The following is a 222,711-nucleotide window of genomic DNA, read 5'->3' on the forward strand; positions in this document are numbered from 1 at the left end:
AAAAATAAAAAATAAACTTGAATCCTTATTTTTTTTGCCGCAGAAAGGCACTCGATAGTAGCATCTGCCGCGGTGTGAGCTACAACAGACGCTGTTGCCGTTAAAAAAGCATATATTACGATAAAATAAGACATTGTAAGCTCACCCTCGCAACGAGAAAGTTGCTGTCAATTACAAGTATCTACTGAACACTTTCAACATGTAGTATCGATGAAAAGTGATGTCTGGGACGAGATGTTCACAAGTGTTGTTTTATTTTATTATTAACACATTACGTCCAAAATTTACCCATTATTAACGTATTCTTTTGAAGATACAAATAAGAACTGCGCTATTATTAGATTGCTTACGATAAGCAGAAATAACTATGACTGTATTTTTCTAGTTCATAAATAACTCGTTTGCTATTTATATAATAATTATCGTACAATTCAATGTGAGAATATTATAGTGAATATGAAATTTTTGCATGAAAAGTAACTAAGTAACCAGTTTGTAATGATATTTTTTTGTAGTTTGTAATCCATGTTCCAAAAACGTGCTGTGTACCGGACGTGACGTCACGACCGCCATTACACACGCGCCTTAGTTCTTTGCACATCGCACTCATCCTGTAATATCCACAAACAGGGCTTCCAGGAACACTATGTTTGAAACATAAACATTTAAATATAGTCTAAATATAGTATAATATATCAGCAAAGAGAAAAAAATAACAATACAATCTCACGTCGTTAATCAGGTGAACTTGATAAAATTTGAAATTGTTTTACTCTTGACAAAGGACTTGACAAGCGACGTACACCTTTGACGTTCACCATTTAACTCGAGTTTATTTTGTTATTTGATGTTTTACCCGTATTAATTTACGCGTATTAATGAAGCTGAATAACAGGGTATTTTTTAAAATCTTTATTTTTACTAGTGGTAATGCGTCTTATGAGCCCGCACGGGCGGTAGCACTACCCTGCCTATTTCTGCTATAAGGCAGTAATGCGTTTCGGCTTGAAGGGTGGGATAGTCGATGTACTGTAAACGCTGAGATATAGAACTCATGTCTCAAAGTCAGTGGTACAATTTACGTATTTGATGTTTATGGGCTACGGTGACCACACAAGACCAGGTGGGCCGTAAGCTCGTCCAGACATTTTAGGTAAAAAACAAACGCTTTCAATAAAGCTCGAGAATAAATTCAACTCTGTGATATGTTCTTCTTCTTCAAGCAGTATACGAGGATCCTTAAAGTCTCCTGTGTTTGTGAGCATTTATTTAACTTCTTAGGCTTCTTACTGGTGGCAGGACCTCTTGTGAGTCCGCGCGGGTAGGTACCACCGCCCTGCCTATTTTTGTCTTGAAGCAGTAATGCGTTTCGGTTTGAAGGGTGGGGCAGCCGTTCTAACTATACTTGAGACCTTAGAACTTATATCTCAAGGTGGGTAGCGCATTTACGTCTTAGATGTCTATGGGCTCCAGTAACCACTTAACACAAGGTGGGCTGTGAGCTCGTCCACCCATCTAAGCAATAAAAAAAAGGCAGTTTGAAAAATAAAACCGCCATTTCTGTTTCCCTATATTAATCATTTACGATCCAACGGCATCGCTATAATTGGGGATACATATAACATGGTGCAACGTAGCAGCCCTACGCACTCTACTTGATATTCGTGTGAGCACCCTACTACATTTCACCCCGACGCCGGCTGCTCCCTGGATCCTGAACTTTGTTATTTTACGTAACCTATTTCTTCGTCTGGCCAAACATTTGTAATTGGAATATTTGTTAGATATGAAATTGGCCTTGTCAATTAATTCATGTCGTGAGAATATAGAAAATTTTAAATTATAAGTTTTCGCCCTTTATTTTGGGTGAGAGGTTGACAAAATAATGGTTTTCGTTGTGTGTGAAACGATTATAGTTACATTCGTACTTAAGTCTCAGTGTTGGAATTCGACTAAAGTTCTCATCCTACTAATATTATAAATGTGAATGTTTTTAAGAATGTAAGGATGTATGTTTGTTATTCTTTCACGCAAAAACTACTGAATGGATGATAAAACTTTACGATAATAGCGAATAACACATAGGCTTTTTATTATTTATAAATAAATAGTGTGAATTACTCAAAATATAACGACAAGGATCAAATAAGTAGGAGAAAAGTCTACCGCTGTGAGCTCTTCTAGCGCACGCTGCAAAAACTTTGATTACTAAAAGTATATTTATCAAATTTTAGTCTTTCAGCTGTGACTCTTTTTCTTTCCTGTGATTAAGTGCTTAAACAGGTGAATGAGCTCACGGCCCACCTGGTGTAGGTGTTTATCGGAGCCTATGGACATCAACAACGTAAATGTTGCCACCTACCTCGTGACGTAAGTTTTAAGTTACAGTTCTATAGTGAAAAGGCGGCTCCACCATTCATATCGGAACTCATTATTAGTCGTCGTCGTGGCCTAAAGGATAAGATGTCCGGTGCAATGTATGTATTAAAAAAAACTGACACTTCTAAAATTGAAACTATGTTATATAAGTAAGTTATTAAATCGACGAAATTCAGCAACATTCGCCCGTGGTTTGTAGTCGAGAGACGGGCAAATAATGTAAACAAAGCTTTCCAGTTAACCTTTGCTGCTTTGATTTGTGCTGCTGTGGTCGAACTGAATCCTGCATCGAATACAAAATGCACTGAACTAACATTCGAAATTAATGAACAATTCCATTTAGAATTTGTTTGTAAATATGAAAAAAAAATATGTATATTTTTTTCGTTATCGTCCTGAATTTCAAAACACAGCGAAGATTTCACTAGCTCGGCCTGCGAAACGAATAGTTAATCTGTGTTTCATTTTCTTGTAATGATGTCCAGTGATTAACGTTTAATACAGATTAGACTCGATTTCGTATAAAGCAAACTTCGTGTTTGTGTGAAGTAGCCAACATCAATTTCTGAAACTAGGTTTAATTTTCTTCTTCTTCTTCTTCTTCTTTTTAATTTTTTATGGCTAAGATGGCTGAACGAGCTCATGGCCTAGCCTCTGGTTTAAAGTAATCACTGGAACCCATAGACATGAACCACGTTAATGGCATCCCCGTTGAGACATGAGGTTTTGTTTTTACAGAAAGATGGCTTCCCTTTACATCGAAACGCATTACTGCTTCACAAAAGAAATAGGGAAGATTGTTGTACCTACGCCTACGGGGTCACCAGAGTCTGCTCTGCCACTAGTAATTACGCAAATGTTTTTCAAGTTTGTTTTTTATTGCACGATGTTATTCTTTCACCGTTAACCGCGAATATTTGTTAAGCACGTATTCCATTAGAAAAAATCCGATCACAGTATGAATGCACCGGGTGTCTTATCCCTTAGGCTACCAGGACCTCAGAGATGGGACATTCATTATCCATATAGCTCCACATTATTTTAAATTAACTAAAATCATATTCATTTATTCAATAGGTCATATTTTTGTTCGAACTAATAAAGTTTGTGAGGGAAATGCAACATTGTGTCGTACTTGGATATAAATGCAGTTCACGTGGAAGCCTGCTTAAATTGTTGCAAAGTGGATTTTCTAAGGCATTGCACAACAAGAAGGCAATGAAGATTTAACTTTGTCTTAGGAATGAAGAACTCATGTGAAACTACATATTCCTTTTATATTCGTTCTTGATTAAAGTTCACGTATAAAATACGAATTTCCGAGATATTATATAACAGAATACTTTTATTTAGCTGACAAAAACATATGATAGTCTTTTTGATTATTTCTTCTTCTGATTATTTCGTTCCATTTGGCTTGGATAAAATTGTGAGGATTTTACAGATTAGCGTATAGAATAATAAACGGCCCACCGTTTAATGATTATGTTTACCGATTCCTATGGACAGCGTAATGCAAGACCGCCGCCCACCTTGACATGAGTTGCAAGTCTGAATTGGTTAGTTATTAGAATACTAATAATAGTGTGTCATCATCCGAATAGAATTATTTTAATTTAGTATTTTATAGTTTTCATATTAAAAATTATAATCATGAATATTGGACCGTGCCATTTTAATTTAAAGTGACCGCTGCGTTAAAACGGCAACTTCAGCCTTTTAACGTCTACAAATTCTAATTAAAAACAGTTACGCTAAAAACAAATTCATCCATCTGCGAATGATATGACGCTGAATAAACGAAATATAGTGAAAGCAAAATGTGTATTTAGATATATAGTTAGTTTACTAAAAACCAACACTGGTTGTAATTCACGAAGTTTAAACATAAAAGTTGGAAAGCAAGCCCATTTAGCGTACAAGCCCCGTGGTCCGCAATGGAATTAAACTTCTGCGGCCACGTACTCTTTGTCGCAAAACGTTTTCCCTGACTCATGGTCATGTCTGGAAAATAAATGTATAGTTCTATTTTTTTATCGTCCCAAAAGCATGTTAATTTTTATTATTGCATATTTTTGTATTTTATTTCTTGTGTATTGAGTAGTATTTTTTGTCCTATTAATAGGCGCAAGGGGTTATTTGAGTGCGCAATATACCTATATATATGATTGAAGGATTACTGGTGGCCCGGAGGCCTTTCCAGTTTCACCAGGACAGGTGGGCGAGCAAAGACTCAGTCAAGAGGGGTGGGATTTGCTAACAGCCGCCCGAGCGCCTCCGAAGGAGACCTAACAGCTTAAGAGCAGCTGCTTCGCGAATGAATCTACTACCGGATCGGAATCGCGACCCATTGAGAAGATCCGGCGAGAAACTCGGCGAGCTGATTCATGGGTTAGGTTGCACGTCGAACTCTTTGTTGAGTTCGACGAGTACAGTTACCGGGGTCCCTAAGCCTGCTGCTAGTGTTAGAGCTGAAGGCGTCTAATGCAAAGGTTATTGGATCTGATGGATCCGTAAGGACGTGTATAGGGCGTCGACGGTGACTGGCTTCTGCGTGATCAGGATTCGGGGAGTAATCAGCCGCGGCAACGATGAGGCGATTATTATGACGCATAGCCTTATCGAAGTACCGTTCCGACGCTGACTTCATGTATTTCTGGATAGATTCGAGGCCCAGGTCGTCGTGTAGGTCAACGTTCCTACACTGTATTAAACAATCAAAAATAAACTCACACGACTTATCAAATGAGTGCTTTTATCCGCTTGTGCTGAGGTATTACCGTTTCTAAAATTGGTAGCTATAGCCAATATTGCAATCGGTACTTGAGCTTGCGGATTTTTTTTTCGTGCAAAGAACCTTACCCCATACAGTTTACTGGTGGTAGGACCTCTTGTGAGTCCGCGCGGGTAGGTACCGCCACCCAACCTATTTCTGCCGTGAAGCAGTAATGCGTTTCGGTTTGAAGGGTGGGGCAGCCGTTGTAACTATACTTGAGACCTTAGAGCTTATATCGCAAGGTGGGTGGCGCATTTACGTTGTGGATGTCTATGGGCTCCAGTAACCACTTAACACCAGGTGGGCTGTAAGCTCGTCCAACCATCTAACCATCAATAAAAAAAAATACAGGAGGTTTCCGTGCCTACAGGGCGCGCGGTATTTGCGACTTGTTATGCAGAGCTTTCGGATACGACAACATAATTACCGCTTCGTGACATATGCGAACGAAGTCCCTATTATATTGAATCCTGCACTTCAAATAAGAACGTTTGATTTCATCGGGGAAGAAATACGATGTGCTTGTAGTCTCTGTAAATAATCTACCATCTTCCATTATTTTATTATTAGTTTGATTTTGTGTAAATGTATGTTAATGTGTGTACTCTGTCGGACTTAGCATCTTTGTTAAAGAAATTGTGTGAAATTAGTATTCGAGAAAATGGTGTTAGTTTTGACTCTAGTTTTGCGTATCTCTAGCAATAATTCTCAGGGAAATATCAAGTTTTTGGTCATCGAGTCACTTTTAAGTCACTTTTACGAGTCGAGTCACTTTTAATTTAATTTAGCTATTTAATTTAGCACTCTTTAAAAAACAGAACTAAAAAAAGATACAAAAATTAAATCGTTAATGTTTATTTTTATTTGTTTAACGTATCCGTGTATCTTGTAAACAAACGATACAGCACTCCTTCGGTTTGGCACATAATGAATCGTACCCGAAAGAGATTGCTCGTACTAAATTCAGAGGCGTTTAACTTCTTCGATTTCTACTTTATAAATCTTTATTTGCTTATTGAGACAATCTGACGACATGTTTTGTATCGAAGACCGTTTTAAGAGCTTTAGCCTATATTTAAATTCATTCTACCTTTATGACTAAGATACTAATTGCTTTCTGCAGAGCGATTTTATATTACTAGATGATGACCGGTTTTTTTTTTATAACGCCATCTTGTTGTGTCTTTAAAGCGGTTAGTTGCCCTCAATTAAGAAAAATAATATTATTATTCGCCAATAGATGTCGAGAAGAGTTCATTATTGAAAACACGAATAAAACAACATTTTCTGAAAATAAATCGTAGCTACATCGATTTATCGCCCCCGAAATCCCCTGTATACTAAATGTTATGAAAATCGTTGGAGCCGTTTCCGAGATTCAAATATACAAGAATTGCTCGTTTAAAGGTATAAGATTCAACATATGTATGTTTACATGCCGATAAACGACGATGTGTTAGCTCTATAACTAGAGCTTTTTAAGGTAACTACAAACGGTCTGTCCTATATCCTGCAGTAAAGAAAAGTACCCACAGTAAAGGATGAAATAGTAATTTCTGCATATTGTATTTCTTTAAAACAAAAGTTCATTTCTCTTTAAAAGAAACAGTACGAATGAAACATGTTTGATTTATGGATGTATTGAGGCATTTTACTCAATTTCTCTTTAATGCAACTCTTGATTTGCATTAATACACCTACACATATTCCATTGGATGTAACCTCAAGTCTCACAGTACAATTACGAATGCAGACCGGAGTTTGAAAACATGAATTTTTCATGGAGAAAAATGCTATTTTAGAAGACAAATAAATCTATCCTGGATCAGCTTCGCATCCGAGTCAGGCTCTCAACAATCTGTTACCAGAAGATCCTCAGCTACTTCGGTCATATTGCCCGCCGACAGTCAGATAACTTGGACAAAGTGATTGTGACGGGCAAAGTAGAAGGAAAGAGACCCCGCGGCCGATTATCTAGCCGTTGGTGTGATCAAGTAACCGCTCTAACTGGGTTGCCAGTCGCAACCGCCATTCGAGCAGCTGAGGACCGGACGAGATGGAAACAGCTCACGAGACAGACAACGGTCAAGTTTCAGGGACACGACCTTCAGCAATGAAGAAAGCGACGAAGAAGAAGAATGCTACATTATTGCGCGGGTGGTCAAATTCCAAGTATTTAGTTTTTTTTATTACATACCTATGTGTTTGTGTTAGTGGGAAGCCTTCCGTTGTATTCCTATCGAGTATCCAACTATACTGGTGCTCAATCTTTCGGTCGGTACTAATTTTTTCTAAAAACTTATGCACGAACTATTTCAATACTGAAGAAATAGCTTTGAAAAACCCATAAATTTGGTGATAAAGCTTAAGAAGAGCTCGTTTTAATAGATACCAGCCTAATTTTGTAGCGAAATAGTCATGCGTTATGCGTTTTGAAGGTTGGAAAAGTCATACAATATTCATGTTGAAAGATGCGTTCGAAATTCTTCTATAACTATTTAAAGCTATGGACTTCGGTAGCCTAAGCATCAAAACAGAATGCTCACGGTAGGAATCCTGCCAGTAACGTCGACTACATTACTACGGATTACGCTATTGTTGTTATTGGTATCAACGAGTGCTTGTATATCACCGACTTGCTTGTATACCAGCGTGAATTTATACATTTTTTTTATTACCCTTGTAGGCAGATGAGTCTTATGGCCTTAGGGCCGTATGCCCACCTGATGGTAAGTGGTTACCGTCGACCATGGACTTCAGCAATGCCAGGGGCAAAGCTAAGCCTCTGTCTACCGATGCCTAATAATGAAAGTTAACTTTTCATCAACGCTTTTTGGCAATGAACTTGGGATACTCATGGCAATTAATCTAAAAGGCTGTTACTTACTGTAAGTTGAGTCATTTATGTCGTTCGATTTTTCTGACTTTTCAATGTAATAATGAAAACTTTAAGTTAGATGAGATCATTTCTAGATTCATTTGAAAAGATATGGTGAATACCTTTAAGGTTGAATAAAATCATTAAGGAAACTTCAATAGGTATAATTTATTCGTGACAAAGTATGAGCTTTATATCTTTTATGGATTATCAGTAAGTAGCAGAACAAGGTTTCTACTAATACATAAGTATACATAAAAGTACTATACATAAAAGTTCGGCTAGTTCAATGTTATTATGGTTTGGCGTGCTTTGAACTATTTTAATGTGACGAAATGATGGAATTCATGTTTATTTCGCTTACATGGCTTGTTTCTCCATATGTTTATTGCGAGGATGCCTTTTTCGTACCGAAATACACAAGAAACTATGTATATAATATAAATCCTCTCCAAAACATTATCAGGTAATTGTGTTATTGAACACCATCTACTAATTTATGAATAATTCAAGAAGTATTTCTTCTAACAACCTCTCTTTGTCTATCATTTAAGCGGAATTAATTCCATCGTATTAAAGATAATATCCCAAGAATCAATCACATCAATTATAAAAGTATTCCAAGAAATAATTCAAAGGAAATGAGGACGTCCTCTTTCATGTGTCGACATTTCAGAAACATCTGGAATATGTCTTTCACGTGTCGAAGAGACGGAATGATACCCGATTTAACGGATCACTGTTCTATTTACACATGCGAAAATATTCCACATTTTCTAAATAAACACTCGGAATACAGACGAGCAGCGCAATGTTTATCCAAAAGCATACATTTTTGTTTTATACTTTGTTTGCTTATAAAGGTTACGATTCATAATGGGCCTTCAATAAAGTATTGAAGTGATTAAATTTAGACGCGTGGGATTGCATATATCATGAAATTTGTCACGCCATTGTTTATTTGTTATTACTTTAGGAAATACTTCCAAATGGAAAGTTTTTCTTCAATTTCCGTATAGATACCTTTATAATAATAATTATAATTACTCTTTGTGTGCATTTAATACAATAATGACCATATTATTATTATTAGTTTTTTATTGCTTAGATGGGTGGACGAGCTCACAGCCCACCTGGTGTTAAGTGGTTACTGGAGCCCATAGACATCCACGACGTAAATGCGCCACCCACCTTGAGATATAAGTTCTAAGGTCTCAAGTATAGTTACAACGGCTGTCCCGCCCTTCAAACCAAAACGCATTACTGCTTCACGGCAGAAATAGGCAAGGTGGTGGTACCCACCCGCGCGGACTCACAAGAGGTCCTACCACCAGTAATTACGCAAATTATAATTTTGCGGGTTTCATTTTTATTACACGATGTTATTCCTTCACCGTGGAAATAAATCGTGAACATTTGTTGAGTACGTATTTCATTAGAAAAATTGGTACCCGCCTGAGATTCGAACACCGGTGCATCGCTGAACACGAATGCACCGGACGTTTTATACGTTAGGCCACGACGACTATATCATCAATATGTATTTGGCTAATCTTTTGTCATCGTTAAAGACAATGCAAACATTATTCTAATTGTCACTATTTATATGGAACTGCGATATAAGATACGGAGGAAGATCGTACAAGAGAAAGGGGTACAGAAGCGTGGTTACGATCCTTAAATTGAAGAATACGACCCGAAGAGGAAGATATGTTTCTAAAGAAATTCTGCTATAAAAGTAATTGAAACGATTTAACCTAATGATGTTAAAGCTCTTGAAATATCATTTTAAAATTACTGTAATACTTTATTAAGAAACTAGCGACCCGCCCTCGCTTCGCTTGGGAACCTGTAATTTATTATTGATTTCTCCACTATTTAATTGATGTTGTTATACATATAAACCTTCCTCTTCAATCACTTTATCTATTAAAAAAAACCGCATCAAAATCTGTTGCGTAGTTTTAAAGATTTAAGCATACATAGGGATAGACAGATATAGGGACAGAGAAAGCGACTTTGTTTTATACTATGTAGTGAAGTTAGTTGTTCGTAACCACGAACTGTGAGCTATTTGTAATGTCAGCAATAAGATAATGACAATAAGAACGGGAGATTCAACCATAAAAGTAGTTTTAATTAGTAGTGTCCACGATACGAAGAAGATACACAAGAAAACAAGAAGGTTGAAATAAATGTATAAACATCATCCTACAGTAGATGTGTGTTGTCATAGTTTAATCTGAAACAACGTTGATCTAGATTCGATAGTGTGTAATCCTCGATTTATGGTGTGTCCAAAACCATTACACAGATTGCAAACAGACAAATTCTAAACATTCTGTGCAGATGCCAAATGATAACTAGCACGTATTTACCTAAGTGATTTATGTTTATTTACCAATTTTATTGGTCGAATGAAAGTTCGTTAAATTACATCAGATACTTGCAGATCTTAATAAGAATTGTTTATTTCAACATTAACATTATGTTTAAATCGTACTGTATATCTTAAAACGTGCTGCAGTTGATTGATTTTGGCCTACGTTGATCGATTTTTTTCTTTTAAGCATACGGCCCACCTGATGGTGAGTGGTTACCGTCGCCCATGGACTTCAGCAATGCCAGGGGCAGAGCCAAGCCGCTGCCTACCGCGAAACGCGTGTGGAGACTTTTCTTAAATAAATGTATGTAGTAGAAAGGGTTTACAAATAAAAACTTCCATTGAGGATGAGCTCAAATTTATTTGAATTAACAATGACGTCTCCATGCCACTATACTTCATGAAGTTAGAAAAAGATTTTGGCCTACATCGATCGATTTTTCTTTCTTTTAATCATGCTTAAAGCTGAACGTTGATGCAGAAGGGGTGACGGGGTTTGAGGTAAGCGATTAAGGCTAAGTCGATATGGTTGCTCGATGGACAGATTGTTCGCTTGTTGTCGGAATTTGAATGTATGTCGGAAATATGTAAACTTATTTTGAAGATGTCGTAAGCGTGATTCACGCGATTTGCTCTAAATTTAATTTTTCCTAAAACAGTCACCGCACCTCGAAATATAGCAATAGATTTTAGATTATAGCACGCTTATTAACAAAGTCAGTAGGCTCTCTGGACTTTAAGCTACCTTTAGTAAAGCTGTGAAATAAATATTTTAAAATTATATGTATGTCGTATTAGAGTTGTCGCTGCATATTCTTTTTAATAGTATCGAGAACAATCCTGGCTACTTTAAATTGAGTTTGATCGATACAAATAACAGTTTTCATATAAAGACATCATAAAACTTCTATGACTCATTGTCATCAATTTGACGTTTTAACTAGCATCACTTTCTAAAATTAAGTGTATAATCTATGATCAGTTTATAAATTTGATCAACGTTTAGTTATGAATACGAGAGAAATAGACTAAAATTTTATTCGGTTTCTTTCAATCGCTGGGGTAACGTTAAAAACGGTTATATTGGTAATATTAAAAGAAACTGAGGAACGTAAACTACTATTTTAACTTTTTTTCTTCAAATTTTCTAAATTGTTTATTGAGGAATTGGAAGAGAAATTTGCGTGATTTGGTTTCTATTTAAGCTGGTGTTCGTAATTGGTTAAATTGGTAAAGCTGCCTCCCAGGTGAACTGTAGTCCATCAGGGTTGACAGCTTTAGGGTATTATTTGTGTACCCATCAGGCTGCACTTCTAGTACGGTCGCTTCCATTTATTCCACCCATCAGACCTAAATCTTCTCAGCTAAACAAATAAAAAATAATGTTTGTATGTTCGCCATCTGTGAGTTTCCAAGCCGTTCGACTGATTGTGATGAAACGTGATACAGTCGTTGTTAGCATTCCGGAGAAAGTTCCTGTCGATGTAACTAGCGATAACCACAGAACGGGTTTAACTAATCTTCTATTTCAATAGAAATATAATAATATGTGTCTTTGTATATTTGTTTGCTATTAGGTTCCTAAACTATTCATCTGACTGAGTTGATTCTTCACAGTCTTCGTGGCCTAAAGGATAAAACGCCCTGTGGATTCGTATCGAGATGCCAATATTTTCTCTAATGATATAGGTACTTAACACGTGTTCTCGAATCACTTCCACGATTATGTAGCTTTCGCGTAACATCATGTAATAATCAAACCCATAATAAGATAATTTGCGTGATTAATGGGGGTTGTAGGTACCACGACCCTACCTTTATTTTGTTTTTTCCTACCTATGCTGATAGGCCTGAGAGGCTATTTCAGCTTCACCTTAACGTGTAGGTGAGCTCACGGGGCTCAAGCCGGAGTGTTGCTAACACTGGCCCTAGCAAGAGCAGTGCTTCGCAGAATCTACCACCGGATCGGAACCGCGACCTACTGAGAAGATCCGGCGAGAAACTCAGTGGGCTGTATCTATGGGTTAATTCGCTCGTCGAGCCCTTCGTCGCAGGCGACGGGTTCGACGAGGACGATGACCGGTGACTCTACCTATTTCTACCGCGAAACAGTAATTAGTTATGACCATAGTTGCATCGTTTAACAAGTGTATACTAAACGTAAAACGCCGTTAGGTTAGGATTTCGTATAGTATAGATTCGTATAGATAAGTAGTAGTAGGTTGAACTCCATAGTACAAATGACGGCTGTGGCTAAAAATTCTCAAGTAGCAACCTCGCAGCGGAAGGCAGAGCGTGGGAAGGTTTCCCACGCGGTCGATCGATGGCCGGCCGAAGGTCGCGTAATGCGCTGTGGCCAGCTTCCAGTGACCAGCTCTTATGGCGAACCTAAAGGAAGGCCTAGGTCTAGTTCTGAATGTCTGTGGATTGATGATAATGTGCTCAGATTATTACTTAAGACCAGGTGGCCAGGTGACCGTGCCTAAAAAATTTATATCTTTACTTCTTTATTTTATTATATTAGATTTAATAGGTAAGACAGTATCATTGTGTGTTGGAAAAATACTACGAATACTTACGAGTACACATTTAACTACATTTGCTTATAAAATTCCAAGTAGTTTCATCAAATTTGAAGGAGAGTCTCCAAAAATATCCGACGTTTTCTTTGAAGTTATTTATCTTTTTTCTTATGAAAGGAACAGCCGTGTGTAGTGTTTGTGTAGTGTCAAAGTCTCAGCGGGTTTCAGTATAATTGCAATGTTCAAAGGAATAAATGAACAAGAAAATTTTACATATTACACGTTTATTCCAATCTTTGGACCCTATAATGCATTAACACTAGTAACATTTTACAACACTGCATTAAAATTAATGATTAATTTAAAATAATTATGAAATTTCAGTAGTTTTATTTACGTACTGTATGTAAAACTAAATTAATAATATTAAAAAACAAAAATATTGTATACAAAACTAAACAAAACAAATATTTTTGCCTTCAAATTGAAAATTTTATTGTCCAAATAATTGTTTGAAATAATTTAATTCTTTTTCATCAAATTTAAGTTTTTAAGAATTCGTTTTACATAAATATACGTAAGGCAAAGTCTACAAAGCAGGAAAGCTGAACTGTCAATTATTATTTTTAAACTTACTAAATTGAATCTAAACTACATACCTATTTATTAATAACTATAACATTTTAACAAGGGACATCCCATTTACCCAATAAAGTTCAGTAGAATTGAAAATTCTGGGAATGAATGTTTTTTTGTAAAACTTGTATAAACTTCACTTCCTCGACTCTTTGACAGTAATGTGTGGAGACTTTTCTTAAATAAATGTATGCAGTAGAAAGGGTTTACAAATAAAAACTTCCATTGAGGATGAGCTCAAATTTATTTGAATTAACAATGACGTCTCCATGCCACTATACTTCATGAAGTTAGAAAAAGAAAATGAACGAACATCTATAAAAGTTGTAATAATTAAGCTAAATTTATCACTATGTTTACAATGTCATTATGTTTCTCTTAAACCACAATAACACATTATGTTTGCTCTAAAAGCATTTCAATAATTCAAGTCACACAAATCTAACAATTAATTACTAACTACATATTTTGTATGATTTACTTTGCTCAATATACAAATAAGTTTACAGCAACTTACTAATTTGTCGCAGAACAATAAAAACAATGTCATTTTAATACTGAATCCTAAGCGAATTGTTAAACATAATTTGGTAATTAAGCCATAATATTTCGAAGAATGAAAATAAAATAGAAAATAAAAATACGATATTATCTATAGCCGTGAAAAAAGTGGAAACTTGCGCGACGCTACTCGGGGTACTATGATGCATTTTGAACCACATTCAAATATATTCTAATCGGCAAACATTTATCCGTATTACCGAACGAAAATAACACTTAGCAGGTATTTGATACTCCAAACGATTATTTTGTTTCATTATCTCTATTCATATTGTATCTCTTAGAAATAGTAATTTAACTAATTTATTAAGGGGCACAGAATTGATATGTTTCCGATGCACGGTGTTTGTGTGATACCGCTTCACTTAACCTAACTTGCAAGGCGTCGCTACAGCCCTACGCACTACCCTATCACATGCGGGCCAATGTCACGCGTCTACATTCGACTACATTCGACGACATTCCGAACCATCCCACTCGGCTTCATAGTAAATGTTATGAAAATATCCGTTTCGTGGCTATTGTTAGCGATCGTTCTCGCACACGCGCAATTAAACAAATACCAAGCTGAGAATGTAAATAACGAGGGAACGTTTGATACACAGCAAAAATTATAGAAAGAACGTTGAAATATAAATATGGATATATAGCGTGACATACAGCCGAATGCATTATAATAATTAATAGACGAGAATACAGAATAAACGTCTCTATGAAACCGCTCTTTTAAAATTACACATTAAATATTACACGATGATATGTATCGAGTAGTCCCGCAAAAGGTGACGTAGCCGTGTCCTCAGCCACTGGACGTCTCTTACTCGCTATCTACGGTTGTTGGACGGAATCATGGCGGCGGCGGCGTTCTCGCGCCCTTTGCTTTTCGTCGCCATTTTGTTTGACGCCATTTTACTGCATAGTAACCGAGAAAATGGCGTAGTATAAAATTTTCGTGATTTTAAAAAAAAACGCTAGTAATTTGATGGCAGAGCTAGAAGCTACAGTTACTGTTATGTAATTTGTTTTTTTTTATATTCTTTTAAAGAAGCAATTATATTTTATTAATTCAATGTACTAAAACCACCTAAGTACTGATAATTGAAAATCAACAGAAATGTTTTCGTTGTTTTTATATATCATGAGAGATCGAGAACGCCGCACGCCGAAGGTGTGGGAGATCACTACTACTTTATTTAATATATATTTACTTACATACGAATTAGCGTTATACCAAATTTAATTATGTAAACATTGACTTAGCTTAACATTAAAACAGACAGTGATTTGCGGATATATAAGAGAATATGATAATTTCGATAAATTCGATTTAATAAAAAAGAAGTTTTAAAAAGTTAATATTGCTAATGATATCATAACAAGGTGCTTTTCATTTAAAACAATAGGTTTAGTTAAACTTCTGAATAAAAGTTAAATTAGTTATTTAAAATCACAACTTTAACCATCATAGCAAGTAAATCCGTTGACAAAATTATAACAAAGTTTGGTGCGGTCTGAGGCATTTATAATGTAAGTAGTAAGTATATCTTTAATTCTTTGGTCTAAACGCCACGAGGCTCGGTACAATCTGAAAGTTATAATCTCTATAAACACATATAAAATTTTGCTAAGTCAAAAAATTGACGAAATTTCTATTTAATATTGACTAAGAGATTTTTCATAAGAATTCACATGCGGTATCTCTGGTACCTCATTTTATCGGTCGCGTCAAGATAATAACCCAAATATATCCGAAATTACCTATCATTAGCCTAAGCAGGGTTTTTTTTTTAGTATTTTTTTTTTGTATAATTTTTAATGTTTACTTCAGCAGAATACGTCACTAAGATTCCTACGATTATTTTAAGATTTCTTTTTTGGTTTATTGCTATTTCAAACTGTTCTGTACTTACAACGTCGTTACTTCTCAACAACAAATAGGTAACTAACTATACAGTATGCGATAGTCAACTAGTTAAAAATAAAAAATATATTAAAATCCATCTGAATTATCCTAAAACTTTAGTAGATTAAAAAACTTCATTACATTGTTTCTCTAAATCGTTTGAATAACTTTTATTAAATAAGTATGTATGTATTGCAACTAGGCTGATCATCTACAATAAATACCCTTACCTAACATTACAATAATCACTAACGATTACACAATAGAAGTAGTAGCTACTAAATTATTAAATTAGATTATTACCAAAAAGCTCGTCAAAGCATGCAGATAGTAGAATATTTGTTTCACTATTCAGCGTCGACGCGCGAGCCGTCGTATAAATTACTAACTATTAATTAATTACAATACGATGATTACATTAAATTGTTAACATTGATAAGGCCAAGGCTAAATTCTCGCAACAAGACTGAACCGATCTCGCTGGTGTCGCATCGCACAGCAACGTCGAGTCTGTGGGGACGCATTCACGAAGAACGGCCTAAGGAATATGCCCGAACCGATAACACATAATAATATAATAAAGGCGATCACAATTTTGGAATAGTATCGAAAAATTTAGGATCAACTTTCAAGGCACAAGAAATTTTGGTGTGACACCTAAAGAAGTCGGGTAAAACTAGCGAAGGTATTCGTGAGGCGGGATGCGGGTCCGCGATCAATTCAGCGAAGTATTGCACTCCCGAGCGGCACTGGGGGCCCGTGGTATTACCGCTACAAGCACTCGTCTTGTATAGCACACCTCTAACAGACACAAATAAAGACCAACACTAGAGTGCCAGCGCTTTAACGAGTGATTGAACTTTATAAAAAATTACTAAGAAATTAGATAAATATAATTTGAAATAGTATTGAAATTCATTTAAATAGGGCTAACACCGTTGAGGCTAAACAAAAGTATCATAATAATTACAACGTTGTTTAAATTATTAAACTTGAAATATTATTTAACAAAACGTAATCTTTCTATGAAGGGCACCTTTGGTTTATAGCTTATTCGAATGTGTTATATCCTAAAATGTTTCATTTCTGATAATACACTATATTCATAACAAATCCTCTCAATTGTATACATCGGCCTTGTAAAACAAATATACAAATTTTACCATACAATAAATTGTAAATAAATCTTATTTTACACGATAAAATGAATATAATATTAAATAAGTAAACATGTTTTATTATTATAGAAAATCAATAAATTTAAATACTTCATCAATGAATCTGGAATGTTAATAAAAATTAAAAATATTCTACATTTGGTATAAAAGTAACACCACACCCTTGACACTGTATTTATATGTAAAAAAAAAAAACGGAGACAGAGCTCTCAGTAAATGTATGGATTATAGTGTCGCCGCAGAGTCGTGAATCTTGATCCGTTAGTTGCATTGTCGACATATGGTGCAATAGTTATTGGTCGCTCCGTCTCCTGTCGTTCCGATGCGATTCAGAGGATCAAGATAGCGCCCTCAGTTCGCTGGTTGTCAAGTGCCGAGAGCCACGAACGAATTAATGCTGTTCGCCCTCTTCTCCGCCTTTGGCTCCCTGCTGACACGCAATCTTTTCATTAAACAAGGATCCCCAAGGTTGTTGTGTTTCAAATTATCTAAAATTTATATACTCAGGCACACCATTTAATTTACGTATAGCGAGGCATCTGATTTATTAAAACTCAGGCGAGATTTAATAGTTTCATATTGATATAATTAATTGATGCACTAGAGACAGAAGAAGCAGTAACTAGTAGTGCGAGGTGCATGGTGAATTAGTTTTTGATTGCAACAAGGAAATGTCGTTTTCTTGTAAACAAAATAGCACTCACATGGATTGGAATTGTTTTTTTTCACAGGTTGATCGTATTGCAATTTTATAGTGACTAATTTATGTTGTGAATACTATTTTATTTAAAGTATAGTGCAACTTTCATTATAGAGAATGCAGATATCGGATCGTTTAGTCCGTCATCATCACTGAATAAGATGCAACAATAAATTAATTATTCACCTCCCAGTACTTTACGTCTACAAATAACGTTTTAATATGAAATACAAAGGAAGGGTACCGATTGAGTAGAATACGAAATTAATGTTGCAATATCCGAATTCTCACTGTAAGCGTTACACGCATTCATACTTCATGTGCGAGAATCCAGCCGTTGTGTGCCATCTTATGCCTGGCGAATTCGATGTGTATAGCCCCCTCGGAGCTGAGTAGCAGAGCGCCTTGGAGGCGAGCCAGGGCGGCGGCCGCGTCCGGCGGACTAGCGAAGTCCACGAAAGCCACCGGGCCGGCAGTGGCGCCGCCGCCGCCGCCCGTCAGCAGACGCAGCCGCGTAAACCCCGGGCAGCTGTACCATCATATACTATTGCGCCCGCACTCGTACCCACATAATGCAGTGTATGACTTTTTTTGCTTGTTGTGACCTTTTTTTGACTGTTTGCACTGGTGGTAGGACCTCTTGTGAGTCCGCGCGGGTGGGTACCACCACCCTGCCTATTTCTGCAGTGAAGCAGTAATGCGTTTCGGTTTGCAGGGTGGGGCAGCTATTGTAACTATACTTGAGACCTTAGATCTTATATCTCAAGATGAGTGGCGCATTTACGTTGTGGATGTCTGTGGGCTCCAGTAACCACTTAGCACCAGGTGGGCTGTGAGCTCGTCCAACCATCTAAGCAATAAATAAATAAAACTTGGATTCAGAAGTGTTTATTGGCAATGTGAAGTCGATCCTACCGTATCAACTTAACTCTGATCAGGCGTCTAATGCTTCGCAAATATCACGACGAATTCACTTTTACTCTAATTTAAAGTCGTGCCTATAATAATTTACGTAAGCGACACGATTACAACAAATAAGTTTCGACTTTTATATGTGTGGTGTGATTGTGCTCGTACGGACTATTCGTGGCAAGTGTTATATAGTGAATGTTTACATGCTAAAGGTGGTACGGGTGCAGGCTGTTTCTCCTCACACAAACAGTTTGATATGATATATTCCGCATCATGAATTACAGATAAACTTATCGAATTTATCAAACGAGTTTGTGTGAGATGTTGCATATTTTATAAAATTTACAAATGTATGACCGGAGAAGTCGAACGTGGGCAACATTGTGACTTTCGGTGTGACATGCACTGTGAAAGTTAGATTTTTTTGAAATTGAACTTTTGTTTCAATTATAGAATTAAGTGTGTCATTTCAATGCCATATATTTGTGTGAGCATGCATAATATTAAAAATTTCGATTGGAAATGAGATTGAAATGGAAGCTCCTTTATAGCTTCTCATTTTATAGCTGTTTTCTTTTTTAAAACAGTCGAGCTTTACAAAATTTTCCTAAATTATTTTTGCTCATCGTTTGGATCTGTCTAGCAGATCACGGGATCGAAACGTGTAGAGAAAAATATTTCCAGTCAAAACTTTGAAGCACACAGTTGACTTTAATTTTCGTACCTGTTGAATATCTCTTTTAATTCATGCTCGGAGACGAATTGGCCTAAGTTGGCCACGAATAGCGTAGAGCAGGGAGGCGCGGAGTGCGCGGGGTGTGCGGGGTGTCCGGGGTGGCCAGGGTGCGCGGGGGGCGCGGGGTGCGCGCCCGGCGAGCCCAGCGCCGGCGCCGGCAACACGCACGCGCCCAGCGTCAACGGGCTCTGGACATACTGCTTACATGACCAAAACTTATTTAGTAATATATAACATCTTATTACATACAAATTTGGCACAAAAAGCTAGGTGGTGTCGTGGGACACCGGATAGGAACGAAGTTGCTTATTATAAAAATATTAATTTTAAGTTCTATTCGAGGTATAACGAAAATAAAAAGTGGAGGTTTCGCAACAACCCGCGGTCATTCGGTAACGTGCGAACTTATTGTGGTACACTTCATTCACGGTTGTTTGCATAAGAGTTGTATGTATGTATTGCGCAAACGAACGCTCTGAGATCGTGGTAACTGAATAATAAAAAATGTTATATTTTGTACGTTATTACAAACTTAAGTCGTACACCGTGTGCATTACTAATAAAAATCTTACGTTACGGACGTTTTTTCCCGGTTAGGATACCCCTCCGCATCGTCCCATAAGGAACTTCGTTCCAAAAGTTTTGCAACTACATAAATTAGAATACCAAAAAGGGTAAGCAGATCTTCTGAAAATATTTCCCATTAGCTGATATTGGATAAATGAATAATAAAAAAAAAATAGTCTTAGTCCATTAAGTAGTTAAAATCAGGAGCACCTAGGCTATTTCATTTGATTTGATTTAATACGTTTTACTTGTAAGAAGAGATAGTTTTGGTTGTGCGACGTTTCGTAATAAATATTCACGAACAGATTCGGAATTTAATGATTTTGAAGCCAAAGTTTGAAAGTCGGTAAAAAGCCAAAATATTGAGCTGCTAGACTAGGCTATGTTAAAATTTGTTTATTTTTCTTTTTACAACAATTTGACTATCATCATCAGAGTTTGATCGTTGATGCTAGAAAATTTAACAACGTGAAAAAACAATGGCAATTCATATAAAATTTGGTATAATATTTTTTGCACTTTATTGCTGTAGATCAATGAAGATGAAACGTGTGTGAAAAACTGTTTTATTTATTTATTATGAATGTCACAATTGCCGTTTCATGTTTTAATTTGAATGTAGTACATTGAACTAGAACTACATTTACAAAGAAGAAACAAAATATTATTACTGGTCGTCTGTATCGTGACTGACCGACAGATTGAAGAGCTTTTGATTTAAGCTCTAGAAATTTGAAATATGGGGCAAAAATTCCTTTGGTATCACAAATGTGCGCCAAGTACGGGTTTCATTGACATTCCCTCAATAAACAAACTATTTTTTTTAACATAATATTGTACGACACTCATATTTGAATTCCAAAAGTAGCACGAGCTTATCTGGTATTTTACATTTTTGGCAAAACTAAGGTAAGCTTTGACGTGGCTGACATTATAGTTTGGGAGTAATTGTGAAATGTATGGCATTCTTTCTTAAATATTTATTTATTTATTTACAAATAGTATATAAATCTACAGTGACTAACTTCGGAACCATGCATCTGATTGACTTGAAACTTGGTATCCATGTAGACAATACATGTACTTAATGGATAGGCTAATATTTATATGGGTGTTGGACTCCCTACACTAGTTGCGGGGGCGTTAATGATGAGAATCTTTGTGGGGGTGAGAAATAATAAAGTTAATTTTAAATGGCCAGCGAAGCGGACGGGTACAGCTAGTTTATTTATAAAATTCTTACGTGGTGTGGCCTATCGGCGGCAGCTAGTCAGAGGTAGGAACGCACGGGCGCCATCTGTGGGTGGATGGCGGGATGCACGAGGCCGTGCGAGAGTCCGGGCAGCTCACCGCCATACGCCAGCGGGTGGTGCCACAGCTCAGCTCCACCGCCAGGGAAAAACGGACTCGCTAAATCTGTGACACGCATAATAACAATGTTTTTTTTGGAAACACCAATATCACCAGAATCAACATTTAATTTGAATTATGCATGTTCAATATATACTGTGATTCTCAATTATTATTTACATTGTTTTTAAATAGATTAACGTTTGTTACATTACCGTTCCTTTAAAATATCCCCTCATTACTAAAACGAGAACGTTCTATTTTTCAAAGATGTTAGTCGTGAACACAATTGTGATGTAATATCGATAAATGTTGCGGCAAAGAACCCGACAGATCAATATGGATAGTAGTATTATCGCGGAGCTAGGCTTGGCGTGGTTCGTGTAAGCGATCACAGATACTTTGCCGTTTGCTTTGCCTCGTGTCGCCGTCACACCCGACTACTACTCGCTCATGTTTTGAATACTACCAATCGGGCACCGAGTGCGAGATATAGGAGCGTTTCAGTGTAAGGGTCACATCAACAGAGTTCGTGCTATTTATATTGGTGTATCCGATTACGGCACGGGTGTAGGGCGTTCGAGCTTTAGCTCCGGGCAGTGTGTGCGTTCGGCGGTACTTACGTCCAGTGAGTGGGTGCATCAATGCGGGGTGTGCGGCTGGCGCGGCTGTGGCAACTGCCGGCTTGGGCTTGCTGACCTTCGTGTTGCTTTTAGCGAACTCCAACCGAATCGTTTGCGGCATGTCGGGGTCGAACCGGACGCCCTGCTGTGAACAGCCGCGAGCGGTGCGGCGCTCATATATAATGACGGAAGGGCTCTCTCTTGCCGCGGCCTCCCGTGTGAGGCTTGACAACTTCAGGGGCGGCGGTCATTAACGCGAATGAATACGGCTTTTTTTTTTTGTATTAGACTTTATCCGTCATCGTACAGAATTTATGATTTAGACATAATATTCGGTGTGAAAATGGTTAACTCAAATTGAAATCAGAATTATTCTGATGAGGTTTTAATAAAATACGACAATTAGGTCCGCGACTGCCCCTGCTAATGTGACGGAACACTGTGCTTGGGATGTGACATCAAAACCTGTCAAACAGTGACATGCATTGCGTATTTACACCGTACGGTTATTGATCACGCTCTGGTATCCACCGCTATGAATACCGACTTGATGACGCCCTCGATCTCTATTTGATATGTGCATGGGTTTAGCATAACTTAATGCGGTTACTCGAGTCAGGAAAATGTTATTTCAAGTCTACAATGAGAATATTAACTAGAGTGCTTGTTGGCTGTGTTGAGGCATGTGACGAGAAGAGGTTTTAGTAACACTGTGCGTTTGATATTGTTTTAGTATTTACAATAGCAATTTTGGTCCGCCGAACCGGTTATTTTTGCTTCAAAATTAACGATAATTTTGACGAAACCTTCCTGTTTCTGTGTAATGAGGCGATCAATAATTTGTCAGTTCGTTTTTTATTGTTCTAAAGATCATCTTGTCTGTTTAACTGCTGTGGTTTTTGCAATACACCATCTTAATTAATTTTATTGACTTTAATGTATTTTTTGAGTGTTCGTTTGATCGGATTTGTTTTGATCGTTTCGATCGACAATGGAAATGTGTAAAATGTTTAAAAATAAAACCTATATACGAGACTAACCTGTAAATCCTGCTTAGCCGCTTCGGCACCGGCACGAGTGTGGAACGTTACGAAGCCAACCGGCTACAAACAAATGAACAGTTCGATTGAGTAAATTGAAATGAGCCCTCAAGATAATTCGCGTTTCGTATTTACGTTTACTCACCGAAGCCGTCTTCCCGTTCTTACTTGTAACCTTCAGAAGGGAACCTTCGTAGCCCTGTACAAACAAAATCAGCATGATTATTTAACTTCTTACTGGTGGTAGGACCTCTTGTGAGTCCGCACGGGTAGGTACCACCACCCCGCCTATTTCGGCCGTGAAGCAGTAATGCGTTTCGGGTTGAAGGGTGGGGTAGCCGTTGTAACTATACTGAGACCTTAGAACTGATATCCCAAGGTGAGTGGCGCATTTACGTTCTAGATGTCGATGGGCTCCAGTAACCACTTAATACCAGGTGGGCTGTGAGCTCGTTCACCCATCTAAACAATAATAATTTAAAAAAAAACTTCATTATCTAAACAACTGTTTAAAACTTATGCGAAACTCGCGGGACGCAGACCACGTTACCTATTACACTATCGTCATTCATGTTTTTCGAAAAAGAATGTTGTTTTTTACTTTAAAAAAAATATTGTCGGTACCAGACACGGCCGGGATCACGCGATACGTTCGTAAAGTAAAACTAACCCTCGCTTTAAGTTGAGGAACCTTTATGTTTGCGGTGCCGTCGGTGCCAGTCGAGGTTCGAGTGTAATCCCCCTTATCGGCAGACAGAATCGATTCAATCCGAATATTACGACTCGGGGAATGACATTTGATATTTACGGCGCTGTGTAATCTGAATCGATCTCCTACTTGTTTTGCGTGACGGAACTGTCGTGATATTATCCATAATTCAATATTATCCGAGCATTAGCGCAACGTATTAGTAGTAAAAATCAAACGTCACGTTTAATTTCAAAATTATTACCAATTTGGGGGGAGTTCGATGAGCTTAGTTTTTTTTAGGCAAATGACCTCACAGCCTACTATCTGCGGAGCTCAAAGACATCTTAATGTCGATGCCGACCTTAAGACATTAGATCGACGGCATAAATATAGAAAGAACTGTGATATGAATCCATACGGGAAAATGACATGCCATACGAACAGTTCAAGATAGAAATCAGAAGAAGTTAGATGGGACAGGAAGGTAAAGATTCGATTGTAAATGTTTGAACTCTATGAAGAAATAGTAGTGATCATTCTAGGAACCACACCAAACACCACGCGAACACATAAATTCTAATTAATAACGGGGAAATTTTATCATCATAATATCCTGATAATGGAAGAAGTCCTGAAGAGTCCATTAATGTGTTTTATTTGACTAATAACAGTAATCCAGGTGGCCTTAAATTACTGCTGCTTTTTCTCATGCAACGGGTGTGTGGTAATCCCGTTATTTTTCTTAAGAGACTACATGGAATGCCTTCAATTGAATCAATACTTGAACTTTAGTGTAGGGTATCGAAACCTATAGAAATTTTTGGTTGCTTTTTTGCTTGGATTACGAGATTTATTGACACGTAATGAATTCGTACCTCATATGCTCGAAACAGTAGATACAGCTCGCGTGGCTTCGCATCCATGGGTAAACCACTCACGAACAACGTCCGCACCTGCAACAAATTATTCATTATTAGTCATTATTACTTTGTTAACCGACACTAATAGTGACTAAATATGTATTGTATATTTTTTTTCAACTGATTAGCTCTAATATTATAAGACAAACAATTGACGATTGAAAGCTTCTTGTAATGCTATATAAAAGTCCAAATGAGTTAGCAAATTTCAATAAATTAATGTTCAAAAAATTCCTATTAACCGCATCATTGTGTCCGTAGAGGTGCAGTCCATTAATTCGATGGGTCCATTTAATGAAATAAAACAGCCGGATATAATGGCGGTGCGATTTGGCGCGTGCGGGAAATGGAGATTAATTGCTAGCAACACCGTCGGCCGCCGACGACGCCAACGACATCTTGTTGCGAACTTTATTTATGCAAGATTTACTTTCAAGCGGTGTCTGGCAGGAAAAAATAGATTTGAATATTTTATTTTTTTATAAAAACTGTAGCTTTGAGACTTTGATTTGAATTATGCCAACGTAAAACTGAAGGCCTTAGATAGAAAAAAAAAAATTTGAAATCATAGTGTTTGGAGTTACTATTGTAGAATTAAAAACTTATTTTAGATCACTTCTTAAAGTAGATTTATTGAGTACATACAATATTTTAATATAATACTAATTTATAAACTAGTGTTGTGTGAAGATTCTGCTCTATATTTTACCTCAGCTTCATGGTCACTGCCAATATGTTCGACCTTTATGTCGGCTATTTTCCGCCCGAACGCACGAGAATTTCCTTTTCAAGAAAAATCTATACTAAGGTATTTTTACATTTCAGAAATATTTGAAAAGAATCCTTTAATAAATTTTATGATTCTCAAGTTTTTGTAGACGATGATGTATTCTTTTTTTTTTCAAAAGCAAATTCCTCTGTTAGTTTTCGACTAGCTTTTATTTTTCTAACTCGAAAAGTAATATTTTCTATCATAGTCAATTTTGCTAATGTTTTTGTTTAATAACTGGTCGACAGGGATTCATTATGTAATTCTAATATATGTATGTAATGTGGGACATACATAATATGAACCATCTACAAATAGGCCTTGGATATAAATAGGAGTCGGTCATATAAACAGGATTTTTTATAGACCGATATTTTTTGTTTAGTGGCTATCGACGAGCCTTATTGTTATCAATAGTTGTCTTTTCCTAGTATCAAGATCGTTTGGTTAACCTTATTATTATTAAACGTTTTAATATAAATATTACATCTTGGTATTTAGATTAAAGAAGGTGGATGTACCTAGTCTATGTTACGTATTTAATGTTTACAGATAATTCAACTTCTAGTAAAGTAAAGCCGTCCTATGCGTCAATAAATAGGAAACTAAAGGCTTACGAATCTTCTCAAAGTTTACAATGGATAAAGTAAACTTGAGTGGTAACTATAAAATGGTTTTTATTGAAATATTTTCAATTCATAGATAGCATTTTCTAGCACAGGCAACCAATCGCCCAATAACACGCTAGAAACGTTCCTAAAAAGTCTCGTATTGTGCGAAACCGTAAGAGACTAAACGCCCGTGCAAAAAGGAGAGTAATTTTTCTAAATGCTCAATCAGCAGCTTATATTTTTTTTATGATTGAAATATTACTGGTGGCCCGGAGGTCTTTACAGTTTCACCAGGACAGGTGGGCGAGCAAAGGCTTAGCCAGGAGGGGTGGGATTTGCTAACAGCTGCCCGAGCGCCTCCGAAGACCTAACAGCTCAAGAGCAATTGCTTCGCGATTCATCTACTACTGGATCGGAATCGCGACCCGCTGAGAAGATCCGGCGAGAAACTCAGCGGGCTGATGCATGGGTTAGGTTGCACGTCGACCTCTTTGTCAGCTTATCTCAACTATACTCGATTTTGTACCTATTATAAATAAAAAACAAGCAGCACTCGTAAACAGTTCGGTTATACCCATATGGAAAGATACTATTTTCGGTTGTCAGTGATCATATATTAGCCTGAATCAAGTCGTGGCATCCGGTCAGTTTGAAATACCTCTTCATGTCGACCATTTTACACTCCGTTGCTTCCGAATCCCTACGCTTCCGTATTGAGTTATGTTCCATACTCGCCCGTTACGGCGGGAGCGTATTTTTTTCCAACAGCACTGGGACTAGTGTTTTGTTTGTGAGATAAGAGTTTTTCGTGGAAGTTATTTATTTATTGTGTTTTGGAAAATAGAGACTATTTCAATATTCAATGCATTGTGCATCTTCATGTACAATTGTGTACAAATTTGTTCATAGCTACAAAAAAACACCCTCAGCTGTGACTATAGTGAATAATTAGGCATACGTTTTTAAAAAAAATATTCTCACAAACTTTTATGAACCCAATGAAAATAAGTTATCGGTCCAGGCGTTTTAAATAACGCTTCGTCTGGACTGGATCATTATAAGTAATATAGATAAGTATTAAATTATATAATATAGATAAGTATTTTTACAAAGTAGTAGTATTAAAATGCTTAGTAATTTTGGTAAAAATATTTTAACAATCTGTACTGGAAGCTACATAAAATATCAACATATGTATTACAACATAAAATATTTTTACTGGTGATAAGGCACCTTGTGAGCTCGTACTAGTAGGTAATGCCACTCTATCTATTTCTGCTGCTATCCGTTGTACTGTAAATATGAAGATACGGATACTTAGAACTTGTCCGAAGGTGGGTTGTTGACGTTTATAGGCTCCGGGAACCACTGAATACCAGATAGGCCGTGAGCTCATCCACCCATCATAACAATAAAAAAATATTAAGTTTAAGCTCTTGAAAAGATAGTGACAAAATAATTTTAAGCTCAGTGCTACCACAAAATATTTGAATGATGAAATTTGTGTATGTGAGAATTTATAAATATATTGTATTAACATTTTTTTTTATAAATGTAACATAAATATCAATGTAATTAACAAAATCTCAAACAACATTATACCATCATCCTTTAGTAATGTAGTATCGTAATAAAACTACCGAAACGACTGCTTACATAAGAAAAATGATGACAGATGAGCAACTTCTCCCCGGAGTGTTCTATTTTAGCGTACAACTCAATTTTACGCCTTCGCAGCTCAAAAAGCGAGGCGTACATTTGATCTACCGAGGAAGGCTGATAGCATCTACACGCTGACATTAATGCGACAAAGAGGAAAAATAAAATAATAAGAGTTTCCCGAAACGATCAAGGAGGAGTTTGTTACGAACGTGAGCATACATTCAACAAAAAAAATGATGACGGTGAATTGAAGTATTGGATCGCACCTACATACTGAGATGAAAATAAAATAACAAAACAAATACACGTATTGCATATTTTTAACACATTCATAAAACAGAAGCATTAAAAAAAAAGCTTTTAAACTTTGTTCGGTTATTTTTCAATGTTAATATGTTTTGTATATGCGTACTGGCTTCCATCTTGAATGTTACTTTTTTAATAAACGATATGGATTGAATGATAAAATAGATAGAGAGAGAGAGGGTGAGAGAGATTATGCTGTATTGTACAACAAAATAAATAAAAATGTAAAATATAATTTACAAAAAAGGAACAATGGGCGAATTTATCGCTAAATATGATCTTTCCAGACAGTCATTATCAGGTGGACAAGAATCACTGGGGAAAATTACCCGTGGAGTACGCATCGATTGGAAAAAAATAAACATATAACAATATACAAACAATATAATGATAATTTTGCTATTTCACACACAAAGGATAAAAAATTTAAAATTTTGCACACATGACAATGGTTTTTAATTAACAAAATGTATATTAGAGCATTTGTTTTATTTTCGACTGATAAATTGAAAATTAAAGAAATGTGAAAGCATATGAAAGAAAGAGATGTATATATACTACATTATGTACGTAGCGTTCGATAAGCATCGTATTCGTCCGTAGAGCTCTGATGTTAATTTAACACCATCGAGAGTGGCGAACGTGATAATTGTAATTGCGTAGACCCTGGAACACGCTTCGTTAATACGACGGCACCGAAACGAATTGAACGCTCGAGTACGCCCTCAGATACTTAAATGAATAAATGAAATTTCAAAGATGTTCGTAAAATAGACGTTACGTAATTTTATGATATTACGGGGTTTGAGTATTGTATTTTAAGAAGATGATTATTCTTTTTTATTTTTTTTATTGCTTAGGTGGGTGGACGAGCTCACAGCCCACCTGGTGTTAAGTGGTTACTGGAGCCCATAGACATCTATAACGTAAATGCGCCACCCACCTTGAGATATAAGTTCTAAGGGTCTCAGTATAGTTACAACGGCTGCCCCACCCTTCAAACCGAAACGCATTACTGCTTCACGGCAGAAATAGGCAGGGTGGTGGTATCTATCCGCGCGGACTCACAAGAGGTCCTACCACCAGTGGACAAGAGACAAGTATAACGTGGCACTGATTTTCATGTTTATGATTGTTTAGTTGTGTTGTTATAACAATAACACCAAACCAATGTTTGCATATATGAGAGAAGGAAAAATGAATGAAACGGTGTTACAAAAGCCACGGAAGTAAGGAGATTAAAAATACGCGGGCAACAACTCGTTGGCTTAAATCGGCACATCTATTTATTTCAAAAGCAGAGGCAGTCGTTATAGTGTACAATTGAAATTTTGTTTTCATGTTGCAATTCTCTGTCAAATTGTGGGTAGCGGCATTTACATTGCGATGACTACGAGCGCCGATAGCCTTCAAGTAACCAAAAAAAAATATATATATTGAAGTAGTAAATTTCTGCAAAGTAGTTCTTGGTTTATTTTCAGTCGACAACTAGCAGTATAAGTCAAGAGCTTCCATTTACTCGTTGAACAAATTCAATGTTTGGGACCAACTTTTAATATGCCGCACGGATAAATAAATATGTGGATGAAAATAAAAATAAATCGCGTATAGGGGTGTACACACACACACACGATAGATTGTGTTGGCGTGCATCCGAAGCGATCGGAGCGGAAGCGCCCCGGGTGCTGCACGGAGAATTTATCATATGCCACGTACTATATGCCTAACTCTCGACCTGCAATCCCATGTGGCCCCTTCTCTATATTTACAAAATAGCCCCTTGTAACTTTTTACTCTTAAAATTTATAAAAAAAAAAAACGACATAAAAGATGATTTTAAAATATCCGGTAGGTAAATTTTTAACAGGGTTACTACAGTAAAAAAAAAACGAAAATGGAACAACATTTCCCGAACAACAGAAGGTTGATCAAATTAATCCCGTCGCGCGTTTATTGGATGTGGATGTATCATTTCAACTTGCGCAAAAAGGAAAATACAAATGAAAAAATGCTTTAACGTTTCGAAACAGAGCGCCGCAAAGAGGAACTGAAATTAAATGTCAGGCGTTTGAAACCAATAAAAATAATCAGCTATCCAGTGCCGATGGTAAAATAGAATTGTGGTCGCATGTCTGCTATGACTTTTAATTAAACGATAAACAATTTGTTTTCAGGTAGCTAGGTAGGTAAACGTGGATAATCTTTTTGCCATATAGCGGTTCAATTCTCTAACGCGAATGAAAATAATTGAGTGGTTCACTGGCCGGTCGACGTTTTCATTGTTTTCTCCTTACTTTATTTTAAATTGTTGCGGTAACTATTCATAATAGAAAGTTATTTTCACGAAAGAACATTATCGAAACACAGTGGAATTAGTTATAGGTGTTGATAAAATATACATAGGTTTGCTACAATATGCGTTTTTAAATTTAAAAAAAAAATATAGTAGTTAGTATTCACAGTTTTCATTAGATCTTGTCCGGTTGGTTTGTTAGGTTGTTTATTTTTCTGCGAATTGACTATCGAGTTCACGGGTCTGTCTCTTGATGATCCGAGCCTAGAAACATCGCAAATCGCATTTTGCCACCTGTATGCCCATGCGATGGACCGACCAAGTCAAGTCGACAGTTGGCGGTTGTTTGCATGAGTGTACCGGGCTCACCACAAACCGGGATGAGTGGCGATTGTTCACGAGGCTCATAACATCTGCCCACAGAAATGATACTAAATGACGACCTCGACCGCTCTGACAAGAGCTATACGACAAAGGAAGGAATAAGGTTGAAGTCTTGTACCCTTCTATCTGGCATACGTGATTGCTTCGTAGCAGAAATAGGTAGGATGATACCTTACCGTACATGCTTACAAAACTCTGAATTTGCTCACAAACGTCGAGTTTTCCCGGTTAGAAATTCAATTAGAAAATAGATTTTTCCGTTTCAGTTGTTACAAACTTTTGCTATTTTTGTTTCGATGCTTGATTGAAACAAGGGGTCGACTGAATAGGAAACTCGTGGTAAACTTTTACGCTGACCAACCAAAATAGAACTTCGTATGTTCATTTCGCCCTTCGTTTTTTGGGTTTCCAACTCAAGTCAGCTACAGATGGGAGGGAGGTCGAATCATATTTGGTAAAGTTGGAGTACTTTATTTTTACATCAGAACAACGAAGTGACGACAGCTTTGAATTTTTGATCTACAAAAAGAAAATAAGCGTCTGGATATTTTTGGACATTCTTTTGTTTCTATGAGGATATGTAAGTCTCGTTTAAAATATAATTATTATCTTTACTCGCCTTTATGTGATATCTATTATTCGTAAATATTATTAAATACATTTCAATGGTCAACAATGGTGATGGGCTCACAAGAAAAAGGTCCATAATCAGTTCTGGAAGCCGTCACAAGTGAAATGCTTAAAGTTCGAAGGCAATTTTTCTTCGGCGCGTTAATGTCAGGGGTAATATTTCACAACTTTCTCCGGAATTCCACGGACAAACGTTGTATTAAAGTTGCGAACACTACAGACATGATAAATATATTTACTCGGCCCTTGTAAATAGTTTAGGAGATAGAAATCGATAGCTCTTATATAAATATACCTAGCTTTTGTTTTGATGAAATAAGAATATTTACATTATCAATCAATATACATAGCAACCGCGAAGATAAGCTTTTGGTCTGGACACTGTGGAACTGTTTTAAATAATAAAAGATTTCAAACAATAACATTTGTATCAATAAAATATAAGAAAACTTCATGTTTAATTTATTTTTAATATCAACAAAGTACGACTACTAATCTTATTCGAACGATGTCATTTATTTAAAATAATAATAATTAAATAGATAATAAATACGTGTTTAACATTTTGCGTCAATTAAACGGTATTCTTTTAAAATTTGTTTCCACAAAAATTTTTGCTTGATACCAAAAGCGCTTCATATACTCATACAAAATATATAAAAAAGGAAAGAAATCGATATAAAGCACACTCTAAAGACCCTTAAAAGAAACACAATACCAGCAGTTAAGGTTTTTTTCTTTATATATTTTTTTAAATATCATGAATTACACATGATACATGAATTATAGCTATGTATAACTTAGTATACGCACTAACGCAAATAATCAATTTTATGTAAGCACACAGCTATACACAAGAAACCGTATCCAAGAATTAATGGCTTTATTCGAATCTATTGTCTTTCATGACTGTTTTCTTGCGAAATCCCTTTTCGCGCCACAAAAACGTCTATTTACTCACTATCATTAATAACGGGAACCGCTGCGTAGTGATTACTTGCAAGTAGGGTCGAACTGGAAATTCTAGGAACTACTCGTATTGTACGAATTTCGATAAATTAAATAAATAGCAAAAAAGAATACAAAGAATCAGTAACGAAACCTGGAACTTTAAATAAAAATTAGTTATAATTATAGAATGAAACTTTCATTTACTTATGTTTTAAACTTTATTCAATATAATGCACAATCATTAAATATTAATCAGGAATAGTTTTGAAGAAACAAATGACAAATGAATAATTATTGAAATCAATAAAATATGATAAACAATCCATATTGAAGATGGACGTTGATAAAATGAGTAACTTTAACAGAAAGACAGTGGCAGTCGAAATTATATTAATGAGAGTAAAGTTATTAAAATTCAAAGAGCGCAAAAAAGAGTTCAAGTGGAAGAGCAATATTGGCGACCACCTGCCCCGAAGAGATAGGGATCATAATGTTAATTTAATTAAAGGACTAATCTAAATTGCAGACGACCCAACACTCCGACGGCCATTAAAAGGATATTTCGTCGGCGACAGTAAGTTGGGGAAAGTCGCTGATTATAAATATCTTGGAAAACAAGCGGAGGGAGACGTTCAACAGTAACAACATCGACTAAGTACCAAACTTCGGAGAGTTTTAATCTTTTGGGTATTTTGTTTTTCAAATATAACTTGCTTAAATTACAACAAAATGTATCGAATTTATTAAATTATTTTGTTGTAATAGATTAACATATACTACCAATTACTGTGAAGTTTAAATCATGATTAAAAATGAAGACACCAATGATTATTCTTATTTAATTAGACGGTAAGTAAGACACAATCTAAATTGCAGACTGCCCGTTTAAGTTTCATTAAAACGGGGCTCTTCATCCAAGTGTACACGAGACGAAAAAGTTTCAGAGCGATAAAGATGCCTTTCGTCCTGAACGCAGAGAAAACTTAGTGGAAGGAGGGGTGGAAAACAATTTATTATTTTTCTTAATAGCCAGGAATCTCGAAAGAATCTTTTAATTTCGGGAAACATACCTAAGTTAATACAAAAAAAATAGCATTCAATTATTTTTAAGGACCAAGTTTTTACATAGATTATAAACTATCACAATGGAGATATCAATTCAAATGAGACGAACGGTCGGTTACAGCACGGGCTCATCGGTCCGCCCAAATTATGTTCAATGGATAATTAATCGTTCAAGTTCACTTCAATAACAATGCCAGCCATATCCTGAATATTATAATGCTTTCCTGATCCATATTAATTGTTTATTGACCATACTATCATCTATATAATAATACATAAAAATGAATTTCTGTTCGTTAGTCTCGCTAAAACTCGAGAATAGCTGGACCGATTTGGCTAATTTTGGTCTTGAATTATTTGTGGAAGTCCAGAGAAGGTTTAATAGATAGGTAGATAAATATGAAAATGCTCGGAATGAAATAAAAATAACAATTTTGTTTTCCCTTTGATATGTCTCCCGTCGGACGGATTCCTTTTGTTTGTTTTAAGTTTATTTTACACAAAAGTTTAGGTCTTTTATTTATCGATTGAGGCACTACGAAGTCTGCCGGGTTAGCTAGTATTTTATAGATTTTCAATGGTACCTCCATTATTTTAGATTTTTTTTCAAGATGATCATCATAAGTGTCGGGAGAGTTTTATCACGCTTTAATTTCAATACTTTTCAGGTTCATAGTAGGTATCATTTTAATGAGGGTCCAAAGGTAGCCGCTCGCAATTAAAATCTTCCATTTTATTAAATTAATGAGCAAAGAAATGTGCGTACAGGCACTGAGCCTAAGCCAACCTTTGCTTTTGAAAAGCCAAGCTGAGTCCACAATTTAATTTTCATTAACAGTTTGAATTGAAATATTATATTGAAGAATTAAATATAAATAACATAGTATTATAACTCAATTCGTTAAATTTTAATCAAATATAAGTTTATGATATAAAAAAAATAAAAAAGGCTATTTTCCTATTTTGATATTTTGGCAAATTTATATATAACAATATTTACTTGCTTATTAATATTATATGGTAACATTTTATAACTGTTTTACTGAAAATTACTGAAACTATTGGGCTCTGGCAAACATACTGGGTTCCAAGGAAACCGGCTTCGTCTAAACGTATTTGAATTTTAGATACGGGTGCAGGTGAGGACGCTATCGCGATAAACTTGCCGCACGGTTTAGATTTACAAACCTCAATTGGACTCGACGCAGGAATTTACACTGTAAACGAACTGGATAAAGTTGTTATTCCGGTGAATTGTACTGAAAACTGTATTGTTTTGTTACACATTTTGCATTTTTGACAAACGGCGCTCACAGAAGATGTCTATGTTCCAGACTACGCAAACATTTTTGAATTATAAATTGAATTGGGATTTAACACGAAACTTTCAAACCGATCTAAACATTGAAGCGTGAAACAAAATTGTAACAAGATATCTATTTTTAATGTGTAATTACTTAGGATAATACAGAACATCACTTATGAATTATGCTCGCTCCTTACCAACGTGTTTACTTAACAACATTCATTCATATTGTATAAGTGAAGTAGAGAGGAGCAATAAATAACGTTCCCTAAAGGTCTATTAAATGCTGTACTCCCGGGAAAAGGGAAGAGGTATTTCCTTCACACGACGTTTACATTCGCAGATATTTTACACAAATTGTAGATTTTTGTAACTTTGAGTTCAATGTGTTTGGTGCATGCAGTGTTTCAAAGTTTTAATAGAGTATTCATATTGAAAAAAAAAATCTTACTTATTTAATTTTGGTATACGCATGCCTTTGAAAGTAATCATTGTTCTGATTAATTGTTATCCTGAGGTATGCTTTTAGCTTTTTTTTGGCATAATATGACAAAACCGAAATCAATATCTTTATTAGATTATGTTCTTGTAGTTGAGCAAGCTTCTTAGTCGTTCAAAAATATAAAGCACTATATCATCCATCCTAAAGGGAAACAATAGAAGCGTTAAGGCAGTTACTTGTCTTGTATATCTGATTGATCATCTTTACACATCCAGAGAATTCGCAACAAGATAGATAGTTTCTGGATTCTATGGAATGAAGATGGAAGCTAAAGTACGATATTTAATAGTTTGTATCCGTTACGGTATGTCTTTATGCTTTGGTTTAATATAGGTATATAATATAATGGTGAAATTGTAAACATATACACAAATGGGAACCGTAAAATCACGAAGAAGAAAGTCCGTAATTGGGGCAGAAGGATGTAACTGCACAAGTCAATTTAAAGAACGAATTCAATCAGTCCAAACAAGCAGAAAATCGAACCCCAAATCATCCAATCGTAGTAAATCTCAAATTCCGAGTACGCAGCTAAGGAGCCGGCCCGTCCCGGCCAAGTCCCTGATTTAAATTGCAGATGCCCCTCGGGAACGAACGCCGACTCTCGCGATATGCTAATCATAGTCAAGCTAAGGATTATCCCTGTTTACACTCAACAAACTCACTTAATTTCGCACCGACCGATGTCTTGCTATATTTGTTGTCAGGAAGACAGCGCTCAGTGGACAGTCGAGCTGTCCGAATTTGACAGGGTAGTTAAGGTTTCGGCAGTTAAACTAGTTATTGCAGACTGAAATCTGTGCATTTATTTTTCTCCTCCAAGGTCACAAGGTAATAACACGATTTTTTTTACGTTTTTTAGACGATTAATAAAATCAAACAGTTTTTTAGATTCATTCAGAAAATAAATTAGACCGAATGTATTTCGAGCTTCAAAAATGACGTTACATTTATTTTGTGTAAACATTTAACGTGCTTGGTAATATCTAGTGCCATGCTCAATAAGTCCACCGGAGCCGTCGTAAAGTCGACCTGAGGTGGCACTAATGCGAATTTATGTCCGCGGACCCACGAAGGCAACCTGCCTGCGATATCGATCCTTTATAAGCAATAACTGTTTCAGGTTATAAAACATTTCGAGTTAACAACGTTGTTTAAGGTTTTAATATCGATAGTTAACTTCGTTAAGGGTTTTCACGTCCAAAAATTATCAGTATTGTAATTTCGTTGTTAAGTCGTTTTATTTCTGTTTACATTATTTATTTGACAGTGTAAATAGATCAATCCACGACAGCGAGATATGCTGTATATATGTATACTAGCGACCCACCCTCGCTTCGCTTCGGAAACTCTAACTTATTATTGATTTCTCCACTATTTAATGGATGTTATTATACCTTCCTCTTCAATCACTCTATCTATTAAAAAAACCGCATCAAAATCCGTTGTGTAGTTTTAAAGATTTAAGCATACATAGGCATATAGGGACAGAGAAAGCGACTTTGTTTTATACTATGTAGTGATACATAATAACAGACGACTGCAACCTTTGTATTATCACAATCTTCGAGAAAATGAAGCTGAAATCTATACTAAAGGAAGATAGTTGTACTAATAATAATTAAATAGTATTTATCAGTCGTCGGACCGTAACCCCTAAAATTACGAGTCGTCGAACCTTAACGCCTAAAATGACGACATTAGAGACAGATAATGAAAAATTTATTTCGTTGTTTATTTTCTTCTAGTCACAAACAGAAATACAACGACAAGTAAAGGCGTGTAAGTTGGTTGTCGTCGTTTAACTTTAATATTGAGTTTGGAAAGGAAATCTCAGAAATTTACATGAGAAAGCCGCGTCAGTGCGGGGTGTGCTCCCCAGGACGAAACCGAAAACGATGTCTTTCTAACAAGGGACGAGAATGTTTGAGGTATCTGAGCCAAGCACGCGAAATATGACTTGAATATTTGATTGAAATTGTGAACGCGTTTAATATTGAATTTTCGTCTTGATTATGTGTTGGCATCGAGAGACAAGGAGGGCCATTATGTTTTTGCTTATTTTTAAGGTAAGGGTTTATTTGAAACCAATTATTAAGATCGAAAATTTTCACAATTTGAAAACAAGCCTGCACAAATAGCGTTGACATTAAAAGATAAATTTTGTGTCGGAAGCACCACGTTGGACGCCAAAGTTCGCGATATGTGGTCCGCCACAAGAGTAGTAATTAACACCAGTTCGCGATCTCCCCCCTCCCTTCCGACTCTGTGCGCACCCTCCGTAATACTCCCCACCGAATGAGTGGGGCGCACCGATTGAATTAAAGTTGGGCACGGTTGTTATGGCCGGGTACTGAGGTCGGTTTTGTCGTCCGCGCTTTGTGCAGCTGTGATTAAACTACCAATACTCGTTCGGCATTTATTAGTTTTGTTGGCAGCAGACCGGAAGTGTCATATATGTTGGCCAAAACTGTTTGCAGCGCCGCTGGCAGGTGATTCCGAACTTAAATGAAATTAGATTAAATAGCTTGACGATATTATATGGATATTCTATTCTATGGATTATGAGATATACGGAATGAAAGTATACAGCATTCAAATAGGACCAGTTGATCTTAGATGATGATGGTTTATTTGGCTTGTCATTACGAGAGAGTTGTCATCACGGGTATACGCTGTAACTTCGACCTTATTCAGCTATAATTTCTTCGTCTGCGGTCAATTTTAGTAGCAGTACTATCCTCATCTCACTGTCTTCTCAAACTTTCTCATTAATCCCTAACTTGAGTACTGGAGGGCGGATTGTGAAAGCGCAGACCAAGCAAGTACCCATCTTGCCTAATTCTGCAGCGAAGCAATTATGTGTTACAGTTTGAAGGGGGAGCCAGATTTAATACAGAATAAGTGAGACTTCGCACTAATGTTCTTTTTTATTGCCCTCATAGACAAACGGCTAATCTGATGCTTATTGGTATGAGATGGCGTTTGCGTTGCAAAGTCTATAAGCTCTGTTAACAACTGTTGAGGTGTTGACCAGATGCGCTGGGAACTGTCATTTAACTACGCAAAAAAAAAGTTGTTAAAAAAACGTAGATACCAATTATGCAGGATGATGACACGTCATTGTTATAAATAATTAATTACCAGTGGACTTCCGAGATAGAAACAGAAACAGCTACCAGCAGACCTCGGAAATAGAAACAGTTACCAGCTACCAGTGGATTAGCTACCAGTGAACCAGTTACCAGTTACGGTGAACCTCCGAAGAAACCACAACCTCTCTACAATAGCCGAAATCCTTCGAAACGGCCGTCTTCTACCAGCGCAAAAACAGACAGCAAAGAATTCTTACACGATTCGGAAACAGTCATACAGATCGGGTCGCGTACACCAATATTGATTTTGTAAAATTAGTTTAAAATCTCAGTTGGATTATAGTACCGGAACCCATTATAGCACAACAGAAGAAATGTAAGAGCACGTGTGCTCAATACATGTCAATCACTAGTACAAAACATTTCAGAACATAAAAACCCAATGTCATAACTATCAAAGCCTTTCCCTATGTAAAATGAATCAACAGGACAAGAACCTAGAGCACTGGGTTACGAGATAAATAGTGTACAGTATGTCGAAATACATTGTTGTTGTACCTGTATTTAGTCCATGTTTGTTTAGTAGATTTCATTTTATGCTCTGCCTAATGCTGGTCGATCGTCATGAAATTCATAGTGTAGGCATCGAAATTTTTGATTCCAGAGGCTTTTGTTATCGTTTTAGACGGAGTAACATACGGTCCTTCTGATGATAAGTGGTTGCTGGCGTTCATAGATAATACTAAGACTAAAGCCTCGGATGCTTTTGAGAAGGCCATGTCATAGCGCTCGGAAAATATTGCGTTGAGGAGTTCATTTCCAAGCTGGATTGGCAAAAACGAACTATGGAAACGTACTATCGACGAGCGCTGCGTTTCCGTATAACCTTCATAATAGAAGTTCCAAAATGCTTGCTAATGTTTGATTATTATTATAAATTAATAAGGACGCTGTTATGATCCCGGAGAACTGAAAACGGAAATTGTTTCTGTCTCAAAGGTATCGTGCAAACTAGAAACAGTTAGTTATGATGCTTTAACTTTTCACAATTCCCTGATGAGAAGTTTTAATATCGTTAGTGTTCGTGATCTAATGAATTAGCCGCGCGGTATACTCGATATGATACTCTATTGCGGTTGGAATCCAGGTCAGTTACGAAGTTTTTTAAACAAAAAAAATTATAATACGAGCTTAGACAACTTCCTTGATGAAAAAATTAAATATTAGTAAAAATCTAACACGAATTTTTATTTACTTTGTTAACGGCGGAATTTAGTGTCCACGTAATTACCGTTGTCCTGTTCATTATCGTTGAGCGATGCAATTGTGTTCGAATCTCAGGCGGGTAACAATTTTTCTAACGAACTACGTACTCAACAAATGTTCACGATTGACTTCCACGGTGAAGGAATAACATCGTGTAATAAAAATAAAACCCGCAAAATTATAATTTGTGTAATTACTGGTGGTAGGACATCTTGTGAGTCCGCGCGGGTGGGTACCAACTCCCTGGCTATTTCTGCCGTGAAGCAGTAATGCGTTTCGGTTTGAAGGGTGGGGCAGCTGTTGTAACTATACTGAGACCTTAGAACTTATATTTCAAGGTGGGTGGCGCATTTACGTTGTGGATGTCTATGGCCTACAGTAACCACTTAACACCAGGTGGGCTGTGAGCTCGTCCACCCATCTAAGTAATTAAAAAAAAACCACAAAAAAGTCACATGTTGCTGTTTCAATTCATTACTAATAAGACTGTTATATTTTAAATAACATCAAGTCTTATTGTAGCGGACGGTTTCTTATTTAGATATTTATATTTGTGAGGAGGAAGATTTTTACAATAAAATAAAATTATGATGCGACTTTCATGGCTGACAGTTTATTCCATACTTGACATTAGAAACAAAATTTAAAAATTATAAAAATATAAATGACAGCTTTGCAACTAAACTTTTTGCTGCAGTTCTAAACATGCCCCCGGATGTTGAAAGGTTTCCTTTCAACCCAAAACTAATCCGCAATCAGGGGACAAATCTTATTAAAAGACCTCTTGATGACTCCGCTTGAGGTACGAATGTCTGCGACCCGGTTAACTCCGTCGGACCCTGGATAGACAGCTACTATGCGGCCCAGTCTCCATTTAAGTGGCGGGAGATTGTCTTCCTTCACCACAATCAGGCTGTGAAGCTTCAGCGATGACTGATTGGTGCGCCATTTTGTTCTTTGCTGCAGCTCACTAATGTATTCCTTTGACCATCTGGCCCAAAGATGTTGTCGCATAAGCTCTAACCGCTGGAACCTGGTGAGATTGCTTAGCCGGCAGTCCTTGTACTCAGCAGCAGGCATTTCAGTAAGGGGCTGGCCAATGAGAAAATGCCCAGGGGTATGCGGCATCATGTCATCGGGATCGATTGATAGTGGAGTCAGCGGCCGAGAATTCAATATTGCTTCGATTTGTGTTAGGACAGTGATCAATTCCTCATAAGCTAAATAACAATTTCCCAATACTCTGTGCATATGGAATTTAATAGATTTAACCCCCGCCTCCCAAAGACCTCCAAAATGAGGAGAGTAAGGTAGACACAGGTGGAAGTTAATACCTTCTTCGATCAAAGCATCAGGCAAAGAATTGCAATTGGATTTTAAGAATGTACCGATTTATGCGCACCGACGAATGACGTACCATTGTCCGAATATATATGAGTAGGCTTAACTCTCCGTGATACAAACCGGCGTAGCGCAGAGAGAAAACTATTGCTGGTTAAATCACCTACTAATTCTATATGGATCGCCTTTGTTTTGAAACATACAAAAATCGCGATGGAGACCTTAACGATTCTACAACCTTGACCAAGGCGGTTAACGGACGAGATGGGTCCAGCATAGTCGATGCCTACACACTCGAACGGGCGACCAGGAGTGAGGCGGTGCACAGGTAAATTTCCCTTAAGAGGAGAAACTGTTTATGCTCGCATGCGAGTACATCTTATACAATTATGGTAAGTGGCCTTGGCCAAATTGCGACCGCCAATAGGCCAGTAGACTTCTCTTATAGAAGCTAATAATAGTTGGGGTCCAGCGTGCATAAGCTTAATATGTTCAGCCTTGAATACGAGTTTTGTGAGAATGTGAGTGGACTGTAGGATTATAGGATATTTTTTCTCATACGAAAACTCCGACGCGTTTCCAAACCTGCCACCAACACGCATAATTTGAGCGTCATCAAGAAAGACATTGAACTTGTTGAAGGGACTTTTAGGAGATAACGAATGTCCCTGAGTTAGGAGCTTGTATTCGACAAACGACTCAGACTGAGCTTTCCTAATAATCAAGTTCAAAGCGTTCTGTAACTCTTTAGAGCTTAAATGACTGATTTATGGATATAGCTTTCTGCATACATTTATGAATCTCAATGCATAGGCTACAGCATGTTTTAGTCGAGCTAGGTTTGAGAAACGGCTGAAATCAATAAATGAATCATCACGTGGAACTGAAAGGTGCAACGAGACTTCAGGACGAACTTCAGGGAGTTTGGACTCGCTGTACCGGCCTGGATTGGAAGGCCACTGAGAGCAGTCTTGCTGCAGAAATTGAGGACCTGACCACCACAGATCTAGACGCTGCAAATTTACGACTTCGACGCCGCGAGAAATATAATCAGCAGGGTTTTCATCAGTGGGAACATGACGCCAGGTACAGTTCACGGTTTTCTCCATGATCTCCACCGTACGATTGCGAACGAAAGGCTGTAATTTACTAGGCAACATTTTAAGCCAGCCTAACACAATCGTCGAGTCAGTCCAAAAAGTAGTATGCCTGACCTGAACCCGGAGCGAATCAATAGCCTTCTTATAGAGGCGCACCCCTACCAGAGCCCCGCAGAGCTCTAGCCGAGGGATCGTCGTTGGCTTTAATGGAGCCACTTTACTCTTGGCCATAAGTAACGAGACCTTGATTCGTTCATACACGTTCGCGCTTCGTGCATAAAGGCAAGCACCATAGGCGCTTTGCGACGCATCTGTAAAAATGTGGAGATCCACGTAAGTATAAGCCTCGCAAAAAATAAGGCGAGGGATGCGCAAATTATTTAAAGGCGGAAGGCTTTTAATTATATTAGCCCAAATTTTGGCTATTTCAAATGGGAGCTCTTCGTCCCATGATAACTTATGAACCCATAGCCGCTGCAATAGTATTTTAATAGGAACGATGCAGGGAGAAACTAACCCCATGGGATCAAAAATGCATGCAGTGACAGAAAGCATAGAGCGTTTCGTAGAAGGCGAGGCTTCACACGAATCGACAGAGAAAGAAAGCTCATCTGTGGCTGTCTGCCAATTGAGGCCTAATGTCTTACACGACTCAAGGGATCCGATATTTAAACTGAGGGACGAACTATCGTCGCACGAATCACCAGTAAGACAGAGTAGAGGATCGTTGGACTTCCACTTGCGCAGAGGCATCCTGGCGGAGGCGAGCTCTGCGGCGGCAACTTTTCCTTAATGTCCAACGCCTCCTGAAATGAGTCAGACCCCGTGAGGAGATCATTCACGTAGAAGTCGTGAATGATGATCTCTGAGATCTTCTTGTCACTGCATTTAAGGCCAATCTGCTTAAGACATTACGGCAAGGTAACTAGAGTTGTCTGTTACTTAAGCAGTCCGCAGATTGTTTTAAGGGTACACGCACACGAAAACAACCATCAGCTAGACGTTTCGTATTTTTAACGAAATGTTCTAAACATTTTCGTTCCTCCTCGGAGTATGATGACTTAAGGCCGACTTCCTTCGGCTGCCAGAACCGCGACAGCAAGTTCTGAGTGTCATTAACGCCGAGATCAAGATCTTGAGAAATGTCTGCAAGTTTTGTGAAGTTGCACATTAGGGGAGCAGATCCATGACCATCACTTAGATCCCTGGAAACCACCAACCAGCCAAGTCGAGTTTCCCAGAGGATCGAGATGTTATCTCCCAGATTGATCTTTCGCGTCCCGAGCAGATCCCAAAAGATATTAGATCCAATTATCATGTCAATTTCTGACGCCTTATAAAATTGGGGATCGGCTAAAATAATATTAGCGGGAGTATTTAAATGCGAAACATCAAATGAATGGCAAGGCACGTCGTCAGTTATGGACGGCAATACATAACAAAGAAGACATTTTGAATAATTTTCAGTGCGTGAACTGAAAGAAACATAACACATTTTTGAAGTGTTAGTTCTAGTCTTATCGATGCCGAAAATAGGTTTATCTATATCAATATACTTGGCATTCAATAAGCGACCCGTTTTCTCACTAATTATGCAAGACGAACTCGCACAATCCAGAAGAGCACGTATGATGTGCTCATGACCATTACTATCGACAACTTTAACGAGAGCCGTCGCAAACATACCATCTTTACTAATCTCTGAAGGTGCGGCGGCAGAATACGTGGCTAACGTTAGGCCGTGGTTACCAGGAGGTTCAGGCTGGATGGCGGAGGCGATTGCCGTAGTGTCACGCTTAGGAGCGGGCTGATTAATTCTCTGTTTATTATTAGAATAGGTGTGCAGCAGCGTATTATGCCTACGCTTACATAAAGTACAACCACCTTTTTTGCAGCGATTCGAATAGTGACCACTACGAAAGCAGTTGTAACACACCTTGAACTGAGGAATTAATTCCCATCTCTGCTCATTATTAAGGCTCAGAAATTTATCACATTTATAAAAATAATGCTCACCATTACAGTGGGGGCACGATGTTGTGCCGGAACCAGAAAAAATACTAGCGCCGCCACTCGACGACGGCTGCGTTCCGGAAACAGAAACTAATGTTTGAATTTTCTGACCTTTAGGCGACTGTGGTGGCTGAACTTGTGTGTGAGGAAGGTTAGGGCGAGTAAATTCCATCGTTTCTAATAGATCGGCCCGGTTACGAATGAAATCGAGAAATATGGACAAAGAAATGGGCTTTTCTTTATCAAGACGACCTTTGCACTCTTCCCATTCACGCAGCGTCTTCTGTTCGATTTTACGACTCATCATGTGGATGAGAAGAGTGTCCCAATGATCAGTCGGTTCACCCAGCGACTCTAAAGCTCTTAGGCTTTTATTCAGCTGATCTATGAAACGTCTTAAATTAAACGAAGATTCACTCTTTATTGCGTCTATATTAAATAAATTATTAACGTGTGTTTGAATTAATAGGCGCTTATTATCGTACCTCTCACATAACAGCTTCCACGCCACAGAATAGTTACTGGCAGAGAACTGTATCTCCTGAAGCAGTACAGCAGCAGAGCCTTCTAGCGAGGCCCTGAGGTAGTGGAATTTATTAATTTCTCCTATCGCCTCGTTCGAATGTATAAGACTACTGAAGGTGTCATGGAATTCCAGCCAGTTGTTATATGAACCATTAAATTTGGGTAGACTAATGGTAGGCAATTTAACCAGGCTATGATTACTCACATGAGAGCAACCCTCAAAACTATGCACTTGGGTTTGTAACAATTTAGAATTACGAGAAAGAATCTCCTGAGCCTGTGAAAGGGATTTGTAATAAATTGATTCAAAATCTTCTCTCTCTGTGCTTTGCGAGCTGAAATCGTCAGCGAGGCATTCTATTTTAGTTTGTACTACGTCATATTGTTCAAATAATAATTCGATCTTACCGATTCTTAATTGCAATTCATTTACTTGTTGCTGATTCAACGTACCGCTCAATTCCTCGATGTACTTTCTGAATGTAGTCAATCGGCCTTTTAGACTAGCTCGTTTTTTAACTAGCTCCTTTTGATCTTTCTCACTCATTTTGGAAGTATTTGGGCAGAAGCGGGCTAGTTAATCTGGCATTGATAGAAGTTATAATTGAAAAATTGAACTATAATGACAACTAAAATGAACTATACAGTCACACTATTATCTACGCACCTATAATTAATAAATAAATAATAATTTTACAAGTGTGAGAGACATAGACTATTACCAAAAAAAAATGCCAACAAAAACACATTAAACAAACCACATAGTTAACCCAGCTTGTAATATGATAAATATAAATAATCTAAACAAAAAACAGAGTAATGGGTACACATCACTAATATGTCCTGAATATCAAACTTTGATCACTTCCCTTATTTCCTGGGTATCCGGCTCGAAGGACCATGTAGCGGACGGTTTCTTATTTAGATATTTATATTTGTGAGGAGGAAGATTTTTACAATAAAATAAAATTATGATGCGACTTTCATGGCTGACAGTTTATTCCATACTTGACATTAGAAACAAAATTTAAAAATTATAAAAATATAAATGACAGCTTTGCAACTAAACTTTTTGCTGCAGTTCTAAACACTTATGGTGAGCGACGGAATTCACGTTTTGAAGTCCACGAGCTCTGCTTATGACTCAAAACGAGGTACGCCGGGAGTTTGTCTAACTTTACTACCGCGATAAAGATGACAAACGAAATTCAGCTCTGACTTGAGTCAAAGGAATAAATAAAAATATAATTCCGTACATTTTCTACTGTACATTTTGTATACATGTTATCAAAGTAGGGACGGGGGTGTGCTCCACCTAGAGTACAATTAGCGCGCGTGCCTCAACACGACTTGAGTTTTAACAACGCGGGCACAGAACACTCGGCATCATTCACACGAGACGGGCTCTAGACGCGGGACTTTACAGTTCTGGATGCTAAAGGTATTCTAACATTATTTACAACAGAAGTGTATATTCATGTAGCCTGCTTGTTAACAATACGAGATAATTATGGTACAGCGTTTTCATAATTAGTTTCAATAGATTGTTTGTTTGTTTATTTTATACTTATTGTACACAAAAAAGAAAATACAATAAAAGCAGATTTAAAAGAAAGTTTAAATACTATGTACAAAGGCGAGCTTAACTCATTCATGAGTTTTCTTCCAGCAAACCATTAGCAGAGAGAAATACGATGTATAACAGGGGAAAAGTGTACAATATAAAAGGTAATAAAGCATGACTGTTAAACTAAGGTATAAAAAAAAATACAGAACCATTATGACACAAATAAATACGTAATATATTTAATATAAAATGAAAAATACATATAAATAAAAATGTAAGTATGTATAATGTATTATGTATAATGTATGTATAATGTTTGTGTTTACACCAAGCAACGGGTAGCTCAATAATTAATTAATAAGCAAGAATTTTCAATAAGAACATATTATGTAAATTGAACATTTTCAGTTAAAGAATAAGAACATATTATATAAATTGAACATTTTCAGTTAAAGAATAATAACATATTATGTAAATTGAACATTTTCAGTTAAATTCAAAATTGGAGATGCTTAATGACCTAACCAGAAAAGAACACCTATTATAATATATTACAGAAACACTTAAAAGAGTAGGTGCCCCGAAATCGATAAATTACACTAATTTATTGACACGGGTACAACCGTGTAAATAAGGTGAAATCTTATAGTATTTAGATACTACGGTAAAAAAAGAATTACTGCAAATTCCAACTCTACGACATCTATTAAGCGCCGGTCTCAAAATAAGTAAAGGGTTCAAATTATAATTGCTTTCCACCGTAGACGTTTCCACTATATTGAATAATCAAATTAAAATAAAGAACATGTTTTGAATGTTTTGTTTTTATTATTAATAAATTTAGTGAAAAGAAATTTCAAACAACCGCCGCGGGTCTAAGCACTTGACACGGACACGAGCTCGTTAAAATACTTTCAACTCCTCACAGCACTGACGATTTGTGATACTTTTCCTTTTTACCTTTCCAGATTATTTTGTTTTATTTATTTGTTACAATGTAAACAATACATAGATAGATCTATATATAAATACGTGAAGAAAAAACTTTGTACCCCTTCTTACGAAAATTGCGCGGACGGAGGATTAATATCACACGCTTTTAGAGAATATAGAGAAGGAGTGCAGAATGCTATAATATTTTGTTTTTTTAATTATGCATTAAAAATACATTAAATCAAGAAATAAAACATTACAGACACTATATACCATGTATTTGACACACACACGCATGCATACTATTTGTTTATTGTCAAGCTTTTCTTATTGTTTAAAGTCTGTAGTCAAATTGAGAATAGGTTGAATATTGTTTATCTTTATTAATATTTGTCTAAAGTGTAGTCTTGGCGAAATCTGTGATTAGAGAAGTATAATAGTCTATGATAATAGAACCATAGTAATGTTCAAATTTATAATTTCAATTAAATATAGTCGGATTTCGACTACTGCGGGACCACTAGTACTATACACGTATAATTGCATGATGATGCATGAAATAAATTTTTGAAATGTTGTTGTTGTAGTACTAAGGTACCCTGCTGGTACATCCTCACAAGTTGTCTCCACTTGACCCTGTCTTTTGAAATGTAATCTATAAAAAATAAGAATAAAAATGATTCCCAATACTTTAGATCATTATATTTACTAGAAAAATAAAATTGTTAATAATAATTATTGAAATAGTTTATTATTATAAGTTTATACTGTTTACATCGAAACTAGATTCGAAAACTTGAGGTCTGCAAATTTTATATATAAGCAGAGAGCTGAGACTCATTTCGGACATTTCCCGAGATGTCTATACCAAAAATTGTTCGATTTGCGTGTGTAATACAAGCGGCATTCAAATAGCCGCCTTAGCATTATAATATTTGAGCGCGAGCACGGAATCTTCATACGGTCCGGGTTTTGTGTGCCCACTTCACCCCTTACAAATAGAATTTCGATACGGAATAGCTCCCGAAAGGGTTTGTTTGCAAATACCTTTCACGCATTTTGATCTCTCAGTTATCAATGTTTACTCTTACATTAATTTCGGTATTGCTTTTGATAACATAACATTGATTGTAGTATCCTGATTAGTAAAAGTACGAAATGGCGTATGAATGGGTAGAGGAGTTCAGGGACTGCTTGATACTAAGCTGTCATCGGATCCCATGGACTGCATAAATTGAATGGCGATGCCCAGATCGAGACATGGGATTTAAGACTAATTTCCATTGTGTTGTTGCAGTTGTATGATTCCTATACAATTGAAATAGACTGGATTTTGCTACGAGTCCGTGCACGGGCTTGGATGTGCCATTTCGATTAACATAGATCCTTAGATATATTAGAAATTATTTCGTATAAGCGGCTATTGAAAATTTCCAACTGCAGAAATTTACTACGTATTTATTACCTAGCAGTATGCATAACGTTGATGATGAAATAGGAAAGATATCACTGACGTTTTTGGTATTGTTTGATGCTTGATTAAGCATTAATCCCTTTTTTTTGTAACATAAATATGTGGGAATTTAAATACTTTTAGGTTGTATATATAGCGATTGTAGCATAAGAAATATCGTCGGAGATACAGTCGACACAATGCTAACAGTAACAATTCACCATTCAAGACTTACTGAGGTCTTGTAATGTTTTTATTTCTAGTTATGGGTTACGTGCAATGCAGAATAAATATACCCTTTTCTATGTTGTTTCTCTATTTAACTATTAAACTGGTCTGCCCCTGCCGACTAATGTATTCATGACTCGGAGAATACCGCCCTCTATTTTACGAGCAGTGGTCGCATTGAATCGAAAAGGTAACCTGTTTAACCCGAGTCTAAGCGCGCATCAACCTACTTTATGCTAGGTAATTGGGGGAATTCTCACAAAGCAAAACGCCAATGTAGCAAACAAAACTGGTCGTAGGTGCTGTTAGCTACCGGCTCAAGTAAGGTACGGCTTATAGATTTTTATCTGTCTATAAACCGATCATGAAGTCTGGCTTGAAGAAGCCTATGATTTCATTTCCTACGGGCATTAGTATGTTTTAAGTTCTCTACGAGCCTCAAAGATGAAGAAAAACCATGAAAAAATCCATGTGCCATGAAATCGTCTGTCATTCTACGTTAGTGAAAATATTTCTGCAAACAATGGATTTACGTGGCAATACAAAAAAAAAACACAATGTCGGCAAACAGTTATTTCTTGTTACAATTTCGGAGATAAGTAAATGATGATGTTTATTTTTGCTAGCGCTATAACAATGCTCTTCACATAGTGGGTCGTTACTCACTTAAGGCCATTTTCCAAGTTTACTTTACTTCTGTGTATTCAAGAAATATGTAGTTATATTTTCAATTAGATGTTTCGGGAAAAATCAGTTAGGGAATCTATGAATATTATAACAGCTGTGTGATCCAATGTTTGTATCCGATGGGAAAGATTCAATCTTCGGGCGAATCGGTACATCGTTTTGTAAAAATCGCCGGGGCGGCTCTCATATCGGAGTCGACCCTCGCTTCGTGATCGGGTTTGCGTGTTCGGCGAATTTTCCATTTCTTAATATTTATATTTGGAATTTAGAACGAGCTGTCAACCAATTAGGTGAAACGAATTCGAATTGGCAGTTCATGTTGACACTTGCCAGGTGGCACTCGAGAACGACGCGTGACGTCAATTAATCGAAATGTATACGAGTGTTCATCGACATTTAATGAGTCTCTTTGATGTATAAGAAAATGATAATAAATCTATTTCAGGAGCAATCTCCGTGGCGTTATGAATGGCGACGACGTATCGAAAGTGTTTGAATAACATAGCGCAATCGAACGTCAAACCGGAGGAAGTTGTTGTATTTGTTGTGAAATCGAACTTCGTTATGACTGACTTGGAGTATGCAAGAAAAAACACAACATTGTATGGTGAGTGAAACGCGAGATTCTTGACTAACTATTCTACAGCAGACATCTGTCTGCGGCCGGATTTATCTCGGGACAAATTGCATCGCCCGAGACTGTATAGCGACGCTCCACCATCCTTTGTGCAAATGAGACAAACTAACAATGCCGAAAATTGTTTCACCAAATTAATTTTATGTTAACACCGTCTCGACATAACACTAATTGGATGCGCTGTAGTGTTATTACAATGCAATTTTTTTTGTAATAAGTAGAATTAGTAAGTTATGTTGTTTTTATATTAATCTGCTACGTCTATTTATATTAGCAAACAGAAAGCGCAATTTCTAGTGAGCACGCTCGGTCTAATGCTTTTTCATTTGTCATTCGTACTGTGCTTGCGTGCTGCCGGTCATGATATATGGCGCTGAAACGTGGATATTGACCGTAGGTCTGATCCGTAAGTTCAAAGTCGCTCAGCTTGCTATGGAAAGGTGTTTGCTCTGAGTTTCTTTGATAGATCGGGTCAGATATGAAGAAATCCGTCAAAGAACCAAAGTAACCGACATATCCCTAAAGATTAGCAAGCTGAAATGGCAATGGGCCGGACATACGTGTCGCAGAACCGATGGACGATGGAGCAGACGCGTTTTGGACTGGAGACCACGTACCGGTAAGCGCAGCGTTGGGCGTCCCCCTGCCCGATGGACCGATAACTTGCGGCGATATGCTGGGAAAGATTGGATGCGAAAGGCGGAGGATCGCTCATTGTGGCGGACTATGGGAGAGGCCTACATCCAACCGTGGAGAGATACAGGCTGATGATCATTCGTACTGTGAGGTACATGTGCAGGTGGTAGATCATATTATGAGCGTATGTGTTGATCCAGTTATATTTGCCGCGAAAGATTTCAGAGTTCCAGTTTGAAGGGTAAGGTAAGCTAAGGGTAGGTAAAGGCTAAGGCTAAGGTAAGGTAAGGGTAAGCAGTAGGCTGTTATTGTAGTATAATTACGGATGTGATTTTGAGTATGCGTCGTTCTGTCTATTGGTTCTGACATCAATTGATACTAGGTAGGCCACAAGATCGTTTATTCATCTACGGCAATCACATAAGAATACTTTTCAACAAAGCTTTTAGTTTTTTCATCTATCTCCTTTATGTTTGACATCGAACACGTTGAAATTCGATTTGCTAAATGTCATTATCTATATATTAATACGTGAAGCAAAAACTTTGTATCCCTTTTTACGAAAATTGCGTGGACGGAGGAGTATGAAATTTTCCACACTTATAGAGAATATAGAAGAGAAGTGCACAGTGCTAATATATTTTTTAAATAATGCATAAAAGATACATTAAATCAATAAAGAAAACATTACACACACTACATACCATGTATTTGACGCACACACGCATGCATACTATTTATTATCAAACTTTTGTTCTTGACGTCTGTTGTCTAATTGAGATTAAATATTGTTTGTTTATAGAAGTATAAAATACAATCATAATAGTGTACAAACTTACAATTCCAATTAATTATAGTCGAATTTCGACTACTGCGGGACCTCTAGTTACCATTATTACGTTTCATTTACATAAATGACATAATTTTTTTGTAAATTTAATAGTATTTCGATAACCATTTCAATTAACAATGTTCAAACAATATAAACCTTAAGACAAGTAGTCAAGTTGACAAAATTTATCCCTGCGACCCAGTTTCTTTGATCGTTAATTACCGGTTTATTTATGTTAGAAATATTCTAATTTAGGCGTCGGAGTTAAATACCGGAGCTGATTCCCGGAGACGAGACGCCGCCAGTCCCGTTATCTGACAGGTGTCTAATACGTGGCTGGATTTATCTGCGGATAACTCGAAATGTCCCAGACAACCGTACCACGTAAATATGTACAGTGAAATGGTTTTGCGAAGAATATTTTATGAATTCGTTCTATGTTTGTATACAAATATGTTTCGGTGCAGCTGTTGTTGAATTTGTAACAATTCATTATTGGTTTTACAATTTTTTTAGCTATTCTCATAAATGTATTATAACGTATCTATGTACAATCTAATGTATGTAAGTACCTATGTAAAATATTCATTTTCATCCCCCGAGAAGTAGTGCGTTGTATCTCCGTAGGCTCTTTTGTTTAAAATATGCATTACATCGTCTTCATTCAGGAGAGTGTCTCAAAAGTGTTTCGGTGCTTTTATTAATATTTAAGAAAGGTAGCCCCATCGAGACGCTTTGAATTCAGCGCATTCTCATCCATCATCATGTTTTGAAATCTACAATGTTAAACGCAATCAAAATAAATTAATAAAATGATGGAAAAACTACAACTTACAATGTGAATTTTGTCATTTCATATAATACTAGAGGTCCCGCAGTAGTCGAAATTCGACTATAATTAATTGGAATTGTAAGTTTGTACACTATTATGACTGTATTTTATACTTCTATAATCACAAATTTCGCCAAGGCTACACTATAAAAAATATTAACAAAGACAAACAATATTTAATCTCAATTTGACAACAGATGTCAAGAACAAAAGTTTGACATTAAATAGTATGCATGCGTGTGTGCGTCAAATACATGGTATGTAGTGTGTGTAATGTTTTCTTTATTGATTTAATGTATCTTTTATGCATTATTTTAAAAAAATATTAGCATTGTGCACTTCTTCTCTATATTCTCTATAAGTGTGGAAAATTTGATACTCCTCCGTCCGCGCAATTTTCGTAAAAAGGGATACAAAGTTTTTGCTTCACGTATTAATATATAGATGACGTCCTGCTTATGATGATTAAAATTAAAATTTATTTTTCTAAAGATTATATTGATATTTTATACAAAAAAAAAATAACAACGTTATCAGAAAGGTCTATTAACGAATAAATAACTAGCAAAACCGAAAACAACCGAGATAAAAACGAATTAATTAATAGCTCGTTCATTAAAATACGCCGGTATAATAAACTGAATGTGTCACAATGTAAATGCAAATTATTTTCAATTTGTATTGAAGTATTTGACATTCGAATTTTAAAATGGTTTACTTGATTGCACTGTATAATATGAATTTTAAATTGATTTGAATTTGAGTTGAAACCTCTATAAAACGTAACAAAAATCCATTGCTCACGCTTAGTGTTTGAAGATCTAGTTTCGAATTATATTGCCTTACTAGTTTTCAAATCAAGAACTAAGTTATTTTAAAGTAAGCTGTGATTATATACATTGTTTTAACAAGCACTAAGTTCATATTAATGTTTTGTCTGACTCCCAAATTCATAACGTAGGTATCTAACATTATATTATACTCTTCCAATTTTACATTAAACAATACAATGTAGTTGTAACAAAAGTACCTTTGTTCAAAGTAATACCGAGTTTTATTAAATACTGAAAATACCAAGCCTATAATATGATCTAGGCGAATTTTAATTATGTATAGTACAATTCGTATTTCAAAACAAGTAGTACGTGTTTATGTACTCGTCGGTAGCGACACCAATCCTCGATTTAATTTATTATAAAGCTTTATCGTTGTGTGCGTGAGACACGCTTGTTTTCCTATATGGGTGAAATGTTACATGAATTAATTATCAAAGCTGTACATTGTTGTAGGGTGAGGTGCGTGTGATGTTAATGCTGAAATTTTGTATATTGAGGAGAAACCAACAAAAGCCTTCTAGAAATTATTACTGCTTATGTGTAAAACATAATTTACACTATTTTAATTTAAAAAAAAAAAGCGTATGCGTCTCGGAACGCCCGAAAGTAATAATTTAAACTAATTTAAGTTGAACTAATAAATATTGAAATTGTTTAACTTGAGAAAAGCTTAGGTTATTTTTTTATTTTTATTTTTTTATATTGCTTAGATGGTTGGACGAGCTCACAGTCCACCTGGTGTTAAGTGGTTACTGGAGCACATAGACATCTACGACGTAAGTGTGCCACCCACCTTGAGATATAAGTTCTAAGGTCTCAGTACAGTAACAACGGCTGCCCCGCCCTTCAAACCGAAACGCATTACTGCTTCACGGCAGAAATAGGCGGGGTGGTGGTACCTACCCGCGCGGACTCACAAGAAGTCCTACCACCAGTAAAGTATTACTTAAATTTTATGTATATTAATATGATAATGTAAGGGAATTTGTAACATAAACTGAAAGAGATGTATAAATAGTCAGAGTTATAAACGTTTTTAGTATCGCTGCCGTATGCGTGAGAGAAAGGGAATCTAGACAGATTGACACCGTAACGGGCTACGTAACGAAGCGGTTTATCCTTCAATAAGAAGTTATCACTTCAAAAACCGCTCAGAAATCGAATTATTTTTGCAATGAAAGTAAGGACGCCGCACCCGATTTTATAATAGAAGGGCAAATGAGCTATTACATAGGTGAAGGCCAAAAGATAGGTCCATCAACCGCAGACATGCAATCTCCATATATTAGCGCGATGTCTCTGAGTTTTTTACACCTGACACAACATTCTAAATAGATGGAACAAACATGTCAACTTAACTTCAAAGTTCGTTAAATTTTGGAGTGCATGTTATCTACTGGTATGTGCATAAGTTCTCATAATTAACAGAGTGTATTTATTATATTATATATCTCTACAATAACTATGCGACTAATGCAACTTGCAACTATAATGTTAACACAAATTTCACTTTGTGAATCCGCACGGGTAGGTACCACCACCCCGCCTATTTCCGCCGTGAAGCAGTAATGCGTTTCGGTTCGAAGAGTGGGGTAGCTGTTGTAACTATACTGAGACCTTAGAACTTATATCTCGAGGCGGGTGGCGCATTTACGTTGTAGATGTCTATGTGCTCCAGTAACCACTTAACACCAGGTGGACTGTGAGCTCGTCCAACCATCTAAGCAATAAAAAAAACTTATGATCAATTTGTATAATAACTTAATTTAAAAAATTTGGTCTTTATCTTCTAACTACTAAAACAAATCGATCAAATACGCATTTTCCTTTGTCTTTCGGATAACATATTCAATGCAGATATTTCGCTAAACTACTGTAATAGTTTTCGTGATATTTTTATCGAACAACTCTGAACGCATACCCTTTCAATTTAAAATACAATTTTCTGTAATTTTCTGTGGTAACAAACCCAAAAGATACTACTGAATTGAGAAACTCCTCTTTTTTAATAGGTTATAAACTAAACTGATACACAATAGTAACTTTTATTTTACATAAGAACGAATAATTCCGAATAGGAATTACGTATTAAATCCATAATATGGATATCTAGACGCAATTAGAGCAAAGGGTACAAAAATTCGTTGAAAATATTAATTACCTTTTTTTTTTTTTTTTTTTTATGATTGAAGGATTACTGGTGGCCCGGAGGCCTTTCCAGTTTCACCAGGACAGGTGGGCGAGCAAAGGCTCAGCCAGGAGGGGTGGGATTTGCTAACAGCTACCCGAGCGCCTCCGAAGGAGACCTAACAACTCAAGAGTAGCTGCTTCGCGAATGAATCTACTACCGGATCGGAATCGCGACCCACTGAGAAGATCCGGCGAGAAACTCAGCGGGCTGATGCATGGGTTAGGTTGCACGTCGACCTCTTTGTCGAGTTCGACGAGTACGGGTACCGGGGTCCCTAAGCCTGCTCCTAGTATTAGAGCTGAAGGCATCTAATGCAAAGGTTATTGGATCTGATGGATCCGTAAGGACGTGTCTAGGGCGTCGACGGTGACTGGCTCCTGCGTGATCAGGATTCGGGGAGTAGTCAGCGGCGGCAACAATAAGGCGATTATCATGACGCATAGCCTTATCGAAGTATCGTTCTGACGCTGACTTCATGTATTTCCGAATTGATTCGAGGCCCAGGTCGTCGTGTAGGTCAACGTTCCTCACGAACCATGGAGCCCCGACAGCTAACCTGCAAAAGCGGGATTGTAGGGATTGGAGGGTGTCTATGTGTGTGCGGGCCGCGTGAGCGAACACCACACTCGCGTAAGTCATGACGGGCCTTATGCAAGTTTTGTAAAGTGTCACCTTGTTCCGAAGGGACATTTTACTCCGCTTACAGATCATGGGGTAGAGTCTACCGAGAATAAACGCGGCACGGTCACGGACTGATTTTATATGCGGGCGGAATGTCATCGATGCATCCAGGGTAACGCCCAGGTACTTGACCTTCCTGGCCCAGGGTATGGGTTGTCTAAAGAGAGTAATCGGGGGTGTGAGATTCCTCCTCCTAATCCGGGAGGAAATCCGTGAGGAGCTTCCCCTCTGAAATAGCACCGCAGTACTTTTCGATGGGTTGATGTCTATGCGCCATTTTCGGAACCACTGTCCTAGGGCTAGGGCTGCGCTCTGAAGCTTCTTCGCGATTAGGGACTTATTTCTACTAGAATAGTAAACAGTCGTGTCGTCGGCGAATAAAGCTAAATGGGTCGGCGGCGACCGGGGAATATCGTTGACGAATAAGCTAAATAGGAGGGGTGAGAGGACAGAGCCTTGTGGGACTCCAGCTGTGAGAGGTCGTGGGGAGGAGCGGGTACCCTCGACTCGATATCGAAAAGAGCGGTTCGACAAGAAGTCCCGTATGATGAGCACGAGACTATCCGGCACGCCCATGTTGAATAGTTTGAAAATCAAACCATTGTGCCAGATTTTGTCGAACGCTTTTGCGACGTCGAAGAAGAGAGCTCCCGTGTATAACGGTTTTGGTCGATTAAGCCCCACAAGAATGTGCTCCGTGAGGCGGTGCACCTGTTGAACGCATGAGTGATTTGTACGGAATCCGAATTGTTCATCGATGAGAATGCCCTTGGATGAGACGAAGTCTCTGAGGCGTTTGTAGATCAGACGCTCATACAGTTTGCCTAGAGACATGAGGAGGCTAATCGGGCGGTAGCTCGTCGGATGATTTTTTGGTTTACCGGGCTTATGTATGCCGATAACGTCCGCTTCTTTCCACACCGCGGGAAAGATACAGTTCGCCATAGCGGCATTGAAAATAGATGCCAACATCACGATGAGATGGACGGGTAGAAGTTTAATAACGCGGTTAGATATACCGTCGGAACCGGGAGCCTTGCGAGGACGTAGGTCTTTGATCAAGTCTTTAACTTCCATCGGGGTGACGGGTGGTAACGCATCCGAGGGTGGCAAGGAGGCTCTGCGTTCTACCTCACTGTCTACTAATTCTACATGAACAGGGTCTACGGATTGAGTGCTGGGCGTGCACTGGGTTTGCAATGTATCGGCCAGTAGCTCTGCTTTTTCGTCATCATCGAACGCCGCGAGTCGGCCTGAGGGGCCTACGAGGGGGGGCATAGTTACTACCGTATCCGATTTGAGAGTACGAGCTAAGCGGTAGTAAGACCTTTGGGAGGGCGCGAGTCTTTCTAAGAAATCAGACCATCTGGCATCTCGGACTTCGGCGATGCGAGACTTTACGTCGCGTTGTAGGGCACGCATTCGAATACGATTATCCACGGTAGGATACCTATCGTAGGCGCGGATCGACGCGTTCTTAGCTCTAAGGAGTTCCCTAATATCGTCGGGCAATTTGAAGCGGTGAAGGAAGTCCTCCGCTACAACTTGTTTCGATGATCTATCTAATGTCGAGGTGATGTGTGACGTTAAGATGTCTATGGCTTCAGCGGTATCCTGAGGAGACGGGGTAGAGTCCGGGTTAAACGGGAGCGATGGTGGATCAGATTCAGCCAGGCTGATGCCCAGCGTGTGCCAATCCACCACAGTCCTCGTGACGGGAACGGAATCGGGAGCGCGACCGAGCTTCATAACGACGGGACGGTGGTCTGAATCTAACTCTGAAACTACTTCGATCGAGTGTAAGCGCAGAGTTACGTTTTTTAATAACGCTATGTCGAGTATATCCGGGCGATGCGCGATATTTAGCGGGTAGTGAGTCGGGGTTAGCGGAGCGACGATATCGAAGGCGAGATCATCGACTAACGCGTCAAGCCGCCTGCCATTCGGGGTTGTGGTGTGTGAGTTCCACCTGACGTGTTTACAATTTAGGTCGCCCGCCAGAATGACAGAGCTTCCCATGCCGAGCAGCGCCTCGATATCACTGCTTAGAACGATCTTATCCGGTGGAAGATAGACGGACGCGATAACGATCGGCGCGTGTCCAGTCAGTGAGATTCGGCATACTGATGCTTCGATGTTAGAAAGCGCGGGGGGGTCGAGAGGGACGCAGTGCAGGGCTCGTCTATAGTAAATGACGGTACCACCACCACGAGCAGTAAGCCTGTCGTTCCTAACCATGTTATAGTTCGCGATTTTAGGGTCGCGGCGCGCGGGCTTAAGCAGGGTCTCCTGCACCAAAAAGATGTCAATTTGATGGTCACGCAAAAAATCACAAACCTGATCACGTTGATTTGCGAGACCGTAAGCGTTAAAAAATCCTATCGTTACGGATAGGGGCTTTATTCTACTTATGTACGCCATTGATTACCGGCGGAGTGAGGGGAGGACGTACGTATTTAACGACGCGTATACGTCAGCGTATTCTTGCACAACGGCGATGAAGTGTTGTGCAGTGGAGGCGGCGCGAATGGCGTCACCCAAAGCATTAACACGCTCAAAGTTGATCGACTGAAAAAAGTCGATCGCTAGAGCGAGATTGTCGGACGCGGTCGGAGTGCTGGTCGCGGGGGAGGAACGAATCACGGGGGAGGGACGTATCGCGGGGGCGGGACGAATCGCGGGGGAAGGAGCTACAGCCGTGTTCGTGTACGGCAACGGTTTAGCCCAGGCCGAGCCGCTGGGCACCGGCGCCGGCACGAAGGCAGGCTTAGCCTTCGGCACAGAGGGTGCCGTGGCTTTGATGTCAGGGCCGGAAGCTCGGAGGCGGTTTTGGCGCGCGACGCGGCGATTTATTTTAGGGGCTCGGGGGCATCCACGGTAATTCGCGGGGTGACCCTGTGTTCGGCACAGGACGCAGCTAGGTGGTTCAGTCGCGGTTTTTTGATCGCGAGTGCAAAGAGTCGTGGAGTGATCGTCCAAACACTTGACGCATCGAGGGCGCGCGTGACAATTATGGGAAGAATGCCCGTACAACTGACAATTGTGGCACTGGCTCGGAGTGCCTTTTTTATGAGGGGTTTCCACAGTGATTCCGGAAAGCCTACAGACCGTTCGGACGTTAAAGATTTGTTTACCTTCGGGGGTAGACTGGAGGGCGACGAGAACCATATTGTATGGCTCCCTCCCGCGTCCTGTGTGCATGCGGTGCACGGAGTTTACGGGTAGGCCTTGTTCGAGTAGGTCGGCCTTTACGAGCTCGGCATCTAACTCCTTGGGGATGCCACGTATGACTGCACGGAGCTCACGCTCCTCCTGGAGCGTATACGTATGATAACTTATACGCTCCTTTCGGAGGTAGCTTGAGAGGGCTCTATGGTCGTCGGGTGTTGCTACTTTTATTTGTATCCCGTTCGCGAGGTTACGGGCACTGACAAAATTTATGTTATTGGCCTTAAGGGCCAGGGAGACACGGTCCCAAGCAGCCTTCTCTTGAAGAATTAACGGAGGAGGGGCCGTTTGTGCCACCGGGCGCGGCGACGGCGTGGCACGGGGACAGGGAGCGACGGGGGTCGGAGGGCGGGGGCGCGACGCGTTCGCGGCTTTGCTTATTTTAGCGGCCGCGGAAGCTCGGGACTCCGCGGCGCGCTTCTTACCCTTTTGCACGAGGGTGAATCCATCTGTCAATGAGGCGGGAACGAGGTCAACCTCCATATCCGAGTCAGAGTCGGAGGACGAGGAGGAAGGCGCGGGAGCGGCGGACGCGACGGAGGCCGCAGACGATCGCTGAGGTATAACGGAAGCTGCCGCGGTAGACGCGGGAGTTTTTCGCGGGAGTATGGGTGACACGGGTGTGCTGGGCGCGACGGAGGCTGCGGTGTACGGCGCGGGAGTTTTGCGCGCGCTTGCAGGGGACGCGGGAATGGCAGGCGTGGCGGAAACGGCGGTCGCGGCGGGCACGGCAGAACAGTTCACGGCGCGTTTAGCTTTGTAAGCTAAAAATTCTGTTTCGAGGGCCGGGTATTTCTCGCTTAAGAATTCCGCGAGCAGTGTGTTGGTTGGAGACAACTCCATTTCTTCGGACTGTCCAGGGGGGGCTGCCCCGGGACTTAAACACGCGCTCGCCTTGCGGCGAGGCCCCTGCGTCGGTAACACTAAATTGGCCGAAGCGATTCTAGGAATTTTAGAAATTTTAGTGAATAGATTAAATATAATAGAATTAGAGTGAATAGAACCACTGCACAGTTCCCGGGCGGCAATGCCTTGCAATTAGGCGCAGGTACAAATTCCGAGAAACACTTGGGCCACAGATGTGCCACGAACAATGATCTATTATCACCGGTAGTCACTTCCGACAAAACACTTGGACGCCAGATGTGCCACGAACCGAGGTCGGGCGATCGAACGAACAATGAGCACGTCCACGCGCGGCGGTTGCTCAAATCGGAATGATTAATTACCTCGTTTGCACGAAAAGTCATGGTCATTAAAGCACAAGATTTAAATACACTCTAAGTTTTATTCGTTTTATTTTACAGCTCATTTAGAAAACAGAGTTTTTAAAAACTAATTTACCTAATTAGACCTATTAAATATATGAAAGATTAATAAATACATTAAGCAAATTAGGGTTCAGTAGATGTCTGATAGTTATCAAAACACGTTATTTAATTTCAATTTTTTAGTTGCATCCAATATTTATTACAAAAATTCAACGTCTGTGTGTTTGTTCGCGCGCTCTGTGCGCTCGTGAGTCTTTTACGAGTATCTCATTGACTTTAAGTTTTTTACAATAGTTATTGGCACTGCGGGGAAGTCTTTCATTACTATACCATGAACGTAAGACTTTTGTAACTTTGTCTTGATCGTTACATTAGCTATATAGTAGATATTTTGGATGCGTTCCATAACTTATTTATGTATAATTAACATCACACTCCAAAGTATCGTTAAAACTGTCGTAAGCCGTTGGCCCAGTGGCAAGAGCACCTTAAATACTTAACATCTCAGTTACGGAGTCAAGTTTAAATGCTCGGCGAGGTCGAGAGAGTTGTCACGTAGAGTATTTTAATAATGTACCCGCTCGTTGGCTATGATAATTAGCTGGCGTGCGGCAGCCCTGGGCGGCGTCCGCCTTGTTGATAGTGCAACATTAATGTGCCTTTACTAGCTTCTGTTAACGTAATGAACGTACAGTGAATTGCAGTTTAATCAATAGATTACAACTAATTTAGGGGTTAAATTTAAATAGGGTTCGGTATGATTGATGAGGACAGCTTAAACTGGTTTGATGTTTTAAGCTTAAATTAATATCGATTGTGCTTGTATGTGAAAGTAAAATCTTTAAAAAGTATATTAGAGCAGTGTAATTTTAACTATGTTTTTCAGCAATATGATTACTGTATATAAGCAATTTATCTAGTAGGTACATGATTTTAAACATTAATGGTTTATCAGCAAAATTGATACATTTAAAAATAGATAGATAAAAATACACATCAAAGAAGGTCCCGAATTTCAAGGAGTATCATTGCAATAACCGTTTTTTGTTTCTTGACATCGATGTTTCAATTAGTTTTCAATCAGATCTCCTGAATCCTTCTGATCAGTCACCTGAAGATTTAAGCCAAATCAATATGTAAATGGTTGGGAGTCTTCAGCAGAACGAAGCAGCGCATCACACCTGAGTAAAAACATATGCTTTACAAAGACTCAGGCTCGTGTGAAGTACCGCTATCATCTCTAAGCTGGAGCTCCGAAATCTCAACTACTTCTCGCTAGCGCGCTAGAGGTTCGCTCTGTTTCTCTAAGTTACCTCTTTCAATAAATCGTTACATAGAAAGTAATGAAGAAAAAAAACACCCACAATACATTTTGCACTAATTAGACTAATTTACCTATACAAAGTCGGGTAATTTAAAAATATTAAATAATGATGTTCTTCAAAAAGATACACATATAATACATAACATAATTAAATATAAAGAAAATTTACAAATAAATATACAATATAAATTTAATATCGCATAAAAACAAAACGAATGATATTAATCGTTCGTTTATTTTTATCATACAAACCGTTCGGCAATACTGATTCCAGAATAGAACGATAAATATTTATAAACGTATACGGTACAATATCTACACGAATTACTTGGGTAGGGCTCACTTGGATTGCCACCATATCTATGTATATTATGGGGGGACCTTATTTAGGGTTTGTCTGAATTTTTTTTTTTCGATAGTCCTAAATCGTTTTTAAATCTATTAAAAAAAATTCATGCCAAGTTATAGCTCTTAATTTTAATTTTAACCCGGCCCCCTCGATCACCAAACTTTTAAATGGAAATAACAGGGGAAAAAATCTGTTATTACCTGTCTGTTATTATCTGTTATCCCAAAAGATTTTTTACGTCATGAACGAATGAACAGATCATGTCGGCAAACAATAATTCTTGTAGAAAATTTAACGCTCTACAAAAAAGGTCTCTTATGATTTTTTTGCTAACTCTCCGTCCGCGCAATTTTCATAAAAAGAGGTACAAAGTTTTTGCTTCCCATATTAATATATAGATATACATATACTATGAAGCATGCATGCGTTGTAAGCCGTTAAAAACATAGTTACTTAAACAGAGTCTTCTTGTCCTCTACGAGATATAGTAACTTCTTAGCATCATACGCGCGCTGAGTTTGTCCGTTCATGAACACTCAACTTTATACAGGGTGTTAAATACTCAACTCAAAAAGACGTGCTTCCCGAAACAGAAACAGGTTTGAACCACGGCCACACAACGTAAGAGAAAAGCAATATTTTTTCGATAATCTGAGTATTTTTAAACAACAAAAAAAGGAAATAAATTTTAATAAATTTGATTTAAAAATAGTGTAAGAACAAATGATTTTATTGTAAAAAAAGCGTGGGATGCATGGTATCACTAGTTATAAATATTTTATGAACAGATATGAGTAGAAGGGTTATTTTTTTTTTAGTTTCAGCAAACTCATTTTAGTAAGCTACAGAATGTAACACGAAAGAGGTTTACGGAAGCTCCGTGGGCTCCCTCGAGACCTTGGACCCCAAGCGTCGGCGTAGATTTTATTGTATTAGATTACGTGCCATACAAATAGCATTAGTAAAATACATTTTTTCTTTTTATCGTGTATACGAATCACAAGAGCTACCATTTGTTTCTTCGTTTACGGGAACATTTCGAATACATCCTGTATCTGCCCTACAGTTATCTCGTCGAAGAATCTTATAGTAATCACGTAAAGTACTTTCACGTTTGCAAGGCTGAGACGTGACTTGATTTCTAGCTGATAATCATTCTAAAGTTCTTTTAGGTAAAATAGTATAGAGCTACAGTCGGTTAGTTACAGTGTGTTCATGTAAACGCTAAAAAGAGTTTATGCGGGTCGTAGACATATATAGAATAAGCCTTCAGTAACAGCCAACATGAGTATACGAAACAGTGCTTTTTTGATGTGACAAAGTCTTATAATTCGATGGAGCCGGCTGCACGTATGAAAAAACATAACTCATTGAGGCGTTCCATTTAAGGCTGGAAGTGCAAGCGAGAGCGCGCAACGAGCGACAAAGAGGCACAATCGGCCTCCGCGTTCGGCAGCGTTCGACATCTGTCTATCTCCTACTTGAGTGAGCGATGCATCCGCGTGGACAGCTGCTATACATACATTTACATGTTTTCGTCAAGTATGAAGTTCAGTGAAAAGTGAATGTGGTTTCAATTGTCCATACAAAATATCTATCAAACAATTAAAGTCAAATTTTCTTTTGAAAAATGAAACCATTCCATCAGTATTTTCTTATGACGTTGTCACGTTCAACTATCGTCAGTAAACCGACTTTACAGACAACCGATTTTTGTATAAGAAAAATTCAATTACATACGGGATTAAGCATATATTATTTTTATTGCTTTAGCTCTCTCTCCCTCTCTCTTTCTTTTTCTTTCCCTTTCCCTCTCCAGCATTGGGGTTCGTGTTATGAAACCGTACGGTCTGGTACCGCCATTCTGTTTAGTTCGATTGTAAAGAAATCTTCCACTGTCATAATAAGATTGAGAATTGATAAGATATACACATAACGCGAACCTAAATTATTAAAATCTTGTTTGTTTCATATACTCCTACATTAATATCGAATACCAATATGTTACTGAATATCTAATGTTTTCAATAGTTCACCTACTATCATTAAAAGCTTCAACGAACTACTTATGTATTAATAGAAATCTTATTTCATATTAATTCGTTTGCTGGAAGCAACACAAAAGTAAAACTATATGTTTACATTGTGAATGTACTGAGCAGACCGACCGAGTTGTTTTAAAGTCAACACTAGGGGGCTTTAAAATATTCACGGAACTGGAAATTCAATTTCAACTTTACATGGTAAGTATTAAGCTAATTTTGTAGTAGGGCGCAATGTAAGCGCTCGGGTTGGTAGCACCATGCCTATTTCTGTTCTGTGAAGCCATTGTGAGTTTTCGGTCCGATATTTGAGACTCCGACCTCATGTTTCAAGGTGTGTGGCGATATTCATGTTGTGATCAGTGATGTCTATAGGCTTCGTAATCATTAAGATTGCCTGAGTCGTGAGCTTTTCAACCCATCTAATATCATTAACAAAATAGTTTATGATTTATGTTCGATCGCCCGCCATTCTCATCTACTTTCGCCCAACTGTTTTTTCCCCTACCTATTCGCTGATAGCTTATGGGGCTATTCCAGCTACGTCCGGACGGGTAGGAGAGCTCACGGGCTCAACCTGAGAGAATTTGCCAACATTAGCCCTAGCAAGAGCAGTGCTTCGCAGAGTCTACCACCGGATCGGAATCGCGACCCACTGTGATCCGGCGAGAAACTGAGTGGGCTGTGTCTATGGGAAAATATAGTATATGTAGGTATAACGACGAAAGGAAGATCTTAACCCGAGCGGGTGATATTGCTCGGTATAGGTTCTGACCGTCCAACCCAGCCGTCGTGACTAAGTTATCGGTCCACCGTGTCATAGGTCTTCTGGCACCCTTACGACCTAATCTTGGCCACAGTTCGAACACTGTTCTAGTCTATCTGTTTTCATTTCGCCTTTAGCAAAACGTCCAATTTATGTTTAGTCCATTTTTATAGATAGATTCTTGGTATGTATTCTAGATATCTACATATAAGCTGCTCATCTACATGATTAAAGTGTTCGCCACGAAAAAGCGTATGCGATAACTAAAAGATTGTAATTCAATAAAAGAACACCAGCAGGAATGAAGACATCATAAATTTCGCATTTTTCATCGAGAGCGTCGGAGGGACCAGCCAGCGATCACTTCGCATAAATCAAACAGATTTGAATTCAGACCGTTGCGCGCATCGTACCTATGAAGCGCCCATTAATTCTTTATTTCTTTTTACTCCATTTGTGTCGTTTGTTTCACAGCACTGATTATTTTGGGTTCTCTTTTTTTCGTTTTGTATAATCAATTTTATTTTGTATTCTGAGAGATCTGTAGACGAATACGTAATAATAGATCTTTATCAATGAAGTTAGTATACAGAAAATATACTATTTCTTTATAAATATTTTTTTATCAATCAAAATATATACTTCTGGTATCGACGCATCTTTGCCAGCGCAATAAAAATTAAATTACTAAACCTCATATTTTAGTGAAAAAGTTTTAATATATTAATATAAGAGATATCTTTTGTTTTTGTATAAAGTTTATTTGTTGATATATCTATTTTTTACATATTATATGTCCTTTATCCGAACTAGTTGAACAGTTGTATGGTTATTGTTTGCAAATTAAGGATCGTTTGGTATCATCAGCATAAAGTAAGTGAATGTAGTAAAGTAAGTAAAGTTAACAAGGTTTCTAACGCGTTTTTTCGTACTGCTCTAACAAGGTGATGCACAGTTTCGCTCAAATCAACTAAAACAATATCCTTTTTAATAAAAATAATAATAAAATAGTATATTTTGAGTTAACACTTATTTTGTTAACAATTATTAAGGACTAAAAAATGCTTTTAACAAATCAACGTCTGGCCAAACTGTGATGACCGAAACTTACGCTGGGTTCGTTCGACGTGCCGTTAGAATTTTCCGGCTTCTTTAACGGGATTCATTCATAACTCACGGACGAGTGGAGCCTTCGAATATTTCAAGCTGTAGAGGTTCCACCCCCATAAATTCCGCGCGTCGGGTTGCCAAATTAGGCGCAAGGAACTCCAACTTGTTTCCCCCCCATTACCCCGGCAGCGGGCAATACTGCCACTGAAAATTTCACAAAGTTTTCATGTGTTCGTCGTCACAGGTGCTACGATCGTTCATAATTAGGAAATGATGAAATTCTTCAGAAAATACTCCAAGCGCCCAAAATAAACCCTGATTAGCGGATTTATTTATTTATTTTTATTGCTTAGATGGGTGGACGATTTCACAGACCACCTGGTTGTAAGTGGTTACTGGAGCCCATAGACATCTACAACGTAAATGCACCACCCACCTTAAGATATAAGTTCTAAAGTCTCAGTATAGTTACAACGGCTGCCCCACCATTCAAACCGAAACGTATTACTGCTTCACGGCAGAAATAGACGGGGTGGTGGTACCTACCAGTGCAGAATCACAAGAGGTCCTACCACCAGTAATTACGAAAATTATAATTTTGCGGATTTGATTTTATTACACGATATTGTTCCTTCACCGTGTAAGTCAATCGTGAACATTAAAATTTGTCAAGTACGTATTTCATTAGAAAATTTGGTACCCGCCTGCGGGATTCGAACACCATTGCATCGCTAGATACGAATGCACCGAACGTCCTATCCTTTAGGTCACGACGACTTCAATTAAGAAAAGAGCAGTATAGAAGCACCTTCGATTTATTTATAAATGTTTGGTACAGAATAGTCTGTGAACAAAAACACGTAGGCGCATTTATCTTCATAGTTTTAACACAATTATATCGGTCACAGCGGACCGGCGCAAAACACATTTACACTAACAATCGAATGACCAATTTACTTTACGTGTAACCCATTATTATAATTGGTATACGGTTCCAAAGTTGTTAAACAGTCTCCGCTCGTGTGAACTGAAGCGAACGAGTTTAAGCGCAAATTATTTAACTTAGTTCTTTTCGAGCGCCTTAATTTGATTTCGTGTAAGCTTTGCGATTACATATATTATTGAATAATGGATAATATTGAATAACTGGCGCAGAACCGGACCGAGTGGAGAAGATTGACATAGTCACGATCCTCAGCATTGAGGGAACGACCAGAAAGAAAATATTATTGAATAACGATTGACGATGAGTTATTTAAAATACTAGTGAATAATTTAGAAGATATATTTTGATTGACGTTGCCTAAATAGGCATATTTCGCTCGATGGAAAACCGTCAAAATATTATGCTCTAACATCGTCGATGTTTGGTGGCGCAATGATATTGTCTGGTTTAAACACGACAACAGTCCTTTGTAATTGACACGGTTTCACCACACAACTACAATTCCAGAACTACCAGATTCAAAAGATAAAAACCGGTGGTCAATGCTCTACCCGGTACACATATTAAACATTGCTTCTAGCATAACCTATCTATCTATGAATGGCAGTTGCAATGTGTGCAATGTGTTGAAATGTGTATTAGATCGTAGATTCGTAGCTAGCAATCGTTAGTAAATAAATTTAGATCTTTATTCTAAACGTCTAGATATGAATTTCCATCGGCATACACGTACCGATTCTTATTCCAGTGAGATAATATGCATTTAAATATTGCTCATAACGATATGGACAAATTAACGTACCTAACATTTTAATTAAGAAAATGTGTTTAAGTTTTACCTCCAATCATTATTACATCATTCAGAATCATTTTATTATATATACAATATCAACAAGCTCTCACTGTCAGTTACTCCCATATTTTTGGGTGAGATATAATTTATAAAAACTTAACATTGTATTTAAAAGTATTTTAATAGCTACGAAAATCTGTTCCATACGGGGGCATTAAGTACCGCTGAAATTTATTAATAATAATAATCAATAAATATTTGTGCATGACAGTGACCACAGCAGATAATCGAGATGACAACAATGGGCGGCTCTGAAATGACCGGTAATTTACCGCGTGTAATTCCGTCGACCGTGCGATTTGCTGAATTAAATTTTACCTCGGACAAACCCTCCACTTAATAATTTATGAACAAAAGCTAAACGAATCTAAGACTGCATTAATAAAATTCTAATTAGTATTTTATAATAAGACATCGCTTAAGCTTTGATGTTTTCTAAATTAATAATTATACGCGGATATTTTTACCAGATGAAATAAAAATGTATGTACATAGAAATTAAAAAATGTACGGAAATATTCCCAAAATAGTATAGCACCGGGAATTGCTGATCGAACAAAAAAATTAAATAGTCTTAAACCCTATACATATGCTACCCAAAATATCTCGTGCACTACGGTGATGCAATATAATTTTTTTTTACATTAATCACAGAAATTTTCCGTTCCTGCTGGTTAGCGTGGGAACATTACCTACATTCACCAAAAAGGACGCGTACTTAAGTTAATTTCAATTAGCAAGCGCTTTGTAACCATTCACAACTAAATAACAAAAGAAACAAGTAGAGAAAGGTGCGAGCTTTCAAGTACGTACGGGTGAAAAGGTTTCAGTGTTCAAGTATACACAGGCAAGCGTTTCTAAAAGAAGCCTTTCATAGTCTCAAGAAACACGTTGTACATTCATTGAGGTAACGTAATCCAGGAAAAGCGAAAGCGGAATACTCGACTTAACATTTGTTGTGGGAGATGAAACATGGCAATTGAATTAATTCAATCGACACAACTTTGTATTCAACCTCAAAGACAATTGTTTCCGTTCATGTTTCCAAAATAAAGGGAAACCTCAAAGGGTTGAACCGACGACATGGCGCGAGCCTTAGAGCCTATTATTTCTATAGCGCGCGTGAAAGATACAGCCAATTGTATTCAAGTTGTTTTGTTTAATTTTACCGTTCCATCAATTGAAATGTACGAGCGAATCGTATTTTTCCATGAAACGTATTTTTCCATCATTAATATTCAAATGACCGTAAAGGTTCTAACAGAGTGGCCAGCATCATTATCATAAATGAATGCCACCATTTTTTTAGTCTATGGTTATTGAAAAAAGTTCTTGACGTTTGTTTAAAACACAGGGATACGTTTACGTTGCAGTAAAAAAAAAAACTGCGAACGATACTAATCAAAAAGTTTATCTAGTCCAATTACGGTTGTGTTTGTTTTGCATTTCCCCTGCACCTCGATCGTAGTGAAGGCGCAATAAAACGGTCACAACAATGCGGATCACGTCACAGCAGAATTATCTCGCCGCGGCAGCGACGATCAATTACACTGACAACGAGCACGTGGAAAAAGGGCGGACGGTTCTCGAGAAGGCATTTATACCCATCCTCCTCCCCAATACGAACCTTACGTTCGTATATTTTAAACAGATTTTTGTTTAAAACGCAAAGCCACCGCTGCGGACGTAGTAATCGTAAGACCAATTAGGCGTAGTGGAGGCAGCTCGACGAGAGTCGTTTCGTTCTCCCGCTTAAAGTCTCAACCTCTGCTTTTATTACTTGTATATTGTCATCGTTATCTTCTTTATGAAGTCTATTCTTTCTATACTTATGAATTTATATTTAATTTTAAAAACAATACTAATCTTAACTATTATTAAAAATCCTTTTCACTTATATTTCTTTTATTCAACAATCGTACGACTAAGCAATTTATACAATTTAATATAGGTTTTAGTAGCACTGGAAAATGCCCGCTTGTAAATTTTCTAACAGTGCAACAATATAGTGAGCGGAGTATTCCCGCTTCTCTTGTAATCTTCACGTTCATCCAAATGAAATACTAATTGCATTCTCGTAACGTGTTAAACAGTAATTGCTAGATACATAAATATTATCTCTAGGAGGGTAACGATTGCATTTATTTTCTCTCTGTCATCATTTTAGTAGTAAAGTGAATTAAAATCGTTTAATTTTCATTCTTGTAATTCGTTCAATCGTTTGTGTAATGTTTTATTTATTTATTTATTTATTAATGTTCACGTGATATTTTAAATTTAGTTTTATAATATATTGAGTGTAAGGAAACTGTTTTGAAATGAGAAGATAGGTTAAAGGCATAAAATCCGAATAAACATTGATTAATTTTTTTATACGTTGTTTTGATGGATAGAAATCATCACGTGAGTCAACCACTAATAAATGTGACTTTTAAAGCCAAAAGGGGGAAAAACTAAACCTAGATTTAATTATCACTGAGTTAAAGCCGAAATTTAAAATGGAATGCATTGTAGTGCTTTCAAGTTCAAGACCGATTTTTTCTGAAAATAATTTCTAAGGCACTAAAAGTTGCAGAAAGTAGAAAATTGACTGTCGTCTACAAGTGGTGATTTGTTCATTTTTAATTAGCTGTTTGCTATTTAATTTTCTAAAAAGACAAAATTATTCTTAAGTATCAAATATTTAATTTTCTAAAAAGACAATATTCTTCTTAAGTATTAAACGAAACTTTTTGATTAAAGATAGCTTTTTGATAATAAGAAACTGTAATCATGATGGGATTCCCCCAAACGCTCATATTTTATTTATTTATTTAGAGTAATTAATAATTAAAAAATGTTAAGAAACAGATATTAAAATCAAAAGTAAAAAAAATATATCTACAATGTAGACAAATGGGCACTATGGTTCGTTTGTGTGAAAGTAATGTAAGTAGTCTTCGAGAATTGTTACATTACTCTTTGATCAAGATACTTAGACTGTATGTTTGGCATTTCAATTTACAATAATTTTGTATATAAACGAGTGATGTAGTGAAATTTTCGGTAGCAAAGACCACAAGCCGCAGACCGAGTCGGCAGGCAATAAAACAGTGACAAGTGCGGAGATTGGATCGAGTCGAAACGAAATTATCTTGTGCAGACGATGTAGATCAATTAAACTGGCTCTACGAATTAGATCCTGTCGTAAACCCTGCTAGGGCGAAGATTTATAAAGGGAGCTTAAACTTTAATTACATGCTGATTGTAGTTCATGAGTTTCGGGTTTGCTCTATTGATTCAGTTTGCTACTAAAACATTATTACATTTGAATATTTAATGGATTCCAGGCGAATTGTAGTCGTAATATTAAAAGCAGAACAGTTGTATTCTAGAAAGATGAATGTGGTATAATAACTAATTTTATATTTTCGTTTTTCGTTTCATATACAAAATGCAGAGCGTAGAAACCTTTAAAAAAAAAAAAGGAAACGAGCCTAACTCATCTAATACTTTGAATATAACTTCTTATCGCGAAAAAATCCCAAAAAATTATTATAAAGTTATATGCGTAACCGTATATTATTCTAAACCTATTTTTCTACCTAATCTTCCCCTTAAACTCCCCTCTTGAGGATTGTTTCAAAACATGGGTATGTTGTATTATCTATATGCTCCAGTAGTTACTTAAGATGCCAAGTAGACCGAGAACTCCTTTAGCTCATCTAGAACAATAAAAAATCGGTCGGTGAGCCTTTGCAGAGTCTAGACAGGGCATAATTGCATGACTTTGAGTACAACGGGCATCTCGGATATCACACTAAGGACGCCACACTAGTAATTATTTTCATAGAACTAAATTTGTTATTCGAGAGAAACGTGTCGATGAGAGAGAGAGAGAGAGAGAGAGTATTCTTTATTGTACACACAAAAAAAAAACGAATTACGCGCGGTGTACCAGTCCAGTGAAATAGTCAATGTAACACAATAATTATTATTAATAATTTTGCTTCTTTACACATAAATAAGAATAAGCATTTTACACATAAAACATACATACAATAAATACCTTTGAACCATAAATATACAATTGAAGTAAATACCAATTTCAGAATCTACCTTATCACAAATTAAACTGATTTACAGCTAATTGGTTAAAATATGCTCCTTAATGAGGCGTTTGAACGAATTTAATGTTTCAGCATGTCGTGTACATACCGGGAGAGCATTCCCAGCTTGAACGGTGAAGGAATGATCGCGAAACCTTGTCGAATGCACTGGCATCATTAATTGCATTTTTTCCGATGATCTCAAGGATACAATATTTGTTTCATGGATAAACTCAAAGCGTCTTTTGAGATAAGAAGGAAAGGATGACCTCACGACTCTTACATTATCCTAATTTAGTTCAGTCTTCTCTGAGCTGCTCTGAATTTCACGTTACCAGTTGCATGCCTAGTCTGAGGCCAAAGCAGAACGCGGGTTAAATACGTAAGCGTCACGATTACGAAGTAAAGGCGACCCCAAGGCGCCATTAAGGATTCAGCAAACGAATTGGGGACATCGAATCGGCAAAATTGAGCTCGCCTCATCTTTTCTTACATCGTGTGCTCTCATCCCCCCCGAAGACAGATATTTTAATATTTCTTTGACTCTTGGGATTAACCGCTGTTTTGATCTACAACTCGCAAAGTATACATTTTTTGCAATAGAAACGATGAATATTCTTCTTCGCTTCATTCTGGGGCGTCGCTTTGTGAATATTATGTACATACATCGTTGAATATATTGTTAGAATATTTCATGGATTCTATTTTTTGTAGCCGATCCTCAGGGCCACTTAATTCAAAGCAAACACTTTATGAAACTCACCTATAATGATTTAGATTTAGATGTTTTTGGATTTAGCGTATCGGAAAAAATATTACCTGAAACAAAAAACAAACTTATTAGACTATGTAACTTTTGAGTATAAATTAAGTATTGAAACTAAGATTCGTTTCAAATTCAAACACCAAAGACTATCCCGGTGTTCAAATCCCACAGGCACGTACCAATCTTTCTAATGTGTATTTCATTCGTGTTCTGGAATAACTTCCTCGCTGAAGGAACAACGTCATGTAATAATAAACAAACTCGCAAAAATTATAATTTCTATAGCTACTATATTCTTGTTATTCTATAATCTTCGTTTGGATGGCAGAATTCAAATTTGGATATCTATGGGCTCCGATAATCCCTCAACATCAGGTGTGCTATAAGCTCACTAGTGTATGAAAATAATATAATATTTATAAAGGTTTTTTTTATTGAATTTATTTTAGAAACTTAGTTCATTTATTTAGACAAAATATCTTTAGATTCCATAATTCCAACAGAAAAGAACAAAATACGTTCCACGATAAACTGTCACATTCACTATGAATACGATTCCCTATGCTTGCATGCCCCTATAATTTCATATATATAATTGGATTAATAAACGTCTTAAACCAAATTTAATATGATCAGATATTACAAAGTCCCGCCTAATAGAGTAGAAGCATTTGACCCTGAGTTATTGACCCCCACACAACGTATGAGAGCTCCTTCGACAGACGGGTCAAGTATCTTAATTGTTTGCGGTCGTGTGTGCGGTACCGCAAGTACTGACCGCTACATACTCGTGCACTATAATAGGTTAATAAGTATATCACCCACACTTTCACATAGGTAGCTTAGCTCAGTTACATAGATTAACAATTCGAAAATATCTTCTTAAAAGAAAGCTATGAAGTGAAAAGAATGACTTAGTCTAGCCGTGTATTTTTTTTATAATTATTTAATCAATCGTAAATCTTATAATAGTATATTAGCTATGAATGATTTTAAGACGATATTTAGTGAAGCCTTAACATGATAAGTTTTCTTTTCACTTGAAGTTTTTCTTTAATTTGTGTATGAAAAATATATATTTCGTACTTATGAAATAATGTACCTATAGTAATTGATTTGTATTCTTTTATTGTTTTATTTCTCTTTGGAAGAACTAAGCGATATTTTATGAAAAAATTTCCCAAACTCATATCTATTTCAGTGAAATTCAAATTTGTTACTCTCTGAAATATATGTATTATATGATACGCAAAATATTCGACGTATGTACATACGTGTATTACTTGACCCGTTATCGAGATATCTAGGACTAATTTGCAAGTATGTGAATGAAGAAATTATTTTTGATTTTTTATGACTAATATTTTGTTTCTTTTCAAATTTGTATCTTCGGCCAGGTTAAACCTTTGAGAATTTAAACCTTTTTTTTTAAATTATCTGCAGAGGGATTAGAATTAATTATTAGTAGTGGGAAATTAATTGTATTGGACAATACAAGTAGCCACCAATAATTGATATTTTTAACACGCTTCAAAAGGAGATTTTAAGTTCAGATCGAATTTTTCGATTGACACCTAAATAGAGGGAATAGTTTGTATGGAAAATCTGAATTCTTGATCATATATATTTTTTCAAAACATGCCGCGCCGCACCCGTTCCTCTTGCTGTAAACAATAAAATAAATTATCCAAATTTATAGACGCAGTGGGTATATGTTTATTAAAGAAGATGCTCTATATACTGTTATTCCGCCATCGTGGAAATCATTCGGAAACACGTGCTAAGTATGAATTTCCTAAGTAAAATCCCTGCTTGCAGTATTGAAACTCCGAGAAAGTCACATATTTCCAAACGAACACGCAATACAATAACAATATTCTCTTATTATATCAATTTCAATATGTTTGTGTATAGGAAGTAAAGAGGTTACAGCTAGCCAGTTAAACATAAAAGAAATAGTAACAGAAAATTCTACATTTCACGAATAAAAGAAGGTATAGAATATGTATACTGTTGTTAGTCTTCGGTTTACATATTAAATAAAAGAAATATCTCCGCACAAAAGTTATTTTACAACAACAATGAGAAAATTGGTGACAAAAAACGACCCATATGATGTGGTGTCAACAAAGATAATATATCGCGGTATCAGGGTGTCTCCATCGCTATTGTTGTGCCTAAACGCGGCTATGATCCCGGGATCGCGAAGCCCAAACTCGTTTGTCCCCGGGAAATCCTTTGGCAAACATCGACGAAACCCGAGATTCACTAGACCTTTACACAAGTGCTTTGTCGAGTCGCTCAGGGATATGAAAATATAAATAAACTTCTTTTCCCCAACACGTTTGTTGTAACAGATACTGATATCATTGATAATATTGTTTCAACGTGAGGTAATCTTATTAGTTTCTTCCTTACCTAGTAGCTATTTCATATTTGCTTAAGATCACTTTCGTCAATAATCTTCGATACTGTTGTCTGTTCACAATCACACGCAAAAATGGTTTAATACATTTATAATAAAGAACACTGTAATAATCGCAAATATTCAGATAGCAGTTTTCTTGGCCTGACAGAATATTAATTTATTAGTAGCTTTCTTTGATTAAATGAAATTTTAAAGTACAATGTTATTTATTTTTTTATTGCTTAGATGGGTAGAGGAGCTCACAGCTCACCTGGTGTTAAGTGGTTACTGGAGCCCATAGACATCTACAACGTAAATGCGCCACCCACCTTGAGATATAAGTTCTAAGGTCCCAAGTATAGTTACAATGGCTGCCCCGCCCTTCAAACCGAAACGCATTACTGCTTCACGGCAGAAAGAGGCAGGGTGGTGGTACCTACCCGCGCAGACTCACAAGAGGTCCTACCACCATTTCGGGATTCGTCAGTTAAGCAACAAAAAAAGCCACAAACAACTTTGCCGGGAAACATCCAATAAAAGCTAGTGCTGTATCGCACCGGGTGCACGTAAAAACTTCTGAACGAGACAACTTGTTGTCGCACAGGTCACCCGACTTATCGGCACGACTTCGATATTAGTTCGTAGCGCGTGATCGATTTAGCCAGTTTGACAGTTCAGATGGTGACAGATGACACTAGACGCCATATCGCAGAGGCAATTTGTCTTCAACTTTGCCTATAGACAGACGATTATATTTATATTATTTTATCAAAATTTTCATCACTTCGACCCACAGAAAAGACGAATTTCATACACAAAATAACAATTATGGCTCTTCAAACAAAATAACCAAAATATATATATAATTCCCAATTAGTTTTAATACATATATTTTTTTAATGAAATTCCTTCAATCTGCGGAGACGCTTTTCCGGGCGGTTAACTGCGCAGAAAGTGGTAAATGCCTTTAGTGTCATTCCCGTGATTAATTTGTGTCGGGCCTGTCGCGCTAATGGGCTAAAATAATTTAGTGGGTGGCGTTGCTCATTCCTTGTCGTGTTCTATAGTTGAACGTTATTGGACGATTTATTGTTAATCTATTAATGGCTGTTATCTTGTTTATTGTCAGTTTACAGAATAAGGTTTAGTTTTAAAAGTAAACCCTGCTTATTAACATTAGTCACGAACTACTACTGTTTTTTTTTATTGCTTAGATGGGTGGACGAGCTCACATCCCATCTTGTGTGTTTTTTTTTTTTATTGCCCTTGTAGGCAGACGAGCATACGGCCCACCTGGTGGTGAGTGGTTACCGTCGCCCATGGACTTCAGAAATGCCGGGGGCAGAGCCAAGCCACTGCCTACCGTTAAGTGTTAAGTGGTTACTGGAGCCCATAGACATCCACAACGTAAACGCGCCACCCACCTTGAGATATAAGTTTTAAGGTCTCAAGTATAGTTACAACTGCTGCCCCACCCTTCAAACCGAAACGCATTACTACTTCACGGCAGAAATAGGAAACTGTTGTATGTGTATTAGTATTTTTGTGTCTAGTTATTGTGTAAAGATGCTGTGAATTATTCGATTATATGTTGTATCGGCCGTGTACCGATGTTTGTTCAAGCTTGTTGATGTTTAACCATAATTATCGGTAGCATGTTAGAAGGCTTATGCAAATTTGATTGTAAGTAATTATATTGGTTCTATTCGGTTAGGCCGTATTAGTATCTGATTTGACACATATCTATTCAAGTTATTGTTAATTTTATCTTCGTCTTACGACTAAGCACAGTTGGCACATGTACATGGATGTACCCAGATCGCCTAGATATTCTAATGGTTGGCGACCCTAATTATTTTACTACGTGTTCCGGTTTTGTTCCGGGTCGGATTCAAAGCATATTTGAAGGATGCTATATATGTTTTTGTTGTTTGTGTAATACTGGAAACTATAACACGAAAGAAAATCGTAGCCTCCGGGCATTCGAAATTTGATTTGAGTTACAATTACAGGAATATTTATTTCCAGCCTGATGTGAATTTTTATTTATTAGGCGTATATAATTGATAAAGTGGTATATACTAGTCGGAAGTTTACATACATACAGTATACTCCCCATTAAGTGCTTTTTAACCTTTAAGTTTATAATTTGAAGTCGTCGTGGCCTAAAGGATACAACGTCCGGTGCATTCGTATGTAGCGATGCATCGGTGTTCGATTCCCGCCAGCGGGTACAATTTTTTCTAACGAAATACGTACATAACAAATGTTCACGATTAACTCCCACGGTAAAGGAATAATATCGTGTAATAAAAATCAAACCCGCAAAATTCTACTTTGCGTAATTACTGGTGGCAAGACATTTTGTGAGACGCACGAGTACCTAGGTACCACCACCCTGCCTATTTCAGCCGTAAGGCAGTAATGCGTTTCGGTTTGAAGTGTGGAGCAGGTAGAGTAACCACTTACCACTAGGTGGGCTGTGAGCTTTTCCAACCACCTAGGCAATACAAATAAATAAAAAACTTATATTTATACTTATGTTCAACACAGATCACACACAAGCACACAATTTTCCCTTCCAGTAGATTTCGTCGCTTATAATACAAGGAGCACAGCTATTTCTGGATTCTATATCCGTTTGGAATTATAATTATATTAGTATATACGTTACGTAGGTGTACTTACTCTAAGCATGTCTAATTTTGTAAATAGTATCAGTTTGAAAGGTGGGGCATTACTGAAATTTGTCGCCTTCATCATTTAGGTGGTTGGCCGTATTCACGAACTGATTTCCATGAGCACCGGCTCTTCACTAGATAAACTGAAAACTCGTGCAACCCGCGAGCGTATTGCAATAAAATTCCCACTATTACAGAAGTAAATAAAAGTGCAGAATCTGATTAATAGACTCAACAATTAAAATCACTTTTTCACTTCACTTGTCTTAATCTTTTTTTGATTGAGACATGTAAACAAAGTTCCGTGGGAAAGGGGCGCGTTGATTTTTCCGGGCTATAATTAAAGTCTCGACGGATAAAGAAGAAACTGGGGTCGCATTCGTCGCATCAGTGTCACGCAACAACCAACTTGGAAGTTAAAAGCCGCCAGGAATACGATGTAACTTGTTTGATTTCAGGGAAACTTGACTCAATTCGGCCGCCTCGGCTCAAACTTTCCACACAACAGATCCGGGGGCGAGCAACAATGCCTCGCGAAACAAAAGACCTCTCCGAAATACTTGTATTTATATCTACAACCGATCAGAACTAATGTTTTGCAATATTACAGCATTTTCTTGTTCTCTCACATTAGGTCACGAGTTATTTTCGCAATAGTTCAGTTATTACCTTCACATACTCTTTTTTTATACCTATATAGACCTAGAGAATATAGTATTAGTTTTGTAAGGTGTCCCATAGGCTAGTACCAACACACAGTCACAGAAAATGAATGGCAGGACTGAGGTACCTACTTACTTATGCGGGTTTAATATGCGCCCAACTATGTACTTATCACTACATAGTATAAAACAAAGTCGCTTTCTCTGTCCTTATATCTGTCTCTATGTATGCTTCAATCTTTAAAGCTATTCAACGGATTTTGATGCGTTTTTTTTTAATAGATAGAGTGATTGAAGAGGAAGGTTTATATGTATAATAACATCCATTAAATAGTGGAGAAATCAATAATAAACTACAGTTTCCAGAGCGAAGCGAGGGCGGGTCGCTAGTAAATAAATAAATAAACAGACCTATTAAAGTGAATTACGTATCCTCACGGCGTATAGGGAGCGTCCCCCGGGTGGCGGATGGGGGAGTGGTCGGTAGTACAGCCTAGCTAGCTGCCGGCTAAGTCCGATGGGCTCGCTGACCAAAGTAGGGTGTGGTCCTCCTGCATTTCGGGGGTTATGCAAGGGGCTGACAACCCCTTCATGTAAAAAAACTTTTGTTACGAAACCGACAAGAAAACAGAAACGATCCGATCCCATAAACGACGACCCAAGGCACGGAATAACGGAAAACCGATTTGCTTCATGGAATGTTCGTAGTCTGTATAGACCTGGAGCCCTGTACGCCGTGACTAGGGAACTACGAAGATATAACATCTGTATAGCCGCCCTTCAGGAAGTCAGATGGCCAGTCTCAGGGGAGTGTCTAATGGATAGTGGTCACGTGCTGTTTTACAGTGGAAATTCTCAGGGCAAGCACCAATATGGAACAGGATTCATGGTTGACGAGAGATATATTGCGAGCGTGATAAGATTTGAAGCTATTTCTGAAAGGCTGAGTATCCTACGGCTGAAGGGTAAATTTGCGAACTTCACACTTATTAACGCCTATGCCCCAACAGAACTGGCCAAAGAGGAAAACAAAGACAGCTTTTATGAAGATCTTGAAGCGGTGATCGATCAAGTACCAGAGTATGATGTCAAGATTATTTTAGGAGACTTTAACGCACAGGTCGGGAAGGAAGACATTTTTGTACCAACTATTGGAAAATATAGCAAGCACGACCAATCAAATGATAATGGTGTAAGGATGATAAGCTTTGCATCTTCCAAATCCTTGGTTGTGAAAAGCACTATGTTTCCGCATAAAGTCATTTATAAAGATACCTGGAAATCCGCTGACGGCGTCACTACTAACCAAATAGATCATGTCCTCGTTGACAATAGGCATAAAAACTGCATAATAGACGTGAGGAGTTTCAGAGGAGCTGACTGTGACAGTGACCACTATATGCTAGGAATCAAAATTAGAGCAAGAATTCAAACATGTAGAAAAGAATCCAGAACACAAAACGAAACAATAGAGCTAAAAAACCTTAAAGATAAAGAAAAGTGTAAATCTTTTCAGATTGAACTACTCAATAGATTTGATACTTTGGAAGTTTCGGATAGTATTGATGAAGAATGGAAACTTATTAGCAACACAGTTAGGGATATTGCATTGAAAACTTTAGGGAAGCGAAAAAAGCGTAATAATAGGAAATGGTGGACAGATGAATGCACCAAGATGATAGAAGAAAGAAGAAAACTAAAAATACAGGCAGAGCAAGATAGTAAGTGGAAGGATGAGTATATGGAAGCTCAAAGAAAAACCAGACAAGTTATAAGAACAGTCAAGCGAGAACACATGAATGACATCATGCAGAATATGGAAAACCTGATAAGAACGAATGAGGCTCGAAAATTCTACCAGGAAATAAGATCGGTAAAGAAGGCATACCAACCAATCGCACAATTTCTTGAAGACGAAGACGGAAATCTTGTGACTAACATTCGTGAGATCAGTGTAATGTGGCGTCAGTACTTTCAAAACCTTCTGAATGCCCTCCACCGACGGAAGATTTAGATGACAACCCCCAAGATCCTGCGGAGGAAGAAGAAGTGGAGCCACTGAACTTCGAAGAAATAAAAAACGCTATTATGAGGCTTAAGAACAACAAAGCGCCAGGTATTGACAACCTACCATCTGAACTGTGGAAATACGGCGGAGAAGCCTTGCAGTCCAGATTGTACAATCTTATTAAAATGATATGGGAATCTGAACAACAACCTGTCCAGTGGTATTCGGGGGTCATCTGCCCCATACACAAAAAAGGCAGCCGGAAGAAATGCAGTAACTACAGAGGAATTGCTTTACTACCTACAGCGTACAAAATACTGTCATACGTTTTACTAAGCAGGTTAGAGCCGTATTCAGAAAAAATCATTGCGGATTATCAGTGCGGCTTCAGACGTAATCGTAGTACAGTCGACCAAATCTTTACTCTGAAACAGTTAATGGAGAAAAGATGGGAGTATGCACAAAGTATTCATTCGCTCTTTGTTGATTTTGCTAAGGCCTACGACAGCATAGATAGACCGACTCTATATAGAATCCTCACGCGCTTTAAAATCCCACAGAAACTTGTGAGAATGGTGGAGGTTGCTACTAGGGAAAGTAGAATGACGGTACGAGTTGGCGCTTCTTTCACTGATGAGTTTGACGTTGTGACTGGACTCAGGCAGGGGGACGCTCTGTCACCAATGCTGTTCAACCTGGCACTTGAACACGCCATACGGAAAGTGAACACACTTAGTGGCGGAGTGTGGCTCAACGGACAGCATAGGGTGATAGGATATGCCGATGACCTCGCTCTACTTGGAGAAAGAAAGCAGCACGTTATAGACGCACTCAACTGCCTTCAACAAGAAGCCTCTCGGATTGGCCTTCGCGTGAGCCACGAGAAGACAGAATATCTTCACATGCGTCGATATAAAAACATAAGACGGAAGCGAGAAGACCTAGTGGTGGGAAATACGAGGTTCAAAGGAGTGGCTAAATTCCGGTACCTTGGCTGCACTGTAACAGACACCAATGACAGGGAAGATGAAATCGAAATTCGTATACAAAATACCCTACGATGCAGTGCAGCCCTACACCCGGTTCTCTCTTCGAAGCTACTAAGCAGGCGCACCAAGATTCGGATATACAAGACTCTAGTCAGACCGATCCTATTGTATGGATGCGAAGCATGGACGCTCACACAGAAAGAAGAGGCAAAACTTCTCGTGACGGAGCGAAAGGTATTGAGAAAAATACTAGGACCAGTTCGGAAAGAAGACGGTTCTTGGCACGTCCGGAAAAATAAGGATGTGGAGAGGCTTTTTGGTGAGCCAAATATTCTGGGGGAGATGAAGGCACGGAGGCTCGGATGGCTCGGACATGTAGTACGTATGGAGCAGGATCGGGCTGTGAAACGGGTGTACACGGGTGTACCGGAGGGACGCCGCCCCGTAGGGAGGCCCAAGTACCGCTGGTGTGACGCTGTGGAAGGAAATTTACGGGAGCTCCAAGTGTCGGACTGGCAAGGTGTTGCGCAGCGCCGGGATGAATGGCAAAGCTTATTGTCGGAGGCCAAGACCCACTTCGGGGTCATAGCGCCAGCTCAGTAGTAGTAGTAACGTATCCTAGAGCAGCGCATGTATCATGTTTATCAAACAAGACAAGTTAAATTAAAGTTTTATAGCCACAGGTGTTTCTGTATTTCACATTTCTGTTTCTGACAGCTTCCTACATCCCGACGAGATTCATTCTCCGCCCCTTCATGTAGCTAATTTCTCAACGGAGTATTTAAATGGCGTCGTCGAATTCCAACGTGCTATTAACAGTTTTATATAGTCTAAATTCCTTTTGTTACAAGGAGATACCTTGTTATCTTCGCCCCCCCTGTTATCTGTCCCTTAAGACTCACAAGACCAGCTTAAGATGGATTTATTCGATCGATGATTGTAGATTTGTCAGTATCGTATTGACGTCAAATACCGTGCAATTCTAGTGACCGAAAAATAAGAAAAATAGTAGTGTTGATATCAACTTACGCAACACAGTCGCACACAACAATTATATTATGAGTACATATAACTAATGTTATCATATTCAAATTACAAGACTAGAATCAACATTTTTACAAACATATTTTCGCGATATTTAAGTAATATCACTATCACACTACACCTACCAAGGTTAATCTCTGCACTTCTCCTAAGGTAGACTGTCAGAGAAGTCAAGTCTAGTATAGAAAGCTACAAATAAATAAATCTATTTTCGAAGATGATTACTGTTTTCATAATTCACTTATAAAGAAACACCACCACTTTCTAGTCTTATTGCAAACGGTCACAAATCTTGAAAAAAAAACTAGATTTTGTGTTAATTTTATGATTGTTTCCGCAGCTTTGATTACCATCAAACGGTAGGCAGCGTAGGTAGCACCTTTGGCATTAGATGTGTCTTAAAAAGTAATGAAATATTTATTTAAGTAGCATACATTATAATCAAGGATACAATTATATTAACATATTAACATATTCATATAATCATCCATAACATTGCTATGAGGACTTATAACAAAACAACAATGGGCAGTGCGAGTCCCGACGTAAGTACGGTTCAAAGAAACGAATGTAATGCACCATTGCTTTGTATCAATACTCTCAGGGATGAAAACGGTAAAGGAGACGTGTTCGTAATGCTTGTTACAAAATATTTTAAGGTTATTTCTCACGACCCTTGGACCCGGCTTAGCAGAACTTGCGGAGATCGATGCCCAACCTTCCACGTCTACTTATTTTGCTTCGTAACAATGTTCAACAACAAAATGTGTACAAAAGTCGAACCGAAGTTGAGAGAGGCTTTGTGTATTATGTTTATTAAAAAGAGGTTTTTTGATAATACAAATCAATGAAGATGCTTGAAGATGTGGTAAATTCATTGGTTTCGTTGTGCATTTTTACAAATTATGAACTATTAACATAATTTTATTATAGTATTTTCTTCGGTTTTCGCGAATCACATACTTAATTAAATCTACTTTTACCGTTTAATCTCGTGTTTATTATTGTCATTATATTATTTTAGACGGGATAATTATTTCACTTAGAACAATATTCAATGTTTTTATTTTTATTGCTTAGATGGGTGGACGAGCTCACAGCCCACCTGGTGTTAAGTGGTTACTGGAGCCCATAGAAATCTACAACGTAAATGCCACACCCACTTTGAGATATAAGTTCTAAGGTCTCGGTATAACAACGGCTGCCCCACCCTTCAAACCGAAACGCATTAGTGCTTCACGGCAGAAATAGGCGGGGTGGCGGTACCTACCCGTGCGGACTCACAACAGGTCCTACCACCAGTAAAAATGTCAACAGTCAACGAATGGCGACTTAGTCATCCGTGACCAAGAAAACTATGTGGTTTTCCAAACGTCGAAAATAGAATTGGTTTTTTTTTTTTTTCCTACCTAAGGTGATAGTCTTGAGAGGCTATTTCAGCGTAACCGTGGCTAGTAGGTGAGCTCACGGGGCTCAAACCTGACGACGATGCTAACACAAACCCTAGCAAGAGCCGTGCTTCGCAGAATCTACCACCGGATCGGAAACGCGACCCACTGAGAAGATCCGGCGAGAAACTCAGTGGGCTGTGTCTGAGAGTTAATTTACTCGTCGAGCCCTTCGTCGCAAGCGACGGGTTCGACGAGAACGGTAACCGGATAGAATTGTATGAGTAACTATAATGACAATAAAAAACGCAAGATTTAAAAATAAAAGTAGTGTTAATTCCGATTTTATGATTCAAATCATCTTTTTTGGATTGGTCTTGAATATTTACTATTAAGTCAATGTTAAATTTGGAACAAACACTAGACGATAAAATACATGTAGCTGAGTGTACACAAATTATACCAATGCTATTCAAGTATCGACTGAAATAGAGACTCAAAGTAAGTATCTTCAAAGGATTTGCTTTGTAACTATCCAAAAACAATGTCTTACAAGTTCGACCCTAACAGTCGCATTAATGTTCCGGTCGAGCCTTATAGAACGTTTACCATTGTTTCTAACGCTTGATTGGAACAGTTTTCGGCTTGCGAAGATTACAAGCCACCATATTTCATATTATATTTAGTATGCGTGACCGCTAAAAGGGGAATGAACTGAAAAATTACGGTCCAAGTACATTTACTTTTAAATCCGATTAATCAGGCCCATTGAATTAAATTATTTATGCGTACTTTTTCTAAAGCTACATTCAACTTTCACAGTGGTAGTTCAAAAGTTAATGCAAAATTCGTAATCCCTTGGTTATTTGTTAATTTCATAAGCTAATGAAATAATTCTCCAAGATCTGAATCTCACAAGGACATATCAGGCGGTCTCCAAGGCATAGTCTGGAAAAAATTCTCATTGTTGGCCAAGTGAAGGGGTAACGGGCAAAAGGCAGAGCACCAAAGGGATGGTCAAACACTATAAAGAAGACAGTTGGAGGCAGCATCCGTGAGCTGGTCCACCTGGCAGGGGACCTATCTTCATAGGAATACTTGCATCCGTGTGGTCACGATCCCCAGTAAAGAGGGAACGAACAAGAAGAAGAACAATTTAAAAAATGAGTTCGAAAAATTTATATTTCATAACTATATACGAGCCTTTAAGATGGATATATTATTATCATATAAAACTCGTACTTTTTTCTATCGTTGAATAATCTAAAAATAAACGATACGGCATATCGTGGTACAAAATAGCCGTGGCGTTGTACCAAATCGATATAGGACGGAACGTGAACACCTGTCGGGCCATCGCCTAGCGACGGAAGGCAAACAATGGCAACGTCTACGCCCAAATAATTGCTTCAAACTTGACGAAGCCCCGTGAATTTTATTTTATGTTAATATTACAGTACTACGAATGATCTATACTATTTTATGAAATAAACACGAAGGTCAAATGTGAAATAGCTTCTTTATAAATTTAATTTTTAATGTTTTTAATTCATCATCGTGAATAATGATCTCAAGTTTATTTCGTTTTATTCTAAGAAATGCACGACTTTTTGGTGGATTCGCCAATGAATTCAAATTTTAATTTGTAACCACTTACCACAAGAGAATATTAAAGTTTTTCTTCAGTCAAATAAGTTAGTAATTGGCAATGGGCCAAAATTACGTCTGTAGCACTTTGCAATTAAATAAAAACTAAAATAAGGGTTAACATTTTCAAACTTACTTAATCCATAAATCTTATTTAATTGATCATAATCTAAAATTAAGACTGTAATGTGTTGGTGGAGCCAATATTTTAGTTTATTAACCAAACGAAATAAATAACACAGTAACTATAAAGCTAGATAAAAGATAACAATAAAGTTACAAATCCAACAATAAACTCAATTTCGGAACCATTAGTTCTGATAACAATGCTTCAATACGGCCGTTTATCATAAACAGGGGCGAACGACTTTGCCCCCCGAAATCCGGGAAAGCCGTCGTCCTCTTATCTACCCGCTGCCTAATAACAAGGCTGCAGCCATCCGACAGGGGAAACGAAAATGTTTATAGTATTAATGAACTTTCCTTTCCTTTTTATGGAGTAATTTGGATAGAATTTTTATGTCGCTAAAGTGAGGCCATTAGCGTCGAGGAAATGATTGACGGTGTGAGAAAGCCGCTGACATACAAAAGTTTCATAATAGAAACATTAAAACTTCAAGTTTCTTTGTGCCAAAATTATTTGTGTTCGAGCTAGAGTTTGTGAGGAAACGACACAACGGTGATGGATTATTGTTGGATATATTTAATTTCAGAATGCTCCTTACAAACGAATGATTTGTGTTTAATTACAGATCGCCTTTTGTTTCTTTCTACGCTAACGGCAATAGATAGCGACGGTCAGTCCACGGGAATGTATAAAGTGTTGCCGACATCACTACCTTTTTTGCTGGCGGTCACAAAATACTACTCCCCAATGCAGTAAAACTATGGAAAACCTGGGCTGATGATACTGGGATCATTTTAGAGCACCCTCGTGGCCCAGGGATTCGATTTTTCGCATTCACTCCAAAAAGGTGGGTGGGTAGCTATTACATTTATTCGTATTTTGTTTTATTTAACTTACAGGTTTTGGTTGGCTAGGATTAAAATTTTGGGATTTGATTTAGTGGAAAATTCGTCAGGGAAGTATTGGCGGAATAAAAGTCACTCGAAACTCAATATTTGTGTCAAGAACCGTCTATTCATTTATTAATTTTAATAATTCTGTTACATTGAAGTATCTGTATAATCGCATTTGCTTGCTTTTTAAAAGAAGTGATACTCATTTTGATTATTCGAGTAACGTGGAGGACATTTATTATTTGGGCATAATAATGACTGACAATATCATTCACGCTAAATTACAAACCCATCGACAGGCACGTGTCAAATTTATCACGTCGATATTCAGAGGAAGGGGGAAAATGTGAGACGCATTTTCGAAAGGAAGAATAGACAATTCATTTAAGGCAATGTCAGGAAGTCGATCTCATATCGTATTACAAATTATTATCACGCTAAAGATACATTACAGTTTTATAAAATATTAAAAGGTTCGAAGTATATAAAAATAATCTAGAAATGATAAAGTGCTGCTGTTCCGCTGTTGTGAACAACATGTCGTCCCGGTTTTAATAAGGGTCACATGTGGTCCTGAAATATCGAAGTAGTTCATATTAACTTTGCTGAAACAAAAGTTTTTCGTTTACATATTATAATGTTCAAATCCAAACGCATTTTAAGGTTACGTTTTAAATTTTAACCCATTTATCTTAAAATTATGTCAACATTATTTTATAAATATAATAGTACAAAATAGAATAGTTTAAAAGTTTTTGCAGTAAAGTTTTATATTGAATAAATCACAGTTAAACTTGGAACAGTGGATGGAGGGTGAGAAAAATACGGAATTTTCATAAGGGGAAAAACAATAACTGGAGGCACAGAGCAAGGACCGCCTTCAAGGCACATAAATCAAAGCACAGGCGATATTTTCCGTGTTACGCGGGGTGGGCATTTTCACTGCGGGATTTTTCGAGACACATTGGGATTAGTGTTGTTTTTACGATTCACTTCTACTTTCTGTTGTTTCTTTATTGGTGTCGTAAAAGGTACTGACTTAACGGGTTTCTTGTTTTACATCCGTGGTCCGCGGAGATTACAAACCGAATGTCATCATAAAAGTATACTCTAATTGCGTTTCCCAACTGTCCCATAATAAATTACGTTGGTAATGCATCCTCGTTCACTCGTATTCTCTATATAATAATACCGTTAACTTTGCTAGCCCTAAAGTTAATTTATTTTATATATTTCCAGTGTTAGCATACTTATTCATAAATTCAATATGCATCACTATTTTGGCTTCTAGAGCGGAGGCACGAACAGAATGAGATTCTTCCTTTGTGCCTCCATATTTCATCTACCCACTGAAGTTTCGAAATGCATCTACACTATACAATGTCCGGCCCATCATATTAAAATAGACTCTAACTTCATATCTTAGAGTTGACTATCAACTGTGAGTGCTTTTGGACTAACTAATACAATGTTCTGTCACTGCACATAGGAGATTTTGCTTTCAGGAAATTCAGTTCACAGTGCTGCAATAGCAAATCTGATAATTCAGCATAAATAGATTAACTGACGGTGGAAGCACTAAATACTGTCTACAAGATGGATTTAAAAATGTATTGTTAAGGTTCCGTAACGTTCTTTGTAATGAATTTTATTATAATACTAAAAATATAATGAATCAAATGATTTGATAGCGTATGAGCTGAATGATGGAAAAATTTATTTCACTATTGCCATAAAAGTTTCTACAAGAAAAATATTTATTACCGTAGTCTCTGTTAGTTCATATATTAATATAAGTCCATTTAATAAATATGAAGCTGCAAAAAAACATGTTCAAATGCTCTTAACATAATCTTTTAGATGTTTGGTCACTTATCGATTGAAGCACAAACTTTCTTTTTGGGAAAATTAGTTATTACATACCTTAAAGTATGGAACATTTAGGAACTTCAACATATCGTTCCGCTAGGAGCATGCTATGTGGTAAGAGAGGTGATAAAGCATAATCAAGGGTCGGAATTGGTAAAATAGAAAAAATAAATACAGGATTAAAACTTTTAATGTATTATGTTTACGAATCGAGAAAACTTCATACATTTTTAACAAAAATATGGCTTTGTCATTTCTTGATAGCTACACCCAACAAAGCATCACTGAAGATGGAAAACGCCCACTTTGTTCCTTATGACTAAATGAGAAGTTTCTGTAGAGCTTTAAGCATAAACTCGCTCATTTTGTTTATTGAAATATTGCTTAATAGTAAAACAATAATCGTCAGCATTTTTTTTCTGACTTACCTTTGCCTATAGCCCAAAAAATGTTCATGGAATGCTATCATACCTACTTTGTGTAATGCTAACATATCAATTCGGTTCTCTTTATTGTAACACTTCATTTTAATATCACAAGATTATTTAAACAATATAGAAAAAATAAAAAAAATAAACTTAATATTTGGATAAGTATGACAGGTTCCAAATTTGATGTGTTGTTTTTTATTGTAACAATATGTATTATTGACCAGATTGTGTTATTGTTTGGCTATGGTATGAGAATATGCAGCTGTACAAACCCGGCCATATGTATGCATGAGCACCTACCATTTCATGATTTGTCTAAGTCTGTCTGATTTGTCTGTTGAGAACTACACAAGGATACATATAAAAGCGATTTTGGCGAAGGTAGATCATATCGAAAAGTACCTTCATCGTATTGTCGTTCCTTTGCCGATTTTTATCTATCTCTCCCCTTATTTGTTAACTTGAACACCGGTAAGCGTGCAGTAAGCCCATTCGGGCTGTAACTATCGTGTTATTTTTAGCACAATGCAATCACATCCTTCGGATTGAAGGGTGGAATAATTATTTTAAACAATTAGGGCATTTCTGTCGTGGTCACCGATAAGCACTCAAAATTGGGTGGACCGTAAAAACCCTTCCGTGAAAGCCCGTCTGTGCCATTAATAAATCAAAGTTCTGGGATTAAACACGGTAACACGTATTATGGGAAACAGTTTTGTTGATTCTGTAGTAGAATATCTATATATTAATACGTGAAGCAAAAACTTTGTACCCCTTTTTACGGAAATGGCGCAGACGGAGGAGTATGAAATTTCCCTCACTTATAGAGAATATAGAGAATGAGTGCAGAATGCTAATATTTAAATAAAATATGCATTAATAATACATTAAATCAATAAAAAAACATTACACACACTACCTACACTATATGTATGTACTCTTTGTTTATTGTCAAACTTTTGTTATTACTTCAAATCTATGGTCAAATTGAGAATAGTTTATTATTGTTTGTCTTTAATATTATTTGTCTATAGTTTAGTATTGGCGCAATCTGTGATTATAGAAGTATAATAAAATAGTCTTTGACAATAGAACCATAATATCTTATAATTATAGTCGAATTTCGACTACTGTGGCATCACTAGTTAAATAAATATGTCCAAATAATTTCAGATAAAATACAAAAATCCGCTATTCGTTATACGTGACAAATTGACGACATTTTTTCCTCCCGGTGCTACGTGAATTAGCGTGATCAATTGCGTTCTTCGGAATTCAACAGTTCCTCTCTTTTACTCCCATTGACATTCATATGGATGTCTCTTTTCTTCACGAGACGGGCGTCAGATCGGGAAATCGTCACACCTCCAACGAGCTCTTCTTAACGTCTTAGTAATATCTTTGGTTTTATTGGCTTTAAGAAAATACTTTACTAAACGAATTGAGTCCTGCCGATAAGTTGATAAGTACTTATTAGAATACAATAAAATTAACGTTTTTTATCCGCGATTTCTAGTAAGCGTTGTCTGTGTGTATTAAATGCCCTATTTCCAATACAGCTATTTGACAAGAAACGATATAAAAATAAAAAATATATCTTTTTTATCTTAATATACTTTTGGAATATTTAAAAGTTTAAACATAATAAATTTATAACGCGTATAGGAAGTAGACTTGTCAGTTATAGCGGGAAGTTGTGAGGTTGACAATTATGAGGCACCAGTTATGGATAGCAGAGGTTCACCCCGCCCCGGGAGGCTAGATAACGCAATTACGAGCCTGTTATTAAGCGACAGCTATTACTCAACAACGCGACCCCGTGCATCGGTGAGGACTTTAAATGAACGTTTTCATTGCAAGGATCGAGCCAACAGAAAAGAGATATCATTTATTGCTCAGAGTAAAATGTACTGAACAAGCTATACAAATATTTAAGACTACGTTTATGTTTTAAATGCGCCTTTTTTACTGTCATTATATTGATTTTAACGTTTAGGACACTTTAAAGTTGCGTTGCGTATTAAGTAAGTAAAACTGTAAATATTAAGTTTTAGAAAATATAGACGTTACACAACGTACACATAATATACAAATTTCGACAAATAACACCTGTAAAGGATTCGAAATGTCGGAAACAGTATAATAACAATAAAAAACAATAAAATATTTAACAATAAAAAATAATTTTATTTAAATCTCGTAAAAATAAAATAATAATAATAAAGGCTCCATACAGTTTTGGTATTTTTATATGATAGCCTTCTTGTGTTCCGACTGAAATTAAAGTATGTATTTTAAATTTACGAATGAAAATATTGATGCTATAATTGATTACATGCTACAATATAATATAAATATATATTAAACAAATTATACTTTTGGTATATGATTCGTCTGAAAGTTATATCATATAATTTGATTCCTGATCAGCGTATTTATAATACACAGATAGTTAATCACACCACTAATTAATCAACCACACGTCGTGAGTGAATTCCTCGGTCGATTCCTGCTTAATTACCCATTTATTATTGCTATAATTATATGCTTATATATAGGTAGTTATTTTAATATAAATTAAGTTCCTTTGCACTAAAGATTGACGTAGTTCTGAGACGAAAGATTTGACAAAACCCGACGGAATAACTTTCACGACCACCTACTATTCAGTTAATATTTTATATGGACAGATTATTAAATTTTCTTTGAGCTCAAGAGCGGCATTCCCGTAGTGCACTGTATTCTTACATAATAAATTCAGTACATCGTTGAAGGCGCCAAATTATTCACGCAAAACGTGTTCTTTCGCAGCTATTCCTTTATTGCATGAATTCGGTTCGCCTCGCCCACCTATATTCAAGTTTTTTATTCATCATTCCCATTTCAGTAAGCGGGCTTACGTTAGTAATTGAAGTTAACTAATTTTATGTTAGAAACCCACGTTAATGATAACGTAAAACTGGATAGCCGTTCCAGTCTACGGTGAAGCAATTTAAGACATTGTCTTTATTGGCAATTTGAATCAATTATCCACTTATCCTTCAACAAGGTACAAGCAAGTGTTTGTATTAACGTTACGAGTGTTAATTTTACTAGGAACGTTAAGGTTCTTCAAATACATACATTCGAAATTAGTAACAGCGTTTTAGTAAATTGATATGTAATAAAATTTTAATTCATCGTAATGATTTCAAAACGCTTTCAGTACAAAATATAATTCTTGCCTATTTCTGCCGTGAAGCAGTAATGCGTTTCGGTTTGAAGGGCGCGGCAGCCGTTGTAACTATACTGAGATCTTAGAACTTATATCTCAAGATGGGTGGCGCATTTACGTTGTGGATTACTAAGGGCTCCAGTAACGACTTAACAGCAGGTGGGCTGTGAGGTCATCCACCCATCTAAGCAACAACAAAAAAAAAACTATTGTGCAGGATTTCAGGTGAACAATTGAAGAAAAGAGAACAATATGCTGAAATAAAATGTGGAATTAACAAAAATTTAAAGTTATTTTGCCGTGAGATGGTTAACAGGTTTCTTATCTACGCTGAAGACGGGTCGCGAGAATACGAGCTACAATTTATAGATATTGCCTTGTTAACTTGTAAATGTACACATTGTTAGAGTTCGGCTGTTATCGTCTTAGTTTATAACATAGATGAACAAATATTGACGCAAATAAATGGGTTTTTGAATAGAATTAAAACTATATTATGGCTTAATCTTCCTTTTTTAATTGTCATTATATTACACCATATAGTATAAACAGTAATACAAAAGTTAGTTATGATTGTCTACAGCTCGCGAAAACTGAAGAAAATACTGAGTTTAAATATTATACTACAAACTTTAGTCATAAGATTTAACTGAACAGAAACTATTAACGGCTGTCTGGTGTAGTGGTAAGTGACATGGTCACTACACAAGGGGGTCGCGGGTTCGAATCCCGCCAAGGGAAGATATTTGTATGATAAATATAAATGTCTTTTCCAGGGTTATGGATGTATATTAAATATATGTATGTGTATAATAAAAATCTTACATTTATATCCGTTATCTGGTACTTGTAACACAATTTCTTTACGAACTTATCACGGGACCAGTTAACGTGGCGTGATTGTTAGTAAATATTTATTTATTATTTATTTATTATTTATTTATTATTTATTTATTTATTATTTATTATTTATTATTTATTATTTATTATTTATTATTTATTTATTATTTATTTATTATTTATTTATTATTTATTTATTATTTATTTATTATTTATTTATTATTTATTATTTATTTATTATTTATTTATTATTTATTATTTATTTATTATTTATTTATTATTTATTTATTATTTATTTATTATTTATTTATTATTTATTTATTATTTATTTATTATTTATTTATTATTTATTATTTATTTATTATTTATTTATTATTTATTTATTATTTATTTATTATTTATTTATTATTTATTTATTATTATTATCTATTACCATCGTTCTCATTTCTATTATACAAATATTAGTAAAGCGCTTCTGTCTTAGGTACCGTATTATGATTGAGAAACATTAATTGAGTTAGGAATATTATTATCAACGAAAATATTAATAAAGGTCAAATTCAGCAAATCCATCACTCAAAGAGTTTCCATCACGCTCGAGATGGCTACCTCAATCTGTCAGGCGCAGTGTAATAGAATCGATAGAAGCGGCGGTTGACCGCGTGTCCCCGGATATGACCTGTCATCCGGACAACTGACAGAATTGTGTAAGGGGTGACAGCGCTTGTTTACTCTCCTTATTGTGTAGAAACAGTAGGCACTAAGCCCGGGTAATACGGTTCAGATGAAATATTGTTTTAAATTGTGTACGTTGATGTGGATTCGATAAATAAAATAGGAAGATTATTCATTGTACATTATTGACGGACTGATTATTTACAAATAATAAATAAATAGTAAAATGGATTTAATTTTTTCAGGCGGCGTGATTTATGATGTATATTTTTACTGGTGGTAGGACCTCTTGTGAGTCCGCACGGGTAGGTACCACCACCCCGCCTATTTCTGCCGTGAAAAAGTAATGCGTTTCGGTTTACTATATTGAGACCCTAGAACTTATATCTCAAGGTGGGTGGCGCATTTACTTTGTAGATGTCTATAGGCTCCAGTAACCATTTAACACCAGATAGGCAGTGAGCTAGTCCGTCCATCTAAGCAATAAAAAAATTTAAGAACTGTTCTAAAACATCAATAACAACACTTCTTGTTATACTCATTTACTCGTATTTATGCATTTTGTTTTTAATATTTGTAATGCCTTTGGCATTTCAATATTGTGATACATCACGTGAAACAAGATAAAATATTCAGATTGTAAATCTATACTAATATTATAAAGCTGAAGAGTTTGTTTGTTTGAACGCGCTAATCTCAGAAACTACTGGTTCGATTTTCAAAATTATTTCAGTGTTAGATAGCCCATTTAAGGCTATACCATAGTAAGACCAATACAAGTGGAGAACCATTAAATAATGTTTCAAAATAAGGGTTTAAATAGCTCCTTAACATTCTACAATTCAAAAATATTTTCACTTTCTACGTGGTCTAAATGAAGTGGGGTGTAAAATTTAGCGTTATGCCAAAGTAATTAATCCACGCGGACGGAGTCGCGGGCAAAAGCTAGTTTATTATAATTGGCTACAATTAGTTGGGTGAATTATTTCAATTTAATAGCACTGGACTATACAATAGTTCGTAGCCACCGTAACTCTTGGACATTAAACAATGCCAGGTGCACCTATCTGTCGTCTATCGTCTATCGCCTCATTTCGAATGCCTTTTGAAGTACATATCAAATCTCTCTGGAAACACGGGGAGGATGTTAACTTCATTACTGCGAAAAAATTATCTGGAGCCGGCTAAACCAAGGCGACAATCGAGAGATTTAACTCTGCTGTGGTGGCAAGTAGAGCTTTGGTAAAAACGAGAAGGCAGATTCATTTTCATTCAGATTATTCCTTGTGGTTCGTTTAATTTTGGAACGAAGTTCCTTATGGGACTATGCGGAGGGGTACCCTAACCGGGAAAAAACGTCCGTAACGTAAGATTTTATTAGTAATGCATACAGTGTACGATTTAACTTTGTAATAACGTACAAAAAATAACATATTTTTTTATCATTCATTGACCACGATCTCAGATCGTTCGTTTACGCAATACACTAACTCTTATGTAAACAACCGTGAATGAAGTGTATCATAATGAATTCGCACTTTACCGAATGACTGTGGGTTGTTCGAAACCTCCAGTTTTATTTCCTTTATACCACGAATAGAACTTAAAATTAATATTTTTATAATAAGGAACTTCGTTCCTATCCGGTGTCCCAGGACACCACACATCTTTTTTCTAAAACGGACGCGTCCAACCGAAGAAACCTGAGGCACAAAGATGCGTGGCTGACGGCAGATTTTTATTTTTCCTATAATCTATCGAAAGCAATAAAACTAAAAAACAATAACGACTAAAATAACAAAACATTTCGTGCTCCGTGTTAGTTTGGGACAGTTAATTGTTTGCGGGTCTCGCATGTCCGCACCGAGGGGACCGCGTGTACTACGTCGTTGACACTACATTGACGCCGGCTCTACCCCACTTCATACACTAGGGTTCAGTCGAACGAGGTTCCGAAAACCATTAATATAATATATGTCTATATATTAGTTAAATTTTATTAAGACTTACGTTTATTAACGGTATGTAACGTGTTTTTAGTTCTTGCCAAATATTGAAATGACGACTTGTCGCTTACCTGGAAAAAAAAAATTATTTTATATGACAAATTTTAAAATTTTTCTCATATTCAACAGTGTGAACTGATATAAAGTACCAAGGTTGAGTTCGTAAGATAATAAAGCACAAAATTACGGGACAGACCCAAGAGAAATTACCTTTACGCGCTTAGTATATGTAATTATTCTTAATTTTAATAATAATCTTATTACCCCTGGTACGATTTCATATTCTCAGTTCAATTACGTTTTACATATTTAATTTTTTTTAATCATACGTAAAGCATATATTGGTACTTTGCGTATTTAAAATATCGATTAACTTGTATTGAAACCTCATGAAGTGATGGGTATTTTTGTTAAACTAAATAGAATACTCGTAGATAAGGGGTAAAAGAAAATATTGGAGCTAGTTATTAGGTAGTTACATAAGTCCATAGATATCAAACCTCTCCTTTGTAGTATTAGATCGAAGTCTCAGTTCTATTTGAAAAGCGCGTATATTAATGAAGTAGGTATATGTGGTTGTTCGTGACAGGAATAAAATGAATTACTAATTTTGCACATACGATATGCCTTGCCACCAACACACAGTATAGGAAGAAGTAGGAGTAGGAGTTTTAGTACTAGAACTCGAGTAAGGAATTGCTGATGTCCTTGAACATTTTTAACTACTTACCGGTAAGCAGAAGTAATAAAAATAAAGAGTGTAACTGATTGCACAGCTTTGCGAAATCAAATAGACTAGGATGCTAAGAAAATTAATTCGGACATGTCGGCGTTCAATTAGCCTCACTGATTTATCAACGTCGACCAAAAAATAAAATAGATTCGTACATCCTTGTGCGCGCCAGTTGATCCCTAGCGAACAGTGTGTGTCAGTTGATTGGACACCGGGCTTGACGTGAGTGGATTGATTCTAGCCCTCACATAACGTGACTAGACAACCTTACAGAGATCGGGGTTTGATAAAACGAGTAATTTTATTACACGTTTGAAAGTGCAGGCTAACGTTCAGGTTTGATTCGCATTTGCGAGCCTTAATTTACTTCAACTGGTGCTAGTGCACATTGTAGGAATGGGCGGCTATGATTTTCTTAGTTATTTCGATCACGAAGCAGTCTCGCGATCGGGTGTGAAGAGTCGGGAACCCGATATTGTTTATATAATTAAGATTTTTATCTCGTCTCTCAAAGTATGTTCTAGTATTCGAGATATCTTAATAAGCTTCGGTAAACGTATCAAATTTCGGAGGTCGAGAGCTTTATAAAATTTCAATGAGAAAAAAAAAACCAGTGACCGGACTATAGGTATAAAAATATATGATTGAAATTAGATGATACTGTTATTCTGTTCCGATTGTATACTCATGTAACTGGTCCGTCCTCCAGGCGCGAATTCCGCGACAAATGTTATTACTAAAACTATCTCCAACGTTTATTGACCCAGTTTCGTTATAATTTCTTGGGGATTTCGCGGTAATATCGTTTCGGCGATCTATATGGAATTATTATAGGCTTATGATATAAAAGTGATGGGCAGTAAAGCTCTTATGGCGCGTTGCTTTGGAAGTTTCAAACATTTATTTTCTACTTCGGCCATATATATGTAGGTTATCCTTTTCTATTCTCTTTCTTAGTCTATCGATGTTTTTGAACATCTTAAGGGAAGTTTCAAAATCCGATATTTACTGTTATTTTTCGTCTAACATAAAATTTCTTCACTTTGCTTTTGCCTTAAAGCTTTCATGGGATTCACACCTTACTGTAATATGAATACCTCTTATTGAAGAAATCTCAACCACGTGTTCTAATTATATTTGAATTTTAAAAAAAGCATACATATTGTGCGCAACTCATGCTTATGATCGATAACCTCTTCATGGCATAGTAGACAGTCCTATCAGCTAGCTTAAGGTCATCATCAAAATTCATCAGATTCAATAAAATAATACATTGCGACAGTCGTATCTTTTAGACCCCTTTTAAAACAGTAACAGAAGAAATGTTGCTAATCACATAATATAAGTCACCATCACACAACCAAAAATTACACTCTGTATATCAATGCTGGTCATGTTTGTTACTCTATCTCTTTTTAATGTGAAGTTTAGAAGGGGATCAAACATCCGTCAATGTTCTGGCAGTTTGCGGGGTCTAGTGAAAGATGTACTCGGAAAGCGCCTTCCCATGTGCGGCTGAAGCATACCGTACTACCTAGGATGCATAAATGATTCCTGAGCTAAAAGTATATTATGAAAATGTGTCTTATTTCTTAATCATTATTCGTATTTTATTTGATGAGTTTGCTAAAAATGAACATTTACGGGAGTTTTGATTGATGACATCAATGTCGAATAGAAATACCTACTAAAAAGTATATATCAAAGTAAAACTGAAAAGTTTCTGAACACCGACTTTAATAGCAAACCTAACTTATTTCATAAAAACAAATCTTCCCACACAAATTCCGATTTTGACGAGTTTCAAACTAAAGGTATTTTGAATATAGGTAACAACAAAGAGGATTAGATGTTTTATAGACGGTCTATTTTATTATAGTCTATTATTATAGACGGCACTTTTGTTTCTATTCGGTACGAACTTTCATCAAACTTAATTGAAAGGTTATGCACGATAATGCTTATGTTAATGTGACCAATTTTCGATACATAAAAATTAAAAAACATAACACTCATATACATATATTCAATTAGCCGTACTCGTCCGCTTCGCTGCGCATATTATTATTAGGGAGAGTCCAACACTCATATAAATATTAGCCTATCTATTGAGTACATGTATTTTCTACATGGATACCGAGTTTCAAGTCAATAGACTGCACGGTTCAGTAGTTATACGGAACATCCGTAAAAACCACTGTAGATTTATAAATTTAGTATAGACTATAGATTCTTAAAAATAACAATTCAATATCGCGTGAACGGGGCGTTGCCCGCGTCACCTGGTACGCAAATCTCGGATTCTCGTGTATCAAAAGCGGTATACGTAAATCACGAATCGTTTTGATGGCAGCCCTAGGACGTCCATATTTCAGCGGAAGCTACCCCCACGCCGCAGTTCGTGTGTCGTTCATGGGAAATATTTGCAGAGTCGACATAAACGTGAACGTTTTCTCTAGCGGTTGAAATTCGGTCGGCTTTCGAATGGTATTAGAACGTATTTATGTGACTTTTATTAAAATTCATAGACGTTTTTAATCAAACAATAAGAATTTAAATACATTATTATTTTAAAGTATGTAAAAATAATAGTAATATTTAGAGTCTTGCTTAAAAATCTTTTACTTCTTCGTAATTCGCTGTTTGAGGTTAATAATTATTTCCCACTTCAATGAATACTCCTAAAATTTTGAATTCAATGATTACACATCAACGAGCCTCCCCTTAAAAACCACTCACAGTATTTTAGAAACACGAGCTTTCGTTGAATCGCCTCTACAGAAACCCATGAAACAAGTTAATAATTTGTCACCGCGCCCTCAAGACGAGCGGCGCCTTTGAACTTCCATATGAAAGGCACCAGTCATCGCGGCGCCACATTTTTCGCAGCGAATATTCAAAAATAGACGAGACCGCCTCTCACGCTCTTCGAAAGAAACGAAGCCTACTTTGTAAACGACAAGCAATCACACGTGAATCCGTTCTGGCTTAACAACTCAAGATTAATCTTTCAATACCTTGTTCAATCTTGTAATTATACTTGAGACCTTAGAGCTCAAGGTGGGTGGCGCATTTACGTTCTAGATGTCTATGGGCTCCAGTAACCACTTAACACCAGGTGGGCTGTGAGCTCGTCCACCCATATAAGCAATAAAAAAAAAACAACATAGTTCTTACCTCGTAAATCTATCGATTGCCCTTAATTCATTCGTTTCTTTTTCGTGTTTCCAAAAAAAATATGAATAACTTTAAATTTACCTTCTCTTTTGTAATATCGTAATTTAAGATTATACTTCAATAAGTCACGACACGTAGCTTTTCTATATACAGATTTCAGTGAATTTTATACAACGTGGAATTTTGTTAGAACGGTGGGGGGGGGGGGGGGGAGTTCGCGCTCATACTTCCCTCCACAAATTGTTAGGAGAGACTGAAATGTGATGGTCTTTAACGCTTTATTTTATTGTTCCTGGTTTTCTGTGCTTCTTTTAAACGAATAATTCGTTTCTTCGTTGTTCGTAATAGCTTTATGATTTTTCCGCAACGTGAATGAATCATTTCCTTTCATTCGAAAATGAAGACGCAGTCATACTTAAGATGTTCTTTCATAATTCATTTTGAGACGTGTTTTATTTTACATTTTGATGGTTGTATTTTGTATGCGTTAAATTTTGTTAACCACTATTATGACTTAAATAGAAACGTGTCAATAAATACAATTATGTGGAAGTTCGGAGTATTACAGCTGTATTCGACAAGTTTTTTTTTCTTTAGTCGTGCGCACATTGCTTTTGCTGCTAGCCAGTTTTTTTTTACTTTTTGTTTTTTTTTTCTGTATCTTTTTAGCTTATAGTGTGTATTGTGTGCCTAATAAATAAAAAAAATATACGTTGACTGTATCTTACTTTAATCTTTTTCATTAGGGTTTGTAGATAGAAAAGCTGATGGCTTATTTTCTAGTTATTACTAAAGTCTAGAGATATCGTGAATACAGCCTTGAGGCATAATATCAAAGTTTCGGTAGCATTACGACTGTACTTCAAATTGGAATGCAAGATTGTTTCACGGAAGAGATATGAAGGACAGCACCATAAAACCGACAACCCTAATGGTGTTCTACGACCAGCACTAGTGATAGCATGAGCTCACGGGTTTTGTTTTGTCACATCATGTTTTATTTTTTGGTATTCAACAATACACTATTATACCATTTCCATGCCTAATCTTTCTATATATATATTTATTCTATGCGTGTGTTTGTCACTGAACTCCCCCTAAACGGCTGGACCGATTTGAACGATTTTTTTTGTATGGGTTTGGGTGGCGCCCTGTGTGGTTTAAATTTACAAATCAGCCCGGAAAATGGCGCTGCAGTCGGTATTTAGGTTAATTATCTTTCCTAGAAATAAATTATATGGCAAAACAACGTTTGCTGGGTCACCTAATTATTAATAAAATTCGTAACCGTTCCCCGTAATGCACTATTACAAAACCACACAGGATACGGTTAAAAAACGGTAATTTAACATACATGGTAAATGGTAAAAACTTATCATTTTTAATTATTGCTCAAAGTACATTTTACAAAAAATATATTATGATCAAAAAATAATATTGATTTGTTTCTGTCACTCAAGTCAAGTCAATGAATGAACACTGTTGCTGTGAAAATAAAATAAACAAAAATATTCATTAAAATACTTCTCTCTATCTTTTTCTCATTGAAGAAAGTGTCCCAAAAAATCTGATCATACTCAAAAGAATCTAATAACAAATAAATATACAACTTCGTATCTGACGATACCAAGTATTGCTGTGTATAATAACGTTTAATACAAACAGAGTAGGTTAACCACACACCGCACCACACCCATTTCCTAATTACAAAATATAGTCACCGTGGCAACACTTATCGGAGTGACCACACGCTCGTTCTGTTTACTTAGGACTGTTGTTTTAATTGACACGGAGAACGCTATGTCGAAATTTCCTCCGCACGATTGCTAAAAACCACAGAATTTTACAATGTTGCTTTTCGTTGATATGTAATTATAATTTGCATTTGATTTCAGCAACGGATAATGCTAATAAATTAGCCATAGCGTGATATGAAACAAAAAAAGATGTGTGGTGTCGTGGGACACCGGAGAGGAACGAAGTTCTTTATTATAAAAATATTAATTTTAAGTTCTATTCGAAGTATAAAGAAGATAATTATTCGGGTATACATTTTGGAGTTTACTCCTTTAGAATCGATTTACATATATAGGCCCGGGGTATGAAAATTATGGGGACCAAAATCGTACTAGCATGTCACACGAAATGCGTTATGCGCCTGATTGGCTCCTGATTGCGTGATGCGTGCGCGCGCCAATCAAAATCGTACTAGCATGTCACACGAAATGCGTTATGCGCCTGATTGGCTCCTGATTGCGTGATGCGTGCGCGCGCCAATCAGGAGCCAACGCGCGGCCGCGTTATTGCAGGTGACGCCGGGCTGCTGCGCCGGCAGTCCGCCACAAAGCCTCGTACTGATCGCGCGTTTCTCTCATTATTGTATTTTCATATATTTGTTAGTCGTTTGTTTTGTGTCTCGTTAATTTGTTAATAATCTGTAGTGTATCGTGTTGTCGTAATATAGAACTATTTCTCGTATTGTTTCGTTTAATTTTTTATATCCAGTAAACTCCAGTCGTGCGTCGGAGCGGACACACACACTTTTTTTTTATTATGTTTTTTTATTGATAAAAATAAATAAAAAACTACTTTACAAAGTTATCAACTTTATTTTATTCAGAATTATTTATAAAAAATATGTAATAAAAATAAGTTATTTTTTGTACGTTATTACAAAGTTAAGTCGTACACTGTGTGCATTACTAATAAAAATCTTACGTTATGGACGTTTTTTCCCGGTTAGGGTACCCCTCCGTATCGTCCCATAAGGAACTTCGTTCGGGTAGTTTAGTGCCAATATCGAAAACTTTATTTCTACTCCCAGGGATGATGATATAGGAATATTTATTGTTTAAAGTTAATTTATTTTTAAATACCTTTCCTCTCGCAGTTTCACTTATGTGGCCTAAATTTTACATCGTGTGGGCGGCTATGAACAATAAAACTAATTCGTAGGTGGGCGGGAGATGTCGGCCACGTGACGAACCGAACGGGTACCGCCCAATCGTCGTGCTGGACGAGGCCGGTAAGCTCTTCGAGCGCGTCATCGCTAATCGCCTTGTCCAGCACCTGGAAAACGTTGGGCCTGATTTGGCTCCTAACCAATACGGTTTCCGGAGGGGTCGCTCGACCGTGGACGCGGTCTTGCGTGTCCGCCATCTCTCCGATTGTGCGTGCTCCGAGGGGGGCGTGTTGTTGGCTGTGTCGATTGACATCGCCAACGCCTTCAACACGATCCCCTGGAGCACGATCGTGGAATCACTTCGGTTTCACCGCGTCCCCAATAGTCTCCGCACCCTGATAGAGGACTACCTCTCAGGGCGGAGCGTGATTTTCCCCGAGAGAAGAGGATGGGGACGAAAAACGGTGTCGTGCGGGGTCCCACAGGGGTCGGTATTGGGACCACTCCTGTGGGACATCGGTTTCGACTGGGTCCTCCGCGGTGCTGGCCTGCGTGGCGTCGACGTGGTGTGCTATGCCGACGACACGTTGGTGACGGCTCGCGGAGCTGACTACAGGACCGCAGCGATCCTTGCAACGGCGGCGGTCTCCACCGTCGTTAGCCGCATTCGGAGACTAGGTCTTGAGGTGGCCCTCCACAAGTCTGAGGCCGTATGCTTTCACCCGGTTCGGAGAGGACCCCCTCCGGGCGCGACGCTCATAGTCGGTGGAGTATCGATCGCTGTCCAGCCGAAGCTCAAATATTTGGGCATCGTGCTGGACAGTCGATGGCGCTTCGACCACCATTTTGGTGAGTTGATTCCGAGGCTACTGGGCATGGCAGGTGCGTTAGTCCGTCTTCTGCCCAACGTTGGTGGTTGCAGCGTCGGTGTCCGACGCCTGTACCTGGGGGTCGTGCGCAGTATGGCCTTGTATGGCGCTCCCGTGTGGTCGCCCACACTCTCCGCACGCAATGCGGCGCTGTTGCTCCGAGCTCAGCGGGCGCTCGCGGTGAGGGTCATCAGGGGGTACCGTACGATCTCCCGAGAGGTCGCCTGCGCCCTCGCTGGTTCCCTTCCTTGGGATCTCGAGGCCGAGGTATTGGCTACGGTATACCGGCGCAGGACACAGTCCCTGGGTCGGGGACGGACACCCGGCCTGTCGGCTGTCAGTCGGTGGAGGCGTGCTGCGCGTCATCTGGCGTACGCTAAATGGAGGGAGCGGTTGCTGGAGGAACTTCATCAAACCTCAGCCACCCGCCGGCGCACTCTCGAGGCCCTGGTGCCCGTGCTGGAGACATGGTCAGATCGGCGACACGGCGTGCTCTCCTTCCGCCTTACGCAGGTCCTCTCGGGGCATGGCTGCTTCGGGAGGTACCTGTGGAGGGTTTGCAGGAGAGAGCCACATCCGGGTTGTCACCAGTGCGGGCATCCGGATGATGACGCTCAGCACGCACTCGAAGCGTGCCCGCGTTGGGAGCACCCGCGGCGAGATCTCATCGCGGTGCTGGGGAGGGACCTCTCCTTGCGGGCTGTCATTGCCCGCATACTAGAGGACGAGAGTTCGTGGGAGGCCATGGCCAGATTTTGCGACCTGGTCATGGCGTTCCGCGAGGCTGAGGAGCGCGAAAGGGAGTGGAATCCCTCTTCGGCTCCTCAGCGAAGAAGGCGGGGTGGGCGACGCGGGCACGATGCTCCCGTTAATCTCCCGTAGGGACTGTTGGGTACTGGGTGCGGGGGCGCCCGGTGCTCTGCTGTCGGTTCCGTGGTGAGGCGGCGCAAGGTGGCTCCTATGCGCCACTCACGGTGTCTCCTGAGACGACGTCCTGCGGGATCTTCCCGGGGATTGGATCCCGTCCTATTGTCAGGATGGGTACCGGCGACGGCGAGCCTGCGGCGCGCATTGTGCGGTACCGTAGGTTTCGTGGAGTCGGAGTGGTGGAGCTCGATGGGGTTTAGTCGGTAGTCGGTTTTGCGGGGCGGGTCCTGCGTGGTAGACGCCGCGCAGCGCCTCGCGCGCCTTTCTCAAGGCGTAGTCTCCCGGTAGGAATTGGAAGAAGAGGAGGACTTTGGTCTTCCTCTTCTCCCTCTTCTTCTCTGGAGGCGCCGGAGTCCGACATAACCCGGTCTATTACCCCTCTCGACCGGGTATCCGTAAATGGATTCCCCAGCGTTAAAAAAAAAAAAAAAAAAAAAAGGTGGGCGGGAGATCCTTAGCAGTGGAACGATAGTTTATAGAAGCTTTATTTTTTTCCAAGGTTCATATTTTAAAATCCCTTCGGTTTCATAAATGTGAAAACGTAACAGACCGAGAGAATTACTTTCACATTTATAACTTTAGTATTTACTGAATGAGACCGAAATGTGTGAACTGACTTCAGTGAGATGCTTATAATATTATCTAAGTTAGTAAAATGTGATTCGCCGTAGTTGATTTTCGTATGCACGTAAGCTTTTAATCAATTTACATAACGATGGTGAGGTACCCCTGCCTCAGATTATCTAATAGCTTGAAGCTTCGATCAACCTAACTCGTGTATGGCAACATTTCATTAAGCAATATTGAACAGATTAATGCTGTTATAATTTCGATTAAGAGATGAGATTTAATAATAAAATTCTAGACAGATTTCTTATCTTTAAGATGAACAAATGTTTTTTTAACAGATTTGTTTTCGGCCCGTTTGCTTTTTTTTATTGCTTAGATGGGCGGACGAGCTCACAGCCCACCTGGTTTTAATTGGTTACTGGAGCCCATAGACATCCACAACGTAAACGCACCACCCACCTTGAGATATAAGTTCTAAGGTCTCAGTATAGTTACAACGGCTGCCCTACCCTTCAAACCGAAGCGCATTACTGCTTCACGGCAGAAATAGGCAGGGCGGTGGTACCCACCCGCGCGGACTCACAAGAGGTCCTACCACCAGTAATTACGCAAATTAGAATTTTGCGGGTTTCATTTTTATTACACGATGTTATTCCTTCACCGTGGAAGTTAATCGTGAACATTTGTTGAGTACGTATTTCATTAGAAAAATTTAAGTGGGTACGGAATCCCAGAGACATTACATTGAGTATGCTGCTACAAAACATGGAATCAAGATCTCAGTAGCGTCTGATTTCAGCAGAACATTTCAATGTTTCGAATCAAACGAGGTTGCTATACTTATTCTGCGGGCTACTAAAACCAGTAAAAGAAACATGACTATTTTATTTTCATTTACTGTTATGTATATAGCCTGATAAAATTCTGTAATTTAAAAATAATCAGTTTTAAGTGTAAATAACAAAACGAAATCGGAAATGTATTAACCTAAAAATTCTAGTATGAATATATAAAATCCATACTAGAATTTTGATCAACGAGACGAACACTATTTTATAGAAACAAACATTTCCGCTTACAAGTATAAACATATCCACTAGATTCAGAACAATGAAAAAAAAACTAAAAGGCGCTTAATCTAATCAGCTTTGTAAAACCCTTTTCCCAGAGATGTATCTAGGAACACAAAGATTGACAAGAGTTGGATTGTATCAGCTACACATTCGAAGATATCGGGACACAAAACCGTTCTAGTTGACACATTGATACACGTCTGATCCCTAAAGACCGTGTTATTGCGTACTGCGGATTACGAGATGAGTTTCTTGATCCTAGAACATAAACGAACACTTTTATAAAGATATCAACCAAAATAGAGAAATAAAGGATGACAAGTAGCTATGCTATGATAACCAGACAGATTGAAGTTACAAGATCTACCACAGGATTGAACATGTCTGAGTTGCGTTCTGCGGATTACGGTTTATTGATGAGGGACATTGAGGGGACTTCGGTATTTTTATTGAGAAAAATACGTGAACAAAGATCTTAAGCAATAGTTTTTATTCTTAGTTACAATTGAAAAGCTTATAATCATTCCTAATCTATACTAATTATATAACTGTAAATTTGAAAGTTTGTCTGTTTGAATATTTGTTACGCGTTCACCCAAAAAAGGCTGTACGGATTATGGTGGACATTTGCAAGGATTGCGTTTGTAGCTGGTCTTAACACACAGGATATTTTATATCGTGACGGATTCTCAAAACTACTGGTAATTAGAGGACCAGATATGATATACAGGATGATGATACAGGAAACTCCATATCCAGGGAATATGCGACATGTTTCACTCTATCTGAATAACAGAGGCAACGCAGTGGAAGCCGCTGGGTTCATATAGTACTTTTTGTAAGTACATAACTAATTCCCGTTAAGTTTCTCGCTGGACCTTTTCTACGAGTCGCGTTTCTGATCCGGTAGTAGATGAATTACAAGGAAAATTACAGAGCTGTTAAGTCACCTTAAGCGCTCGATCAGCTATAAGCAAACCTCTCTTATCCCGACAGAGCCTCTGATTATGCCCAACCTATCTGATGGATCTATGAAGATCTATAAGCCATCAGCAACCAAAAGAGCTAAAGTATCAAACTATATAAAAACGGACACGTAAAACCGATAGATAAGAGATCTCCAAGTACTAAAAACCACAGACTACTCACAGAGTTACGCCCGCATAAACAGAAAACTGCTTGTTTGCGCACACAAGCAAACGTTACCATAGTAACCGGCTACGAACCCTCCGAAGCGAGGAATAACTTACGCTTGGCTAATAGGGTGTCGCGAAAATTAGGGAAGAGCACCCAGGCTTGCAACACTAACTGATTAGGAACGAGGCGGTGGCAGAAAATTACTTAAATGCTTGAAGACACGAAGCGGCGTAATAAATAAATATTTACTAAGAAACTATAAAGTTTGCGGCAACAAAGTTGAAACTGCGACTGCTGTTGAACAAACGCTGCACCAAGAGCGTTTTATAGAATGCCTGTAAAACTCGTAAATAAAACTGTCTTTTAGTGACAAATAAAATGTTGTTGGTATTACGTGAAGACCGAACGTCACGTTGCGCCTGGTTGAATATATCAAGCAAGTTTTCAGACGCTTAATTGTCAATTTGTCGTAGTAGGCATATCGCAGTCTACATCTGATTTACCATAATATTTTAGTTGAATAAGAAATAATCATAAAAAGATTCACTCGAAAAACGAACAAAAATATTACTATACTTATATACTTACAGTTGATTATACAATCAAGCATTATACAATCAAGCTTATATTAAGCTATTGTTACAAACTTTAAATACTATTTCAATTAGTTGGAAAGGATTTGCGGATGGCTAAAGCAGTTAAGTTTCTTGAATAATCTAGACTCTACGCAATCTAAAGTTTATTATTAATTTAGACAATTATATTATTACTAGACGATGACTGTTTTTTTTTTTTGTTAATTTGTGTTTTTCGTGTGGCTTAACGACACCATCTCCTGAAATAGCTTTAGTGTTATTGTGTCTTTAAAGCAGTTAGTTGCTCTTCGCCAATAGATGTCGGGAATAGTCATAAAGTTGATTATCGATAAAGTTCATTATTGAAAACACGAATAAAACAACATTTTCTGAAAATAAATTGTAGCTATATCGATTTATCGCCCTAAAAATCCCCTGTATACTAAATTTTATGAAAATCGTTGGAGCCGTTTCCGAGATTCAGATTATATATATTATATTAATATACAAGAATTGCTCGTTTAAAGAGGTATAAGATATTCACTCTACGTTTCGTCTGAAATATGAAAACTTATGTTTACAACAATCAACAAGATAACAATTCTCTAGATCGAAAATCGAACACTATAATTCAATGTCACAACATTCCGGGGCCTTTAATTAGAACATTATTCTCATCGAACAACCTACTAAAACTTAATTTATTACGTAAGTAGGTACCGATGGTAATGGATCTCGGTCCCGCAGTACTAATACATTTTCCCGCTCTTATTGAGAGAGAGAGAAGATGGATTAATTTCAACGAGCCCCGATCCATCGCAGCCGCATTCAGGATTGTGCCTTCAAGAATACAGCTTTAGTTAAGTCGGAGTAAGTTCGAATTGAAACTGTCGAGATGGCAATGTACTCGTACTTTCAAGAGTTTGCGGTCCAATTCTGTAGTTTCAACGCAACGAAATGCTAAAATACATCAGAATCTAATACGTGTTTAAATACCTTTAAACGGACAATTCTTGTATATATATATAATCTGAATCTCGGAAGCGGCTCCAACGATTGTCATAAAATTTAGTATACAGGGGATTTCGGGGGCGATAAATCGATCTAGCTACGTTTTTTTTTTTTCAGAAAATGTAGTTTTATTCGTGTTTTCAATAATCAACTTTATCGATAATCAACTTTATGACTCTTCCCGACATCTATGGGCGAATAATAATACTATTTTTACTGCTTTAAAGACACAACAAAATGGCGTTATAAAAAAAAAACCGAGCAAATCTCGGTCATCATCTAGTACGTGTTTAATTCCAACTATTTAAAGTTTTTCGTACGATATTTTTACAAACATTAATAAGCTTTTAAAATGCACCATAATATTTAAAACTTTCATTACAAAATTTATTGCAATCGCAAAAAATATAAATGTAGAATTCGTTGATAAAAACGGACACCGAACCGTTTACTTTGATTTCTGTCATTATACATTGATAGGTTGTGTCTTTAAGTATAAAGTGTTTTAGATCGAGTACTCTCCCCGACCTTTTCAGGGTACAGGAAGGAAAGGCTTCTTCCTTTGATAAAGTGAAAAATAGCACTCAGAATACGGTTTGCCCGTGAGGGGTTGTGGCAGTATAGTGAAAGGCGATTGGTGTATTTGAAGAGAAAGGGACCTACGGTAGGTACACTTGCTCGCTCGATGGCTACTAAACACGTGCGTTTACATACACGAAGTTTATTAGGATTCGTTAGTTGGTAGTCAGTGAAACTCGCTTGTAATTGTTCGCCATTGTGCGTGTCGTCATTTCAAAACTAAACTTGATAAAAGTCATATCGTCTTTTCGCATTAAAAGTGTACAATTTTCAAAAACATTCGAAATTAAGTTAATATGCGGAATCATTTGGTATCACCAGTATTTTTCTCATAAATACTGTCAAAAGAGTGTAATTTAGTTTTAGTTTTTTTTTAGTTTACCTATGTATTGACTACTATTAATAAAATTAATACATAATTTTATCTTACTTTATAAGACAGATAATGTAAGTAACTGCTAAAAATAAAAATAAAAATAAAAATGTTGCAAAGATGATTCATATTAAAAATATCACATGTTAAACCTTTAAAACACTCTGTAAAATTAGTAAGTTTTGAGATTATACAGTTTAAATGCGAGAAGACGATATGTGCACGACGTAGGTACTCAAGACTGACAACCCCTTTCACAGTATTTATGTTAATTATTAGTATGGGCGACAATGAGGTTTATAAAGTTTGCTCTGCTGCCAGTTAAAGTGAAAACAAACATGATGTTCTTGATTTTGAATAGAAACAATTATGTGTAAGCTACTATTTGAACTAAAACAGAAGCAATCATATGAAGGTGTTTAAAATAAAGAAGGTTTTTACTAGTGGTAGGACCTCTTGTGAGTCCGCACGGGTAGGTACTACCACCCTGATTATTTCTGCCGTGAAGCAGTAATGCGTTTCGGTTTGAAGGGTGGGGCAGCCGTTGTAACTATACTTGAGACCTTAGAACTTATATCTCAAGGTGGGTGGCCCATTTACGTTGTAGATGTCTATGGGCTCCAGTAACCACTTGACACCAGGTGGGCTGTGAGCTCGTCCACCCATCTAAGCATTAAAAATAAATAAATAAATTATATGTAATAAGTAGGCAGCGGCTTGACAGTTTCTGGATTTATGAAGACCTTATACTGTGTCTACGATACGACTCTACAAAATTTACACATTAAAATGAAATCGATTGAAAATCAGCATTCTCATGTATTTAAAAGCTAGCTCTAATTTGGATTCTAAAATATATATTTTTTAAATCTTGAAACTTTTTCGCATATGCTCTATAAGATATTCGTCTAGATATCTTCACCTCGAAGGCTATTTCCTCCCGATCCATTAACGGTGCTTTTAGGTACCACAAGCACCGGTCACCATCCTCGTCGAACCCGTCGCTTGCGATGAAGGGCGAGGACGGACCAATTAAAACATTGACACAGCCCACTGAGTTTCTCGCCGGATCTTCTCAGTGGGTCGCGTTTCCGATCCGATGGTAGATTCTGTGAAGCTCTACTCTTGCTAGGGTCAGTGTTAGCATCACTCCGGTTTGAGCCCCGTGAGCTCACCTACTAGTTAAGGTTATGCTGTCAAGGCTATTAACTTTGGTAGGAAAAAAAAAGAAGGCTACTAAGGGGAGCATTTTGGTTGACAATATCAGTAACATTTTTGTAATAAAAATGCCATGCAGCGGGGTCGGGCAAGTATCGTCATGAAAAGTCCTTAGCCGTGAGTCGCAAGTTAACAATGCGCCCACCCCTCGCCCTTTGACCCACCCGATGCTTTGTCGCCAGTGGCACAGATGACATCTCCCTGTACATCACGTTTGTATACGTGTCTATATTGTAACGGATACAGAGCTCAGGTGGAGAGAATGAAAAATACTTTCTTTTTTATCTTTTCATATTAAAATGACTGCTACATCTTGAGTAAATTTTCTATAATTTTATATTGTTTTGTTGCAGAAATCGATGGTCAAGTCTCGCACCCAACATCATGTATAAGCCATCACTTTTAGGCAGTGGCTTGGCTCTGCCCCTGGCATTGCTAAGGTCCATGGGCGACGGTAAATACTCACCATCAGGTGGACCCTATGCTAGTCTGCCTACAAAAGCTATAAAAATATACACTGGTGGTACTATTTTAAGCCCACTCGGGTACATACCACAATCCTGCCTATTTCTGCCGTGAATCAATCGTTCAATCCGATTTAAAGAGTGGGACAAACATACATATGTATACAATTCAATTTATAATTTCAAACTGAGCGATGGGAATCATGTCTATAGGCTTGGGTAATTTTACATCAGGTGAGCCGTGAGTTGACCTGTCCACGTAATAAATAAAATATTATAGCTATGGTAATGATAAAATAAAATTCTACAAACCGTATGAAATTCACGCTTCACAAATTCAAAAAGGAAATGAAAAAGTTTCATGTTTGTTTTCCTCGTTATAAGACAGTTACAAAGAAATTTGCCGGGAGCAAAGATATTTTTTTTTAACGAAACGCACACGCTGTTCTAAAATCAGGAAAGTCAAACAAGATGACATTTTATTTCATGTGACGCAAATCTCGCGATCCGTTTGTCGTCCTCATGGATGCGCTCAACCTGAAACTGAGTCCGAGGACTTCAAAAAACACATCTCGTTCAACGAATTTCTTATTCACAACAAGGCATTGAAAGTATCTTTCTAATATTTGAAAGAGAAGAACGTTTTTAAGTGATGGCACGCGAAAAATGTGGAAACCACATTTTCAGCGAATAACCTTTCAGAGCTTTGCATGAAAAGGAAAAATATTTGTTTGTTTTTCATCAGTACCAAGCCTCGCCGGTGTTTGGATTAGGGTTTATGAATCTCTTAGTGTAAAACTAAATAAGAGTAGATATGTTATAGTAATAATAAAATAAAAGCTCGGACACAGAATTCAAATAAATACATACATTAAATGTTGTAATTTTGAAAAAAAAAAATCTTGTTGAAGTGAAACTTCTTGAGGCGCGTTGGGAGTAAAATTTAAATCGAGACACATTCGTTACGGCTAGAGAGAAAATATACAATTTAGGACGAGCGAGAGTGAGAAAATAAACAGAGCGTCTCGCAAACCACTCGACCTTGGAGAGAGGGAGAAAGCGAGGTAGGCCGTTTCTCTTATACACATCGTGGTTACGGGCGTAAATTTGATTTAAGGATGAAAAATGAAGAAAACCACAATACTACACACCGCAAAAGAAGTTTCACTTCATTCACGTGCACCAAGTTGCGCGCGTACTTTTTTTCTTGGTAATGTGATTAAAATTTTCAAATAAATCAAGTCTAAGCACCACGACTTCGGAAAAATATGTTCTACTGTGTAGTAAATGTGCATACGTTATTACATTATACACACGAAGTCATAATGAAAAGAAAATTCTGCACTAAGACGGCACAATACGAGTGTGAAACGCTAATTGCAATCATTTTATGGTATCATCATTAGCTTTTATACGCGATCTCACTCGCATTAAGGTAGGGAAAAACCTGCCGCCGAAATAGTAATGTTACGCGCTGGGGTTCGGGATAAATAAAATTCTACCGAATTACAAGTTAAAATTGTATTTATGACTTAGAACACTCAAAACACTTTAAAATTCTCAGTTCGGTTCTTCCACTTCGCTTCAGGTGATCCGTTCGCTGTTTCGCTTCGAGTAGTTCCGATTACTAACTAACTGCGTTCCATCCCCGCAACGCTTTTATAGTCGATACGACATCCCTAGATTTATCGAGAAAATTTATTCCACAAAAGTCGAGTATTGTGTTTCCGCTTTCTAACAATAGATGGCGTTATACTTCTCGAGCGTTCTAGATGCTACTAGGTCCTTCGATATTCGCTCGGCTATTCGGTGATAGATGGCGTTACTCTTACCGGTGTGACAGTAATATAACTAGTCAGGTCATAAGTATTGTCACACAGTAAAAACTTTTCTTTTAGAATGCTGGCCACAAAAAAGTTTATTGAATTCGAATTTCGAATTGTTCATGAAAATAAAAATGTATACTTTTAGAATTTTACTCATTTATAAATATGGAGTGGACGCTTAAAGAAGACCGTGTTGCAGTTATTGCGTTGCATCGTTGCGGTTACGCGCCAATTCAAATTTTTAACATACTGAAAAATTTGAATATAACCAAAAGATTCGGTTATCGTACCATCAAACGATACAATGAAGACTCTAGTGTAGATGACAGGTCAAGAAGTGGTCGCCCTCGGTCTGTTAGGACTCTAGCAGTGATAAAAGCTGTGAAGGCGCGAATTCAAAGAAATCCCAAACGTAAGCAGAAACTGTTGGCCCTTCAGATGGAGTTAAGCAGAACCACGGTGAAAAGGGTGTTAAATGAAGACTTAGGGCTTTGGGCATATCGAAGAAAAACAGGACATCGTTTGAATGCTCGTCTAATGGACCTGAGACTGGAGAGATGCCGCGCTTTGTTGAAGCGGTACGCGGGAAAAAAATATCGGGAAATTCTTTTTTCGGATGGAAAAATTTTTACTGTAGAAGAGAGCTACAACAAACAAAATGATAAGGTGTACGCACACAGTAGTGAAGAAGCGAGCAACCGTATTCCGCGTGTCCAACGAGGTATTTTTCCATCCTCGCTCATGGTTTGGTTAGGAGTTTCTTATTGGGGCTTAACAGAGGTACATTTTTGTGAGAAAGGTGTAAAAACGAATGCAGTTGTGTATCAAAATACAGTCCTGACGAACCTTGTGGAACCTGTGTCTCATACCATGTTCAATAACAGGCACTGGGTATTCCAACAAGATTCGGCGCCAGCTCATAGAGCGAAGAGCACACAAGACTGGCTGGCGGCGCGTGAAATCGACTTCATCCGGCACGAAGACTGGCCCTCCTCCAGTCCAGATTTGAATCCGTTAGATTACAAGATATGGCAAAACTTGGAGGAAAAGGCGTGCTCAAAGCCTCATCCCAATTTGGAGTCACTCAAGACATCCTTGATTAAGGCAGCCGCCGATATTGACATGGACCTCGTTCGTGCTGCGATAGACGACTGGCCGCGCAGATTGAAGGCCTGTATTCAAAATCACGGAGGTCGTTTTGAATAAACTTTAGTGTCATAAGAATCTATGTTTTGTTAAGTTCATTTTGGTATATGAATGGTTACATAATGAATAAACTTGTTTCAATTATTTTACATTAAGCATGTGACAGAATTTATGACCTGACTTGGTATATTTTCCGGATAAAACCTTACATCCTTTTCTGTACACCTGACAACGTAACAAACAAACCAGCTTATTATCGTCGCATTCATGTCAGTATGGACAGTCACAGAAATAAAGTACGTCCAAGAGCATCGGAATCACGATTATCTTTTATTCAGCTTCCGTGAATTTAGTAAGCCCGTCACGTGTACGTCTTGATATCTAATATTAGGTGGCGACAAAAAAATGTGTTTTACAAAACTGACTGCAAACGTGATATGAATTTGAGTGAGAAAATTTCATAAAGAAATGGAACAAAAAGCTAACTCTAAAATATATAGATGCGCTGAAAAATATATTTATCTAACTTTGGAGGTGTTATGTTCATTTGTAAATATGTATAAAATTTGTGTAATAAATATGAATGAACGATAATATTTTTTTAATTGAAGTTCTTAAAATATCTCGTTAATGTTTTTTATGAATTGTTTTAATTTTGTGTGTTCGAACTTCGAATTCAAGGTTTCTACCGATCATAACGTGAAATTTACTCGAATGTCTAAGAATAAATCATTGGTTTCCCAAAGCAAAATACAATTTAATAAAAAGAAAGGTTAAAAGTAACGTACATATTTATTTTATTCTCGAATACTTTTCGGGCAAGTGTGCTTCTCAAGAATCATTTTCGTTCGTATTTTTGAAGTTCGTGAAGTTCTTCAGATTTTTCCTTTGTGTTTTGAACAATGTCTTCAAATATATTTTATTGGATATAATAGAAATTATATATTTTTAAATATTAAAAAAGAAACTGCACTAAATTTTTTTAAATGCTTTAAAATAGAAAACGCAAAATTACAGGCAAAGAATAAAAATTAAAATCTATCATTATTATATTTATAATATATATAAGTTCCATGAAATACGAACATACAATAAAAAACGTATGTGTTAAAAGACTTATTGAAAAATTCCCGATAATTCATTATTACATCAATGATAAATGTTCCGTTCCGCCCGCCATTGAAACGTGGAGCCCTTTTTACTTTAACGGTGATACGCAAAAAGGGGTAAAAATGGTTACCGAAGGGAATGATATAATCAATCTAGGGTTGTCCATGTACTGATGAATAATATGTATTCGTCTAGTGGAGCATAGGGAAGGGAAATGAGCTTAATATTCACGGGGTTTGTCAACGAAAGAACTTCAAGATGAAAAACTATTGCACATCATGCCGTTAGTCGTGAAATATCAATTCGACTAGTTGAGACAAATATCATAACCTCTACTGCATTCAAAAAACGATTATTCAAAGTTGTCAAACCAGAAATAAGTATTGTTTTGTAATATATAAGCAGGAATGTAACATTAACCAAATGGAAACTCGCAATGTTAACTAGTAATGAATTGTTTATTTAATTATTTATCACAGTACAAGAACATTGAACTATTGGAGATTTTAGCACTTAAGGTGGCCTATGAAGGAAATGTCATCAGAAATGCGTTTTTGGAAATATGATAAATAAAAGTATAGTAGAAAGTATTTCACATAATATCAAACTTAAAAATATAGGGACAAAATAGCGAAAATGCAAAAGAATATTTTTTATAAGCACACGTGTATAATTTGCTTTATAATTGCATAATACAGATATTCTAAGAGGCATTTTGTTCTTCCATAATTAATTATTAGTCATAATAAAATGCAATTAATACAAGTAAATTATAAACATACAGTAATCTCTATAGTATATTTAGTATTATTATTACTGACCAATATATATTCACAGGCACGTTCATACAGACAAATATATAAAAAGCCATACGTATTACGTACACGTCCATTGAACAATACAAAAAGAAAGTACCTACAATCTATCCAACAAAAATAGCATGATCTTTCCTAACTATTCCGTTACAGTTTAATAAAATAAAAAAACAATTTTATCTATATATTAATACGTGAAGCAAAAACTTTGTATCCCTTTTTACGAAAATTGCGCGGACGGAGAAGTATGAAATTTTGCACACTTATACAGAAGAAGTGCACAATGCTAATTTTTTTTTTAAATAATGCATAAAAGATACATTAAATCAATAAAGAAAACATTACACACACTACATACCATATATTTGACGCACACACGCATGCATACTATTTATTGTCAAACTTTTGTTCTTGACATCTGTTGTCAAATTGAGAATAGATTAAATATTGTTTGTCTTTGTTAATATTTTTTATAGTGTAGTCTTGGCGAAATTTGTGATTATAGAAGTATAAAATACAATCATAATAGTATACAAACTTACAATTCCAATTAATTATAGTCGAATTTCGACTACTGCGGGACCTCTAGTTTAAATAAATCTCTATAAAAAAAAAGAGTGAAACTATTTGACATACGAAATTAGAGCAAAATTTTCGACGTTACTAAATGCAACAAGGCGACACAAATAAATCACAACCGAATTGCAACTCGGTCGTAACTCGCAACGCATCGGAAACGTGTCATCGAGCCGTCCACTAAAACCAATGAAGTAGGAAACCTATGGAAACGAAACGTCAACCAAAATTTCGTGCCACTGTGACGTCATCTGGCCACAAAACATGGCGGCTTTAGTGCTGTTACAAAAGATTTCAATGTTATCAGGTTTTATCGATAAACCTTCTTGGCTCATTTTATTTTAAATATTGTTGAGTATTATTTATTTGTAGAATTTATACTTTAATAATGGGAAGTAAGTAGGTATATTGTTATGTGCAAATATGATATGATTTAGATGGGTGAAATCTAAGACAAGTTCGTCCTTTGAAATTGCCAAGTAAACGATATGATGATTTTTAAAAGTTGCTACACTGATTTTATAAAGTTGTCGTTTGTCGCAAAACATAAAGATATGGCGTAGTTCAAAGCTATCAGCCCATTTCTAGCATGCTAAATGTTATCGTATTTTGAGTACGTGTTTTTCTTAGAATATAACAATCGATTTTAATTGTTTTGCTGACTCTAAAGTCCGTAAATACTACCGTAGCGCACCCCAAGGAAGGTGCGCCGCACCATTTGAATCACTTTCGCTTGAGAGTGATTAAAATTTTAAACTTATCAAGGGACCGCGTGAAAAAAAAAACACCTACAGAACATTTATTCATTAATTACAAACGTCATTCCTTGTGACTTCCTCTCTAAAATCACTTAATTATTAAATATTTAACAAATTTACAATAGTGTTTTACTCACTGCGGAATAAAACTATTTTATTTAAATAGTTCCGAAGAGATTTTGTCGGTAGCCTTTTTCCCGAAATATCTAAACAGAATGTCTAAATATGTTTTGATGACATATTTTAAAGTGGTATTTATGATTAGTGTCATGATCAATAGATTCCGACCGAAAAATGGATTTTTCGGATGAGGGCTCCATAATGAATTTAAATACATATAGATAATAGTTTTAGGGCATCGACTTTCTTGAGATCCTATAAAATACGTTTTAATTATTATTTTTGTATGTTTTAAGCATGATAAATTATGAAATTTTATATAATCAATCGTATTAAATCGATATCAAAGTCAATAAATAATGTACAACCCAAAACAGACGGCTGAACTGACGTAACAATGACATTTGGCGCGCTAAACATGGCGGATTTTCGGCCTCATTAGACGGAGACGGAGATATTTACGTATATTCATGTTTCATTTTATGTACGCACTGAAATACTGTTATATTGTTTTCCTGCGAGTTAAAGTGCTGAGTAAGAACGAGATAGATATATGTTTATGTGTGTGCCTTCAAAATGGGTGCTATTTATATAAGCAATTGTACGTATAGAACAATATGTCGTGTCCCTACTATATAGGTCTATGACTAAAACGCGTTTACGCGACCTCGAGGCTCGCTCGAAGGGTTGCCAAGTTTACAGTATTAAATACTACTACTACTACTACTAAAACTACTATAATTTCCGGATTTTATGTAATTTTGGAATGAATTCAGTATAAAGTATATATTCACTACGTTCATGAAATAAGTTAGATAAAAATGATCGTTGAGAAAAATTACCTAATTTGTAAACCAAAATAAAACATTGTAAAGTTAATCGGTTCAAATTCAATTATCTTTGTTGGACTATCATATAATATAATACTCGTAGTATTTGACAATAGAACCATAAAAATGTTCAAACTTATAATTTCAATTAAGTAGGTATAGTCGAATTTCGACTACTAGGGGACCATTAGTAGTAATAATAAAATAAAAACTCGGGCACAGAATTCAAATTAATACCTACATTAACTGTAGTTAAAGATAAACAAATAGTTTATTCTTATTAAAGCTTTCATTTTGTTCTCGTGAAATTACTTAAATGAATGACGCTAAACGACATTCATCCATATTATATAAAGTAGTCGTTTTATTCATTAAAAATATAGTAATTATCTTATGGTATACATTTAACTAACGAAACACCATTTACTGCATATAATTAGGATTCGCGTTTACACCTAACATAAATTGTGAATTCATGGCAAACCTCAATACATGGTAGCCCCAAAAAAGCCGTGTAGGCGTAAGATTTAATTCATACTTGTCTAGTTTGTGAACTTACTTTCATGTACAATATACAGTGACTTAACATGGCCATGTTAATAGTATCACGTAGATAACCTATATTACTACAATACACACATTCATTCTCGTCACAGTTTTCATAATTAGTTTGGCAATTTGAAATGAAATTATTTTTTTTAGATCAGAGGACTTTACATAATGCTAATCTGTTCTATTCAAAATATATGGGTATGAGACAATACCACGTTCAGCCACTACTTTCTATCATTCCTACTTACCATAGTCCTCTTTTCTTTAGTATAGCAATCACATAAACTTATTTGTGTTCAATAAAACTTAGACCTAATATCGTAAGGTGGTCGACGCATCTACCTTTCCTCTCCCTGTTTGCGCCCCGTGAGCTCACCTACATGTCAAGGCGAAGCTGAAATAGCCTATTAAGGCTATTAACATAGGTAGGGGAAAAAAAGATACTTTTCTTTGGGTTGTAGTAGCCGCTCAAACCATATAGATCATGACCTAATCTACCCACCAAAGCCAAATAAATAAACAGCAAAATCAATATGAACAACATCTTAAACCGACTATTTTTTATGTCAATATATTTAAATCAAACAAACAGGTTCAGCAAATAAACCGCTATTTTCACCAATCGGTTGCGTACTTCCTTTGACGACCGTTTCTGTTTACATAATAAATCAGACTAGTTTAGCGCATTCATTTATAACAAATTATTACACAGCCCAGACCGGCTCTGCAGTGCGTCACCCTTTGACCTAAAGCAAACAAAGTCTTTACTTTTAAAGGTCACTATTAAGGGCAAAACCTTGCTTGCTAGTTAATGCTTGATGGAACAATACAATTAAAACTACTTTTCGGTTTAATTTTTTACAATTTTCGTAGTCACGGGTGACTAAGAAGTTTTTTATTTTATTTTATTGCTTAGATGAGTGGACGAGCTCACAGCCCACCTGGTATTAAGTGGTTACTGGAGCCCATAGAGTTATACATAGACATTTGAATATTGTGCTAACTACCGTTTATTTTTCTATTAAAACTAATTCTTGACTTTTAAGTATCAGACAGAGTGAACAATAGTATCTTGAGGTCTGGTAGTTTGTTTGAGAATTATTGAAGTATTTTAAAAAAAAATACATGAAATTGAATACATCTAAAAGTTTCAGAACACTAGTCTCACGGAATGCGCGCACACGCCTGCCATGGACACACTGTACCGGTAATATACTGGATTCCGACACGTTTATGACTATTTTTAACTGGCAAAAAGTTTTGAGATTTAGAATTCATGTTTTACGTTAGGACACACTTGAGATAGATGGTTGTCAATCTTTATTTTCTTCGTCTTCTATGTATTATACTTAATAGTCGAATGCTGTTCGTTTGCGGATATTTGAGAATGGCTGATCCGATTTCGATATTTTTGTGAATGAAATGATTGAAATTCGACTAGACGCCTTATATTCTGACACCTAAAATATATCTATTTTTGCCAAAAATATGTGTTTCATTTGCTTATTCGAGTTCTATGCATTCACAAGTTTATCCAAAAGTGCCTCAGGGAAGATTCCAGAATAGGTCGCGTGTATTTTTTTTTTATTGCCCTTGTAGGCAGACGAGCATACGGCCAACCTGATGGTGAGTGGTTACCGTCGCCCATGGACTTCAGTAATGCTAGAAGCCGCTGCCTATCGACCAAGCCGCTGCCTACCGGCCAAGCCGCTGCATACTGCCTTACTAACAAATGGGTATTTTAATATATTTGGCGACAGCGATAGCGAACCCGGGCACATAAGGACTGGTAATTGTAATATTGTAAGTTAGAAGCGCTCGTCGACGTCATCTACGTTGAAAAAAGGTGCAGGTTCAAGAATGGTCACCGTCAAAGGTCCAGAAGTGAAGAAAATGTCTTTAAATAAAAAGAAATATTCCTTAAAAATCATCTATTACAAATCGTGTACGCTTATAAGCTTCTACTCATAACTTCTACTAACATTCAGACTTCAAATTTATATTTTATTTCACAAACAAAATTCACTGCTGCACGCTACATTATGTTCCCACGTTGTTATCGTGCTTATAATGTTATGTAATGTAATATTATAGCTATATCAAACTGGTTACTGTGGTCATTTCCGTGAAACTAACCATAATGTTATACTTCCAAACGGCTGTAGTCAGAGTAAGAGTAAGTTACAACAAGACGCCGAATGTTTGTTAAGAAATATATATTTTAAGATCTACTTAATTATAGGTAAGAAAATAAAATACATACCAGTACAAGTTTATCAAAAGCATGTGCGGTAGTGTACGGTCCTGCTACATCGCGAGGTATTAGTGTATCGTGCGACATGGGTAACGCTTTATGAAGTCGAAATTAGACTATCTTTCGAAAAAGTCGATGTGCAAAATTTATCGCCGGCACTGTACACTTTTTCAACAGAAGAACGAGTTCGGGGCCTACTTGATGATAAATGGCAATGGCAATGCCAAGAGCCTATGGACATCAGAACAGCACACTAACAATCACAATGATTGCCACCGCTCCTCACCTTGAAAAAGTAGTAAGTAGTATTTGATGTTACAATTTTATTGGATCGTTATCCTATTCTTTTCACTATTCTTCCACCGTTCAAACCGGAATGCATAACTTCTTCGCGGTAGAAGTAGACGTGTGGTAACTATTTGGACTCATATAACGTCCTATCCCAGTAATTAGGCAAATTTATAAATTTTGCCGGTTTCATTTTTATTACAGAACATACATTCATTCATAGAGAAAGTTATTTGTGAACACATTCATGTTAATGCAGTCGCTGTGCAAAAGAAGATCACAACTGTAGATAGTTTTCTGTCTGTAATATAAATTAGTATAATATAAGAGATATAATATAAAAGACAACAGATTATTATAAGGAAACATTACTACAGTCACGTTATGTGGTATTCAATAAACATCCTTATGGTATAAATCTGTGAAAATCCGTGTCAAAAACTATCTCCAAAGAATTTTGAAGCTTTTCATAACTTGGCTCCGACATTAAAATACTTCTCAAGCGAACGACTTAAACAAGACTTCGTTAAGCGAGAGAAACTTTTCTATTCTTGACAAAACACAAATAAACCGTCAATTAAATGGATTTCTACGATGAAGTTGAAAATTACAAATAATAAAACAAACGAGAATGTATGATGAACGTAAACAAAACCTTTTAAACCGGAATTACCTCTGAGTATTACTTTACGAAATAAGTCCGAGAGCTTTTATCATTGCAATTTGGGCAAATCTCGAAATTTCCATTTCTTTGAAACGCGGCTAATCAAAGTTAAGTACATTTTCTAAAATAACTCCTTTGAATTCATAAAGAAAAGGTACCCGATTTCAATAAGGGAGATCGTTTCGTATCAACCATTATCATAAGAAATATAATTATCTAATATTTTAACAGAATTCAAAATTGGTTTTGGATGAAATGCGTAATTTAATGACGCGAAAACAACAATCCGAGATATAATTAATTGAAGTTTTTTGAATTTATATTTAAAGCATCGTCATGATGTTCAAGGGGATAATAATGAAGACAAGATAATTATTATCGATAATTTTGTACGAAATTAATTTGAAAATTGATACTTCCGATGTATTCAAGCCGAAACGAAAAAAAAAATACATCGTTAACATCATATCGTGGGTATAAAATTGCCTACATCATTACTAACCGTTATAAATTGGGAAAATTGGGACTGGCAACGGGAAGACTGAAACACGATTTACTGTATCTTATTTTAGACAGAATTTTCTAGATCGTAAATATAAAATGGTCCCAACAACATAATTCGACTTCAATATCGAAAGCGCGGAACGGACTTTTGGAATAAAATTTAGTTTGTGATATCCATTGTCTTTATATACGCACTTGTTTTGTTCATACATGTATTCTACAAGTAATCATATTTTTGCGTAGAACGCAATTTGAAAAAACTCAATACTTTCCTTTGACGTCTTATTTTTGTCGGACTGACAAAAAAAAGATGTCGGAATTCCTTTCGAAATATAACGTTTAAATATTTTTCATACAGCTAAAACTTAAAAACGCTGACAATGACAAACATAAAATTATTTTGTTATTGTAATGTAAATGTAATGTAAAAAAATAAGACTCGCAGCGTCGAATCAAGTCATGTGAGTATGCCCATATTAAAATTAATTAACATTTTTTTCTTCTAAATAGATACGTAAGTACCTAACATACCTCAATCGTGATGACGACCATGATGAAGGAATAACATTGTGTAATTAAAATCCAATTCGTAAATTTTTTTAATTTTCGCAATCACTGATGTCAGAGCGTACTATGATCAGCCTGCATCGATAGATACCATTTTACCGGGAAGTAAACATACGATTCGGCTTAAGCTATCACATTGACGCGTTGAATTCACGTCAAAACATAAGATGGATGGCGATTTTTTTTTATTGCCTAGAACTGTGGACGAGCTCACAGCCCACCTAGTGTTAAGTGGTTACTGGAACCCATACCCATCTACGACGTAAATGCGCCACACACCTTGAGATATAAGTTCTAAGGTCTCAGTATAGTTACAACGGCTGCCTCACCCTTCAAACCGAAACGCATTACTGCTTCACGGCAGAAATAGGCAGGGTGGTGGTATTCCAAATTTTTAAATCCCTGGACTCCGGTACCATGAAAAAACACGAACGAACACTTCTGAAGTAAAACCGAACAGCATTAGTATCCAAAAGTATAATTAGCATAAGCGTCTCATTTAACGAACTATTTCAATGGCACTTAGAATCATGCGAATAACACAGTAGCGGTCGGTACGTTGTGATCCCACAATATTTAGAAAACACATCAAACGATGAATAAATCAATGAAAGCGGCTCGCAAATCGTCGATCAGCTAAAGCGGTATAAACTCGATAAATGCCTAGTCGATAATAATATATCTGTCGTGGGCCACGTTAATGAGGATTCGCTTTCGGTTTAATTGGCGCGCCCAACATCTGGCGACCTGGCCGAAATACGAGAGCAAACTTCAACTGATATTCAAAATTATTTCAAATGAATTTTCACCGTTGAATTAATCCATACTAGAGATAATTTTGATTTAAACAAATATTTTAAGCCGCTTTGCAGTTAAATCAAAAGCCAATATATTATATATTTGAAAAAATAAATAAAAAACATTCAGAATTACAGTATCGTTTCGGCAAAATCTCGGCCAGTTAATTTGAATGTAACCCTGAATTTCAACCAGAATATTACATCGATTACGTAAAAACCCTAAAAATACACCGCGAACAGAATATCGCTGGAGATCTATCTATAATATGAGCATCGATGTAATTCTGTCATCGTTGACACTATTAGACGCGTCAGAAATTATATTACAGTTGGTGCTCTGTGCTTCACAGCTGCAAGATAAATTTAATAATACTTTGGTACTACTATTGGCATTAGCAAATGGAGTTGACACATAATTTTAGAAACTAAGTTGATTGTACTCATATTCTATCATACTCAAGCAACGAATCGTATGATTCCTTTGATAACGTAATAAAACAAAGACCAGAATGTAAATTTTGTGTCTTACGTTTTACTAGCATATCAAATAACGTCAACATCAAATAACACAAAAGAAATGTAGTGAATCGTGTTAGGAATTCATTTAAACGAATTCATACTGAGGTCGATAATCTGCCCAAGGAATTTAATGAACAGGAATATTCGCAGCACCTACACCGCTCTCTGGATACCGAACCACGCGACGAATAGAAAACCATTTTATGACTTCCCGTGTCGTCAGATCGCGAACCCAAATTAATGTTGAAAAACCATCAAAATAATGTCCTAAATACCATCTAAAATTAAATGTGACTAATATATTTTGAATCGTTAGTTATCAGTATTAGCTCGTATTACTACAGTTTCAGACGACATTTTAGTCACAGAATAAAGGGGACCACTAAACGGCGAATTCTATTTGTCTTGTTTTAATCCTCATTGTCGGGAAAGATGTATTATTTTTAACGTGAAATTATACGGACAGTTGCTCGAACATAAATTCAATAATATTGTTAAAGTTCCAACGGTGATACGAACAGAATGTTGCTCACGCATATTTTATGTCATTGATATGTGTCATAGCTGTCATAATATGATAATTAAACTGTCGTATTACTATGGAAGTGAGGTCCGTGAGTTTGGATCGGCGTTCTAACAAGAAACGTGAATCGCGTCGCGGGCGCAAGACGCGCGCCGATGAATCATGAGCGCACTATGTCATGTCGTGTTATTAAGACCCCGAATGTTAGAAATAGTGATGTGATTCAAACTAAAACCAACATCGATACTTATATTTATATTACCGGTATATGACCTTGGTGTCCACCTGAGCACATATGAAGCGCCTGTTGGAGCTTACGGACAAAAAACCTAACGAATTATTCAAAGCTTAGTTCATACCTCAGATCTTAAACAGGAAGCAAATTGCTCATTTAGTGTGTTTGTTCATTTAGTCGCCACGAGTGTCAATGAAATGCATTTAGAGCTCACAGTTAAAACTGTTTCATTGTGCCATTAAATACATTGCTGCTATTAATAGCGTGACTTCCGTTAGTGCTACGTTAAATTCGAAACCAACTTGAAACAAACTTTATTTGCACCACGTTTAAGTACTTATCTCTATATATATAAAAATGAATTGCTGTTCGTTAGTCTCGCTAAAACTCGAGAACGGCTGGACCGATTTGGCTAATTTTGGTGTTGAATTATACGTGGAAGTCCAGAGAATATGGAAAATGAATGAAATAATTATGAAAATGCTCGGAATTAAATAAAAATAAAAAAATGTTTTTCATTTTTTTTGTTTTAAGTTTATTTTATACAAAAGTTAAGGTCTTTTATTTATCGATTGAGGCACTACGAAGTCTGCCGGGTCAGCTAGTTTAGGATAAATATTGAGGAAATTTTAAAAAACTAGAGGCATAATTTTTATATTATATAAAAGTGGTATCTACTTTCTTTTTGATTAGTATTTATGAAAAGTTAGTAAAAAGGAACACTGCTAAGGGTATATCGGGATTCCGACACTGTCATTTTATTCCTACGATTCCTATTCCTATATGCGAAATCATATTATTTTGAATTTCTTCTCGTAAACATATTTAGGATAAATATATTTTATGTACTTTAAAACTTTTGTAGGAATTCGGGAAACTAACGAGATCAGTTTTACTATTATTATTATTATTTTTTTATAGCTTAAATGGGTGGATGAGCTCACAGACCACCTGGTGTTAAGTGGTTACTGGAGCCCATAGACATCTACAACGTAAATGCGCCACCCACCTTGACATATAAGTTCTTAGGTCTCAAGTATACTTACAACGGCTGCCCCTCCGTTCAAACCGAAACGCATTACTGCTTCACGGCCGAAATAGACAGGGTGGTGGTACCAAGCCATGCAGTCTCCCAAGAGGTCCTACCGCCAGTAAGTATAATTAATATTACACCAGTATTACTAATATAACTCGATGCTTTCGGAGCGTCGCTTACAATACATCCCTAGCGTTATGCTAATCTGCGACTTGGATGTAATCTTGCGCAACAGGCAGCCGCTGGCGCGTGTACGCGGCTTAACTCGCCACCAGTTTTACTCACACGGGTCACAGCTCTAACTGCTGTCATCAACGTTAGCGGGCTCGATCTTATATCTCCTGGAGACACTAAAATTACGGCCATTATCTATCTGAATTTATGTAGTCCACCGTGTGACTCCATGGCAATCGGGCAAACATTGAAATGCCAATAAACTTTACACAAAGTAACTATTTTGTAATTTATCCTATGCTGCTGCTATCTGCGTAGAAGGTGCTATCATTTAACTAACTTTAACATACGTTATCAGAATAAATTTACTGTGTAGTTTAAGTTTATTTTAAGACTATTTCGGCAAACGGGGACATGGATTATACTTAGTAACATTAGGTCTATTATAATATTAAATTTGACCATTTCTAACTAATTTAAATAGACGATTCATTGTCACTTTTCGATGTTAGGCTGTAAATATCCATAATAAGCAATAATACATCAATCGTTCATTCGACACACCTCGTCTTCTCGCATTAAAACTGTATAATCTCAAAACTTATTAATTTTACAGTAGAGTGTTTTAAAGGTTTAACATGTGATATTTTTAATATTAATCATTTTTGCAACATTTATTTATTAATTTTTATCAGTTAGATTATCTGTCTTTTAAAGTAAGATAAGATTATGTATTCATTTTGTTAATAGTAGTCAAAATATACGAAAAAAAAAAAAAAAGAACTAAAGCTAAACTACGCTCTTTTGACAGTATTTATGAGAAAAATACTGGTTTATACCAAATGGTTCCGCTTATTAACTCAAATTTCGAGAATATTTTTGAAAATCGTACACTTTTAATGCGAAAAGACGACCTGATGGCGCGGTAATGTGACGGACACGCGGCACCGGAAGGGAGCAGTTTGGGGCACGCCCTACTTCCGTTCGTTGCGCCTCGTTGAATGCAAATATGTACGCGACTGTCCGTTCGTTTGTGCGTGGACAGGTGACGAAACCGACGATCGAAAGGAAGGGACATATTTCACTCGTAATACATTATTCAGGCTGTGCGTTTTCGCTGGTCGAAATTCGCGTGACGCTCGCGAAAGATAAGGAGTAAAAAAACGTTCCGAGAAAAGTGACGCGGTTTTTTTTTTGGATAAAAAAAATTACAGTTTTTATTATACGATATATTTATGTTTCGTAGATTTTAAGACATGGTCAGGTTACAACTGTTATCTAGACATGCATGTTTCTAGTTCTGCGTTCACGGCAGGTTCGAGACCGCTACCTTGTTAGAGATACTATTATGTATAATAAATTATGCATTTTTGGTAAAATAAACAAATTAATAATTATTAAGATAAATTACGTAAAATACATAAGTGTTCACGAGTGCTCACAGGCTGTTAGTAAAATATTCACTATTTAAATGAAATGGATTACACAGTAACTCTTAAGGTAATTGCTTGTCTGCCAGCATTAGCAAATGATATATGAATATGTGTTATAATTTCCGTTACTTCTGTTATTGAGTAGTTTCGTTGTAGCGAAATACTTGTGACTCGTTTATTCTCGATTCAACGGTAAGACTGTTAGAATATTTTATTTTAGCTATACCTTACCATGGTTTGTATTTACATATGTTTAATGTAATTCAATTCAATTTTCGACCCATTTTTTTTTTTCTATGAAAATTGTATTTTTTTTTTGTGTAACCGAGATTGAGCTATGAAGCTAGGCAACTCGTCCGGATAAGGATCATAGTGGATTCCTCCAAGCCATAATTATGCTTACGACTCATGAAAACAACAAATTTAATACTATATAGTTTATGTATTCTATATTTAAAAATATTATGCATAAAAATTTGCATATTCATACTATATTTTGTTTAGGTTATAAATAGTATTATGTGATACTTTTTAGATTAACAAAATTCGACTCAAATGGTATTCACTGAAGCCTGTTATTACTTTGACCTGGCTAATACGACATTAAAATATCCATAAGGCACATGACGCATGTCACGACAGTGTTTCCGGAGAGACCGCCCCGCCGTGCCTGCAGGCCTTTCGCGCTGAATATTTTATTCCCGATTATTGCCCTCCACGGATATTTGTCCGGTCTATTTAACTCTATGGCACGCCATTGAATCCCTCGTTCGGCAAGTCAACTGTAATGGTGTTTGTACTGAATATTTTATTACTCTTAACAGCATTTATGAGTTGCGATTTATTTTAAAAAAAAAACAGAAATGGTGCTGTAATCAGATAAATGTCTTTAATCGTTATTGAGATTTATAAAATGCTATTTCATACTTGAAGTAATTAATTTAAGGCTTGAGGGATACCGAGATTATAGCTAAGAAAAGTGTTCAACGTCCATGAAAAATGTCCAAGATTGTATTAAATTATAAATTAAAATAATTTAAGATTGTTATTCCATTTTTCTGCATTTCATCGACGAGGAACGTTTCAAGTCGCGGTACTTATCTATCATTATGATCGCTACGTACAACAAACATAATTCAGTAGTCATTTATTTGTGGGTTCTGAGAAGTGATAGAGACATCCATTCTGTTGAGATTTATTTCAAGCTATTGCTTGTGTGTGACATACAAAAATCTTAGTAAAAAAAAAACAAATAGCCTCATGTTATGTTGTTACGAAAATCATTATCAAAATTTTATTATTAATCACTATTGAAATGTATGTAAGTTGATCACGATTTATGCGAAAAGGAACCATCCACGATAGATTGTCGGATTAACTCACCAAAAAAAAAAAAAACAATCGACTGACACAAGGATTGCGTGTAAGAATCCTGCTAAGAACAATGCTCGGCCTTGAGCGAACCATAATCATTCTCGGACGATGGAATACAATGCACTAAATGGGCCGCTTTTGTGTATTGTTGTATGTTTATTATATCCGAGATTCGGATTGAGCTGAATGTACGAAACGCCCGTGAGTGAGCGGTATCGCTTAAATTGTCGACGCCGCGGCGCCGCCATTGTGTAACCACAACTAGAAAGAATTGGTGCTTTACGACATGGTCTGTCCTCCGTGTGATCATCAAAAGGAACAGCTTAGATATAATGATATAATGAAAATACAGAGCTATTTATGATCAAGACTGCTTTTACGGTTTAATCTCGAGTTTATTATATTAATTTTATTAATTCATACGTTTTGAACAGTTTACAGTTTTCGTGGTTACAGATGACCGATCGAATGAAAATAGTAAACACCATATTAAACTGTAAAAGTAGTTTCAATTATGTCTTCGACTCACGAAAACCTAAGAGATTGTTTTTAAAATATTATTTTTATAAAAATAACCGCTTCGTTTTAATAGTAATTTAGTAAAATAGTAAAATTTAAATAGTAAGAAGTCTTAGAATTAGAATATTCGCTCCGTAAAGAAATCAAGTTTTCTATTAACTATATTAGATTAGAGTGTAGAGTATAAAAACGATTGTTTAACATAAATAACTCGATAGAATTTTAAAACAAAAAAAATAAAATAACTTCATATAATATAATTGTATAATAGCGTAATAAAAACAAATTAATCATATACGCTGATTTTTTTTCGCGCGTAAAGTTGAAAACGTTGTTCCAAAATTGAAAGCAACAACATGACTTGAACAATGCAATTTAATTCAATTCGTGGCTTTAACGAAACACGATCTCATTAAGCTAGTACATAATTACAGACTAACAATAGAACGGCTTTGAGGCGCAATAGTAATCATAGACGGATGGTACTATATAACATCCATCAAAACTAAGTCCGTTGTTTCGACTTGTTTGTCCTTGTCGGTTGATAGATAACACGTCCGTGCGGCATTATACCGTCCACTGGTGACATTGCAAACGGGCAAAGCTTAACTCGGATCAGGGCTGACTGGTAAGAGATTGCGTAGTAGCCGTGATATAATCCTAAACCGACGATATTTTTTATTTTACTCAACCGGGGTATTTAAATCGGTTAGTGTTAGTAAAAAGGAAAATAGGTAATGTATTTAAAATTAGTATTCTGTTGGATTTTTGCGACTAAATTGAATTGAAAAAAAAAACGAATTTTAACAATCAACCTCGTGTTTATTTTTAATTTTTTAATATTTGAAATTCTGAATACAGTTTTCGTGGGTGGAAGACTGCTAATATTATAAATCATCCGACCATTAATCGTATGGGGATCCGAATCATCGCACGCATAAGCCGTAGAAGTAGTTTCAAGGATTTAAAAATAAATAAAGCGACCATCATTTACTTTAAATTAAACCTCTATCTAAACCACAGATTACTTTACACGCATATTCTCATCTAATTTTATTACGCCCTCTGTTTAGGATGTCACGTTATCAAAATGCGGGATTTGGAGAAACGAGTTGACAGCCCTAATCCAGCAAGAAGTTATGAATGTAGATGAGCTTTATTTAGACAGAAATTAGCCATAAAAGAGATTAGGGCCGTGTCAGTTGAGGTCAACATATTATCACGCAGTAAACATAATAAAACATTTAAAATACATATAATAAGACAGTAGCAACAGATGTGTCTGTACATTGAGGAAAAGTAATCAGCTGTGATTAAAGACAAGTAAGTAATAAAACATGAATCAGTGAATTTAAGAACTTTTCTGTCTGTTTGCTAGTACGGGCACGTCTCTGACTAATATAGACTGATATAACTTTTATAATGTTGATGCGCTAGAAACAAATAAATAACATTATTAATGCGAAAGTAATTACCTATGTCGTCTATTTGTAACGTTTTTAGGTTCAAGTATTTTATTTTTAATTCTAGATTGGTGGACGAACTCACAGCCCACCTGGTGTTAAGTGGTTACTGGAGCCCATAGGCATCTACGACGTAAATGCGCCACCCACCTTGAGATATAAGTTCTAAGGTCTCAAGTATAGCTACAACGGCTGTTCCACCCTTCAAACCGAAACGCATTACTGCTTCGCGGCAGAAATCGGCAGGGCGGTGGTACCTAACTGCCCGGACTCACAATAGGTCCTACCACCAGTGAAAATACTTTATTGTAATTCAGCACGGAAATATACTTTGAACACTGATAGAGTATATGTACTTCCTTCATCCACTCTCCTTTGCGCGAACGAAGTTGTGGATGGAAAGCTACTATATACATGTGTTTGTCTAGAAAATGTATATCTGTATACTATCTAGTATGCACTGGTACTATGACCCTATCTATTTCTGCCGTGAAGCGGATATGTCTTTCGGCTTAAAGGACGAGGCATCCGTTGTACTATAAAACTGTGACTTAGAACTCACGTCTCAAAGTAGATTTGTTTGTCGTCGTGGCCTAAAGGATAAGATGTCCGGTGCATTCGTGTTAAGCGATGTACCGGTGTTCGAATCCCAGGCGGGTACCAATTTTTCTTATGAAATACGTACTAAACATACGTACGAACAAAAAAGTACTTATCAGTTTGTGTGTCAAATATATGGTAGTGTGTGTAATGCTTTTGTTATTGATTTAATGTATTTTTTATGCATAATTTAAAAAAAATACTAACATTTTTGTACTCCTTCTCTATATTCTCTATAAGTGTGGTAAATTTCATACTCCTGCGTCGGCGCAATTTTCGTTAAAAGGGGTACAAAGTTTTTGGTTAACGCATTAATATATAGATACCACCGAGTGCTTCAAATCATTTTTTTTTATTGCCCTTGTAGGCAGACGAGCATACGGCCCACCTGATGGTGAGTGGTTACAGCATTGCCAGGGGCAGAGCCAAGCCGCTGCCTACCGCTATTTCAAATTTAAGATACGATCAGTTGCTAACTTTAATATAGCAATCAAAATAATTTTAATATCGCATTTGACCATGAATAAGTAATATTAATAACAAACTTCCTTTTCACACGTGCCAAATTAACATTTACCCATATTGAATGTTCTAATCACACCTGTAGACCAAAGTTGTACGCGGAGGCAATTTATTTAATGTCGTGAGAAACTCGGTTGTGCAATAAGCTGTATCTATTAAATACAGTGGACTAGTTCACAGATTAATATCAGGTTAATCTAAACAATCGTTATGCTAGAACGCGAATGTATATGCTTAGATAATACACGATAGATCGTAGGAATTCTTTATAGTTATTGGTTGTAACGGTGCGATATTATTACAGTAGAACATAATATATTTGAAACATACTCGTACTTTGAAAAAATTAAAAACAGAATGGGTAAATAAATGAGTAATAAAGGTTTAAATTTTCATTTGTTAACGCTAATGCAATTGTTTGTCTAATTATTTGAAGTCAAATTATTTAAAATAGGTATAAAACATGGAAACAGTAACTCGAACAATTTTTTTGTAAAATTTCTTATTTTACTACAAATTTCATAATTAAAATACTTAAATCATAGTTATCATTTTAAATAGAATTGGCAACTTGAAATTCTCCGAGTGACTTATGAATCTATGACTTAAAATTTTTTAACGGTAATCAATTAAAAGTACAATACTAATTGACCTTGCTTTCACATCAGCCGAAATCATAGTCGAATTCAATTACCTATACTGGTACAAGATTGTGTTATCAGTTGTTCATGTTGATTTCTTTGGTAACGGCAGCTAAGTTATAAATATGTACGTCATTAAAATAATTTCAATATCTTGAACGGGCCACACGAATAAGTTTTCTGAATAAAAAATCAACTCGGTTAGTATTCAAATATACCTTTGGTAAGGAAAGTATAGGTTTTTCAAATTTATTTATTTATTTACTTTTTATTTATTATTTATTTACTACACTTCATGTAAAATTTACATTGGCGGACTTAATGCCCAAGGCATTCTCTACCAGTCAACCAAAGGTAGTGTAGAGTAAATAGTAGTAGATGCAATTAAATTTATATTAAATTACAAATACAAACACAAAACTATATATACACATATATACACAAACACATATACATACATACATACATATATAAATACATATACAAATTTAAACTTACTTTCAAATATTTATGAGTATAGTAATGTACAATTAAGTATTTTATTACAATTATGGTCTGCGTCGAGAGAATAGAGTTCAAGAACGAAATGTAAATAAACACATATAATAGAATAATATATAAGAATATAAAGGTAGTATAAAATAAAATTCAACCGGAAAACGAATTAAATACACGACCGTCGACTGAGTCACAACCAGCAGCCTTGTACGATTTGTCATTGCGTTGTTAGTAGGTGCGATACCATCAAAAAATGTCAACTCATATCAGGGCGTTTAATCTGAAATTCTACCAACAAGCTCTCTGTTCGGAGCTGCATTAACCTTCAAATGGGCATAAAAATTAAATTTATTTCCAGCTACGGTAGCTATGTCAGTCTCTCGCGACAGCCGCGACGAGTCCTTCTTTAAATTAAGTTTGAAATAAGTCCTTGACGGTACACAGCAGCCATTACCGATATCCGCTTGTGACGATAGCCGCTTATCATGATCTCTAATGATTACTTAGTAAGAGGCGCATGATATCTGTAGTAACTAATTTGGGTCAACCTAGATCACTCGGGAGAGATCAACAATTCCTTGTTTCATATATAAATTGTAGCTAAACAAAAAATTACAGTGGATTTCATTAATAACAACCTCGGTTGTAACGACTTTTTGGTTATAGCGACGTCAAACTTACGTCCCTTGAATTTAAAGCATACTTTTGTAAGAAATTCATTCGGTAATACCGACTTTGGATATAGCGTCAATTTCGGGTATAGCGACTTGTTTTTATGAACCATTTATGACAGATTCCCAGAATTCCAACAGCTAGAGATGCATCATGTGCTATAACAACGCTCAAAAAGTACTGCTTATTTGGTGAATGTCAAAATAATTTAGATGTAGAAGGAATTATGAAAATGGAATACACCTTACAGCGTGCAGAAAAAACTAAACTTAGACAGTGCACTATAACACGTTTTTTCAATAACACCCGTGTATACCATAATTAAATAAATGATAAGTAAATACATATGTACATGACTTGTTATTATTTCGGACATAGCGACCTCCGGATATAGCGACGACACTAAAGGGCCCCTTCCGCCGTCGTTATAACCGAAATTCACTGTTTTGTTAATGTTCGTTTTAACTACACGACAAAAAAACACCTGACTCCGTCACTGCGTACAAATAAACGAGGATGCCGGTGAAATCGAGCCCGACTCCGCTGTTACGGAGGCAATGCGAGTGAAACCGTACACTATGCAACTTCCGTCAAGAAGTTAAGATATCCGATGACCAATGGACAATAAGAATAGCTTGTGGTCAATTCCGTCCGGTTTTAATAATCTAAGTAACGAACAATACAAGCTCATTACTATTTAGTTATCGTTGTAATTTCTCGAAATATTAAAATAATTTTCGTGTATTTTATTTTTGATTATTGACTTTAAGGTAAAACTGGTTATGTAAAAAAGCTATAGGGGCCTCGTACAAAATTAGTTTACATTTTGCCTTTTCACGAATTTACTTGTAACATAAGCCCATAGTGCCCGCCTATAAAGTTCCCTAGAATACGAGAATAAACATAAACTCTACTACACATAGTATTCTTAACAAAAAAAAAGTCTTACGACAGACTAATAAAAGATACATAAGCAAGTGCCTAAGGCAGCCGGACTAAACTCGCGTTGACTTAGTCTCTAGGGACCGATAAAAATGATATAGGGTTGCAGCAATGTCGCAACTTGAAAATCAATAGATAAATGTCACAACGAGGCCAAGAAAGTTCTACACGGCTTAACAGGCCGTCAAAACTTTAAGCTTATTTTACGCTGCCCCCAGAGTTTAGCGATGCTTGTTCGCGAATTACTCACCAAAGTTTTACAAAATGTAGACACTGTTTTTAATACTAATAAAAACATGACGCTCGTTTTACCTGAAACAAAAATTTAATATTTTAATGTCAATTATAATGTCATAAAAATGTCGGGTTTTAAGATTAGTTCGCAATAGAGCATTAAAAATGAAATTTTAATATCCAAATTATGATTACATAATTATTGACATGGATTATATTCAGCAACATTATGTTCTTCACCGTTCAAGAACCCCATCAACAACAACAACAACAACAAGTGTATGTGCAACTGAAAATGAACTCGTCCGAATCAACAAACGTTGCCCTCGGAGGGGGGTTTCATCAAAATGCAATATCTGTACAAATGTGAAACGTAGATTTGCTCTGACGTTATTTATTTGTGTTGGATGCGAAAAGCTATTAGTGATATAATGAGAATCTCTTGGTGGTGAACGTTATATTAATAACAAATGTTCTTGCGTCCTTTTAATCTTCATTGTAAACAAGAAAAATAATGAAAAAAGCAAAATAAGCCCTCGCACATTTTCAAGAATATGTTTCATTTTTATCGCAAATGAAGAGATGAGTTCATTTACATACATAGATGCCACCATCCACCTAGAGATATAAAATTAAAACCATGGTAATAGCTGGACTAGAAATAAAATCTGGATTGTTCAAAAGTAGAAATAAACTCTCTTACTGAAAACGGCTTGTTTTATAGAAAGAGCAGGAGTAAGATTTAAGGTATATCGCCAACATTTTTCTCAGTTATACAAATGTTCTACTTGCTGACGCGATCACGGTCTCAATTGACCATGTAAAGAGCCTGGTTCAATAGAATAAATATTTTTGATAACAACCAGTTGGATAGCACGGCACTTCAGCTAAGGTAAATAAAATATACGCGCCTCGTGTACCGCGACGACAGATTTATTACTTCCAATGTGCGTGAGATGAATTCTCTGGATTGTTGTCTTAACATCATTATCGCCGTTGATCAATATTTTCTATAATTATATTACAATTAATGAATTAAGCTGGATAATATTTATAGTCTTTATATATACCTTTAAACGAGCAATCCTTGTATATTAATATAGGTATATATATATAATCTGAATCTCGGAAACGGCTCCAACGATTTTTATAAAATTTTATAAGATTTCGGGGGCGATAAATCGATCTAGCTACGATTTATTTTCAGAAAATGTTGTTTTATTCAACTCTTCCCGACATCTATTGGCGAATAATAATACTATTTTTCTTAATTGAGGGCAAGTAACCGCTTTAAAGACACAACAAGATGGCGTTACCAAAAAAAAACCGTGCCAAGCTCGGTCATCATCTAGTTTCAATTAAATTAGGTGTTACTCGTAAATTTAGTACCTAACTTATTCCCCACTCTAAGGAAAAAACAAACAAAAACGTATTGTCGGCAAACAAGAGTGACTGTAAAATTTCAACGGTAGCTGTTTACTCCGAGCGTTTTTTACGAGGCTGTTAACTGTTGATTCTTTTTAAACATCTGCGTCGGAGACTGTAAACTACATTGTTCGTGATTTGAGGGGCTAATATCACGTTTCCTGAAGGTACTTGGTCTTAATCGTTGACAAATTAGTAGCAAGTAATTTTATACATTTTGAAACTATATCTTGCCAACGACCTAAGTAGCGGGTTTTCGTTTTTTCTTTTTAATAATTATTTAAAACGTAATTATTTATACACTGCAATGTAATTTTACTTTTCTATCGAACGCTTTATTACTAAATAAGTATTACGGATTAATGATAGCAATTTTGTGTATAGGCGAATTTAGAATCTTCCTATTTTATGAAGCAATCCAGACAAGCGTGGTCTTCGGTCGCTGCAATGTTTAGTATCATATTAAAATTTAACAGTTTGAAGTATAGAGCCATAGTACCTATACGTTTTGTTTAGTTTTACAACATCATACAGGAAGTGTGGAGGGTATACAAGTAAATCTTAAGGGTGCGATGTTTAAGATAAGCGTCTTTTGTTTACATTATTCATTCACACAGGGGAAACGTATTTTACATTACAAGTTAATATAAACAATGTCGGTTAGACCAAAGATTATAATCTAAGAATATACATACGTTCACGTGAATACACGCTAAGACATTTTCGCTAGAGACATAGAAAGAAATTCGTGGAAATCTTGTGACCCCAAAAACAAACTGCAATAAATTCTGTGTGTGTCGTCTACAAAAGCTGAATTCATTCTCAGTGCGTCAGATGTTTAAAATGACAAGTTCCAGCCTACTACATTTTCTCTATGCTGCTTTTCATCATTATCACTACGAGTATATTCTTGTGAACGATCTAAAAACTTTCAGTCATAAAAATCAGCTTTAATTTTCGTGTAAAACACAAACCAAAAACCTGGAAAAGTCAAATGCAAATTTTAGCACGATCCATTATCGCGCAACTAATTTTTCTTTCCTCGCTCGTCTTCAGACACGGAAGCCTTAATCGCCCCTAGCATCGATACAATTTAAATCGGTATAAAACGAGTAAAGCAAATCGATCTCTACCCTATCGAGAGCAAATCGGACGACTAAAGACGTTCTCTCGGGCGGAATGCTCCGTGCGATCCGAAGTACTTGTGTCTGAAGTTTCGAAAAGGAAAAAGAAAAAAAGTTAATTGGTAATGTTTTTGTCGTTCGTTGCACGGTCCCGTTACTTCGACTAATCTCTCTCTATTTTCTATTGAGACGTCTTTACCTACTTTACACTGAATTAGTACGAATTGCGGAGTCCGTGAAATCAGATTGGAAAGTATGGCGGTAGTTGAACTAATAGCTTCGAATCGTTTTCTTAATTGTATTTTATGTTGAGTAGACGAAATCGAACTTAATGCAATTACAATTGGTTTACAAAACCACTCAACAAATTTTGTGTAAAACAATAATGTTTAACAATTTTACTTCTACTTTATTATTGTAGATTATTTATATTATTTCTACAATTATTTATCACATATTAAAATACAAGCTAAGTATTTGTGTCCGCGGCTTTATCCGGATTTAAATTTATAATTCGAAAACAATAAAATACATAATATCTTTTTGGAATAAAATTGACAATGTCACTAAACTCACGTCTGTTCGTTACTCCATTACTGCCTGAAAGAACGACAAACCAACGAACAAATTTTTGGATTTATATTGTTATAATTATTTTGTACACCTAAATACAAATATACAAAGGGCTTCAGCTTCAATCAGAGTTCCACAAATTACTTGTTTCGTGGAAATGAAGAAAATCTTTACTTCACTAAGTATTATAAAGGGAATTCTAAAGTGTTCTGCTAAACTGCGTTAAAGAGCCAAGTATTATGGTTTTTGCTGGTGATAGGGCGTCTTGTAAGCCCTCAAGGGGTAGGCACCATCAGCCCGTCTATTTCTGTCGTGAAGCAGTGATGTGTTTCAGTCTATAAGACGAAGCAGCCGTTTTACGTTAGAAGTGAGACTTAGAACTAATGTCTCAAGGTAGGTAGGTGGTGGCGTTTGCCTCTTTGATGTCTATAACCTCTGTTAACCACTTAACGTCACATGAGCTCGTTTGTTATATGGGGTGTGATAATTACTCATCATCAGGTGAATCGTTAATTCAATTAACCAACTACTCAACAATAATTAAAAATCCACAGTTAATATTATCTTCAGACCTCAGTCATATATTTTAACCAAAACAGAAAAGAAATTTCTAAAGTAGCCTATTCCCGTTAAAAATGTAAATCGGGAGTCATTCAATTGTATTTTTAAAAAGTGGTTTTAAAATGAGAAACAATTGATGAAAAGCAACTATACGGTTGCGGACAAAATTTAGAGAATTAAATGAAGAACGATAATTACGGCTTTTCAAAATCTGTATCTCTGCTACAATTTGTAAAAGTATGATTAATTACAGTGGCGTGCTTATTATGTCTAGTAGACGCGTATACCTATTATAACAGCTATAATTAAATATTTCATTTAATAATCAATAATTGTATTCTCACGGTAACACAGCACGATAGCGCTTTGCTAATGATATCACGATCTCTTCGGAGATTGATTGTTTGCGCGAATTTAAACATTATAGGTAATGTGTTAAAATTGTAAATAAATTTTCACGTTTGGTGGAAAAGTTACGAAGCGCGAAACTCGTGTTGTCCTGCTCGTTCGCTTCGTAAAACATTATTTTCTTTGTAAAAGTATAATTATTGGTTTGATTTCATGGTACGATACCTCAAGAGCCTAATTTCTCTATTTTAGAAATAGCTGTAGATTTATTTTTTGTACTTTTACTGATGGTAGAGCATCTTGAGGACCAACACGGGTAGGTACTACCATCATGCCTATTTCAACCGCAAAGCAGCAATGCGTCCCGGTTTGAAGAATGGTACAGCCGCTGTACTATAAAACTGAGATTTGGAACTCGCATCTCAAGGTGGATGGCGCCATTAATGTTGTTGATGTTGTTGATGTTTACGGACTCAGGTGACCACTTATCATCACGTGAGCTGGAAACTCATTCACGTGTATAAGCAATAAAAAATAAGATTCGATTTTTTATCTCTAGGAGCTCGGAACTTGTACATTTCAAAGATGTCTCTTGCTGCGACATTAGTATATTTATTATTTTTCCCGATTTCTTTGGTATATACCGCCACATTTCTAAGGTATCCTAGTATGATAAAAATGGAACTTAAAACTGGATTTTATAAGGAATTACTTTTTCGTTTATCCGACTTCCTATTAAAGCTGGATTCGTTGCCACTTGACAAACGGCTTACTTCAAGCTTATCGATTATAAAATCCAAACAATCCACTGTCTTGTCTTTCTATCAGAAGGTGATTCTACAAAACAAATATCTCCAACGAAATTAATTTCCATAGCCGACATTCCTTCAATGAATTTCGTATTGTTTATTTCCGAAGGCTTCGCTGGCAGCAACTCGCCATGATTACATTTTCACGTCACTGTCAACCTCAGACAAAGACACCGGGAGAAAGCCATCAGTCATTATCCGTGGAAAGAACAATAAAACGACGAGTCACGGTCGTTAACCGAATTCACCTTACAATAAGGGCACGGGGTGCCCAGAATGCTCGGTTAAGGTGTCCCAGGAATGTTACTAAATCTGAAAAGTCATGTTCCCCTTTCACTAGATCAGCAATTAGGTATTTACGCAATTAGTTACAAAGTTTATGCAGAGTACGAGGCGTCGCTCAAAAGGGCTTGGGAACAAAAGTTTATTCGTTTTTTGGTAGTGAATATTACAATGATGCTATCAAAGAATTCGAAGTTCATAAACTTTTTATCATATTTGTGTATTTGGCATTCACATTGTTAGTTATTTGTTCGATATGAATGTTCATAAAATTATAAAGAAAAATCATTTCGTTACAAAACATTTAAATTTGGGTAATCGTTCAACCCTGTCCTGTCCGATAAATTAAATTGTCAATAAAGTGAAACATACATATCTCGAACCGAAATGGACGATAGAAATTTAGTCCACTTAATTTGATGATTTTAATTGACCACAATCAAATGACGTAATTGACCATAAGGTTCATTTAAACTATCACTAGGTCAGCGATAGAACAACGTTGACTCAATGCCGTTCCATTAGTAAATGGACGACTTGAATCACCCAACTTTGTGATTATAGAGAAAGAAATTCGGCTTCCGTCGGTCGAAAACTCGGCCCCACCCTTTCACAATACTAAATAAATTGATTACAACTGGTTCCGATGTTTATACAGACACAAATTCAATTAGACAAAATATAGAATTAAACCATTTGCTTAATTGAATTGGAAGGGATACGGTCTGACCGCTTTTATATTACCCCAGTGACCGGAATGGTCAATACACATCCAATATCTATTATTGTGTGGTTTTTGTATAAGCGTGTGCTAGGCAAAGCTTTCGTTCATTTTAAAACGTTATTTTTAGAGATTAACTTATGTGATTAAATCGAGATATCTGTGTGCGGTGCTGGCTTCTTTAAGCTACGAATGCGACTTGCCTATCGTCTTTATTTAAAAGGATTGTTTAAGCAGTACTGGTAGCTTGGCCGTGTTGGTATCAATTTTCCAATCCTGTTACACAACGGCGGATAGGCTATCTTACTGTTTATCTACAACTTCGACAATTGAGGCAGGCAGTGACGTTCATGTTCTGGTCTATAGACTGACCCTGATCGAATGACGTTCGACTATACGTAAATTACGAGGGCTGGACACTCCTAGGCTAATAAATATACATACCGTTGCTCTATTACTTATAATAATAACTAATGTGCATCTACGATGTAAGCTGTTGAGGTTTAGTCATCATCAGTTAATTTGGCATATTCTTTTAGAAAACATTACCTATAATAGACATCCATATTTAATACCATAATTTTCTTTTTGTTAGTCGTATACTTATTAGTATATTATCAAACTAACAATCCTATTTCGGTTTTTCAAAGCACAATTTCGTAACGCGTAACATCACGAACAGAGTTAGAGAAGCGAGGCCTGCTAGTTGCATTCCGAAGCATTCTTGGTACCGAGAGTAATAACCGGACAATAATCGTCACGCCTCGGGGCCACCACATCCACGAGTCGCCGCCGCTAGAGAAAAAAGAGCATCAGAACAAGTTTCGACATCATGCGATCTCGGAAAGGCGATCGCATCAATCATTGAAGCACTTTCTAAATTCATTGTTAGAAAGACTTGTTTGTCTTTTGTCAAACGGTAATGTCCTTTAGGGATTTCGTGTTTTAACAATTCGTAGAACAAATCGTTTTCAATCCGAAAATGATTTTTTTTAAACTAAATTAAATTGGGAACATTAAACTAAGATTAAAATTTACCGCTTCTACTCGAAAATTTCAACTCGAACGAACATTCGGTATTATTTCGGCCACGCTCTGATTGTCGTAGTTATTGTAAAATTTCACTTGACAAGTCTCGGTGAATTCTCACAGTAAGGGCGGCGGGTCATCGTACCGAGCACTAGTTCAGCCGATAGTGGATAAGGAACAGTCAACATGCCGAGGCCAAACAAAGGAAGCACTTGTTTTGCTTTATTTCGCAATGCGATTCTTTTGCGGTTGTTTTCTGAGTAACGTTTTCGCCGATAGCCGATTATAGTTTCCGCACAAAAAGGTGTCGACTCTGATTCTTTAGGAAAACTTTTTATTTGCCACTGACGTCATCTTAGCATGACAATTCACTGATCGAACGAAATCAATATTTTAACTTCACTAGTGGTCGCCCGGTAGTCGAAATTCGACTATAATTAATTGAAATTATACGTTTGTGCACTATTAAGATTCTGTTTTCAAAGACTATACTTCTATAATCACAAATTTCTCCAAGACTATACTATAGAAAAATATTAATAAAGACAAACAATATTTAATCTATTCTCAATTTGACAACAGATGTCAAGAACAAAAGTTTGACAATAAATAGTATGCATGCGTGTGTGCGTCAAATACATGGTAGTGTGTGTAATGTTTTCTTTATTGATTTAATGTATCTTTTATGCATTATCTTAAAAAAATATTAGCATTATGCACTTCTTCTCTATATTCTCTATAAGTGTGGAAAATTTCATACTCCTCCGTCCGCGCAATTTTCGTAAAAAGGGATACAAAGTTTTTGCTTCACGTATTAATATATAGATAAAAACACCAATATCATTTAAGAATCAATGAAATGAAAATGAAGCATAAAGCAGAATTTATCTAGTAGCAGACAGAAAAATCGAGCTAATTACCATTTTACGCGGGCAAATAGTTAGCTATTCAAAGCAGTCGTCTCTGCCGTGTTACTCAACACAACACGGCTCATTAGTACCGAGCCGTGGGAAGTCGCAGTACGAGTGATGTACGCACCTACCCACTTTTTGATGTCGGTATTTCTATTGTGTTTTTTTTCCCTTTTGAAGAGCAACAGCAGTATAAGGTGGGGGGACAAATTACTTTGCAGGATGATGGTTTCAAAAATTATTTTCGGATGCTTTTAGAGGTATGTTTTGTTACCGACTGAAAAAATGGAGGAGGTTCTCAATTCGATTGTATTTTTTTATATTTGTTAATTCAGATAATTAGAACAAGGCTTCTAGATGCCCCGAGTTTTATGATTGTATTTGTGTTTGCTACTTATGTTTCTGAAATGTTATCAAGATCTGAATTTTATTTTTTGAGTTATCTTTAATTAGTACTTTACTTAATTAGTAATTGACTTCGACTACATTGATGATATTCTCATTTTATTAGGTCGAAGTCGGTTTTCATCATTTTTAATACTTCCATCAGACTTTTAAAGACGACAGCACTATTCAAAACATTTACAAGCGGTCTTAATCTAAATCTCTGGGACGAATATATACATATTAGTTCTTTCCATATTTCCTCCATCTGAAGTACTGAGTGTATCTTGCCAAATGAATCGGTCAATTGCCTAATGATTTCAGATTTGTACTGGCTAGACCTTCATTATAGTTAAATTTTTGTTATGCACTATCATTCGTTTGGGCTAGTGATTAGTGACCCAACCAAATCCCCAGCACCAGGGTTTTATGTTTTATGCATTAAAAGAGAAACATAATGAATGCTAGAGTATATCGTAGGGCCGCCCGGATAGAGATTACTACCCTGCCGATTTCTTATAGAATATAGGTATATAGAGGTATAGAGAGACTTTGCCCTCAAGGTGGGCGGTAGCATCCACATTGTGTCGGCTCCGGTGACCACTTAACAACAAGGCTTTCCCCGTAGATGCTAGTCACAAGATTAAAACGTAATTTCAAACTAACTTATTAAGAATCTGCACTCTCAATATACAGACATATATCTTAAGACCTTACACGCTTCAACCACACTAAACTGTTTACATAAAGCTGTAAAGGTTTTAGTGGGGTTTTTAAAACAGGGCATAAAGAACTTCGTAACCCGAAAATTGTCAACGAATGATGTCGATAATCCGATTGAAGTAGCATTCACTAGTCAATTGCGGAGCCCCGATTACAAATAGTGAACGCAAAGATATATGTATATATGCACAATTGAATGCTCAATCGATTTTTTTCTATCTATAAATCATTTGTTTCGTACATATTTTTTTCTTTTAATCTTTCAAAGCGAGACGTTGAATATACCTACTAACTTCCTTGAATGCAAATAAACAATGCTTTTTTTATGTTCACATTGCCGAACAATATCTAATTTTAATTGTAGGTGTAAATACCTTTACTCTTCCCACACACAAACGCTGCGTGGTATTTAATTGTTATTCGATTAAATGATTCGGTTATAATTATTACGTCGACGGTACGAACGTATAATTTCCTAAACTATAAAAACTCGAAACAACATATTATCTCGGGCGACTACTTACATCGAGTTTTACGAGTAAAATTTTATCTAGTTAGACATGAAATCGTAACTTTACGGCAGCCAGCCAAGAAGACCACTTTAAGATGTCTATGTCGTCCTCAGACAGAATTTGATATTTTTTTTATTAAAGTAGAAAGTCTTTAAATATTTTCAAATTTATTAATGCAGTTATTTATTTCGCAAAGAACGTTCACATTTAAAAATTAAATAACTTTGTGTTCTAAGTGATTTAAGAAATTTCATCCTTTCTTCAACATCACCTTTTGTACTTAATCTATACATTACAAGTTACGTTACACGTAAATTCTTTTTAAACGTAAAATTAAATATTTAACAGCATAAGCTTTATGACGAAAATTACACATTAGGACTGATTATCTTGATTTTCTTTGCGCCTGCTTTTTCTCCAAGATACACATGTCTGTCTAGAGGTAAACAAACATAAGGATTGTAGACACCGTAGTCTCACCTCCGAATGTCTTTTTGTTAATTGACTATTGATCTTCGATTGAGGTAAACTTTAAAACGCATACCGCATTCACTCGGCATTCGAAAAGTTAAAAGTACATATTATCTAATATGTAGTAATCAAGTAGTAATCTAATCTATTTAATAATGTTTAATAATATGTCTATTGCTGAATTCAAAGTTTATAGAATAAGCTTTCATTGGTTATGAATAAAGATATCGCAATTTTTATCAAGAGCAAAAGGAGCAGCAAACAAAATTATTCAAGGAAATTTTGGATTTTATTTCATTATTTCCTGTTGTTAAGCCGATTGTTGTTCTCAAAAAGCTCTTTATTTAGATCTTTGCTTTGTTTGATGATATCGACAGTTATTAATTTAATATTAAGAAAATAATAAATAACATTTTAGTAAAGATCTTTCGGAAAAGCTGCCTTCAAGCAAACGTAACTCTATATTATCATGGGTTACTATGGCCACCTTGATGAATACTATTTTATCTTTTATGTAACTATTCCCCGCCCCCCCCCCCCCCAACGGACGTTACAATAGCGGCTAAAGAATTCATCAGAAAACGAACAGCCATGTTCTTTAAGTATTATACTATAGAGGACTGCGATTGCCATTCGGCATTTACTGGGTTTTGTTCTCCCTACTTTTGCTGATAGCCTTGAGAGGCTATTTCAACTTCTCCTTAACGTGTAGGTGAGCTCACGGGGCTAAAACCGGAGTGTCGCTAACACTGGGCTTAGCAAGAGCAGTGCTTCGCAGAATCTACCACCGGATCGGAAACGCGACCCACTGAGAAGACCCGGCGAGAAACTCAGTGGGCTGTGTCTATGGGTTAGTTTACTTGTCGAGCACTTCGTCGCAAGCGATGGATTCGGCAAGGACGGTGAGCAGTGCTTGAGGTGCCTTTTTTGTTTTTTTAACGCTGGGGAATCCGTTTACGGATACCCGGTCGAGAGGGGTAACAGACCGGGTTATGTCGGACTCCGGCGCCTCCAGAGAAGAAGAGGGAGAAGAGGAAGACCAAAGTCCTCCTCTTCTTCCAACTCCTACCGGGAGACTACGCCTTGAAAAAGGCGCGCGAGGCGCTGCGCGGCGTCTACCACGCAGGACCCGCCCCGCAAAACCGACTACCGACTAAACCCCATCGAGCTCCACCAGTCAACTCCACGAAACCTACGGTACCGCACAGTGCGCGCTGAAGTCTCGCCGTCGCCAGTACCCGTCCTGACAATAGGACGGGATTCCATCCCCGGGAAGATTCCGCAGGACGTCGTCTCGGGAGACACATCGTAAGTGGCGCACAGGAGCAACCTTGCGCCGCCTCACCACGGAACCGACAGCAGAGCACCGGGCGCCCCCGCACCCGTTACCCAACAGTCCTTACGGTAGATTAACGTGAGCATCGTGCCCGCGTCGCCCACCCCGCCTTCTTCGCTGAGGAGCCGAAGAGGGATCCCACTCCCTTTCGCGCTCCTCAGCCTCGCGGAACGCCATGACCAGGTCGCAAAATCTGGCCACGCCCTCCCACGAACTCTCCTCTTCTAGCATGCGGGCAATAACAGCCCGCAAGGAGAGGTCTTAGCTAAAAAAGCAAAAATAACATATGGTAGTCTATACATACAATTAACATCAAGATATATTTCAAGGACACGATTTTAATACTAACATTTGTTGTAAAATACCGATTTTATTTTTACAAAACATTATTTGAAAATTTAGATAAATCATTTTATAAATTATTTTCTCTAACACCTGACTGCGCGCGCTTGGACAAATTCCAGCTAACGCTAGGAAGCGATGATAAAGCATTTTTCGGTTTACCATTGCTCTATGTCTTTAGAATTCTTAATGGAATATACTAAGAGACTTGTTAATGGACAGCGTTTTAAAAACATTTATCGCATAAAGTACTGCCGCAGCGTGTGGCAATCATTTAATGTGTATCGTAAAACTTGTATAATTTTGACAGTGAAGCGTACGTGGATTTTAATATGACTTCCTAATGTGAGTGTTTTTCACAAAGAACGCTACGAGTTATGACTGTCTGAAAAAAATTCAGGGAATTCCCTTTAAACTGAAGAATATGCTTTAATTCTTAGTTCAAATATTGATAGAATATTTTTAATCAGTCATTTTAGTAGCAACAGCATTGTGCTGATTTTAGTTGATCAAAAATCACAGACGAAATCGCCTTGAAGAAATTTATAATGAATATCTTAAACGGGGGATCTATATATTAATCCGCGAAGCAAAAACTTTGTATCCCTTTTTACGAAAATTGCGCGGACGGAGGAGTATGAAATTTCCCACACTTATAGAGAATACAGAGAAGGAGTGCAGAATGCTAATATTTTTTTTTAAATATGCATTAAAAGTACATTAAACCAATAAAAAAAACATTACACACACTACCCATGTATTTGACACACACACACTGAATGATGTAATTAAGGTTCAATTTGGTTTGCGTACTATCCGTAAAGAAAAACTGTGTGTGGTTGCAACGACATTTATTGTGCGACTGACTTCACTTTTGACAAGTAAAAATATCGTAATTAGCAAAGAGTATAAGGTTAGTAACAACATACCGCCCACCAAAGGACTACTAAGTTCTTTCTAAATCTATTGCACTAATTACAACGTCAAGGTGACTTCAAAACAATATTCTACAAAACGAAATAAAGGTTGCTTAAATACTAGACATCATAATACAATATGCTTAACTTGCGACTTAGTATAATATTGCTACAGTGACATTGGTAGAGAATCTTGACAAAATTAAAAGATGACCTTTCACCGAGTGGAATCCACCGGCAAACGACATAATTTTGTTATTGATTTTGCCCTTAGGATCCAATATTTTGATCTGAGATAACATAGCATTAACTGAACCCCTCCATGTAGTGTCTTGATATGGGCGTCAGCAACGATCAAGTGTACTAGGGTGTTCTTATTTCCAAGAATAATTGGGTGTTTTCGGTCATCAGGTAAGTTAGTATGTTTAAGGTGACCGCCCACCCTGAGGATATGATTCTCATCCAGGTATGGGTTTAGCGATCGTAATTTACTTTTTCTTCTAACTTGTTTCTTATCTCTTAGCCGATATATTTCTTCTTTGAATTCTTTTTGTACTAACTTAATGCATGTGATAAGCGCCTCTTCAAATTCTTGTGTAGTTATTTCCTTGCTCGTACTTAAATTACTTTTGTATCTTAAAAATCTTTTACAGTAAATAATAGTTTTTAGTAATTCTGGTAACGTATCAAAATCTTCAAACTGAGCGGTTAAAGGTTTTAATTCTTCTGCATTGTGGTAAGTATTTAATTTTATTGGTTTCATTTCCAATTCTGTTTCTGTTATTCCTGGCTTACTGTATATTATTTCTTTTTTGCATAACCACTTGGGCCCTGTCCACCACAACTCTTTCTGTTTCAAGTCCACCAGCAGCATGCCTCGCGACCCGATGTCTGCAGGATTCTCTTCCGAAGCTACATGGAACCATCGATGTGTGTTTACATTCTCTACAATTTCTACGACCCGGTTCGCCACGAATGTCTTCCATCTATGAGGATCACCAGATAGCCATGCAAGAACAATTGATGAATCTGTCCATGCATAGATGTTAGAAGTAGGTATACGCATTGCATTTTCTATTTGCTTAAGTAACCTTGCTAATAACAGCGCCCCACATAACTCCAGGCGTGGTAGAGACACGGTACGGAGTGGTGCCACTCTAGTACGGGCAGCTAATAGATTGGTGAATACTGAACCATCTTCCCTCTTCACACGAATGTAAGCTACCGCAGCATAGGCTTTCATGGAAGCATCGCTGAAACCATGAACCTCGATGTTTTCCATCTGTGTGCTTACTGTGTTTAGCCATCTTGGAATACCTATCTCTTTTACATGTTCAAAGTCTTCTCTAATTGTCAGCCAATCGTGTAACAGCCATTGGTTAATCTCGTCATCCCAGCCAATCGGTTCTAGCCATAGCCTTTGTATGAGTATCTTAGCCAAAATTAAGCTCGGGGCGATCCATCCCAGTGGGTCAAAAAGTCTTTGAATATCAGATAGTATGCCTCTCTTTGTAATACTGCTTGACCTTGCTGGTAAGTTAACCTTGTACTGAAACTGATCCGTGCCCAGGTTCCAGATCAAACCTAGAGCTTGTACTTTTCCATCCAATATAAATCCAACTGTGCTCGAGATGTACGTTTGTTTGGTTCTATAGATTTCAAAAATTCAGCAGAATTGGATGACCATTTTGATAATACAAATCCACCTTTCTGTAGAATATTATCTACTTCTTGTGCTCTCTTTATGGCTTCAGGAGCACTGCTCTCCCCCGACATTAGATCATCCATGTAAAAATCTTCTTTAATAATTCGAACAGCCATTGGATGATTTCGACCCTCATCGTCAGCTACCTGGTGAAGCGTTCTTACAGCCAGGTGAGGGGCCGCCGCTGTACCAAATGTAACACGAAGCATACGATATTCTTTAATCGGGTCTGTATCATTCTCTCTCCACAAAAGGCGTTGATATCGATCGGCGTCTTCTTCATAAAGTAATATTTGCAGGTACATCTTTTGTATATCACTTGCATAGCAAACACGATGTAATCTCGATCTCATAAGTATGTTCCTTAAGTCCTCTTGCAGTTGCGGACCTACAAGCAATTCATCGTTTAAGGAAATGCAGTTAGAGCCCTTCGCTGAAGCATCAAATACTACGCGTGTCTTAGAAGTTTCTCTGTCTGCGTGTACCACGGCGTGATGAGGTAAGTATACTGATTTTCTCTCATTTATTTCATTTTTAGGTATTTCTTCCATGTAGTTAGCTTTTATGTATTCTTGCATGACCTTTGTATAATCTTCTTTCAGTTTAGTTTCTTTCTTAAATCTTCTTTCTAGCTGAAGTAACCTCTTTCTAGCTATTTCTTTCGTATTTCCTTCAATCGAAATTGGATTCTTTGTATTAAATGGCAGCCTTACTAGATATCTTCCTTCACTATTTCTCGTATGTGTGCTTTCATATATTGTTTCACATAGCTTTTCTTCCTTTGTTAATATTCTCTTTTTATCATTGTCAATTTCCCAGAGGGATTTCAACATATGATCTATATGGACTTGATGATGAAGGACCAGAAATGATTCATTTTCACGGTTATTATCGATTTCTCCGAAGAGGATCCACCCCAGGTTGGTTTCTTGGGTACATGGAGAACCTGGAGGGCCCTTAATAAGTGTTGTTTGCACAATCTGTGCATACTCTTTAACACCAAGAAGTATGTCTATAGAACCTGGTTGGAAGTAGTCTGGATCTGCCAGGTTGAGTCCTTCTAGATGTGGCCAATGTGTGACAGTTACAGCTTTGGAGGGGATCTTCGTGGTCAACTCTTTACTCATAACATATGCTTGTATGTTGATTTCGAAGCTTGGATTCCAGCGGGAGCCAATCTTAAGTTGAACCACGTGATCAACATTAGTCCTAGTAGATCCCACCCCGATGATACTTCCTCTCGCTGATTGCCTGGTAAGTTTGAGCATTTGAGCCGCCTTCTCGCTTAAAAATGAAGCCTGCGAACCTTGGTCTACTAGCGCACGAAGAACAACGGTTTGGTTATGCTCGTTCCTCGCTAAAACCATCGCTGTGGCTAGTAGTGCTGTGCTTTGTTTAGTACTGTGATGTGACGCCACCATGCTATTTATAACCTCTTCTTTCTCTTCTACCCCGTGGTGAGATGCACTCGGTTGATTCCTTTCCTCAGTTTGTGCCGAGTCTTGATGGCGGTGGAGAAGAGTGTGATGCCGTCTTCTACATAGGCGACAGGACATTTGTAACTTACACTGGTAAGCAGAATGCCCAGGCACCAAACAGTTAAAACACAGATTGTTGGTCTTGACATAATCAGCTCTTTCTTTAGGTTGCAGTTTGGTAAAATTCTTACAATGACATAATGTATGTTTTTCTTTACAGAGCACGCAAGTTCTTTCATTTGGCTGTGACGTGGTGGCTGTGGCAGTTAGTAAGTGTGAACGTTCTCTTACAGGTTTGTCACGGCTGCTACAAGTCCCTGACACGGACAATACAAGTTCTAAGGTACGGTATCTTGACTGCAGGAAATCTTTTAAATTCTCCCAAGTTGGTAGTTCGTCCTCTGATTTTGAATAAGCTGTCTGCTCCCATTCTTTGTGAGACTCCGGGTCTAACTTCTGTATCACAAGGAATATAATTATAGGATCCCAGGAGCTCGTAGTTATATTAAAATTTTCTAAATTATTCAAACAATCTGTCGTGACGTCTAATAAATTTTTTAATTGATTTGCAGACTGAGAACTAATTTTCTTCTGATTAAATAATTTCTTCAACACTGAGTTAATTATTAATCGTTTATTTCCATACCTTGACTTCAAAATATTCCATGCTTTTTTATAATTGTTTTCCGTGACTTGAATAGGTTTTAATAATGTTTCTGCCTCGCAGCTGACTGTACTCTTAAGATAATGTAACTTTTGTACGTCACTTAAAGCCGGGTTCTTATCCACTAAGGAGGTAAATAGGTCTTGAAACGTAGGCCAATCTTCATAGTTTCCAGTGAATTTAGGTAATTCTATTCTCGGTAACCGAACAAGGTTTTCGGTATCCGCAATAATCGTAGAATTATTTGGTGAGGACGTTAAAGTACTCGGCGCGGCTGCTTGTGTGAAAGATTGCAAAAGATCTTTTAAATCGGCTAACAAGACGAGATACAAATCTTCGAACACGAAGTAATCTTCATTTTGAAAATATGGTAACTCTTGTCTTTGTTCTTTCGGTGTTATTTTTACCAATTGTAGATGCGTTTGCTTAAATGTGGTCCAATATTCTTCGATACATTTGATTCTTGCTTCTACATAAGCTCTTGTCAATCTAGCTTTTGGACATTTCTTTAAATTAATTTGAGTTTTGTTTAAGAGCGCAGCGGTATCTTCTAAAACATTCAAAAGCTCATCCATAGTACCGTCCAACCAGAAAACGGAATAAAATTGTAATATTTGTAAATTATGTATAAATTATTTGTCTTTAAATCACTGGAATGTGGTTTACGGCTTACTGGAAAACAATATTTTCACTGACCGGCGTCCATCTTCGATAGCTTGTATGTTCAAAAAAATCCGCTCGAATTTGACCAATATGAATGATGTAATTAAGGTTCAATTTGGTTTGCGTACTATCCGTAAAGAAAAACTGTGTGTGGTTGCAACGACATTTATTGTGCGACTGACTTCACTTTTGACAAGTAAAAATATCGTAATTAGCAAAGAGTATAAGGTTAGTAACAACACACACACATATATATACTCTATGTTTATTCTCAAACTTTAGTTATTGCTCAAAGTCTATGGTCAAATAAAGAATAGGTTAATATTGTTTATCTTTAATATGATTTGTCTATAGTGTAGTCTTGGTGAAGTCTGTGATTATAGAAGTACAATAGTCTTTTACAATAAAGCCTTAATAATGTTCAAACTTATAATTTCAATTAATTATAGTCGATTTTCGACTACTACGGGACCATGAATAATTACTATTTACACATAAAAATACAGATAAAGCAAAGTTAAAGAAATTGAATTTTGTCATCTCAATCCATTTTCACAAACGCAAACCAGACGACATAATTATGTTAACGACACACTAAACGTCCCACGGAACTCTGTTTTAGCCCGTAATTCAGAATACTATTGCATTAGATTTAAATGTTAGACCATACATTATAAATAATTTACGTTTATCTTCCTGAATCAAATTTATCTACGGAAAAACTGTGAAGAATTTAATTTGTGTGTGTAAGTGCTGAACGAGATGGAATTATTGTAAAAAAATGTTATTCCAAGATTTATTATGAGTTAATCGCTAGTAGGTACATAAACTTTTTACAACAACAATACAATAATTTAAAATAACAATCACCAAAACTCATCAACGTGTTTCATTAACAAAATTAAAGCTATGCCAAAATGTAAATGACGTGTTTTTTTCTATTCTATATTAAAATTTATCACGTTTTTGTTTACTAATCTTTTCTTTTTACTCATTTCTCACGCCTCTTTCGTACAGATAATTCAAAATTAGGGAGATTAAGGTGATATTAGTCTAATCTAGTTTGAAGTCGTCGTGGCCTAAAGGATAAGACGTCCGGTGCATTCGTATCTAGCGATGCGCCGGTGTTCGAATCCCGCTGGCAAGTACCAATTTTTCTAATAAAATATGGTCTTTACAACACGATTGACTTCCACGGTGAAGGAATAACATCGTGTAATAAAAATAAAACCCGCAAAATTATAATTTGCGTAATTATTAGTGGTAAGACCTCTTGTGAGTCCGCACGAGTAGGTACCACCAGCCTACATATTTCTGCCGTGAAGCAGTAATGCGTTTCGGGTTGAAACGTGAGGCAGCCGTTGTAACTATACTGAGACCTTAGAGCTCTTAACTCAAGGTAGGTGGCGGCATTTATGTTGTAGATGTCTATAGGCTTCGGCAACCACTTAACACCAGGTGGTCACAGCTCATCCACCGACCTAAGCAAAAAAAAAAAAAAAACCTATTTATTTTTTGACTCGTCAGTTCACTATAAATCATAGCTATAAATGCTTTCATATTGGGAGTGAAACGTCAAACGTACAGTCGCAATACTGAGTAGAAAAACGTTTGAAAAACTTTCACGCATCTGGTGCCGACTGCCGATCCGTCGGGGTGTACGCAGATGTCCGACATCAAGACGTTATTATAGAGGGCAACCACGACGCGTATGAAAAACGATCGGAAACTGTACCGCATAGAGCAATCGTTTTATTAAACATGCGACGAATTCCAGAGATAGATATTCCAGGGATAGCTTAGCTTTCATCATCGTTTCTAGAAATTCCGAAACTTATGTGATTGCTTTTTGGTTTCAGAAAGAAAAAATATTCTGCGTTTTTGTTGGATTGCGATTTTGTCACGCAAGAGTTTTAAATTAATCCAAAAAATAGCCTTTTATGCTTTCAAAGATGCAGATCGCGATCGTTTGGATTAAATGTAAAACCTAAATACGAACCACCCAGTGTTGTTTGATTTACACGAACTTCTGAGAAACTCTACAGACTGACGCAATTCCGGCCATGGATCTCGACTCCGTAGCTCTTTTAGCTAATTTCCGAACGTCACTTTGTTCTTTATTCAATTTCCGATATTGGCTATTCCACGTTCCAATTTCAAATATTGTTTCTTTTTTAATTAATCGGAACGGGAAAGTGCCCATTGATTCAATTACAAACAGCCAAGATTTAATTAGTGATGTTTAATAACAGGAAAAATAAATATAAAAAAGTACAATATTCAGCAGCCTAAATTAAATTTCTCATCGGGATTAACGTGAATTACGCAATTAGGGAAAATAAATTACGATTAGGATTCGGAGAAGACGGGCGAGAAACGGACCAACAGGGAATACGCAGGTGGGGAGACCAAATACAGTGCAAGCGTCGAATATTAATTCATTTATCCACTACAAGTATATCTTTTCTGTTAATCTAAATTTAACATCTTGTTTGGAGTTTCAAAAGACTTATCTTGAATACACGTAATATTAATCTTTTACGGGTTAAGGAACTTCTGAGTACACCTTTCCATATGCCTATATAGGGATAAGCGCAGGTGTAAAACATAACCAGATAAAGTAGGTATAAATTTGGATAAGATGAAAAAGACAATGATTGATACGCGCGAGATAGTAAGGAAAATTTGGCATTTTCGTTTTGAAATACGGCTCGCCTCCCCACCCTCGGCCATCACAGCGCAGTCTTGGCTGAATATTAAATTTGTTTCATCAGAACGTACTGTCTACCGTTTCGTAATATTATGACTTTTGTTCGTTATGAAGTATTGTTTTAAATTAAGGACGAACATATCCGTTACAATCCAGTAATTACAGTCCATCAAATCTCATTTTCTTAGTAATTACAATGCTCGAAGAATCATTTGACAATCTATACGGTGTCTAAATATACTATTTGCAATAGTTTAAAGTTACTACTAGTGGAAGTTTGATCGAAAACTGATAGATACTTCTCCGTACTGTCGATTTATGTTACAAAGCAATGGAACCCTGAATTTAGGTACTCTTTACAATTATCATAACAGCATCCTGAAGGCATTAGCAGACCGTTATGATTGTCGGTACTTGAACCATTGTACCATGGTTCACTTGTGTACTAAGAAAAATAATGATGACCTCCTAGGTAAATAAATATGAGGCAGAATGTACATATATATAAAACTTACAAATAATATCATAATCTTAGTTGAGAAGGCCTACTTGCCTACTTTCTTTGTTTATTTTCTTTTCTTTTCATTCACGAATTATTATAATCTGATAAATAAATGAATTATTATTATATTAATATAAATTATTACTATTTTTTGTTTCTAATAATTATAAACAGCGGAGCCAAGTGTCCACCCGATAGAGCACTTACCGTGTTTATCGTCGCTTGTGAACATTAGCAATGCCAATGGCACAGCGAAGCAGCCACCTACTAAGTTTGTATACAAAGAGATTTTTTCGAATACAAGCAGGCCACAAACTTTTTCCTTTAAATAAACAAACGATATGACACTCTAAAGGTGAGTGTCACCCTCAAACGTCTTCTTGATAAAATTTCAATTGAGTAAAGTTGAGCTTTCATCATCGTGGGAGCAATTGAAGGCGATCATGACAATATTCCCATAGACACAGCCCACTGAGTTTCTCGCCGGATCTTCTCAGTGTGCTAGCTCATTCTGCGAAGCACTGCTCTTGCTAGAGCCAGTATTAGCAAAACTTCCGGTTTGAGCCCCGTGAGCTCAGCTACACGTTAAGGAGAAGCTGAAATAGCCTCTCAAGGCTATCAGCATAGGTAGGGAAACAAATATATGACAATATAGTGATTTACTATAAAATAAACGTATAACATCCCGGAGCAGATAAACTTTCTCAGATAATTCAACCTTGAACTATAGCCGGCTTTGAAAATTGAGCTTAAGCTATTTAAAGTTGAATCGTTCAAATACTTTATATTAAATTATTCTAAGCTTTTAATTAAATATTTGAATTATTAGTAAAATGTATCTGAGTTTATATTTAATTAAGTCTTTAATTAAAAAATTTCAATAATTTTATTAAAACATTATTTAACAACACAATATAATTGTTTAAGCTCATCCAAGTTTTTTTTAGTGAAAAATTCAAGCCTTCTACTTTACGAAATACGATCCAAACGAAATTATGTACTATAGTCATCATCTGGCTACAGAAGATCACTCTTGAAATAAGTTGTTATAAAATATCTTAAAAACTAACCAAAGTCGTCTTAAATCAACTAGTAGACATTATTCATTCATCGCCTCGTAATGATACACGGCGATGTCGCCATGCAAATAACTCAGTTAACGAAACTATTCGTTCGCTTAAATTTTATCAGCCAAAGTTATCGGAAGTGCTGTTAACGTAACATATTAGAAATTAGTTGTGTTACTTACAGTAATCGACCTGCTGGGGAAACTTTAGCTAACGCTTTGATGTTCGCGTCCGCAAATTTCAGTCTGACACATGTTTATGTGGATATTTCGTCTGCTACTTGTAGTGTGTCATGTATCTTACGAAAATTTCTAACATGAATTTCATTAAAATAAAATGGTTGGGAGAAAGGTTATTATATAATCATTTAAATTTCAGTGTATATTTTGATTATTTCATATGCTGAATTTTTTTCTCAGAGATTCTGAAGAATATTAATTCCTCAGTACGCGGAGCAGGTCCTTTTTAATAATAATAATAATTAATAACCCATTTAAAGCAAAAATCACATTTTGATCATTTTCGAAACACTTAGGTATTTACATTTTTTTTATTGCTCAGATGGGTGGACGAGCTCACAGCCCACCTGGTGTTAAGTGGCTACTGGAGCCTATAGACATCTACACTTAAACCCACCTTGAGATATAAGTTCTAAGGTCTCAGTATATGTAGTTACAACGGCTGCCCCACCCTTCAAACCGAAACGCATTACTGCTTCACGGCCGAAATAGGTAGAGTTACCTACCCGTGTGAACTCACAAGAGGTCCTACCACCAGTAGATGTATAATACTTCGAACGATTTTTTAAAGTAGCATTATTGATATGTAAAATGGATTATTTTTTTATAAAATATTAAAATATAGAAACTCGCTCAACACAGAGCGCGCACTATCAATATTATTAAGTGGGTAATTGTGTACGAAACCCGAACTAAGCATATCGAGTCCTCTCACGGCAAGTATTTCAATTTGAGAACGTCATTTAAACTACACCGATGTTACTTTGACAGTTTGCTCAGACATCACTCCGCGGAGCGCCGGTGGAGGAGTTTAAATTGAATTGAAGCTGTTGTTTACGCCTTACACGATGTGGGTTAAAGCGGTAACTTGACGTAAGGGGCGAAATTGACATTTCGAAATAATATCGTATTCGAATAATTATTCGAAAAAGAAAAAAACGCACTTCAACCGAGAAACTAGCTGACCCGGCAGACTTCGTAGTGCCTCAATCGATACATAAAAGACCTAAAATTTTTGTATAAAATAAACTTAGAACAAACAAAAGGAATCCGTCCGACGGGGGACACATCAAAGGATAAACAAAATTGTTATTTTTATTAAATTAAACCTTCTCTGGACTTCCACAAATAATTCAAGACCAAAATTAGGCAAATCGGTCCAGCTGTTCTCGAGTTTTAGCGAGACCAACGAACAGCAATTCATTTTTATATATATAGATAGATATATCAAAAACAAATAAAAAGAGGTTCGCTACTAAAGAAAACGTATGAGCGCGATAGTCAATAGTCACGGCAAGGCTATTACGAACAGAGGTATATTAATGGGAAAGGCGAATGATTGCGTGTGTCTCTTGCACGCCATTTTGTTTTGTAATCCAATAGTGGGGAAAAGATAAAAGCGAAAAAGATAAAAGGGGTGGTTTAATGGAATTAAACAACCGGCGGGCGGGGGTGACGCAGCACGCGGTCGACGCCGCACATTATGCCGGACTTGCGGACTGTCTTTGTCGAGATTGCCTTGTGTTTGTATAAAGCATATGCACCCGTAATTCATTTGTAATTATTATATTATACCTGAATTCGTAATTTACTTCAATTCTTAAAATGTAGGAATAAAATCGTGTTTCAAAAAATGATAGTTTAAAAAAACTAACAAAATACGCCTTTATAGAAAATCCAACTAAAAATAGATAATGAATTTACTATTTTTAATTGAAAGTTTTAGTTTTAGTTTTTTTAAACTATTATTTATTTTTAATTTTTTAGTTGAATTCATTCAATTTCAATTTTTTTTTATTTATTTTTTTTATTTTTTTTAGGTATTGGATTGTCATCGGTCCTTAATAAGTATACCAAATTTCGAGTTAATCCGACGTTTTGAAGGAGGTCAAACGTTCAAAGATTCCGTTACTAACATACTAACATACGTCTGAAGCTAATAAAAGCGAATTAAAATAAACAACAACATGTTATTCATAATTTTATGTAATTACGTACGAACTGTAGGGTGAGTATGAGACATTACCTTGCCCCTATCCCACTCATTTCAGGGACGTAGTGCAAATTAATTTAAAGATTATAAAAATTGTTCTCAGAACAGTCGGGACTTACTGTCTGAAGATGGCGGTATTTTAAATTAATATCAATCAGGAGCCATTGACCGAAGACGAAATTATATACTTTAAAATTTGTATTGTGATTTAGAAATAATAGCTTTAATTAATAACTTAAAAAGTAACAAAAAAATCAAAATGATTTATAAAAAATCTGTTTTTTTTTCTACCTATGCTGGTAGCCTTGAGAAGCTATTCCAGCGTAACTTTAACTAGTAGGTGAGCTCACGGGGCTCAAACCTGACGACGTTGCCCTTCGTCACAAGCGACGGGTTCGACGAGAGTGGTGACCGGTGCTTGAGGTACCTAAAAGCACCGTTAGTGGATCGGGAGGATCCGAGATGACGTGCGTTGGGGCGATGTCGACTGCTTTCCGTTCTTTCTGCAGGATCGGGAATGTAGTTACCGGCGGCCACGATGAGAGGGTTCTCGTGTCATGCCGCTTTATCGAAGTGGGTTTTTTTTTTTCAAAAATGTTAAATAGCTATATAAGTTCCTTTGAACTATCGAGAGAGAGAGATAACTGTAAAATTGTGAGCAATATGACAATCCATCGTTTCAATACCATTTTGAGTATTATAAATTGATGTTAAAATGCGTTTGTATTCTAAAGGCGAGCTAACAGCCGGCGATCGAGTATTTAGTAGGTCGATTAGCGAACGGGCAAGAAATGGCCGCGGTGTCGATCGATTGATTATACCCTAGGGCTGGCGAGGCAACAGTGAAAACGAACCCTTGATATTTAAACAATCAATTTTGTTGCTCGCAATAAGTTCCTAAAACTTCTAATTAAGATAATGCGATATCTTCGCAAGAATTTTGAAAGAGTTCATTCTGTACCGAAAATTTTGATTTAATTAGTTCACATTCACACTTCGGACACTGAGATTGTTTCAAGAGAAAGTCTATCAAACCTAATTAAAACTATTTTACGGTTTGATCTTTTGTTTGTTATTTTCATTTCATTCTCTTAAACGTTTTGAATAGTTAAAGTTTTCGAAGTCGGGCAAACGTTAATAAAAATATTTTTATTTACATTTACGACTCGGGAAAACCGAAAAAATTACTATAGGACGTCTACGTACGTTACTATCTAGAATACTAATCCGGATATATCCGGACCACATATACCAAATATAACCAAATACATATCCGGATTAACAACAGTAAATATATTAATAATCAGTATAGATACCTCATTAACTGAAGAGCGTTCGGGTTGGACTGGTAACGCGTCATTTGCACAAATTACTGGAACGATTAGTACTAATTGTTCGGTTTGTCGAATCATCGCTTCCAAGCTTCTTAGTGTTGATATATTCAATTAACATTTTGATTATAGAAGAGTCAGTACCGCTAAGTTGAAACTACTTTTGGAACGAAGTTTCTTATGGGACGATGCGGAGGGGTACCCTAACCGGGAAAAAATGTCCGTAACGTAAGATTTTTATTATTTATGTATAGTCTTACTATGATGGCTATACATCGTCTAATGTATAGACTACGTGATGACAGTTATTATTATTTCTATGATAGAACATAACTAGGCTTAATTATTATTATTCATATAAATAGCTGTTTATTTGTATATTATTATTATATATTTTTTATAAATCTTTGTGTATAAAATAAAGTTGATGATTTTGTAAAGTAGTTTTTTTTAACAATAAAAAAATCATAATAAAAAATGTATACCCGAATAATTATTTTCTTTATGCCTCGAATAGATTTCATAATTAATATTTTTATAATAAGGAACTTCGTTCCTATCCGGTGTCTCACGACACCACACATCTTTTTTTTTATTCTACAGTAGGTGTTGTCTTGTTTATTTCTAAAACATTTTTTTTCGCTACTTACTTCCTGACACTTCACGCAAAGCTATTAAAATTAAACTCTAAAGATTTTAAATTTGAAGGAAACATATTTCCTAACATATTTAAGTATGGTTGCATTAAGTTTTATTTTATTCCATGTAAGAATTTGGAAGTTTTTACTAAGAAAAATTTAAAACGAAATAGGCTTTCGTTAAAAATCTTTAAATTATATTAAACAAAACAGGTGTTTCATAATTTTTAACCTAAATTTACTGCGTCGCAACAATATGAAATAGGCCACACATATCACCTTTATTAATTAATGGATCACAACGTGTGCACTAAATAAATATTTTTTTTGTAAGAACGAAGCTATAGATGAATAAGATATAGAACAGATTGATATTAAATATTGTTAATTTGTAAGATAAGTTGTTGGCAACAACAAAACCTATTTTACGAGCCTACAAACTATATCTTCTCACGAACAGCGGTACATTTAAAAGGATTATCACATATTTTCGTTATCACACTAAAAATAAAGGTTAACGCAGTTTACCGGTACTGCGTGTGATAAAATACCCTAACAATTCATTAAGCTAGAACCGAAAATGTCAAAACGAATTTACTAACGGCGCCATGAATCTGCCAACCCTATATAATGCACCTGTCTCGGTGGGTCATCGCTTGCGCTAACATCTGTCGTAGGCATGCACTTTATACTCTACTGCTCGTTTTTTCTTCCGCCTAATTACACAGCAAATGCCCGAGCAGAGAAGCTGTGAGGTTATCGGCGCGCGAATTATTACCACCAATTTTGCTGGTTAAGTATCTAATGGTTTGTGTCGTAATAACCTACGCTCAACTGAGACAAAAGAAAAACATCATATTATACAATAGTTTTATTATGAAGGGTAAAATTCGTTTTTGGTTGTTTGGCTTATGTAACTGTAATTGTAAAGATTAAAAAAAAACATAACAACCTGTCATTTATTTTGTAGATTTTAATTTACTTTCTTATTGCACTTAAGCTCAATTCAGTAGACTTAGTACCTAAGGTATTATCTACCAAAGGCGCTGCAGACAATAACTTACCTACAAATAATTAGTTGAAAATTGATTTACAAAAATTATTTTATCGAACATTTTCCATGCATGTACGCAGTTTCGAGAACACAAGCGACTTCTTAACCTATTAGCCAGTAGGTTAACTTCATTAATCTAAACTAAAAGCACTTAATTATAGCTGACACATAAGCCTGGTGACTGCATTCCTTGTTTATCATTAATATATGCATACCAAGAGAGAAGAAGTATTGTGCGTGCTCTGCGTATCTTTACAATAGGGATGCCAATAATCAAAAAATAACCCGCCAGTACTGCCCAGACCGAGAGAAATAATCGTTCCCAAAACAAAATGGTGGTGTGCGCTGATGAAATAACATTTAAAATAACTGTCTAAAAATGTAATAAAATAATGAAAGTAGCTCAGATTGGATTACACTTGTCTTTTATTCAAATGGAGTCGGTCAAATTTAGGTAAATATTTTCAGACCTATTTATAATTTTATCTACTATGCTAATAATGTTTGAGATACAATCTAGAATTGAGCTATTTATCAAAAGGTTTAACGAATCGATTAAAATTGACAAAACATGTAATCATTAAGATTAGCGTTAGAAATATATCACTGAACCTTAAACTGAGTAACTAAACACCAGTAACTCTATACATTTAAAGACAACTGACGTAACCCTATTCCGAATGTGCCATTGGCGGCATATCCACATCCGTATCGAATCAGCCATTCACTTAGCAGCGCACGCGTCCTGCATGGCGCGACTTGTCACATTTCCCGCGCTAAACACACGCGTAGCAGACCTGTGATGAACAATTTGAACACAGGATTCCAATTCAATATTGAAGTGAAATTTCTAATGCGACTTCCAACAAGATTGCGTTAAACGTTTAACGCTACCATACTATAAAGAGACAGAGCGAAAGTGAATGCGTGGCGCTCATACGCATGCGCGTAGTATACCTGTTACAGGCCAGCGCGAGCGTTAGCAACGAGTAGCGTCCTATATTTTAATAAAGTAATTAAAAAAAGTGTGTGTGTCCGCTCCGACGCACGACTGGAGTTTACTGGATATAAAAAATTAAACGAAACAATACGAGAAATAGTTCTATATTACGACAACACGATACACTACAGATTATTAACAAATTAACGAGACACAAAACAAACGACTAACAAATATATGAAAATACAATAATGAGAGAAACGCGCGATCAGTACGAGGCTTTGTGGCGGACTGCCGGCGCAGCAGCCCGGCGTCACCTGCGATAACGCGGCCGCGCGTTGGCTCCTGATTGGCGCGCGCACGCATCACGCAATCAGGAGCCAATCAGGCGCATAACGCATTTCGTGTGACATGCTAGTACGATTTTGGTCCCCATAATTTTCATACCCCGGGCCTATATATGTAAATCGATTCTAAAGGAGTAAACTCCAAAAAAAAGTTTTCTATCTATAAATTAAAATATACTCGTATATAATATAAATGTTGAAGATGTCGCATCTCTTATACACAGCATTTCCTACTACAAGAGCAATCTGATTTAAGGATGAAAAATGAAGAAAACCACAATACTACACAACGAAAAAAAAATTCTCTTCATTCAGGTGCATCAAGTTACACACGCACCGTTTTTTTTATCATTATTGTTATTGCTTAAATATGAGGTATTCTTGTTCAGTTATTGCATAACTGCTGCGTTAATATTAGCAAAAAATACTACTTAAAAGGTCAATAATAGTTATCTAAGAAAAGTAACACAGTTCATATTAGATTTAAGCCTGAATAAAGATCATGTGAGGTAATCATAAAAGAGCTACGCGGGTTTTGTTGGAATAGTAGAATGTCTGGTGGCCCAAGGACTTTCCAGCTTTGCAAGAACTCAAGGGCGAACTCAAGGGCTCAGCCGGGAAATAAATTGCTAACAAATGCCTAAGCGACTCGAAAAAGGCCTACTAGCGCAAAAGAAACTACTTCGCGTGGGAATTTGCCATCATCATTCATTCATCATTTCCATTTACCATCACCAAATCGGTATCACGACTCGCCGAGAAAGTACGGTGATAAAATCAGCGAGCTGATGCTATGAGCTGTCACAGCGAAGTCTTCGACGAGTGTGGTCAGGTGTGCTTTTTTTACTGCTAGCCTTAGACCAAGCAGCCTCCAATAGCACTGAAAGTCAAACGGATAAATCCCTCAGGACACGTCTGAGGCACCTCTGGCTGCGTTGACGATCTCATTACCCTAGTTTAATACTTAAAGAACGCTCCTGTCCATTCGACGGTGTATCCTTTCATCGCTTTGGTCATGGTGATTTTCGACAAAATAGCCTACAAACACCTAGTAAAAGATAAGCGTTTACAAAACTGACCTACATATAACGCAATTGACTTAATGTTTCAAGGTCCACCCATCTAAGGAATAAAAAAAAAAGGCGGCATGCATGTGGCTATAGAAACAAATAACTACTGAATACAGGCATAAGTTAAATTAAATTAAATTCACAAACCAATATTTATATTTGACAATACAGCTATTACATAGCTTTTATCGCGGACTTTGAGCGCGGCGACTGAATCAGGAAATTCCGTAACGAAAATAACCTGACACCCCCACTACACCTACTATGTAGCTCGCGTTCAACACATTCACACGTTGCGCTTGTGTAGTGTTTGTGAATAAGCGCGCGGCGTGACGTCGCACTGCCGCATGCACATCATAAAAAGTCTGCCCATCTCTCCCTCGCGCGGTTTAGGTTATGAGTGTGAAGGGGACAGTTAATGTTTTGCTTTTGTTAATGTTTATAAATATAGCGTGGTCTTATTTTATTGTTGTTTTAATATTAAATTATTATTGTCGATTTATAATTGCATAAGTTGATAATAAATGCTATGCAATAGCTTTACCGCGGCAGTCTCCGAGTGCCATACGTGTTTTTTTAATACTATTTTTTTTTAGTATATACTTCATCAAAACGAATTTTCACAAATACGCGTTTCACAACAAACGGTTTCATTATCCAATATATTTTTCCGGCTCGGCAGTCGTATAAATGCATTATTTAGTTACAAACAAACGAACCAATACATCGGAACCACAATTAATCGACGGGAATCAACCCTCTAACGGTGACGCGTTCGTTTCACGATCCTTTGTGATCGAAATCACTTTGATCGGAAGGAAGGTCGTAATCAGCATGCGATTGTGACAGTGTCGCGCTGACAATGGCTACATTAAACATCTATCTTCAGGATGCTAGTTCTGAATTAAAAATAGCGTTCGTGTTTATTGCTCTTCTCGATCGTAGACGAGCCGTAGGAATCAACACCGCAAGGAGTCAAGTGCTCGCTGCCAACAAAAGCGATGAAAAAAATGCCTATCGTTAATTACAATTTTCAAACCCTATAAAAGGTAGGACCTCTTGTGAGTCCGCACGGGTAGGTACCAACACCCTGCCTATTTCTGCCGTGAAGCAGTAATGCGCTTCGGTTTGAAGAGTGGGGCAGCCGTTGTAACTATACTGAGATCTTAGAACTTATATCTCAAGGTGGGTGGCGCATTTACGTTGTAGTTGTCTATGGGCTCCAGTAACCAATTAACCAAGTGGACTGTGAACTCGTCTACCCATCTAAGCAATAAAAAATAAATAAGTAGGACATATATTATGGCCGAAAAAAAGGAAAGAATCGTTTTTGAGAAACACTTTTGATACTTCAACAGCAAATTTCATTTCGTTATACATAGGTATTAGAATTTCTTAGCATTAAAAAAACACTTCTTATAAATAAATTTAGGACTAAATCTTTTATTTGGCGTGGTTTATTGTATTCATTACAAACATTGTCGTCGATATTATACGAAGAAACGTTTATCTGAAAATGTTTAGAAAATAATTCTTTATCTTACAAAAACACTTTTTACTTATCCACCGATTCCAAAGAATTACACCATCCGTGAACATCGAACTAAAATCAGCTCAGCCGATATAAATGTTAAAATGCACAACAAATTTTGAATAATACTATCGGCAGGGACTATAAAAACTCTTTTTTTTAAACAATAGTGACGGATTATAAAAATGAAAAGACTAGAACTTCCCTAGCATCTCAAAACCAATTATTTCACCGAATTTATCCAAACCATCTCCAATACCATGAATATTATAGTGCACCCTAAAGTGTGAACAAAACATATTCCCATTTGAAAAAGAATAGCTTCCGAGGTTTAAAACGACGTATCGAGTTCTCTCACAGATAACGTTGGGAAAAAGAAGATTTACGAGATCTTGAAGAAAATGCATCAAGCTTACTGCTGACTTTAAATCAATAGGAATAGTAACAGAACTGAATATTGTTTCAGCTACTGTAGGTGGAACGTTATATTTTAGATACTAATAGGCTCAGCAGAGAGTGTCCTGACTTGACAAAAAGAATCCTAGAAACCAATCACAACAACCACTACTATGTTCAATAAATTAAATGATAGTAAATTAAAACAATCCAGAAATAATTTTAATAATAGTACATATGAATTTTGTAACCGCAAGAAAAACTTCTTCGGACACATTATGCGGTCCCAGACATGAATTAGAGAAGCTCATAATTACGGGTCGCCTAGAGGGTAAGCGTGCCGTGACCAGAACACCAGCCAGATGGTCAGACCTAGTAAGAGAAGCACTTGGTGGTAGTCTGTACCATGCGGTCCATGCCACCCATGGTCGAACACAGTGGAAGAATGTCACATGTGGTCGCGATCCTCAGCAGTGAGGGAACGATATAGAAGTAAGAAAAACTCAAGACTTTAGCGAGAAATTCTAACATTTTTGTAATAAAATAAATTGTAGTTTAGTTAAGTTAAGTAGCATAAAAGATGGCCAAAAACAAGCAGCAAGACATTCGGAAAACAATTCATCACTTTCAACGTAAACGTATTTGACACAGAACACAGCTTTATAAGACCATCAATTAATTAGAAAAAAAACGACTCATCTCGTTTCTATAAACGCCACATCCAATTTTCATTGGTACGAAATTACGCTACGGTTAGGAAATATGAGTAAAAATTTATGGAGAAGGTACGGTAGTCAGTTTTCTTATAATATTTTAATTTTAATTTTACGGCTTTAATGTTTTAAGTGTGATATTCAAATTATTCTTGAGAGAAAGCACGTATAATAAAATTACAGCTGTTACTAAGTAAATAGAATTTTTATTTTGAGAAAAACTCGCGTTCTTTGATATATATTACATTTGTTTTATTAATTATTGCACAATAGATAGTATTGGTCAACCTGATGTTAAGTGATTGGTGGAGTCTATAAGTATTACAAAATAGGAACACACCACCGCGACACATGTGAAGAAATTAACATATTCTAATACGAATGTTCGTGAAGCTAAAATCAATTATTTTCATCATCAATAATTCTGTTTGGACAAACCTTTGACATCCCGTTCCCCTTAAAAGAATACACAAGGGGAACTGTCAAAACGCCAGTGATAACAAAAAGTTTAGTTTCTAAAGGGAATGACAAGAAATGGTGTTCTTGTTTATTTCATAACGTATAATGTGCAATACTATAAAACAGGTCCGACCTTTCAAACCCGCGAAGCATCACTGCTCTGTGGCAGAAATAGGCCAAATTATGGTACCTACCTGACAGTGCTTACAATATGCCTATAGTAACTAAAATTCATAAATTTTACACGTTAACACGTTTTTTATTATTACCGTAGAAAATTTGGTACCCGCTTGCTGCTGGATTTTAGCAACGGCATGGACGCCTTAACATTTAGGTTATAGCGATTTTTGAAACCTATCTAAATAAAACTGTCAACGTTTAGCTTTTACGCACATTAGAATCAAATAACGACAATAAATTGTTGCAATAAGACAATGTTTTCGGTAAATATAAATGATGAGGAATAAAATTAAATCATGCCGCACCTTCTGTATACAATCACCGCGACCTCCGAATGTTGCAGCGTCATACATTCTATATAATCTCCATTCAGTGCGGCGGGCCTCAATCCAGTCTGATTGAAATGTGGCAATCTGCTTGCCGAGCGCTTTGCTTCCACAACGCTAGCAAGTGCATTCACATTCCGCTAGTTTGTGTGTAAAATGAATTGAACTGTAGTAACATAATAAGAGGAAAGATAATTACGATAGGTAAAATATTAAATTCGTTATGTATTTATTCACGAACTCTAATCTAGAACCATATGATTAAAAATAAACGAGATGTGGAAGACGTCAAAATTTTCACATTTCTTAATTTTGCCGACGATACAAAATAAGCGCCTAGCGTGCCGTAAAGCTGTGGCAAAAACATTAACATTTCGCTGATAGTAATTGTTAAGGATAAGACAAGCTTTAAGCCATCACGCTTGATTCTAACACTAAGTTATCATGCGTTCTATCTTAAAGATTATGACGGATTTTGTACCAATGCATGTGAGACTTTTTATTTACTATCAATGTAGATAACCAAGTTCACCTAAAGAGTAATGGTGAGGGCTATGCTCGGAGTTTCCCTACGAGATCAAATCAGAAGTGAGAAGATTCCCAAACCCATGATTTTCCTGCGAAGCTGACATAGCCCAAAAGATTGCGACGTTGAAGTGACAGTGGGCAGGGCACATTTTTCGTAGAACGGATGGCCATTGGAGCCGAAAAGTTCTTGAATGGCGACCGCGTACCGGAAGACGTAGCGTGGATAGACCTCCCACAAAATGGACCGACGACCTATTGAGGTTCGCGGGAATCCGCTAGATGTAGGCAGCACAGGACCGATCTTTGTGGCGAGGCTTGGAGGAGGCAGGGAGCAGTGGACTGCTATAGGCTGATGATGATGATGATGATGATGGGTGCTATTCTAAGCCACCGCATAACCACTTTAATCCAATACGTTCATATTCTAATAATTCATTACTTTTTATACTTTTAATGAAAAACACATTAAAACTTATTAAGTTTTAATTAAAAAGTCACATTAACGGAAGCAATTAACGAATTTATGAAACATTTTTTGTTGGCCCAAAATAATTAAATTTTCTAAGTTAATCCACCCGAAGCCGCTTTATTATCTGGCAGGACCTGTTTATCCGAAACTACGTGACATAAAACACAACCTCAAAACACTCCCGAGCCTAAAGCGAAGTATGTCATTAATTTAAAACTCTTTTTGAATGGCGGGAATTACACGAGACGTATATGTGAAGTGCGGTAGTAAGTGGTGGATAATTTATTCCGCATTCAGGAAAATAAGGACGGACCGAACCAGCTCGCGGCGTCCCCTTAATCCTTTGATGGATTTCTATCCTGTAGACGTTGGCGAAGTGCACTCGAGGGAAGAAACAAAAAGAATCCACGCAAGCTTCGGGCCCCAAACGCGTAGCAAGAACTGATTTAATTGCGAAAATCGTTCTATAAAAACGAGTGTGTGATTTTCGCTACAATTAACTATAACTCTTACAAAAAAGTTGAGAATATTAATAAGTTTCGAGATTAGAACAAAATTACTGATCATCGATGGCTCAGATAAATTATTTTATATTTTTAGAATATATTTGGAACACAAGGATGGTCCCAGTTCAATGACCTCTTCAGCGGCTATCGAGAGAAGCGTGACGAATATTCCAGTGCTCGTCATCCGAGACAAATCGATGTTATTTCGTTTTCATTTGCCCGTCACGAGTGGTTTCTATCGGTCTTACAAATTGTATGGTCGAGTTCGAGTACAAATGAGAACTCAATTTTCAGTACGGGAGAATTGCTTTTCAATGTTTGTTTGTATTGTCACGTATTGTACAAATAATGTAGAAATTGCTCGAACATCGTACAAAAAAGAAACTAATCTAATTAATTTTTTGAAACCATTTTGTTGATTGTAGGTATAATTTGTAACATTCAAATATTATATTAACTAACTGATAATAAAGCCCTCGTGTACACGTTACGAGGATTCAGCAACGTATTTGCGTTAATTCACACCTCGCATTAACTAAGCCAGTTATTACATATTGTAGAACAACCAACTAACTGTACTCGTATGCTCGCCGCAGACGTTCCGCTTCAAGTTCACTGAACACCGTTCGTGTGCAACAAGCATTACAGCGTATTCGCTAGTGTAGCAACGACCTCTGCAATAAGGGTTGTTGCATTTAAATCACTTCTGACTAATCCTTAATTGCCTTAACATTCGTTTATAATTTGAATAAATAATTTCTCAATTCCGTCGGGCTATTTTAATTTACGTTTTGATTTTAACACTGTAATTCTTGAAATGCACTTTTATTTAACAGACAATTGTTAGAGCGATACCAACCCTAACCTTAATAAAAAAACATAGCGGCGTACACGTCTCAGTGCAGATAATAATTATGCAGCACGCCAACTTGTAATAAGAATAAATTATTAGCATGACGGGCACTGAAATACAGTTACACTAAGTAACTAATATTGTGTATATCAATGGTCGATTTTGTTTCTTGGTTACTAAACGGTCATGCAAGTAAGCGACTTAAGGTACTAATCAGAACGATAAATAGCAAAATAAATAAAAGTATTACTAGTACTAGTTTTAATTTTTTTATAGGTAAAATAATCACATAATTATTTGCAATAGGTAGAGAAGAAAGGCTTGGAAGGTTTTAGGTGAAGAGGTAGACCTACGAAGAAATGGATGGATTGCGTGAAAGACGATATGTGTAAGAGGGGAGTGAGCGAATGGTATATGATAGAGGAGTATGGAAGGAGAAAACACGTTGCGCCGACCCCAGACTGGAAGAAAGGCAGGAGAATGATGATGAGGTAGAGAAGAAACGGAATACAACATGAACTGAATGAAATTAACAAAAAATATTCTTGACATGAAAAATTACACACTTCAGTATGAAAGCAGTCCAAATATTCAGGGATACCAACTTTTTATCCCGAATCAAATTACAAGACTGACATTTAAATATTGCCAAATGAACTTTTAAATTCTTAAGATCAATACGACCTAAGTGCAAACCGAATTCATAATCAGTGAAAACGTCTTGTAAAATTATAGGTAGCCTAATTGTGTTTTTATTTATTTATTTATTCAAAATAGTACAACAGATATACATATGACAATAGATATGGTTATACAGAGGGGAACAGACTGACAATTTATCCAAAACATGAGAGGTTTTCACAAAGAAACCTATTAAGATAGAATAGAATATATTTTTTCCTTCGAATTTCAAATTAGACGTCGTCCGTAAGATCAGGACGAGGAATGGACTTAAGATATATGCCATGGCGTGCGGCCAACAAGTCAGTCGCTCGAATAATCTACGTCCAGCGCAGGATTAGCGAGTTGATAATCAGATGATTCACGGACCATACCCAATTACTGCATATCGGCTATTTCGAGTTCAACAACTGGCTCGAGTTAATAGTTAGATTATACAAAATCGACTTTCTTTTCTAGACAATCTAAGCACCATAACCTAAAATTGTTTTCTGAAGTGACTGATTGCTGTCACATAATTTGTTATAAATATACTATTCAGTTTCCGACCCAAAGAAACACTTGTGACAATCATATCTGATGACTGTATGAAAATCGACAAATAATAATAACAAATTATGTACTTGACAGCCTCTGACACTCAATTCGGCAACACACTCAAGTTCAATGAGCAATACAAACCTATACAAACACCGCATCATAGACAATGTGTTATGAAAACAAACAGCCAACAACAAACAAATGGAACAATAACGATGAGAAGGCTGCTAACGTAAAACGGGAGTCTATTCTATAGAGTATCTATGTATCCATTGCACTATGATCCCAAAAGTATAATTTAATCTATGAAACTATTGTAATTTATAGATAATATGTCATAAATGATACTAGCATCGACGAGCACATAGCTTTTTAAACTTAAACACATTGTGGAGTAAACTTATTTTTACAACTCTCCTTTTTACTCCTAAAGTTGTAAAAAAGTTATATTAATGTAATATTTAAAGCTCTATTAATTAATTTAAGAAAGAAGCTGAATTTTGCCATTTCTTTTTTTAAGTTTTTATTATAGAATAGTCCGTCTCGTCGTTCATACATTTAAACAAAACCAGATAGATGCCTGCGTACTCTAAAAGACGAAAAGAGAAAAATGAGAAGTGAAAGTGTCTTCACTGTCGACGTTCAGTTCGATGAAACGAAAGAGCAACACTAAAAAGAGAAAAAAACATACATCTATAGAATTTAGCCAGCAACAGAATGAGATAGAATATGTACTTCTTGAGTTTCCACTACTACCGTGCATTGCAGACATTTCGTATGATATAAATGAAAAATACTAATGAATGATATGCAAATAATTTTGATCTAAAGAATATAAACAATCTGGCTTTTTTAATTTTTGTTTTCAAAGCCAAATAAAAAAATAGTCTGTAATTTACTACATATTTTATGATACATTAATCCACTTTCCTATGTATCAATTACAACTTCAACAAAAAGTATATCACGAAGAAATAGCCAACTTGAAATTTAAAATTTGTTACACAAATTTGAACTTTATAACCATTCCATTTAGAATTCATATAAAAGGAATGACATCGAACAACATCGTGACTGCCGCCAACGACGTCGACGTTTATCGATAGAGGATGTGGCGCGCGGTGTGCAAATTGTGTTTAACCTAACTCGATAACGATCCAATTGAATTTTGCAGTAAAACTTTTTAATGTTTTTTATTTAGATCTTCACAAAAAAAGACGAATTCCATTAATATATATAAAGTAGAAAACCGATTCGCTCCTAAACTAATTTGAGACGGCCATTTTGCAACATGGCGAACATCATAACCTCTGTTTATCGAGTCCATTTGGCCGGTGCTACTCTTTTTAATAACGTGCTTTAATTTTATGTCTCTTTATCTCTTGGATTACGGGACTTAATTGAGGTTTCTCGCGTATACATTTATGAAAAATTCACAACACACAGTAATTACTTTTACGTACTCAAGAGACATTTTATGTTATTAATTTTAATTTAGAATTTTCAACTACTCTCATATTATTATGGATGGTTGAATTTTTAATGAAACCATATTAATGTTGAAAATTTAAGAAATAAATTTACAAAAAAAAAACGGTACAATACAATATGAACAACTAAACCATTGGCGGCCTAAGTCGTTACGACTGCAATACATCACGCTTAGTGCTAAGTCCGCGTTTTATTTCCACCGCGCCTCTAACTTGACGTAAATCCTCGGTGCCATAAAGACGATTTTTACTAGCTAATTAATGAACTAAAGCAAGTATCCCTAAAGCGAGACAAATAAACGAACACAAAAGAGCCATAAAACGAGACACGTAAATAGGCACGAAGGTGATTTTCACGGTCCGCGCGAAGCGTTTAATGAAATTTTTTGAACTTCTTGATTAACATTTTCCCTGTTAAGCGGTTTTCCATATTATTAATTATTCACTAATAAATGAATTTACGAGCGTGGCTACCTGCTTTAGGATTATATTAGTTTCCAAGATAAATATTTTTCGGAATAAGACGATTAAATGCCTTTGACATAATGTAAAAAATCGAATGCAGCACTTAACACCACTACAATTTCCAACTTTTTAGAGTAATTACTTGTACATTTACTTTTTTTTTTGTCAGGAGGAAATCGCCGGACTTCCGCCCTTTTCTGGGGATACTTGGCGGGGTATGTCAGAGTCAAACTGACTAAAACCTCCTGTCGCTCAACAACCAACGTCCAAACCTCGCATGAGACAGAACTCATGAAATGGCAAAGGGGGGAAAGGGAAGCGTTTAGTGCGGAGCACATCTCTTCCATCACCCTCCCCCTCGGGACGCCGGACTGGCGGTCGTCGGCGCCACGACCACCAGCCCTCTCGGTCGGCAGACTGTCCGAAGCTCGCCTAGATGGCGCCGGTTAGAGTGGGTTGTACATCTACTTAGTACAACTAAGTACAAAATAATTGTCTCGTGATTATTTTCAATTCACAAGTCATTCTCTACAATTTATTTATTCGTATTATTTCAATACCGACTTAGAACCATAAAAATCAAATTAACGTGACGTCCGTGACGTTCCTTTTAATGTTTATGAATCATAAACAAGAAAACGCGTCTCGGAAAAGTGTAATTAATCATTAAAAAACTTAACAAGTAAATGGCCGAAAGGAAAATGACTAAAAGCCTGTGTTCATTCACTCAAATAACGTTACTCAAAAGAAAACTGTACAAAGTATAGCTGTACGTTCACATAAAGTACAAACAGTGTAAAACAGTTCAAAGACTGTACCAGTGCGAGGCGAATCTCCACGAAACGCTATAAATTTTTACTAAAACAAACACACCGGAGCGAACAAACAAACATTGGCGCGCGCCGCTACTCATAACCGCAACGCTTATAAAAACTACAAACCGAAGACGCGTACATTAGAGACACATTACAAAAAATACGAATGTTCCAAATATTATAATTTTAAACTACTTCTATAAACATGTGAAATTTTTAGAATTTAATTTTTTTACTACACTATCAGCCTGGATATTTCTCTCCGGTATCAAGGGCACTGTCACGTGAAGATACTTTACTTGTGTATAAGCTGTGGATGACATGTACGGGGGACGGCACTAGACATTAAAGATGGCGTGTGAATACTTATGCGTTTCAATACAGTTATCTTAATAACCTTTTAATAACTAATTAAATACAGTTATTACAGGCGCGAAACCCATTATACAAGGTAATGCCAGGTGGCAGCAGTAATGCCTTTCGGTTGGAAGGATGGGGCAGCGTTTGTACTGTAAAACTAAGACTTAGAACTCATGTCTCAAGGTGGCTGGCAGTATTTCCGTGGTTGATGTTTACCGGTAATCACTTACCGGTTACACACCAGGTGGGTCATGAACCCGTCCATCCTTTTAAACAATGAAAAAAAAAGCGAACCATGAGATGATTCACCGTCATATACAAAAGAAAAAATGATGCGATGACTGCTTCTAGAAACGATTAGTTAGCATCAGTTGCTCGAGGTGAGCAGGAAATCGTCTGATTAAGAGCAGAAAGGAGACTTATCATTTAGATTAATTTATAACTTCTGACCCGTGATTAGAATTCGATAGAAGACAAACGACACGTGCTTATAATTCGTAAAGTTCCAATGTCTTTTTTTTTCCTACCTAAGCTGATAGCCTTGAGAGGCTATATCAGCGGAACCTTAACTAGTAGGTGAGCTCACGGGGCTCAAACCTGACGACGTTGCTAACACGAACCCTAGCAAGAGCCGTGCTTCCCAGAATCTACCACCGGATCGGAAACGCGACCCACTGAGAAGATCCGGCGAGAAACTCAGTGTGCTGTGTCTGAGGGTCCAATGTTTAAAGTTGATATTAGCTTCACATGTCGAGTGTGAATTAATAGAACATACCACAAATCGCGTTAATTTACGAAATTAGAACGGAAAAGTTGAAATCGTAAATTGTATAACACAATTGTTCAAATCATCCTAAATATCAAGTTTTGAAACAAGCTCCTTAAAAGTTACATTGAATCTTTTACATACCACGGCCCAGATATTAAAATCAACCTAAATTTTAACAAGATTACGGCACGCCTTATTAAAATTTGGAATCCGATCCGTTTTCTAAATAGATCGAAAATCTTCGATCCATTAGAGAAGTGAAAAAGAAAATTTATTTCAACATTACTTTCGTTCGAGAGAAAACATCCCACGCCTCATAACTTTAAATCGATAAATCATAATATAAGACAGCCACTCTTGGAGGGTTCGAAAGAGCGAAAAAATAAAATCGTATCATCAATTATAGCGAGAAAAGCTCCCTGCCTTTTCCTATTTATTATTCACAATTCACAATATCAATGGCCTTAGATTCCGTTTAAAGAAATATTGAAACGAAACAAAAAAAAAAACGGTATTTCAAATTGCGTTATTACGAATCGCTTTATTGCATGATATTCATTTTTATTAACAAAAATCGTGGTTATAGAGAAAAAGTTATACACTCAAGGATGAGATTTATTAAGACTTTATTGAGATTTATTACTTTACAGGAATACTGAAATTAGAAGCTCAGGTTTGATATAGGGACCTTTGATATAGGGATTACCATGTTTGTTATTAAAACGAGAATTTACAAAGTTTATTTTACTTATGTCTGGAAAGCCACAGCGCTATACAGAATATGTACTTAAATTGATATTTTTAGCAGACTGCTGGAAATCCGTAAATGCGCTAGCAGTAATTCACTTTTTGAGCTTTGTATTTTCTTGTATACTTTATAGGCACGTTTTAACGTAATTACGCTGATCTTTGCAAACTAACAAACATGTATAACCAAAATGAAACAAAAACACATATTCAAATAAATCCGGATTTGTTATAATTTTCGATTTGCGAGTTGTGTTTTTTTTAGGAAGGAAGGATGACGACTTGATTCCCTTCCTAGTTTCATCAGGACAGTTGGGCGAGCAATGGCTCAACTAGGGAGGGTGGGATTTGCTAATAGCTAACTAGCCGAAGGAGACCTAGCCGCTCAAGGACAGCTGTTTCGCGAATGCAGGAGTTGTGTAAAGATACACTGAATGTCTCTCCTATTGACATAGATGCCGCCATCTGTCTAATTCTGCAGCGAAGCAGTCGGTTAAACCAGATTGTAGTTTCACACCATTATGAAATAGAATTAAGGCTTCGACCTTGTACCTGAAGGTGGGCCACATTAACCTTGTACAAACAACAAGAGCTCGAATAACCACTTAACACCAGAGGCCATAATCACCCATCGAGACACAATACAAATTTATTTTAAAAAAAAACATTGCATTGCGTTAAACGCGATACGTGCGTCCAATTTTAACTACAACTAAAATTACATTAAATTTCAATGAGTCATTATCGCTAGTGGCGAATAGTGTTGTTCTATTTAAGTATTAATATCTACAGTACTACCCAAGTAATTGAACATGACATGTGATCGTCATTAGCGTATTCGCAGTCACGCGTTATGGTTTGAAGAGCCGGACAACAGCTATACAATACTATTGAGGCTTCGACCTCATGTCTTAAAGTCGTGGCATTATGGTAGTGATCTCTATGGGCTCCGTTAAACAATTTGATTCAAAATTTCGTCTGACCATATTACAACAATAATTTTTCTTTAATGTTTTATTTATAACCTATCGAACCTCGCTCTAAATAACAACTATATTTTGTCTTTATTCTTGATATTCCCGAGCACAATATACAAAAACAAGCTCCGCTTTCATGTTTGTTCTTTATTTTTTATATTTCACTACTATAAAACACATAAAACAAAATATTATCAATAGAACGAATAAAAAATATAAATTTTGGGAGGGAGTTTCGACGTACCACGTATGTAGAGGTACATGAAGATATTTTGTTAAACAACTCAATTATTATAAAAATTGAATTTATCATGAAATAACAGTATCACATACGAGTACATTTAGAATATTAGTAATTTAATTTTACATGTTTTAATTTTGGCGGGCTTTATCTTTTCACCACAGACTACATCAATGCGTGTAGAGGTTGCTACCAGTGGTGGCCGTAGTGTTCTTACAATCCGCCACATATTGACAAATAAATCGACATCACTTGTGTTAGCCTGAACACATTTTTTCCAGCTTTTTTTTCCTACCTATTCTAGTAACCTCGAGGAATTATTATAGATTCGCCGAGCTAATAGATGAGCTCACGGGGCTCAAACCTGGCGACGTTGCTAACACGAACCCTAGCAAGAGCCGTCCTTCGCAGTATCTACCACCAGATCGGAAACGCGACCCACTGAGAAGATACGGCGAGGAACTCAGTGGGCTGCGTCTGTGGGTTAATTTACTCGCCGAGCCCTTCGTCGCAAGCGATGGGTTCGACGAAAACGATGATCGGGTTTATATGTGTATATATTTAGGTTAATCAAAAACGCCAACATTGGGTCCAATTAGTACCGACAGTAAACTGCGACTACTCTTATAAGTCCCTTACTGCGTTACGTTATCAACCGAAACTGGCAATTTCCAGCTAACTCGCATTATCTCGTTGAGTGTTGTAATTCCTCTGTTAGCTGTGTGACATCATCGCGTGACCAAAGTTAATCGTTAATTTGAGACATAAATACGCACTAGAAAACTATTCTTTTTTAGTTTTTTATAGCTTAGATGGGTGGACGAGCTCACAGCCCACCTGGTGTTAAGTGGTTACTGGAGCCCATAGACATCTACGACGTAAATGCGCCACCCACCTTCAGATATAAGTTCTAAGATCTCAAGTGTGGTTACAACGGCTGCCCCAGCCTTCAAACCGAAACGCATTTCTGCTTCACGGCGGAAATAGGCAGGGTGGTGCTAGCTACCCGCGCGGACTCACATGAGGTCCCCACCAGTAATTAAGCAAACTTTAAATATTGCATTGGATCAAATATTGGATAATAATTTGTACTAATGTATTAGCACCATTATTACATATAAAACCATTCTCGAACTATTTATTATACCTTCCCATCATTTTCGGTCTAGAGTACTGGTCTACTTTTTCTATTTAACTTCCTCTATCTCGTCATCCTAACGACTTGGCGTGCTGCGAATCCAGATGGGGTTGGTTCTAAGTCTCATGGTGGACGACCACGTTCGAGTCGTCGTATCTATGAGCACATTGGCCAATCAACGCTGAACAAAGCGTAAAAAGTTGCTTTTAACCAATGGCGGATCCAGGGGGAGGGTCATGGGGGTCATGACCACCCCCTGAGCTGGGTCCAGGACTTAGGTGAACCACTAATTGAATATAATGATTTTATTTATATATTTTGTCACCGTACAGATTTTATGTAACTACATACATTCAATATTTAATTAATTTAATATAATATAATAACTTTGTATAATGGCAAACGTTTGGGAACGAACGCATCTAAATTTGACTATGTGACCCCCTCCTGGCGCCAAAGCTGGATCCGCCCTTGCTTTTAACAAAATAATCAATTTGGTAATAAACCTTCACTACTTTAGAATAAAATCAACAACTGATCATAGACAATCTTTCAATATCAACATAAACCAGATCCCACGATTGCAATCATGGAAATGTGTTACTTAATAAAGAAATTGTTCAATTGGTTTTTACTTGTTATCTATTATGTGCACAAAGAATAAAATATTTTCATAAACGTGGCAAAACGTACACGTGTACGCCTACGTCGTTAAGGATGAAACACTCAAATATGTTCCAAAGAACGGAATAATAAATCTAACATCATCATACTGATGTGCGGTTCTTAGTATTGCTCCGCCGCTCTTTTACGAAATAAGAACAATTTTTAATTTGAAAGAGGTGTGTGTGTTTATTATGTGTATTTTTTTTAAATTCCCTTAACATGTATTTTTACGTGTCCTATAACGTCGTATTTTAGTGCTCAATTTGTTGGTAAAACCATTGGAATGAACCATTAATTAAATAAATCATAATCCGAATACTCTCAACCGAAACGCACGTTGAACGCCGTTTTCAATTTTTTTAAATAAAACCAGGGAAAGTGTAGTCATGAAAACACAAAAAAAATTATTGAAAACGTTAAGAAAACTCAGAAGGTAATGGTCAACGTCGTAAGTACTACTTTAGGTAAATTTGTTGCACCTACTCGCATTTTCAATTTTCAAGTAAAACCATTACTAACATACATTAGGTACACAATTAAAAGTATTCGATATTTCGATAACCAAGTAGACGATGAGAAAAAAAACATTCGAAATATTATAATCCAAAAAGTATTATTTAAGAACGTCCGGATCACATATGCAAAGGTAAAACGTCCCGACATAACTCAGCAAGCGAGTAACATTTAATATTTCCAAGACCAAGGGGAGTGTGTAGTTCAAAGGGGGCTGAAGCAGGTGACTTCGCATATGCCTTCTTTGAATGCCAACGACCCTTGACGTACCTACACGACATACATACATAGTATATCTCAGTGTGGATAGATATGTCGCATTTTCCGGCTTCTGTTTTTCTAAAGACAGGGTCATTTGTTTTTAGCATCTTCTTAGTAATACTTTAGTGTACGTGATATTAATAGTTTACTTTTGATGTAAGGTATTAATGTATTTCCAGGTGTCATGACATTTCTTCCCTCAAACGTGTTCTAGTATCTTGAGCGGTAAGTTGCTTACCTCTGCCCATCTAATAGCAAATTTGCGTCAGCATCGGTCACTATTCACAATTAGACGGTAACATGATCAGCAATCATGGACAATAAAAAAAATCAGATTGTCTAGAGGAAAACGTAAATGCCTCTGTACGATACAACGGATCGCTACAGCTGCCATTCTTTTTTTCTTGGTTCGTTATTTAATATTTATGAGAGTTTGGAAAATTCCGAAAACTGTTTTTTTTTTTGGCGTTAATAAGCGAAAGTACTGAATGCGACAAGGATAGTTAAGGTGAAAGTAAATTGCTGTTTTTTTTAAATAATCGATCCAGTTTTAGTGAAAAGGATTTGATTGATTGATGATTAAGCAAGCGAATCCAAAATCTTAATTCGCATGTTTCTATATTCCACAGTTAAGGACGTTTCACAGAAAACCAATTTTTGAAATTTCTATTATTAATTATGGTTGAATTTCAAACATTGATCGAATACTAGTTAATTAATAATAAAAAAATAACAATCTTTCGTAACTGAGACTAATAACAGCCACGCCTTTATATAAGTGCCTAAGTAGGCCACGAATTTTGGACAGGGTAGTATTAAAAAAAAACATGAGGTTTATATCCTTATATACTTTCAATCTTACCGAATTACAGAGTCTAGTAAAATCACAAACCTAATAAAAGCTATGTCGAATAAAATACTATCATAACTTTATAAAAAATTCACAGAAGCTAAATTAAAGTCTCATGCAATTTAAAAAAGGATTTAAAAAAACGTTCTGTAAACAAACAGATGCGCGAATTTATTTCCGAAAGTGCTTAAAAATTTCGCTGTCTGCAAAAGGTCCAAAAATCCAGCTCGTTTGATAGAGGCCGGACGTTTGCGGTCATTAATTAATAACTCCGTTAAGCTCCAGTACTAAAGCTTAACACATCAACCCGGGGCTGCGCAACTTCCGGTCAAATCCCGCGCTTCCAGCCCGCAAGCACTTCCGGTCAACGAAACTCCGATGCGACTTTATGTGTTATACTTGTGGATCGAGAGTATCGTGACGATAATATTATGTAAACAACAATATAAGTATACATTGCTTCTCCAATATAATTATATATTTTTTATCAATCGCCAAAATATAACAGAACACTGGTGGTAGGACCTCTTGTGAGTCCGCACGGTAGGTACCATCACCCTGTCTATTTCTGCCGTGAAGCAGTAATGCGTTTCGGTGTGGAAGGGTGGGGCAACCGCTATACTGTTAAAACTGAGACCTTACACACACATGTCTAAAGGTGGGTGGCAGCATTTTCGTTGTACATGTCTACGGGCTCCGGTAACCACTTAACACCATATGGGCCGTGAGCTTCGTCCACCCATCTAAGCAATAAAAAAAATATTGCTTCAATATTATTAAAGACTGATACTTAAACTATTGAGGCAGAGCAGAAGTGTCTGATTGCTTTCATGTTTGATTTAAATTAAAGTCAGGAAATGTGAGCAATATGAAAATGGAGTCAAATAATCAGAACACGCTTTTTTTTTTATTGCTTAGATCATAGCTCACACGACGAGCTCACAGCCCACCTGGTGTTAAGTGGTTACTGGAGCCCATAGACATCCACAACGTAAATGCGCCACCCACCTTGAGATATAAGTTCTAAGGTCTCAAGTTAGTTACAACGGCTGCCCCACCCTTCAAACCGAAACGCATTACTGCTTCACGGCAAAAATAGGCAGGGTGGTGGTACCCACCCGCGCGGACTCACATAAGGTCCTACCACCAGTAAGATATAAGGTATAACTAACTACATTTAAAAAACGACAATCCAATTAAACGTAGTATATTATGTCATACAGTCCGTATAAGGATGGTTGTGGAAATTTCCAAGAGATAATTATTAAATCATAAATTCACCTGGTACCCACACGTACTTAAGTAGGTAGATACATACGTATATTGTGAACTTTGTTAGGAGGGTCTCCGAAACTTATGGGCTTTCTACAACGTTTTAAGCGGAACCCCTGCTCCTTAAAAGCCTCCCGTGGAAGAAAAAGCGCCTCGGGGGTTTTTAAATTAGCCCCGGTACAATCAAGTTAATATGCTGAGTAACTTTGAAAGAATATAACATTTTTTTTACGAAGGTACAGTGTTTTTAACTGAATTTTAATTTATTTTTATTAAGCTGCTTATTTGAAAAACCGTTTTTCGTGAGACTTATCGTAAATTTTGACATTTACAAATCTAACTGCTATCGAAAAGTCTTCATATTTTTACATAATATAATTATGTTCAATTAATCTTTGCTCTGATTGGTAAAAGCTCTTCCCAAAATCATCATTTATGACGATCATTATATGATTACTTCTAATTCTGAAGAAATGGAAACTATTAATGATTCTTGATTTGTGTCTAAAAAGCATATATCATCATTCTCCTGCCCTTCTAGTTACCTAGGGTCGGCGCAACATGTTTTGTCCTTCCATACTCCTCTATCATATACCATTTCTTCGCTCACTCCCCTTTTACACATATTGTCTTTCACGCAATCCATCCATTTCTTCTTTCTACCTCTTCCTCTAAAGCCTTCCACATTCATAGTTTTTTTTTGTCTCCAAAAAGCATACATGACGAAATTTAAGTTACAAACTTTACGGTTTACGGATCTATTACAAAAAAAAAAGGTTTGCTCTAAACTAACTCGATATTCTTTTTTCACGTCTCCCTTTCACAGACTTCGAAAAAATCATCGAACACAAAAATAAAATAAAACAATTTCGAATAATGCTACTTAAACCGTTATAATTTGTGGAGGGCCTCAGTTGACAGCGGGCAAGGCAAAAGTTGCGAGAGAGTCGGTAAGCGCTTGCGGTGTACCAGGCCTCCTCTTTGCGGATTACGGACATTTGAGTGAGGTATCTCGGTAAATAAAATACTTTAGGTCCGTTTCACTGCCCGCAGATTACACAGATATTACAAGATCAAAGGGATCGCACTATTACGGCCACCTGACTGTGGAACATTGCGTTTTCAGTGCGCAATCATAGTCTATAGAGACGTGTAAGCAAATGTGGCTGTGTTGATTTAGGTCAGACGACTATTGATGAGAAGTTTTATCTAGATACGGCCGCGAACTGCTACAGTGACTTCCCCATCAGCTACACATGTAATAAGTTAATAAGTTCACCTATTTCCCTATTATTATGTTTTCCCTACCTATTCGCTGGTAGCCTATGAGGCTATTCCAGCTACGCCCGGACGAGTAGGTGAGCTCACGGGTTACTGGTGGTAGGATCTCATGTGAGTCCGCACGGGTAGGTACCACCACCGCGCCTATTTCTGCCGTGAAGCAGTAATGCGTTCGGCTTCAAGGGTGGGGCAGCCGTTGTAACTATACTGAGACCTTACAACTTATATCTCAAGGTGGGTGGCGCATTTACGTTGTAAATGTCTATACTCTATGGGCTCCAGTAACCAGTATGTAAAAAAACATGAGATAAATTGCTAACACTGGCTCTCTAGCAAGAGCAGTCGCAGAATCTACCGCCGGATCAGTATCACGACCCACTAAGTAGATTGAAACCATTATTTGGGTTATTTCATTACTTTTATATGTTATAAGATCAAGATAATCTTGTTATTCTAGTTCTAGTCAAAGTTATAATATTCATTCTAAATAAGTTAAATATGATGTCCTAGAACATCCCATTTTCAGATAGATTTTGATTACTAATTCTAAATTACTATACTGATGAACACATAATAAGCAATAAAACAATAATTTGGAAAACGAATTCCGTGATTTCAAAATCTAATATGTATTTCGTTACGATTTTCAAAACGAGTGAAATGAAAAAACCCAGTATTGCCAATAGACTGATAAAACTCATTAAAGACAAAAGAGTTCATGTAACTTTCAACTTCTTGCTGCTATGGTGTTGACATGGGCACATCAAATAACAAAACACTAATTTCCTAACTTGTTGTTCTGCTCATTCATAGTCGTCATGTACGCTAAGCAACGGACCTTAACGAGTCCGAAGTCAAAGAACTCTCGCAACGCTGCTCCATTAACCCAAATCTGAGACCCAAAAATGGAATAATGATGTTTTCACTTAACAATTTCTAAGTTCAATACACACAGCCTATAGGACTATTAATGAACAAAACGAACACATACAGTTCTCACGCGAAATAATTAGCTGTGTGCTTAGTGCGAGTTTTTTAACTTTCTCGATAGCGTAAAAGTTAGCTCATATTTGTATGGAATGGCTGTTCCAACTGCATATAAAATTGGGTTAGCTTTTACGCTCTCGAGAACGTTAGAAAGCTTGCACTAAGCACACAGATCGAAACTTTGTTTAACGACGACTGAATTTCATTACTAATATCAAAGAATATCTCAAAGATGACATAACAAGATTTACATTAGAAGAAAACGCGACGGTCAACCTCTGAAGGTGAACGTCAGTAACAACAAGAAAATTGGAACACGATCAAACTATCAGAAACAGGTTACGAGCAATGCAAGGTTCGATTTCATTGTTTCCAAATGAACATTAACGCTCTTACTGAGCTCGTATCGACAAGTGAGTTATTGAATATAATAGCGTACTAATGGCCATTCTGATTTCTGTAACGAACATTTTTATAGCGTGTGATAACGATTCGCAATTAAAATTTCTTATTGGAGTGTGTTGGATTTTGAATCGACATTGGCTTTGGCAGCTTCATTCGTAATCTAATTCGAACAGCTTTAAGTTTACGTGCTCCAATTGAAATTAAAACGTGAAGGCGGCCATTGGGACATGGGATCGTCAGATCTCAATTGTTTTGGTTAAGTGCGTACTTGGATGACTCAGACCTGCTTTGGCATTAAGTATTTACTGGAGTATATAGACATCACAACAACAATGCCTATACCGACCTTGAGACGTAAAAATCTTAATTGAATTGTATGATAGCCGCCCCACCCTGTTAACTTCGTGATAGAAATGGACAAGATGTTGGTACCTGCCAGGGCTCACAATATTCCTTCCCACTGTTACTTAGGCAAACTTATCAATTTTATCGGTTTCATTTTATCACAGAACGCTATTTCTTCGTCGAGGAGGTCATTCGTAAACCAGTGGAGAGTACGTTTGTACGTTCTGTTTTCTTAAAAAGTTTGACAGCAACTTTCAGATTTTATAATCGCGTCATATTCGAATCGCTCGACAAGAGTCCACCGGTCGTGTCGCTCATTAGGTCATGACGATATACGTGCGTTATCGTGATGATCTTTTTTACATCAATTTTTTCTACACGTGTTACGTTATCTAAAAAGATTTATTTAAACAATATTAACATTAAAACACGAAATGGAACAACAGCTAGTCTTTGTGATTTCCTTTTGTTCATTGAAATGTGATAGAGGGATTGTTTATGTTACACGGTTACCAAAGCACAGATGTCAACATTTGAATGAAACTACCCACCTTATGATATTGAAAATATGAACTTCCAATTGCATTGGTATAACGACTTCAAAAAGTGTTTTTCAAATGATACGGGTTTGAAACATACCCCCCAACATAGTTAAAATACATGAAGGCAAACATAACAAATTTAAACCAAAAAACGACCATTTGCCTTCTAAAATTACAAACACAATTCGCTTGTCGTATCCATAGTTAGGACTGTAACTACCAAAAACTTAATGAAACATGCACGCGACCCCACCAGGTGACATACAGCAGGTGTATAACAATGGTTTTTTGTCCTCTTTCCTCTCACTTCCGTCCCTATGGTTACTCCTCGCACACTGACATTTATGTTTTTTACTGTCGCTTTAGGTTGTTTCCGTCGACACTGATACGCATCGCGTTGATATACGGGTGGTATGAGTCGACTCGCGCTAGTTTAAAAATCAGCTTTCGAGTTAGAGCAAGACTAACTATTGTAGTTTTCGTTCCAGTTTCGCGTCCCTGTTTCCACGTGTCCCGTGAGCGTATGTAGGCCCTGTATGAGTTTTATGCTAATTGGATTTCAGGCTTTCATGTCAGTAACGAACAGCTCTTGCTAACTTTAAAAAAATGAAAACAGGGAATTTTATCATAACGTAAAATGTTTGGTTATTCCAATTTATGGATACGTTAAAAGAATAATTTAACTTTAACACTAAAAGTACAAAGCGAACACAATGCGTTTGATTTGTATTGATAAAACGCTCATATCACAGAACGAAACAGTAACCCTTGCGTTACTGATAGAGGCGGATAACGTTATCAAACGATCAATAAAAACGAAAGCAGCTTTTGCTACACAATGTTTATTAAGCTCTCTAAATATTGCCATTGTATATAATATAGTCATAGGCGCGTGTTTTACGGCAAATACCGGGGTATCCACAATTTAATATTTATTCTTGGCCAATCATTCGATAGTGGTTTAAAATAATTATATCAGTGTTTTAATGATTGTGTTGAAGAAGCCCGAATTCAAAGTCAAATATGGCTAATATTGTTTCCTCTACCTATTCACTGGTAGCCTAATGGGTTATTCAATCTACGCGCGGGCGGGTAGGTAAGCTCGCGGGCTTCGTTTCAGAGAATTCGCTAACAGCAAAACCCTAATAAGAGCAGTGCTTCGCAGAATCTAACCCCGGATCGGAATCGCGACCCACTCAGAAGATCCGGCGAGAAACGCAATGGGTTGAGTCTATAGGTTAGTTCGCTAGTCGAATTCTTCGTCGAATCGACGAGTTCGACGAAAACTGTGACCAGTGCTTGAAGGGCCTAAAAGGACCTAAAGAAGATGCGGCGAATCCGATAACAAATGTTTCGGGCGACGACAGCTTTACGTTGCTCCATCTTCTGGTTCGGATATGTATAGCTAATACAATTGACGGCAACATATGTACATACTGCCCACCAATATCCGAATGTGAGTGAATAAAATTAATGTACTGATGGTAGGACATCTTGTGAGTCTCCGCGGGTAGGTACCACCACCCTGCCTATTTCTGCCGTGAAGCAGTAATGCGTTTCGGTTTGAAGGGTGGGGCAGCCGTTGTAACTATACTGAGACCTTAGAACTCATATCTCAAGGTGGGTGGCGCATTTACGTTGTAGATGTCTGTGGGCTACAGTAACCACTTAACACCAGGTGGGATGTGAGCTCGTCTACCCAACTAAAAAAAATTAAATAAAAAATGTATACTATCTGTTTCAATGAAACTTAGATACAATATTCTCAAAGCACTGAATGAAACTTTAATAACAAAAATCAACATAGTTTCTGGTCAAAATTATGTTAAATTGTATGGCAAAATTCACGTTTACTATTAGATTTTTGTAAGTTTCATGGCTATTTCAGAAAAAAAAACACTAAACATTACTTCAGTATCGAGGTATAATTAGTCTAATAGTACTGTGGAATAATGCTTTTCATACTTCGAATTATTGTCTTGATAATTACACAAAATGGTTACGAGTTTGAGGTATCACACGATATTGTTCTTTTATAATTAAAGTCGTTCGTGAACAAAGACTAGGTAACAACATAACTACCGACAGATTTTATTTTGTTTTTATTATTGATAATTTGGGTGTACAGACCGCCCTGGTTCTAAGTGATTAATGGAGGGCATAAATATACACAGCGTGGACGTATGGCTGCTTCGGGGCAGAAATTCGCAGGATATTTTATTTGTAAACGTGCAACCAAATATCAGTAGAGACAATTTCCCCAATTTGCCTATACTAAATTCTCAGAAAGAAGAAAAAATCGTTCACAATTTGCTTCGATCTAAATGATGGTTACATACAATATTTCTATGTCACGTGACAAACTGTCATAAATGCGAACACGTCACTCGCATATTATACGAGGCCATATGAAATATTGTTGGCGAACTAATGGGGCGTTCGCGTGTGGACGCACCTTAACGCGGGCATTCGGTAAGTCACACTCAGTTGTTTAGGACACCGCTAAACATGTATCCATTTTGACTTTGACACACCCGTAATTATAAATATGCAGGATTACATTAGAATTATTGTTGAAAACTGCTGTGTGAAAATTAAAGACATCTTTTTTGTTGGAGTTTACTCCTTTAGAATCGATTTACATATGAGTCGTCTATTATCAAAGGTGGCAATCTGTACATTTGGACAAAACATTTTTATTGATATGTCAATACAGATTTATTTGAATATAATCGTCTCCTTCAAAGAATACGGTTCAAAACCTGCATTAAATAAAGGTTAATAGTTAACCTGTTATTTATCTAAGATGTCGTTCCGAAGAGTTTTGTAACTGCCAATGGAATACAAAGTCAATAATTCGTTTTTCTGATTTACCAATCATTGTCCAAAAGTCAGATTGCCGCCTTTGATAATAGTCGACTCATATATAGGCCCGGGGTATGAAAATTATGGGGACCAAAATCGTACTAGCATGTCACACGAAATGCGTTATGCGCCTGCGCCGGCAGTCCGCCACAAAGCCTCGTACTGATCGCGCGTTTCTCTCATTATTGTATTTTCATATATTTGTTAGTCGTTTGTTTTGTGTCTCGTTAATTTGTTAATAATCTGTAGTGTATCGTGTTGTCGTAATATAGAACTATTTCTCGTATTGTTTCGTTTAATTTTTTATATCCAGTAAACTCCAGTCGTGCGTCGGAGCGGACACACACACTTTTTGGAGTTTACTCCTTTAGAATCGATTTACATATATAGGCCCGGGGTATGAAAATTATGGGGACCAAAATCGTACTAGCATGTCACACGAAATGCGTTATGCGCCTGCGCCGGCAGTCCGCCACAAAGCCTCGTACTGATCGCGCGTTTCTCTCATTATTGTATTTTCATATATTTGTTAGTCGTTTGTTTTGTGTCTCGTTAATTTGTTAATAATCTGTAGTGTATCGTGTTGTCGTAATATAGAACTATTTCTCGTATTGTTTCGTTTAATTTTTTATATCCAGTAAACTCCAGTCGTGCGTCGGAGCGGACACACACACTTTTTTTTTTAGTCATTCGATTGACGTTATGGCGAAATTCAGATTCATTTTAACTCTAATAAGATAATAATACCTACTTTATTTGACTATATATAATATTCCACACGGCTGCTTAAAAATGATAACCTATATCTATATATATAAAAATGAATTGCTGTTCGTTAGTGTCGCTAAAACTCGAGAACGGCTGGACCGATTTGGCTAATTTTGGTCTTGAATTATTCGTGGAAGTCCAGGGAAGGTTTAAAAGGTGAGAAAATATAAAAAAGCTCGGAATTATATAAAAACAAACAATTTTGTTTTTCCTTTGATGTGTCCCCTTGATGTGTCTTTTATTTATCGATTAAGGCACTACAAAGTCTGCCGGGTCAGCTAGTGAATAATAAAATGACATACCGGGCCTAAACTGCCTAATATAGTTTTTATTTTATTGAGCGACACAGCCTACAATTATTAGTAGCATCAGTATTCTCAAACCTCTTTGTCTTTATAGTATCAACAGATCCTTGAAAACACACCACTCATTTAACAAGTGAAGATCAAACGTCTAATTCGTGCGAAAATAGATATAACTCTATTCATAAATCTTAAAGTGAGTTCTTTAAACGTTTTTTAAACAAAGCAAAACGTCTCACGCGCTCCGACCACAAAGTAATAGTTTGCCATTACAACATTGTTTTACAAATAGCTCTAATAATACTATATGGCCGTCAAAGATCCAAATCTTAAATTGAATTAGTGTTTATTTCTCACTATTGTGTCAATTCATTCATTGGCCCCTCAGAGATTTACAGCCGTAACACACGGACGCTGAGAACTCCGAGCTACTTGGCAACAACTACAAAAGCGAAAGCGTCTATACGAGATTTTCTTTATATTCCAACAAAATTTTCAAATGATAAACGTGTTTCAAATTTAGTTACATTCAAATCGTTTATTATTTATGTGTTTCTTTTTTCACTTATGAGATACGAATTGAAGGCATCTTTAGATTGTATAAACCATTTTGATTTTCGAATATTCTTTTATGATTTCGAGAGATATTCTATTATTTTCAAAAGCAAACTTACCAATCAAGAAAGATTATGTGAAACTAGTGTAATATGTAAATGATTTTGAAAAAAACTGCGTTAAATTTATTAATAGCTAAATAGGTGACTTGTTTTTGATTTACAACCGACATGTGTTTGTAGCAAGTCGTCATAGTTCACTTTTTGATACATTTTTATTCCGCGGATGCATGACGGTATTAAATAACGTTTTTATCGCGGCCACGAGGTCAGTTATTCGACATATCGGCAATGTCGAAACTGTCCGTTCAACAATATATTATTGTCGCGTTTTAGACCATTGTAAATCAGAACGTTTTTAGAGAAAAAATAATCTAAAGCAATCAATTAAATGTAATCAAATCTCAATTCTATATTTTTTTTCTTTTTGTTGTAAATGCACTGTCGATTGTACCTACAATTGAGGTGACATCTGCTATGAACTTTTGTTAAGTGTTCAATGTTTTATCGATGATCACTTTGTTGGTGCAACTTAATAAATAAATAAAAACATGTCCAACAAATAACATAAATAATAAACTTCAGTGAAGAAAGTCCCATTTAAATTAAATTTAAACACTACATGCATTAAATAAGCTTACCAAACATTATGGTAATGTTTCGACGTTGTTAGTTGAGATTCCCAGAGCATTGTTACCGAATACAATGTTGTTGTTCTTGTGCAATATCGCTGAATTCGCAGCTATTGCGAAACATTTATGTGGACACGTCCGTTTTATACGTATGTCACTTGCATATTTTGCATTGTCATACGTTGTGGAATTAATAAACGGCACTCGCATGTTCTTTATAAAGAATGTTCGGAAGGAGTTGCGCAAAACTTGTGCATTTTAGTTGAGCAACCGTGTGAATCGATGTCGCTAATTCAAACTAAGGAAACAATTCGTTTTTGAGAACTTAATTGACGTATACTGGTGGTAAGTTGTTTTGTGAACACCCACAGGTATCTACCACCTACCTACCTACCACGATAGAGCTGTCATTGAACGATAGACCTTAGAACTCATGTCACTAGGTGGGTGGCGGCGTGTACTTTGTTATCTATGAGCTCCGATGACCACTTAACATCAGATGGGCCGTATGCTCGTCTGCATACAAGAGCAATAAAAAAATATAAAAAAAATATGGATCGTGAGTTCGTTCACATTTCTAAGCAAAACAAGAATCATAAATACTTATTATGATACATAGAATAAATCGTACATGCGACCCGGTTAATCTTACTTTTCGTATGTTTTACACCCGAAATATTCGAAAATATGAAACTAAACTTTATCGAAACACCTACGTAAATATTTATCAAAGTACCCTCTTAATTCGGACGCTCTTAGTTCTCCCAAACTGCCTACACATTTCATTAATTTCGTCCTCTGATAGTTCTATCAAAGGACTACATTAAAATAAATATTTGAGCTATAATAAATACGTTTCCAGGAATACAAAATTGCGAACGCGCGTCAAAGCTCGAATAAATATTTCAATCAAATCTACACTAAAACTTTATACATGAGTTTGGGTGTGGACGAGTGACGAATTTTAAGTCCAGAGGGGCACGATAATTATTGATCAGAAAATGCTCGTGACCTATATTTACCTTAACTTTAAAAAAAAAACAGGAGACACAGATTCACGGAACAATCCTCAAGTTCCACTTTAGTACGAAATAAATACGATAAGTATCTCACGAGGTATCTAACGAAAGTATTTGTAAACAATCTTCTATCGATTCAACGTAGTACTTATTAAACATCAAACAAATGGTCGTTACGGCGCATGCATCAATTTGTTTTGGCGCACGTCTGTTCTCATTCTTGGCCAATTCGAAATTTAAACATTAAATTAAGATACGATGTGATAAAAAAAATAAAGCTTCTTAATGTAGTATTGTAATAATAATAATAATAATATTAAAAAAACCTCTTTACCTCGGCCTCATTCTGGACAGTCGTTGGACCTTTCGTGCTCACTTTCAGAGCCTGGTCCCTCGTTTGTTGGGGGTGGCCGGCGCGTTAAGCCGGCTTCTGCCCAACGTCGGGGGGCCTGACCAGGTGACGCGCCGTCTCTATACGGGGGTGGTGCGATCAATGGCCCTATACGGGGCACCTGTGTGGGGCCAGTCCCTGGCCGCGGGGGTGGCGAAGCTGCTGCAACGGCCGCAACGCACCATCGCGGTCAGGGTCATCCGTGGTTATCGCACCATCTCCTTTGAGGCGGCGTGTGTACTGGCTGGGACGCCGCCTTGGGTTCTGGAAGCGGAGGCGCTCGCCGCTGACTATCAGTGGCGGGCTGACCTTCGTGCCCGGGACGTGGCGCGTCCCAGCCCCAGTGTGGTCAGAGCGCGGAGGGCCCAATCTCGGCGGTCCGTGCTGGAGTCATGGTCCAGACGGCTGGCTGATCCTTCGGCTGGTCGTAGGACCGTCGAGGCGATTCGCCCGGTCCTTGTGGATTGGGTGAATCGTGACAGAGGACGCCTCACTTTCCGGCTCACGCAGGTGCTCACTGGGCATGGTTGCTTCGGTGAGTTCCTGCACCGGATCACAACCGAGCCGACGGCAGAGTGCCACCATTGTAGTTGCGACTTGGACACGGCAGAGCATACGCTCGTCGCCTGCCCCGCATGGGAGGGGTGGCGCCGTGTCCTCGTCGCAAAAATAGGAAACGACTTGTCGTTGCCGAGTGTTGTGGCATCGATGCTCGGCGACGACGAGTCGTGGAAGGCGATGCTCGACTTCTGCGAGTGCACCATCTCGCAGAAGGAGGCGGCGGGGCGCGTGAGAGACGCGCAAGCCCGCCGCCGTCGGGCGGGGGCCAGGGAGGCGGATCTCGCCCAAGCCCTGGCCCTCTAAGGGTTTCGGGTCCCCTTCACATGTCGGTCTGGGGACCGGCGAAGGGGGCCTAAGAAGACGACGTGCAAGCTGCTCTGCACGCGTTTTACGCAAGAGCATCCGGGTGATGGAAGGCCGACTATCCTCGACCCACGCTGGTTCTGACCCAGCGGGGTATTCCGTAGGATAACCCATTCTAACCGGCGCCATCTAGGCGGGCTCCGGATAGCCTGCCGACCGAGAGGGCTGGTGGTCGTGGCGCCGACGACCGCCAGTCCGGCGTCCCGAGGGGGAGGGTGATGGGAGAGATGTGCTCCGCACTAAACGCTTCACTTTCCCCCCTTTGCCTTTTCATGGGTTCTGTCTCATGCGAGGTTCGGACGCGGGTTGTTGAGCGACAGGAGGTTTTAGTCAGTTCGACTCCGACATGCCCCGCCCTTCATCCCCAGGGGAGGGCGGAAGTCCGGCGATTTCCTCCTGACAAAAAAAAAAAAAAAATACTTCTTGCAATCAGCAGTGGGTACATGAAAGGAATTTTATATTTTTTTAACAATAGTAATTTACTAGCGAAACAAAATGGAAACCAAATCTGTCCTTAAATAGAAGAATTATTAAACGCACATTACACAAACGGTGGTATAATTGAATATAACCTTTGCTTTACTTCTAAACAATCCACTAACAACTGTAAGCCTTTTAAAATATACCTCAGAAATATCTCATAAACGTTACTTACCTGGTGCAGTTTCAATAAAACTGAAGTAATGCAGCAAGCACTCTTACCTGTAAACAAACAATTAAAATATTAGCTAAATTGAGAATATTTTTTTTAAATACTACCAACAACTTTGTGAGACCTAGGATTCGAATCCACATTCTTGAAATTGTTATTTAAAGTTACATAAAAACAAAATAAAAAAATTTAACAATTTTTTTTATTGCTTAGAAGGATGGACGAGCTCATAGCCCACCTGATGTTAAGTGGTTACTGGAGCCCATAGACATCTACAACGTAAATGCGCCATCCACCTCGAAATATAAGTTCTAAGGTCTCAATATAGTTACAACGGCTACCCCACCCTTCGAACCGAAACGCATTACTGCTTCACGGCGGAAATAGGTGGGGTGGTGATACCTACCCGTGCGGACTCCCAAGAGGTCCTACCACCAGTGATTACGCAAATTATAATTTTGCGGGTTTGATTTTTATTACACGATGTTATTCCTTCACCGTGGAAGTAAATCGCGAACATTTGTTGAGTACGTATTTCATTAGAAAAATTGGTACCCGCCTGCGGGATTCGAACACCGGTGCATCGCTTCATACGAATGTACCGGACGTCTTATTCTTTAGGCCACGACGACTTCTCAACTGACATAAACATAACAAAGTGAATTGCATTTTCCTTAAAACAAAACCGGTACAACAGAAACTGTCCCACGAAAACTAAAAGACTTTTTTTTTTTCTCGCGAAAGAACACAACTTCGATACTCAATTACTACAAACTTAAACAGATCTATCCAACTCTCGAATACACGAACGGTTACGGATTAAGCGGTCCTCGATCGCGCGACGTTGCATACAGCGCGGTATTAAGCGGACCATCGTTCGCGAATGAATTTGAAATGAGGCAAATAAGCAATTAAGCGTTCATATTCAGGTTCGATTACTTGCGTGTGGGAAATTTTAGATGCATCGAGGGACACGCGAAACCGCTGTCGGGGTAAATAGGCTATGAATGGCACGCTCGCCGCAGATTCGTGTCCATAGTATTGGATTAATGCGAGTACGTTCGCTCGCATAACTATGACTGAATTATGATAAACAAAATCACGCGGACTAGGTATATTGTGATACCAATACAGATGACGACGAAGCTTTTTTTTTTATTTTTATTGCTTAGATGGGTGGACGAGCTCACAGCCCATCTGGTGTTGAGTGGTTACTGGAGCTCATAGACATCTACAACGTAAATGCCTCGCCCACCTTGAGATATAAGTTCTAAGATCTCAAGTATAGTTACAACGGCTGTCCCACCCTTTAAACCGAAACGCATTACTGCTTCACGGCAGAAATAGGCAGGGTGGTGGTACCTACCCGCGCGGACTCACAAGAGATCCTACCACCAGTAAAACTCCCCCTACAGCAAATGCTAAACTAAAGCTCCCTACAACAAAACTGCACGCGGATTGCTTTTGTTGTATGGTAAAGATACTGATAATTCCGTGTGCAATTCAAACAAAAAACGTATATTTCATGCATAAGCACATGAAAATGTTAGAGCGATTCTCATAAAATAGGAAACACCAGTCATGTAGACTATAAATGTAGATGCGTGAGTATAGATAACTATCTCAACTGCCTAGCCCATAAGGCGCCTACAATTTTATCAACAAAATACATGAGGGATCGCATTTACATAATAAACCGCGCCCGCATACATACGTAACGTGGTTGGATGTATTCAGATTTTCGTTATTATTTTACCCCATTCGATCCGTTCGCAAATTACTTCAAAGAGTGTCGAATGGAAAACATTAACGTGACAACATATTTATCGATCAGTTTATAAGCAATTGTCAGATGAAATATGATATAAAGTATATACACGAATAAATCTATATCGACGCTTGAAAGGCAAACGTGACTAAGCGACAATGCGCGAACTTTACAGTAGACTAATCTAAAGTTGAAATACCTGAAAACAAAATTTATTTTAAGGTATCTAGCTGTAGTAGAATCTAGCTAGTAGCTGTAGGATTGAAATGATTTTAATAGACCTAGAAATATATATTTTTTGCGCATCGAATATGGTTATTGCCTATCATTTATGTACAAAGTATTTATTGTCGCTTAGTCATGTTTGCCTTTCAAGCGTCGATATATTAATACGTGAAGCAAAAACTTTGTATCCATTTTTACAAAACATGCGCGAACAGAGGAGTATGAAATTTCACACACTTATAGAGAATATAGAGAAGGAGTGCAGAATGTTAATATATTTTTAAATTATGAATAAAAAAACATTAAATCAATAAATAAATAAAATTACACACCCTACCATGTATTTGACTCACACACGCATTCATACTATTTATTTATTATCAAACTTTTCGTACTGTTTATAGTCTGTGGTCAAATTGAGAGTAATATTGTTTGTCTTTATTAATATTTGTCTAAAGCAGTCTTGGAGAAATCTGTGATTATGGAAGTATAATACTCGTATATGAGTCGTCTATTATCAAAGGTGGCAATCTGTACATTTGGACAAAAAAATTTTATTGATATGTCAATACAGATTTATTTGAATATAATCGTCTCCTTCAAAGAATACGGTTCAAAACCTGCATTAAATAAAGGTTAATAGTTAACCTGTTATTTATCTAAGATGTCGTTCCGAAGAGTTTTGTGACTGCCAATGGAATACAAAGTCAATAATTCGTTTTTCTGATTTACCAATCATTGTCTAAAAGTCAGATTGCCGCCTTTGATAATAGTCGACTCATATATAGTCTTTAACAATAGAATCACAATAGTGTACAAACTTATAATTTCAATTAATTATAGTCGAACTTCGACTACGAGGGGACCACTAATATATTGTAATTGTTTTAATGTGAAGCAACGAACATGTTTGATGTCCTTGTAGCCTAAAGAATAATACGCTAGGCTTACTCGTATCGATCGATGCGACTGCTATGCCAGCATTGAAGTCCCGCAGGCAGATACGATTTTCTCTAATGAAATACGATTTCCACAATGAACGAATAACATCGGATAATAAAAATAAGAATAAAAAACGCAAGGATCGCAATTTACGAATTTAAAATACAACTGAGAAATAGACCTAATGTCTCAAGGTTGATAGCGACATTCAGGTTTATTCGCTCGGGCATCCACTTAACACCGGGTAGACCGTGACTAAGTTCACCCGACGTCACGCAATAAAACAATAATACACACAATAATTTCAATAGTTTGGAAAAATTATCCGTATACGTTTAAATCGAGCCACAGTATTTACATAAAACAAAAAAATAATAATTAAAACACATTCTATTTTTAAATCTCATCACTATTAACGAGACCGGCATTAATTGCGCACTCGTAATTACATTCAAGTTTCGTATTATAACAATTACGGAAACATTATAGAATGAAATTGAGGCACAAATAAGCAGATAAGAATACTATACCAAATTAAGTTGTAGTCCTCTCGAGTAATTTGTCGGGGAAGGTTCTGATGATAACATAAAATAAAACTGAATGATCAGTGGGCAGTGAACGACACAGCGTTGGTCGGTGGCCAACTGTCGCGTACGAATAGGGCTGACGATATTAAAGTAAGACTCAGCGACGTTAATCTATCGGATTGCTTGATACAAAGCTTGTAAAAATTTAGTCACAAAATACTTTGGGTATAAATTTTAGAATGTATGCACGTAGATCCCTTCGTTCTTGAGTTATGTTCGAATTTATATCTCTGTTAGTGTGGTTTGCTTTGCGTATTAAAGAAGAAAAAATTGAAAGTGAAAGTCCATTGAAAATAAAAGACAGACCTGACAAAACAATTTTTAAACATAAATATTTAATAGATTGATACATTGTGCGAAGTGTATCTATGAATCTGTTTTTCAAATCAAACTTCCAATAACATAGTATTTTGAGATCAATAAGCTTTCTAATTTTCTAAGTTGATCTTGATGCAACTATGAGTTACTTTTAATTCGTTCTGCAGTCGACAGCCCCGGTGTAGCATTGAAATGGCGCACCACGTCGGCACGAAACTAATCGAAGTTGCAGATCAGTTTATAATTACGGTACGGTTTCAACTAATTGACATTCGCCATCGATTAAGTAAGGCTGCAAGAAACTCGAGTTTACATCTTCCTGAAATATTCACGAAACGACAAACATATCGACGCTTGAAAGGCAAACGTGACTAAGCGACAATAACTGCTTTATACATAAATGATAGGCAATAACCATATTCGATGCGCAAAAAAAAATTATTTCTAGGTCTATTAAAATCATTTCAATCCTACAGCTAGATTCGTTAAAATAGATTTTTTTTCAGGTATTTCAACTTTAAATTAATCTACTGTAAAGTTCACGCATTGTCGTTTAGTCACGTTTGCCTTTCAAGCGTATATATTTTTTAAATTATATAACAATAACAGAATGGATATTCATCAAATAAAATCAGAAATATAATCTATTTCCTAAGGCTTATGATCTCTCTTGTTTTTCTCCACCTTATCCCACTAGGTGGGGTCGGCACAGTTAAATTTTTCTTTTCCACTCTCTTCTATCAGCCGTCATCTCACACTCACTCCTCTCTCTCTTATCGTCATTCACACACTCCACCCATGTCTTCTTCGGTCGACCTGTTCCCCCTCTACCTTGCACTTCCATTTCCATACATCTCCTAGTCACATGCATCTTCTCTCTACGCATCACATGTCCATACCACGCTAACCGTCCGCTCTTTAATTTGTTGATTACCGAGGCTACTTTCACACTTCCTAAGGGTTATGATATGTCCGCCATTTTCAAATGAAGCTTGAAAGTAGTAGACGCGGTAGGTATCACTTTGGATATAATCCTAGGTACTGTTCGCGTCGATGAGCGACAGTAATCATCCACCATCACATGAGATTTGTCGCTAGTCAATCGTCCAAAGCAATAAAAAATAATTCCGATAACCAATTGCTAAAAATTTATTAGATGTACTCATTCCCTCCAATTCGATTACCCGTAGCTTTAAACTTTTTTTTTTATTGCTTAGATGGGTGGACGAGCTCACAGCCCACCTGGTGTTAAGAGGTTACTGGAGCCCATAGACATCTACAAGGTAAACGCGCCACCCACCTTGAGATATAAGTTCTAAAGTCTCAAGTATGGTTACAACGGCTGCCCCGCCCTTCAAACCGAAACGCATTACTGATTCACGGCAGAAATAGGCAGGATGGTGGCACCTACCCGAGGGGACTCACAAGAGGTCCTACCACCAGTACCTACCAACTGTAAGTAAAGTAATTTAATACAAACGCGCCGAACTCGTTTCGTTATATAGTTTTGTAATAACAATAGTGTCGTGATTACATGCCAATAAAAAGGCTCAAGTGGACCTCTCCCACCACCCTCTATACGGCGTCCAAACGCACTCAGAAACGCGCTTCGAATGTTAATGTGCGTTCAAGAGGAGGTTCCGAAAAACGCGGTGCGAGATTGTAAGTTTTAATCGAATCACCCACAGCCTCGCTTTTACGAAATTAAATTCTTGAATTAATAACTAATTGTGTAATGTTTCTAGATTATTCATTGCCAAGCACGACGGAATAATTAGCATTGTCTGAACCGCCTTTAAATATACGCATGTTTGCAATACATTATTTAATTCTACTCATCATTTTTTTATTGATCTATCCATTTGACGTTAGAGGTTACGGGGATACAGTGAAAACTAAACGCGAACGCGCGCTACTCATATTGTAATGTAGGAATTAGACTTAGTAATAAAGTAATGTGAAGTTATTTTTACTAGTGAACAGATGAAGTAGTATCTGATAGGTAGTGGGACAAAGCATTATCAAATAGAATGTTTAGAAGCATAAATTATTAGGGAATGAGAATTAGGGGATATTTCTGAGATAATATCAGACTTCAGAACAATACAACAATTACTAAACGCTCCAATGAAACCAAGTCTCAAAATTCTGGATTCAAACTTCGTACATACACACATACGGTCTGTTAGTTATAAATCATAGTTCCTTTTGTGTATCGATATTGACGTCCGCAAGCGACTACCGGAATAAATTAACGCGGTATTTCGTGTGATACTCGCCTAATTTGTCTAATCCTAGTCATCGTCATACAGTGCTGCTCCCAAAATAGGTAACGCCTTCCTTTGCAGTGTACTGATAATGTTTGTCTGATCGGTCACAATGAACACACTTCGGTAGTTGCATTTATAACTCAGCAAAGACGAAATGACGCTGAGTGGGTTTCACTGCAATATACACTTTAATTACTGGTGGTAGGACCTCTGTGAGTCCGCGCGGGTAGTACCACCACCGCGCCTATTTCTACCGTGAAGCAATAATGCGTTTCGGCTTGAAGGGTGGGGCAGCCGTTGTAACTATACTGAGACCTTACAACTTATATCTCGAGGTGGGTGGCGCATTTACCTCGTAGATGTCTATGGGCTCCAGTATCCACTTAACACCAGGTGGGCTGTGAGTTCGTCCAGCCATCTAAGAAATAAAAAAAATAAAAAAATTTTGTTTTGATTTGAAAGTCGTACACTCTAGCAGATTTCCTCGCTGTTTTTCTAGTATAAAACATTCGAGATCGTTAACTTAAAGACTCCCGTCTAGGCGCGTCGACACCTCCGCCTCCGCCATTCGCCCAATCACGATGTTCGACCAGCCCATACCGTGGGCCCCGAAGGTCAAATATTTAGGCGTCACCCTCGACAGAAGGATGACATTCCGCCCCCACATCAAGACGGTACGCAACCGTGCCGCCTTCATTCTAGGACGTCTCTACCCGATGATATGTAGGCGAAGTAAAATGTCCCTTAGAAATAAGGTGACACTCTACAAAACTTGCATACGCCCCGTCATGACCTATGCAAGTGTAGTGTTCGCTCACGCGGCCCGCACTCACTTAAAATCATTCAAAATTATTCAATCCCGTTTTTGCAGGATAGCCGTCGGAGCCCCGTGGTTCGTCAGGAACGTCGACCTCCATGACGACCTGGAATTAGAGTCCATCAGTAAGTATCTTCAGTCGGCGTCGATGCGCCACTTCGATAAAGCGGCACGACACGAGAACCCTCTCATCATGGCCGCCGGTAACTACATTCCCGATCCTGCGGACAGAATGGAATGCAGTCGACGTCGCCCAAAACACGTCATCTCGGATCCTCCCGATCCACTAACGGTGCTTTTAGGTACTTCAAGCATCGGTCACCGTTCTCGTCGAACCCGTCGCTTGCGACGAAGGGCTCGACGAGTAAATTAACTCTCAGACACAGCCCACTGAGTTTCTCGCCGGATCTTCTCAGTGGGTCGCGTTTCCGATCCGGTGGTAGATTCTGCGAAGCACGGCTCTTGCTAGGGTTCGTGTTAGCAACGTCACCAGGTTTGAGCCCCGTGAGCTCACCTACTAAAGTTAGGGTTACGCTGACATAGCGCATAGGGCTATCAGCTTAGGTAGGAAAAAAAAAAAAAGAAAAAAAAAAAAAAAAACTTAAGGACAGTCGTCATTACAATCAAATAAAGACTCGAAGAATTCCAGGAAGCTTAACTCAATGCCATTTTGATTGTTATGTCTATAGGATTCAATAACTACTTAACACGAGTCGACCGTGAATATATCGATCCGTTTAAGAAAAATAATAATGATATACATTAATTGGATGGTAAATTAGTAGATAAGAAATTAATACTACTTATGATTCGAACTAATAGTTAAGAAGTGGTAATCTAATCTATTAGTGGTAATCTATTAATACGTGAAGCAAAAACTTTGCATCCCTTTTTACGAAAATTGCGCGGACGGAGGAGTATGAAATTTTCCACACTTGTAGAGAATATGGAGAAGAAGTGCACAATGCTAATATTTTTTTTAAATAATGCATAAAAGATACATTAAATTAATAAAGAAAACATTACACACACTACATACCATGTATTTGACGCACACACGCATGCATACTATTTATTGTCAAACTTTTGTTCTTGACATCTGTTGTCAAATTGAGAATAGATTAAATATTGTTTGTCTTTGTTAATATTTTTTATAATGTAGTCTTCGCGAAATTTGTGTTATAAAAGTATAAAACACAATCATAATAGTGTACAAACTTACAATTCCAATTAATTATAGTCGAATTTCGACTGCTGCGGGACCTCTAGTAAATCTTGAAATCTTTTCCAATTGGATATTATTTAAGAATGATTTTAGTGCTAACATGAGTTATTAGGTATGTATTGGGAAGTAGTTGATTTGGAATCAAAACTACTATTACGGTTTAATCTCGCGTTTACTTAAATTTTATGATTTCTGACTGTTCAAATAATTTAAGGTCAACCACGGACGACAGTTAACATATTCATCAACATTTGAATATTTTACTAAATGTAACTATACTGAGATCTTAGAACTTATATCTCAAGGTGGGTGGCGCATTTACGTTGTAGATGTCTATGGGCTCCAGTAACCACTTAACACCAGGTGGGCTGTGAGCTCGTCCACCCAACTAGGGAATATAAAAAAAAATGCCGCAAAGTAAATCATGAAAACTATTTATCAACATTTCCGAAAAAAGAACTAAAAGTATCTGTCAGTTTTTTTATTTATTGCCCTTGTAGGCAGACGAGCATACGGCCCACCTGATGGTGAGTGGTTACCGTCACCCATGGACTTCAGCAATGCCAGGGGCAGAGCCAAGCCGCTGCCTACCGATCAGTTGGTTTGAGTTGGTCATATTTCCGATAAGGATCTCTGATGTTGGACAACCGTAAAAATAGCTTTAATTAGGTATGTCCACAACCCTCGATATCTGCGAAGTAGTAATAAAAAATTGTAAAAAAAGTGGCAATCCTTTCCACTAGCTAAAAGTTATTTTTTCTAGTGGTATGTATGGATTCACATTGTGAGTTTTCTATTTTCATGACAAAAGCCATTGAAGGTCAGACTTCAGTATATTCATATTATTATGACGAAAACATAATAGAGTCGTTATTAATAACATAAAACAACTGATTCATCTCCTAGGGTTTCGTCGCGAGACCGACTTTTCGAACTACAGCGTACGGTCAAACATAATAATGAGTTTTTACATTAACGTGGTAATAAAAGTGGTATTAATAGATGTGATAGTAATACCGTTTTTTTTTGTATTTGTAGCTAATGAAATATACAAAAACATAATTATTTATTGGACTTTTTGGCGGGAACGCGAGGAGTGAAGTTGTGTGATTTGTTTTATTTTGTCTCTTTAGTGTTTCTTTTGGTTTAAATGTGTAATAATGGTGGTTTATTAACTGTTTAATATCTGTGAAAGTGCACAAATGTGGGAAAATGAAACAAAGCTGCTGGACTTAACTTTTCGGGATCCTCCTAAAGTCCACTGAAAAAATCTTAGTAAATGACCAACATTTTACTGAGATTATATTTCATCCCATATCATCTCATTTCATTTCATGTAATTTCATCCCAGTTGATTAATGTCTCAAATTAATCATCTTCATTTCATTACACTCCATAATATCATTTTTCATAAAAGTATGAACATAAATTAAAATAAGACATGACTTAGTTACCAGGTCACAAAATCCCTTAAAAAATATATAATTATTTATTTATTTTTAAACTACCTTCTTTCAATGCCAACCCTATCGTTTCTCTCGAAACACTTCACTCTTATTGCAAGTTAGTACTAATGAAGTGTGAAGGTCTTTGAACATTTCGAAAATATGTTTAGTAGAATATCGAGTATTTTTTCCGTGCAACATATTTTAGGCATCCTTTTGAAATAGCCTGTGTTTACACAAGTCGTCGACTTATATAAAACAATTTCCGTATTAGGATTACTCCGGCGTTGGATAACATTTACATTGGTACATAGCAGACAGGATATTGGAATCTCTTAGATTTGATGTAGTTTTTATCGTAAAAATTGCATTATAGTAGCTAAACGGTTCGAACAATTGCTTAATGATTTTGAACAAATAAATGTTCCAATTTTCAAAACATCTCTTTGCGCAGATTTCATTAAAATACCCACAGGTGTGTTTGTTACTAGTTCAGTTAGAGTTTCTGCCACGAAGCAGTCAATTGTTTCTGCTTCAAAGGGTAAACATATTAAAGAAACATATTTTTTATCCGTTACATAATGAGAAATACGTTTCTTTTGTTTCGAGACGGGTCAATCGTGATATATCTAGGCTTGGCACTTCCTCTAGGCACTTAACAGCCGAGCTCTGTGATCCAGCGTATAAAAATTTCATAACTAAATCTTCTCATCGTGAAATTCATCGATTTATCATCATTTTCCCAGAATTAAAACAAAAAATTTAATCTTAATACTTATATGAATTCCTGTTGCTTTATTTGAATTGACACTGTTCATCGAAGCTTATTGAATATCGATAGTTTATTCATACACAACAATTTCTAATAAAACACATAATATCAGTTTAGACACAGCTCGGAATGCACGTACGGGGCATTAACTCGAATTACCTATTTATTGTCGGTTGTATGCATTCAAGAACAGGTATCAAATACGTGAGAAGTTCGCTTAACTGAGGATTTTGCACTCACTACTGGATATATCGAACTATACATGTTATAGTTCCCAACACACAATGGTCTGTGTAATTTAAAAGTGGACTCACAGCGGACATTTCGTTCCGGATTATGATTTTGGTGTGATGAATGCATAACTAAACTTGTAGGCCTCTTTATGGAAATACGGACGCTTCGATTTTTTTTATTCCTCTTGATGTTTGTGAGCTGACTTTATTATTATGACTACTGGGTCTTTACCGCCGATTTTTGCCATTTAGTACACAAAAAGTTATAGTCGTTTGTTTTTATAAATAATTTTTATTTAATCAATCAAAATGGCCGCTCTTGGTATCGCTGCATATCTACCAACGCAATAGTAATATTTCAGTGCCCTTCTTGACGGAGTCAGGTGTACGGGAACCAACAAACTCTTCAAAGGCATGTAGCGTGCAACACTGGCAGCACCAAGTCGCAATGGGGCGTCATCGGGTGCATTCGGAATTCCCGAACACGCAGGTGACCTGACGTCTGTCTACAAGATTCGCGCGCCGAATTGAGTTTAACATAAATCGTATGAAAATCAGTAGCATGATTTAGAAGTAAGCGGCAAATACATAAGAGGTTTATAATACATATAAACGAAAAATAGACAAAGACAGAAACATTATGGTCTACTTTGTTTGGTTTCTAATTAGAAATTTTGAAAATTGAAATACATAAAAATTTCAAATTCGTTCGAATTACACGGTCACAACAACGGTCGCATAAATATCTATAACACATTAGAACCAATCACATTTTGAAATGTTCATGATAATCCCGACTTAGTCCGATTTCAGACAATATTTTTCAAAATCGCATGTAGTTAAATGTACTTTTCGTATCAACAAATATCGCTTCAATCCAAATACTTGTGTATTTTTGATGTGAAAATTTCTTTAACACCGTTGTGATTTGAAACACGATAAAATGGATTGAAACGCGAATCTAAAAAATGAACAAACATACTAGATTGGTTTTAATCTGCGAGAGAGTGAGATAGAATACATCTAATGGTTTAATTTCTATCGCGTGTGAACTACAATGTTTTTTTGGTCTACTCGGGATCGTTCGATTTTTACACGCTTTATATTAGCTTCACTTGTATGTATGTTTATATGTTTGTAACTGACTCCTTTAGACGCGATTTTGACCCACTTTAAACGGCCAGATTTCATTCAAACATTCATAATAGTTTATAAAAACTAAAAAAACACGCTTTATATAAAATTCAACTAAAAAATAGAAAATAAATTTAAATAAATTTAAACTGAAAATACTTTCAAAAATATATATTTTATTGTAAAAAAAGCGTGGGGTGCATGGTGTTATTAGTTATAAATATTTTTCTGACAGATATGAGTAGAGGAATTATCATTTCAATACTATCATAAAAAGCACCCCACGCTTTTTTTATAAATAAAAAATATATTTTTTTTACACTATTTTCAATTTAAGTTTATTAAAATTTATTTTCCATTTTTTAGTTAAATTTTATATAAGGCGTGTTTTTTTGTTTTTTTTTTAACTATTATTTATTGTACTGGATATACATATTTCGAATGCCTCTAATGCTTAGAACTGCACGAACAAATTATCGCATTAAAATAAATAGGAACGCGTCCTCATTCCACCAGTCACTAGTCGATCAAATGTGATCCATCGCGCATTTTAATTGCGCACGATTGCGTTGCCTCAGTAAATTGCAATCACATGACATTGCGCAGTGCGAATCATACCTAAGTTGCATATTCATACATCGCACGTTGCATTTGTAATTAGTATCGTAGTTTCTACTAACTAGTGTCACTTAATTGATTTTATTATTATAATTTATAAGTGACTAGCTGACCCGGCAGACTTCGTAGTGCCTCAATCGATAAATAAAAGACCTATATTTTTTGTATAAAATATACTTAAAACAAACAAAAGGAATCCGTCCGATGGGGGGGACATCAAAGGAAAAACAAAATTATTATTTTTATGTGATTCCGAGCATTTTGATATTTATCTACCTTTTAAACCTTCTCTGGACTTCTACAAATAATTCAAGACTAAAATTAGCCAAATCGGTCCAGCCGTTCTCGACTTTTAGCGAGACTAATGAACAGCAATAAATTTTTATATACATATATAGAATAGAATAAGAATATTTTGGAAATTAACAAAATTGGTCTTATTTTCTTATTCAGAACTCCTATTCATTCCTTTATTTCAAGGTATTCTCGATAACCTCTTAACACCACCTTATTACTCACGGATCGTGCTCGCTTACAATCTAGTTCATACAGAATCATTTAGTTAAATGATAGAATGCTCGACTTTTAAATGTTTTTTGTTTTTCGTTTCTCTCTCTTTCTGAAGTAGGCTTAAACGCCTGTGATATAATCCACACTTCTTACATTCCTCACAAGAATAAGAAGAGAAGAACAAGCTGAATTACATGATAAAACACATGTTTGACGAACCGAATCCATAATTTAATTCGTAATAAGTATTTCAGATTTAACATATAAAGTAGGTACACCAAACAAAGAATATTAATACAAAATTTGATTAAAATAAAATAAAACTATTTACAATTCCTCGTTTTTATTTTCATTATATTATTTTCGAATTCTCAAATTTAAATTTATTATGTTATATGTATAAAGAATTTACCACAATTCAAACTGCAACAGATGACTGCTTCGCGGTAGATATAGATATCATGTAGTATTCACCGGTGCTGGCTTAGAACACACACTGCCACCAGTAAATGTTGTCCCAGATATGACAAACCATATAATTTATTTTCATTTACGGTAATGGTTTTTACCTTACACCCATTATTTTATAAAATCAACTACTACGCTCTAAACACGACTTATTTACATAAAACGAACATACGGTGCTCGTAATATTTTTTTGCGTTTCACATGTATAGGTTAATGAACTCTATGTAGTTAAAACTAACGATAACATATTTTAAAGTTAAATTTTATGGTTTACTTTAGCTTTTTATGTTCTAATGAAATATCGCCAATTCTGAAGCCAATTTTATTTATTTATTCATCTATGTTTTGTTGAAGATTAGTATTCGAGTTGATTCCATATAGAAATCTTCAGCAAAATCGATACGTCCATCAACACCACGTTTCCAGATGTTTTTTTTTACCATATACCAGAAAGTTCCGGCCTCCCCTGGCGTCGTTCCTAAGATGTTATGTGAAAAACAAATCTCAGCCATGTGTATGCCCCTGATATTGTGATGTATCTAAGTGACCATAAGCACATACTATCGAGCGAGCCATAGGCCATAAGCCATAGCCGTTTGTGTCTTCGAATAAAAATATAATAAATAAAATATGTATAAAACAATGGTCACGCTTCACCGACAAATTATAATTAAGATTTTTATGTGGTACACATGTCGTGCAGATTACTTATAAAACTCTTGAAGTATAACTACTTCAATAATAAATTTATTGAAAATAGATGATCGATTGCTCATTGGACATTATGAGAAACTTTGAAATATGAATCGGATGTCGTATTCTACTATTTTCTTTATTATTGCACTACATACTTGAATTTCTTTTTGAACCACTTCTATTTTAAGTCGGCTGGAAATACAAAAGTACAATTCGATTTACAACGATTTGAAAAAGTGTATCTTTCTTGAATTAAAAAAAAATTGAACTGATTTCAACTAAAAAATAACTACTGATCGAACTACATAACTACTAACAAATTGAATAGTGCAAGTTTCGAAATCGGTTATTATAAGGATGGGACAATATGCATGACCTAGTACGAGGAGCCGATTTAATATTCAAAGGAGGTGCGAGCTCGGCGCACGCTCCTGTGTAATAAAAGCACGCTCTGACGCTTAACGAGCCGCACCGATGAGTTCCTTGGCTCGTATTTAAAACGAAGCGACCAGCAACATAACCTATGCCAGCCGAGCCTTTAATGTATAGCGTTTATTGTTGCCATTTTCCATATAATTCGACTACAATTTAAGACTGGTGGTAGGACCTCTTGTGAGTCCGCACGGGTTTTACACTCGTCGTGGCCTAAAGGATCAGACATCTGATGCATTCGTGTTGAGCGATGTATCGGTGTTCAAATCCCAGGCGGGTACCAATTTTTCTAATAAAATACGTACTTAACAAATGTTCACGATGGAATTCCACGGTGAAGGATTAATAAAATCGTGTAATCAAAATCAAACCCGCAAAATTATAATTTGCGTAATTACTGATGGTAGGACCTCTTGTGAGTCCGCGCGGGTAGGTACCATCACCCTGCCTATTTCTGCCGTGAAGCAGTAATGCTTTTCGGTTTGAAAGGTGTGACAGCCGTTGTAACTGTACTTAAGACCTTAGAACTTATATCTCAAGGTGGGTGGTTGTATATGTATAGTTATATGGGTTCCAGTAACCACTTAACACCAGCTGGGCTGTGAGCTCGCCGACCCTTCTAAGCAATAAAAAACATGCTCATCATATAGCACTGTGTCTACCGGAGCTCATACGCATCAGAACGTGACGACGCCACCAGTTTTGATTCGTGAAGTCGAAATTTCAATAGCATTTTAACGACTTTTTGCCACGTACCATCCGGCTTTGGAATGAGCTCCCCTCCACGATGTTTCCCGAGCGCTATGACATATCCTTCTTCAAACAAGGCTTGTGGAGAGTACTTAACGGTAGGCAGCGACTTGGCTCTGCCCCTGGCATTGCTGAAGTCCATGGGCGACGGCAACCACTCACCATCAGGTAGGCCGTATGCTCGTCTGCCTACAAGGGCAATAAACAAACAAACAAAAAGACTAACCCACCGCCTTTCCAACTTCTCCTTACCTATATTGATTATCGTGTTTTCAGTTTTTCTGTAGTATGTTTCAAAATTCTGGTAAATCTTTCGTAAGTATATAATAACGGAAACAATGGAAATTGAACTAAATATCTCACATGACATTCTTATTCGCAACATGCACTTCGCAATTAATGTGCACACAAGCCAAAAAAAAATTGGATTATAATATAATGTTATTATCAATATTGTCGTCTATAATTATAATAAAATATTTTTTTATGTATCTCAGGAATGTGGACAAGATAGGACTATCATAAAAAATTACATTATTATTTTTGCAACGTTTCGGTCTTTTATTAGACCTTCATCAGGCATCTGAAAATTACACATATTGATAACCAACAATATAAAAACAACAATTGTCGACACTACCATATTTACCATAAATTGTTTAAATATTAAAAAATAATAATGTAATTTGTTATGATAGTCCTATCTTGTCCACATTCCTGAGAAACACAAAAAAATATTTTATAATAATTATGGACGTGAATATGGAAATATGGTAGTGAATAATAAAACACTACCATATTTACCATAATATTTAAACAATTTATGGTAAATATGGTAGTGTCGACAATTGTTGTTTTTTATATTGTTATATTGTTAAAATAATAATGTAATTTGTTATGATAGTCCTATCTTGTCCACATTCCTGAGATACACAAAAAAATATTTTATAATATAATTTTATGTTCTATTTTATTTAAAAACCCAATCTTAATTAAAAAAACGACATTTCGTATAAAAACTAGCCAACAACTGCGCAACATTAAGGGTTAAGATTGTAATATCGACGTTTGTAGACTTCAACTTCCATTCATAAGTGAAAGCAGTATAGAAACTAGTTTATCGAGATGCATTACGTATAGAAATACTTTATCACAATAATAATTAATGATACGCGAGCTGTCGCATGTAGCCAGCCTTATGAAACAACTAAGTAGTGCAATAAGGAATCGTAACGTGCCAATTATGTCACGTTGTTATGACATTCTTTTTTCTACTAGCAACTACTGATCAGATGATACTTATTCCTTATTTGATTTAATTTCTACGAGCGAATATCGGTTCAAACTTTATTTATTCTATGAAACAGTTTTTAATGGACAAAAGAAATTGAAGAAACTGTTTGAAGGACAATATACAGAGATGTGACGTGATAGACCACAAAGTTTTTTTATTTTTTTTATTTCTTAGATGGGTGGACGAACTCACAGCCCACCTGGTGTTAAGTGGTTACTGGAGCCCATAGACACCTACAACGTAAATGCGCCACCCACCTTGAGATACAAGTTCTAAGGTCTTAGTATAGTTACAACGGCTGCCCCACCCTTCAAACCGAAACGCATTACTGCTTCACGGCAGAAATAGGCAGGGTGGCGGTACCTACCCGTGCGGACTCAAAAGAGATCCTACCAGAATAAAGAAATAACAGAAACTAGTAAAATAATTGGTTTCTCTATTTCATCTTTTCTTATTACTGAAGGGATTTAGTGCGTTCAAAAAAACTAAAAGAAGTTAAGCCGCGGCGCTTCTTTACAAAATAATTGACTTGGCGTGCCGGTAATAAGATGAAAATAATAAGTTAGTTTATGTAATTCATTTATACCAGTAGCACACTGCCGTTTCTCAACACAGGTCCGTATTTGTTTAACATATTTTTTATAGTCGTACAAAGTCCTTTTCATAATTCCTAAATTAATTATTTTGTCACTATTAATCCTTGCATTCCGTTTTCAAGAGTAGGATGATAATAGTCATTATTCCTATGTAACGACGTCAAAATCGAGTGACCAGAGAGACTCAAAAACCATCCAATCTTAGATGAGCTTTGTACGTTCGTCTGCCCATAAACTCAAACAAAACAATATACACTTCTGTCTACCCATGACCCGCCTGCCTAATTCACATCGCAACACATGACTATTGGAGGCGGCGAAGCGTTGTTTGTTATTGTCGTTGTGGACTGTATGTATATTCGTTGTTTGCTGCTACAGTATAATCAACACATTTTGATGTTGGTTAGTTACTCAATACACGTGCATAGGAATATGATAAATAACAAAGTATGCACCCTACCATACCGAATCACAAATGCTGTTTAAAAATTGACACGAGTGCTTCCATTTTTGAAATATACCCGATGTAGCTTTTTTATGTTATTTGTTGGCAAACGTGGGTAGCATACAGCCAACAACAACTTCAGCAATGCCAGTGACTACACTAACAGATAATTGTCATGAAACAATTTGCGATATAAAATAACATTCATACAATAAAGATACGTCAAAGAGATTGAAAGCGATGCCGATCGTAGTTTGGGTCTCAAACTTCTCGGGGCGCGAAGAAAGCTATCGGCAATCTAGGGGCCATTGATTGCGTACAAAGAGCCTTTCGACTTGCGACATCGGAGTTCGATTTTCTGTTCACAATGCTACTGCCGACTCTCGTCTTGCATCGGAGATTATACTTATACGGTTCGTTTGGTTTTCCGTGTCGTTCGTACGATTTATACCAGATTCACGTATCCTCGTATCACCCAAAAGATTTCCTCGTAGGTATTTTTCGGTTTTTAATAATACCCTGCGTAGGAATTCGGATATCAGCAGAGCGTTTTATAATGTTTTTTTAATGTTGATACATTCGGTTGTCGGTTGAACAAGTCCGTCGCTCTAAATCGTTAAAATACAATTTTCTTTTGTAAAAAAAAAAAAAGAGAATTTTATAGAAATACTTCGGTGTTTAAACAATATTTAATCCAACACATAAAATGTACAATCACGATCATAATGCCTAAAAGTTGAGGTCGTTTATTAGAGCCCACAGTACCGAGGAGAATACATTGCCGGGATTTGTAAAGTTTTAAGGTATGTCCATTTTGGCTGCCACCCAAGTTCGTAGCACAATGAACAATAAATACCTATTAGAACAATACTTAATCACTTCACTTCCATTACGTACAACTGTATTTATAATATATTTGTCTCTCAGTTTTAATGACCTCAATTACTGGAACAAATGGTTACATAAACCAAACAGATAATAAAAACCTCGTATTAATTCTAAGTAAATCAAGAAAAAGTCATCAAATGTCACATGCAAATTTCTATCCAGCCCATTTTTATCAAATATTTTATATGAAGTAAACTGAAAATTAATTAATAGCAGTCAGCTATACCTAGAACGTACGAAAGGGCCCGTTAATTTAGTCAATTGAAAAACAAATAAACATGGTACGAAACAAAAGTAGACGAGTACCTAATCAGTTAGTCAATTTAAAATTCTCTCGACTACAGAACATCAAACGGGAAGTTTTTTAGTTTGCTGGAACGTCGATTGTCGGTAATCCGAGGTGCAAAGCGATAGAACCGTGCTCAGTGCATTGGAAAACAGTTATTCGATGTGCAATGTCTCTGTTGTGTACCCAGTGTAGTGCACTCAGCTGAACTGGACGTTATAATCGTGTGTACCACGATTTATAAGCTCCATGTAAGCACATTTCAAATATGAAAAGGAAATGACCAGCGAAGCGCCATTGTTATTAACGGCTTGTTCTGTTTTAAATTTCTTGAATTATTTGATGATTTTAAGATATCTAAGGGCTATTAAAAAATAATCAATTTTAATACATCTAAAATTTGTACTTAATAGTATTTTTTTCCTCTACAATAAACTAGCCTCTAAAGCTTTATTCTAGATATTCATCTAGAAAACAACATGTTTGCCGTATAATTATTTTTAAAGCCGTAACACGTACCCTATCAAAAAGCCAAAATCTACCGACGGATTCAATTAAAAGTTTCCGTCAAGCAACTCGAACTGACGAACATTAGATAAAGCTCGATTAATTATTACTCCGTTAATGGACAAAGGAAGTTCTTTGCAGCGTCCAACAAGCAGAATGCGAAGTGAACCAGACAAGCTCGGACGTAAACAAGAATCGTTCATTCGAGCGATCCCTGAACGAGGACCTCAGAAAAACTATCGCCCCCTTTTCCACGAACAAACTTGGTATATATCTGTCTTGGTCATTGGGGAGGGTGGATCGGGAAACTATTTATTTTTACAGCGAAGCGTCGTCGAACAAATTAGATGGACAAACTGTTGAAACAGGCGAGGTGTCTATTTTCCACTCGACAGAAATTCCTTTCTTTGAAACGTTCTAAAGAATGTGCCCGCGATTCAGCTCGAGCGAGGTAATAATTTTCTCCTCGGCTCCCATGGAGATATTCGTTCGATCTGCGTATTATTGGCAGATACTTAAAGGCTTTTCAAAGAAGAAAGTGATATCTTCTGAGTGCAGATGCTTTGATCATTGACTCTTTTATCTTTAACTTGTAATATTTCGCAATATTTTATATTATTATCTTTTATGGTATTTTATGGTATGAGGAAATACTTTTTTTTACGTTAGTATTACTGTTTAAATGCAGAATACTTATAAATTGTATATATTCCGTTCACGATTTCTATTAGATTTGTAAATACAAAGAGACCTTAAATTATCTATGAGGGAAAATCTACAGATTTGTGTGCACATTCGTATCCTGCAGAGATTGGCATTACGGTCGTTTCAAGTTTCTTGTTAATTGGCAAGCCGGACTATGGTCTGCGTAATTGAAAGGTCCCTTGTAATTTACGAATCCATTAGGCTGGCTACATAAGTTAGAAGAAGATTAAGAACTAGTCTGACGCAGGGCTCAGTACGTAACCTGAATAAGAATATTCGAAATATTCTAACAAAAATAACCAATGATATAAATTATATTCATGGATAGAATACACGTTCTATTTATTTCTGAACGGAAACCACTTTCTTACATTGTCGAAGAGATACGCACTGGTTACGAATATTTTATGAAATTTGCTAGTATTTGTTGTACGGTGGCTAAAGAACACCTTAAAAGAAACGATACAAATAAAACACATTTGAACATCCACAAAATATGTAGTTATATCGTATTTTCTCGTTATTTTTCAAAGCAAACAGGCTCTCTTATTTCCCATAAATTGGTTTTTAATTTTTTGATTTAGTTTTTGTGGCTACATTTACTTGATCACGATAGAATCATAAAGAAACTATTCGCATTCGCTTGATGTATGTACACTTTGTTGAATTAAGTATACACTTAATTACCCTAACATATTCAACTATAATTACACAAGGAGTTTTCTTTTACAAAACCTTAGACACAACCCACTAAGTTTCTTGGCGGATTTTCTCAGTTCTCTTCTCTTGCTAGGGCTAGTACTAGCAACTCCTCTCGAGTTGAGTCCCTACTAATCTATGCGTAGTTGGAATAGCCGCTAAGGCTATAAACGATTTGGTAATGAAAAAACAAAGCTATTTAAGGATTTTAGACAGTCGTACAGTAGACGGTCAATCAAAGTAGCCGCGCCCAAGTATAGTCGCCTGAGCTGCCGTATAAATCAATGCTCATCAACTTTTTTCCTATTACCTTCTGCTGGGGGGTAGGGCTCGAATCAAATTAAAAGTTATGAGTAATCAATAAGTAACATTGGTTTATTTAATTCACTGCCTTGAGATCGCCAGATATACTCACAATGCAAATGGTAAACAAAATAAAGCAACAGTAATTCTGAAATCTGAAAGGCGCTTATGTGTATCTCAAAGGCTTTAACATTATATATAGCTTGCATCCAGTTAGTATTTCCATCGCCTTTCATGAATCGTAGACATAATTAAAACTACATCTATCCATTGTTTAAGCTTCGACGGACAAGATTAGTGTTGTAATTCATTGCTAATTTTTTTTATTTATTGCCTAGATGGGTGGACGAGCTCACAGCCCACCTGGTGTTAAGTGGTTACTGGGGCCCATAGACATCCACAGCGTAAATGCGCCACCCACCTTGAGATATAAGTTCTAAGGTCTCAAGTATAGTTACAACGGCTGCCCCACCCTTCAAACCGAAACGCATTACTGCTTCACGGCAGAAATAGGCAGGGCGGTTGGACCTACCCGCGCGGACTCACAAGAGGTCCTACCACCAGTAAACTGCTAGCAAACAAAGCAGACTGTAAAATAATTTCCAACACACGAAACTAACACACATACACGCAAAATGAAACCGTAAGAGTACCTACCCTTTAACTATACATCAACATATTAGGCAAAACATGTTTAGTATAAATAAAGAAGCAACATCGAAAACTTTATTTGTGAAAACGAAACTTCTAAAACAAAGCGTATAGTTGAGATGCATGCGGATTTATATAAATAGACAACCATGGTCGATGGCAGACCCGACGGCGCCGGTCGGGTCCGATGCCGACGCCATATGACCCGACACTCGAAGCAGGGCTTTCAAACCGCGTTTATCAATATTTAACAGATTCACTGAAAAACTATATTACCTATAATTGTTTAATGTACATTTGTATTTTGTACTAGCTGGCCCGGCAGACTTCGTAGTGCCTCAATCGATAAATGAAAGACCTAAACTTTTGTATAAAATAAACTTAAAACAAACAAAAGGAATCCGTCCGACGGGGGACACATCAAAGGAAAAATAAAATTGTAATTTTTTTAATTCCGGGCATTTTCATATTTATCTACTTTTAAACCTGCTCTGGATTTCCACAAATAATTCAAGACCAAAATTAGCCAAATCGGTCCAGCCGTTCTCGAGTTTTAGCGAGATTAACCAACAGCAATTCATTTTTATATATATATTTTTATATAGATAGATAGCTGCGTTATACTCAAATTCCTTTACTGTCTCAGCAACTCGTCTTTGGAATAGCCTTCCCCAGAGTTTTCGTGAGGCACGTTCAGTTGATATTTTGAAAGCGAAAGTACATGATCTCTTTTTCAAAACAACAGTTGCTTGATTGTTTTGTAGAATTTTGTGGTTTATGTAATTTATTTTATTTGATATGTATTTCTTATCTATCTATTTTGTATGTATGTATGTATGTATGTATGTATATATATGTATCTATGTATTTATTTTGGTAATGTAATTATAACCTAGTGTTCATTTTCACTCATGTCTACTATAATTCTTTAAATTATCGCCATGTATTAATTTTATCACAGCTACGCAGTCCTTGAATTTTCACTTTATCAATGAGGCTTAACTGGATAATAATGATTGCATGGCTTTAAGTTCACCTTTGTACAATGTTTTTGTGTAATAAAGGATTTTCAATCCATCAATCAATTATTATTACTTTTCGTTATTTTTTAACACGGACAGACAGACTCACGACATGACAGAACGTACAATGTGACACATAATTTCTTATATAAATTAAAAGAAGAAAAAGAAACTCTGTATAATTAAAACAAGTTTCACGGTTTATATTCGCGTTTTTCGTTATCATTACATTATTTCCTCCCATTTACAGTTTTCGTGATCATGTCCGACTGTCAGTCGACGGCCAGTAAACCGTAAAATTATTTTTAATTAAATATATTACATTATATGAATTGTGTAGGTACATATTATTAATTATAACCACGACGCGCGAAAACCGAAGCTCATAATAATACATAATATATCTATTTAACAACATAAATAATTTAGTAATTCTTAATACATTATTATTTTTAGACCATCTTTAATTTCGAACTATATGTAATCTTTTCGCAACAATTTGCTCGTCCTCGCTTTGCTTCCTAACTGTCTAGTCTGTAAATATATATTTTCGTGATTATGTATTTAATCATGCTATGCTAAAACATGAACAACGCTATTTTCAAAACGGTGCCTGTTCTTTGACCTTCACTTCAAAGAAGTCATGAGGTATCGCTCCCAGAATACCGTAATAGGAATTCAATCCAAAGCTTCAACATATGATCAGTTCCTACCATTCTATTTACCATTTCAAAGTATTTCCAATCATCCATTTCCAATCATTTCAAAGAAGGGCTGACGTAGTTAAGCTACAAATTAGAAACAAAATATGTTAGCAATCAGCATTTTTTTTCTTTTTTTACTGCTAGGGCTTATGAGCCCGAACGGGTAAGTACCACCCCACCTATTTTTGCGGCGTTTCGGTTTGAAGAGCAGGACAGCTATATAACTAAGCTTATACCAGATGATTCAATGTGGCTGGCGGCGGCGGGATATTCCCTTAACACCAAGTGGACGGTGAGATAAATGATCTTTTTTTCTTTTATTGCTTAGTTCGGTGGACGAGCTCACAGCCCACCTGGTGTTAAGTGGTTACTGGAGCCCATAGACATCCACAACGTAAATGCGCCACCCACCTTGAGATACAAGTTCTAAGGTCTCAAGTATAGTTACAACGGCTGCCCCACCCTTCAAACCGAAACGCATTACTGCTTCACGGCAGAAATAGACAGAATGGTGGTATCCATCCGCGCGGACTCACAAGAGGTCCTACCACCAGTAAATCTGTTTATGCAATAAATAAATAAAAACTTTCGAATCTAAAATGGAGAATGTTGAAATTTGTTAAAAGCCGATTTGAATATCAATAGAAATATTTAAAGCAAATAATGTAAATTATTATTAAATTTACAACCGCTTAAACCGAGAGAACTTCGCGACGCGTCACTCTTCAGTTGTGACGGCAGTGATCCGGAAAGTTATTTAATTTGTGCCCTACGTGACAGCCCTACGCTACAAACGTGTCCCAGACGATCCGGCAACCGTGAAACCCCACGAGATTACGGGAAACGACGTAGATATTGGATTGAGATCGTGTAAAACATCTAACATGAAAGGTGGGACAAAAATTATACGAAAATGTCAAAATATATTACAATGTCAAAAGAATCTTCGTATGGGCAATGAATAAGGATTAGAAAATTATACTTGCCACTTTGGTAAGATTTGCTCTGATTACCTTTTAATATGAATAATTTATGTTCTTTTGTTAAATTATATTTGCGTTATTATATTGCTATGACTGGTACAAGGTAAAGTAATTACGAATATTTTTAAGAATGGTAATAAAATAAAAACTTTGATCACGTGTGTCAAGGTTACCTTTTAATACCAGATTGAAAATTGGTTCCTTTTTCATCTACTTTAACGATAAAATCATACATACTTAGAGACTACACTAATCATATTTTTTTACATCGCACGAGAATTCGTCGACTGGCCAAAAAAAAAACTTCAGAGGTGTCAAGGGACACCCGGATGGAACGAAGTTCCTTTCGATTAATTAGTGAAGGAATTGTATTTTTTTTTTCATTTATAATAATAAATTACGGCATTATGAAGAAGAAAAAAACAATACTATGAACTAAATTACTATTGTTGAAATCTCGAGAAACTGTACTCATTACGCGGACCAATCGGTTACGAGCAATGTCACGCGATAAGCGCCTACACGTTGATTGGTCAGAATGACGGATCTAAAAAGTGTCGTGACAACTTTTCGTAATAATTTTTTCCGTCTAGCCCCCTTTCACAACGCGCGATAAGGAACTTCGTTCCAAAACTGAACCAAAAAAAACAAATGCACGCAGCAGATTACAGCGGATGTTAGAACTTTAAAAGAACAATAGTAGGATAATAAGTGAAAGGGAATGCGAATCAATGCGATTACATACAGCCTGCCTCATTCTGCCGCAAAACAATTATCGTAAGTTCCGATTTGATCTTCTGGATTAGATTCTGGATCAGCATTAAGTTTGCTTTTCTATAGGTATAAATCACACAAATTTGGGTATATACTGTACCCCATAGATACTTTGCTTGGATGATGGATTGCTTGATAGATGCTTTGAGATAAGTACGATATTGAATTTATAATTACAATTATCATTAAAACAACAGTTATATTATTCCATAAGATCTGAACGCCCAATTGTTCCGCTACATAAATGAGCATGAATATATAGTATAATCATTCTGTAAAACTGATTCATTATTTGTGTCTATTTAGCTGCAGTAATTTCTCGTGTTGTTTCTAACACGCTCGGTAAAGGTGTACGCAAGCAATTACCGCATGAACGATTACAGACACGCTCCACGGGCAAAGGAGTATCTACTCTAGTGGACAACGCCTCAGTTCACATCAAAGCGAAGTGGGAAATCAACATTAACTTGCCAAACAAAGCCAGTGTTCGGAACCATGCAATAAAGTGCAAATTACGTATGGTGAAATACGGTAACGTCATTTATACTTTATTCAAGTTTAAAATACATTGTGGGAATTGTATTCATTGCCGAACGCATTCAACGATAAACTATGTAATAATTAATCAAAGAATTAGAGCAGTATCAAAATTCCAAAATGAAGACAGCCCAAATAAAAATTTTCATACCAACAAACATCTAAATAGCATCGTCATTGGATTAAGAAATTATACAAGCTAAATAGTACAGAACATTGTCAACTTTTTCTAAAGTTGTCCGTGTAAAAGGGTACTCAAAGTGGTAAACCGACATCCACTCTATTTGTCTCCGCTAACACGACCGCTGCGCACTTCGCGCCAACGAGTTTACGTTAAGAATCCCCTCGATTTTAAAAGCAGCTTAAACTTAGGTTACCTTTTTGAACAAGAAACTGATTAAACATTTAATATTAATGTGTAGTTCCATTTCAACAAACCCTATCAACATTTACTGTTTACTTCTGTTTATATAATATAATATGAGTACTCCTACAGATGGCACACACGTTATTGACATAAAATTTACAATGTTTAGTTTACGAAAACAACTTGTGTTCTTGTGCGGAAGTGTAATGGCACGAAGTTGCGTACCCTCGAGAGTTGTTTTTGAGTAGGAGAACGATCGAAGATCAAATAATATGCGACCTTCGTCTATTGAGATAAAGACTAAAATATTTAAAAGATATAAGCAATATAATCTTTTCATTCCCAGAAGGTTCTGTCGCAAGGAAAATTTCCTCTTATTGTGTTAGTGAATGCTTATTGTATGTCCGGGCGTTTTCCCTATTGTAACGGCTTTAGAAGCCTGGGGCAACGTTACTTCTATGACTTTACAATTATCTTTAATAAAGAGTTAAACCAACTAAGTCATTGAGATCTTTCAAAAAAAAATTATATTATAGTTAGGATCGTTTGGGTACTGACCTCTTCCTCAGTGGTGGCGGTATTGACCGAATCCATGCTTTGGCAGAGAGCGAGCTCCATATTCTTGTGTTGCGGAGATGCGGCCCGCGGTGATGACTGCTGTGGAGGCACCAGCGTGCCTTGGTTTGCTCCTGGAGTTTGCTGTGCCCCTACTCCTGGCCCGACAGGACTCTGTGAAGCTTGCAGGCCTTGAACCGCTTGTAGATTCTGAGCCGCTTGAAGGCTTTGCGCCGCCTGAAGGCTTTGTTGAGCTTGTAAGCTCTGCTGCGCCTGCAGATTTTGCAAAGACTGATGGGCCAGATTCAATTGGTGTTGTTGCACGATGCTTTGTTGCACAATGCTTTGCTGCACTTTGATGTGTTGGTGCACGGCTAGTTGGTGAATTGGATGAAGGGTGGTCGGGGGAGCAGGGAACGGGGGGGAGAGCCGCTGTCGCTTCACTTGCGCGTTCTGAAGCGCTTCGTGCAGCCTCTTCACGGGGAGGGGACTTTGGCCGAGGTTATCCACGACTGTGGCTGGGCGTGCCGGCCGAGTCGCGTGACTCTGGCGAGCACTGACCGTTGCAGCGACAGGGAAGGGACCGCGTACTGTAAGACACGGTATCGATATCGAAGTATCAACAACGACAGTACTTGTTCGTTGATCAACGCGATAATTGACGAATACAAGTTTCTTAATGAAACGTATTTACTACACCTAGCGGCGAATTTATTGTTCAGCGCTTTAGCACTAGAATCTTCATACGAGTTGGATGATCCTCTTCGAATGAGTTAATCCTGCAAAAAAAGAAAAATAAACTTTATAGATATAATGGAGCAAAAAACATTCCCTACACATGGTATTTAAAATGCCATAGATGCTAGGGGTGCTGTAGCTAATCTCAGTTTTTTTCTTTCATGTTCGTTACTTAGTTCAGTAATGATGAAGACATAAAGCTGTATAACTATTACTATTTCACACCACAAATATAAATGCGACCAATTAAAGTTTCATCTCAGTGTCGCTCTTTTAACAAGATTCATGAGTATTGTTCTTAAAAATCTAATCATTTGCCTAAACGCACATTCTTTCGTAATGGTTTCAGAAGAATTTTCTAAAATAATATGTTTTGTTTTAATACATTTTACACTACAAACACAATATACAACTATAAATACTTCAACGGCAGCCAGATGCGAACAGACGAAATTTAAAACTACGCAATCGTTGATTCTCTTTCGATTAAACTGTACTACAACGTTTTAGTTCAAAGAACCTTAAATAAAACTATATTTCGTTATTAACTTTGTTGGAACGAAGTTCCTTATGTGACCATGCGGAGGGGTACCCTAACCGGGAAAAAACGTCCGTAACGTAAGGTTTTTTTTATAGCTAAAACAACTATGTTATAACAAAAAGAAACATCTCAGGCGCACGGTTCAAATAATTGAATATTTCTGCAGATAATCCACACTTTTGGTGGGGTTGCAACTTAAAAGATTAGTGACGTTATGTAAATCATGACTTCAACAACAACAACTTGCAATGCTTATAAAAAAATATACCAAAACACAATGCCTTCAAGCTACGTACCTATTTAAAATTACAAGAACAAAAAAAAACAAATGAACAGAAAAAATAAGTAAATTATTCACGTCCTCCACAAATGACAGTACGCCAATGATAAAAGCGGACGTCGACTCTTAATATGTAACAATCACGTGTACCATTAGGTGTTTCAAGGTTGATGCTTTTTATTTCATGTTACCTACCATGACTAACTTGTATACGTTTTGTGCTAGAAGCTGCATGAAAAAAAACTTAAGTGCTTCGTGTATTCACAATGAATCTTGTACAAAATTCAACAATAATAACTGATCATCAATGTTTCCGTGTACTGTTTTTGAGTATATATTCAAAATTTTACAGTTTTTCTTAAATACAATTTCTAATATTTATTTTCTGTTAGTTCGTTCGTCATGAACTCTGTAGTATTACAACAAAACAGACAATTATTATAGTTTCTGGTGGACAAATGGTGCCGTATGTCTTAAATTTAAAGAGCACATTTTAGTATATCATCATCAAATATTTATTAATAGTAGGTTACAATTACTTTATTTGTTTACGATATTTTATCCTTATAATTTCGACATTCATTCTAAATACGTAAATAAATGTACATATGTAAAATATGGAGAGTCAATTTAGTGTCTTTTTTCATTAAAACTATTAACACATTTCGATGACGTTGGTAAAAGTTTTTTTTTCTTTTTGTTATATCGAACGTGTTCCAATTTCAACAGGTACAGCCACCCCGATTGGCGTGACATCATCCAATTAGACA

At 36.8% G+C, this 222,711-nt stretch overlaps 1 protein-coding gene across 1 annotated transcript; it reads right to left on the reverse strand.

Annotated features, from left to right (window-relative positions):
* Positions 1–13,205: 13,205 nt before the first annotated feature.
* Positions 13,206–221,070, reverse strand: LOC101746874 (protein couch potato). The gene is made up of 9 exons (XM_012695940.4): positions 220,386–221,070; positions 24,711–24,788; positions 23,290–23,343; positions 23,145–23,207; positions 22,105–22,249; positions 21,420–21,547; positions 19,553–19,752; positions 18,232–18,445; positions 13,206–17,646 (listed from the first exon to the last, which is right to left on the reverse strand). The coding sequence occupies exons 1-9, from the start codon at positions 220,443–220,445 to the stop codon at positions 17,608–17,610; spliced, it is 981 nt and encodes a 326-aa protein (XP_012551394.2). The 5' UTR covers positions 220,446–221,070; the 3' UTR covers positions 13,206–17,607.
* Between the last annotated feature and the right edge of the window lie 1,641 nt (positions 221,071–222,711).

This window comes from Bombyx mori, chromosome 23 (genome assembly GCF_030269925.1).
Source record: "Bombyx mori chromosome 23, ASM3026992v2".
NCBI classification, from domain to species: domain Eukaryota; kingdom Metazoa; phylum Arthropoda; class Insecta; order Lepidoptera; family Bombycidae; genus Bombyx; species Bombyx mori.

Bases quoted from the DNA above. Each gene is read 5' to 3' on its own strand.
- LOC101746874 (XM_012695940.4), bottom strand. From the start codon at position 220,445: ATGGAGCTCGCTCTCTGCCAAAGCATGGATTCGGTCAATACCGCCACC. The intron at 22,250-23,144 runs GTTAGTCTCGTA...GGCTGTTCACAG, and splicing joins CGGCTAAGCAGGATTTACAG to CAGGGCGTCCGGTTCGACCC. The intron at 19,753-21,419 runs GTGCGTTCCTAC...CAGTATGTCCAG, and splicing joins TCCACCCACAGATGGCGCCC to AGCCCGTTGACGCTGGGCGC.